Source organism: Lutra lutra, chromosome 9 (genome assembly GCF_902655055.1).
Source record: "Lutra lutra chromosome 9, mLutLut1.2, whole genome shotgun sequence".
Classification (NCBI taxonomy): Eukaryota; Metazoa; Chordata; class Mammalia; order Carnivora; family Mustelidae; genus Lutra; species Lutra lutra.
Window position 1 is genome coordinate 83,935,931 of NC_062286.1, and position 288,358 is coordinate 84,224,288.

The 288,358-nt window shown below is 40.5% G+C and overlaps 3 protein-coding genes and 1 long non-coding RNA gene across 18 annotated transcripts; 3 read left to right on the forward strand and 1 right to left on the reverse strand.

The window, feature by feature from the left end:
* The first annotated feature begins 20,879 nt into the window (after positions 1 to 20,879).
* On the forward strand, positions 20,880 to 119,095 carry SLC9A2 (solute carrier family 9 member A2). 3 transcript variants are annotated; one of them, XM_047744722.1, is made up of 14 exons: positions 20,880 to 21,426; positions 56,493 to 56,956; positions 63,181 to 63,277; positions 63,422 to 63,431; positions 83,604 to 83,821; positions 84,226 to 84,428; positions 94,906 to 94,995; positions 95,786 to 95,856; positions 98,028 to 98,171; positions 102,683 to 102,844; positions 111,818 to 111,914; positions 114,380 to 114,511; positions 115,944 to 116,034; positions 117,338 to 119,095. In XM_047744722.1, exons 1-14 carry the CDS (start codon positions 21,138 to 21,140, stop codon positions 117,706 to 117,708), a joined length of 2,439 nt encoding a protein of 812 aa, XP_047600678.1. In that variant the 5' UTR covers positions 20,880 to 21,137; the 3' UTR covers positions 117,709 to 119,095. The 3 variants fall into 3 exon arrangements, with proteins under 3 accessions (XP_047600678.1, XP_047600676.1, XP_047600677.1); XM_047744720.1 differs by having other exon boundaries at positions 20,881 to 21,426; positions 63,181 to 63,431; XM_047744721.1 differs by lacking the exon at positions 98,028 to 98,171 and having other exon boundaries at positions 20,884 to 21,426; positions 63,181 to 63,431.
* Positions 119,096 to 120,261: 1,166 nt separating this feature from the next.
* Positions 120,262 to 141,451, reverse strand: MFSD9 (major facilitator superfamily domain containing 9). Of its 9 annotated transcripts, XM_047744727.1 has the most exons (8): positions 141,207 to 141,334; positions 138,663 to 138,761; positions 137,678 to 137,756; positions 136,770 to 136,857; positions 135,340 to 135,383; positions 135,096 to 135,224; positions 131,937 to 132,146; positions 124,836 to 128,604 (listed from the first exon to the last, which is right to left on the reverse strand). In XM_047744727.1, the coding sequence occupies exons 3-8, from the start codon at positions 137,682 to 137,684 to the stop codon at positions 127,808 to 127,810; spliced, it is 1,275 nt and encodes a 424-aa protein (XP_047600683.1). In that variant the 5' UTR covers positions 137,685 to 137,756; positions 138,663 to 138,761; positions 141,207 to 141,334; the 3' UTR covers positions 124,836 to 127,807. The 9 variants fall into 9 exon arrangements, with proteins under 9 accessions (XP_047600682.1, XP_047600683.1, XP_047600681.1 ...); XM_047744726.1 differs by lacking the exons at positions 137,678 to 137,756; positions 138,663 to 138,761 and adding an exon at positions 120,262 to 124,251 and having other exon boundaries at positions 127,934 to 128,604; positions 135,096 to 135,225; positions 141,207 to 141,451; XM_047744725.1 differs by lacking the exons at positions 137,678 to 137,756; positions 138,663 to 138,761 and having other exon boundaries at positions 124,836 to 125,122; positions 127,934 to 128,604; positions 135,096 to 135,225; positions 141,207 to 141,451.
* A 31-nt stretch (positions 141,452 to 141,482) lies between these two features.
* On the forward strand, positions 141,483 to 146,485 carry LOC125108628 (uncharacterized). Its single transcript, XR_007129970.1, has 2 exons — positions 141,483 to 141,902; positions 146,226 to 146,485. It is a non-coding gene; the product is annotated as an uncharacterized LOC125108628 (long non-coding RNA).
* Positions 146,486 to 165,084: 18,599 nt separating this feature from the next.
* Positions 165,085 to 222,147, forward strand: TMEM182 (transmembrane protein 182). 5 transcript variants are annotated; one of them, XM_047746316.1, is made up of 5 exons: positions 165,088 to 165,410; positions 165,643 to 165,742; positions 167,378 to 167,476; positions 203,976 to 204,113; positions 221,541 to 222,147. In XM_047746316.1, the coding sequence occupies exons 1-5, from the start codon at positions 165,279 to 165,281 to the stop codon at positions 221,759 to 221,761; spliced, it is 690 nt and encodes a 229-aa protein (XP_047602272.1). In that variant the 5' UTR covers positions 165,088 to 165,278; the 3' UTR covers positions 221,762 to 222,147. The 5 variants fall into 5 exon arrangements, with proteins under 5 accessions (XP_047602273.1, XP_047602272.1, XP_047602275.1 ...); XM_047746317.1 differs by lacking the exon at positions 203,976 to 204,113 and having other exon boundaries at positions 165,085 to 165,410; XM_047746319.1 differs by lacking the exons at positions 165,088 to 165,410; positions 165,643 to 165,742; positions 167,378 to 167,476 and adding an exon at positions 188,369 to 188,520.
* The last annotated feature ends 66,211 nt before the right edge of the window (positions 222,148 to 288,358 follow it).

Sequence of the window (288,358 nt, forward strand, 5' to 3'; positions counted from 1 at the left end):
TCCCCTAAGAGAGAGAGAAAAACAAAACAAAACAAAACACTAGTTTCTAACAATTATACTTGTTTTGCCTATATGAATATTCATATAAAATGAATCATAAAATGTGTGCTTTAGTTTAAAATTTTTAAAAGATTTTATTTATTTATTTGACACATACAGAGAGAGATCACAAGTAGGCAGAAAGATAGGCAGTGGCGGGGGGAGGAGGGGAAAGCTGGCTCCCCACTGAGCAGAGAGCCCGATGTGGGGCTTGATTCCAGGACCCTGAGATCATGACCTGAGCTGAAGGCAGAGACTTTAACCCACTGAGACATAGGAGCCCCGTTTGTATTTTTTCTTATGAGTTCTCTATGTAATTTGCAAATTTGTGTTCATCTTTGTGCTCTGTATCATTCCAATTTTAGTATATGTGTTGTTGAAGAGACCATAGTTCTTAATGTATTTTGGATTCAACTCTTTAATAAGATAAACATTTTTTCTCAAACTATCATTTTTTAATGAACAGTGGCAAGTACATATCATAACCATTCTCTGGAATAGATATATCCAAACATTCAAGTAACAAATATACCAGGCAGTTATTGCCATCACAAATATTTGGTATAAAAAACTATCCTAAAACACAGTGACTTAAAACAATAGGCATTTATATAGCAACCAAGGGAAGAGGTCAGTTGGGGTCAGCTGATCTAGGCTGGGTTCAGCTGAAGCATCTTGGCTGGGGTCGTTCTGTTCCATGGGTCTCATGTTCTCTTCCTGGAATCAGTGCGTGGGCCCAGCCATATTCTTCTCATGGCAATGGCTGAGGCACAAAAGGACCACCAGAAACATGCCAAGCCTCTCGAGTCTTAGACTCAGACTAACACTGTGTTACTTTCTCATCTACCTGTGGACCAAAGCCTCGATCATGGATGAAACCAGAGCTGAAGTGAGAAATGTGCCCTGCCCACCATTAGTAACCTTAGCAAAATTACTTGACAAATTGCATAGATACAGGGGGGAGTGAAGAAAGGGAATTATTGAAATCTGTTGCAAACATGTGAAAGTTGCAAGTTTATAAATGCATTTTTAAGGAATTTATGATAGAAAAAAGACATTAGGAATAATTCACAGAATATTTTGTCCAGCACTGTCTTGCTGAATGTTTGATTTCCCGCCATCAACCCAATTCATTCCATTTCGTATTCAACCAGTCCTAAAACCATTCATTTATGAATACATGAGTTTATTTAATAATTATTTAGAATATTTCATCTATACGAGGTACTGTGTGCTAGGTTCTAGAAGTACAACAGTGAACAAGACAGGCAGAAATTATGAAGTTCAGAACAACTGAGTAGGAAAGTTCATTCAGTAGGATGCTATGGGAGTCCATGGGAAGGGCAGCATACCTCGAATCCTAGTGTGAAGGAAGGTTTTACAAAGAAAATGATATCTAAGCTAAAGCCTAACTGACACATATGAGTTAAAAAGGCAAAGGTGGAGAAGAGATGTAGTAGCCTGTGCAAGAGAATGCTTAAATGCAGCCCAGAGTTTGAGTGGAGAGGTGACTATGGGCACAGAATGGAGGAGAGTGGATCAAAGATGTGGAGAAACAGGAAGCAGGGAAGATACTGGAGGGATGGATTCCATTGGATGGATTCCAGTGACATCTTGGAGTCCTGGTGAGAGGGCTTGGAGTTTGATTTTTTGTAGGATGAATGGAGAGGGAGAAATCAAGTATAATGCCCAAATTTCTTGACTAATCGAATAGATTTTACATTGAATGAAATAAGACTTAGAGGAAAGGGTCACATTGGGTTGATGGGAGGAACAGATAAATTTTATTCTAAAATATTGAGTTACTGTGTTAAAAGGTAAACTGAGACATATTAAATATTTTAAGAGGTTTTTTTGTGGAAAAATGAATTCAAATCAGGCAGCATCCCATCTAGAAGCCATAATGAAGTTCCAAGGAACCCTATAAAATGGAGGACTTATATGGGCAGAAAGGAGTTGAAATGAAGAAGATGGAGAAGAGGCACATTAACATGTGCAAGGTTATGGCAAGCTTACTTTCCTTTGGGGGATAACAGGGACTTCTCTGGAAGATTATCTAATTAGTGCTGGTGAGATGATTCCTGATCAACTGATTCAAGATTCCATTTCTGGGAGAGCTGGAACTGTAATTAAATTAAGCCTTGGTTTGGTGACATGGGGCTTAGCGTAAGTGACTCTATTGGGGGCCTATTGGTTTATTTTTAACATTTGTGAGATACCTAGGAGGTACTGTCTTCCAGCTAGCAGTAAATATGAACCTGAAGTTTAATAGAGAATTTAGGACTGGTAGTAGCTTTACAGGTCACAAGTATAGTTGGGATTGAACGCCAGGAAGAGGGTGAAGATTCTCATGGAGAATTCACAAAATAGGAGGACAGAATGGGGAAGAATATCAGTCAACAGGTCAACAAGGAAAGGGTGGACAGGTGAGGGGATCTTGCCAGGGAGGCAAAACAACTTGTTATTTTGTATTTTTTAAAAATTTATTAGAATTATTTGAGAAATTCAGAATTTATTTATTTTGATCAGCTCCACAGAAATAATAAACTCTGCAGTCAATAGTAAAGAAATAAAAATGGGCTTTCCGCAACGATGTACATTCCATTGCTCAATCTCTTGTTGATGTTCTTATGTTTGTTTTCAGGTGACTTCAATGGACAAGGTGAGTTTATTTGTTTACTTTATTCTCTACGCCCAATACCTTAGGGGCATATCCCGTCTGTATGGTAATTTACCATGATACTTGAAACATTTTGGAAAAAAATCTGTCTGGATCAACATTTTATATGTTAAGGCAGAAGATACATCTTTAGATAGGTTTCATTTCAACCACAGTCTTTTGAATCAAGATACAACCATGGCTGATGAAGCAGATTCCCACTTCCCAGAGTGTAACACATCTCAGGACAGAAGCACACTAAGATGGTGGAAAACATGAGTATAACTTTATTTATTTTTTTAAAGATTTATTTATTTGAGGGGCGCCTGGGTGGTTCAGTGGGTTAAAGCCTCTGCCTTCGGCTCAGGTCATGATCTTAAGGTCCTGGGATCGAACCCCGCATCGGGCTCTTTGCTCAGCGGGGATCCTGCTTCCCTTCCTGTCTCTGCCTGTCTCTCTGCCTACTTGTGATCTCTGTCTGTCAAATAAATAAATAAAATCTTTAAAAAAAGATTTATTTATTTGAGAGAGAGGGAGAGAGACAGTACAAGTGAGTGGACAGGCAGAGGCAGAGGGAGAAACACTCCCTGCTTAGCAGGGAACCTGATTCGGGGCTCAATCCCAGGACCCCAGGATCATGATCTGAGTCAAAAGCAGACGTTTAACTGACTGAGCCACCCAGGTGCCCTCATAATTTATTAATTTAAAGACATACTCATAATAAAGCCTGGGTGGCTCAGTTGGTTAAGCATCTGCCTTTGGCTCAGGTTGTGATCCCAGGGTCCTGGGATCGAGTCTGCATTGGGCTCCCTGCTCAGCAAGAAGCCTGTCTCTACCCCTGCCCTTCACCATGCTTATGCTCTCTCTAGCTCTCTCTCTTTCTCTCTCAAATAAATAAATAAATAAAATATTTTAAAAATAAATTAATAAATTATGATAAAGCATCTTTATCAATCCAAGTTGTCGAAACAGAAGCAATTTAGTTATAAAATGTGGAACCCAGGGACTAGTGGAAGACTGCAAGTCTGCTTAACAGAGACAACTGCATAATCTAATGACAAGAAGTAGGCTCTTCTTGGTACAGCCTAATAGGGGAACTGGTTTTACAACTTTGATGTCTGTGAATTAAACAACAGGTCTTAAAAACAAGTTTATAAGAACTGGTTCTTAAATAGTGAAAGCTAGATCGCACTGCAGGCATTTTTGAAGAGGAAACTGCCTGTTACCTTAAGTAGAATATACACATGATGAATGAGTCAAAAGATTTCATATGTTTTGGTTGTCTTCACAATATAACTATGACTTAGGCAGTGAGTCACATCAGTTGTTAAAAATGATTTAAATATAAGCCAAATAACGTGTTCTTATGAACACAGCTTGGCCACTAATTTTAGATAAATGGACATATCCTTTTTCTATTTTGATGGCTAACTTCCAGGTTTGTTTTTGTTTGTTTGTTTGTTTGTTATTTGTCTCTGTTATGAACCAAAATCCTATAGTATCACCTCTCTAGGACCATGGCAAGTGATGCTCACGATAGGAAGAGGTTGAGAGTAATCCGAGAACACTTCTTGACCCCCTGAAATGCAATAAAAGCCTGGATCCAAGGAAACTGGAGTGAAGTATGAAGAGAAGGAAGCCCGCCTCCTTGTGTAGATGCAGAAAAGTATGGCACAGGAGAGAGAGAGAGAGACAGAAGGTAGATAGAGTGAGCTAGATAGTTATATTGTCTCCATGTTGTCATTGAATTCTCTGTACGTGGCTTCAAACTGAGGAGTATATGTTTACATATGTGTATGTACCTGTGTGTACCTGTGTGTGTAAGAGGAAAGATCTATTGGGGAGAAGGAAGGGGGAGAGGCGGAAGGGCAAGGAAGGAGGAAGAGGAGAAACAAAGGAAGGAAAGAGGAGGAGGGGAAGGAGGAGGAAGATAGAGACATACCATGAGAAAAACCTATGAAAACAACATGGCACAGTCCCTTCCCACACTAAGGGATAATTCTGATTTCCTTATTCTCTTTCACAGATGCAAAGAGCAAGACAAACCATAAACATCCAGACTTGTATTTACGAATATGTATCCTGCACTCAAGTACAATTCATCACAGGGACCAAAATAAAAGTAGAGAGTCATGTAGGAATGGGACTGTTACTGCCTTACTTCATTCTTCCAGATAATCACAAAATTTTCCACTTGTCAGTAGACAGGTACCTGAAGTCTGAAAATAATGACATCATTAAGTAAGTAAATAGAGAACGGGGGGGGGGGGGGAGAAAACTGGGTTGAGATTTCTTTTCTGATTTTATTTCCTCCTTATCAACAACTATGAAGATTCTTATTACAGCTGACCTTTGTTCCTATGCTTTACCGCACGGAGGACATTATCCTCGGTCACTGAAACCTCCCTTCTACAGCTGTTGTCCCTAAGAGGGAAGCTTGCGGGAGTCTTGAGAATAAGGCGCGGAAGGCGGCAGGTGCCGGTGTTCAGTAAAGTCCCGCCTGGCTTTGCCAGAGTGTGGCTGAACTGGGAGGGGAGGGGGATGCACGCCCACGCATGAGTGTGTTGCAAAATAAAGTTTCTTGGGTTTAGCTAGACTTGATTTTAATTCTGAGTGAGCCTATATTGCCATGGCAAATCAACAGTAACTTTTCACAATTCTTTCTTCTCTGCAGGTAGGAGTGTAGATCAGGTTGTGCCTACCTTCTTTGGGGTCAGAAAAATGATTTCCCTTTCTCTGTCCTTAGCTAATTCTTTCCTCCCAAATCTCACTCTCCTTGATAAAAACACAATATTTCATAATGGCAATCCAGTAGTATGGAACCTCATTACGCCTCAGCAAATCTGTGATTATGTTTTATTTACGTAGTATCTTTATTTAGGCCGGACATTGATAAAGAAAACTTCCAGGCGATCCCAGGTAGATACCAGGAAACGCTCAAGTATTATTAAGCTGAATGGGAAGAGACCAAGCTGCAAGTCAGGTTAGGATCCTTTTCTTGGATATGGCACTGATTTATTTTTTAAACTAAGTCCACGCATTCGTTAGGACCTCACTCTCTTCTGTAAATGCAGGCATTGGAATGGAAAAGACTTCGTGCGCGCGCGCAAGCACACTCGCACGCCATTGAGAAATTGGGAGATAATATTCCTTAACACTGGCACGTGGACATTTCCCTTCAGTGTTTCCTTCTACTACTTGGCATTGTGGGGGCTGTCTTGCCCCACTGTAAGTATTACTCAAAAGGCACCTGAACCCTTTGCGTCTCAGTGATTTATCTGGCTCTAGTTTATAAGCCTGGGTCATCCGGCTCATACCTGTGATGTAACAACTAAACACTAACATCTGAGAAAACAGTGTCCAGGCCAGTGTAACTTTGCACAAGCAGCTGCTTCGGTGGCCATAGTGTGTGTTTTCCTACTAAATTGTTGTTGGAAGGCCTTCCTGCTAACTTGTGGCTTCAAGGACTGCACAGACTTCCTGGGTAATTGAACCCTTAACTCCTGAGCTTGGTAACTATGCCCATGTTTTTGAGTAGTTGGAAATGAATCCGAGTAGGAGTGAATTTACTCTGAAACTCAAACCTAGGTAGGCTTGAATTTAAACCTAAATAGGCCTGAAATTTAGTCTAGTAGAACTGAAGCTGATTTCTTATTTGCATACCCAATTGGTGTTAGTGATCCTGATGTCCAGTGTACCTGGAGATTCAAAGGAAAGTGAGGGGTTGAGTACATAGTATAAACTGGGTCTTCAGCCAATCACTCCTCACCCCCATTATGTATGTCTTTCTGATTGTTTCCATAAGTGCCCAAGTGATTAAAAGATCACAAGTTAATTTTAAGTCACTGAAAACTGAAGTCCCTTGGGTCCATAGAGGCAAAGAATTTCATTTCTTAACCATATGTGTGAAGGAGTTATATCTCCTCCAGTTGAGACTGGCATACTTTACATTAGTGAAGTGATGTCAAGCATAAATATATATTCTTAGGATTCCTTGGGATTCAGATAAGACCCAAGAGTTACGGAGCAATATCAATGGTTGTTAGGTATTACACGATGTGATACAGAGAATCTCAAGGCTGCCAGGGACTTTCAGTGATGATGTAGGAAGGACAGTTAATATTTACTTAATGTGCACGCTGCACAGACTTGCACTGGGTGCTTAACCATATGTTTTTGCAATCAATCGTGAAAGCAGCTCTGCAAAGTAGACACCATTATTCTGGTTGCATACATGAAAAAATAAATAAATTGATGTTTGTGGAGCTGTAAAAATGTACCCACATAGGCACCCTCGTAAGTATCATGCACATTCATTGTTAATATGGTTTTGTTGTTATTGTTGTTGTTTTTGCCACTCATGTATTCGTATATGTATATCACTTTTTTCTCAACTAACTCTAGGATAGAAAAGATATCCACACTTATAAAATGGAAGAACAATTCAAGGCAGAAATATGATCGGTAAAGTTATAAAATGTATGTGGAAACACCAAAGAAATGTTAATAGTAATAAGTACTGAAAAACAATCAAATCTAGTATTTGATCAATTATTCCAGAGAAGGGAATAAATATATATCTATATAAATATTGATATAAAATATATAAATATATAAAATATATATCTATAAATATAGAAGGATAATTTTCCTTCCACAATAGAATTCTTAGGAAACCTCAGCGCAATGTGAAATTCCATTTTTAGGATGAGTGATTGTGCATATGTGAGTCATGTAGGTTGATGACGCCATACTGTCCTTCATCAGTGAATTTCTCTTTGTGTGTTTTTAATCTGTCTACTTTACTGAGAAGAGTATTTATTTATTTTTAAAGATTTTATTTATTTATTCCAGAGAGAGAGCATAAGCAGGGGAGGGGGAGATACAGAGGGAGAGGGAGAAGCAGAGTGTCTGCTGAGCGGGGAGCCTGACCAGAAGCTCAATCCAGGACCCTGGGAGCGTGACTTGAGCCAAAGGCAGATGCTTCACTGATTGAGCCACCCAGGTGCCCCTTTAACATAAGAGACTATTTAGTGTGTACTTAGTTATATGTACCTGTTAGCTGGCCTAAGGTATGCTTATCTTTTCAAAGTTATTACATTATCTTTCATAAAATTTAATCTGTATTCTAACCTCAAAGAACATTAAATATATTACATTCATAGCATAAAATATGCATTTAAAATTAGTTTTACGGAGTAAAACTTTTTTGATATTTGAAACTTAATTTCTGTGGAAGCCAGGCCAAGTATCTTGGCAAGCAACATATCAGAATTATTTCAATTCTCTAAACCCAGAGTGAGCAAAAGGTAATCTCTCTCTGACATTGTGGCATAAACAGAAAATATACACCGTTTTATGTAAAATGTTAAATTCAATGTTAAATGTAAAAATTGAAAAAGCAAGTGGTATATTAATCAAATAGAAGTGGTGTGCAGTATGGTTCTGATTAATTTCCAATTTTCTTTCTAAGAAAGAGCACAGAGGACCCTTACATGAGGTGGTAGGGAATGTCTTGGTTTCTGATCATTCCTATTTATCATCTTCACCCATTTTGTAACTCCCACTGTCATAATAAATTTGAGATCTAATTTTTGTATATTTATGTTTTAAAGTACAATAGTTCGACTCATCTGGAAAGGTCTGTGTGGACCTATCCTGCTACTGGTACAGTCCTAGCCTCAGAGATGAACGGTGAGTAGTTCTGGAACCCAGGCAGACTTGAGATGATTGCAATCAGTTTTATTTTAGAAGGGGTGGAGGGATTACTTTTTTTTTTTTTTAACTGAAAATGTTTCATTTTCTGGGGCACCTGGGTGGCTCAGTGGGTTGAACATCTGACTCTTGGTTTCAGCTCAGGTTATAATTTCAGGATCATGAGATCAAGCTCTGCCTGGGCTCCATGCTCAGCAGGAAGTCCCCTCGAGATTCACTCTCAACTTCTCCCTCTGCCCCTCCCACCACTTGTGTTCACAGGCGCTCTCTCAAACAAATAAATAAATCTTTAAAAAGAAATGTTTCATATTCTGAAGGAAGCTCTGTAATAACTCCTTTGGAAAAGGTGACATAGAGAGGCAAAGGCATTGCTATTCACCTGATTTGTTGTACCTAGTTAATTTTATACTTTTCATTGAGGCTTTTACATAAAGTGACCCTTTCATTTATTTTCAAGTTAGTCAGTTGTCTTGGCATTCCACATCGTCATTTTCACCTAAGGAAGAAGCCATCACCGCAATGTTACAATTTGGGAGGACATTCCCAGGACTCCTGAGCAGAAAAAGCCAGTTGCCAGCTAGACTTGCCTTTGCTCTTTATTGGCATAATTTACAAGAATGCTAAAAGCATGTAATAAAGACTGAGGGAGAGTTTAGATGAAAGTGCAAGGAGCAAACATTGGACTGAGTGATAAACAGAATGAAAAAGAATTCTCTAAGAATTAAGTAGGGCATGTCCAGACATAAATCAAGACAATTCAGTGATTTTTTTTTTCACTTATTCAACCACTGGCTAGGTACTTACCATGCCCTCCTAGTTTACCAAACCATATGGCATCTGCTCTAGAACAGCTCATGTTCCTGGAGGAGACACACACATGAAGGGATGGGGATAAAGGATGAATGAATACAAGGAAGAGAGCCATGGACTATCTTGTAAGCAACTAAAGAAGGGCTATATAAAGTCTTCTGTAAGGATTTTTCTCTGTATAATATTCCTCAGAATTCCAGAATTGACAAAACTACCTCTAAGTAATGTCTCTAACCCAGAAGAAAAATAGGTTCCTAGAGCAAATCAGGGGAATTTTTTATGTATATGCTCACACTAGGGATAAATCATCGTTTAATGCAAAATAGCCCATTTCACTCAAGTACAGAATTCTGAAGAAATCCCAGGCCATGTCCCTGTGCAAAAATAAATTGCCATCTATACTGGTATATAAATTTGAGTCTACAAGGTCAGTATCTTTTTTTAAAATTTATTTTATTTTATTTATTTCTTTGACAGAGACAGATCACAAGTAGGCAGAGAGGCAGGCAGAGAGAGGAGAAAGCAGGCTCCCTGCAGAGCAGAGAGCCTGATGCAGAACTCGATCCCAGGACCCTGAGATCATGACCTGAGCCGAAGGCAGAGGCTTTAACCCACTGAGCCACCCAGGCGCTCTACAAGGTCAGTATCTTATGGGTTGTTCATTTGCTCCTAGAGTTGGAACAGTCTCTAAGCTTGAATTAATATGGATGATTTGGACCAACCCATGAGATAATGAGCTTCATTAGTTAAAATACTTCATGTTGTACAATGATGAGAGTCTGTCACAAAGTCTAAAAGAATTCAGTTGAATAATCATTTGTTGAATGAACAAATCAATATCTGAACACATTTCACAAGTTATATTAACCGTAGGCAGCTCCTTTTTCATAAATCAAAGTCTGCATGAAAATAAACAAATTCTTTATTAAATTCAAATACTAGACATTTACTCTCCAGTGCCCTTTCGTATCTTTCTGATACGGTCCCTTGGTCCTACCTGACTTAAATGCCATTTTACCATTGTCATTGTACATTGTAAATACCATTGCCATTGCCCTTGCATATTCCTTCAAGCCCTTCACTTTGTCCTACATGCCTGGTGAAACCTCAATATAGGTTAATCTGATCTCTGCCCACTGCATGCTTGCACCTGTGCAAGGGAATGTGGACCCAGAAAACACACAGTCCAACTGGCTGGTCCCTTTTTATATTCTTGGTTATAGACTTCAAGTGAGCTCTAATTGTATTTGGAATTCATAATTTATATGCCTAGTCATTCACCCTTCCAATGTCCTTGAATGACTACTTTATATTTTCATTTTCTCCTTACATCTCCAATACCACTCTCCCTAACCTCACTCTCACTGAAGACTCGAAGTGATGAGATCAGAACCCATTAAGCCGCTGTCATCACAAGTGCTCATTGACCTGTCTGTGCCCTTCTCTCCTGCTGCTGTGGATAGACTGGCCTTGCTCCCAGCCGAGCCTGGTCCTTCCACCTGCACACTGGATACCATCCCTCTCCTCTAACTGGGATAGTCCTTCAGAGATTTTTTTTTTCTCTTCTAAGTCATTTTTCCCCCTTAACGTTGGATCATGCTCGTCACTAGACAAATATGCTGTTAGTTCTCCAGCCTTTATAAATTTTTCTCTCTTTGACCCCCTGTTTCCCTCTGGCTATTGTCCCATTTACTTCTTTCCCCGTACAGTAAAATCCTTGTTGATAGATGTTGGGACTCACTGCCTCCAATTCCTCTCCTCTACTCCCTTCTTCAACCTGTGGGGATTTAACAGGTAGTGCTCTACCAAAATCGTTCTTCTTCAGGTCCCCAAACCTCTATGTCTCTAGATCAAAAGCCCTGTCTTTGTCCTCATCTTACTCAATCCATCACAGGATTAGATATTGTTACTCATGCTTCTGTCCCTGAAATACTCTCTTCTTTTGGCTTCCAAGATATAGACTCTGCTGAGTTTCCTCTTATTTTCTCAATGTGAATTCCCAATCTTTGTTTACTGGTTCTTCCTCAGCTCTACAACCTCTAAGCATCAGCACAACTCGTGGTTCAGTCCTTGAACCTCTCTTCTTTTCTCCCTCTGTGCTCCCTCCTTGGGTAGTCTCAGTGTTAACCCCGGAAGAATTGCCCAGCCAATTGGCAAAGACTAGTGTTCCCCTTCCTTAGTGACTGTTGTTGCTTGGGAAAAAAACTGCCCAGCCAGAGATTGTATTTCCAAGTTCTCACTTCTAATTATGACCACTGGTCTATTTCTTGCCAATGGAATATGAGTAGAAGGGATCTGTATGCCTCAAAAATTTCCCAGGGACATGATTTGTTTTTCCTCTCCACCAGTGGGGTGACGGTACCAATTGGCAAGCCTTGATCAGCCTATGTCCCTTAATGACTGTGTGAACCCTTCCCCTGAGATTTCCCTATTCCTCAGTGTGGACTGGATTTTAATGGAATGAGAAATTTCTATGAATTTAGGGAGTTAGGTTTTGGTTTTGAGTTTCAGCTCTGGTCACTTAGAGGCTGTGTTTTTCTGTAATAGCAAGAATATTGCCCTAATTAATATACCAATCTATTAGCTGCTGACTCACAGATCAACATATCCATTCGGAGCTTCTTCCCTAAATCCCAAACCTGAATATTCAACTCTTTTTGACATTGCCACTTGGAGGTCTGATAGGTACCCTAAGCTTACCATTTCCAAAGTTCCTGACAACCACACTCTAAACCGGCTCTTCCACAAACTTCCTTGTCTGTGTTAAAACAAAACAAAACAAAAAAAGAACTTTCTCTTTTTTTCCCTTTTCAAAAAGATTTTATTTATTTATTTGAGAGAGAGAGAGAGAATGCACAGAGTGAGAAAGAGAGCATGAATGGGGGTGGGCAGAGGGAGAGGAGAAGCGGACTCCCTGCTGAACAGGGAACCTGATGCACCCTCACCCCCATCCCAGCACCCTGGGATCATGACCTGAGCCAAAGGCAAATGCTTGACAGACTGAGCCATCTAGGGACCCAGAACCCAGAACTTTCTTTCCTTTTTTTTTTCCCCAAAGATTTTATTTATTTATTTGACAGAGACAGAGAGAGACAAGAGAGGGAATTACAAACAGGGGGAGTGGGAGAGGGAGAAAAGCAGACTTCTTACTGAGCAGGGAGCCTGACATGGGGCTAGATCCCAGGACCCTGAGATCGTGACCTGAACCACCCAGGCGCCCCATCCCGGAACTTTCTTTCTTTCTTTCTTTCTTTTTTTTTTAAAGATTTTATTTAGTTATTTGACAGACAGAAATCACAAGTAGGCAGAGAGGCAGGCAGAGAGAGAGGGGAAGGGAAGCAGGCACCCCGCTGAGCAGAGAGCCCGACACGGGGCTCGATCCCAGGACCCTGAGACCATGACCTGAGCCGAAGGCAGAGGCTTAACCCACTGAGCCACCCAGGCGCCCCCATCCCGGAACTTTCTTAAAGCCACTCCATTCCCCCCGCCCCGTGGCTCAGAGAAGATAGCGTACAGTTAACCTAGATTCTTCTTTTTCTCCCACGCTCCAAGCTGATCTTTCAGGTAATAATGTTCATTCTACTGCCACTAGGTGGACACAATTTAGCATCATCTCTCATTTAGCTTATTTTAAAAGCTTCCTAATTTGCATCGTGCTTTTGTCCTTGCTCTCTTAATCTTCATTCTCATGACAAGAACTGGAGGAATCCCATTTAAACAAAAGTCAGATCGTCTCATTTATTTCTGCTCAAACTTTTCAGAAGATTTCCCATGTCAGTGTAAATGTCAATGTCCTTGTCAGGGCCTCCAGGGCCCTTGGTGCTAAGGTCCCTATTTCTTCCCGGATCCTCACTTCTGAATTCCATAACCTTTGATATTTATTTCATTTGGGGCTTCTATCGCATTGGAGACACTCTTATGGCTGTTTATTCACAGCCTACATGCCTGGAAAGAAATTTCTGTTCTCATTTCACCTCTGTCACTTGGAGGCTGAATAGCTTTTGATCAGTTTTTTTTTTTTTTTTTTTTTTTTTACACTTTGGGGAGCCTTACATTTCCTCTATCTAAACGGGGGGTGGGGGAGGAAATACTCATCACATAGGATGGTTGGGTACCAGTAAATAAAGAAAACATACTAAAAGCTCTCCATTCGGGGCGCCTGGGTGGCTCAGTGGGTTAAAGCCTCTGCCTTTGGCTCAGGTCATGATCCCAGGGTCCTGGGATTGATCCCCACCTGGGGCTCTCTGCTCAGTGGGGAGCCTGCTTCCTGCTTCCCTTCCTCTCTCTCTGCCTGCCTGTCTGCCTACTTGTGATCTCTGTCAAATAAACAAATGAAATCTTAAAAAAAAAAAAAGCTCTCCATTCATGTTGACGTCATAATTAACATCACCATCCCAACCACCTCATCCTGTCCTTCTTCACCCTCATCACTATGATCATCATCACCACCACCCATCACGATCATTACCATCATTCTCACCATGATCACCACCACATCATCACCATTATAATCATCACCACCATTAGCAGCATCGTCATTGTTCTATAGCACAGTGTCTAGTATAGCTTCTAGGGTCAAATTATCTGTATTCAAAACTTCACTGGCTCGGTGAGCTTGGACAAGTTACATAACTCTTATGTCTATCATTTTCCTCATTTGTGAAATGGGATCTACTAATAATATCTATAATTTTAAGGTGTCAAAAATATTTAATGAGATGGTAGGTAGAGTCTTTGAGAAACAGCCTGTCTCATGGCATGTGACCTGTAAATGTTAGCTGTGGATATTCTATTGGTTCTATCGTGGTATATAGTTCTCAAGGGCAAGATTCATATGGTCTATCTCTACTTCCTGCCCTAATGAATGCTTAGCACACTAGTAGAGTCTCAAAAAGTTAAGTAAATGCTTGAGATTTGGTTGAACAAATAAATTAATGGATGGATGAATAAAAAATGGGTCAAAAATAGGGCATAATGTAGTACACATTCAATTTTAAATGAATGTTGTCTCCTTAAGAAATTTTCAAGTTTTAAGACTGATAAAGAGAACTGTAGAAGGGAGAATGGAGACTCAGAGGTATGCACACTTGGTTTTGCCTTGGGGAAGCACTGAGAATCCAGAGAAACAGCCCTCTGAACAGTGTGGGCCAGACTTCACATTGGATGTGGCTGATGAGATTTTCTCAGAGTGAACCTTTAATAAATAAGATCTATGCAAGCATGCCTTTACAGTGACCTTTGGAGAGATAAATTAAACTCAAAAAGCTTTAAGAAGTTAGTTCAGATCAAAGAGCAGTAGGAAGTGGATGAAGATGGTTGGGTGGAGATTGGTGTTTTTTTTTAATTTAAAAAAACTTTTAAAGATTTTTATTTATTTGACAGAGAGAGAGATAGAGAAAGAGAGAGAGAGCACAAGTAGGCAGAGCAGCAGGCAGAGGGAGATGGAGAAGCTGGCTCTCCGCTGGGCAGGGAGCCTGATGCAGGGCTCCATCCCAGGACCCTGGGATTATGACTGGAGCCGAAGACAGCCGCTTAATTGACTGAGCCACCCAGGAGCCCCAAGATTGGTGTTTTATACGGCACCTCCTTTGTTTCCAGGTTTGAGTTTGGTCACATTTTTATTTCCAGTATGGTAAGTTATTGATTACATTCTAGAATACTATAGAAAATATACATTTTTTGAGGGTGTTCCTCATTTCCAACTATTTCTAGAAGCATTTTTGCCATGATCGTGAAGAGCAGTGGAATGAACATGCTACCCTCAAGTATGCCACTTGGGTAGATTGATTAGTTTGAGCTGTGGATGTTTGAAAAATAGCAGGTACAGGGAGAGGCTTTCTCCAAACTCCCTTTATCTACCTAAAGATGGATTCTCCAAAAGGAAGTCAGCTGTTGTACATCTTCCCAGGAATTTCATCCACTAGGAAAGACTGACTTGTCATGGGAAAGGAGACTAGACGTTGACACCAGACAACTATTATCTCTCATCTATTATTCTAAGGGCCCATTCATCTTTCTTAATCCTTTCCCCTCCCCTTTCCTTCAAAGGTGGTAGTTCATCCTGAATTCTACACCACCTTGGAGAGATACTCACTTAGCTTCCATGTTTGAATGAGGCACCCATGTTAATAAGCTTCTGTTTCTCTCTTGTTAACTTTTTATTATAGGGGTCTCAGCTAAAAACTCAGAAGGGTAGAAGAAAAATGATTTTCCCTCCCCTACAATCCGTGAAATTCTCTTATTTATTGGGCTCCCAAAGATACAAAGAGACTTTTTGTAGCAGGTGCTTAGCAACTGCCCAGGCTCACTTTATAAATATTTGTTGAATTGGTGAATGGGTGTGCCTTACATGTAATAATGGGATACTATTCAGAAGTTCCCAGGAGGTTGTCTTTTCGCTTTCTGAGTGCACTGCATATCAGAATTGAGACATCACACAACAGAGTTTAAAGGAAAGGGAGCCTCTCATCCACACCTGATGTCACGGGGCCTGAGGAGGATGACACAGGATATAGGTATGTGTCTCTTTTACACAGATGTGTGGCATTCACATTCTAGATTTTATTTAAGCCTTTAAGAAAGAAACATAAAGTTCATTATCCCAAGTGTTTTCTTTCACACAGGAAAGCCGGGGCTCTGAAAAGCTTCGTGGTTGACTATCTAGAGACAGAATCTTATTTTTAAATATACCAGGAGATTCCAACATTCAAAGTACCACTCTTACTAACCTTCACTTTGCAGAAAGTAGCTTTTCAGACAGCAAAGTATTTCTCCACTGAGACGAAACAAGTTCTCTGGCTAAAAAGAGAGAGAATTTCATCTCATGCACATAATCAAACACTCACACCACTACATGAGCCCAGTTAGCACAGATCTTTGAGAAGAGGGCTCCAGACTTTGGCTGAGGACTGTCTTTAAAAACAAAACAAAAACGAAGCTACTTTAGACTTGAACACTTCCAAATACGGTAACTTTCAAGTCAAGGGTACTATGAGTGCTGACTTTTCAGAGGCAAAGATTTTGACTTGAAATGTCACTACAAAAGTAAGGGTCAGGAGTTGTACAATGCAGATTGCAAAGGAGAAGTTAAAATATGAATCTATTATAAAAATACGTAAAAAATACTTAGTGCGAAACGTCAGTTCTAACTCTTTTCTATTACGAGGGATTCTGTCGTACCTAACAGTGGAGCCCTTCGAGGCTTCCTCTCTGGAGCAAGCACACGCCGCGGCAAGGATCCCCCAGCTGCTGCGTGTGGGGAGAGGACGGGCGCCACGCTGTGGTGGAGGGGAGCCACTGCAACCTATGGACAACTGCCTCCTCTTGGTCAGCTTCCACGGGACCTCTGTCTGACAAATAGGAGTTATCCACAGCCTGCTGGAGTTGTCGGCTAGGACATGGGGATTCCAGCTTGCTCCTTCACACGCACTTAACAACCTCATGAAGCTCCCAGTTCTGTGTGGCAATCCACCAAGTTAAATCCCAGATCCTCCAGAGCTTTCCAGGACAGGAGGCAGAGATTGAAGAACAGCCTTGCACTTGGCCATGATCTTGACCTTCCCAGCAGAGCTCCCGTTTTTATTTTTTAAGGTGCACTTCACCCTCCTTTTTTTTCCGTGCACTTTCTCTTAAGCTTAATTCCCAAGTCCTTTGTGAGTGTTAAAGATGCCAGAGGTATTGTCCAGCTTGATGACTGCATGATGAAGGGGTTATTCCCGTAACAGGATTCCATTACATACACTGATATTCCGATATTCCAAGAGACCGCTTCAGATCAGCCAGTAGAGAAAACGATTCACCAGTTTCTTGGATAGGGTTCATAAGATCCTTGTAAGCACGTCTGTGCTACGATGTGAAGGTCAGTCTCAAATCAGGTAATTATAATGTGTATACTTAGAAATCCTGTCATGTGATTGGATTTTCAAAGTATTTGGGTGGAAAGAAAAAAAGGAGATGTGAGATCCTAAAATATGAACCAGGGATCGTTGGAGGGAAGTATTTCAGGTGGAACTGTTCATGTCTGTCCTGCCACTGATTCACCCACCGGAAAGGCCTGTGGCCCATATCCCTAAAGCAGAAGAGCTGTCATCCATACAATACTTACTAAGTGGCATTTATTCTATTCTAGGTGCTGTGCTAGGAACTAAGGGTAAACAAGTGAATCAAATTGATAATCTTTACCTTCACAGAGCTTTTGGTCTAGTGGAGGTAAAGTGGGATGATTAAATGCTAAGACAGAAAAGTATGGACTGATATCAGAGGACATAAAATAGGAAGGCAGGTGCCAGGTAAGACCCTCAAGTCAGTTACCTTTGAGCAGAGAGACCCTAGGAGGAATTAACAAGTTGAAGGGCAGAGAGGAGAAAGAACAGAATGTGCAAAGGTCCTTAGGTGAAAGGGAGCCTGGAGATTTGGTCAGAGTTCATAAAGCATTGGCAGTGGGGGTGGGGGAGTAAAGTAGTGAGAGTGAAAGGCAGAGGTCAAATCAGGTAAGTCACTGTAGGATTTTAATCTTTCCAAATGGCACTGAAAAGTCACTGAAGGATTTTAACCTGATAGAGGCATGGTCTTGCCTTCACTCATTTAAGGGGAACAGTAATAGGTGGTGTTATCACTTTCAGGGGATGAGCTCCTAGATATAGGGCCCTTTGAAAAATGGCTCAACCAGGTCCTCCTCAACATGGGGGTGTAGCTTAATTCTTAATTTGGTTAAGGGGAAAGATGAAAAGACTTTTAAAAACTATGTCTTTCATCTTCCATTTATATAAAAGAACACTTTTCTAAATGTAAGAAAAAGTTGCTAATCTTCAACTACATTAACATAGACTTATAAAAGTAGAGTGATACTAGAGTCTATAATTTCTACAGTTACTCTGGGCAGTAAGATCCCAGACATGTAGATTTGTCATTCATCTTCTTGTTTATGATGCACAATCTTCCTTTTTTAAAATTTTTTTTTTAAAGATTTTATTTATTTATTTGACAGAGAGAGATCACAAGCAGGCAGAGAGGCAGGCAGAGAGACAGGAGGAAGCAGGCTCCCTGCTGAGCAGAGAGCCCGATGCGGAACTTGATCCCAGGACTCTGAGATCATGACCTGAGCCGAAGGCAGCGGCTTAACCCACTGAGCCACCCAGGCGCCCCTTAAAATTGTTTTTAAAGATTTATTTATTTCAGAGAGGGGAAGAAAGAGAGAGAGCATGAACACAAGCGGACTTATGGGGAGGGGCAAATAGAATCTATTAAGTTGGCTCTGCGATGAGCTTGATACAGGGCTCAACTTCGTGACCCTGAGATCACCACCCAAGCTGAAACCAAGAGTCAGATACCCACCCGACTGTGCCACCCAGGCACCCCTGATGCACAATCATTCTTGAAAGCATTATGTGTACTCAAACTCCTAGAAATTATTGCCCAAATGTGCCCTTGCCCTACTATTATTCCACCAAACTTGTAGAACTGGCCTGACTTGCTTACTGCAAATAAAACTTTATTTTGCTATGGCTTTTTGGGGGACAATCCCTGAATAATCCTCCACCGTTATATTTAAAAGAGCTTGAGAAAATAGCCTGCCATTTATGGGAAACTGGTCCCCAACCAGAGGGTGTGCTGAAACCAGTGTTGGCATGGATAGGCTGATTTAAATTCCTTCTAGACTCTGATTTGATTTGTAAATTTGGATACATCTGTTTGCTGGTTTGTTTGTTTTTAAACATCTCTGCATCTACAATTCTTCAATTACAAAATGGGTATAAGAATGTTTATCTCTTTGGGGCTTTGTGATCATTGACGAAAAATACAGATATAGTGCCTTGCATGGAGCTTCCCATGCACAGCTACACAATTTTACAAAGTTATTATTTGCTGCTCCTTTCGGGGAATACAAAACACATATCTTTTTTTAAAATTTTTTAAAGTTTTTATTTATTTGACACAGCAAGAGAGGGAACACAAGCAGGGGGAGTGGGAGAGGGAGAGATAGGCTTCCCTCTGAGTAGGGAGACCCATGTGGGGCTGGATTCCAGGACCCTGGGATCAGGACCTGATCAGAAGGCAGACCCTTAAGAACTGAGCCACCCATACTTCCCCCAAACACATATCTTTAATGAAGATTTCCAGTGAATTTAGATAGGGAGGCAGATTTTTGGTTGGCTCAATGATTCTTTTTAAGAAGATAGGACATCTGTACATTAAGTTTTGTTGCACTTTTGAGACACTAACGCTTTATAAAATATTTAATGAGGTACTCTGTGTCTTCTCCTAGAATCCTCTCATTTGATTCTGAACTCGTCCCTGCATTAATTTCAAAGTCTGAAGATGACTGTTTTCCTTATATGCATCTATTCAGGTGGAGAGTGTTTTCTTTTCTTTCTTTCTTTTTTTTTTTTTCTCTTTTCTTCTTTTTTTCTTGTGTCCTCTGCTGACATCTCATGGATTCCCTATGTCAGAACTTTGGAAAAAGAAATCTGCTTGAAATTTTGAAATGCGAGTGCTTAATAACAGCAGTCGTGTTTTGACATTCAAAAAATTTGAAAAAAGAGAAGGATTTCATTTCCTAAATATCGAAGGGAAAATTGTTTCAATTATTTGAGTGACAACCGGTCTGCCTTTACGTTCGTTTCAGTTTCTGCTGATAAAGATGCTGGGACTAGAAGACTGCAACCAGGGAAGTCTAAGACTCCCTTGTAAGAAGGCTGCGCCCCGAATGCGGGGGTGGGCTGTGGGGGGAGCGGTTGGCCCTGGAAGCTCTTTCAGATCCAGAAGGAGATTCGCGCTCCCTTTCCTTCCCTTTCCTAACCACAAGCCGTCCTGTAATTAGCGGAGCAAGTCAATCTGAGCTAGGCAAATCACTGGCTTTTCACGAAATAATTATATTTCTGTTGCTCTCGGACATGTGTACCTCTAAGCCTGAAAAACAGAGAGAGATTTTTTTTTCTTTTTCTTTTTCGTGATCGGGGACAGGGGGAAAAAGGGGGAATCGACGGTGGGACAGGGAGTGAGACCCAGGACAAGGTGGAGGGAGAAAGGAAATGATTCCGTGGGAGCGTGGGAACACGGAGTCCCGCACAGCCAGTTTCGGCGCGCAGACGGAATGCTCCGTACAGTCCGCGACTTGATAACCCTAAGAAGGGGAACAAAATGAGGCTTTTCTCAACTTTCTGTACCCTCCACAGAGCTCCACAGTATGTCCCGGCTTCCTCAGCTCCCGGGCAGGGAGCTCCCCCACCCCCGCGGGGCCCGGCTTCCCTTCCCGACCCCAAGCCTGCGCCGCCTCCCCGCGTGGCCAGCGCACCCGCCTCTCCTCGGAGGTGCCTGCGGTGGGGTAAGGCCGCGACGCGTGGGTCGCGCCGGCCCCTTCGCTGGAGGGACGCCCGACGCTGCCTCCGGGGCGGGGACAGCTCCCGCCACCTTGCGCGATTCCGCCCAGAGCTGGCTGGTTCCGGGGGTGGGGGGGTCTGGGCGCGCGGTGCCGGCGAGAGGGGAGCGCGGCCCCGCATCGCCCGCGGGCTTGGGCAGGTGCGCGGCGCATCCGCCCCGTGCTCGGGTCCTCCCGCCCCGCGGCCCGGGCGCCGCGCCCGCCCCGCCCCCGCTCCGGCCCCCGCCCCCGGGCCGCCCCGGGCAGGGCCTGCAGCTGCGGCCGGCGAGCTGCGCACCGGGCATGGGTCGGCGGCCGGCGGCGGAGGGCGGCTGAGGGTGGCCGAGGGTGCGCGCCTGGCCCGGCGGTGTGGCCGTTGGCAGCGGGGACCGAGCCGTCGGCTGCAGAGACCCGGCTGCGCGGCAGGCGGCGGGCGGCGGGCAGAGGATCTCTGCTCCGCACTGTGCGCGGCCGAGCGGGCGGCGCTGCCCGGGGAGCGATGCGCTGAGCGCACGGAGGGCCGAGCGGGGGGTCGCCGGCGGCTCGGGGAGTCGACCCATGGAGCTCACGAGCACCGGGCGGAGCCTGCGGCCGCCGCCGCCACCGCTACTGCTGCTGCTGCTCCTGCAGGTGGCGGGGCCAGCGGGCACCCTGGCTGAGACCCTGCTGGACGCGTCGAGGGCCATGGGCGCCAGCTCCAGCCCGCCCAGCCCCGCGAGCGTGGTGGCTCCCGGAACGACGCCGTTCGAGGAGAGTCGACTGCCAGTGTTCACCCTGGATTACCCCCACGTGCAGATCCCCTTCGAGATCACCTTGTGGATCCTGTTGGCCTCTCTGGCTAAGATAGGTGAGCGAGCTGGACCCTCCAGCTGGGGTGAGGGCGATCGGGTGGGGAAGTTCGGGTGGGCGTCTGAGTCAAAAGGGACCCGGGGAGGAGCATTTTCAGGCTTTGATTCTGAAGTGGACATTGGCCTTGAAATAGCCCCAGACTATGAGCCCATCCAAACTCAGTGACTTGCTGCTTACTTTTGCCTCCGACGCCAAGTGGTACAGCCCTCTACCAAAGCAGAGACCTGTTTAACTGAGGGAGGAGGGCAGTGGGCTGAGGTTTAGTCCTGTCATTGGGAGAGAGGCACAGGCTAGTGCAGAGGTTTTAACAGTCAAAGCCTTGGATGATCTGAGAAGAAAGAGGCGCCTGGGCCAAGACACAGACCCTGCCATGCACCTGACTAATGAAGTGCCTGGGAGGGGACCTGGGACAACTGAGAGCCTGCAGCTGTGACAGGAACACCCTGTCTCCTCCCTCCTTTGGGCTAAGGCTGTCACTCTCCAGGAGTGGAGTTAGGCCACTGAGGCCAGTGAAGTGAGATGCATATTTAAAGACCATTAACCCACTTTTGGAGCTATCTCTTTAACTCTCATTTGGAAAGCAGAAGCTCAGAAGGTATTTTCTAATCTTCATTCCCCATTCCCCCCCCCCCCCAATAAACTTTTGTTGCGATCATGGGGCTTTGCATTATTTTGACTTTATATTTTAACTACTTTTTTCATTTTAAAATGTCTCAACTACTGTTGTAAAGATTCAAAGAAGTTATCAGGTCGAGAGAATGTTTGCATTATTGCATATGTCTTCAGTATTTGTCCTGGGAAAAATCCTGTGCTGTGTGGTAAGGCAGGTCTCCATAAAGGATTGAAGACACCTTGCCTGTCATCCTTCAGCTTATTGATTGGTGGGAGAGGTGCCGCACACGCACCAGTGACCTTAGTACAGGAAAGTGCTAAGTAGTGTGACAAACTCTGAAAAGATAATATGGCAGTGTAGGGAGGGAGAAATCACTTCCTCATGCAACGGAAGCATTTAAATGGGATTTTCAAGGATGACCAGGATATAGTTAGTTGGAGAGGAAAGGGAATAATGTTGTAGAGAGGAATAAACAGAGGCATAAATAGGGGGAAGCACAAAGCAGTCCAAAGAGCTGGGTTTGTACGATGGTGGAAATTGGGGTACCTAAGCCTGATGTCAGATTAAATTAATTAGATTCTATTAATGATGACCAAAGGAGGCACATAATGTTTAATGACTTTGCAGTCTGCCATTGCCTGGCTTTGACATGGTTGTGCTAGTTGCATGTTTTAATTCCACCTGAGAAATGGAAACAGAGGAAATGGATTTCCCCATCTATCAGGTAGGTATGTGCATTTGCATAAATTCGTTGCCTGTAATAATAAACTCAGGTGCTGTGTCCTCCCATGGTCCTCACAACAGCCCTGCCTGGAAGGACAGTTATTAATCCCCCGCCCCCCCCCCCCCCACACACTTGGTAGAGGTGGAAACTGAAGCTCCAGAGAGTTGACGTGAGCTGCCCACAGACACACAAAGTGGGGACCCAAATGCAGGCTCCTGGACTCTCTCTCTCTCAGCCTCCGTCACTGGCCTGGTGCGTTTGTGCCCTGTTTCCATGACTGCTTCTTGGTTGCCATTTCTATTCAATTACAACTCTTTGTTTTGATCTTTGCTCCTGATTATTTTAATCTAATTAATTACACTAATAACAGCCGCTGGTAGGCTCTTAAGTTCATTATCTCTAATTTTCACAACCATTCTGGGTAGGTACGATTACCCCGTTTCCTATAGGGGGAAGCAGAAGTGGGGAGGTTCCCTTGCTGGTGGGTGGGGAGCCAGAATTCCTCCCAGGGTGTCTGATGTCTCATCTTCGTGTCTCTCCTGGAGGCTTGTTTGGTCAGGAGGATTAAATGAGACTGCCCATGTTTAACATTCTTAGAAAATCCTGGGCATAGGCTAAGTGCAGAGTAGTGTCATCACTAGGAGGAGTGGAAGAGGAACTGCAGTAACCTCATGGGGTGCTCTGGCACTGTGTTTCCTTTTCCACTGTGCTGGGCTACCTCCTGCCTTTCTCTGTTTCTGTTTCAGGATCAGCTTTTTCCAAGTGCTCTTATTCTCTTTCTCATACTTGTTCTTTTTCTATCTTGATCTATTCATCTTGTTGGACCTTACTCTCTTAATTGTATGGTATCTTATTAAAAGGCTTGTTTGAGTTCATAGGTGTATTGATCTGCCCGTGGGCACTATTTTTTTTTTTAAACCCAGATGTATTTACATTCCTTGGCACTTGCTGTTCTCCCAATCTTTTAGGTAACACCCCCCCCCCCCCCAATTCTCAGCTTCACTGGCTACCATCTCCTCTTTCTCTCCTGCATCTGCATGTGACACAGAAATGGAAATAGTGTTCATGTCTCCGAACCAGAGGGTTTGAGCAGAGAGACCCGAGTAGAGACTGCCATGGGTGGTTGAAGGATAAAGTTCCCGGAGTGGAAGGTATGGTTTTAGAATCCCAAAAGCTGGTCCTTATGGTGTTTCCTAGGTTCTTCCTATATATAGTCCAGCCCTATCCTCCTGCTGCAGCTCTATCTGTCCTTAGAGGCACCTGGAAATGTGCAGATACCCCCCACCTTCTCCCCCAGGCCCTAAACTTTCTGTTGGCTTTGGGGAAGACTGTCCTTGTACTGAGGATTGCCTTTCCAGCCCATTCAGCAGTTATCTAGTCATTCTAAACTTTTGCACTGGAAAAACTTACTTTGGGGTGACTTATATGATTTAATTTGCTTATATTTGGGGCAGGATAATGAATTGAGCTGTGCCAGGATCTTGAGGTGATAAGATAACAGATGGGTTAACTCATGCGAAATGGTTTCTATTTGGGGCACTTTTATGCCCTGAACCAAGTGTACCTGAACTTACCTGCTGCAGAGAACATGGAGACACATTGCTACTGATTAAACTGAACAAAGGTAACAGGTTGCCCCAAACGGAGGCTCCGAATCACATCCGTGGGAGGTTTTAAATCATGCCAGACGGTGAATTCAGCATGGTTTGCTAGATCGCAGCCCAATATAATCTTAGAAATATTGCAGTCAGAAGTGAGCAAGTGCGGGGTGCCTGGATGGCTCAGTCATTAGGCATCTGCCTTCTGCTCAGGTCATGATCCCAGCGTCCTGGGATGGAGCCCCCATGTGGGTTGGGCTCCCTGCTCAGTGGGAAGCCTGCTTCTCCCTCCTCCGCTTGGTTGTATTCCCTCTCTCACTGTCTCTCTCTCTCTCTGTGTGTCAAATAAATAAAATAAAATAAAATAAAATTAAAAAAGTGAACAAGTGAATTTCTGGCAGAGTATTGAATGATTCAACTTCTTATTGTTTTTACTTGATTATCAGGGAAACTCAATTTCTGATTTATTTGGTTTAAAAGAAATGATAATGTGATTGCACATGTAAAGTAGGTTAAATAAATAAAAGAACATAGAATTTAGTACAACCTTGAACAGTTTTTAAAATTTTGGCAAGAAACATTCCCTTGTTTTTCACTTAGATCCTTACACATGTGAACCTGTATTGTTCTTTATTTTGAATATTTATATTTTGAGTAACTGTTGGTTTTTTTTTTTTTTTTTTTTTTTTTTTTTTTTTTTTTTTTACAGCTATAAATACACACCTTGCTTGGTAAATCCTATACACAGGGATGGAGTTCTGCAGCTTAGAATAATAGGTAGCCAAAGAATTAGAAAGAGAAAAATTTCTTGGAGTGTTCTAAGAGGGTCTTCTCTGATTTTCTTGCCCATGAAGTGGATCAGTGGGATTTGTCCTAAGCTGGGTGAGCTTGGGTATGTGTTCTACCTCTCTTCAAAGTTAAGGGACAGAGCACTGGGTCCCTGCTGTTGAAAGCAACAGGACTCCCTTCTTTGTCCTCAGTGCTTTCCCAGATATCCCCTCACTTATCTTGTCGTCTTGAGCTGACCTGTTTTCCTCTTCCAGGTGTCAGCATGAATCCTGCCCTTTTCATTTCCTTTATACCTAAACTTGGGGTTAGGATGCAGGATTTTCCACTTCCCTCTACCCTGCTGTCTTGACATTAAATAAGTTGTAGTATTGTTGTAAGGAAAAGGCAAAGCAGTTTGGTCCATGAGGGTTTCTCCACTGGGCTCCAGTCTGTCCTGATTTGAAATATGAAACCAGGTAGTTTCTTCAGTTGGTATCTATCTGTATCACCTGAGATCTCGGTCTCTTAGAAGAACCTACCCTTGCCCTTGATCTGTTTCTCTTTGTTGTGTTCGGTTTTCCTCAAGCAGCAGCTGGTTTGTCAGGGGGTGAAGCTCATGATCTTCACCTGTTTGTGAACATTTCTGAAGCTACGTCTTCCTGATGCCATGTGTTTGTCCTTAAGCTAAGAGTTTTGATCCTTTATGTCTCATAGTTTCCATGTTTTCCCTTTGGGCTAACCAAAGGGTGAAAGATGACTACAACAGCTTTCTGGAATTCTTTTCAAGATCATTTCAGGTGCCTTCTAGAATTTTTTCACTCTAACAGAGGAATATTTTCTTATCTTTTCAAAGAATAACACGTAAGTTTTCACCAAAAATGTTAGTCTCTATGGCAACTTCCACTATGACAATAATTATCATCAATGGGATACTTTTTTTAAAAAAAACAGAATTCTTTCACATATTATGAAGCCCTAAAATCATATAAAGAACTTTTTGTATAAATGTGTTTGTTCTTTGTAGGGTTGTAAAAATTCACCTGTAAAACCAAGTGAATTTGATTTGTATGTGGATAGATTTTCATCAGTGATTCAATTGCTTTTAAAAACATAGTTCTATTTGGCTTATCTATTTCTTCTTCAGTCAACTTTAGTATTTGTGTTTTTATTTTTCTGGGAAATCATCATTTCATCTGAGTTTTTAAATTTATGGGAAGGAAGTTATTTTCTATTTAAAATAATCTACTTTAACTGCATTTATTATTCTGCCTTTTTATTCCTAATACTGTTATTTATTATTATTTTTTTTTAACCTTGACCAAATTCTCAGAAGTTTATCAATTTTATACTTTTTCAAAGAATTGGATTTTGGTTGGTTTCTAGTTTATCACTTCCTTCTCTTTATTATTTAGTTACTCCTACTTTATTGGTGTGTATTTTGTTATTTTTTTCCATTCCTGAATTTAGAGCTTAGCTCGTTAGTTATTGATTTTACTTGTTTTCTAATATGTCGACTCCCACCTTACAAGTGTAGTTAATCCCTGAAAGAACACTTATAGTTGAAAACATATTTAATATTACTTTCAATAATTTCAATGATGAATATTTTTATGAACTCTGCTCTAAAATTGGCATACCCTTACACTAAAATGACATCAGTCTTATTAAAATGGACAAAACTCTTTCAATAGTTTATTTTAGTTATTACGACTCCTTTATTTATTATGATTATTATTTTTTTAGTTATTATAGCTCCTAAGAAGCCATTTCTCTTCATCAGTTTCTCCTAAATATGGCTATTTCCTTGTTTTCACTAAATTCAAAGCTATGATAAACAGACATTTAAGACTGGTACAATGCATAGTCATGATAATTCTTAGTTTATGTACATTCATCTTTATTGTAAATTGCAACAATAAAGAGCATGACAGAGACTAAAGAATTCAGGGAAGAGATGCAGATGAAATTGTAGTTTCCTACGAAACTGCATGAAATCATTATTGTTATCAATTGACAAACCATTATATTCTGAGAGAAGAACTTAACCCACCAATATCAGTGATAAAGCTAGAAAGAAAACTGTTGTATCTCATCAGGGGCACTCAGTCACTGATGTGTATAAAATCTAATTTAGTCTTCATGGAATCAAAGAAATGCCTCATGAGCTGAAATAGGAATATTAAAAGAAACTCTTCTTAAAGATGGTTTCTTGTGATCCAAATGGGTATATCTTTGAAGGATAGCAATATATGTATTGAAGGCTAGAAATACTATGCTCTGTCCTACTTTAGTTGCATTGTACAGTTTTGATATGTTAAGTTTTCACTATTGTTTAGTTCTCAGTATTTTTAAATTTCCTTGTGATTTTTAGAAAGGATTTTATTTGTTTGTTTGTATGTTTATTTTTGAGAGAGAGTATATGAGCAGTGGAAGGGGCAGAGGGAGAGGGAAAGAATCTCTCAAGCAGACTCTGAGCTGAGTGTGAAGCCTGATATGGGGCTTAATCTCATGACCTGAGATCAAGACCTGAGCCTAAATCAAGAGTTGGTCCTTTAACCCACTGAGCCACACAGACAACCCCCACCTTGTGATTTTTATTATTCTAGTCCAATAATGATTTACAGTGGTAGTTTATAGTTAGTAAACATATAGAGATATGTGGTTATTTTTTATTTTATTCATATTTTATTACATTTTGTTTAGATAGGCCTGATACTGATTTTTGATATTGATTGGGATGTTCTCTGTGGTTTAATATGTGCTCCTTGTTTATTTTTATTTAAATTTTAGATAGTTAACATACAGTGTAATATTGGTTTCACGATCAGAATTTAGTGTTGTATCACCTAATTCTATGGTCATTTTTAAACTGCGTTTTCCACACTTGCTTGAAAAAGATTATATATTCTCTGTTTGGTGCAGAATTTTATACAGGCACATGTGCACATACACAGACACACACACACATACACACGTACTAGATTAAATTTGTAATTATACTGTTCAGATCTTTAATAGAATTGCCAAGGTTTTTGCCTTTTTTTTTATCTGTTAGATTATATGGTACATTAAAATCAATCCTAATGTGATACCAATTACGGTTCATAATTTTGTTAATTTTTGCTTTGTATATTTTGATACTGTTATTAGGTGCATATGAGTTTACTGTTATGTCTTCTGAGTGAATTTGTCCTTTAATTATTAAGTTATGAACTTCCTTATTTTCAATAATATTCTTGTGGCTCATAGTCTATTTTTCTTTTATTACTATTGCTATTCAAAATAAAACTAGATTTTGCATATGTCTTTTTTTCTGTATCTGTTTTCCACGTCTGTATTTTCCAGATGTATCTCTTTTTATAATATTACTATTAAATCAGTTAGGTAATTTCCTTTCTATATATTTTATTAAACCATCTATAACTGGATTTTTTTTCTTTAAATTTTTAAAATGTCTGCAATTTCAAAAGTGCAGTTACATTTATTGTGAGTTATATATGTGGGCTTACTTTGTTCTTTATTTATTGTGCTTTTACTTGTTGTCTTTATAGTTTTCTTGTCAGTTTTTGGTTCAGTAATTTTTTTTCATTTATTTTTTATATATTATTATACATTCTGTTTCTCTTCCTTTTGTGGTGACTCTTCAATTTTAATCTGATTACCAGATAGCAGGAGTCATGCCAGGTTGCTTTGGCTCACATCTCAGTTACACGTTCCTACATATTTTGTAGTTGTATAATATTGTGTGCATAACTTAAACTCTCTGTGTTCAGTTGCTTTATTGGTTAAATGGGTAAATAAAAGTACCGATGTCATAGGCTGTTGTAAAAATTAAATTAGCTAATATATGTAAAATCTTAAAATAACTTTTTGGAATGTGATGAACACAGTATTTGCTATTTTATTATTGTTTTATCCACTTTTTGAATAATACTTAAACTATAAAACTTTTTGACTGCTGTCTGTTGCAGAATTTTAATTTTTTGTCTTATAGTTCAGACTGGGTCTATATTTAACTTCTTCCAAATCAGATTTTAATTTTTAGACCTGATTTCTATTTAATGTCCTCCAAATTAGTTTTTAATTTTTATAGGCAGTGTTTATATTTGCAGACATGCTTGCCAATTTTTTTTTTAATTACTTCTTCTGTCTCCCCTTTTCCCCCAGATTGTTTTCTTTTTACTGAAATATGTTCTTTGGTGGATACTTTAGGGAGGGCCTTTGATTGAGAAATTCTCTTAATCTTTGACAATGTCTTTAGTTTGATTACTCTCTTGAATGATTGTATAGGGGTTGGATTATTACCTCTTAAAACTTGAAAGACATTATTTCATTACTTTCTGACCCCTTTTGTTCCTAAGGAGAATTACGTTATTTTTCTCATTGTGCTTTGGAATTAATCTGACTTTTCTATTTACTTGTATTTAAGATTCTACTTTTGGTTATTTCTCATATTCTTCTGTTTCCTCAATGTGTCTTGGTATTGATTTATTTTGTTTTTGCTTCTTGGAACTTGTGCTTCCATGTTTCCTACTGCTTTTTTATTTTTTTCATCTCTTTTCTTTTCTATTTCTTAGCAATTTTATCAGATGTTTTTCTTAGTATCCCATTGCTCTCAGAGTGTTTCTAATCTGTGCTTAGCCTACTCATTGGATTTTTCATTTTAATTATATTTTCATTTATGCTGTTCGGCTCTTTGTGAAGTGGATCTCCTTTTTGTGCATACTTTTCCACTATTTAATTAATTTTTATTTCTCCTTCTATTCTTTCATTTATTTAAACTATATTCATTTTATAGTTTTTTTTTCTGTTATTTTTAGCTGTTTCTAATTCTTACGTTTGTCACGTTTACTGACTTTCCCTTTTGGATATTTATTTCCTTATATAGATTATATTTTTTGTAGTGAGCCTAGCTTCAGCAGGGGATGTTTACTTGGAAGTGGTTTGTTTCCCTTAAGTTATGAATGGTTCTTACAAAAATGGTTTTGAGTTTTCATGCTGGGACCCAGAGTTTTAGTGGGTGGCTTTTAGTACTAGTTTGGTTTTCCTATATGATTCAAGTGAACTTTATACCTGTATGTGGTATAAACCTGGAATTTTATACTTTGTAGGTAAATTTTCTTTCTGCTCAAGGTCGTAAAGAGTTGTCTTTCCTTCTATTTTTCCTTGGCTATAGGCATCTTTTAGTATTTATTTATTTGACACAATGTAGCTCTTTGAGACTCTGGAATTTATGCATGAATGCTTCCCTTACTGGTCTTATGTCAAATTTCTTGTGTTCATGTAGGTGTTCAAATACTGGGTCCTAGCACATAGGGCAGGTAACTTCTCTGGAATCCCCCGGTTCACGGTAGCTTGAAATCCTACCGTCATCTCTTGCTTTGACTCCTCTCTTTATTTCTGGCCTTCCAGACGTTTTCCTTTATTTTGAATATGGCTTGATATTCATCTTACATGTTTGAAGTAAGAGATGACTTTATCTGTGTTTGCATTGTTGGATGGCTCAGTGACATTTTACTTGGCACTTTTTAAACAAATGTTTGCTATATGATGTTTAAAACCCATGGATATGTTCTGCTTATAGAATATCATAATGGACTCTCTTTAGTGATGTAAGGTGAATATAATAAGTGCTTTCCTAGTTTTTCTGTGTGTAGGATGTGAAGATATGACTATTCTGCTTTTATCTTCTATGTTTTCATAGTTGGGTGGGAGAGAAATAACTGATCAGTTGAAGAAGTGTTGGACCTAAGTTTTGGAAAAGATGCCCCCCAGATTCGAAGCAGGAAGACCCTACTACAATTCGAGTTCTGCCATCAACTTTATTGTATGGCCCTACCAAGTCTTCAACTACTTGGTTCTCACATTTAATTAGTAGAAGTAGGGATATGTATCTGCCCCATCTGTTTAACATTTCCACAGGGATAATATGAGATACTCTGTAAGGGAGGAAGTAATTTATGACAAAGATTTTACTTTTATATAGCGAAAGAAACTTAAGCCAAGAGAAGCATGTGTTTATTATATTAAAGTGACGGGCAGACATGGGTGTATTGTCATTCCAAATGAGGCATGCACAATTACAGGTTACTCTCTTGCAATTACGTCTTTTAAATGTAATGAATCATAATTGATGTACTTCCTGCAACAATCATGCACATTGTTCATCACCATCCAAGGGCTTTCTGATCTTGATTTGTAAAATTCATCCCTTGTTTGAAGGTGTATGTGTTCCTTTCCCTGGTCAATAATTCCAGGGGAGGGAATGGGAATTCCTTTGAAGGCTCTGTGGCTGTGACATAATTGTATTTTAAAGGTGAGTTTCATGTTATTACTTAGCATTGGCTTAGAAAGGCTCAAAGTCAAATTCACAGCTGTATTTAGAAATTTCAACTGAAAGTGAGATGGATGACACATGCCCACCCGCTCTATGTGAAAGTGCTCTAAAGAGGCTTCAAAAGTTTTGTTATCCATAGAAAGTCTCTCGCGTAGTCACGAGGCAGTGGAACAATTCTTTTGCCATATCCCTGTGACCCTACCACTGGCGATTCTGCTGCTCCCTATTACGAAGCCTCTTTCCTAGGGATCCTGGGGCTGGGGAATCTGATCTGTGTAATGCAGCGGAGCAGAGTCTTTTGTTGTGGCATGGGAGGGTGGAGATGGGTGGGCCTACGTAATCCCTCTATCATGGTTTCATGAATAAAACAGCAATAGCTAACAAGATTGAAGCATTATCCCATGCCAGGTATTTGAGCTAAGAGTTTTATACCCATTGTATTATTTAATCTTCACAACAACTCAGGTTGGTAGGCACCATTATAATCCCCAGTTTTTTAAAAAAATAGATGAGGAAATAGGTTGAGAGAATTGAGGTAACTTGTCCAGGGTATCACAGCTCTTAAGGGGTAGAGGTGGGATCCGTGGCCAGTGTACCCCATCGCTCCACTGTGTTTTGCCCTGGAGAAGGATGTTAATATCTGTCTGTGGTCTCCAGAGCACCTTGATGTGCCTTATCTTAGACACTCTTAACCTTGATCTTGACTGTCAGATTTTCCCCATAAAATCAATGATAATTACATCCTGCTTACTTCATAGGATCATGGTGTGGACCGACTGAAATAATATAGGCAAGCACATTTGACTCCACAGTTAACATTAGACCAAGCTCACCACAACTCGGTGAACTGGTAGGATGGAGGGAAAGGTGGCAGAACTCGCGCATGGTACCAGAGCTGCATCTTGAGTCTAGGATTTCTGAATCTCGGTCTCGTTTTTGCCACCGTGCACAGCTTAGGGAGTATAGAATTCTAGTGGTTTTGAAATGTAGGTTTAACCCGTTAAGATTCATGGGTGGAAAAAAAAAAAAAAGTGAAAAAAAAAAAAAAGATTCATGGGTGAAGTGTTCAACCCATAACAGGGGCTACTATGTAAATTTTAATAGGCCAAAGTTCAACTTCAACAGGTTGACGGGGAGAAGGTATTAAATCTGTTTTGTGTTGCACGCATATGCACACGTGTTGACTTGCACACACACATGTGCACGTGCATCCGGCAGACATATACGTACACATGAATGACAGTCATTGGGACAGAAGCTCCATGAGGGGAGGGACTTTTCTCTCTGACTCACTGTCCAGAATGGTGCGTGGCGTGTAGCAGGTACTGAATAAGTAAGTACGGAGAAAACAAATAACCAAATAACATTTAGAGACACGTTTGCTTTCACCTCAGCTTAATCATATGGCAATTAAGGTAACCACACATCCTGGTTGTCCGTGATAGCCATGATCTGTGTTAACCAAGCACCTGTATTAATAGTGTTTCCTTCACTCTCACATACCCTCATTTATATCATCCTTTATCTGGCCACTCTACTTATAATGCCTATACTATCCTTGCACGTACTTTGAGTGATAACCTCAGCTCTGTCATCTAAAATCTGAGCTATCCAACTCTACCACTTGTTAAGTGTGGAGTTTGGGTGTGTTAGTAAGCCTCTATAACCTCAATTATTTCATCTGTAAAATAAGGTAACGATAGTGGCTTCCTTATTAGGTTGTCGTGAGGGTAGAGTTAATGCAGGTAGAAAACTTGCCACCTTCAGACCTTAGCTATGTGGCTAGACCTTGCATAAGAACAGAGGTCTTGCTTCCACCTCCAAAGCATAATGGCATTGCACCAAGAAGGTCTGTTCTGTCCAGTTATTAACCTGTAGCAAGTTGTTTGATCACCTGGGTGGTCCTGTCTCCTGCTGTTGGTGTTATGTCTGGGGTTCCCTCTAAATCATGCACATTTCATTTTTCGTTGTTGCATAAGTTAAAAAACAAAACATCTATCTGCTTTTCTAAGTTAATTTTCAATGGAAAAGAAAGGCAGTGCACACCCTTTGTTTGGTCCCAGGTTCCTGTGTTGGAAACTAAAGGGGGAACAGCCAGGTGTAATGGGCAGGAGGCTGAAGAGAGGACCCCGCACAGAAGGCTCATTCCAGTGAGACCTTCTCTGTAGGAGCGAGCTCTCTTCTTGACCCTCCCCCTAACCCCCTCTGAGCTGCTGTGTCCTTCAGGTCAGTTCACACACAGGCCGGGGTGGAAATGCTCATTTCAGCGGATCTTTTTCAAGTCCCTTTGTACTTTTTTTTTTTTTTTTTTTTTTACAAACCATGTTTCTTTAAGAATCAAGGCAGAAAAGAGTTTTAAAGCGCTGCCCGAAGTAATTGTTACTATTTAAAAATGGTCACCTGGCCCTCCTATCAGCAGTATTCTAAGGCAGAATCACATACTGGCCAACTCTCCATTTTCTCAAACCAATGGTATGAGAAACGAGAATGGGAAATTGTGGCCCCTCCTTTCCATCCGATCGAAACGTGTGGTCTTCACGATTGGTAAGCGTACACCATCCATGTCAACCGATCTTCTTAGGAGAATGGCATCATTCCTTGTGCGTGCTCTGCTGACCAGTCTGAAAGGATGTGAAAATGCTGCCTCTGGCTCAAGGAGCTCCCATCTTTAAGGGAACTAGGAAATGTACATAGGCCTGCATGAAATAGCTCCTGCCCCAGTCTCTGTGGGTCCTGCTGTGCAGCCTTCTGCCAGCACCTTGATCATTATCTGACATGTATTTATTTATTCATTAGTCACCTGGGTGTGCTCTCTGTCCCTCCTCAAGTCAAGGCTCTGGGGATGAGGGCCTTGGGTCTTTTGTTTTTGTCGACATCTGTGGAGCTGAGGAAGCATGCACTTTAAACTAATGATGTCTACATTCTCAGTACTCTTTTGTATTCTATATATTTCAGCTCTTTCACATTTAAAGTCTCTTTTGATGCTCTCAAGAGCTTTCCTTTGGTTTTGCCTTACTGCTGACAGTCATCACTCATTCACATGCTTACATTCCAAGTTCAGTTGTGAGTGCTAATGGTTTTGCTAAAGCGATTTGGTTGATAAGGTAGCTAATTTATGTATTTAATGGCTTTACTCCTTCTGCCATGATTTTTATTTTTGTCTTTCTTTTCATTTGGTCTTGATGTCTCAATTCTGTGGGTTTTTTTTTTTTTTAATTTTTTGAAAAGATTCTATTTTTATTTGAGAGAGAGAGGGAAAGAGAGAGCATCAGCGGAGGGGCAGAGGGAGAGAGAATCTGAAGCAGACTGTGCGCTGAGCACAGAGCCCAGTGCAGGGCTCGATCTCATGATGCTGAGATCACGACCTGAGCCAAGATCAAAAGTCGGACGCCTAACTGACTGCGCCGCTCAGGCGCCCCTCAATTTTGTGTTTTGAGGACACTGAAACCAGGGAAGTTACTGCTATTCCTGAATCTCTGAACAAACATGTAATTGGCAGGACTCCAGTCTTTCATTTTTCCACTAAATATGTTAGTAGCATTGATTATTATTTTAATAAAATGTAATGATTACGATGATGGTAGGACCATAGAATTCTTCAGATATCGACATCTTCAGCATTGGAGCCCCTTTGGTCTTTGCAACAATAAGTGAATGGAAAGACACATGGAGGGGCAGAGACCACCGAGCTTGTAGTCAGAAGCTGGAGAGGAGGCACAATGAAGGAAAATAGGATGATTCTGGTAAGTTTAGAAAATAGTATAATTTACCAAATAGGGTAGTTTCTTAATTTAGCTCTAGCCACCCGGGTGCACGCAGACCCCGTCTGTATAAATAGCTGGGGACTGCAGCTAAGACCCCGTCTGTATAAATAACTGGGGACTGCAGCTAAGTGTTAGCAACCACTTAATTGAAAAATGAAATTAGGTAGCAATTACTGGTGATTGTGGGTTCCTCTACTAGACTTTGATCTCTTTATTTTAAGCAAGTGGTAAATTTGCTTGGAAGCCAGTTCAAAAAGCCAGTTCACAAAGTTGCTAGTTAAAGAATAAAAAACCAAACAGAACATAAAACTCCAGCGCAAGGTGGTTGTGTGGGTGGGGTAGGCTCCCTGGATAAGCGTGTACAACTTAATGATTGGTGGGCAAACAACAAAACCCAAGTTGGCATAAATCATTTACTCACACAGGGGCTGAAAGAATGACAAAGCTGGAGATTTAACATCTGGCCTGGGGCGATAGAAAAAAAAAAAATTGCTTTTGACTGTTGACCTGCATGGAAAGTTTTGACTCTCAGTTACAGTAGACCAGAGTCCTGGATCCTGGTGTCGCCTCCCTGTCCCTCTTCCTGATGTGCAGAGGGTCTATTCAGAAACTGTCCACAGATCCTGACTCCCTGGGATTCTGTCATGCCCCCTAAAGAATGCCTACACCCAAGGAAGTCTTTACCCTCAGAACGATCTCTTTCAATCTAACCCTTCCTCCACTGACCCCCTTCATCAAAGGGGGTTGCTAAAATGGGAAAAGGAAAAAAAAAAAGGGACAAGTGTGGGCCGAGAGCCGCAGGGACCGGTGAAGCTTGGTGAAGTTAAAGATGTTTGGAATCTGAGGCCGTGAAGTTTGCTTCAGAGCCGCAGCATCTCAACCCGCAGTCCTGACGGATTCAGAAGAGTCCTGTGATGACTCTCTGTGTACTTCTCCAGAAACCCGAGTCGAGGACTTTTCTAAAGAAGAATTCTCTGCGTGTCCAAGGGCTGTGCTCATCATTTTAACAGCCTGGATGTTGTTTCCCACCTGGCTACATTAGAAATTCCCCTGGCATCTGCGGGTTACTTGACTTGGCACGGGGAGGCCCATACTTCACACCCAGACATAAAATATGCGAAAATACTTGAGGCACCCTCCAGGGTTGTCGTTATTTCCTGGTCCAGGGTTGCGGCCTTGGTGGGCCGTGAGGGCGCCCTCAGACCAGTTCGTTTCCGGGCTGTGTGGGCAATGCGGCGTGTCTCCTCGCCTTGGCAGCAACGTGTTTGTGGAAAAGATGTTTGTAAAACTCCTAGGACACGATCCGAGCCCGCTGACGACAAGAACTGACCATCTTTGGAATTCCTCCCCGGCCCATCCCACCTGTAGCTTCAGAAAGGAGACGCGAAGCTTTTCAGGAAGTAATCCAAGAGGGTCTTCTCCAGCCGGAAGACCAAGAAGGTGAAGTAAAGAAGCGGTTTTGATCCTCTGAAAGCCCATTAGTGGTACGCTCGCTGATATAAAATCGAAAACCGTGAAAAACTCCAAAGAAGAAGCGAGAAACGTTATTTACAGGAAAGCACAGTGTTTATTATTTGTTCTTTTCTTCACTGGCTTTCCTCACTCTCCAAGCACAATTTCTTCCTTAATCTTGGAAAGGAAGAAATGGATCCGCTTTTTACAAGATCATTAGGCAAAGTAATTGTGGTAGGTATACTTTGCAGAGATGCTAATTAGCTGGGCTCCAGCATGACAGTCTTAAAATTGCTGGAAAAAAACCGTAAGCACTTTTTTTTTTTTGTCCCAGAAGTCACCACCGGGCCATCAGGGCTTGCAATGGTCGCATCACCCTAATCGCTTTTATAGAAATAAGCTGGCGGACGGTAGACTGGCTGTTAAGGCGGAAGCTGGGGAGCTGCCTCCGTGGAGGTTTCCTATTTTATGATGTGTGTTGTGTGCTTGCCACTGTGGCTCAGCCTCCTTCCCAGCCAGGAGAACTTCTTTAGTCACTGGCCTGCCCCAAATGGACTGGGGCAGTGAAGCTTGGAGAGACTCTGGGCCTTTTTAGTCACCCTCCAAGCTCCTGAGAGTGGAGGGATCTGGGGCCAGGAGCATCTTTCCTGGCCACCCCTTCCTGCTCTGGGCATAGTTCTCTCAAACCCCTCTTCCTGTGGAACCAAAACATTATCGTTTGAAGGGATAGCTTGCATTCTTCCAGTTTGCAACTTCCATTGAAATCCAGAGAAAGAATAGCCTTCTCTTGTTTCCACAGCAGATGTCTGAGAGCCCCGCCTCCAGTTGCATCTGCCTTTGGCCCCAGTGTGTAGGTCTTATGTGGGACTTGAAATTCTCAGTCAGCATTGAATACAGTGTCTTCCACGAAGCAGGGTAAGCCAGAAGGACTTATGGTGACTCTTGTAGGCGTGTCTACGTGTGTGACACAGGCCCCCCACATGCACGCACACATACACACTTTTTTTTTTTAAGATTTATTTATTTATTTATTTGACAGAGATCACAAGTAAGCATGGAAGCAGGCAGAGAGAGAGGAGGAAGCAGGCTCCCTGCTGAGCAGAGAGCCCTATGCAGGCCTTGATCCCAGGACCCTGAGATCATGACCTGAGCTGAAGGCAGAGGCTTTAACCCAACTGAGCCACCCAGGCGCCTCACACACATACTTTTTAAGTCAGTTATGAGCCATCACAAAGTTGCTAGTTAAAAACTAAATATGAAATTTCTGTTTGTGGATGTTTGCCTAGTCTACTCAGCAAAAATAACTTTTCCAGCCTCGTGGTGATAGGCTAAGTCTTTTGGCCCAACTTGTGGAAAGGAAGCTATAATACTGAAAATTGATCTTATCTTGGCAAGGGCCCAGGAATGCCAATAATGAGTCTGAGCATGAAGAAAGGGCTTAATGCATTTGGTAGTGAGGCAAGGGCGGGCATGAATCCAGTCCTAGGCCCAGTCCTGGCTTGGGGCTCAGATAGGATTCAGCTGTCTTCATTGGAAAGGAAAGTCCAAGGCCCACAGTGCACCCCAGAAGTTCTCTCAGCTTGCAAAAGCGAATGTCACCAACTCGCAGTGTGCTGCTTAGAGCCTGTCAGGGAGCTCACCCATTGACAGAAACCTGCTGTGGGGCCCCAAAACAGGGAGGTACCCTTGAGGAGCTGAGCCCTACGCACTTGCTTAAGAAAGATGGAAAGCCAGTTCCATAAGCATGGAATCTCAGTGCTAAGTTGTATTCTCATTGCTCCAGTTCCAAAGTCAGGAGTCTAAAATGAACAGTGAAGAGAAAGGCGATGGAAGGTTTCCCGCCCTCATCTCCGTTGCAGTTTAGGAGCCTCTGAAGGTTGGCTTTTGGATTTGCAGTCTAGACAGGCGGCGGACAGTGTGACCTCGTAGTGCACATGCGTGCCCGGGAGGTGGGTGGAGGAGGATGCCAGGGGTGGGGGAATCCGGCTGGCGCACTGGGGAGCTAGCACTTGCCCTAAACGAAACCCCTGCCCAGCTCCAGCCAGCTGCCACAATTGGGGGACAGAAGGCCCCAGGCTGCTCATTTTTCCGAATAAACTAAACAGAGGATTTTATATGTGCAGACTCTCAATCTCCAAAAGTTATTCAATATTCAAAAAAACACCAAATAAGCAAAACAAGGTAGGCCTGTAGGCCACGACTGCCCACAGCCTGCCAGTTTGAATCCCGGTCCGCACTTTTTCATGTTACGTGACATTTTGCTTCCAGGATTCACACCTGCTGACATTTCAGGGAGCTGATGTAGGCACTCAGGATCAGTTGGAGTTTGTGGAGTTAATAACAGTCCAAGTGAACACCGTCCTCAGAATGGGATTATGTTACAAAAAAAAGAAATAAATAATAGTGGGGACATCCTCTTGCCATTGATAAAAGCAGGGAGGCCATTCTGGGATCCCCATGGAAGAGGCATTCCCGTTTTACACCTTGAATAAGAAGCATGGGTACGGGAAGCAGCGCTGGGAGGGAGGTCAGGCCTCGCGCACGCCCCTCTCACGCTGCCTCTGACCTTTAGTGAAGTCACACAGTAACTTCATTATCTATGAAAGGTAAACTCTGCCGAGAAATCAGATGTTATCCGGACAGTTGTTAAACAATGAAGTGTTGCTTCCCTTCGCTAAAGCGTGTCTTGTCATTCTCAATAAGACAATCTGGTCCCAGGGACTCAGTAGATGACCAGGTCCCATACAAGAGGTGCTTTCCTTTAAAAATGTGTCTGTGAGTAAAATAAGTGATTTTAACAGTTTTAAAGATAATAAAATGGGGTGCCTGGGTGGCTCAGTGGGTTAAGCCTCTGCCTTCGGCTCAGGTCATGATCTCAGGGTCTTGGGATCGAGCCCTGAATAGGGCTCTCTGCTCAGCAGGGAGCCTGCTTCCCCCTCTCTCTCTGCCTGCCTCTCTGTCTACTTGTGATCTCTTTCTCTGTGTCAAATAAATAAAAATCTTTTTAAAAAAGATAAAAACAAGTCAGGTTATTGTGCTGTTGTTCACTGAGCATCATTTAGAATAAACCCATAGGAGTGTTGGCATAATAAACACACGTCCTGTGGCAGATTGGAAAATCATGTCGGCATCAAGTCAGCATGTTAGACCTCATTCAGCCGTGTCTGTTCTTTGATATTTTGCTATGGGCATTTTTTGTAGAAATTTGTTATTTGACACTTTGCATTGCAGAAAATTCTGATTTTTTTCTTTTTATTTTTGGACAGCCCATGCTTTGCACATTTTATGGTTCTTGATCATTTCACCATAAATACGTTTGCCACAAGTATTTTCCCACCTGTCTAATTGGCCTTAAGGCAGTTTTGCCATAAAAGAGAAAATCCTGAAAAATAACAGGAACATTCATTAAAGAAGACATAATGATACGTGAAAAAATTAATTAAAGTGCCATAAGGTATTTGCCATAAAAGTGAAAGCTGTGAAAAATAAAATAGGGATGTTTTAAAGGACATAATTAAACATGAAAAAAAATGAATGATAAAATTCATTGTTAATGTCTTCCTTCATTTGGAGAGGTGTCAGTTTTCCAAATACTAGGATGCACATTTGTAACTGAGCGTTTCTATTGAACTATGAAAGGCTTCTACACTCCTATTCATTCCTGACATATTGTTACATGTCCGTTCAAGAGACGTTCCAGAGTTCTGTGGGAGATGTGTAAGATATATTAATGCTGTAATGCATTTTTAACAGAGCTTTGTTACCATTGTAACCGATGTATTGTTTTCTAGCACAGTATGCAATCCAGGTTTATATTGTCTTATTTCACACTTCCAGGAGGTTTTATCACCGTATTTTTCTATTGAGTCGATACATACTAGTTATCATCCACTATTGAAGACCACCATGACCACTCATCACTATATAGAACACGATAAGTTCTAGCCAAGAGATCGGTAATATAAAAATGGGAACTTTGTCAGTGGAGTAATGAAACCAAAGCGCCAATGGGTATCTTCTATGTTTCAGAGCATAATAGCCTTATGGTCAATTACTTAGCAGTGAAAATGTTTGGAAGTGAAAATGCCTGTGCCCAAGATGTCCACGGTGAAAATCCCAGATACATGTTTCACATCCCCACTCTGAGAGTTGCTTGTCAAAGACCCCGTTCGGAGGCTGTGGATCGGCTGATCAGTTAGTTATTTAGGAATATGTGCATGGTGGCAGCACCTATCAGCAGAGATCAGTTTGAGTCACATCTTTTCATACTTGTTTGCTTAGCAGTGTTTATGTAGCTATATCAATATTTCCTTTTGTTGTACCATAATCATTTTATAAGAATGAGTAGGAAAGTGAGAAACGAAAGTGAAGATTGTCTTCTATTGTGGGAAAAGATACGCAACATAAAATTTACCATATCCACCCTAACAAGTACAATTCGGTGGCCTTAAGTACATTCATAGTGCTGGGCGGTCATCACCCGTCTCTCTCCAGAACTTCTCCATCTTCCCAAACAGAAACTCTGCCCAGGAAACAGTAACTCCTGCTCCTCCCAGCCCCTGAAAACCTCTGTTCTTCTTTCTGGCTCTACGAATTCATCTCTAGGTACTTCATGTAAGTCGAATCATACAGCAATTGTTCTTTTGTGTTCGGTGGAAGTGAAGATTTTAAGGAGGAACAGCATAGCTCTTACAACATAAGCGAAATTGAAGCAGAGGTAGTAGAAGTCACCATCAGTGATGAAAGCATAAGCCTTTAGGGTAATCAGATACAGACCAGTTGGCTGGGCATTTAGTGGTAAATAAAATAACAAAACTGAAGATTATAGAAGATGATAGGAAAGTTGGAGCTAAGAATGTGAGCCAAGGCTGTGATAAGAGGTGAGGCCCACGATCTTTGCTTTCAGATGCTTGAACCCTAGCAACAGCACCCACGGGGGCAGGGTGGGGTGTGTTTTCCCGATGTGCCTATCCAGGGCATGGAGAAAAGCCCTTAAAGGAGAATAGCCTGATCAAAGGGAAGATAAAGAACTTCTCTCTTTCTTGCCATGTTTGTTCCCCTGCTACACACTCTGGGCCAGTGGGACTGCAGAATTGAGTAAACCTTGCCTCCACCCTAAGAAAATGTTCTAGTAGGTGCTGCAGACCCTCAAGTAGATCTGGGAGCTCGAGTGCAGTAAGTAGTCTGCTAAAGGCATCAGCATAGTATGACTGAGGACAGAGAGCCACGTGAGCCACTTGCTGTCCTCTCAAAACATGTTGTTCATGTCTTGGATGAGGAGCATTCCTTTTTCGTCACATCGTTGCCTGCGTTGGGTGGTCCTACTTCCCAATACCTTGAGGTAACTCCCAATTTTGGAGGACAAAGCCTAGCTCATGTTACTCTCCCTCTCTCTTGGGTTTTTTTGAGCACCTTCTAGAAGCCACACTTTGGTGCCTACCTTAGTGAGCTTTGCGCACATTGTTCCCTCTGCTTGGAAGCCCCTCCCACACCTCTTGGCTATGACAGTTCCTACTGCTCAGTTCCTTATGGAACTCCTCTCCAGTGAGACATATCAGAGTAGAGACTTACTGTGGTCCCACTATGACTCACATTTCCCTTTCCATAACAAGCAGGACATTTGTAATGATTTCTTTGACATCCTTTTTCCATGTGGTTGGTATAAACTCCATGGAAATGGAGCCATTTTCTTGCTGTGTCTCTAGTGCCTTGTACACTTGATAATGGTGGGTGTTTGGAAATACATGTGGGTCAATCAATGGCAGAATAAGTGATCATATAAGTTTTTTCTCAGGTTTTAGGAAGGATGAATATTTTCTTTGCAATGATTTTTCTGTAATACACATGACTTCCACCTAATGATTTACAGGCTTTTCAGTCATTTCTCCAACATTATGTGTCTTGAGTACCAACATGGGGTTTTAAAAGTGAGCAGGCCATCTTTCTGCCATCTAGGCACTTTTTTTTTTTTGGCATGGTAGTTATGACTTCGCATTTTGAATCAGGATTTTATAGATGATCTTTATCAAGTTCAGAAAGTTCCTTCTATTAGTAATTTGCAGAGGGTCTGTATGATGGACAGATGTTGAAGTTTTGCTAAACACTCTTTCTGCATCAATCCCATAATTTCTCCTCTTCAGTCTCTTGATATGATGGGTTACACTGATTTGTTTTTTAATATGGAGCCCCATTTGTATTCCCCAAGATAAAACTTTGTCACAGTGTATAAATCTTTTCATATATGCTGAATTTTTTGCTAATATTTTGCTAAGGATTTCTGACACCATCTACCAGGAGGTAGTGTCAGCTCCCACAGGTTTTAGGGGCTCTGTGCCAGGAAAGGCGTTGGAAGAACAAATGTGTATTTCTTCTTATAAATTACCATATCACAGTACTCATAAAGGATATCAGCCTGTTGCTTTATTTTTGTACTCTTTATTTGATTTTGATATCAGGGTAAGACTAGCTTCATGAAATCAACTGGGAAGTATTCCTACCGCTTCTGTTTTTTTGGAAGAGATTATGTAGAATTGGTATTATTTTGTATAATTCACTAGTAAAACCATCTAGGACTAAAGATTTCTTTTTTATTTTTTTAGGAATTTTAAATTACAAATTCAGCTTATTTTGTTTGTTTTTTGTTGTTTATTTGTTTGTTTTTGCTTGTTATGTGGCTCTTTAAATTATCTCCTTCATGTTGGGTAAATTATGGCTATTTGTGTTTTTTGAGGAATCAGTCCATTTCATTGAAGATGTCAAATGTGTGTGTAAAGTTGTTCATAGTATTTCCATACCATCCTTTTGATGTTGGCAGGATCTGTAGGGACAGGTTTCTTTCACTTAGCACAATGTTTTCGAGGTTTATCTATGTTGTAGCATGTACCAATAGGTTGCACCATTTTGTAACCAAATAATACTCCATTTTTTGCCATATTTTGTTTATCCACTCATCAGTTGATGGGCATTTGGGTTGTTTTCACCTTTTGGATGTTATCAGTAATGCTGCTCTGACATTTCTGTGCAAGTTTCTATGTGGACAGATTTTCATTTCTTTTGTATATATACCCCAGAATGACATTTCTAGGCCCAAGAAGTCTGTGTTTATCTTTCTGAGGCATGGCCAGACTGTTTTCCAGTGTGGCTGTACAGTTTACATTCCGAGTAGCCGTGTAGGAGGACCCCTATTTTTCCACATCCTCATGAACATTTTTGAGTACCTGCCTTTTTGATGATAGCCATCCTAGTGGGTGTGAAGACCCATAAGTTATTTAGAAGAGTTCCCAAGTTGAGATTTTCCTGTTTTTTTTTTTTTTTTAAATATGTGACTGATTTCTAGTTTGACTCCATTGTGATGAGAGAATATATTCTGTAAGATTTCAGTTCTTTTAAGTCTACTGAGGTTTGTTTTTGTGGCGTGGGATATGTTCTATCTTGGTATATGGTCTGTGGATTCTTAAAAGTGGATTCTGCTGATGTGTTTGGAGTAGGATTGATGGCCTAGTTTTTCTATCAGTTGAGAGTAGAGTATCGAAATCTTTATAATTGTGTGCTTGTCTCTTTCTTTTGATTCTGTCACTTTTTGTTTCATGTATTTTGTAGTTCTGTTGTTTGGTGCATGTGCATTTAGGCTTGCCATGTCTTGGTGAATTAGCCCTTTCATCATTTTGTAATGGACTGTCCTGTCCTGCTGGTAATTTTCTTTGCACCGAAGCTTATGTTATCGAGTATTAATAGAACTACTCCTACTTTCTTTAGATTAATGTTTATTGATATAACTTTCTCTATTATTTTACTTTCAACCCAGCCTACTTCCCTGTATTCGAAGTGAGGTTTTTGTAGGCAGCATACAGTTGGGTGATACTTTTTAATCTATTCTACTAACAGCTGTCTTTAATTGATGTATTTGGAACATTTACATTTATGTAATTATTGATATGTTTGTTTTAAATCTGTGACTTTATTTTTTATTCTCTGTTCCTTATTTCTCTGTTTTCTTTTCCTGCCTTCCTGTGGGTTATTTGAACATTTTTTGGAACTCTAGTTTTATTTATCTAGTGTTGTGGGGAGTACCTCTTTGTATAAGCCTCTTTAGTGGTTCCTCTAGGAATTATTATATATATGTGTGTGTGTGTGTGTATATATATATGTATATATATACGTATATATGTATTATCTGTACATATTTTTTGTGTGTGTATATATAGACATATATTTATACATAAAGATATGTATTATAACTAATAGTTTACTGGTATAGTCATTTACCACTTTGAGTGAAGTATAGACCTTACCTCCTGTTACATCTTTTTATTTTTTCTAACTTGTCATAGAGTTGGCCTAAACATTTTCTCTATATACGTTGAGAACCACATCAAGTAGTGTTCTAATTTTGGCTTCAGTGGTCAAGCTTAATTTAGAAAATTCAAGAGGAGAAGGAAAAATGCATAGAATTTGCTCATATTTTAATTCTTTCTGTTTTTCTTCCTTCCTGATATTCTAAGATTCCATTGTTTCCTTTTTTGAGAATTTTCTTTAGCCATTATTTTAGGGCAGGTCTGCTGGCAACAAATTTTCTTAGTTTAACTCCAGCTGAGAATGTCTTGATTTTCCCTTTATTCCTAAAGGATATTTTCATTAGATATATAATTTGGGTCCGCAGTTTTCTTTCTTTCTTTCTTTCTTTCTTTCTTTCTTTCTTTCTTTCTTTCTTTCTTTCTTTCCTTCTTCCTTCCTTTCTTTCTTTCTTTCTCTTTCTTTTTCCCCTGCGTGTGAATAATGTTGTGTTATTTCCTTATAGTCTCCATGGTTTCTGACAAGAAATCTGATGTTCTATTTTCCCTCCTGTAGAGAAGGTGTCCTTTCTCTTTGGCTGTTATCAGGACTTTCCCCTTTCCTTTCCTTTCTTTCCCTTCCCTTCCCTTTCCTTTCCTTTCTTTCCTTTTTTTTTTTTTTTTTTTTTTTTGTATGTTTAGAAGTTTTTGACTGTGGGGTGTCTTGCTATAGGTTTCTTTGGATTAATCATATGTGGGCTTATTTGCCTTCTTGATTCTATAGGTTTATGTCCTTAGTCTGTTTTCTCCCTGTTGTTCAGAACGAGTAATTTCTATCATCCTATCTTAAGGTTGACTAATTCCTTCCTGTTCACTGTATTCTGCTATTGAGCCTACACAATTCAATTTTTTACTTCAATCATTATATTTTTCAGTTCTAAAATTTCCATAAGGTTCTTCTTTATATCTTCTGTTTCTTTGCTCAGATCTCCTATTTTTTTTTCATATGTTTCAAGTGTGTTTGTAATTGTTCATGAAACATTTTTATCATGGCAGTATTCAAAATTTTTTGGCCAGATAAATCTAACATCTCAGTCATCATGATAGTAGTATCTATTAATTTTCTTTTTTTTTTTTTTTTTTTTTTTTATTCATTCAGTTTGACATCTTCTTGATTCTTGGTACAATGAGTGATTTTTTTTTTTTTTACTGGAACATGAATATTTGGAGTATTAGTTATCAGATTCTGGATATTATTTATGCCTTCTGTTTTAGATGACTTCTTATGACACTAAGTGGGAGAGGGAGGTGCCATATTATTGCCAGTTAGGGGTAGATTTTCAGGTTCCTCACTTTGCTTGATTGACTACCTGAGGGGGATGCTTCATTACTATATGGGGGCTGGCAATTCTGTATTCTTACTGGTTCTCTCTTGGTACCTATTTGGCTGAGAGGGGTTAGGAGTACCTCCTTGCTGTTCTTCTGGTGGCCTCCACTGACACTCTAGTGGAGTGGTGGCTTCATATCTGGTGGGTAAAAGAGCAAGTCCTGACTCCACTAGGCCTCCTTTGACTGACCTCGGTGACGAGAATGTGAGAGACCTCATTATTGCAGGCTCTGGAAGTCCAGATTCTCCACATAGTCTTACTGGCATCATGGAAGAGAGTTACCACCCAATTGTGAAGAAAGTCCTACCTCTGTGCTTTTTTCTTTCTTAAACCACCTCAATAGAGGGGTTGGGGTTTTCCTTATAGTCTAGTAAACATAGAATCTAGATTCCACACTCAGATTTTGCTAAGACTGAGACCACGGTTTCTTCTTTGGTGTCTGGTAGGAGTAGAGCAGCTATTACCTAAAAGTTTTCTCTTTTTCTACGCTGATTCTTTCCTGGTCCAGTGTATAGATGGAGGAGGCTTTTGTTGGGACTTTTGTTGTCTGTCATCATTGGCATTTCCAGCCTGATGGCTTCTTCAAGTCTGGGATATGAGAGGGAAGAAGAAAACCCAAGAAACTCAAAACTGTGTTGTTTTTCAGATCTCAAGGTCCCTAGCTGGTTTTCCTTCTTCTGGCTACTTTTAGAACCTTCCTTTATTTCTAGATATTGTAGTTTTTTTTCTTTCCTTAGTGGAAGGGTTAGAGGAAAATGCGTATTCCATCTTTCCAGAAGCAGAAGTTGGTTCTTTTTCTTCACTCTTCATTGTCTTACCTACCCCCCCCCCAACCCCACAATCTTTAAAAGGTACCTAATTTGGGCATCCCTAAGTTCTGTCTTAATATTCTCCACTTTTGGGTCACTGTTTGCAATATGTCAACTCCTTTCAAAGAGAGATGATTGCAGCATAAGATCTCCAGGTGTATTTTATAGATTCTTCTTTCTTTTCTCTAGTGCACTAGAGAAAAGTACACTAGTACACTCTTTGACCTATATGTAATTTTCTAAAACTTCTGGATTTGTCTTTGATTCGTCTGTCTCACTGAGAGCTAAACATTGATGAAAAACAATCAGTGTTTTTCTCTCTGCACTTACAGAACAAGTTTGGCCATGAGATGTGTGGCTTTTTCACAGCAAGCAATTCTCCAGTTTTCTGAGGGCACCAACTGGGTGTGCTATAATTCAATTCCATTCTGACATTATCTACCTGGAGTTAGTGTCAGAGCCTATTAATGAAAGGCTCAGTCTCCTAAGACTGTTCCCATTACAGATGCCAATTGTAAGTCACTGTACTTCTTACTGACCAGCTATAAATTGAGGTTCCCGTGATGCCCTCCTTAGGTTCAGTCATTTGCTAGAACAGCTTATAGAATTTAGGGGAACAGTTGTGCTTCCTGAGGTATTACATGAGAAAGGGTATGATAAATAATGCAGATGAATAGCCAGGCAAAGAGTTATAAAGCAAGATCTGGAAGGGTCTCCAGGGCAGGAAATTTTGTCCCTGTGTGGTTGCATTTTATACCCTCTCACCAGGTAGATTTGTTCATCAGCCCTTAACCTCTCTGAGCACCATAGTTGAGGGATTTCTATGGTGCCTTTATCACATGGGAATGATTAATTATTAACTCACCAGCTCCTTTCCCCTCCCCAGAGGATGAGGCAATGAAGCTGAAAGTTAAAAGCTTTTCCTCATGGCTTGGTCTTCCTGGTGACCAGTCCTCATCCTGTGGCTATCCAGAAGCTCACTATGAGTTGCCTCATTGAACCAAAGTCACTTCTGTCACCCAGGAAATTCCAAGGAACTTAAGAGCTCTGTGTCAAGAACTGGGGTCAAAGGCCAAATATACTAAAAGATGCTCCTAGCACTTCTATCACTTAGGAAATCCCAAAGGTTTTAGGAGCTTGGGATGAGGGCCAGGAAATTGAGAATGAAGACCAATAATGTAAATATTTTTCTTGTATCAGAGAATCACACTCTTTTCCCTCATCCAGACCAGCAACATGTTCTGTTGGAACAAGTGTCAAAATGTATTTCGCATGTCACCTCCTTTCATACATACCACCTCTTCAGTGAAAACCATCATCTCCTTCCTGGATTATTGACAGACTGGTGTTCCTACCTCCATTCTTCAGTAGCAGCTAGAATGACCTTATAAAATGGTGAATCTGATTATGACTTTCCTCTCATCAAAAGCTTCCAGTGGGTCCCATTACACTCAAAAAAATATCTAAAGTCTTTCTCATGACCACACGTGCTGTGTACTCTACTATTTTGCTGCCTTTCCATTTCATTTCCTACCATGTTCTCTTTACTCTCCGTGCTCCAGCCATGGTGGCTTCCTGGGTCAGGGTGCTCCCAACTCAGGACCCTTATTCTTCCACCATGTTTCACATACTATGTCCATACAGGGTTTTGTGCAGACGTCACCCATCAGAGAGGCTTTCTTTGACCAGACTGGTATCCAGTATTATCTCATCCTGTCACTTTGCATGCCCTCACACTTCTCTGTCTGCCTTTGTAGGGCTCAGCACTATTTGCCGCTATGAATTTACTGGTTGATGTCTTCATTTGTTTCCCTCCATTAAACTGCAGCCTTCTGGTGCAGTGACTTTCTCTCATTCATTGCTGCATTCCTAGTGCCTGATATGGTACCCGGCACATGGTAGAGTCCCTATAAAGGTATATTGAATGAAAATACGATTGGATGACATTGATCATTTGTACTGCTTCTGAATTTTCCATGTCATATATGATGTTGCAACATAGCATTTTCCTATTGCATATACATGTATATACATACATTACTATGTAATGCAAAAGAACATGTGTGTACTATGTGTGGAATGGCTCTCCTCTTGGACTTTACTTTCTAAGATTATGCATAGAGCCCTTTGGAGTTTGGGCTTCTCTTAAACTTTTTAGTTACATGTTTGCATCAATATTGTCTTTATTTTCAGTGATGGTTAATCATGTCCATCTGGTGTAAAACTCTAATTGGGCAGTTCTCATCCCTTCATTTCCAAATTCCAGTCTCTAGTCTCTTGGGTGGGGCTTGTCTCTGTTCACTCCATGTATGGAAGACATGGAGGGTTCTGAGATACCCTCATTGGCTCCCCCTTACCCACAGAACAGAGGCAGGTCTTCAAATATTGGCTTACCAGGCCTTCTACAGTGGGGTCACTCCCTATTTGATTGGCTCATCTCTTCCTTGCTGTATACACTTGGTAGCCAGGTTGGTGGTGCTGTCCCACTGTCATGGCGCCTAGCCTTTTCTCCGTGCCTTCCTCGTGCCTCTTCCTCCTGAAACTGAAATATCCACAGCCACTTATCTTAATGCCACCTCCTCTAATTCCTTCCTAAACCTCCTCATCTGTAATTTCCTTCCCTTCCCTGCCCCTCTAATACTTGTTACATTTCTTTTTTCCTGTCTTGTATGATAATGACTTGTGTTCATGTCTGATCTTCTGTACCAAATAGAAGCTCACTGAAGATACAGCCCATTTAAGATCCAGTACCAGGTACCTCAGAGCCTTGTGCAGGGAAGGGACTCAGTAGTTTGGTGAACAAAGGTTTAACTCTTTGCTCCTTTTCAGAATTCTTCATGGACAGACTGTACTCACTGTGTTTCTCTTTTCTTTGCAAACAGTCATGTCATTTGGAAAGATCAAATACCACCTAAGGCCTGTTTTGGAATGACTCCCACAGATTTTTAATGTTTCATTTGTATTTTATTTTTTTCCAATTATTTTATTATTATAAGTCCTTTACAACCTCATAAGGGGAGCATTTTAAAAAATCTCTACAGAAGGATTGCAGATTCAGTTCTGAGACCACTGCAATAAAGCGCACATGCAGTAAAACAGGTCAAATGAATTTTTTGGTTTCCCAGTGCATGTAAAAGCCATATTCATACCACACTATAGTTTACTACTAAATGTTTGATAGCATTATATGTAAGATAATATGTATGCCTTAATTAAAAAATACTTGACTGCTAAAAATAATGCTAACCATCATCTGAACTTTGAACAAGTTAAAATCACTGATCACAGATCACCATAACAAATATAATAATAACATAGAAGTTTGAATTATTGGGAGAATTACCAAAATGTGATATAGAGACACAAAGTGAGCACATGCTCTTGGAAGAATGGTGCCAATTGATTTGCTCAAGGACACAGAGCTGCCACAAACCTTCAGTTTAAAAAAAATGCAGTATCTGCAAAGCACAGTAAAACAAATTGCAGTAAGACAAGGTTTGGCTCCATATTCATAGTTGCACTATTTTTGAGTGGGGAGAAATTAAATGTATCTTTCAGCCCCAGCATGTGACTAAATGTTGTAAGAATGTGTGACTGACATAAATCAGTTAATTCTGTTTTGTTTGCTGAATTCCATTCTGTTTATGTATTTATTTCTTTCCATATTCTTATTGTTTGTTTTTACTTATGTACTCAATTTGATTCTATTTATTTTTTTAAAAGATTTTATTTATTTATGTATCTATTTATTTGAGAAAGAGAGAGATCAGGGAGAGTGGCAGAGGCAGAGGGAGAGGCACACTCCCAGGTAGGCAGGGAGCCCCCACGGGGGGCTCAATCCCAGGACCTGGGCTGGAGGCTGATGTTTAAGTAGCTGAGCCACTCAGGTGCCCCTGTATTTATTTTTAGGATTGAATTCTTTCACTCAGTCTTTGTCCACTTAGCATAATCATGCAATGCTAACAGCTTGTTGCTATTTCAGATCAAAATGATGTTTCTCACTACTTCCTGTTTCTCATTACCTATTGCTTACTACAATTCTGTTTTTAAAAAGTGTGTATCTGGTTGCTCTGTGAATTGGGATACACGAATCCAGCATTTTTACCTTTGAATGAACTTGCTTATTTCTCTTAATACTGAAAAACAAATTTAACGTACTCTGTAAATATTTACCTTTATTTCCCCCCAGGCAAATAGGCCTGGCTCATTTTTGACTATTCTTTACGTTAAATCCGGTATTTTCCAGAGTTGCTTCAAGAAGGAGCAGCCTGGGAAGCTAGTTCTGAGTCAGGCTGCCTCTGCTGCCTTTGTTTCCCAGGGTACTCAACACGAGCTTGGAAAATATTGGTGGATCTAATAAACGTCATTATTTTTTCTTTCTTTTTTTTTTTTTAAAGATTTTATTTTTTTATTTGACAGACAGAGATCACAAGTAGGCAGAGAGGCAGGCAGAGAGAGGAGGAAGCAGGCTCCCTGCTGAACAGAGAACCCGATGCGGGGCTCGATCCCAGGACCCGGAGATCATGACCTGAGCCGAAGGCAGAGGCTTTAACCCACTGAGCCACCCAGGCGCCCCCGTCATTATTTTTTCTTTACGCTCTCATAAAATACGGAGCATTAATTGGATGGTTTGTGTTTGTCTGCACCTGGAGGCTGCACTGTCTCTCCAGAGGGCTTTCTTTGTGCCTCTTGCCTATTTCCCATTTCCCACCTGGTGGTGTCACTTGTTCATTAGAACTGTATATAATTTTTGAAACTTTGTATGGTTTCTTGTTATCGTTGATGGTGGTGGTGGTTCTCTGTAATTCAGATTCTTACATTGTTGCCCTTTTGTGGATCCTGCTATCTGGAAGCTTCCTGTCTTCTCTTCCCAGCATTTGACAAATAGATTATTTTAAGTATAATGAAAAATTAGAGTGAATCAATTGCTTTGTACTCAGCTACACAGAGCTCTTTAGCTTTCAGCTCAGTTTGTTTCAACACTTGTATGCAAAGAGAAATTAAAATAGATTCATTCTAAGAGGTTTGTCTTAATGGTGTATTTTGTACGGAACCCTAATCCTGTGCCCCTTATCACTAGGTGAATTTCTACAACAATTTAAATAAAATAAACTTTTTTAAAAAAAGATTTCATTATTTATTCAACAGAGGGAGACAGCAAGAAAGGGAACACAAGCAGGGGGAGTGGCAGAGGGAGAAGCAGGCTCCCAGCTGAGCAGGGAGTCCAATGCAGGCCTTGATCCCAGGACCCCGGATTGCTTAATGACTGAGCCACCCATGCACCCCTAAAATAAAACAAACTTTAAAGTACCCATCCTCGCAGACTTTTATGTGCTAGTAATAAAAAGTGAATGACACAAGTACAATGCCCCAAATACTACTAAGTAGAACTTAGCAGGAAATATAAAGAAGAGACTAAAATGGGGAGGTAACCCACAGCCTAGGGCCAAAGATGCCCTCCACCCCCCATTTTGTACAATCTGGGGGTAAAAATTGGCTGTTATAATTTTAAGCTGTTAAAATCAAAAGAAGAATGATATTTTGTGACATGTAAACTAGTAGGAAATTCTCATTTCCATGTCCACACATAAAGTTTTATTAGGACATAGCCGCTCGTACACTTAGGTATTGTCTCTGGCTCCTTTTGTACTATGACAGCAGAGTAAAATCTGGCCTATGAACTGGAAATATTTACTATGGGGCTTTTGATAGAAAATAGTTAGCTGACCCCCGGACTGAGCAGTAGATTGTACTTGTGGTAGCTCACGTTCCGCCTTGTAAAAACTGTGAAAAAGTTCATCTTGTTTTTCCTGATAACCGATCTATTTCTCCATAACATTTGATGAGATAATGACCCTGGAGAGCAAATTCTGTCTATTCAAGTTCATTTACCCAAGGAAGAGTCGGGGTTGGGGAGAGCTGTAAGTGAAAGCACATTTGCAAATGTTGATTCCTTTGTTTTATTCTGGGAACGAAGAAATTTAAGAAGACTTTTGTTTTGTTTTCCTGCTACGTTTGACTCTCGTCATCCGTACACCCTACATGCTTACACACCAAACCTTCCAGCCCGCAGAGAGCGTGTTATAAGATTTGAGGTCTCTGCTTTATGTTCACCAGAAATCACAGAACTAAGATCTTAGTTGACCACCCTTCCTTTAATCCCTCCTTATTCCTGGAATAACTGGGCAGATCCAGTAACTACCTTCCAGTTTCAAGCAAAAGGTCACTCGGGCCAATCTGGGGGGGACCTGAGCTTTCATAGAAGAAAGGAGAGGAGCGTTTTCAAAATGTAAACACAGGATCTTGTTAAACAGCACCTGCTGGTTTGTTGCTATTCTTTTCTGATATCTGCTGTTAGTTTATATGTTACTTTTCCGACTAGTGTCTATGTTACGAAGTATCCCTTCAGGGGCCAGACGTCCCCCTCCTTGTCCCCCAGCACCTGTCCCAGTGGCCCTTTTGTCTCAGGCCATCCTGCATGTCTGTTTCTGCTTTTCTCCCATTGACTGTGTTTCCAACCCTCCGTCCTTAGGATAAGAACCTCCTTGAAGCCCAGTGACAGGAGACCATATCCCACGTGAGAGCCCTGGGTACCTGGGTCTGTGTGGCAAGTAAAGGAAAGTGAGAGGCCATGCGGAGAAGTGGGAGCCACCAGGGAGAAATGGGAGCCACCATAGTGGCCTGAGTGACACCAGTGAGCCTTGCTCACTCTCTAGTCTGTCTGCAGAGGAATCTGTTCCTTGCTTCTGTGCATTTCTTTAGAACTGTTTCCTTGGGGCACCTGGGTGGCTCAGTTGATTGAGTGTCTGCCTTTGACTTGGGTCATGATCCCTGGGTCCTGGGATCGAGCCCCGCATCAGGGCTTCCTGCTCAGTGGGAAGCCTGCTTCCCTTTCCTTCTGGTCCCCCCATTTGTGCTCTTTCTCTTTCTCTGTAAAAAAGGTAAATAAAATCTTAAAAAAGAACTCTTTTCTCTTGTGTTCTCATGGGGGGGGGACCAGTGTGGGGGGGGGATTCGTGACGTCCCAGGTACAGTGGTGCCTCATCATGGTTACAGTTCTTGACATACTCAGTGTGTCCCCATTTTGCAAGTGAGCAAACAGGGCCCAGGCCTGGTTGTAACCTCCCCATGGTCACGAGCAGCATGGGGAACATTGGGTCTGAGGCCGGGGACAGTCATCATATAGCATCCATCAAGGCCCACGGCACACACGACGCCTTCAGGCTGGGTCTTATTGCCCTGTGCTCCTGAGAGGAGCTGATTTCACTTAGACTCAAGGGGGCTGTTAGGGCCAGGCCCATCCTTATTACTCAGGGAATGTTGCCCAGAGAAGCAGGACTCAGTGTGAAGAGAAGTTACAAAGATGAGGTTCTCAGGGGATGTTCTTTAACTTCTCTGTTCAGCACAGAGGTCAGCAGGGCAGAGGTCATGGGTGAAGGGTGGCTCAACCGGCTGAATACATTTATTCCCCAACAGTGATTGGAGCCTCCGAGAATATGAATAAGAACTTGATCAGAGTGGGTGGGATGATTTGAATCCCCATGTAAAGGTGTTCACATTATTAATTAGAAATTCTCTAAATTTCTTCAAATTAGCAGGATCACTTTTTTGTTGCTTTTCACAAGCTGTGCCATGCCGTGTCTTTAGTACAGTGTGTAGAGTTTTAAGGGTTGGTTTATTAAACTTGCTGTGATGCTAAGCTTCTAAGACTCATTCTGTCATTGTAGTATCCTGTTCCTATAGTTCAGATAACTTCCGTTTGCTGCTTTAATTCTGAACTGTGTGAGGTGCCTTCAGGATGGCTGGCTGTTGTCCTATAAATAAGGGCTGTCCTCATGTAAGCCCTGTCAGGTGACCTTCCTGTGTGAAGTTGCTCCTTAGGTTACCACATGTGCTGGTACAACCCACATTCTGCTCCTCTCCCCCTGCTTCCAGCCCCATCCCCCCAAACATGGTCATTGTATTAAAGCCACACTGGGCTCCACCATGAATTAGGAGGTATTTTCCTCCATTTCTTTTACCTCCTCGGAGGCTCTTCATGCCTTCTCTATGCATTTATTTTTAAAAGATTTTATTTATTTATTTGTCAGAGAGAGAGAGAGAGAGAGAGAGAGAGCGCACGTACATAAGCTGGCAGAGGCAGAGAGAGAAGCAGGCTCCCTGCCGAGCAAGGAGCCCGATGCAGGACTCAATCCCAGGACCCTGGGATCATGACCTGAGCCGAAGGCAGTGGCTTAACCAACTGGGCTTAACCCAGGCATCCCTTTCTCTGTGTATTTAATGTCTGTCCTTTCAGGAATCCCTGCCAGATGCTACTTCCTCCATGATGTTCTTGCTGATTTCCTCCTTCTCTAACCCCTAGAGCTTGTCGGGGACCTCATCACACAGTGTCCTATATTAGAGTAGGTCCTAAACATCAGTTCCTTCACCTTGATTAGAAACTCTGAGACTGGAGATCATGGTGGTTTACATCTCTTAAGTAATAATTACTAGAAGTGCCTTTGAAGGATTGAGTTCGTTGTTTCTGAAGGAGCGGACCTCTGAAAAATGAAACATACTTAGCATTCCAAGTGCACTAGCCTGAAATTGATAAAACACTTATTTATTTGAGAGAGAGAGAGAGCAGGAACATGCATTGGGTGGGTGGGTGGGACAAAAAGAGGAGAGAGAGAATCTCAAGCAGACTCCCTGCTGAGTGCTGAGCCTGACGTGGGGCTCAATCTTATGATCCTGAGATCATGACCTGAGCCGAGATCAAGAGTTGGAAGCTTAACCCACCAAGCCACCCAGGCCGCCCCTGAAAATAAAAATATTAAATAAGTTGCAAACTCTGCTCAATCCCAGAGGGGACAGTGGTAACCTGAAAGCTGGGGTGTGATCCCCCGGCCTTGGCAAGACCCTGTATCTCCTTGAGCCTCAGTTTCCACTGAGATCAATAAATTTTAAAAGATGAAAACAACTTCCCTGCCTTCCTTAAAGTTTTTATGAGGATGAAATGAGACGTCACCTTTGAAAATGTGTTGGAGATCACAAAAGTGCCTCAAATATAAAATCATGTGGTCTTATTTAAGGAAACTTCATTGGAGGTCGACAACAGCTGTGCTGTGTCAGTATGGTGTACCTGCATCATTGAGCTCCTGATATAAAGTTGCATTCATGCCTGACTGTGCTTCTTGAGTAGTTTTAAGATCATCTGATTTTTACGCCATACTCTGTAGCCAGTTATGCTGACCTGGGAGGTTTTGGAATAGAATCTATTGGTTCTGGCAAAGAGAACCAGTTTATCTTTGCCCTAATTCTTGCATACCCCCAATGCTTTGTCTTTATTTTTTCCTTCACAGGTTTCCATCTGTATCACAAGTTGCCCACGATAGTGCCTGAGAGCTGCCTCCTTATAATGGTTGGCCTGCTGCTAGGAGGGATTATTTTTGGGGTTGATGAAAAGTCCCCCCCTGCAATGAAGACTGATGTGTTTTTCTTGTATCTGCTCCCCCCCATCGTGCTCGACGCAGGCTATTTCATGCCCACTCGCCCCTTCTTTGAGAACATTGGCACCATTTTCTGGTATGCTGTGGTAGGGACCCTCTGGAATTCCATTGGCATTGGGGTGTCTTTGTATGGTATCTGCCAAATTGAAGCCTTTGGCCTGAGTGACATCACTCTGCTCCAGAATCTACTTTTTGGCAGCTTGATCTCAGCCGTGGACCCAGTGGCTGTGCTCGCCGTCTTCGAGAACATTCATGTCAATGAGCAGCTCTACATCCTGGTCTTTGGAGAGTCCCTGTTGAATGATGCAGTGACAGTGGTGAGTAGCAGATTCATGCTGTGTCCCCCCAACACCACTGGCCACCCCAGGTCTGCATCAGCTTTCTGACAGTGACAGCAGAGGGGAGAACCACAGGCACCAACCACGCTTGCACAGTCATGCAGCCCTGCACTTAGGTGGGCCCCTCACTTGGTTTAAGGCTCTGTCACTGCTGTCTTGAAGTGCTTTGTAAAATGTTTTTTATTGATTATTTCTGATTGATTATTATACAACGGGCCCCTCACTTTCGGGTTGCACGGGGTTGCACAGACTGTGTAGCTGGTCCCTGCTTACAAGGTCCTGCTGGTATCAGAGGACCATGAAAGCGAGGGTGACCTTTCCTATCTGAGGATTTCTCAGTCGGCATTTTGAAAATGACGGTCTTTGATCAGAATTCAAGGACTTCGGGCCCTTCAGAGTTCTTGGTGAGATGTGATGTTGTCGAGAGTGAACATGCGGAACGGAAGTGAAATGACAATGCCCGCCACGTGCCATTCTGGATCTGGGATGGTTTATTAATTCCTTTATGATTTCAGGCCAGTTTTTCATTACACTCTCACTTTCTGTCACTGCTCAGCCAGCTTATTTCTGATCCCCACCGCTTTCCTGTGAGTGGATATTTATTCAGAAAATGCTAATTTATTTTTAATTCTCACTAATTAACACATAATTAGAGTCAGAGGCTGTTGTGATCTTCATGTGAGCAGAATTTACCTCCGGCCCACTTTCTGAGCTCAGGCAAAGTGTAGGGAAGTGGTGAGGAAGCCTCCCACCCCCACACAAGCCTACAAAATGGTCCTCTCCCAGTGAAAGACACTCCGGTGACCCTGTATAGCTAAACCCATGAGGGGGCGCCAGTGATGCTGTTTTATTGTGTTAGCCGCCATTAACCTCTTGTCAGGGCCTCCTGTGTGCTTGGGTCTTTGTGACCACCTACGTGGTCGTTATTTTTCCCATTTGGTAGGTAAGAAAGTTGAGGCAGAGAAAAATTAAGTAACTTACCTAACTTATATTACTTCGTTTGTTCCTCCCATTAAAATATGATTCCTGATTCATTTAAACGTCAGCGTAGAAACCAACATCACTCCCTGTTAGCTTATAAACAAAATAAAATATCATTTTGAAGGTTGTCCCTTAGCTCCATGTGGACGTTATTATGTAGAAAGTAATTTATTGATAAGGAAATCCCATTTTTTAGAATAGCTGCTAAGATAGCTGTTTTGAGGCAGCTAAGATCCCTCACTCAAGTAACCAAATACACTTCATTTATTCCATTATTCACTAACAGTGATTAGTCATTAACTTACCAATATTAAATTTTAACTGGGAAAGTACCACAGCAAGGAAGACATTTTATAATTTATCCTTATTTCCAGAGGCTTCAACATTTTATTGTGACTTATGTTTGCTATATACATGTTACCCTCGTTGAGGTAGATCGAGGACATTTTCATGAGGTTTTCTTGGATTTCCTTCATGTTCAGGAAACGTTATAAAGAAATAATAACACCCTGGCGCACTTCTTCTAGGGCCGTCCAGCCAAGCCAGCTCAGTTTTAGAGTGACACACCCTGCCTTTACGCTGCTTTCTCTTCTCTTAAAGAATTTCTCATTCAGACACCTCAGTGTCTGATTTTATGGACAGAGAGGGAGGCCTGACCAAGAGAAGGCAGTGGGCCGGATTGAGGGCGCCATTCCAATGCAGGAAGGAAGACAAGGACAGAGAAAGGGCATGGCTGCTCTTTAGATGTGCAATCCCTTGTTACAAGGCCAAAGCCTATAAGTCAAGGACTAACGGTTTCCCGTGAATGAGCCTTCCTCGAGTTAGATACCCTGGGCTCAGAGCCTGTGGACCCTTAAAGCCACAGCCATAAGATAGCAAGGCAAGCCCAGGGGTTTTGCCTTCCTAACATGGAAGAAAAGGCCACCAGGTATGATATTCCTTGAATTGGCTGAATAGTGGGCTGAACGGATCAGGTGTTAGGAATAATTAGAATGACATTGTAAAAAGTGATTATTTTGCCTCCCTTGTCAGGTACCCTCAGAGTACAGAGGTGGAGATGCTTTATGGATGATTCTTTGATGTCTAGTCTTATCTGTGGGAGAGATTTAAGGAACCCACAGATTAAGGAACTCATCATGAAAAGTATGGACCCTGCTGCTCACAGTGAAAATGATGAGTTACTAGGAGTCACAACTAGAAGGGTGAAGATTAAACAGAAAAGATTCGTGTTAAAAAACGTAGTCTAGAGGATGAGTAAAATTATAGGTCTGTGCAATAAATTCTGTCCCCAAATCATGGTAGATTCAGTATGTAGCTAGCAGAGTTAAGGGGAGAAAACCTACCATGAAAATGTCTCCATGCAAAGAGAAATTGACATTATATAAATTATGGTCCGACAGTGCCATTATCCAAGGTTACAGTAGATTGGAATCGATTGGAGAAATGACAGCTGAAGGAATAAAGGTCAGATTTTTAAATGGGATTTTTGTGCTTTCCCTTAGCTTAAATATTAGGCAAAGATCGCTCAGGTTCTCAATTATAAGATCAGTGCTGCCCCTCTGCAGTAGTCCAGAATCAAATGACTTATGTTCATATGGTAATTTCCGACATCATTTCTAGAACATGTTAATAATGCAAACATTGAATAATCAAATGCATTTTTCAAGAACACTTAAAGAATTTCTTCAATAGGCTTGGTTACGGAGAGCTGGTTCTTTGGAACCAGGCTAGGGGTGGGGTTTATGGCCCAGGCATTATGTGCTATGCACTGGAATTTAACTTCAGGAAGCTGGAAGGTAAACAGTAACCACTTGGTACTCATTTTTGCTCTTGCAAATTGCAGGATATATTTTAAATTCCTTAGGCAAAAATGTTTCTTGTATTTCATATTTTTAAAAAAGGGTGACCTGAAAACTATTTTTTTCTGGAACAGAGCTTTTCTGATAAAGAACTGGTATTCTTTGCATCATTGTGTTACACAATTTCACTGAGTTCTTGCACCTTTTAAATCAAAGGTCCAAATAGAGAATTTCTAAATCTTACAATACTCTAGTATTTTAGGATCTCATACTCTACCACTTGAGCTAGCTGAGTGGTTAATATAAGTATTTTAAAAATCACAGTAACGAGTAGAATAACCTGAAAGTGCTTTCCCTTTCCCCTTCCCTCAACTGTTACATTAGCCCACCACAAAACACAGGCAGTGCTGGTATTTCAGTCTTCAAAAAATGCAGTTGTCAAGTTGAGGAAAACTTTGCACAGACCAACTAGAGACATAATTGTAGCCAACATGCCTAGTACACGTGCATATGCATATACATATATAAATTCTAACTTCAGAAGCACTTTCCTACATAGATACCCTTGCAATACAGTTAAAGTATTTAAGAGGAATGAGCTAACTATGGGTTATAGCCAGTGGTAACTGAAAGAATTTTATCTTGATCACTGGGTATCAGGTTCAGTGTAAAGCAGGTGGGAAGGTATGGAAAGCCTTCTGGTTGTCAAGGCAACGTCTCTACCTAAGACATTGCCCTGTAACATTGCCCTGGCTTCTGAGGCAGTAGAATGATTGAACTGGAGCTCCTGCCCCATGTGCTGAAGGTACAGCGCCTGTGACTCAGCTCTGTTCTGTGCAAAACCTGAAGAGCTGTTGAAACTGGCATGTCCCTTTGATCAATTTGATGGACTGAGTTGCCAGAAGATCCCTCTGGAAAAATTATGACTGCATGACAGTGGGAACGTAGGGACCTAGGCCTGATCCACCTTTCGAGTCCTCATAAATGTTCTTGGTGGGGTGGGGAGGGAGGGAGGGGGAGGAGATCTGGGTCCTGTGGACGAAGACTCTCTAATTTTGCTGGGGTAGATCCCCAAGAGGCAGTGCCCACTGTGGAAGATGGCCTGTCCCTGAAGCCTGACTGGATTAGGAGATCATCTTTGTTGCAGGAGGGCAGAGGTGAAGGTGATCTGTGGGGGCTGTAGGAGTTCAGGAAGGCTCTTGAGAGGAACGGTGGCTTCAGCTGGGCCCTGGAAGATGAATAGAGTTTCCCAGGGCGTAGGGGCTGTGTTCCTGCCAAGAGAAACCGCGAGAGGGAAAGCAGGGGCAGTGGTGAGTGATGGTATTAGGTTTTGTGGAGCCGAGATGAGACCCTCTCTCAGACTGAAGGGTATTGGAAAGCAGTAAAAATAAAACAAACAAAACAAAACAAAAACCCAAAACACCACAACCACCACCACCAGGTGTATTAAGCCTTCCCAAAGTCAAGGATTTTAAACTTGAGAGTGACAAATGGAATGGCAGTATTTAAGGGAAGTGAATCTTGTGTTGGCTGGAGGGGGCAATCGAGCAACGGTGAGCTGAGATTTGCTGGTGTGGGCGGGAGTCAGGGAGGGCAGAAGCCTGGGAGTCCGGGGACAGAACTGCAGTGACCAAGTGGCCTGGGGGGGAGGGAGGCTGTCTATGCAGAGATGGCTGGTGGGGAAGCCTGCCTCTCTCTTCTGGCAGCAGGTGGCCATCCCTCTTTGTCCTTGGCTGTTTGGAGACAAGGGGTATATATAGCCCATCTCTGATCCCATCTCCGGAAATGACCACAGTGTGTTGATGTGGACGGAATCCCGCCGGCAGCACGCCTCTGGTTGGAAGTGGGAAGAGGCTGCTATTTGAAGTCCCTTTCTTTTCTGGCAAATGATCCTCTCAATGTTTTTAAATCCTCAGGGGAAGGAGTTGCACTTTTTGTTCCTTCTTACTCAAGTCATTTCCTGGTGCTACAATACCAACTGCTTTTGAGTATCACACTGACGATGATGAGAAAAGAAAAGCTCATTCATTTCTAAGTCCCAGTCCACCACTTTCTTCAACAGCAGCAGATCTGTGCTGTCATCTCCTAGGCAGCATGGAAAAAGCCAGTCATTATAAGGAGTGACCCTTGACCATGAGGAGTTTATGATCCAGCAGAAAAGAGGGGGAAGATGACATAAAACCTGCCAATGTGGTGGGCTCTGATGGACCTTCAGGGAGGCATAGAGCAGAACCGACTTTGCCAAATCCCACTCTGGCTAGCAGGCTCAGAACCTGACTTGTTCTCCCATGCGTAAACCTTGAAAAATGTACCTGGAATGTCAGGAGACCAGGATTCTTCTATCGTATCTGATATTTTGTGTGATCCTGGACAAAGTGCTTCTGGAGTTAGAATTTATATATGTATATGCATATGCACGTGTACAATTTTAGTTTCTCAGAAACCAAATAAGGGCCTAGCATGGCCTGTACCATCAGAGGCCTTCACCCCAGTGTCCTGACAGCCAACTTTCCTGGATAGTCTGGTTGTCAGTAACCCAGGGAGAAGAAGCAGGGTGCCCGCTGGAGTCCTATTTTCCTTGCTGGCTTTGCAGAAAATGTGGTAGGGCCCCAGCCATCACTTCCTGTCTCAGTTGGGTCCTTGGAAACACGTTTGCGAGCAGATTCGCAGCAGACATGAAGGGCCAAGCATTTTTGGAGCTTACAAACTAAGACTATGTAATGACTGTGTAGCTGTTTCAGAAGCCAAGCAGCTGTGTGGGCTCATTCCTTTAGAAGAGGGACACAAAATGTATGAAATTACAGTACCTATACACACAAACACACAACACAGGTGGCTGCATCTTTGTTTAAGAAAGTTCCTTCGGGTCTCATGTTATAGCAGATGTATGTGGGTGGGGTGAGGAGAGAGGACTTCGGTGCCCTGGGAGAAAGATAGCTTTAGGTGGGCTACCTGCACTGATGGCTGGGACCCCTTCTGTGGCATGACCCCACCAGAAAGCCTCACAAAGTAACTGACTTCACAGCAGCACTGACCGTCTTTCTCTGTGACCTGTTCCTTCCCCAGCATCGCTAACACAAGCAGGGTCTGTCAGATGACAACTGAGTCTTTCAAGATTGTCTTTTAGATGATATCTTAAAAATGATATTTTAGGAGTGAGTGGCATCGTAATTGTGACGTCTCCTCTCCCTCACTTTCAGAACTACCTTTCCAGACAACACACATTTATCTAGCTTTCTGTTCAAAGTTATTCAATATCCTATTAAAACATGAGATGGGGCAATACAGTTTTGCCCCTGGCCATCAACTTGGGGGGCACAGAAGAAATGTCCTTGTTAGGAGGATGGGTGGATTTTTCTGTGGCCACAGTGAAAACGGGGACGTCAGAAGGAGTCTTGACCATGTGTTCTCTTTCTCCCACAGGTCCTGTACAACTTGTTCAAGTCCTTTTGCCAGATGAAAACCATTGAGACCATTGACGTGTTTGCTGGAATTGCAAACTTCTTCGTTGTGGGAATTGGTGGGGTGTTAATTGGCATCTTCCTGGGATTTATAGCGGCGTTTACTACTCGGTTCACGCATAACATCCGAGTGATTGAGCCACTCTTTGTCTTTCTGTACAGTTATTTATCCTATATAACGGCTGAAATGTTTCACCTCTCAGGTATCATGGCGTAAGTATTCTCCTCTTCGTTAAAAGCACTTAATGTCGTGACATTTCATTTAATTTACATATGCTAAGATAGGATGCTGAGGTCGCGTAAGTTTCATGAAAGAGGTTTCCTTAAATCCTCTTCAGAAAAATTAAAAATGGATTTTCCTACTCTTTGTTTCAAAGAAATGGAGACACCCAGCCAAATTTATACTAAAGTGATCTGGTGCTAGAATGGAAAACTACTTAAGAATTACCTCTAGGGTCTTGTGGGAAATACGACCATAGTTGGTTGGGGTTGATTGTCAGGCCCCAAGAATCTTCTGGGTTTGAAGCCCACTCAGGGTAGTCCCTGTAGGCAGCCCTTACACTTACTCCAGCAAGGTCCTCTCACCTAAATTGCATCTGGGATTCTCGACTTGCTTAGGACATTCATTAGAATGACCTTAGTCATTCATTCATTCATTCATCAAATGCTAGATTTGATTTGAAATAATGGCATTAAGTCATTCAGAGCAAAATCCAATGAATAAGGCATGTCATCATGTCATTCTAACTTAGCCTTTCAAATAATGAGGCGTGATTATAAAGGAAGAAATGTATAAAGCAAGAAGTATTTTTTTATGGCTACAGTTGGCCAGTCATTCACTAACAAATTCAGGAGGACCTTCTCAAGAAGGGTGGTGGTTGGATCGGATTCTAGCCTTCCGAGGGTCACTTTGAAGGAGGTTCCTCGTGGGGTACGGATGTTTTTGTAACAGAACTTCCAAAAACAAGCCTATTTTATGATGGCTATACCCCGTATAGGGTTGGTGAGAAATACTTTAGTAATGGAAAGCTTTATAAGTTTTCATTTGGACAGGTATTTATTTACAGCTCGAAAGGTGCTAGGTTCTACGTGAGGAGGGCCTGCGACATGTTAAGTTTTGGTCTGGTCAGCCCAGGTCTGGTTCTTGAGGTTTTCTCGTGTGGCCTGATTTAGGTGTTGCTTTGATTAAGGACTTTTTGTTTTTCACCTCATGTCCCTGCTTTTGTATCAGAAGCAGATTAGATGTGTGGTAAGAGAGGTCAGGTGCCTCTCCCTGAGGAGAGTGGGACCCATTATAATGCAAGCCAGGAGTTAAAGGTTGTGTGGTTTTCTGTTTCACCAAGAACCTAAATAAAGCAACATATTAATCCACTTTGACCCAGTAATGAAATGTTCTGTATCTTACTGGTTGCTATTCATATCATCTGTCTGACTTCCAGTTTCCTCACTATGCTTTGACCAGTGTCATTGAAAGTGTACGATCAGCGAGTTACAAGGTCTCTACAGAAGGATGGGGGTGGGACTCCGTGTCTGGTGTTCCAGCAATATGCTAATGGCAGTTTGTGGAAGAACCTTGAATCTGTTTTGACCACATGCCTAAGGAGGAGTTCTGGAACGCCCATACAGTTGTCTCCATATGTCTGTCAGCGGGCCTGGTGTTCGGGGGCAGGAACTGTGATGGGAAGATTTAGAGTTGGGGGGGATAGTGAAAGTGTTGGAAGGGGTTGGAGCTGTTAGTGCATCTTGCTTAGAAATATCCATGAAGGCCAGAGTCCACAGAGGCTGGAAGGTGGTGCTGCATGGAGGCCCTGACCGCCTATGAAGATGGGATTATGGGTTTTCTTGCTCTGGGAATTAGGAAGTAAGGGACAAGTAGGACATCCTATTCCTGGTAAATAGTGCAGGTCATTCTCTGTGTGCTTTGTCAGTGGAAGAAAAACATCACCTCTGTTTTCAACTTCAAAGTGATCATTTTTTTTATAGCTTGGTGCACAGAAATGTCCTTTATTACACTGAAACTACTTTGTCACGGCACAGAGTGTGCTAAAATCATAAATTCACTGTTAAATAGGATTTTACAGGAGGTTTAAACATTTTTGGATCAGGAATGACCACACACACCCGTTACTCTGTGATAACCAGTGAAGGGACAGACTGATGTCCGAGTGTGTTTGTTCGCATAAGTGATACCCTGTTTTCTAATGTGAGGTGATCCTTATGCTCCTCAGAACCCACCCGTGGGTAATGCTTCTGTGTGGTGTACATCGTAGATGCGCACGACCCCTTCGCATTTGGAAAGTGCACCCAAGGGAGCACAATGTGCTCCCCACATTGCAAGTGCCATCCTTACCTGGCCATGTCGGTCCAGGGGATCCACTATAATGATGTAATTAAAATTACACATTCAAGTGCACTTCTCTTATAGAACTAGTGTTTTTTTTTTTTTTTCCTGCACTTAAATTTGCACTGTGTTTAGGAATTCCTGTCATACCTCATGCTAATTGCACGCTTTTGCCATTTAAAAAACAATTTTAAGGTTAATGGGAGGGAAGGCATGTAACGTGCTGAGCGTGCTCAGTAATCTGCCTTGTTTGCTTAAGAGAAGGGAGCGGCCACACAGAAAGGAAGAGGCACTGAGGGTAGGCAGCCAGGGAGCAGAAAGGTTAAAGCCCCTCTCAGAATCTGTAAAATGGTGTAGCAACGTGACGCTGTCCTGCGTGAGTTTGGCTGGCTCTCCTCCCTGTCTTCCTCTCCTCCTTCCTTCCATCCAAATCTTCTAGCTCTCCCTTCCCCTTCGGATTGCCTTTCAGATCCCACAACCCTCTGTGCTTCAGCTCTGTCTTGGGCAGGGTCTGAGGCAGCGTGTCCCCGATTGAGATCACTCCAAGAGCAGGAAGTTAACACAAAAGTCTGATTAAAAAGAAACATCCTTCCACAGAACAGAAGAGTTGGATCTGGGTTCGAAATGCAGATCAGTGTTTTCGGTGGAGAAGCTCTGGGCAGGACTTCAGCGTCTTGGTTCCTTTGGAGAGATGTCGGAAGCCATGTACTCTGGACATTCACAAAGCCCCATGGCAGCTCTTCCTTTTGGGTCAGGGAATTGTGGTGTGAGGTAATTTTCACTGACAACAAGTAAGTGAAATAATGAGAGGTGGCGTTCTATCTGCCTTCTCCTCCTGTCTTATAAAAGCTTTTTGGAGGGGTGCCTGGGTGGCTCAGTTGGTGGAGCATCTGACTGTTTCAGGAAAATGCTCACAGATAAAACACTGACAAGTCCCCATTGTCCCCTTCCTTTACCCAAAGACACAGATTTCCTTTCCTTTCCTTTTTTTTTAAGATAATTCCTTAAATAAGATCCATAGTAGGACTTTGTTCCCTCCTTATGAGCAGCAGACACCTTTTCTTGTCCTTACCTTGTACCTCTCACATTCCCCTGTGCTCTAGCCAATGAGGCGCCGAAAATACACGGTCATGAAGGAAGGGAGGCTGGGTCTCCACAGAAGCTTGCGACCTCTCGGGATGTGTAGAATTTCTCTTTCAGGTGCTCCAGGAATTTCAAAAAGTGGCTAAGTCATCCTTTGGATAGAAGAGTAGGCACTCAGTATTTCTTTTTTTCTCTCTTTCTCTTTTTAAAAGATTTTATATATTTATTTATTTGAAAGAGAGGGAGAGAGAAAGCATGAGCAGGGGTGGGGGGAGGGGGCTGGTGAGGAGCAGAGGAAGAGGGACAAGCAGACTCTGTGCTGAGTGCAGGGGCTCGATCCCACAACCCAGAGATCATGACCTGAGCGGAAATCAGGAGTCAGATGCTCACCTGACTGAGTCACCCAGATGTCCCAACTGTTTTTCTTTTTTTTTTTTCATGGATTTGTAATTCCTTAATCATCCTTCTCTTGAGGGTATTTAAAATGTTTTCTACTTGCTGTTTCAATTATTCCAGCAGTGTTATGGCAAAGAAAATAGGAAATGGTAAATATTAGTCCTGTCTTATGAATGAGTAAATTGGGGCTCAGATGGGCAAAAAAATATGGCTGTGGGTGAGTCTGTGGAAGTTGGGCTTGGACCTTAGGTCTCTAGTTCTCAGGCTGGCCAGCTTATGCTCCAGCATCCACTTAAAAAATAAAAACAAGCACATTTCAATGAAAAATTTTAAGTGAGACTTTAAACAGGAATTTTCAGAATGATAAGCTCAGGCATGAAGTCTAGGAGGAGGCCAAGCTAGTGGGACAGAGGCAGTTGCCGCTGAAGATGTGGACACCATGATTCTTTCTCTTTCTTGTTTCTCTGTATATGAGCCGGTGTATTTCACACTTGGAGAAAAATAGGAAATCATGCCCTTGTTTGCCATTTTGAAGCTTCTGCCCTGGTTCCTCTTGACGGGTCTGCCAACGGTAGTGTTGAGGAGATCACGTCTGTAAGATACAGTCATGTGAATTCACAGTCAAGTAAATGTGCCACAATGTTCCTCCTCACAGAATGGTCACATGTTCTGGTCTTCTCCAAATATGGCAAAAAAATGAACACACGACATTGTGAGACATTCATAGAACCTTATACAAATCATCTTACGTATGTACAGATATATGTACATTTACATGTATGTATGTGTAGGACAGGCTTCTTTTATTCATTTTTTTCCCAGACTTGTCTCATGTTTACTGAATATTTTTCTTAATGTCATGACGTGACCTGGAGCTTTAACGAATCAGTCTGGGTAATGCAACCTGGATGCATACTTGTTTGCCCACAGGCTGTCGGTTATTACATACTCTCCGGCTTGGCCTCCAGGCAAACCCAGTTGGTCTCAAAGCCTGTCCAAACAGAGAGCAAGCCCATTACATCCGCTTACTTCTAGTGTGAACTTCAGACTTCAAATCCACGCCCCTCTGCAACACACGTACTTTTCCCCACACGCATACTTTCCCTGACATGCACGCAAAGAAGCAATGGCCTTTAAGGACTGTGTGTGGTTCCTAACTGGCTTATGCTGAAGCCAGCCCTTGAAGTCAGTCATTAGCTTCCGGGCAGGCCAGCTGGGGCGCTTAAAGCATGACAGGTAAAGAGTGGATGGGGATGCTCTCAGGAACAGTCCCAGGTCCTGGTGCCATGTGGCTGCCAATGCGCGCACATTGCAATATACGTATACTTCCACATATACGTGCCTCCCGTCTAAACTCTGTTTTCCTCTAGCTCTTTAGAGCTTGTAATGTCCTAACATTTTGGGGGCATAGAGATGGACAGAAACTTATTCTAAATAAGCAAGACATAATCTTATTTCTAGCAGCATCAGCCAAATGAACAGAGAGGTACTCTGTTCTATAAAATCTCAACTATTACAAAGATCCAAAGTGTAACTAACAAAGCTTATACCAGTTTCTAAGGCAGATTCCAACTCTGGTCTCTAGGAACAGGCTTTGCTCTGAGTCTCCAAAATGCCTCATTCCCATCAGCACTGTCCCCAGGAATGCTTTGGTGTACTTGACATTGGCTGCACAATAAGAATGAGGCATTGGTAATGTTGGGCACCACACTTCTTCAACACTAATTTCAGATTCCTACAGGACTACCCAGCGTATCTTAGTTTCTTGTATGATATCAGCTGTTTGACATGTACACATTGGCAGGTTCATGACAGATAGTAACATTTAATACACAATTGGTTGTGAATGAGCCTTTAAAAAACAACAACAGAAAACAACTTTTAATTCTTGTCCCAGCATCCTAATCTATACCTCAGAGTTACACAGAACATCTCTCAGCCGAATAAGCAGGCCTAGGGAACCAATCTTTATAGCACAAGTAACAAGCATCAGTCCTCGGTTAAATTTACCATGTCCTCATTCCAAAAAAACACATCTACCTGTCTAACCTACCGAAGTGAAAATTATTCAGACTTTGATGCTTGGAGTTTTAGTGAACACACTTTCAGGAACGGCCTCCAGCTCTAATATCCTTCATTGCTCTAGGTGACAGGTCCGTTTTCTCAAGAGCAGCATGGGGCATTTGTAATGGGGGCTCCTTTACTGGGGAACGGAGAGAATGGAGTGGGACTAGAGATGAAGTGGGAAAAAGCTCAGACCATACTTTTGTTCTGCTCTATTAGTCTGTGCCACATCATGCTCCAGCCCTCAGAAACTGAGCATAATGGTTCTAACACACGTCCAAATACACGGGGCCACTTGGCCCTCAATGTCGACCCTTTGGATTATGAAGAAGAGCAGGGAGAGTAGAGAGTTTAGAGGGGAGGACAGAGGGGACCACGATGGTAGGCTTTGATCTCTCGTTCTGTGACCTCTGCTCTCTTCATTGGCTCATTATACCTTCTATTGCCTTGGCAAAACAAAGCTTTACTGTCGACTTTGGTGTATGCCTTCACTTACGACTCTGGCCAAAACTGACCTCTTTAAAATCTTGTATGACCACCTCAAACACAAATGCTAAATGGTGGGGGTTTAGGAGGAGATAGTTAAATGAGGCAGGAAAATTAGTTAAATAATGAGAAAATAAATCATCTCTTCCTTAATTTTCTAGGTGTATTCAGGGAGCAGTTAAAAACAAACAAATGAAAAGCTTATTATTTTTTATTACTACTCACATGTCTTTTATTTCCTTTTGTACAACTTGGCTTAAATTGCAAGGTGAAACTAGAAAAGGCAGAAGGGAATTTGAAATGAAAAACTTCTCCCCCTGGTTTTATAATTGACATGTGTTAAGTTTAGGGCATAAAACATGATGGCTTAACATATATATATACTACAAAATGATTACCATAATTAGATTAGTTAACATATCCATCACTTCACGTAGTGACCCTTGTGTGTGTGTGTGTGTGTGTGTGTGTGTGTGTGTGTGTGTGGTAAGAACTTTTAAGATCTATTCTCTTGGGAACTTTTAGGTATGCGATAACATATTACTAACCATAGTCACCATACTGTACATTAAATCCCATAACTATTCATCTTATAGGGGAAGTTTTACACTTGGCCACATTTACCCATTTCCCTCCCTTGCTCCCCTCCCTCAACCCCCACCCCTGCTCTCTGGCCATGATAACTACCAGTCTACTCTCTGTTTCTATGGCTTTTTTTTTCTTTTTTAAATATTTGATTTACTTTATTTGAGAGAAAGAGCAGGGGGAGGAACAGAAGGAGAAGGACAAGTGGACTCTGTGTTGAGCAGAGAGCCTGAGGTAGGGCTCGATCTCATGACTCTGGGATCATAACCTGAGCCAAAACCAGGAGTTGGATGGTTAATCGACAGAGCCACCCAGGTGCCCCTATGACTTTGAGGTGTGTGTGTGTGTGTTTAAAGGTTTTATTTATTTATTTGAGAGAGAGAGAGAGCACAAGCAAGGGGAGTGGCAGGCAGAGGGAGGGGGAGAAGCAGGTTCCCCACTGAGGAAGAAGTCTGATGTGGGACTCGATCCAAGGACCCTGGGATCATGACATCTCACATGAGTGAGATCTTGCAGTATTTGTCCAGAGTAGTGTGATTCATGAATTTATTTTTATGGTTTAAACTGTTTAATTAAATAGGTTCAACACATGAACTATAGCATTTGCTTGGTTTTTCTGAGAAAAGGAGAAGAATCAGTGGCCTGTCACTTTGTCCCTGGGTGTTGTCTTGAGTGGTGACCATCAGCGACATGTAGCTTTTGAGTACTTAAAATGTGGCTAGTCTAAATTGAGATGTGCTCTAAGTTTAAAATATACATCAGATTTTTAAGATTTAGTAGGAAAAGACTATAGAGACTCCCTGTTGATATGACAATAAATTAGATTTGTTGAGTTTTTAAATGAATACATATGAAAATTAAGCTCTGCAGTTTCTTTTTACACTTTTAATCATGACTACCAGGAAGTTCAAAAATACAAGTACGGCTTGCATTATATTTCCATTAGACAACATTGTTCTCCAGCACTCATGGTTAGTTTTTGCCATTTGGATGTTTGAAGGCTTGTTGAAATATGTTTTCTTCCCTCTGATGAAATAAAAGAAAAAAAAATAAGTGCGAAAAGATGGAGAAGAAAACAGAACAGAAACGCATTCCCTTCATTGATGTTAATCATGCTGTTTATAAAGAACATTTCTTTGAGACTACAGGAAGTTAGAAAGCGAGAGGAATAACTGAAGGGAGGGGCAGAAGCCACTGAGAACAAAGGAAAAACATTACCCAAGACATTTAGGGGTTTTAATACAAACTCTTCAAAACCTGGCCAAGGGAGGGAATCTCCCTGAGAAAAGTTGTCATAACTATAGGAATGAGCACAGACCATTAAAACAGATTCTTTGGGGTTGGCTAGTTTGTATTTTTCACAAACTGATATTACAATTATTCAATGTTCAAAAGAATATATTTTCATGACTCATCTTCTTATAAGTAAAAAAAAAAAACAAACAAACACATTAAAAACATTATCAGAATTACCTGTATGGGGAATATCATTCATACAGTCCCTGAATTCTCAACCACATGAGTGGTAATTCAGTTACACAGTTGGTAATTAGGTATTTTCAAGTATGATAAGAAGGCAGAAAATACCGTATGGGATATTTTGTAGTAGTTCCCGAAAACAGTATAAAAATGAAAAAGAGCTGACCCAATAAATGCTACCATAAGAGAGTTTCATTTTGGGGTGCCCGGGTGGCTCAGTCAGTTAAGCATCCGACTCTTGATTTCAGCTCAGGTCGTGATCTCAGGGTCGTGAGATCGAGCCCTGTATTGGGCTCTGTGCTGGGTGTGGAGTCTGCTTGGGATTCACTTTCTCCCTTTCCCTCCGCCCCTCTCCCCTAGTCCCTCTCCCTCTCTCTTTCTTTCTTCTCTCTCTCTTTCAGAAAAAGAGTGTTTCATTTTGTGAAATGCATTTTGCAGATTTCTTTTCAAGAACAAATGAATAAAGTGATATAATTTGGGGCCCTCTTCACTGAAGGGCTTTGGTGTTGCCCTTAGGTGTGTTATTTTCAAGCACTCTTATTCTAGGGAACATATTCGGTGTTTGCCTGCTAAATTTAAGTTGCATGGAACTTTAACAGTTTGCTCCTGAATTAAGAACCCCTTCCGGAAATCTCTTTGAAGAATGGAGGTTCTAGATAATAACTAGTGGATAATACTGGTTTTGCTCTCATTTTGCTCTCATTTTGCTCTTTTGAGTGTTTCTTAACTATTCTTTGTGGGTTTATGTAAAAAATGATGATATCGTTGCATCACTAGTCCCAAGCTTACTATTTAAAGTAGTATTTTCCTCTTTTAGACTTTCAGGTATAAGTAAATTGCAGCAGTATGGCTAAAATTATTTTCTCATAGTACATAGGCCAAAACGTAAAACAACAGGATTATAAATCAGAAATGTCAGTGTTGTGTAATTGCTGAGAAATAATTACCTTTTTTGTTTTAATTAAAATCTTGTCAGAAAACTGGCACTGAAGGATCTATGCAGTTCCCTCCCAGCTAGTACTTCTGAGTAGGAGGCCAGCCTTTGGACGTTGGCAGAAGTCAATGCACCGTTCCCTTTGTCGGGGAGTTCAGTTATGGGAGTCACGGTTTGCTCCTTCAAGAACAGGATAGGTGCCTTAAGGAAAATCTTTTTCTCCCTTACCTCACTTTAACAAACATGAGTGTACTACTCAGCAGCTGCCTGTTTGGGGCAGTGGGGAGGAAGCTAGCCTGGTGCGACCTCAGAGTCTTGCTCTATTGGTTTCTTTGGTGCAGAAAAGCCGTGAGTCGCTCCCCTTGATGCTCTAGCTTTAATGTGTTCTCTCAATGTGTCTTCTCCCTCTGCTGCCACTTCTCCATCAGTCAGACCTCAGGCCTTTTTTGATGTTCCCAAGGGACCTGGCCAAGTGGCCAAGATTCTGTTTCCCACATGCACCCTCACAGTCGAGTCACTTGGGGTCCTTGTACGTAGGAGCCCAGCTCAGTCAGTAGAGGGAGGCTCTGTGTGAGCAAGGGAAACCCAAATCAAACCACATTCATTGGCTCACAAGAATCAACTCTTGATGAGGGCTGGTATAGATCTGGCCTTGGGGCTATGGGACCCCAGGTCAGAACCACCTTTCTCTCTCTTTCTCTGTGTCTCACCTTCTTCTGTGTGATGGCTTCCTTCTGATAGGACAGGCATCTCTAAAAAATCATACAGGGATCACAGACAGATTGGGCTTTATATCGCTGTGACTCTTGTCCCTAAAGAGTACAGGGAGTTCCACTCTGCCAGCTCCTGTCAAAAGAAATTTCAGAGGAAGGATTGCGATTTGCTCAGGGATTTGAAGAACTGTGATTGGATCAGACTGTGTCACATGACCAGCCCTGCGGCGTGAGAAGTACCAGAAGAGGGAAGTCTGCATTGCCTACAAGTTAACAAGGAACGTTCAGTGCTTTATAATAAAGCAGAGTGAGGGTTGGAGGGTGATAGACTGAGTTGAAGCTTCAGTGAGGAAGAGCACTGTGCATTGAGGATGGCGGGTCGAAGGTGTAAAGCTCTGCTACCTCCCGGGGACCAAACCTCAGGGTGGTGAGAAAGGGGGTAGATGCCAGGTCTTGCCCTATTTGTTCTGTAGGCAATCGGGAACTCAAAGCTTTGAGCAAAGAGGTGACGCCATTGTATTTCTGTTTCATAGCGAGGACTGGAGTGCCTCCAAAGCTTTCTTATGCCATCCCACAGAAAACTGACAGTGTTTCCATAGTGCTCTGGGGTAACAGCTGATGGTCATGGCCTCGGGCTTATTGGATGCCACCAGGGCTGGGGCAGTCGCTGTCTAGGCAGGAGGAGAGAGAAGAGCTGCTGGCAACAGGGCGAGGGTGCCTAGGTGAGGGCTTGCCAGGGAAAGAACGTGTGCGGAGTCCTACATGCGAGTCCAGGCAAGGGAAGATGGAGCCTGTTCCCAGAACCAAGTCATGGAAATTGGGAGAAGGGAAGCAGAAGATCTGTGGCAAAGTATAATTAAGTCCTCACATCTCACACTGGCCCTTTTTTTCAGATTTCAGTAAAATTGTCAACATAATCATTCAAGTTTCACCTCTTTTCCCTCATTCATTCTTCCTCCCCTGAACCCTCTGTCTATAACCTCTCTTGCTTTCCTCAACCTTGGAGGTATTTAGGAATCACCTGGAAAGGTGGTTGACATACACAGAACCCGAGGCCCCAGCCAGAGATTCTGATTCCATAGGTCTGGGATGGGGCTCAGGCATTTGCATTTTTCCAAGGATTTCTGGTAGTTCTAGAAAAGCCATACTTTTACAAAAGAAACACAAGGCCTTTGCCAACACTCTGCGCTAGAGTCAGTGGACTCTGTGGGCCCCTTGATGCTTTGAGTTTCATTACTCTAGTGACCATGAATTGTGATTCTATATGTGTTCTTTCCACAGAATCATGACTGCTTTAAGTGTCAGTGAATCTCCTATAAACATTAGTTGAATTGAGTTGAAAGCCTATAAAGGAGAAGGGATGAAAAGATGTGGAAAATCCATGAAATGGGCAAGACTATCTCAATAATCAGGCATTTATAATAGTTTAAGTTTATTTTTATTTTTTTGGTATATTAAGAAAGGTGGTTCAGTTTTTATGCTTGGATCCTCCCTTAAAAATAAGCCTTGGGGGCCCCTGGGTGACTCAGTCGGTTAAGCGTCCAGCTCTTGATTTTGGCTCAGGTCGTGATCTCAGGGTCAAGTTGTGAGATCAAGCCTCGTGTCAGGCTCTGTGCTAGACGTGGAGCCTCCTTAAGATTCCCTCTCTCCCTCTGTCCCTGCCTCCACCCTGCTCGCATGGTCCTGCTCTCTCAAAAAACAAAGCAAAACAAACAAAAATTTTGTCTGTATTTTCTCGTATGTTAAACTCACTCTCCTCTTGGTTGTTAGGTTTTCTAGAAGAGGCAATCCATGATATGGCAAATTCATGCCTTGGAATAATTAATTTATCTCCCATGAGTGAATACTTTATTCTGAGAGTATCCAATTCACCCTGAGTCCCCCCAAGACCTGACTTTAATCAATACAGAGAAAGCTTTTTTTTTTTTTTAAAGATTTTATTTATTTATTTGACAGAGAGAGATCACAAGTAGACGGAGAGGCAGGCAGAGAGAGAGAGAGAGAGAGAGAGAGGGAAGCAGGCTTCTTGCTGAGCAGAGAGCCCGATGTGGGACTCGATCCCAGGACCCTGAGATCATGACCTGAGCCGAAGGCAGCGGCTTAACCCACTGAGCCACCCAGGCGCCCAGAGAAAGCTTTTTAATTGACCTTCGTCACTGCTAATGCTTGACACTGACTAGTGGATTGTGCTTTCATATCTGGCAAAGTCTTTACCGAGAATATACAGCTACTCTTTGGACTGTGTTTGTCTACATTTGGGTCTGTACTTTCTTCAGTTCACACAGAAGAGGTAGAATGGGAGCAGAAGAATTTTGCCACATTCTTCTTATCTGTTTAACTCATATTCCAAACAGTTCAGATTACAGAAAGCATCGTCTAATCTGGGAATGGAAATTAGAGATTTGACCCCTTCTGAAAAAAAATGAAAGCACTTGTACTTAGAAATCGAATTCACTGAGACATGGCATCACCCTATGTACATAAACACAGACAGGATATATATTTTTTATCTTTACAACCAGAGATCTTCTGTCTCCGACCTGCCTCCAGTATCGATGCTGGTCCTTTTGGTTCTACAGATCCCAGCCGTATAAATGAAAGGTTCGGGATCTTTTTTTTTAAAGATTTTATTTATTTATTTGACAGACAGAGATCACAAGTAGGCAGAGAGACAGGCAGAGAGAGAGGAAGGGAAGCAGGCTCCCTGCTGAGCAGAGAGCCCAATGTGGGGCTTGATCCCAGGACCCTGGGATCATGACCTGAGCCGAAGGCAGAGGCTTTAACCCGCTGAGCCACCCAGGCGCCCCATCGGGATCTTCATTAAACTAATCTCAGCCAGTATTATTTGACCATGCATCTTGGTACCATGACGTGTAGACAACCACGGTAAGCATGGCTGAACGCTAGCCCCACACTTTCAGAGCATACATTCTGGTGGAAGGGACTGAATGTCTACAGAAGAGTGGCTTCATGGACCGCCAAGATGGCATCATGGAACAGTACAGAGAAAAGCCTTTGTTGGAATTTTTCTCTTCAGAAATAGTCAAATGACAGATCCTCTAAAGACAAGGTCTGTTTTTCCCTTGGAAGACTCTGCTGAGATAGTATTAGCTGGCGTGAAGTTCTCGTATGCTGTATTTAGCATGACGTAGTGGTGAAGAAACCTCAATTGCTGGTTTACTGCAAAAACCACTAATTATAGGGCTTTAGCTTCTCGGTCTCTAAATTGGTGATAATCACCATACATTTATGTTAAAACGTAACGTGAGGTAAGGTAATAACAAAGCAGAAAGGACCAGTGAATTCTCTATATACCTTACCTCCATGTGGCCCCAGAGAATGGAAGCAGCACCTGTCAAAAACACAGACACGTTTTGGGATACTGTAGGGGCCACATAGGTGCTACCATGGATTTTGCCAACAAAATGACAGGCCACTACAAGAAATGAGTGGACTCCAGCCTCTAGGTTCGTGTCCCTCCAAATCTGTTCTCCATAGTTCCTGCAGAGTTCCCTTTCTAAAAGTCAGAAGCTGGCCATACCACACCACTGTCCCTATGAACAGTTCGTCCATATAGTCATTGATTCAAAACAAGCTAATCATTTGCTGGACACTACACTAAACATTGATGATACTTGTTGGGTTAGGAAAATAGACATTAATTATATGAGCAAAGATATAATCTCTCACGTTTTCCCTCCAGCCTATGGAATAAAGTGGAAACTCCTGAAGGTAACATATAACAGCATCATTTGTCATTATCTAGCCACTAACTCCTTTCATCCTTTTCTCTTAATATTATCATCCCTCTCTTCTCTGGCTACCAAAATCATTCCCCATTGCCTGAATATGCCAGCCTGTTTCTTCCTTTCAGGCCTTTGCACATGGCCGCTTCTTTTTTTGGCTCACTTCTTCCTGGTTCCTGAGCTCTTCACTTAGCTGTGGAGATGTGACTCAAATGGACCCCCTTCTGTGGCAAAGGTCATGATTTCCTTCCCTGCACTCCCAATCCCATTTCTGACCCTTGCGCTGTTTTGCCATGATGATATCTTTGTGACCCTTTTTCTCTGAGACCTTGAACCCTTGAAAGTAGAAGCTGTGTCTTATTTGCCTTTATCTTTCTAGACCCTAGCACAGAACTTGCCCCCGAGTAGATGGTAAGAAAATGTTGGTTGATATTAAATGTCCTTCATAATCATATTAGCCAAATATGGAGACTAGGAAAGAGACGTGCATGGGAAGAGGGGGAAGACTTAGTGACATAGGTTCATAGAAATAAGGTCATATTGCAAATCCTAAAGGCCAGTAGTCCTGTATTTGAAGGCTCTTCAGGGTTAAGAAGTCCAACTAGAGGGTACCAGGGTGGCACAGTTGGTTGAGCATCTGACTTATGGTTTTGGCTCAGGTCGTCATCTCAGGGTCATGAGTTCCAGTCCCGCATTGGGCTCTGTGCTCAGTGCTGAGTCTGCTTCAGATTTTCTGTCCCTTTCTCTTTGCCCCTCCTACTTATGTGCTCTCTCTCTCTCTCTCTCTCTCTCAGGTAAATAAACCTTTAAAAAAGAAAAAAAAACCTAAAATTTTCTTAAAATGTAATGAGTCTCTTTAGGTTATTATTTGATGTGGGTGTTCAGGCCTGAAATCCTCATGGGTGTCCGTGCTGATGGAAGAGGGAATCTCACTTCTCTGGAAATGCAGCGCTACTGTGATAACATTTGAACATGAGCTTATACCCAAGGACACTCCTGGCCAGGCACTTCAGACCCTGTGAGGCTGAGGACAGTCAGACAGCAGCCAACACCATTCTCACCTCATAAGTTTCTTGTGCTTCCTTTAGAAAAATGAGGAAGAAGCAAAGTTACTGTGCCAAGACGATCAGCTGTAGATGATGGTTTATGCAGAGCAAGGAGAGAAGGTTTCTATTCTATTGTATTTCTGGGAGACTGTGTCACATTTGCCTCCCTCGTTGTGTGTACTTGTGATGTTACTGCAGTGAGGGAGTTTGACTTCAGGTCAGAGTATACCATGACAAATAACCCCTTACAGTGAAAACACCTCCTGGTCTTTGCATGAGTTTGTAGAGGACAGACCAGAGCAGGGACGTTTGGACCTTCTGTCCCCAGCCCGTAGTGTGCATCAATGTCGTAGACATCCCCAGGCTTCTTGAACGGGGCACTACCAGATGCTGAGGCCTCTGGTTCCCATCAGGGGCATTCTTCTCCCTCCAGTGTCTCACTGTGCTGGTAGGAAATAGCTTTAAGTTACAGCGAGGCGTCTGGCAGACATGAGCATCACTGTTGGTGTCACGTTAAGGACACAAAGCGATGGAAATTGATCCCGTGGACATTCATGCAAAATTCATTTTTTTTTATTCTTACACCAAAGCTATGTTTTTCAATAATTTCCAAGTAAAAATTTTATTGACTTGATCATATAATGAACTGAAGATTACTCTTCACCTGTATGGTTTACCTTTTGCCCAGCGACTGACAGGAATGCAATCTTAAGAGGGAAATGTTTATCATATTCACAAAACCAATATTTTCCAGCCTTTTAAAAATCACTTTTTGAATGATTAAAAATAATCTGAAGCCAGGAGAGAGAGAGGGATATGGGGTAGTATGAAAAAATGGAGGGATTTCAACTCTGTAGCTGATGTTTTATTAAAAAAAAAACAAAGTGATTTGAAAGAACTGGGTAGTGGGTACTTCAGTGTTTATTTTCTATATTTGTCTCTAAGCTTAAATGCTTTATAATAAAATCATTTAGAGGCACATTTTGCATGGCATTAGAGAATTTCAGGAAGTAATAGGACCATTAGAATTTGTTTTTGTTACAAAGTTTTAGCCTGATAACATTTAAGAAAGGCTCATTAGTTTGTGTTGCTGTATATATCTTTTTTGATAAAACACATTTTGCTTTAGATTGGTAATCAGTTTAGTTGGGCTTTTGCCTTCATTACTTTGTATCGGGCAACTCTTACTTTTCGAAGTCTGGTTAAAGAAAAACCAAACTATGAAAGATGAAGATGTTCAGAACCATTGTGAACAAATGGTTTTTATGGCAGTGGAGGCTGGCAAGATGCCCTATGAGGCTCACTCAGAGAGGTGCCACTGTTCTCCTCAGTCTCTCTCGTCTGCTGGTGGAGGTTCTAGCCTATGTTTCGAGCCAGCGGGACAGAGCGTCTGTCAGCTTCCGTCACCAAGCACACTGAGCAACTCTGGCCACGATCATCGGGAGACAGGCACTTGGTTGTGGGCACCACGCCAGGGAGGGGAATGCCAGCAATGGTATGATCCACAGAACACTGGCTCCCAAAGATTCTCATCCCCAGACCCTCCTTACAAGTATATTACCTTACATGGCAGAAGGGACTTTGCAGATGTGATTAGGTTAGTGTCTTGAGATGGGAGACGACACTGGATAAAATCACAAGGATACTGAAAAGAGGACAGTAGGAGGGTCAGCCGTCAGAAGGAGGCATGACCAAGGAGGCAGAGTTTGGGATCATGGGCTCCTGAGTCAAGGCAGGTGAGCAGGTTCCAGACTAGGAAAAGGAAGGAACTATCTCCCTGAGAGCTTCCAGACAGCACAAAGCCCTATCAGCCCCTTGATTTTAGCTCAGTGCAAGTGGTTTTGGCCTGCTGACCTCTGCAAGCATACGATGATGAATCTGCGTCGTTGTCACTAAGTTCTGGCTAATTTCTTACCACAGCCATTGGAAACTAATACAAACAGGCTTGTACTTGAGAAAGGCTGAGCAAGGGCTTGGCAGAGGAGTGAGACTTCTTCCCCAGCCGAGGTGACCGTGCTTATAGCGCCGGCTTTGAGTCAGACTGCTTGAGTAAAACTCCTGGCACCACCCTTTATTGGCAGTCCTCTTGGATAAGTGGCCTCTGCTTGCCTTTGTTCTCTCATCTGTAAAATGGGAACACTAACAGAACTTGCTTCAGTGGTTTGGAATGAGGTGAACCGGCATAATCCACACAGAGTGCTTACAGAGAACCTGGTGCAGAGCAGGGGAGCTATAAAGGGTGACTTATTATAGAAGCCCTCTGCTATTCAAAGGCCTTGCCATGTGTTTGTGGCTGCTGAATTTTATTAGCTGACTTAATAAGGCACTCTTTCTTTTGGGAACCACGTGAATTATGCATTCCTCCCTCATATAAATCTCAAAAAGGTACCCACTCATTCTGGGGCCAGTGACATTGTGGCTAAATGCAGGTTCCCGACCTGGCGGGGGTCTTTGTTTTCTTTTAATAGGGGCACACAGATAAAGAGACATGTTGTGTGTGTGTAAGAAACAGGTCTTTTTCTCGCAGTGAAATGGGTTCATGATTACCCGTTTAGGTCTTTACTCAGGGGACCCTTATGTGTGTGTTCTTCTGCCTATCCGTCTGCTCACAGTAGGAAGATTTTCCTAAAAGTAAAGATTTTCCTAAAGTAGCAGAAAACTTCTCAGGGTAAGGAGGACTCCATGCAGTGGTTGGGGGCGGGGTGCGTTTAGGGTCACTGTAGCTCTGAAATGAGGAGAATGTGGAAAGCTTCACGGATGGTGACCAGCAGTTGGCTTAGAGCACAGTGATCACTCAGTGGAAGGTGGACAGCTCACTCCAATTCTGTCTTCCTTCATTCTAGAATGCCTTCTGATAATGAAGTCATTTGCTTCCTAGTATACATGTCTCTATTTTTGTTATTTAATTTTTTTCATCATGATATGTATACTCTTTAATCCCCTATTTCCCCCATCCCCCTACCCACCTCCCCTATGGTAACCACCAGTTTGTTCTCTATAGTTAAGAGTCTGTTTCTTGGTTTTTCTCTTTTTCTCTCTTTTTCCCCCTTTTGCTTATGTGTTTCTTAAATTCCACACAGGAGTGAAATTATATGGTATTTGTCTTTCTCTGACTTATTTTGCTTAGCATTATACTCTCTAGCTCAGTCCGTGTTATTGCAAATGGCAAGATTTCATTCTTTTTATGGCTGAATAATATTCTATTGTTTGTATCTACCACATCTTCCTTATCCATTCATCAATTGATGGACACTGGGGCTGCTTCCATATTTTGGCTATTGTAAATATGCTGCTATAAACATAGGGGAGCATGTATCCCTTTGAAATAGTGTTTTTGTGTTTTGGGGGTAAATGCCCACTAGTGCAATCCCTGGGTCATAGAGTAGCTCTATTTGTAATGTTTTGAAGAACCTCCATACTATTTTCCAGAGTGACTGCACCAATTTGCATTCCCACCAACAGTGCATGAGGGTTCCCCTTTCTCCACATCTTCTCCAACAGTAGTTGTTTCTTATGGTTTTAATTTTAACTGGTGTGAGGTGGTATCACTTTGTGGTTTTGATTTGCATTTCCCTGATGATCAGTCATATTGAGTATCTTTTCATGTGCCTATTGGCCTTCTGCATGTCATCTTTGGAGAAATGTCTGTTCATGTCTTGCTCACATTTTTTTAAAAGATTTTTTTATTTATCTGACATAAAGAGAGAGTGAAAGAGAGCATGAGAGAGGAGAAGGTCAGAGGGAAGAAGCAGACTCCCCATAGGGCTGGGAGCCTGATGTGGGACTCGATTCCAGGACTCCGGGATCATGACCTGAGCTGAAGGCAGTCACCTAACCAACTGAGCCACCTACGTGCCCAATTGCTCACATTTTTTAATTGGATTATTTGTTTTCTGGGTATTGAGTTGTATATGTTCTTTATATATTTTGGATACTAACCCTTTATTAGATATGTCATTGGTTATGTCATCTTCTCCCACTCAGTAGGTTGTCCTTTGGTTTTGTTGATTGCTTTCTTCATTGTGCAGAGACTTGTTATTTTGTTGAAGTCCCAAAGCCTTTCTTTTCTTTTCTTTTCTTTTCTTTTCTTTTCTTTTCTTTTCTTTTCTTTTCTTTTCTTTCTTTCTTTCTTTCTTTCTTTCTTTCTTCTTCTTCTTCTTCTTCTTCTTCTTCTTCTTCTTCTTCTTCTTCTTCTTTCTTCTTCTTCTTCTTCTTCTTCTTCTTCTTCTTCTTCTTCTTCTTCTTCTTTCTTCTTCTTCTTCTTCTTGCTTGTATTTCCCTTGCCTTAGGACATCTGTCTAGAAAAATGTTACTACAGCTGGTGTCTAGTATCTGTGTCTCTTTAGATGGATCCTAGGATGAGCTGTCACCAAGCTTATACTGACTTTCCCTTTGTAGGTGGCATTTTAGATGGGCAGGGGTAACATTTCAGACAGAGAGGAGTGTATGCCCACAGGAAGGCAAGAAGATAGGAAAGAGCAGGGAAATTACAGACCGGCGAGGCATATGATATATGCTGGCTAGAGATAGGGTAAGAGATGAAACTGGATTTGTCTACTGAGTGAAGAGTGTAAAGATTTTCAGATGTCCAACCTAGGAGCACGGACTTGACCCGAGGGCCCTTCCCTTACCAGAGTGTGCACAGGTACTCTATTAAAATAGTTTCTGTCGGGACGCCTGGGTGGCTCAGTTGGTTAAGCAGCTGCCTTCAGTTCAGGTCATGGTCCCAGCGTCCTGGGATCGAGTCCCACATTGGGCTCCTTGTTCTGTGGGGAGCCTGCTTCTCCCTCTGCCTCTGCCTGCCACTCTGTCTGCCTGTGCTCACGCTCTCTCTCTCTCTCTCTCTGACAAATAAATAAATAAAATCTTTAAAAAAATAAAATAAAATAGTTTCTGTCAGAGGGGAAATCAGAGCTCTGTGGTCCCAGAGTTTTGAAGATCCTAGGGGAATAGCAAAAAGGGTTTCTGTTCTTTAGGTGACCTCAGAGCCTGTAACTATGTTGTGAATTTTCCAGAGGTGGAACTAAGGCGTTGGGCTAAAGGAAGAGTAAGTGGGTCCAAGAGATACTCAGGATGAGGAGTAGAAAATAATTGGTGGGGTAGGGGACACGGAGGAGGTGTGGCAAGGAGAGAAGGCCAAGGAGATTACAGTTTCAAGTTTAGCATTCTAGGCACTAACTAGAGCAATAGAGAAGACGAAACTGGTTTTACAGGAGGGAGGGGGTTTTGAATATATTGTGGACCTGTTCTATTTGTGATGCTGGCAGGTGCCGATGCCCATGGACTACAAAGCTGGGCAGAGCTGAGAAGTTCCAGCCATAGGTATTGATGAGGTCCTTCAGAGACAGTGGGGTTCCGATGATGCAGATCACATTCACTTATACCAATCCATCAACGATGTTACAGTGATGGGCAGAAGGGTTGAGCCATGTCTTAGCTCTTAAGTGCAGACTCTTCTATTTGGATTAGGGTCATTGTCGTGTTTAAATAGAAGCTGTATCTCTCCTTGCAGAATCACTGCTTGTGCAATGACTATGAATAAGTATGTGGAAGAAAACGTATCTCAGAAGTCGTACACCACCATCAAGTATTTCATGAAGATGCTGAGCAGCGTCAGCGAGACCCTGATCTTCATCTTCATGGGCGTTTCCACCGTCGGGAAGAACCATGAGTGGAACTGGGCCTTCGTGTGCTTCACTCTTGCCTTCTGTCTGATCTGGCGAGCGCTGGGTAATGGTGCTTGTTTCCCAAAGGAACACCCGACAACACTCACTAGAAGAACGGGACTTGCTTCTTCTCATCCCTCCCCTCGGCTGCTGGCTACTTTATCTGCTGTTGCTGCTGCTTCCTCTCCCTCTCCCTCACTTCTCCCCCACTCCTCATGGATTCTGTTCATCCCCAAGTACCTTCATGACTTTGCTGTAAGTCACACTGACCTCTCTTGGCCTCCCTGAGTTCCCATTTTCCCCTGTTACCCTGGAACAACAAACACTCGTGAGCAGAGGAAAAGGGAAGAGACTGTGGGGCTCGTTAGACACCTCGCCCTGTCACAGAAGCGCAGAGAATGAGTCTTCCTGGTTTCACATTCTGGCCTCACACACACTGTTTTCTTTGGTTTTGCTTTTCGTTCTCAGGTGTCTTTGTCCTGACTCAGGTCATTAACTGGTTCCGGACGATTCCCCTGACCTTTAAGGATCAGTTCATCATTGCCTACGGAGGTCTCCGAGGTGCCATCTGCTTTGCACTCGTGTTTCTCCTCCCTGCTGCTGTGTTTCCTCGGAAAAAGCTGTTCATTACAGCTGCAATCGTTGTCATATTCTTTACTGTCTTCATCCTGGTGAGTAGGCTTCTCTCTCTTGGCAGAGTCTCTCCGGTTACCGAAAGGAGACAAGATCTTTCAGGCTCTCACAACAAACTCCTTTCACAGGAGGCCAAGTAGCTAACGTGTGTCGTGGCTTTGGTAGTCATGGTGTTTGGGAAAATGCTGCTTCCTGGTGTCACCTGATTGTGCAAGGGCCCAAGAGAATACAATCTAGTCACTTGGCTCACATGCAGGAATTCTTATTTAAGGAAACTCAGCTTAGTGATCTAAGCTTACTAGTGGAAACTAATGAACCGAGCTTGCTAATCCTTGTCATTTGTGTCACTCCCTGACCTAGTAAATATACTCATTACATGCTACTTGTGTAATGACCTTCCAGCAGCAATTTGACATTAGTTGACGGCATAGCAGTGTGTCGCTTGAAATGGTGGGATGTGTGACTACATGCTTAGTATTGCGAGGCAGGAAGTATGGTGGGAAGAACATGGGTTTGGGTCTTTGCCTATCAGTCTCTTTAAGTGACTAAACCAGTCCTTAGGAGATTCTATTTTGCAGATACCCATTTAGTAAATACGTATTAGGCTCCCACTATGTGCTGGACCGTGCTCTAGGGGCTTGAGATCCGTGAGTGAACAAAAGGCAGACATATCCCTGTGCTAGCGAACTTACATCCCGGAGGGGATGGCAGATACTGGATACTAGACATGTGAAGTGAGTAAATTATAGAGTATATAAGGTGAAAGGTGCTGTGTTTCAAGAAGCAGAGTAGTGAGTGGGGGGAGTTGCACTTCTAAATAGAATTGTCATGGAAAGCAATGGAGAAAAAATGACATTTGAGTAAAAACTTGTGGGGGATAGTGAAGGAGTTAGCTAAGCCAAAGAACATTCCAGACTGATAGGACCAAAGGTATGTAGGCAATATGTTCCTGGCCAGTGTGGCTGGAGGGATGGGTATAAACACAGTGAGGGAGACTCTGGGGTCCTCATTAGGATAAGGCCACACAGGCCCATGTAGGGGCTGGCTCTTCAAGTGGAAGGGAAGCCATTGGGTTCTGTGTAGAAGTGTGATGTGTTTTGACTGACTTTTAAAAAGAATCACCTTGGACACTGAAGAACAGTCTGCTAAGAGGACAGGATAGACATGGAAAATGTAGTGCAGAGGCCAGTGTAGCCACCAAGCAAAATGGGTCCCGAGAAGGACTGAGATTCTCAAATCCATCGTGAAGGTGGAACCTACAGGATCCCCAGTGGGGTAGACGTGGGTGTGAGGGAAAGAGCCATCCCAGCGGACTCCAAAGCTTCTGGTCCAAGCTGCTGGGAGGACAGACTTCCTCTCACATGAGAAGGGAAGTGTGTGGATGGAGAGGATGGGACTTGGTTTACAAGCAGGCCGGTTAGGGGTGCCGATTAGACCTACAAGCAAAGGGATGAGTGGGAGGCAAGGTACTGGGTCTGGAGTTCAGGAGGAAGTCACGAACTGGCCTTTGAGGTGCTGAAACTGGACAGGATGGTCAAGGGAGTGAATATACATCTAAGAAGCCAGTACCCAGGACCAGGAACTGGTATCTAGGGCAGCCCAAACTTAAGACACTGGGGAGAAGAGGAAGGCAGCCAGGGAGCCTGAGGGCAAGTTTTGATGACAAAGGGGGAAAACTGGGAGGTACTTTTTATTTATTTATTTTTATTTATTTTTAGGGGGTTCTTTTTATTTACTTATTCTTTATTTTAAAGATTTATTTATTTTTTTGAGAGAGAGAGAGATGGGGACTGGGGGAGGGACAGAGAGGGTGGGAGAGGGACAGACTCCTCACTGAGCGTAGAACCAGATGCAGGGATCCGTGATCCTGAGATCACAGCTTGAGCCGAACAAAACCAAGAGGCAGGTGATAACTGACTGTGCCACCCAGATACCCCTTTAGGAGGTACTTTTTTAAAAAAAATTTGTTTAATAGTTATCACAGAATGCCTTCTAGTTGCCTGACTCAGGTCTAAGCTCTTTTTATATTATCTCATTTAATCCTCATAACAACTCTATGGCACAGAACTCTAGGAGTCACTGTTATTATTCCCATATTACAGTTGAGGACACTGAGGCCCTGAGCCTGCGCTTCAGTGCCTTTTCCAAGTCTACACAGATAGTAAAAAGTGAAACAGGAACCAGTTTGGTGTTAATTGTAAATAAATTGCATAGTAAGAGTTCAATATTGTAACTCACTGTGCTCCTTCTCCTTCCGCTGATCAGTTCCCCAAAAAGCAGTTCATCCTTCATCCATTGACACCTCCCAGGGCTGGGGACAGTGGGTTGTCCTGTGTGAGGAATCCAGGAGAAGAACGCCTCGGGAGCCCCTGTCCTAAGTCAAGAAGTGGCCACTTACTGTTGTCGTCTCTGTCACCAGCACCTTCCTGCTGCTGGTACTCATCAGTGATGGCTATCTTGTGTCAGGCATTCGGACAAGACCTCTTCTGTATGTGTTATCTCATTTCATCCTCACAGCACACCTTTGGGAATGAGCCCCATGAGGCTGGAACAGAGAAAGGAGACAGACCCAAGGGTACACGTAAGTGAGTGACAGAAGCTGAACTTGAGCCTAGGACTCTGACCCACAGACCAGCTGAGACCGACTGACCTCTGTTAACTTCACTCAGAAGACATTGTTGACCAGGTCGTGGTTAGTGATAGCTTCAGTTAAAGTAATACATGCTAGTTTGGGTTCAAATATCCCATGTACTTCTTATACTTTGGGAGATACCTGGGTGTAGAGGAGAAGTGAATGCCCTTGTCTTTATCTTTTTACTAGAGTGTTTATAGGATCCTTGTAAAAAGTCATCCAATTTGCTACTCCCACACTTCACCTGAGGCAAAATGGCACATTGAATCCATTTTGCCTCAAGCCTTTTAATCTCTCAGGAGCATCCTAGGGCATCAGGCTTGAGGGGAAAAGACAGGTGGGAGTGAGTAACTCAACCGCTTCTCCTAGGCCAGCTGCCCTGTCCTTTAGCACTCCCCACGAGCCCTGCCAAGGTTTAGTCAGTGCCCCGGACTCCTCTGTGCTCTCAGAACTGAAGGTGTCAAAATACAAAAATAGAACCGTGTCAGTCTAGTGTAACTAGGAACTGGGTCATTTGGAGATGAATATATCAGCGGCCATTTTCCACCCAAGTGTATCTGCCAGGCAGAAGTAACCCCCTCCCCCAACCTCATGGACACATGCATTTGTAAAACCCAGTAAAAATGCAGTAAAAATGACTAAATAGGAAGATGTAATTCAGGAGAGGACGTACAAAAGACAAGCTCAAATTTTTCAGTTAGTATATTCAACAGACAGAAAATTACGTTTCTACAATCAGATGAAACATAGCATAGGAAAAAGGAAGTATTGCAGAAAGGTATACTATTACTCAACGAATGTGTGCATAGGTGATTAATACAGAGTCTCTTTATTATACTCCTATCTTGGCTTTTGGGAATTGTAAAGTGACCAAAAGATATAGGTGAAATTTGGATTCCCCATCTTCAAAGCCTACACACCCACTTGGAATGAATAGCGTGTATAGCAATATTTAACAGAATTTTTGATATGACAAATGAAAAAAGACAGGAGCCGCAAACAGAATAACTTAGACTTATTGGCTATATTTGGTATTATAAGCATATCATATTAACCCTTCAGAGATTTTGGGGGGGTCAGTATTCAGAATGTGTAACCATACCCCCTTGGGCGGTCTTCTCTTTTGATTAGGTTTAAGGATAACCTGGAGAAGCTCTCTCTGATGCCTGTGGGGAAGAGGAATTTCTGTAGTTCCAGTCATACTATAATCTTCCTGTCACTGTTGTCTGTCCCACCCTTTTGTGGGCATAGATTGGAGACTAATCTGGCTCTTATGAGACTCTGGGTTATGAATACAAACGTGCACACCCACACAAACGCACACACCCACACAAACGCACACACACACTCCCTTCAGGAAGGATATTTTTTTCCAGAATACATCAATAATTAAGGAACACAGGGAAAGAAGCCTGAAAGAAAATACTTAATGGGTTATGAACAGAGTAGAAATAATTAATCATAATCTATGCATAACATTTTGTCTTCTGATTAAGGGCTACGCATTCTTTTTTAAGTGGCAGCTTTTATGTTGATGGATCTATCATTAAATGTCTAAATGTCTTTCCCCCTTATTTCAGTATTTCTTGTACAATGAACTCTCTTATCCCTAATACTTTTGAGTTAGTACTATCTTCTAAAATAGCATTCCATGTGACATATGGTTTATCATTGGAAACCTAGACTTATAATGAGAATTTTAACATTCCTTGAATCATGCTGATAATTAAGAAAGTAGCCTCTTGATGAAACATATTAACATGTTAGCAGAATACAGTCTTGCTTGTGGAATACTGAATGAGTAAATGATTCTGATTCCTTGGGCATGTGAATTCATTTTCTTTTAGATAAGTTTGGTAATGTTACATAAAACATAAGCTCTCATTTTAAAATTATGTTCAAGGGATGCCTGGGTGGCTCAGTCGGTTAAGCGGCTGCCTTCGGCTCAGGTCATGATCCGAGCATCCTGGGATCCAGTCCCACATCAGGCTCCTTGCTCTGCAGGGAGCCTGCTTCTCCCTCTGCCTCTGCCTGCCACTCTGCCTGCCTGTACTCTCTCTATCTCTCTGAAAAATAAATAAATAAAATCTTAAAAAAATAAAATAAAATTATATTCAAGACTGGGGGCGAGGTAGAGTACCTAATAGAAAGCACAGACACTGGAGTAAAGCTGTCCTAGGCTGAGATTCTGGCTGATATTCTGATAGTTATTGTCCAGAACAGCCTCTGTGAGCTTCTGTGGATCCAGAAAATGGTACCTCCCTCCCAGGCAGTAGAGAGGAAATTGGTATGTAAACATAGTATTTGATGATTTAACCTGATGATTTGCTATGTTTTAATTATGACATTAAGTAAAAAGTAGTAGAAGAAAGAAAAACAATGCCCTTCAATGTATGTTTCTTTTCCTTGAAAAGAAAAATGATTGCAGAACAATCTAACAATCTGGTTATTATTTATTATTTATTATAGAGCAGACCCTCTGAATTCTGAAAATCCATTCAGTGGTTATCTAAAGCCCATCAAGTAGCAAGGTTAATTGGAATTCATGACAGGACAATCTCTTTGTGCCTCCACTGCAGATCCATGTCGTGTCTATCGTGATTCATTGTCCAGAAATGGGAAGCATCTGGGATTTTACCTTATTTGCAAGTTAACAAGTTTAACTTGGCTGTAGAATTTCCAAGGATGCTTGCAGAAGATACCTGACCCCTGCTTCATGGACAAAGGGCTTTATTACTCATGGCCAAAGTAGTAGCCCGAGCTTCGCGTTCACTTGTATCAGCATTCCAAGCACCCTAGGTTCCCCCACGGAGGACCCAGGATAGATGTCCATGCATGCAGTGGGTTGCATTCCAGGATACACGCACTGAACGGGAGGATCTATCTCTCTTTGTCTTGAGGGTGACATTGCCTCATCTCCCGATGCCACTTGTTGCAAATGCAGCCCTGGAAATGGCCTGGGTAAAGGTGGTTGAGGCCCTGCATCATGGGCACCCCCTGGAAGAGTGTGTGGGACCCTCAGGACTCAGGGTGGATTGGCCTTTCCCAATAATCAAATTCTTCCGGGGGCATCTGGGTGGCTCAGTCGCTGAAACATCTGACTCTTGATTTCAGCTCAGGTCATATCTCAAGGTCATGAGTTCGAGCCCTATGTGGGGCTCTGCGCTAGGTGTGGAGCCTGCTTAAGATTCCTCTCTCCCTCTCCTCTGCCCCTCTCCACCAATAAATAAAAAATTTAAAAAAAATAACGTCTACTGACTCAGCCTGTTGAACTGGGGCTATGATGCCAACTATTTTATAGACATTGTACTTCAGTTTGTTTAAAGGAATGGTCATGTTTAAGATACATATATAGCACAACAATGACACATTCCTCTATTTAATTAACATATACCATTACTAAGCAAATGAATTCGCAAAAGTTCATTCTGGTCCTACAATAAAATGAGCAAGATGATTAAGATTTTTAAGATTAAAAAATATAGATGGATAATTTAGAATCTGAGAAAAAGCGCTATTTTAGTTGCAAGGGTTTGCTACTGAGCAAGTAGGTAAAAGAAGGTGATGTTTAATTTAGTATTAGGGGAGTATTGGGTTTGAAGGATGGGGAATCAGGTGTTTGGTTTTAGTCACATATATCTTGTACAGGCCTATTACCTATTAGACATCCACATGGAGATATTGACTAGGCAATTGTATGTATGGGTCTAGAATTTATGGGAGAAGCCAGAACGGGAAGTAGAAATTTGAGCACAGGGAGAGTATAGAGGAGGCATGCCAATACCAAGACATCCAAGAAGTGTTCAGGATCCAGCCAAGGAGAATGAAAAAGGTGAATAGTAAAATGGGGCTCATCCACACAAGTGAAGAAAGTATCGAGGAAGGAGACGGTTCTAGCAACGGTGACAAATGTGGTGCGTAGTCAGGCAAGGTGGGAGCAGAGAGCGGACTATTGGATGCAGCAAGTCCCTGATGAGTGGACCTACTCACAAGAGCACTGGGTCAGGGGGCATGGGAACTCTATAATCACGTGGATTCCAGGGAGAAGGATAGAGACGAGATGGGGAGAAGGAGGCAAGTCTGCTGAGGCCTGGGAGAGGAAAGGGGTGAGAGTGGGAGGGGAATGTGTGCCAGAGGAGGGTTTTTGTTTGTTTTTCAAAGATGGGAGCCATAGCAGCGTGCCCGAATGCTGGTGGGACGGTAGAGAGAAACACTGATAGCACAGTGAAGAGAGAGATGTGATTTAGGGGAAGAGATGGATGTCTGACAGCCAGTTGCTGTGCAGTGTGGTTAAGTCTGGAAAGAAAGATACACAGAGCCAGGAGACTGTGGCATGAAGAGGGTGAGCACTGCCGAGAACACTTTTATGGTTCTTGACCACTTACCCATTCAAAGCTACACATCGCATGGGCAGCTGGGCCCATGATCTCTGTGATCAAGTTTGTAACGGGAGTGAGGCCTTACAGAGGACATGGGATAACAGAGCAATGAGAGTGACATTTTTTTTTTCTTGTTGTTGTTAGTGAGTTTCTATACATTTTTCTGGACATTGCCTACTTAATCAGCAGAGAAATGTAAAGCAGCTCCTCCCATCTCTGTGTGTGTGTGTAAATTTTAATTAAAAAAAAAAACAAGAAATCATTTTCTTCCAAAAGCTCAAACCATAAGAACACTCATGACTTTGTCAGACAGCAGTTATTTTTTTTTGGTGCTTCATGTTCCTGGGAGCAAAAGCACGCAGGGCAGGTGGAGACAGAGGTGGCACAAGGTGGAAAAAACAGAGCTCGCCTGGCTGTCCTCCTGTTCATGCCCGCTGTTAAAACCATTCCCTTTTATCAGGTCTGGCCCCGAGGTATTGTGCGCATCGTGCCAAAGCCAAAGTGAATGGGTGAACCTGTCGCTTGTCCTTTGCAAACATGGTTTTCGGTGGTTTGTTGGAAAACCAAGGCATTTCTTTATTGTTTTAACCTACACAGATGGTAACAAGCTATTTTTCTAAGGCTTATCAGGTTGCTTTCCCTTTCCTTTTAGTGACCTAAACTGGAAATTTTGCAATGGGGTTAAATTAAGGTGACTTCTCAAAGGTTAGCTGTTGTTTTTTGTTTTTGTTTGGGTTTTTCCTTTATTTCTCCCAACCCAAGACCCAGGGCTCCTAGAGGATAGCGTCCAACTTGGGGAACTTAATATGACATTCGCCACATACTCTGTCTCCAAAATAGATGGATTGAGGAAGGAAGGAAGAAGGGAGGCAGAGGAACCCATCAAATCATTCCTGTTGACATGGCATGACAACTGCAAATGCTTCAAAGAGCAAGTAGGGGACTCTGAAGGCAGCTGGTTAAGTAGAGGTTGTTCAAAGACAGTGTCCATGACCCGTTGCATATAACCAATACATTTTATTAGTTATAAACTACACTATGAGGTATTTTTAGGATTGGGAGTCACGCTAGGAACCAGGCCATGCTTGCTTCTGTAGCTAATCAGTTTTTATTTATGACAGTGCACTAGCTTCTAGATTATCTGTCCAGGGGAAGCAGTCAACATCTGTACTAGGGCATGTGTCCTGTCTTTATTTTAAGTCCTGTATTTACAACTGCTGGGCCCTCACATTTTTGTTCTTACTAAAGGATACTGATAGGGAAAAAAAAAAATGCAAAACAACAGTTAGCATCCTTAGAATATTGCACTGATTTTGTTGCCTTTTTTTTTTCTTTTCCTGGAGCGCTTGTTAAATCTGAGGCTTCATGGAATCTGGAGTTCAGTGGAATCACCCATCACCGTAAACAATGTTTACACCCATTTTCATTTACTTAAGTTAAAAACTACAGGATACATGTTGATTAGAAAACTGTTTTTTACCTCCTGTGTGATTTCAAAGTGACGGACTAAAAGGCCCATAGGACATAAGGTGTGTCTTCTGCCAAATTTGGTCAAAATCGGTTCACACTCCAGAAAGTTGAAGTTAAGCTTAAAAAATGCCCAAAGCCGGATTGATGGAACAGTGAATGACCACCTTTAAAAAGTGAATGTGTGTGTCACAGTTTATATTATCAAAAGCATTTTCAAATAAAGGCATGCAGAAAAGCGAGACGAAATCAAATGCGTGGCAGGGAACATATCTCAGTATACCCATCCCTTCCCCACTGCCCCCAATCCTCTTACCACCCCCACGCATGTGCTCCCCATGCCAAGAAGGGCCAGCCATCTGCCTGCCATGCAGGACTATTGGGATCTTCTTGGCCCCATGTTCTCACCCCCTCCTCCCTTGGCATATTTTAGTGCTCGTGTCTCATAATTTTAAGTATATTAGCTGATTGTTTGTTTTGATATCTAAGTTCTACTATAATTCTTCCTTTTCTAAATTTTCCTGACTAATATAGAGCTGACCTCTCAAGTTCTGTTAATAAAAATCCTTTTGGAATATGGTATTAAAATTGTATTGCATGTACTGAGATAAAATTGTCAACATAATATTGTTATGGAATCCCATTATAGTTCTTCTTATGAAGGTTTTATGCATTTCATGATAGGATTATATATTATATATTGTGCATTATGTGTGTTATTGTATATTATATATACATGGATAGAGTGTATAAGTTTATTGTATATTATATATTGTATATCATATATACTGTATATCATATATTATATATACATGGATTATATATTATATATACATGGATTATATATTATATATATACATGGATAGAGTATATAAGTATATATATTTAATGTGTGTATAGTATATATATTTTATATATTATTATATATTAGTACACACTAATATACTTTTCCTCTCATGTAGGTGTTTATTCTCTTTGTTTTTTAAAATTAAGTTGATATTATATCTAATCACTTTATTAAACTTTCTTGGTATTTTTAAATGAAAAAGGGATTATCTTAGATATTTTAGTACAAAAACTAGATCACTCATGAGCAACAAAAATCTCATTATTTCAATTTTAGTATCTACACTTCTACCTCTCTGTCTCTTATTTAACTGATTGGGACATGCAGAACTGTGTCATATGGCAGATAAAGAGTATCCTTGTGTTATTTCCAGTTCTAATGGAAAGGCTTTTAATGTTTAATTATTAAGTCAGATGTTCACTGTAGATTTCTGGCAGATGTCTTTTTTATCATGTTAAGGAAATTTTCCTTCTTAGGTTACTAAATAGCTAAGGTTCTCCATTTTCCAAGTTGACAAATATGCCCAAAACGCTCTGTACCCTTTCTCACTGCTGGTTCTTTACTCATGGTTGATCCCTGCTATGATATGCTTCCGTCATGTTCATTGCTCCCTCTCTATGAGGCCTTTCTGGGCTGACTTCCTGTGTATCTCTCATTCTTCCTTTTGTGTATTCTGTAACTGTTTTTGGCCTATCCTTCTCCCTTTAAAACTACAAAGTCCTACCACTGAGGGCCTTAACTGTTTATCTTTGTATCACAAATGCCAAGACCCTAACACGTGTGCCACAAAAGTACCATGAAAATGGTTTTAATAAATTAATGAATGTAAGAATTATTGAAAAGTTTCCTGTGGATAATGCAAGTAGGTGGTTCCTTTGACTTGGATAATACTTTATTAATTCTTGGAATTTCTTTCTTTCTCTCTTTCTTAGAATTATTTAGAATTAGTTTGCAATTTCTTGAACACTATCCATTGTTTGGTTTCTAATAGCACGTGTTGGGACATGGCCCTCTGAAAATATACCAGTTATTGGAGAGGAGGAAAAATGGATGAAATATTATATATACTGTATTAAATCTTGAGAGGAGGATATCTTTTGTTGGTTATCAAAGCTTGGAAGAATAAAAGTTATTCTTAAATTTTTCACTTAACTTTATAAGAAGATACACTTTTTTTCCTCCCTGTGCAGGGAATTACTATCCGACCACTGGTGGAATTTCTCGATGTTAAGAGGTCTAATAAGAAACAACAAGCTGTCAGTGAAGAAATCCATTGCAGGGTAAGTGTTAATGTAGTAATCATGATTTAAATGATAAAAGAAAAACTTGGGTTCAGTCGACAGCTTGGCATTCTGGTGCTCATTTCTTGGAAGGACAGAGAAATGACAGAGGGTAAAAGGGAGAGAGGGCCAAAGAGGGCATGAGTTGGGGGTGTGAGCACAGCCCCATAGTGGCTTCTCCAAATTAACCTGCTAGACCTCCTGGGAATGGGAGAACAAGGAATCCCTCTTTTTTTTTTTTTTTTTAAGAATTTATTTTAGAGAGAGAACGAGATAGCATGACCAGGAGGAGGAGCAAAAGGGCAGGGATAGAGAGAATCCCAAAGCACACTCTGCACTGAGTGCAGAGCCCAGCTTGGGGCTTGATCCATGACCCTGAGATCACGACCTAATCAGACCTGAGTGGAAACCAAGAGCTGGATGCTCAACCAATTAAGTCACCCAAGTGCCTCAGCAACAAGGAATCCCTCTTGTTACTTCCTTCAGTCTGAGAATGTTTCTATTCAAAAATTATCATCATATTTCATATTTTCAAAAATTATGAACAGACTATTATGATGAGAAAAATAACCCGAGAATTGCCTATTATTGATATAGTAAAATTAATGTATTTGCAGAGGAATCATTGTTTCATTGCTTCTCGTGAAAACAAAACAGAACAAACAAACAAAAACCCAAGAACAGAAGAAAAGCAAAAACGGTCAGGATCTTTGAAGTTTAGGCGTGATATAAGTAGAGTGTAAATTACTCATTTCAGGTAAAAATCAGTAGCCTACATTTTCTGTTTCAGTTTTTCGATCATGTGAAGACGGGGATTGAAGATGTTTGTGGACACTGGGGTCACAACTTCTGGAGAGACAAGTAAGAAGGTCTTACGCCATTATATTATGAAGGGGCTGGCTCTGGCTCACTCTGGAGGCAGGACTTACTGACCTATGTTATTTTTCAGAGCTGCGAGTCTATCCTGCATTGTGCCATAGTATGTCCTTTGAGATAAAGTTCAGCAATCACAGAAACCCAGAGCAAAATAGAAGCTTATCTTGCTCTTCTGTAAAAAGCCAGACCTCTGTAGGCAATGTAGGTGTAATAGGTGAGCTCTGCTCCACGTACTTCTCAGCGTCCCAGGATGCTTCTGTCCTGGTGAATCTGCAAACATTTTCCATTTTCAAGGTTGTCTCTTGGACCAGAATGGCAGCTCCAGTGTTAGCCATCATGCACACATTCCAGGCTGCATGTAGGAAGAAAGATAATGAAGAGACAAAGAATATGTACTACTGGTTTCCTCCTAACTGGAGTTACTGGAAGCTTTCACACACACATGGCCTGGCCCTTCTGTGGCAGGCACTCAGTCATGCGGGCATTTCTCACCACAAGGGAGGCTGGGATATACAGCCTATTTGGTGAAAAACTGAGGGTTCCATTACTGTTTGTGGTCCTGCATATGTTGAGGGGCTTTGTCAAATGCAGAGTCTCGGAACACCTGATGATATAATTAGACTAACATGTATTTTACAAACAAACTTTAAGTATAGGTATTGTAACAAATAGAAGTGACAAATTTTTTTTAGAAGTAAATATTTTTAAAGCTGCACTTCTATAAAAGATTATGTGTGCTTATATAAATGTGTCTATTTCCGTTTTTTTTTCCTTTAACTTTTAAAGGCTTTGTGATGTCTCCCTTCAAATTTCTTTTTTTTTTTTTAAAGATTTTATTTCTTAGAGAGAGAGAGAGAACACACGAGTGAGCATGGGGAGGGGCAGAGGGAGAGAGAAAGAATCTCAGGCAGACTCTGCACTGAGCACAGAGCTCCATGTGGGGCTCGATCCCAAGACCACAAGATCCTGACCTGAGCCAAAACCAAGAGTCAGACACTTAACCCACTGCACCACCCAGGCACCCCTCTTCAAGGATCCTGTAGTTGAAATGGACAAGGTACACTAGGCAGGCAGAATTTGGCACATGCTTTCGTATAAACTGAAAAACAGACTTCCGGGATTAATTCCGACAGCAGAGTTGGGGGACCACGGAACCAGAGTTGGGAACTCAGGGACCAGCTCACCCGACCACCAGAAGCTGACCATGTCCCTCTCCTCCTGACTTCACATTCAGTGCCATCCACACAGGTAGCCTGAGTCAGCCCCGGGGGTCGTATGCGGAGGAACTGACAAATACTATAAACCAGGGCCCATTTTTTCCCCCATAAAATGATTTGTGAACATTTATCCTCACATCACTGGTTAGGAAAGCTTTTTGAAGGAGACAGACAACAGCTTTAAACTATATTTTGGTAGATTCCTCTTACCTTCTTGCCTTTGCTTTCCCAACTTACGAATAGACGTCCTCCCCCACCCCCCGGCTAATTTACATGAAGTTAACCAAGCTGCCAATTTATGTAATTTAACATCAGGGAGTTTTTTAGTGCTTATTGTTTGTTCACATGTTCTGACATGATACCGGATTATAGCAGAAGTATAATTCCTGAACTCAGGACTTTAAAATTTTGCGATATAATAAAGGCAACAAAACAGTCACACAGCAAATGGGTGTGTGTGTGAGTGAGTGAGTGCTGTCATTAAGTAGTAGGATGAGTTACAGAGACTCTAAGTGCTAAAACACCCTTGACAAACCTGACCATACTGGTTACTAATGGAGAAAAGCCTCACAGACTGAGCCTTACTCTGTAAGCAAAGGAAACATAGTTTATTTGTATGGAGAGAACAACCAGTGAACTATGAGGGGGCACAAAGTACTAAAGCAAACTATAATCTCCACTGTTAAAATATGGGGGGGAAAATGACCATTTGTCTTGGGCAGGAGTCACATTTTTGCAGGCAGTAGGTAGATGAGAGAACCCTGCCCATCGGTGCTGTGACTTTCTATGCACTACCCTGCTTTATGTGCCTGGGACCTTCCTAACAAAGACGGATCTTTGTCTTTGCCAAGCCAGCAAATCAGACTTTTCTGCTTCTCTTCCTCTGTTTTTTTGTTGGTTTTTTGTTTTTGTTTTTGTTTTTTTTTCTTCCTCAGCCAGGTCTGTTTTCCACCTGCCTCCTCCCTTTGCACCCGATCACTTGATCACTTTTCTCACTCCTCCAGCATCCCATGTCCTTCCCTGGAGGAGCAGGAGAAAGTCGTCACCCAGGACAGTTGGTTCCTTTCCAAAGGGAAAATTAGGGTAAGGATGTATTCCACACCTCTACCTCCCAAATGGGGACAAAGATGTGAGCAGGAATCAGGTCAACATCCCTGGGGCAGTGTTAGGAGGAAGCGGTGGACCCTGTGGTCATGGAGATTTGGTCTGGAACCTCAGGTAAAGGAACGTCAGAGAAAGTCTGGCTGAATCCTTTCTTTCAGGCAAAGATACTCTGTCTCTGGTGTACGTGAGTCTGTTCCAGGCCAATATCTACAGGCTGCCAGGCTAATTAGACTATAAATACTAAAGATGGCAGAGCCAACTCTGATTTCATGTCTGAAAAGTACTATAGCTCCGTGTCTCCGTGTTTCCTCTGCAGTGTACGTCTTTCTTTCAACCCCTGTATATTTCTGTGCACGACAGTCTCCAGGTAAATTTCAGCATAATTCCCTGGATTTGTCGAGTGTACTGAATGTCACAGGTAGAGCAGGGAAGTGTGTGTGGGTATGGAGGAATCTGGTGCTGACGCAGGTCATTCTCAAAATCAGCTCTGCTCAGATCCTATCTCTGGTATGTACATAATTGTTGATGTTACTAAAGGTCATATATAAAGAAGTGGATTGTAGGGGCACCTGGGTGGCTCAGTGGGTTAAAGCCTCTGCTTTCGGCTCAGGTCATGATCCCAGGGTCCTGGGATCGAGCCCCGTATCGGGCTCTCGGCTCAGCAGGGAGCCTGCTTCCTCCTCTCTCTCTGCCTGCTTCTCTGCCTACTTGTGATTTCTGACTGTCAAATAAATAAATAAAATCTTTAAAAAAAAAAAGAAGTGGATTGTTGTAGGTATGTTGGGTATCTTTCCATTTCCTCTGGAATCCTTAAGGCTGTGGATTTCTAGTCATCTTGCCAGAGAATTTGTGAGGCAGCTGATCCTTTGAGAAAGGGCAAGTCTTAAACCTTTGAGGAGGGGAGTTTCTCAGACTCAGTAAAAGGAGTCTAATGACGGCGAGAGAGCACTCCTAGGTGTAGGTTGGCAGAGAACTGAAAGGTGTGAAAATAAAGCAAAGAAAGCACACAGTTCCTATGTTAAATCAGATGCCTTTGCCCTTAATGCTTATTCTCCCTTTTGTTTCTCTCTAGTGAAAAGCTAAAATAATAATAAGAGTAACCGAAGTTTAAAAAGATGTGTTGTGGCCAGGAGTCCTGGCCCAATGAGCCTCGCATGAAATTTAGAATAAGCATAGAAGAAAAAACTTGGCCCCTGTTACATGCAGTAGCCAGTGAAAAGGATGACCCCTTAATTATTTATTGCCCTCCAGTGTAGAACAAAGGGCCAGTACCAAGAATGTGGGTTCACATTGTTCCTATTGTAGTAGCACAGGTGTACCTATAAACCTCCTTGGGCTTATGGTAATCACCGTAATGCATTTCTTCTTTCTCAACAAATATTCATTGCACGCAGTTTTGCTTACCTATTGGCATAATTATGTTACATAACAAACCACCCTTTTACTCAGCTGCTCAAACAACAGTCACGTTATTAAAGCACATGAGTCATGAGTCTGGGAGTCCAGGCTCTGGGCTGTGCTGGGCTGCTGTGGACTGGGCTGGCTCATGCTTCAGGGGGTTGGAAGGCAGCTATGCTCACCACTATACCACCAACGCTGCTTCAGGGGGTTGGTTGGTTTTGTCAGCTGATCCCAGCTGGCCTTCTCTGGTGTGACTGGAGGGATTGAACTCTACATCGTGTAGCATTCACCTTTGTCCTGGGACTGAGTCACTCCAATCATATCCTTCTCATGGTAATTGTGGAAACCAAAGAGGTAATCCTCAGCACAAGCCCATTTTAAGCTGCCGCCCCAGTTGTTATGTCTGGTACAGCCCACTGACCAGAGCAGGGAACATTATTAAGGCCAGTGACAGGAAACAGGATGGCACAGGTCACCTAGGCCATGGTGCAAGGACATGGCCAAGTAATAGGGCAGAGGGTGTGGATAGAGGGAGGAATTGAGGCCAAATGATACATTCCAATGTCTGTGCTTACAGTGTGCCAGATATTGATGATAAAGGAAAAAAAATGGAAAACAAAACAAAACAAATCTCTGCCCATATGTATCATTTTAGTGCTAGGGGACAGAAAGTAAGAGGAATTATATAGCATATTTGAAAATGATAACTGCTATGGCGAAAAATATATGTGGCAGGTAGAATAGGAAGTTCAGGGGGTGGGAGATGGCATGTGGTTCTATTGGGTTGGAAGGGAAAGGCTCTTCTGATAAATGACTCGTGAGGAAGGACTTAAAGGAGGGTCTGCAACTGAGCCATGCAGGTGTGTGGGGGAAGGGTGTTCGTGGTGGAAGGAATACTGGGTCTAAAGAACAAGGGGAGATGGAGAGGAGAAGGGAGTTGAGGGAAATTGGAAGGGGAGGTGAACCATGAGAGACTATGGACTCTGAAAAACAATCTGAGGGTTTTGAAGGGGCGGGGGGTGGGAGGTTGGGGGATTCAGGTGGTGGGTATTGGAGAGGGCACGGATTGCATGGAGTACTGGGTGTGGTGCAAAAATAATGAATACTGTTACGCTGAAAAAATAAAAAATTAAAAAAATAATAATAAAAAAAAATAAAGGCCATGGGTGGGAGCAGAGCTGGCAAGTTTCCAGGGCAGAAAGGACACCAGTGAGGCTGGACATGAGAATAGTGCTAGGAGATGCAGCTCTAAATTATGGAGGGCCCCCTAGATCATTGCACATTTAGTCAAGGGAGATGCAGAGTTTTACGTGGTTTGACTTGTATTTTATCCAGATCACTCGGCTTCTGTGTCAAGGGTAGTCTGTAGGAATGCAGTGGTGGAAGCAGGGAGACCAGTTGGTGCCTGTTGCAAGAATCTGTTGAGAGATGATGATGTCTTGGACCAGGGTAGATCCAAGAGATAGGAGTGTAGAAGTGGTGAGGCATGGTTGGGTTGGGTTTGTGTTTTGATGGTGGAACTAACAGAAATTGCCAACAGAGTGGATAACGGAGTAGGAGTTTGCTAGAGTTGCTATAACAAAGTAGCACAGACTGGGTGGTTTAAACAACAGAAATTTATTTTCTCACAGTCCTGGGGACTACAAGTCCAAGATCAAAGTGTCAGCAGATTTGGCTCTTTCTGGGGGCCACGAGGGGAAGCATCTGTACAGGACTCTCTCTTTGGCTTGCAGCTGGCCTCCTTCCTGCCTCTTTACGTGTCTGTGTCCAAATTTGCTTTAGTCACAGAGACGCCAGTCATATTGGATTGAGACCCGCCCTCATGATCTCATTTTCACTTAATTGCCACGTAAAGACTCTGTCTCCAAATAACATTCTGAGGTGTTAGGGGTGAGAACTTCAATCTGTGAATTTTTAGGGGGACACAATTCAGGCCTTAACATGGAATGTGAAAGAAGGAGAAGAATCAAAGTTGACATTAGGGGTTTGGCCTGGTAGAGTGGTCATTAACTGAAATGGTGAAGACTGTAGGAGAAAATGCGTTCAATCTGGGAACATCAAATTTGACAACTAGATATCTAAGTGGGGACTGGCTTAGGACTTGACTAGGCAGCTGAATACTCCTTTCCAGGGCTTAGGGCGAGACTGGATCAGGAAACACAAATGTGGGAGTTGGTGGCATAGAAATGCCATTAAAATCAGGAGACTGGGCAAGATGGCCTGAGAGCAAGCAGAGGTAAGGAGGACCAAGAGGGAACCCTGGGTCCTACATCAAGAGGCCAGAAAGAAGAAAAAGACCCAATGAAAGAGGTTGAGAAAGAGGTAGGAGGTGACCCAAGGGTGTGTTTTTTTCTAGAAGCCCATGTGTTAAGCAGGAGAGGTCAGGAAAGGTGATGGCTAATGATTGGCCATTGGATTTATATTCTGGGGTCCTTGACGACCTCAATACGAGTAGCTTCAGCCGAGTTTTGGGGGCAAAAGCAGTGAATGTTCTAAAGAAAAGCAGATAAAGAGGAATTGGAGGAAGTATTAACACTTCTTTTTTTAAAGATTTTATTTATTTATTTGACAGACAGCAAGAGAGGGAACACAAGCAGGGGGTAGTGGGAGAGGGATAAGCAGGCTTCCTGCTGGGCAGAGAGCCCAATGCGGGGCTCGACTCCAGGACTCTGGGATCATGACCTGAGCCAAAGGCAGACGCTTAACAACTGAGCCACCCAGGCACCCCAAATATTAACACTTTTGAGTAGTGTCGCTGAAAGGAAAAGCAGGAAAATTACAAATGTTAAAAATATACATATTTTAATCTATAATTATTAGATATTAGATATATGTATATCATGGCTCTATACAAAAATGTACCGAAAGTAACATTTATATATACATATATTTTATATACACATATATCCAGGTATGCACATATAAAAATACATATTAATCAGACAAGCTAAACATGGCTACTCAATTTTTTCCCGAGTGTGGTAGAAATGATGGTAAAAACAGGCTTGTGTTTGAGGTTTATTTTTGGGGGGTGGGGGTTGGTCAATGTAGTACTAATTAATTGAAGCTTGGATTTTCTTTATTTCCAGGTTTAAGAAGTTCGATGACAAATACCTGCGGAAGCTTTTGATTCGCGAAAACCAACCCAAGTCAAGCATTGTTTCTTTATATAAAAAGCTTGAAATAAAACACGCTATCGAGATGGCAGAGACGGGGATGATAAGTACGGTTCCTTCTTTTGCATCTCTGAAGTAAGTACGGTTTTGCAAATAAAAGTACTACTAAGTGCATCTTTATAGTTTTTTGAAAGCAGTCATGGTAACAAATTTCCTCTATGCCCTAGACATCCCAGAATGACGAGATTCTGGTTAAAAAGTGAAGCCTAGAAATGTACCTTCTGTTATGTTACATCAGGTCCCATCATGTTGTGTTATTTTACAATTGGATGGCCAGAAAATACCTTGTCATGTTTAGAGCAATTATGCCTTTGTTATATTTTCTTGCGGTAATTCATTGCTTTGGCAAAGTGCCTCTTCAGCAAGCATTTTGAAATGGAATATCTTAAGGTGTGTGATTGTAAGTATGCATGTAATTATATAGCTGTTTCCTCATAGATTATTTATCCAGTCATAGTTGAAGGCTTGCAAAGAACAGTCGTGATCACCTGGTACAGCGGTTCTCAACTGAGGCTGAACATTAGAAATATCTTAGGAGCATTTAAGTAATACAGATGTCCAGGCCCCGCCCACAACAGTAAACCCCAAATCTCTGGGGGTAAGGCCCAGGTATGGGTATATTTTCCTTCTAAGTTCTTTAGCTATTTCCAGTATGCAGTCAGGATTGGGAGCCATTATTTTTTCTGTCTCCCTAGTTTTAAAAATGAGGAAATGAAGATTCAGGGTAGTAAAGTGACTTATCCAAAATTTTAGAGCAAATCCATAGCAGGACAGTAACTGCTCAGTTAACCATAGGTCATTTTACCATGTAAACATCAATCCTTCCCTACCACAAAATGACAGAAATTACTGGTTCTGCTGATTTCTTCTTTCACTGATGAGCTTGAAGTACCTTTAAAATACATGTCACCTAATTAAAATATGATCTGTGGGAGAGCCGAAATGAGACATGAAATTCCAAATCACACCCAACCATATAAACTAGGCTTTTTACTAAGACTGTAAATCCCCTATTAAAAATATAGGAGTTTACACGATCCAGAAGAAAAAGAAACATGGTTAGGAGGGCTTGGAGGTACAGGCATTATACTTCCCTAAAAATAGTAGTGGTGTGAGCAGAGTGACTAATTTATAGTCCCACCCTGCCATAATTCACCCTGTGACCTTAAGCTGGTTCATCTATTTCCCTGAGATCAAGTTTCTTCCAAGTGGAAAATGGGACTAGACTTGATCTTTGTTTCCCTCTAACTTTACAAGTTAACGATCTTTCTTATGCACTATTCTGTTTGCAGTTGTAACAAGGGATAATTCAATTATTCAGCTTCACAAAAGAGAGCCAATGTCCTTGTGATCACAGGAGGAAAAAAAAATCTTAGTTTTACTCCCTGTTTATACTTCATTTAGAAACTGGTAATAAGCAGAGCAAAGGTAAAGGTTATGGAAGTGGGTAGCAGAATTAATGGTCAGCTGCACAGTTAGATAAATGAGTACCATATTGACCATTCCACATCTCCTGAAATGTTTTCTTTAAAGGAAATTAGAAACAAAAAGGGAGGTAATAAAGAATTGTATTTCTGGCAGTAATGCACTAAGTGTTCTAGACAGACTATCCTAGGAAAACAACTAGGAAAAAAGAACCAAATATATTTTAAAAATTTGCTTAAAAGCTGGAAAGGACAATGAGGAATTTCTTGGCTTAGAGTCAAAAGAAAAGGGAAGTCCAAGAAGATGGAACTGGCATTTGGTGCCCTTTTTCCCCTGGATCACAGAGAAATGATCTAAGAGTCTAAAAGGCTAAAACAGAAGTTTTGGCAGACTGATTGGTCTTTGAGAATAAAATTGGAATTTAGGACCTACCAAGAAAGAAGAGCTCTTGTGCTCAGCTATAGGTTGTTACTTTAGGATTCTACACCTTAACCCTCAATGGAAAGAAGTCTGACCTAGAATTATCTCAATCCATGATTGTTTAAATCATCTGAGATCGATATTACTTTTATCCCAGCTGACTGAGAGAAATAAACTTAAATCTTCTCTGGAGGAAAATAAGATTATAAAGAGTCTTAAACTATCTCCATGATTTTTCATATATAATGTCTAGCAACCAATCAAAAACATATAAGTAGATAAGGAAATGCTATTGGAACCTTTGAGAAAAAGATAAACAAAAACAGTAGTAACAGACACAGAAGTGGGTTTCAGATAGTTGAGTTAGGGACTTTAAAATTAAAAGTATGTTTAAGGATGGAAAATGGCATCAACAATTTTGACTTTGTCATGGAGATGATATAAATAAAAAAGACCTAAATGGATTATATGAACTAAAAATTAACTAAATTTGGGATCTCATTTGATAGTGTAAAAGATGTGACACAGCTATAGAGAGAATTGATTGATTGGAAGATAAGAGAGAAGGAATAATCAGAATGAAGCATATAATGAAAAAGACAATATGGAAAATATGGGAAACAAAGTAAGAAATATATGGGATATTATGAAATGTTCTGAAAGGAAATGAGAGATAAATTAGTAGGAATAGATTTTAAGAGATCATGACTGAGCATTTTCCCAAACAGATAAAAGACATGAACTATGACAAGCCCCAAGCAAATTAAGTAAGAAGAAAACCAAAACCAAAGGCTAGTAAAATTGCTACAAGTCAAAAACACAAAGAAAAAATTTTAAACATAATCAGAGGAAAAAAGAGACCTATTTTCTTCAAAAGAGAAAAAAAAAAAACATACCTGACAACTTATTTTTCAACAAAAGCCATGGAAACCATTGGCATCCTCCAAATTCTGAAAGAAAGTGACTGATGACTTAGGGGTCCATATCCTGCTAAAATATTCTTAAAAAAAAAAAAAAGGTAGAATAAAAATATTTTTAGATAGATAAAAAGTCATCATACTACATTGAATGATAAAATGTTTCAGACAGAAGGAAGAATCACCTAGAAGCTTTGAGATTAAGGAAGGAATTAAAATAATGGAAAAGATAAATATTTATAAAACCTAAATGAATAGTAATTGCATAAAATAATAATGTATGTGGGGTTTTGAGTGTAAATAGAATTAAAATTAACAACAAAAATAGCTTATAAATTGGAGGGAGGTGACTGGTGTTGTTGTATTCTAATGTTGTAATCTCACATAACCACTGAAAAAACAGTAAAAGAATGTAACAAGCTAACAGACCAGGGAAATAAAACAGCCAAATAAAATAAAATTTAAAAAGGCAGCAGAGTAGAAAAAGCAAGTATAGAATAGAACAAATAGAATGCAAATATTAAGATGATAGCTTTAAATGCAAAGGTAATCACATTAAATATAAGTTTATTCCATTTAAAAAGATGGGTGATCAGAATGGATGAAAATATGCAACTCACTAGATGTTGCTTATAAGAGTTAGTGCTTTTATCTCAGGGTACAGAACGTTTACAGGTGAAAGACTGATAAAAAGGTATCTTGTTGAAGCACTAAACAATAGAAAGTTTGTGTAATTATTTTCATAAAATATAAACATTATGGGAAAATATTGCTAGGCATAAAGAGATTCATTTCATAATGATAAAAGGTCAATTCTAAAAGTAGATAGAAAAGTCTAAATTAGCATACAAATAATAACATAACCTCAAAATATATAAACCCAAACTCAACAGAGCCATAAGTAGAAATACACAAACTCATAATCATAGTGGATAATTGTATAGCTCTTCTCCTAGAAACTGACAGTACAAGCAGACAAACTTTCAGTAAAGATATAGAAGATTTCAACCACATAATAAACAACCAAGCCTTTAAAAGTTTCACACATGATATGTTCCCTTACCAGAAAGGAATCAAAAACAAAATAAAATCTAAAACAGTATAAAATCTAAAACAGTATAAAAAGTCAAATATCCCTTTACTTAGAAGTTAAATGAAAACTGAGTCAAATAAATTATGATGTAAATCAGAAAATATTTTGAAAAGTATGACATATGAAAATATGTGTAAAACATTGTTTAAAGGGAATTTTTTTAACATTTAATAAGAAAAACATTTTTTTTAAACACTTAATGTCACTTAATGTTAAAAAAAAGAGTCAGGCTGAAAATCAGTAATCCATTCTAGGAACTTAGAAAAAGGAACAATAAATTAAACCCATAAAAGACCAGAAAATTTGAATAGTACTCAAGTATTAAGTTAATAAATCTGAATTGAAATTGTTTCCACAAAGTAACCCCCAAGACCATATGGCTTTATTTGTAAATTCTACCAAACATTTAAGGAGAAGATAAAACCAATCTTGCACAGACTTCTTCAGAAAGTAAGGAAAGATGGAAATCTTCCCAAATTGCCTTATGGGACTAGCATAATTTTGATCTTAAACCTGATATAGACACATATACAGAAATAAAATTATATACAATATTTCTGTAATAATTCCAAATATAATATTAGCAAACCCAATCCAGAGATATGTAAAAAGATATATATCAGAATAATTTTGACTTAGTCCAGGAATATAATGGTGGGTTAAAAGTAAAAAATCAGGGCGCCTGGGTGGCTCAGTGGGTTAAGCCGCTGCCTTCAGCTCAGGTCATGATCTCAGGGTCCTGGGATCGAGTTCCGCATCGGGCTCTCTGCTCAGCAGGGAGCCTGCTTCTCTCTCTCTCTCTCTCTCTCTGCCTGCCTCTCTGTCTACTTGTGATCTCTCTGTCAAATAAACAAATAAAATCTTAAAAAAAAAAAAAAGTAAAAAATCAATCAGTTGTTTGCCACTTTTACAGAATAAGAGAAACCAAGGGTCATTATTTATCTGTAATCGAGGCAGAAAAATTATATGATAAAATTCAATATCTAGTCTTGATTTTTTTAAAAAGTATTTTATTTATTTATTTATGAGAGAGAGAGTGCATGTGCAAGCAGGGGGAGGAGCAGAGGGAGAGGGACAAGCAGAGTCTGCACTGAGCTCAGAGCCTGACACAGGGCTCTGTCTCACAACACTGAGATCATGCCTTGAGCCAAGATCAAATTGGACACTTAACCAACTGAGCCAGCCAGGTGCCCCTCTGTTCCTGATTAAAAAAATATATATATATACATAAATAGACTAGAATAGAAGAAATCCTTTCTCAAGCTGATAAAATTTATTCATGAATTATCTGTGTCGAATAGTATTTTTAATGTTGAAATGTTGAAGGGTTTACCTTAAGATTGGAACACAGTTGCATATCATTATGATTTCTATGAATATTGTACCACTGTTAAGCAAAAAAAAAAAAAAAAAATTGAAGATTAAAGATAGGAAAAGAAGGCTGTCATTATTTCCAAATACCTTGATTGTTTTCACAGGAAATCCAAAAGAATCTATGGATAAATAATTAGACATAATAAATTAATTTATCCAGGTTTCTTAATACATGGTAAAAAAAAAACCAGTGGTAGTTTTCCTAAGTATCAACAAATAGAAAGTGACATTTAAAAAAATGCTTGAGGAGCACCTGGGTGTTACAGTAGGTTAAGCCTCTGCTTTCAGCTCAGGTCATGATCTCAGGGTCCTAGGATCGAGCCCCACATTGGGCTCTCTCTGCTGAGCGAGGAGCCTGTTTCCCCCTCTCTCTCTGCCTGCCTCTCTGCCTACTTGTGATCTCTCTCTGTCAAATAAGTAAAACATTTAAAAAGAATAATAAAAATTAAAAAATGTTTGATTCAGAATACTATCATGAGACATATATATCAGTATCAAACATCAAAATGTAATTTAGCGAATATGTGTGAAGCCTCTCCACAGAAAGTCCAAAACAGATAAAGACTATATTAATAAAAAGAAAGACTCAATATTATAAGATTTTCAGTTCTTCTCAAATTGATGTATGGATTCAAAGCAATTTTATTAAAAATCCCAGTGTGTTTGTGTGTATCTGTGTCATTAGGCAGTCTGGTCCTAAAATTTCTGTGGAAATGTAAAGGGCCCAAATTAACCAAGGCAAAATTGTCTTCAAAGCTGAAGAACAAATTTGGAGGATTTATACTATTAGGTAGCAAGACTTTCTATAAAGCTCCTGTGACTGAGACAGTGGGATACTGAACAAAGACAAAATGACAAATAGACCAGTGGAACAAAGTAAGAGTTTGGAAGAGACCCACACATATATGAATAATTATTAATGTCAAAGTTTATAGCACAAAGCTGTAGGGAAAAGATGGCCTTAAAATAATGGCCCTGGGTCAGTTAAGGATCCATATGGAGATTAAGTGGAATTGAACACAACTTCACATTATATCAAGCCAATAAGTATCATAGGTATGCATGGGAGTGGGGAAACAATAAAGCTTTTATTATATGAGAGAATTATATTATATATCTCATATATAAAATCTCATATATATATTATGTATTTTATCTCATATATATTATATATCTCAAATATAATTTATAAATATAAGTTATATATTTCATATATATTATATAGCTCATATATATTATATATCTTATATATAAAATCTCATATATATTATATATCTCATATATAAAGCTATATTATATTATATATCTCATACAAAATTATATGAGAGAATATCCTGTTACTGTTGTGATAGGAAAATATTTCATTAAAGGAATGAAAACACAAACCATGAAATGGAAGATGATACTTGTCTCACAGAAAACTGAGAAAGGTCTAAAAAAAAAAAAAAAGATAGTCCCATGGAAAAATGGACAAGAGATTTGTTCAGGCAGTTTACAAAATAGGATATCCAAATAGCCAATAATCATATGTGTTCCAAAATATGTATGTGAGAATACTCATAAAGCATTATTTGTCATAGCCAAAATTCAGAAATAGGGCAAATACGCCTCAACAGAAAAATGGATAAATTGTAATATGGTCATGTAATGGGATATCATACAATGAATAAAATGAACAAAGCACAGCTACATGGGATAACACAGAGGAATTTCTAACACGATGCCAAACGAAGCGAAATTTAAATGATTACCTACTCTAAAAAAATAAATATATACCTACGTAAATAAATAAATAAATAAATAAATGAGATTACCTATTGTAGTAGTAGGTACTCTCCATTTATACAGGTAAGACTCCATTTATATAGAGTTCAAATTCATGTACAACTATTCTGTCAGCTCAGAAGTTAGGATGGTGGTTGTTTTGTCAAAGAACACGGAAGTAGAGATGGTTGGGGGGTGAAATATGATGTGGTTTCTGGGGTGTTAGTCCATGTTCTGTTTTTTGACTTGGGTAGCAGTTATACAAGTATATTCGCTTTGTGATAGTTCACTGAGCCCCACATGTAAGATTCATGTACTTTTCTATTTTGAATTATATTCCAGTAAAATATATTTTAAGTATAAACAAGGGAGGTAGTTGTGCACTTATCACTAGAGTTATACAAACATTTGTTGGATAAAACCAGAATACCAGATCCCTAAAAGTTGGTCCTCTTGACCTTCTAGTCCTTCTAAATTCTGTGAATTAACTTAGCTGATCAAAAAACCCTATTAGAAACCTGGACAGCTGTCCAAACAACAATGCCTCCGTCTAAGAAGATGCTTCCTAAAAACTCATCCATGCAATTGAGGTTGAGGCAAAAATGAATCATGTATAGTTAGTTAGGCAAGTCTGTTCTGCTGAAGCCTTAGATTTCTGCGTTCATTCCTTTGTGTTTCTCCATTACCCTTTGGGCATAGGTAATTAATATTATACTTGTTTTTCAGTAACAAGTTTGCTTTAAAACAAAAAATAAGAGAACTGTGCTCTTCAATTGGTATGTCCCTAGCCCGTCTTCCTTAAGATCTGCATTAATGTATATTAACCTTCTCAACTTTAATTTTTCTTCTTATCTATGTATTTTATTGTACTATATATTTTTGTAGGTCCCCTCAAAGCCTTTTTGAAGCAGTTAGAATAGAACTGTATAAATACAGTTGGCTCTCATTGTTGGCAGTAGTTATGTTCTACAAAATTGCCATGAATGCAGATTTGCGAATACCAAATGCTTGCTCCTAGGAGAAATGCAGGTTTAGGTCCTTATGAGCCTCTGGCCCTGAAGACATTTTCCTCAACCAGCTGATACATAACTTGTTTTATGTATGTTTCCATTTAAAGACACACCCTATTATTTATATTTATATATATATGTGTGTATATATATATGTGTGTGTGTGTGTGTGTATATATATATATATATATATATATATATATATATATCTGACATGGCTTTTCTCTGGAAGGCACATTACAGCTTTTTGCTCGGGAATTTTTGACAGCACTTCAGACCTACACTTCAGGGCCATTTTAAGCAGTGAAGTCACCAAACAAAGCACAACCGTGTGGAAAATGTGTCATTAAATAGACCATGGAAAGGACATTTGTTTACAGTACAGGAGCTGAAACAAGAAGGCAGAACATCGCCATGTTCAGCCTCATCTAGGAACCTGTGTTTTGTGGAACTCAAATTTTCCCCCACTTTGCACATGTCTATGAAAAAGTGTTATGAGTATTGGCACTGTGTTTATAAATAAATTTTAGCAAGTAGGTGACTTTGACTTGCAAATATGAAATCCTTGAATAATGATGATTGATTATATACCTACCTATTATAAACAGTGTCTTTGCAGATATTTTTAATGAAGTGTTTAAAAGAGTAGGCCTAAATAGCAGAATGTAGAAAATTAAGCTTCTGTTGGAACAAAACCCAATTGTGTATTACCATCTTAAGGAGTATTAAAAATAATAAAGTGATAGCATTATAAGTTACTACAGTTTTTCTTCCTTAAAAAATACTTATGTGAAAAAAAATAATTGCATGAACAGACTGAAAACTTGGGCACAATTAAACTCATTTTGAATAATTTTGACACTGAAAAGTTTTAGAGTTTGGAGTTATTTTAAAATATTGAATACTCCTTAAGTGTATTCTTTAGCTAAGATTCTTAATCTTAAATGATATTCTTCTTAAATGATATCATATCTCCAAAAAGGAAAATTTAGGATTCCAATGTTTGTTGCATAGTAAAAGATACTCTTTTTCTAACTTTTCACAGTGATTGTCGTGAAGAAAAAATAAGGAAGCTCACACCTGGTGAAATGGATGAAATTCGAGAAATATTATCCAGAAATCTCTATCAAATCCGTCAGCGAGTAAGAATAATCTATTTATTTATTTATTAAGGATTTTACTTATTTATTTGACAGAGAGATCACAAGTAGGCAGAGAGGCAGGCAGAGAGACAGGGGGAAGCAGGCTCCCTGCTGAGCAAAGAGCCCGAGGTGGAACTCAATCCCAGGACCCTGAGATCGTGACCTGAGCCGAAGGCAAAGGCTTAACCCACTGACCCACCCAGGCACCCAAGAATAATTTATTTAGAAAACTATTTCCTTGCCTTTGGCTAAAAATATGCTTCCGATTGTCTGCTACTCAGTTGTAGCAGAGATTGCCCAACAGTGACACCAACCTTTTTGCATGTCCCACACCAGGATCTTCTCTTCTCTGAGAGTTCTATCCTGTTAAGCCCTCTCAGACGCTATGGGGAAAGGATAAGAGTCTTCCAGGAGTTCTGCTTCTATGGATTTGGAGATAAAAGCATCTGAGTTAACTAATTGTGGCTCTCTTTTAATTTTTTTTTCAATGAAATAGCTTTATAACTTACAGAAAACTTACAGCTTTAAGAAAACTTTTTAAAATGTATTTAATCTTCCTTGTTATTCATTAAGTGCTATAGTTTCTCCCTTTAATGTATCTCCTGAGTGACTTCTTTCATTGCTGTTCCATTGTTTTCTTTTTTTTTTTTTTAATAAAGATTTTATTTATTTATTTGAGAGAGAGAGAGAGACAAAGTACAAGCTGGGGGCAGAGGAAGAGGGAGAGACAGACTCCCCCCTGAGCAGGGAATCCTATGAGGGCCTCAATCCCAGTACCCCAAGATCATGGCCTAAGCCTTAACTGACTGAGCTACCCAGGTGCCCCTGCCATTCCATTACTAACACTTCATTCTACCAATTGGCTAATAATATAGCTAACATTTCGAGAATACATACAGTTGGCCACGCCCCATTGCAACATGTATTAACTCAATCCTCCAAGGGGTGTTACTCTTATTTCCATTTTATAGATGAAGAACTTAAGATACAGTGTTGGGGGAAGGTGTCACATAGTCCACATAGTCTGTCAGGAGCCTTCCTCACTCATGTTGGGGTCATTTCTGTACTTTCTTGTTGGTCTCCCCAAAGACTGTCCTCATTCCATCACTCATTACTCTTGCTCTGCCTTTTTCCCCACAGCATGTTTAATGGCAGCATTCTTCTACTTAAAATGAAACAAACAACAGTTATTGCTTATAGGCTAAACTCTTCTTTCAGAATTTGGGGTCTCTGATTCCGAGTTCCACTGTGGCCAACCTTACATCTCCCTCTTGTCCCCCAAATACCCAAGTTCTGTCTTTCTTCCTTGGCCTGTTCCTCTCTTCTCTGTCTCCACTTGGAATGGCCCACGGGTTCCTGTCAGCTGCCCCATATCCTGCACGTTTTCAGGTTTCCTCAAAACCTCCATATTATTCCCCAGCCCTTTCAATGGGATAGCACTTGGAGCTCATCCCATGCCACACAGTTTTAGCATTTCAGGATTTATATTATTATGTTAGCCTTTGATGTCCAACTAGCGAACACATTTCTCAAGGCAGGTTTGAGCCTTATTCTCTGTCCCTTTCACGGTTTCTTCAAGATTTAATATAGTTCAGGACACAGGGATATTTCCAAGAAATACATATTTATTCTATCAGAAATTGAACTTGATGACTAATTGCAATTCATTTTAGGAAACTTATAAAACTAAAAATGCATACCATGCACAACCCTGGTCTAGAAATTTTTTTTTTTTTAAGATTTTATTTATTTGATAGAGATCACAAGTAGATGGAGAGGCAGACAGAGAGAGAGGGGGGAAGCAGGCTCCCCGCTGAGCAGAAAGCCTGATGTGGGGCTCGATCCCAGGACCCTGGGATCATGACCCGAGCCGAAGGCAGAGGCTTTAACCCACTGAGCCACCCAGGTGCCCCCTGGTCTAGAAATTTTACTTCTCTAAATACTAGCACATGGTTATCCCTAATTCTAGCAGCAGCTTTTTCAGTTTGACAATCTAGTTGAAAAGAAGGGTTCGGAAGTTAATCAAAAGGACGTGGCACCACCAAGTGACCCAAAGTGGTTTGTCTTTATACCAGTAATTCCTATTCAATAGAGAATGTATAAAGATGAATTGTGTTCTTTCCTCAGCTGTTAATGGTGGCTACATACATACAAAGTAGCTCAAGGTAGACAGAAGTACTTGATGAATTCCATCATCCTTCTGATTTATGAATATCACACTTCTCAGTGAAAAATAACTTACAAACTTTTATTAGAAGACAAGAGCTTTCAAATTTTGAACAAATGTTAACTTTTTTTCCCCATGTGTGTTAACTCTTGTGCTTTTTATTTATTTATTTTTCTGCTCTGCACATTCATTAAGTGCCTCACTCAGGTGCAAAATCAAAGCAACCTAGTAACGTTTTGGAATCTCTGGGGTAGCAATCTGTTTTTCTTGCAAAATGTCTCCTGTGTTTTCGTTTCAGACTCTGTCCTACAACAGACACAATCTGACGGCTGACACAAGCGAGCGACAGGCCAAGGAGATTCTAATCCGACGGAGGCACAGTTTGCGAGAAAGTATCAGGAAAGACAGCAGCTTGAACCAGGAGCGCCGGGTAACTGTTGCTTGTTACCATTTGTCTGGGACCAGGAAGGCTTCCAAGAGTAGAACCAACCAACTGCTGTTCTGGAGGTCCTACTGACAGAATGGCCTGCTGAGGGTTGATTCACAGGAATTCTGGGATGGAGTTAATTGTGTGAAGTTTTTCTAGATGTTTCTAGAACACCTATTGTGTTCCAGGCACTGTTGTAGGCACTTGTGGGTGAATGAAACAGACAAGGCTACCTTTGCGTGGGCCCAGCAATGGAATGTGTTATCTGTTAAGTTAGTAGGCAGTGAGTGCTTGAGGAGGGAGATGGGGAGGACAGGAAAGGGTCAGTCAAGTTACAAATTTAAGCAGCATGGCTGGACCAAGCTACATTTGGAAAGTCCTATTTGATCTCCTCAGGGAGAGGTTGCAAGCCGCTTGTGCTGGAACTGCAGAATCACAGCAGCTGGGGGTACAAGTGTCCACCTTTTCATTTGGCCCAGGGCACTGTCAACAAATAAGGGAAATCTTTTTTTTTTTAAATTTATTTATTTGACAGAGAGAGATCACAAGTAGACAGAGAGGCAGGCAGAGAGAGAGGAGGGAAGCAGGCTCGCCGCTGAGCAGAGAGCCCGACGTGGGGCTCGATCCCAGGACCCTGGGATCATGACCTGAGCCAAAGGCAGAGGCTTTAACCTGCTGAGCCACCCAGGAGCCCCAAGGAAAATAATTTTTAAATGACATTATGATTGATTGATTTCACAAAGCAGACACTGCATCTTAGCATTTTTTTTTAACTTGAGTATAATTGACACACAATGTTGCATTAGTTTTAGGATTGCATCTCATTTTTAATAATATTCACTATTGGGTCATCAGAGACCAAAATGATAATATGTGAACAAGAAGATTATCTTTTTTTTTTTTAATGTGAAAATGTGGAAGCACTGATTAAGTTAAAGAAAGTAGAGATTGTGGCATTTGAATTGTGGGCTAATCAGCTATGGTAATACTTTTCATTCTATCATTTTCAAGACTTACTAAAGTAATTAAAACTTAAATATGCTACATTTTTCATATATTTTCTTTCCATATAGGTAGATTCTTTTTTTTTTTAGTAATACTCTTATAAATAAGTGTCTCTGTAGCTTCTCTTTAAGGAGACTCGATGGTTTTCCTTATTATTTCATTATTCTTATTTCTAATGGTCCCACTTTACTTTCATTTTCATTAATACTGATTTCTATTTTATTTTTAGAAGAGAGTTAGTTGTTTGAAGGGAAATAATTATTACTTGGAACTTTATTCACCATCCCCACAGCCCCTCACAAAGTGATTTTGGAATAGAGAAGTACAAATTTAATTTTTAACATCAGGGTTTGATATAAGATTCTAAATTTCTGGTACACAATAAATGGCAACTGCAGAGTCTAAGTAAGATTTTCCATGTTTTCCACAGGCGTCCACTTCAACTTCTCGATACTTATCCTTACCAAAAAATACAAAGCTTCCAGAAAAGCTTCAAAAGAAAAAGAATATTTCTAATGCAGGTAATGAATTTAGTTGGAGCAGAATGAGTAAATTTATTAACTAATGTTCATAAAATAGAGAATTTCCCCATCCTTTTTCTTCATGAAGGACAATGAGCTTAATGATTTGCAAGCCTAAAATAATAATATGGTGACTTATTTTAGCATCATGAGCTTTTTGGATGGAGCTTCTGTACACATTATAAATAACTGAGTCCATTATTTACCATAATGATTCTATTGGATATAGCAAAAGCAAGTGCTGTCACCTGTGATCAGTGAACAGGTAAACAGAAATAATTTATAAATTTGTAAATTTGCAAAGGTACGTTTAAATTTTTACAATTTTCATGTTTTCATAAAGGGAGCCATAAATTTTACTTCTGCCCCAAATCGTTAAAGTTTTGACATATAAAGTCTAAATATCTCTTTATTTAATGATAATCTTTATGTAGATGCCAAGCCATTTTCTGTGAACCCCAGGAGCAGTATATTAGGATACCATGTTATTAAAATGTAGGATGTTAGGGTAACCCCCTTTTATTTTTGGTTGTTTATTTAATTAACCAAGAAGAGGAAAGTCTAATGTCTAACCTGGTGGTGACAGGTGAGATGAGAAATGAGAAGGGAGGCCAGGCAGCACACATCCACCAAAACACTCTTTCCTCCGGAGAATCTCAGCTCCCATTTGCTGTCCTCCCCACAGTTCTCTAGGACCTGAATTTTGACAACCAGCTAGTTCTGATCATGTGTCTCCCCCGTTTGGAAAGTGTGCATTGGTATTTCGGCCCTTATGAAAACATAAAGGAGAGAAAGAAGGTTGTTTCTGAGATTCCAGATCAAGACACGAATTTTCAGAATAGCAGCTAATTGCTGATCTGCTTTCTGTGTGCCAGACACGGAGCAGAGCCCTCCTGGGGTTGTTCTGATGGGGCAGGTGGGAGCACAGCGGCTGCTGCCCGAGAGTCTCACTTTGAGAGCCAGCTCCACTGCTTACTAATCTCCTGAACTCCAGTTACTTCCCCTGGCAAATGGGTGATTATGAGGATTGAACAGGTAAATGCATTTAAAAGAGCTTATCGTGACAGTTGCCTGGTGCACATTAAGCCCTTCACTGTGGGTGTGCACATTCAACATGAACGCCCACAGAGACTGTTACGCCCAGGTCTGTGGGCTAGAGGTAGTGAGCCCTCTGATCCCCGCCCAGCCCCCCAAGGCCTGAGGGCACAGCAGGTGCTGGACCGGCTCATGCATTGCTGAGTCACTTCCAATCCCTTCTTTCTGACACACTTGCCCACGTTGTCCTTCTTCTGCTCTGTGGTAGGCGGCAACAGCAGTGACTCGGACACAGATGTTGGGACCACCGTCCTCAATCTGCAGCCCCGAGCAAGGCGCTTCTTGCCAGAACAGTTCTCAAAGAAAGGCCCCCAGCCCTATAAGATGGAATGGAAGAATGAGGTAGACGTTGATTCCGGACAGGGGCAGCCTTGTGCTCCCCCAACTCCCCACAGCAAAGAGGGGGGCACCCAGACCCCAGGCATGCTACGGCAGCCCCTTCTCTCCAAAGGCCAGTTTGGCCCCGTGAAGGAAGACAGTGGGACTGAAGGCGTCCTACCCAAGCCACCACCCAGGCTGGTCCGAAGGGCATCAGAACCTGGCAACCGGAAAGCCCGATTTGGAAGTGAGAAGCCTTAATGGAAATGGCCAAAGCAGAACTGGGATGACTGACCCAGCGCGGCTGGGATTTGTTACTCTGAAATCTGACACAACAGTGGGATCCATTTAATACCCTCTATGCATCTAAATACTTTCATTGGGTAGTAGAGTCATGCCATTGACTGACGGGATGAATGCTTAACCCAAGAAGAGGAAAATCAAAGAAAAAAAGCCTCATAAAATGCCTTTTATGACTTCTCGCTAGCACTTATATTCTTCGCAAGCCTAAAGAAAAAAATTGTGTGCCTTTATTGAACTTGAACAACAGAACTTGGAAGTTTTTAACACACCCATGTTGGTGAAAATTTTAATATATACATATATGCCTCAAATTTTATTTATGAAAACCTATGTATATCTGTAATCAGTTTGTAAGCGAAGGGCGTTAAAAATACTCTACATCTTTCCAAGGCGTAAAGGGCAGCTCCTGGAGGACGGTGGACCATCTGCTCGAGCCAAGGTGTTTTCCCATCCTGAGCTGATGAGCGGTGGGTAAAGGAAGAGCACAGCATGGAGAAGGGATGCCTGGTGAACTCAGACTGTGGAGGCAGTCAGAACGTTTGGGCAGATGAGAAGGCCTGGCTCCCACAATGTAGATTCCCATGAAATAATGAGTCAGCTGGATTTAATTTGCTCCTCATGCTACCGGACGTTTGAGGGTGACCTAGAGATTCCATCTCTTGTGTGTGTTTGAATGGTGCAAAGAGAAAGGCTGTGTGGGTGACACGGTGTATGACAGACTTGGTGGCAGCTTTGGATGAAGTTCCAGCGTGTGGGCCTTATGGTGTATGTGGGAGACAAGGCAGCCGCTTACAACTTGTTGGCAGGTTTTACATTGTGCAATACTGGGAGGAGGATGCAGGAGATTCCCTTTCATGCCCATCTATGACTACCTGCTATAGAATTTTTCTGTAGAACATTCTAGAACTTTGAAAACAGATCAGAGGCTCCAAGCAGTCATTTTATATAGACAGTATTCTGATGTTTAACAAATTGGTGAGAGTTCAGGTTTTGAAATTTATTCAGGAAGCACTTTGGAGACTATAGGAGTTGTATTTTTTTTCTTTTTTGCACTACTCTATAATTTCTTTTCGCCCCTTAATAAAGTAGTGACTCAAATTCTTTATATAAAAATGGATGCTACTCATCTGAGTACTTTTTAGAAGTACAGCAGAAAGACAAGAAGTGGAATATAATCATTAAAGATTAATATTTTAATTTCCATCTTAAACTGTAGATTTTATTGGCCTTTTTTTCCCTCCCCGAAAAAATCCTCTTTAAAACTGAATTGGAGGGACGCCTGGGTGGCTCAGTCATTAAGCATTTTCCTTCAGCTCATGTCATGATCTCAGGGTCCTGGGATCGAGCCCCATATCGGGCTCCCTGCTTGGCAGGAAGCCTGCTTCTTCCTCTCCCTCTCTCCCTGCTTCTGTTCCCTCTCTTGCTGTTTCTCCGTGTGTCAAAAAAATAAATTTAATCTTAAAAAAACAAAAACAAAAAAACTGGACTGGAACAAGACTCTAAATGTCTGGGTTTAAATACAAGTGAGGCCATGCATACAGTCCCCTCGTTGTGCATTGGAGATGCAACCAAGGATACAAACGACCAGAGTATTGTTAGTGGGAAAACATTAATGAATTTGACTATACCCAGAAATCCCCAGGGCTGTTTGTCCTATCCTCTCCCTTTAATCCCACCAATGTGGAGAAATAAATCTACCCTTTCTCTTATCTTCCACAGTCTTGGGATACTGCTACACTGGGCGTGAGGCAGAGGGAAAGATAAACGCACAAGGTACAAGTGTATGAAGAGCACAATTTCCTTCCCAAACTCTTCCATGTTGATCAGTGAAGGCAGGACAGACACCATTTGAAAACTGTAAGCTTAGGACTCCGTGCCAAGTATCTTAATTTTAAATGAAAATATTTATATAAATAAATATATATGATATTATATCTATTTCCTCCTGAAAAGAAATTAAAACTGACTTTTAACTTAGAATTTTATTATAGGAATGTGATTCATCAAGAGAAGATATATATTTTTGAGAATGCCGAGAGTAAATTTTTATAACTTAATGAAAAGAAAGTTTAAAGTGGAAATTGACCTTAAAAATACATCCTGATTTTTTTCTGGTACCTTAGAATAATAAATATTATAATATTATAATAGATATTATAATTTTCTGGAATCAAAGGAGAAAATATGGAAGTTTTTATTGAATTTCTTCTTGTTAAGCAGGTAGACCAAATTCAGCTTGCACTGATTAAAAGTCATAAAGAATTTGGTTGACACTGTATGAACTAAAAAAAAAAAAAGGAGCACTTATGTCATCTTATTATCAGTTTAATTTTCATATTTGTTAGATGACAAAAGCAATGAAAAATTTGACTTCATTTTGCTTTTTCTTTATACTTTTTTTTTCAAATAAAATTATTAAGTTCTAGACATTATAGGAGAAAATATGAAACCCTTTAAATATCAAAAGTCCAAATTTCCTGTCCTACAGAAAATCCCCAACCCTTTGTAAATGACTCCCCTGATTCAAGTAATACTTGATCCAACCAAAGTTCCAGTGTGACTATAGAATTTTGATGGGTCTTTGGTATTTGTTGTAACAAATTTGACTTGAACTACCTATAAATGCAAAGTCTAGGCTTATTTCTTTACCTGTAATGCTACGGGCTGACTGTTGGGAACAGGACAGTTAGTGAACAACTAGAAATTGGCTCCAAAGTTCAAAAGTTTAAAAAAATGTGCATTTTGTGTACAAGCTCCCAGAATATCTGGGACGAAATTCCCTTTGGCGTTTACTAAGCTTTGTAGTGGGGGAAGGGAGTGTTTATTTATATAAAGAGCATAGAGAAGTTATTTATTACATGTCTCAGTATGTTTTCCATTTGTTGTACTGTCCAAATCATGTTTATGTTAAAACTGGCATTTTATAAACAAATGTAAGAACTGTAATATTGTTAGTTTGAAGTTCACACTTACTTTCCTCTCCAAAGAGTGATTAAAGAGATTTCTTTGGTGGAAGTAGGTGTTGGCATGGTCTGCCCAAGCCTGAACATTGTATGTTGATTCCCTTTGTTAAGATGAACGAGGAACGCTCAGGACTCAACTGTCGGATGATCTGAGAGAGAGAGAGAGAGAGAGATAGTGTGTGTGTGTGTGTGTGTGTGTGTGTGTGTGTGTGTGTAACTTTCAGAGCAAAATGTGTAGCTTGCTGGTACTTTATATCCAACGTCTTAACCAGGCCCTTTCTTGAATCTGCTTGTAAGGCAGAGAGAACCCCCATCAGGGTAAGTGCTGCCTGGCTATGACCACAGCACTTTGTTCAAGAGAAAAGACACCTTCCTTTAGATTTTTTCCAATGTCATTCACTCTACATGTGGCTGACCCCCTCAAACGTGGTCACCCCCTGCAGATGTGCAGCCGAAGCACCCACATGGTTAGTTTTGAACGTCTTCTTTAATGTTGCAATGGTACATAGTTTTTTGATCCCTTCTGTCTTCTAACTTCCTACAATTTTTTCAAAGAAAATTCTATTTTACTACCTCTAAAAATAGTCAGGAAATACCGGTCAGTTCTCTTACCTGTCTCATCAGAGAAATAGGTGTTTCTTTGTCTAGAGTTAATATATCTGCTGTCAATGGATTATCAAATTTTTTATCTGCATAGCGTATTGATGATTTTGAATGGCTGAGAACCGACTTCAGGGGTTTCATGTTACAGATGTTTCATGGGGATCTGTTATCCTTGTGTTGTGCAGTATGGAAATGCCCTGTCCAGGAGACAGAATGCCAACAAAACACCCTGAATTAAATATGCAAATGTTTTTCTTCTCCCTCTTTTTTAATTTCACTGGGTCCTGTTATGTCATCACTACACGTGGTAAAAAAATTTGCAATTTAAATGAGGGCTCTCTGCATCCAGCATTTGGTAATTATGCTTGCCAAACAGAAATTTTATGTATGTGTACTAACAAAGAATTTCTCTTGGTTTCTGTGAAATGTACAAAAATCTAAGTGTTGAATAAGTATGGAGTGGAAACATTTAATGGAATAAAGATATTTAATCACTATGGATAAAATAATGCATCACGAGAAATAAGGACAGCACCCCAATTTCGATTTTTGCATTTATATATCAAAACCATTTTCCTGTGTGCTAAAATGGAGTCATGATACCTGGAATTTGTGAAAGTAAGAATTTAAGAGTATTACAAATATCAGTTGCTTTAGCTTCAAATATACATCATATCTCAAAACAGGGATAACATTTTTAACTGTGTTAAACTCAAATGATGATTATAACTGGCCCATTAATTTTCTCTATGTAAACAGACCCTTGTAAAGGGTTCAAAAATAATGCATGCCTTGGAACATTCATGCTGCCTTCCCAAGCCAACTCAAGCAAGACAAATTAGGTGGATGCCATCAACTGTCTTACCAAATTTATGGTAAAATTTACAAGAGTACGCAGGGTTCTGTACCAACACATCAATTTTTTAGGTTTTCACTAACATATAGTTTTTGGCACCTACTCAACACCGTTTACTGTATTTACTACCATAATTATGTACCCCTGTCGGGCATCCAGTTCAAGTCCTTACCTTTAGCTGGAGAATGAGTTTGAAAGCGTTACAACTTGACATACTTTCTTGTTTTGTTCATTCCTAGAAGATGGAAGGTGCTCTGAAGGTGACCAGGAGAAAACGCTCGCTCTTCTCCATGTCATGACCGCCTGGCACTGTCAGAAGTTGGCTTATGATGCCAGGGCCTATGTTCCAGCCCAGCCCACAGCACAGACCAGGGCAAGCCCAGGTCATGTACCCATTCATGTGCACTCAGATCCGAGGGCCAGGCCCCATAGTCAGCAGCAAACGCGTTTATTACATTAGGTTCATTCCGGAGAGTTCATGTGGTTTCAGTTTCATTAGGCAAACTCAGGATAGGTTTAGGGGTAAGGTATCTCATGGGGAAAAAAAAAAAAATTCTCAGTCTGGGTAAGCACCTGAGTCCCAGTGATTCAAAATAGAAGAGATTCTTTGATAAGCCTAAAGAAAGGTCATCTCCTATTCAATGTTGTAAACTGCAACTATTCATAGGTATTTTAACTATTTTTCCCTCCACAGTGTATGCTTTGGAAAAAAAAAAAAGCGGATTTTTATTTATCAGGATGTAGTATAGTTTACAACAAGGCTGATCAACATACAATTTTTTTTTTATTCAAACAAGGTCCTTAGTCCCCTCTTATGCTATAGTTTATGCTATGTAATTATGGGTAATAATTAACACCTCCTTCCTTAATGTTTATAATTATCTTTTCCCCTTGAGGAACAGTGCAAGCTGTTTGAGAGTATCCAATTCCAAATTAAAATCAGCATTATCTCTTACAATGTACTGAATCAGGAAAACAGAAATTGTCTATATTGTGTTCGTACACAGCTGTCTGTGAAGTGGTGAGTTTAGGTGATCTGTTTGGGAGAAATGAGAAATCTACCGTAAAATATTGTGTTAAAATAACTTAGTATTTGTGTATCTGATTAAGTAAAAATAAATCCTACTGATGAGATGTCATCTTAAAACAATCTGCTTGCCAAAGATGTGCAATAAATTTAAGATTATGTATACATTTGGTATTAGCATATGGTTTGAAAAGCCAAATGCTTGTTGTTCTTACTATTAGGACGCGTTTTGGCATAACTGGAGGTTAACATTTCCCAGTGCTTTTGGACCCTGACTTTACATATACAGTCAGGATGCAGCAACAGCTCCTAAAAATTACACTCAGAATAAATGATAACACTTTGTTATAATTTTAAAGGGATTGTATTATTAAAGAAAATTATTACCACATAACTGGCAAAGTTCTTTGGGAAAATACAATTTTAGGACAGAAAAACAATTTTTCTCAGTCCATCACCCTTTTCTGAGAAGAGCTACGTTTATACATCATCCTGGCTAGATCTGTGGGAATCTTATTTCAGAGACTTCTGGAAGGCTAAGGTTTCCAGAGGGAATAGGACATGGGAAATCACCATGCTGGCTTTTACTATACATTCCAAATAAAAAGCTATCCCTTCTAGCAGGTGCCCCAAAGCCGGAAATTTCCCCTAAGCGGATTGACTCCCCCAGGGGCTCCCCCACGGCTCCCCCACAGGTGTCTAAACTTCTTATAAAAGTGTCCCACAGAAAACATGTCTCCTAATATTCAGGACATGCAGAGAACAATCTCTCATAATTGCCCACACATGTTCTCTTACAGCTAACGGAGGACGGGGCAGAATGTCTCAACACTCATTACTAGCTAACCTTATCTAAGCTCTGCCACCCAGTGCCTCCCCGGAGGTCACAAGCTGACAGTCCCCAGGCCTTTCAGATTTCGTGCCCTACCTGATGCCCTCAGTGCCTGTGACTTCTCCTTCCCATTCCCCTTGGATGACCGCCCTCGAGGGATCTTTAACATCAAGTGCACGGAGCATTCACCAGCATGAATTCTTCAGTGGCTCCCCCTCAGCTGTGGGAATAAAAGCTCACTCCTGAGCATGGTCCATGAACTCCTTCACGATCTAACTCAGGGACTCTCACCTCTGGGGCACTCTGGAGTCTGGTTCTAGAGGTCTAGGGCAGGCTCTGGGCATCCGGTGACTCTACTATGAAGCCAGAACCACTGATTCTTGCCCCTTCTGTTTGCTGCAGGCATAACTTTTGACCCACACACTTGGGCTTTAGAGCTTTGCCCATGTTTCTGCCCTGGCCAAACATGCCCCACTCCCTTTCTGATTTCTGCTCACCTCTCTGGACATGAGGGCAGAGGTATACTATCCCTCCAAAGTCTTCTAGAACCCAAAACCCTGAGGCTCATTCACAAAACTTAGCAGTTGGGGCTGGTATAATGCTGAAAGGATGCCATATCCTTTATAATCTTCTGAGGCAAGTTCAATGCCCCTAAAATAAGATTCCATATATTATCAAGTTGAACTATGTGAAACTGCAGGTAATTTTGACCTAGAAAAGTAGCAACTTCATGTGGCTCAACCTAAATACTTTGGACATTATTATGGAAATTGCTCAGGGACTCAAAAACAAAACAACACAAACTTTAGTGGAGCAGATTTAATTTCCCTGAGATCATAGTCCATACATTATACAAAAACTGTCTATGGACCAGTGGTTATCAAAGTTTACTGTGCACACAGAGCAGCTGGGGATTTTGTTGAAAACGGTTCCCAGCAGGTCCATGCTGGGGTGTGAGTGCATGTTTAACAAGCTCCAGGGGAATGTGGATGCTGCTGGTTCTGGAACACACTTCGGAATATCCACACATCAGACATTTTAAGAAGAGGTATAGGCATACATCAGAGATACTGTGGCCTGGTTCCCAACCACCGCGATAAAGTTAAATATTGCAATGAAGTGAGTCAAATGTATTTTCTGGCTTCCTAGTGTACATTAAAAATTATGTTTATACTATACTGTAGTCTATTAAATTTACAGTAGCATTATGTCTAAAAAACAATGTGCATACCTTAATTAAAAAGACTTTATTGCTAAAAAATGCCAACCACCATCTGAGCTTTCAGCAACTGTCAATCTTTTTGCTGGTGGAGGGTCTTTTCTCAGGGTTGAGCAGGGTGGTGGTTGGTGAAGGCTAGGGTGGCTGTGGCAATTTTTAAAAATAAGACAACAAGGAAGTTTGCCACATCGGCTGACATTTCCTTTCACTTGAACACTTAAGAGGCCACTGTAGGGTTGTTAACTGGCCTGACCTCAATATTTTTGCATTTCAAGAAATAGAGAGAGGGCCAAGGCGAGGGCAAGAGGTGGGTGACCAGCCAGTTGGTGGGGCTCTTGGAACACATACGCTTATGGATTAAATTCACCCCCTTATAAGGGTGCGGTTCATGGCACCCCAAAACAATTATAACAGTAACATCAAAGATCACTGATCACACATCACCATAGCAAATATAATGAAAAAGTTTGAAATATTGTGAGAATTACCAAAATGTGACACAGACGCAGAGTGAGCAAATGCTGGTGGAAAAATGGTGCCAATAAACTTCTCAACACATGGTTGCCACAAGCCTTCAACTGGTTAAAAAAAAATAATAATGCAGTATCTGCGATGCACAATAAAATGAAATGCAATGGAATGAGGTATGCCTGCATAATATTTATCTAAAAAAACCCCACATGAATATGGACAAGAGCAAAAATGTTTCTCCTCTCTCTATATGAAGATCAACCCTGGTTTTCATTCCCATTTATCTGGTAACTGTAAAGCCTTAATAAATTTATAGGCATTATTTAACCTCAAAAATAAAGTGCTAGGATTTCAAAAATTTAATAATGACTACATTAAAGAATGTCTAAGAAACTTGCCTGTTTCTGAGTGCAAAGAAAAGATCATCTTCAGAGAAATTCGACTTCATTGCATAAAACCTTGATTACTTCTTGTCCTTTGAGTCTAAGCTCTATGCCGATTTGGTGTGCTCCTTAAGGGCCACACCATTTTGTATTATATTTTGCTTTCCTTAAAAGCACTTAGCGCTTCACAATCACAACACTTCTTAACACAATCACAACACTTCATAAAAAGTTAGTATTTTCCTTGTAGCTAGATAGGAGAAAGGACAATCTTCAAACATCCAATTATCTTAAACATTTGGGTTTAACCCATACACAACTTCTAAAACTAGAGAAACTTTTTTTTTTCCTGCTTTACATACATTTACAATTATATGTGTGTTGGTTGAAAACAGGAGTAATTTCCCAGTGGACCAATGAAAAAGAATGAGAGGAATGTGAACTTCGGTAGTTTGCATGAGGAAAAGAGAGGGGGCTCCAATATAATTATTATTAATAGGTGACATCATCCAAGTAGCAAGAATCACACAAATGCTTCCCTGTGTTTTTGTGCTAACCCTCACTCTGAGCCTCCCAGTTGGACCCTGGCACGCTACTTTTGGAATGACCATTAAGCCTAGGCCTAGGAAAAGGCATTTCCCTGTAGATCAGTGTGTAGCTCTTTTGTTCTCAGATATGATATTAAAGTGAGAGAAAAGAAATGACTTTCAACATAAGACACTGTAGTTAAGTCTGTCTCATGCGGCATGGCAACTGACTCTCTTACCTGCATGAGATGTTCCTCTTAAAGGGATTCCTGTACTTGGTCTTCTCCACTGTTACCATCATCCAACCCATGCAGCCCAATGGAGCCCTGGCTTCTGGGAGCAGTTCATGCCTGATATCTAGGGAGAACTAGCCACACTGACAACCTCAGCTCTCAGCAGAGCACAGGGCCTCTGAAGCAATAGACACAGGGGACAGGCTCCATGAATCTGCTTCTTCTATTATGGAGCGTGACTGCCAAGAGCTGGGGAGAAGGTAAGGTTTCGGGATCACATAATCTTAATACTTCAAACTGAGTTAGCTATCAATAAACACAATCAAGTCTCTGGCTTTGACTTGAATCCAAACCTGTATGTCTCTGAATGATCCTTTTTCTACCTCCATGAGGAAGTGCAAGTGTTGCTTATTAAATATAGGTTTCTGGGCCTCCCCTGGGCGCCCAGAACCAGTGTCTGGGGGCTGAGGCAGCTGTGTGATCTTTCCCCAGCTTCCCAGGTAGAACCTTGTTAGGACTTGAGAAAGGTACAGGCTGATTTCAATAAAGTGGCTTATTCAATCTCTAGGCTTCTGATAGCACAAAAAACCCTTGGTTTATGCAGTGTGACACGAAGCCTGTGTCCCAGCAGATCACTTTATTAATGGGTTACCCTGTTTTTACTTAGCGGGGGGCCTATCACCTTCTGTTTTCTCACCACCACCTTCCCGTCCTGAAGCTGGTAGTGTTTCCCCCTGGAAAATCTGAACCCCACCGGCAGGGTTTGAAGAGACTTCTACATAAGGTTTAATACTTTCCCCTTTGACAAGGCTCTGGCTTCTGATCACCCCGCAGGCTGGACCTGGGAGTCTCCCAACGAAGCACACCTGCTGGGAAACCGCCCTTCCTGGCCGCTGTCCGTTCCTCATGGCCTCAGAGTTGTTTTCTTCTATCCAGTTCTACTCTACTCACGTTTTAATTTGTCACTCCCACCACCGGCACCACCATAGCGGGCTCTGTTGAGTGACATTAGGAAAATCGCCACGAGGGCCAGGACAGCCCCCAGGCTAGGGGGCCCGCACGGGCTCACCTCCTGCGCCAGCCCGGAGAGGAGTGGGGCGATGATCCGGCCCACAGCCGTCACGGACTGCCCCACGCCGATGACCGTGCCGCTGGCCTGCGCCCCGCCCGCGGCCAGCTGCAGGTCGGTGATGCAGGTCCTGCCCACGGCGGTGGACACGGCCAGCAGCGAGGAGCAGAGCACCGCCACGGGCACCGAGCGGGCGGAGGCGTGCAGCAGCAGCAGCAGGCAGGTGAGCGCGCTCGAGTGCAGCAGGAGGGCGTGGCCGTCGTGCCGGTACAGTCGCAGCAGGGGCCCCAGCGCCAGGCCGGCCAGAGCGCCCAGCGCGCTGCCATAGCTGATGAGGTAGCCGGCCACCCGCGGCCGCACCCCGAAGCGCTCCTCCAGCGCCAGCACGAAGTTACTGTAGTAGAGCATGACCGCCACTGCCATCAGCAAGCGCACGGCGAAGATGTCCCACATCTCGGAAAATATCAGGCTCTTCATGTCGCGCAGTGTGGATGCGAACTCCAGCCAGGGCGGCCTGGCAGGTCTGGTGCGGACTGTGCTCCGGGGAGGGGTGGCGGTTTCCTGCCCTTGACCATCTCTCCTCCCCCAGGGTGCAGAGTTCCTCCTCGCTGGCTGGCCTTTCTCTGCACTGGAGAGCTTCGCTTCGCACCAGGGAAACAGCCAAACCAGACCTGGTAGGACGGCATGGGATCTGTCGGCTGCACGCCCGGACTCTCAGGGTGCCCCCAATCCCGGGGGAGGAGCACGTATGTGCACGAGATTTCTATTCTGTAGTTTTGTATTAGTTCATTTACTAACCTCTGTCTTTGAATCCAGTTTTTAACCTTGCCCACAGTTACTTCTACTCCATTTTGATGGTAGAATTCCACTCTTCACCTTAGAAAAATTCTATACCTACAAAATGTTCACTTTTTTCGTCGGCTCAAGAGCCCATGATGGTTTCCTGTATCATGGGGTATCAAAATTCTCATGCTGTATATTTAAATTCACTACTTTTCTAACTGTGTGCCTTTCCACCATCTTGCCTCCCCATCCATCCACCCTCCCATCCATTCCCCACCCACACTTCATCACATTCTGAATAGTTATGCTTCCTAAATGCTAAGGCCTGTAATAAACAGTAGGAATATATTAACAAGACAAGGCCTATAACATCCCTGTCCTCAAGGAATTTAAGTCTAAAAGGGGGTTTGGACAAGTAAAACACAGCAATTGGATTACAGGGTGAGTACTGTGTTGGGGGAAGCTCACTCTGTAAGCAGAGGCAGCCGGCCTCGGCTTGTGGGAAGAGGGGCAGCTTGACACCAGTGACCTGTCAGGAAGTACCTGCTTGGTTCTGTCCCCTGTCAGGGCCCACCATGTGCTTTTGCAAGTCACACCTCAAAATCTTTGGGGGTACCATTCTCAGAGACCATGATGTATGACCTTACAGAGCAGCCCAATTCCTACTCAGATAATCCTACTTCCACCCTTATGACTGGTGCATTCCTGCCTCGGTCGTTTTATGTATCCCAAGCCCTCCAAGTAGAAGGACCTACTGCCAACCCATGCCCCCAAATTTCTTGAAACTGAATTCCAGCTTGCCATTCTAGGACATTTTTTCCAAACTCATCCTGTGGAGTTTTCAGTCCTTCCACACTTAAATTCAACTGGACCATGGCCGTTCAGACCGCTTCATGCTGTTTTCAGCAACCACATCTGTGTATGTGGTTTCTCCACAGTCTAGGGGGACTACTCACCAGGGACTAATTTATGACAGAAAACTTAACCACATGAGAATGCAGGCCTGGCCTTTCTACCACTTCTTATCTTTAAAAGGGCCCTTAGACGTTTTACACAATCTTGATAAAAATATGAAAGGGCTATCACCAGTGCACTGAGACAAAAGAGTATAATTAAAATAATAAAAATGATAACGATGACAGCAACTGATGTTTACTGAGCATGCAGTATTCTTGACGCAGTGGGGTGAACGCATACAAGACCTCCAGGGCTCGCCCTAGTAAGACTGGAAGTGTTGTTATCCCATTTTATGGATGAGTAAACTGAGGCAACTCGCTCAAGGCCCACACTAAAAAGTGGCACAGCGGGAATCTGAATCCAAGTTTGTCAAACTCCAGAGTCTAAGTTCTTAACCATGAAATCAGAAATCATGCCACAAAAGACATAAAAGAGGCTCTTCTCAGGCAAAGTGGCCTATCAGAATGAGTATATGAGAAGCTGAAGGGGTAAACGAGGTTTAGTAAAACAGCCGAAGTCACTGAGAGGAAAAAACACAGTACACTGCTCACTGCGCTGGAAGGCAAAGCCCGATGTGAGACACGTCCGTTGGCCTGCCCCTATCGCTCTCCCCTGCTATTCTCTGCATCAGCTCGGCCTGCTGACCTCTAAATTTCTTAAGAATGCACAAGAAATCCCTATTACTATTTTTAGCCATTGCGGTTGAGAACACTTGTGGCTGAACTATCCCTGACTGACTCTGATCCATTCACAGGCTTAGGTGAGGGCATGATATTAAACAGCATCATCGCTGGAGAATCCAAAACAGAACCCCATAATCACGGTCTTCGTTTATACACTGACTTCTGACTTCGAGAGCTATCACATTCATCACATTCCTTCATGGGGGAAGGTACCTGGCCACACCAGCCAGTCATGGGCTTCAGGTATTTTATCTAGATTTGCACTAATCCGTCAGACCTCACCTCCCAGCAGAGGTTACAGGTTAAACTTCTGGCAGGAGATCATAAAGTATTCCTGTGACAAGTGACATTGAACTCCTGAGCTCTGTTTCCTGAATGTGATATCCTAGCTCAACATGGAATCCATCATGCAACCTGGAGCCTTGAATACAAAGACTAAAAAAGATGCAGTAGAGTAGGCTATCATTAAATTTAAGGAAAACTGAGTAACATGAACCAATCCTCTTGTTTCTGAAGTTGTTTATCTAAGGCTCAGGAAGGTACCAGTCTCTAGACAAAGAGGTTTATCCCCTTGGCTTTAGGCGACTGGCCCTGCTTCCAAGGAGTTCATAGTCCATAGAATAAAAGTGTTCTTTTATTCATCAAATGTTATCGAACATTGGCTTTATGCCTGGCCAGTTCTGGGCAGGAGTGACAACGGTGAGAAAATCTCTATCCTGTGGCATTTAGTTTCTAACACAATGTGTGGGGAGGTAGGGAGGAGAGAATATAAGCAAGAAAACAAGTGGATAATATAATTTCAGAAGTGCTGTGAAGAAACCGGAGTTATGTATAATAGAATCATCAGGAAAAGCCTTTCTAAGGAAGCAAATATTTGACACTTGAATGATAAGAAAGACCCAGTAGGGTGGCTCAGTGGGTTAAGCCTCTGCCTTCAGCTCAGGTCATAATCTCAAAGTCTTGGGATCGAGCCTCACATTGGGCTCTCTGCTCAGTGGGAAGCCTGCTTCCCCTTCTCTCTCTGCTTACTTGTGATCTCTCTCTGTCAAATAAATAAATAAAATTTTAAAAAAATTAAAGAAAGAAAGACCAGTAAAGGTATGTGGGAAGAATGTTGTAGGTGGGGGAAAAAGCAAATTGCAGTGCCCTCCTGTGGGAATGAGCCTGAGGTGTGTGAGGCTGATCAGGAAGCTGGTGTGGCTGGAGCACATGGAAGGGTGGGGGGGGCAGGGCTTGCCCATCCACATGCTATGTGAGACACATACATGCTTTAAGCATGATGGGAAGACATGGGCAGGTGGTCTGCAGCAGGGGACGAGTGTCCAACTTTGAAAAATAAGTCCGCCTATTCGAATGTGAAGGGGATTAAGAGTACACATATCAAGATGAGCCCTGAGTGATGTACAGAATTGCTGACCCACTAAACTGTACACCTGAAACTAACATAGCAGTGTAACAACAACAAAAAGTCTGCCTGTTTTAAGAACAACAAAGTGTAAGGAGATAAAAGTAAAGGAGGTAGATGGGTCAGTATGAATGCATAAACCAAACAGCCTTCTTAGGATGAAACGTCAACTTACCAGCATTGAGGATGAAGACAGAGAAACAGATGAAGGCTGTCAGATAAAATCCACCTTCTAGCTCCGTAAGATATCCACCAACCATGGGGCCCAAGATGAAGCCCACACTAGATGCTGCATTGAATTGTCCAATTACTAGTGGCCGTTCTTTCTCTGCAACCAGATCAGAAAGCAGAGCCCTTGAAATGGAGAGGGTATGTTTAAAAATACCTGCAAGGGGATAAGAAAGATGTTCTGTAACATTTTTCAGACCAAAAGAATCTTGGATGTGATCTTGCATCTCATCTCTATCACAGACGGAGTTCTGGTCTCCATTCTCTTTGAACCTCTAATGTTTGTACTTTCATCCCACTGTGACTGGACTCCTGATCTAGCCCCACAGTCCTAGTTGGCTACCTTATTCCTGGTAGTCAAGCCCTGCATCCCCTGCTTTCCCACCATCCACCCTGACATCCCAGTATCTCCAGTTTTCTGTTAGCCAAGTGCAATTCGTGGTGGCTTCTCTGCAGAGATGTATCATTCTTCATTCATTCACTCCTGAGTAAACATTCGTTGCCTACTGTATGTTCAGCATTAACCCTGACCCTGACCCTGAGAATAATGCAAGCATCAGAGAGCAAAAAACCCCCCAAATGTACCTCTCTTCACAGAGCGTGTGTATGTGTGTACATGGGTACAGGTGATAACTGCTAGAGAGGAAGAGAGCAGGGAAGAAGGATAGGGAGTGAGGAAGAATATAAAAACATGACGACATAGTCATCTAAACACTACCAACTGATTTTCTCCTAGCAAGAGGTTTATGAATTGGTTGACTAAACAAACTGAAAGGTGGGACATGACTTAATAAGAGATTAAAGTGTATATAGCAGCTTTATATTCCTCATACTTCTGCTGATGTATCTGACTTGCCTGCACCCATATACCCATATGTTGAATAAACAGACTGAGGGGTTCTGGTAACGTGTGCTGCTCGCCACGCTGATCAATACGTGGCAGCAGCTCAGTCAGTGCTGCTGGCGGGTCGGCCTGCCGTGCTCCTAACTATGATGCAACACAATGGTTTCCAGTGATTTCCTTGAAAGAAGCATCTCTCTGTACATCTCTCAGCTTGCACCCTGATCCTGGGTTCTATATCCAACTGCGTGTAAACATTAGAGCGGATATTTGCCTGATAACCAGCCTCTATGGGAAGCAAACTTACAAATCTATCTTAGAATTAGATAGATTGTCTCTAGATCTATTTGCTTAAATGTGAGAAAGGACCAGGCTGGAAGATGATTCCTAAAAGGCCTAGCACGGATCCTGTAATTATTTCTGAAATGATACTGATGTTGAGTTCACCTTACATACCCAGGGAAGGAGGACTGTGGTGAAGGTGACCCAGACTAGCTTCCTGTTACCTTCTAGAGGCTGGGCTAGGGGATAGAGAGAGGAGGGGAAAACCATGTGTCTACCTCTGGTACTTCAACCTCTGTCAGGCTTACCTTCAGATCCAAGGACCTGAACCTACATGACATTGTACAGCATAACCCTTGCAAGGCTCCCCAGGGCTCCCTCATATTCCTGGGCCAACCGAACACTGTAGAAGTTCCCATAGCAGGAGAGAATTTTATGTGTAGCTCTCCTGTTAGCCAGGAGTAAGATATATGTCAGTGGAACTACCACTACTCAAAGCAGGCTCATTTCATATTAAATAAAAACATTTTAATCTTCTCTATAAATTTCAACCTATTGTATACAGGGTCGATTAATCTGTATTTCTTTAGAATTACAAGCAGCCTTACTGCTGAATGGTGGAGTGTTTATATTTACACACTACAACCCAAACCAAGCATGTACAATAACTTTGACTCTGAATGCACATAGAGCAGTCATCAGTTGGATTTTGTGTGGTGGGGGGGCGAGTTAGGATGACAGCTCATATTTAAAGCCAAGACCTTTGTAAGTATTTTCGGGTTTTTGAGTCAACAGAAAGGCAAAGCATGAATTTTCGAGGGTGAACTCAAAAGACTTGGAGAGTAAGTATGTATGTCACAGAAATGGTGTGAAAATCCCAAATAAGCTGATCATCAACCATATGTTAAAAGGACTTATTTTATGCTCTGTTCCTTTGGGGCATTGGGTGAAAAGGAGCAGCTTAACTGACTAGGGGCAGAGGTCCAGGGCTGCAATCTTGTCCACCAGGGCAGATGAGTCTATCAGTACTCTATTGAGTCAGGGGAGAAAGAAACACTGAAACTCCAGGGTTCTAACAACTGAGAAAGGCAAAGAGAGAACAAAGAGCTTCCATAGGGCCTGCCTACCTGCTACACTAGGATAGCAGTCAACAGCAACAGCTCAAAGAATGGACAAAATAAAAGCCATTTCGAAAATATCAGGAACATTCAAGATCAGTTTGGAAACAGAAACTAACCCATGAGCCATGCCATCGTCATCCTAGTATCTCCCCCAACCAACAGCCAGATTTACAGGAGGCTGCCAGAAAGCTACAGTAGGAGATCTCCATCTGAAGTCAGGAAGCCCAATTTTAAAACTAGAAGTTGGCCAAGGGGAAGAATAATAACCACAGTGCTGGCCAAAGACATTTAACAAATTCTTATTGACTGAATGTAGAGAGAGCGATGGGAAGGAGCCAGGTCTGTGCAGTGGTATAATGATTCATACTGACAGGGAAGGCTCCAGGCCCCGTCGTGGTCGAGCTCTGTAGCTGTGCTCATCTGAGCAGAGCCTGACTGATACCAAGTCCTCCATCAACAGCAGCGTCTGAGGTTCCAGTTATAATCGCTCTTGCCATTATTCTCTCTTGACATAAGCTGTAACCAAGAAGGGACCAACAGGAGAGCCTGGGCGGCTCAGTTGGTTAAGCATCCAACTCTTGGTTTCAGCTCAGGTCACAATCCCAGGATCCTGGAATCCAGGGATTTCATGGGGCTCTGTGGCTCAGTGCACAGTGTGCTGGAAATTATCTCCCTCTCCCTCTGTTCTTCCTGCTGCTCACACAGACTCACTCTCTCTAAAATAAATAAATAAAATCTTAAAAAAAAAAAAAGGAATAAAGAAAGAAAAAGAAGGCACTGACAGGTAAGATTGTCTCTCTTTATATATTTACAGACAATTGGTTTATTTTGAATGAAAACACACCCAAGGGCAGGAACATACCCACAGGGACTCTAGCCAGGGCAAACAGGAACACATTGGTGGATGCTCCAAGAATCAGATAACCCAGGGCGCTGAACAGAATGCACACCAGCAAGGAAGACCGTCTTCCAACCACATCACTCCAGCAGCCCTGAGGAAAGCAAGGAACAGAGAAAGTCCTCTGACCCCCCACCTTTAACCACCACCACCATGGAGATGCCCCAAATGTGACCGAGATGTGATGCCCGGATGGGAGACAACTTACCACCAGTGTGCTGGAAAAGAGCTGCAGAATGCCATAGGAGGAGCCTACAAAAAACATCAGTAACATCAAGAAAATCAGCTGGACCCATCATGAAAATGGATCAATGTGTTAATAATTACATAGATATTAACAGGAAAACATTAGGGGAAAAGAAGACCACTTTTAAAAAGGAGATATCCCCCCTTTTTTTTTCGGGTGGAAGGGTAAAGCAATACAATTTTTATTAAAAGACCTTCAGGGGCGCCTGCATGGCTCAGTTGGTTAAGTGTCTGCCTTCAGCTCAGGTCATGATCTCAGGGTCCTGGGATCGAGCCCCGCATCAGACTCCCTGCTCAGTGGGGAGTTTGCTTCTCCCTCTGCCTGCCGCTCCCCCTGCTTGTGCTCTTTCTCTCCTCCCTCTCAGATAAATTAATCTTTAAAAAAAAAAACAAAAGCAAAAAACAAAAAAACCTCAAAAACTGAAGGAAGTAGGAGAGAGACTACAGCAAGGGCTGCCCGCGGTCTCTGAGAGAGGCTTCTCCTGCTCTGTAAGGATGCATACCCCTGACTGAGAAGACGGAATAGAGAGTACTCAGGGAATAGAAATCCAAATTCTACAAAAATTCTACTAAGTCTAAAAGTTTCTGTATCCTCTTATATGCCTCTAACATTATGGTTTTACAAACTGCTTTAGTTTTATAAAGAGCTGACAAAATTTTACAGAGTGCCTTTACCTCCATTATATCACATAACATGTCCCTTCTGCTCTTCACAAAAACCCTCGGGCCACTGTGGGGGCCAGTATAATTCTACTTTCCAAGGGAAATACAAGTCATGGCATGCAGGACTTACTAAATACTGTGTCCACCACAGTCTCCCAAAATCTGCTTATCCAGCTTGCGAATAGTCAAGGGCTGTTAGTCTTTTAACAATTCCTTGTTAATTAGCATAGTCCTAAGCCCTGCTATGCCCTGTCTCTTTGGTAAATCAGGCACTTTCAGATGGAGGTTCTATGCTGCACAGGCAGAGAAACCCTACAACCCCCTAAGATGCACTGGTAGTGGTCAAGGCTCACCCTGAGTCCCTTTGCTGTGTGAACTGATTTCTGTAGATTACATTTCTCTGGTTCCCGCAGGCAGGAGTCTGTACCTACCCTTTGACACACACAGCCAGCTCCTTGGAGAGGCTCAGGGAAGAACTGTGATGTCACTGGTGGTAAGGGCAAAGGAATGATGCTAACCCTCAACACCTCTCTGAACACAGGTAGTCTAAGTAAAGATGAACTATATTCGCTCCAGGGTAACATTCCTAAGTATTCTAAAAATTCCTTTTAGCCCACTTTGAATTTAGCTTTGGATGATATTCAGCTATCAAGACTGATTTGGTTTTAGGTTCTTAGTCCAGATGACTGAAAATTCGGTGCTCTGAAATGTACAATATTAACTACTTACCTACTATTCCAGCAACTGTTGGACTTGCTCCAAGAGACTTGACATGAAGGCTCAGTAAAGGGACGACCATGCTGACACCAAACAAATCCTAGACAACAAAACACTGATTAACTCAAATTAGAAACTGATGCTTAGGTGTTCTTAAAGTGGTAATCCTAATAACAAACTGATTAAAAACATAAACCAATATCTAATTTTGAGGAAACAGGAAGTTGTAATTCTACAGTATGCTATACCCATCAGATTAAACTTATCAAAGAATCAAAATACAATGTTATAACAGTTGCTACCTATAAAGCCTGACCACCATGACCGAGAATCATTTCGACCTTAGCTTCCTTGTGATTGATCCTTAATACTCAAGAAGGATGTGCTATAGAAGTTATTCAAATAAAAAACAAAAACAAAAAATGTCTGTGTGTAATGAAGTGGGAAAGGAGGCAGGGATAATGCCTATTTCTTTCTTTCTTTCTTTCTTTTTTTTTTAAAGATTTTATTTATTTGACAGACAGAGATCACAAGCAGGCAGAGAGGCAGGCAGAGAGTGGAGGAAGCACGCTCCCTGCTAGGCAGGGAGCCCAATGTGGGGCTCGATCCCAGGACCCTAGGATCATGACCTGAGTCGAAGGCAGAGGCTGTAACCCACTGAACCACCCAGGCGCCCCAATACCTATTTCTTGACAAAGCAGCACTTGCTTCCTAATATGAATTTCCTCCTGGAACTAGGGAAGGCGACTAATCTGTGGCTTATAGCCTTAAAAATAATACCTGAAAAGAAGGTCGCAGCAAAGCAGGAAGGAGAGAGAAGGATGGAGTACTGGGGAAAACCAGTGTTCTGTAGCTAAGTCAATGAAAGTGCAGGCACTGGGGTTACACAGACAGTTCTAAGTTCCGGCTTCATTACTTACTAAGCATGTGTGCTTGGAAAGTTACTTAATGTCACCAAGCATCAGTGCTGTCATCTGCAAAAAATGGGAATAGTAACACCTGTCTGGTAGAAATATGAAGTCCATTAAAAGATGTAATGATTGAGACAGGTCTAACACACAAGAGCAGTTCAAATATATTTTCGCTTTTCTTCAGTCCTGGGGATAAGTACTGATCCTTTTTGCAAGGTATTCTGAGTTAACAGAAGGATTGTTAATTTTTCCTTTAAGTTTTGTTCTCATCCCTACTTCACTTGGATACTTGCAACAACTGGAGTAGAAGAAGGAAACCACATTGCACACACATGGGTTTCTTTATATTCAACTAGAATTCCTTTCCTTATAATCAATCTGGTTTAAATAGAAAGAAATGCATGAAAAATATTTTTTCTTTGGGCCCACAGTTAATCTTTTGCTTGTCCCTTCTCCTGGTGGCTGTTTTAGAAACAGGAACCTCTAAATGTACTTTTCAGTGGCTCTTTTCCATGGTTACATCTTTAGATGGCCATATACTTACTATCTAGTGTTCTCAAGTAGTTCATAAATTTATACTACCTCAACTACAGCTTATTTTGATTTTAAGATTACTTAAATCTTTTGGGCTCTCAGCCTTCTTTCATCAGCCTACTGATGTACGATATCACTTAAAAGACCCCAAATACATCAGCTACCTACTGAATTTTCTGCATCTTTCAGAAAAGGAAACTCAATTGTCCAAAAAGATTTCTTTTCCAAAAAATTCCCAGTATGACTTGTTATTTAACATTCAAGTAAAGGATGGGAGATAAATAATTAAGTAGGCTGCGATTTACGGTAGGTAATAAGAAAACAGACTCGTAAGTAATAACTGATGATCAGTATTATTTTAATGCTTTGTGAGCCTGAAAAGTATTAGCTATTTCCACGGATGCTGGTGTTCTAGAATTGTCTTTCAGGAAGTTGTGCTCTAAAATCGTCTTCCCCTTACCAGAAAAGGCAACTCCTCTCTTGCTGTGAATCTGCAGTTTCTTCAAAACCACCGGCTTTGAATGTATTTTGAATGTGGCAACTGGTCATGTGCTTGTAACTGTTTATAAGGAAATCAGGCAAGAGGGGACACTTAAACCTTTCATGGAACATCTACATCTCTCAACAAAAACTGATGAACATACTAAAAAGTTTCAGGATCTTTTTCAGGGTAGGAACCTAAATATTTCTTGATCAACAAACTGCCTCAGGAACAATGAATGAGACCTCACTACAGCTGATGAAATAAAATATGAATCTCTGTATCTGGAGGAAAGAAGGGATTGAAATCATAGGTCTTAGCACCATCTTACAATGCTAACCAAAAGGGGCCTAGAGGGCCATCTTCATCTTCCTTCTTAAACAAATTAAAACCTGGAAGCCCAGATGAGAACTAAAAACAGAACATTTTGGCAAATGACTTCTTTAATCCTGTTCCCTTCCTCTCTTATTAATCTGAAACCATTTTCCCAAAAGTCTTAGGGGGTCTTTACATCTCTCTATATATAATAAAAGTAATAACTAAGTTATGTATAATATTCCTTAGATGTTACCTAACAAAAAGCCATTAGATCCTACAAGGATATCCAAAGCTGCACATATTTTAATTGCTTACATTTCCCATTTTTAAAAAATCCCTACTCTCTTTTAACTTTTGGGAAATCTTACATTTTACCCTGAACATATTAGAGACCGAATAACTCTCTTGAACAAATTATTACAATTTTACATCAGGCTTGCTAAATTAGACTTGCTGTGTGCACAGTTCATATACAACACAGGAGACGTTCTGAATATTCTAATCTGTACTGGAAGGCCAACTATAATGAATGGCCTGTGGATTCATTTAAAACATTCAAACTATTTTGAATTTTAGGTCATGTTGGTTTCTCTGAAGTCCCAATCTGGACTTTTCAGGTGAGGGTTCAAATTCTTCTCATCTGGCAGAATCAGATAGTAATACTGTCTGAGGGAGGGAGGCAGTAGCTGATGGACAGTCCCCAGCTTCTACCAGAGGGTGGAGGGCAGCCAACTCCCTTCAGAAATGTCAAGGACGACTCACCATCAATAGTTTTGAATTGTGGATGGCTGGAATAGAACATGGAAGAGGCATCTGCATGCACCCTGAGACTGAACTAAGATTAAGGAATGCCAGGCTCTGACCTGAAGCATTAACCCTGGGGGCGAAGCGAAGCAAGGTTAACCGGAGCCCCCCTGAGTGCCTCATGGTGCAGTGTTTACAGTGATTTGGAAAATGCTTTCATCATTGTCTTAACAACTATTAAGTCAACATTAAACCTTTACAGAAGGATGGTTACAGATGGATGGTTTAGTACCCAAACTCTTGTGAGGCTAATATACTGGAGAGTAGTGATCCTAACCTGCATCTGGGCAGAAAATAGTAATTTCTCTTTGCCATGACCTAGTGCCTTTGCAGACTATTCAAGGCCCCCAAAGGTAGTCTTTGCCCAGTGACACTTAACCTGACCAGTTCCTTTTGTCCTCAAGATATAGTCTCAGTCTCAGCAAAGTGGAAATCCTACTGAGTCTTCGTCCCAGTTCTCTCCTAACCTGGACCAGCTCACAACCAGGGCAACTGAACCAGGTCTAGTCTTGGAAGGAGAAGAGTGAGGACTTGGATCTAGGGTTCCTGCAGATAATGGCCCATGAACTACCAACACAGCGTTCTGGTAAGATTTTAAGTTCTTCTTGGCAGGGACTGTGTATTATAGGGACTGGAGCTCTACAGCCCTGGCAACATAAAATGTTTTCAGAAATTCTATGAATAATAAATGGATGGATGTATGGATGACTTCTATCATACACTCATCTTTCTAAGCTTTCCAGTCTGAGTGGGAAATTCATAATTAATTGTCTTTATTAAACCAGGACACACACACACATCATGAAAAAAAAAAAAAACAAAAAAAAAAACAAATCTGCTTACCCCAATAAACAGTTTGTTGAAAGGCAGAAATGGGTATAATTCACTATGGTTTGTATTTTTAAATATTCCAGTCTATCAGGAGCCCTAATGAAAATGTGTCTAATTCTGCCCAAGTGAGGTCATCAACAGTGACTTCGCTGACCGGGCCTGGCAAAAATGCCTGTGTATTCCTACCACATCTACAGCCCTCAAACTTGCTCAGGAGCCCAGCTACCCACTCTGCGTGCTCTGTACCTTTCACAGCACCTAACAACTGGGGTCACCCTTGAGCCCAGCTCAATCACACCAGACGCTGGTGCTGGGGGCGCCTTAAACCGCAGGAGGGGCAGAGGAGCCGCGGGCTGGGCCCCGCAAGGGAGCAATGTGACTTGGCGCAGAGTGAAAAGAGGTTTGGGGGCAAAAAGAGGCTTGAAAGGTAAGGAGGCACCACCAGGCAGATCGCAGTTTCCCAGCCCTCGCTGAGACTTACGACCACTCGGGCTTCAAGAAAAAAGCCACCCCCAATCGGGTTCCAGGTCCAGGACGCAGTCGCCCTTCGCTCCCATTCCCGGCACTCACCAAGAAGCCCACCAGGTAAAGACAGAGCAGGAAGCGGCGGGCTCCGACGGCACCGGGGCCGCGAACCCGCGCCTCAGCCCCGGCCCCCAATTCGTGCCTTGGCATCGGGGTCGCCGAGGCCAGTCCCCCCGCGGTAGCCAAGCCGCGGCGCACCCCCGACTCCATGCGGACGGGTCGGGGGCGCGGACACCCGCAGCCTCTGCCAGGGTGCCCCCGCGCGCTAGCCCCGCCCCAAGCGGAAGCGAGCGGCGTGCGCCTGCGCAGAGGGGAGCGCGACCGGGCTGCAGGGCGGTGGCTGCGCGGGGACGTGGCGGCCTCCAAGCGGGAAGGAGTTAGCGTCGGCCAGTTTTGTGATGGTAATGATGAAGCTGTCCATTTCCTTGGAGGGAAGACTGCTTCTGGTGTTGGAGGGCGGAAGGGAACTGTTCTGAGCTTCACCACAGAATATGGGTCCGCCTGGGGTGGCGGCCAGCCCCGCCTTCGGGAGACCCACAGACTCAGGCCCTACTTGGCTCTGCGTGACCTGGAGGGGTGCCTATTACCCCTTCAGACTTCATTCTGTCTGTTGGAAAAGCAGGCAGAAATAAGGTAGACTAATCTTAGAGAGCTGTGAGAATCCTGCAAATGCTTCTGGAGCCCAAGGGGAGGTTACAGTTTCCTGGAGTAATAATACTAAGCGCACAGTAAATAAACATGGTAAGTTAAATAATACACATGCAGTACACAAGAGAAGAACACGATAAATAAAACAATATGGTGGCAAATGGTAGAAGAAGAGCACTGTCTCCGGGGTCGGGGTGGGGGGAAGATTAAGGGGGGGGGGGGTACTGGTGTCCTTTGGTAGCTTGGAAGAGGGGACATGTAGGCTGAAAAGATTGAGGAGGTATATGTGGCTGAAACTTTCTGAACAAACTTGAGTCATCAGAGAAACAGGCAGGAGGCAGGATCATTCAGGACTTAAAAGGCCCTGGTAGAGTTTTAGGGTTTAATTGTGAGTGCAGTGAGAGGAGGTAAGCAGTGCATGACACCAGATGGTGTGTTATCAGTCATGTAACACAGTGACTTGACACATGGTAAGTACTTAATATTACCTATGGTGACAAGCCCCTCTTTTATTCAGGAACATATTTCAGCACTCATTCCTTTCTTGCTCTGGTATAAAGAGTCTGAGATTTTCAAGAAAATCTCATTTTAATTGTGCAGGTTGCTAAATGACTACATCTGTAGGATTCGATCTTGCAGAGTTTATCATGTGAAAGTTAGGGTACTGTTTAGGAAAGAATGAGATACTGAAATTTAGAGTGGAGATACGTGGTTGGAGCCACATGAAGCTGACAATCTTGAACCCCCCAACTCACTCTGAACCTCTTTTGCCACCAGAAGTAGTGTGTCCTCTTGTGTCAGGAAATTAGTCTTCCTCTGCTTAAAATTTTTGTGATTAACCCATCTGAGGTAGGTGCCTTAAGAGGGGAATGCTCATGTTTTTCAAGACCCATTGAAACTACTCACTGTGTCGGCTCAGGTCATGGTCTCAAGGTCCTGGGATGGAGCCTGGCATCAGGCTCTCTGCTCAGCAGGGAGCCTGCTTCCCTCTCTGTCTCAGCCTGCCTCTCTGTCTGCTTGTGATGTCTCTCTCTCTGTCAAATAAATAAATAAACAAAAAAAAAAGAAAAAAGAAAGAAAAAGAAAGTAAAAGAAACTACTCACTGTGTTCACTAGATAAATAGCTAGGGTAAAAATCTTTTCATGTTCCAGGGGGCAGGTAGACATTATGGCCTCTGAGGAAATTGTTTACACACCAAAAGAATTGAAAGATGTATAATGTATTAATGTATAATCAGCATACCTTGGAAATGTATGGGGTAGAGAATTTAGGTGTGTCAGATTAAGGAGGGAAATATACAACACTAGATTAGGCAGAATTCACTGATAAAGGTGCACTTGCTAGAGATTCCAGATGTAATGCCTTAGGTTGGAGAGCTAGAGGTGACTCTTCATAGTTTACTTGGTTGGTTGACTGATAACGTGGACTCAAAGGTGACTTACATTTAAGTCTTGGGATGCCAGATGTTTTCTTTCATAATATGAAAAAGGGGATCCAAAGCTTTGAGAGATAAGAATGTTAGAGTGGATTTACAGAGTATGACCTGCATGCATATCCCCCGAATATATTCCATTAAAAGACCTAGAAGGCACTACCTTAATAAGGCATTGAGGACTATGTTAGTGGGAAGAACTCTTACATTCTTGTAAAGGCTTGTGATTGCTCTCTGTTTAGGTTGGGTGTAGCTATGGGTGATACTGCTTTTGAGGTGAGCTCCCTGGTTTAAATGGAGGTAATAAGATTCCAGATTATTAGAGGCCAGGTAGTAGCACTTTGACATCAAAAATGAGGTGGGTGCATTTATTATAAAAGGTAGCATGTATCAGTAATCAGAACGCCTTTGCTTTCAAGGATTTTTGACTATGGATAATTGACCATAATATCCGTAGGAATGAAATAGTCTACTAGAATGTTGTTTGAGCTATATAACAGAAAAAAAACCTCTAGATTGGGTACCCAGAATCCTGACTTGACTTGCCACAGGAGAATTAAAACCTCTCACTACTAGACAAAAATCAATTCACAAACAGCCTCTTTACTCAAGGGGAGTCTAGGTAATCTTAGAATGAATCTTGATGCATTTACATGAGTATGTACCATAAATCTACCTCTATACTTTCCACTATGTATCCTGCAGCTGTTACTAGAGTGGGCATTATGAAAAAGGAAATAGCCAGATCTTTGGAGAATTACTAGACGCTGGCTCCAGAGTGACACTAATCATTAGGGGCTCAAAATGCACTATGCCCCACCAGTAAAATTGGAGCTGAACTGGTTATTCTCAAGACCGTGTCTAAGATTCAGTGATTTGCTAGGAGTACTCACACGACTCAGCATATAGTCATAGCTAAGATTTATTACAGGAAAATGACACAAAGCAAAATCAGCAAAGTGACTTGCATGGAATGAAGTCTGAAGAAAAATAGGTACAAGCTTCCAAGAGTCCTATTCCAGTGGAGTCACACAAGACATCATTAATTCTTCCAGCTATAAGTTGTGACACATGTGAAATGTTGTCTACCAGGGGAAATTGACAGAGACTCGGTGCCTGTCTATCACGTAACTACCCTAAGCTACTGTGCAGAAAGGAGTTAACATAACAGGCCTAACTATTATCCTTGGAAAAAGTCTGCCTAAAATGTTTTTGCTTGGGACAGCTACATGCAAAAGAATGAAACAGGACCACATTCTAATACTTTACACAAAAATAAACTCAAAATGGATTAAGGATCTAGATGTGAGAGATGCAACCATGAAATACTTCTAACAGAGGCAGTAGTTTTGACATTGACCTTAGCAAGATTTTCTAGATATGTCTCCTTAGGCAAGGGAAACAAAAGCCTACTGTATTCACCTAGACATAAGGTTTTATGTGCACATCATGAAATGGAAATCAATATTGGGCTCTTCCAGAAATTATAAATTGCATGAGCTGGTGGCCTGACTCAGGAGTCCTTCAATACTGACACTTTTTGCATTGTCTCCTCCATCCCTCCATGGCCTTTTGGGAGCTTCTTACAACCAACTGACTGAGGAAGAAAAGTCCTCAGGCAGGTTTATAATGATAAGCATGATATTCTGGTACCACCTCAAAGTAGACAGCTGTAGCACTACAGTACTACACAGGAGTGACTCTGAAGTAGAGTGGTGAAGGAAAATCTTAACATTAGTTGGAACTTCAAGTGGCACTTTGGTTGGTCACTTTGTCTGGAGTGAGAGATGGCCAAAAATAAAATACACTATTTGTGGGCAATTTCTAATAGGCTAGATGGAATAGACTTGGAAGATAAATGGCAAATAATTCTACAGAAGAGCTATATGGCTGGATGTCTAAAGGGGCACAGAATGTAGAAGATATTTTTCTCCTGTGTGAATGCCTACCATTGGATATCTACTGCAGAGGGCTTTAATAATCAGGCAGACAAAGGTATTGATTGGTTGATGTCAGTTCCAAATACACATATAATTGCCCTGCTATGTGATACTGGAGAAGAACCCTATCAAAATTTCTCTTTTACTAGCTGGTATAATGTTAAACTTTTTTAGTAAAAGATGCTAAGGGGACACTTCATGAGGAAGAAGCTTCTCTTCCAGATGAATGTGTTTTTCTCTCTTCTTGCTCCTGTGGTGTATGGCATCCAGAAGAGTGTGAAATACCCAGTGGTGCTTAGCTTCCAGCAAGTTTCAGTGGCATCCATGCATGCTGCAAATTCCTTTGGCATCCTAGTTGGTCTCCAAGTGAAACTGCCAGGTGCCCTAGCAAATAATTTCCTAGCCATTTCCACAGACACCCCGGCTGGTGACTTTCCAGTGAGTTTCATGAGTGTTCCAGCTGAGGGCAAGTTACAAAGACATCCAGATTTGACAGGAAGAAAATAAAACTGTCTATATTCGTAGACCACATGGTCATCTATATAAGAAATACTAAGGGATCTACAGGAAATCTACTAGAACCAAGAGTTTAATGAGGTTGCAAAATACAAGATCATTGTACAAATAACAATTTTATTCACATATCCTAACAACAGTTAGAAACTGGAGTTTAAGAAGAAAACCATTAAGAAAACATTAAATATGGGGGCGCCTGGGTGGCTCAGTGGGTTAAAGCCTCTGCCTTCGGCTCAGGTCATGATCCCAGGGTTCTGAGATCAAGCCTCGCATCGGGCTCTCTGCTCAGCAGGGAGCCTGCTTCCCTTCCTCTCTCTCTGCCTGCCTCTCTGCCTACTTGTGATCTCTGTCTGTCAAATAAATAAAATATTTTTTAAAAAAGCATTAAATATGAAATGCAGATAAATTTGATTAAAAAATGTGCAGAGAGATGATCCATTTTGGACCTATTGAATTCCAATGCTTTTTACTGGGCACAGCAAGATGGTAAGCCTCTAACCATTATTTTATTTACATCATGTTCACAGACCTGATTATACAGCTGGTAACCTTGAAAGGTGAGGTAATGTCCTTCCACTGCTCAAAGATAAAGCTGACTTTCTGGTTGCAAACAAGTTCAGTGTTCATCAGTTGTGTGTAAAAACCACTACATGTACAGAATCAGAATCCATGTGGGTCTGCTGCATCACTTCCATGGAACATGGAGGCAAGAGAAACTGGTGCAAACATGCTGATGTTTATGCTGCTTGTCATGTCATGAGTAATAAAGTCTTTTGTCTCTGATACAGAGGTCCATGTCTTCTGTTGGCATCTGTGAAACAGTGTAATAGGCTAACTTAATTTTTACATGGCATACGATTAAATTAAACACTGAGCAAAGACCTGTACACTGAGAGATAGGAAAAAACAAAAAAACAAAACAAAAAAAACAACTGAATAAGTGGAGAGATATACTATGATCATGGACTAGAAGACTGAATATATTATTCTCATTTGTCATTAGAATGACTACAGATGAAAAGACTATACAAAGTGTTGGTGGGATATGGAATAATAATTCTAGTGAGAATGTGAAATGCCACATCCATTTTGGAAAAGCGATTGGAAATTTCTTTAAAAAGTTGATCAGCTAAACATACACCTACCACATATACCTCAGCAGTTGCACTCTGAGATATTTGCCCAATGTATATGAGAACATATATCCAAAAAAGGTTTGTACAGAGATGTCCATACAAGCTTTATTTGTAGTAGCCCCAGACTAGAAGCTATCCATCAGAAGGTGACTTGCTAAACAAATTGTGGTAAATCCATACAATGGAGTAATACTTAGCAATAAAGTTTGTGAATTCATACTACAACATGGATGAATCTCAAAATAAGCTGACTGAAGAAATCAGATAAAAATAAATACATGTTATAGGATTCCATGTACGTGAAGATTTCACAGAACTCTGTTCTAATCTCCAATATATAAAAAGCTTGGAAGTTGCAACTGTCATTCTTACAATAAGTAAAAAAGACGGAGAAACTGGAAACCAACAACTTTTAATAGATCCATCTGAAAATTGAGGTCACAGGATAAGCCATTACCTGGAAATCTGGAGAGAGCCTAATACAGACGATTACTGTGAAGGTCAACTTATTGGGAACAGAAATTGCTGGTACTGGCAACCAGTAGGAACACTTCCATGGTAATTTTAATGCATTGCTGGAGGCTGAGAGTGGACTCAACTCTAAGAATCTAAGGATTCTTAGAGTTTAGTCTTTAGGGATCCCCATACTCATGGTATTTGTCAACAGAAGCTTCACACCAGATTTTCATGGTGAAGAATTGAGAAAAGTAAACATTTAAAATTTACCCATGAGGAAATTAATAGTTTTGAGATACACCAACTTCATTTTCTATGACAAAGGTTTACTCTTGAAGAGAAACTACCAGAGTCTTATCTGACCTGAAAAAAGACAATTAATTCCAGCACCCTCTAATGTTTTTATTTCACACAAAAGAAAAAAAAAGCCTAAGGAATCTTCTAAAAGTCACAATCCAAGGACTTCGAACTCACTAAAACACTGAGATTTAATCATGAGGTTATAGAATTTCCCCCCTTCCCTACAACTGAAGAAAATATCAACAGAGCTCCAGTATAGTAACAGTGCATTACAACTGAGAAAGATGTAAAACAATAGACTCTATTTAAGAAGTACTTTCTAAAGAAAGCAGGGAAAGAGAAACAAGGGAACTGGAGGAAACTGAAGCTATAAAAATATTAAATGTAGCCTATAGCTATAAAAATGTTAAATGTAACCTAACTCCTAGCAATATTAATATAAAACCTCACGTTAAATGCCTAATTACTTGTGTTTCTGTTCCCCAATACATACATGTCTGGCTTTGAGCAAAAATTTTACAACCCAGTAATGGGCAAAAATGAATATTCTGAAAAGATAAGCATCAGAACCAGACTCAGAACAGGTCTTGTAATTATAAAAGGATTTAAAGTAACTACGATTAGTATGCTAGGGCTATTATGGAAAGTAGACAACATGCAGGGACAGAGAGACAATGCAAGCAGGGATGAAAACCTTAAGAAGGAATCAAAAGGAAATCATAGAAATTAAGAACATTGCAATAGAAATGAAGATTGCCTTTGATGTGCTTATCAGTAAACTGGACTCAGCGCAGAAAAGAATCATTGAGTTTGAAGATAGGTCAGAAGAAAATTCCCAAAGTGAAAAGCAAAGATAAAATATAATGAATGCTTTTTAAAAAAATGTCAAAATATTGAAGATCTGTGGACAGTTTCCAAAAGTATGTGATATACATAATTGAAATACCAGAAGAAGAAAGAGAATTATTTGAAGTAACAATGATCTAGAATTTCCCAAAATTAATGACAGAAACCATACCATAGGAAGCTCAGAGAATACCAAGCAGGTTAAATACCAAAAACCCTACAATGACCTGTATATTCAAAATACAGAAAACCAAAGAACAGCACCAATATTCAACTGGATCTAATTGACATTTATGAAATACCTCATCTAGCATCAGCAGAATATCCATTCATCTCAAATTCACTTTGACATTCACTAAGAGAGGCCACATTCTGGGCCTTAAAATAGACCTTAACAAATTTAGAAAAATAGGAAAAGTAGGCATAATGGAAAAACTAGAAATTGATAACAGAAAATTATCAGATTTTCAACACCCTTGAAGTTTAACAACAAACTTTGAAATAACATGTGGCTCAAAGATGAAGTCTTACAAGAAATTTAAAAAATATTTTTGGGCTACCTGGGTGGCTCAAGCAGTAAAGCAGCCCGACTCTTGATTTTGGCTCAGATCATGATCTCTCAGATTGGCTGAGTCTGGTGATGGGCTCCCCACTCACTGGGGAGTCTGCTTGAAGATTATTCCTCTCCCTCTGACCCTTCTGCTTGTGGTCTCTCTCTCTCATATAAAAACAAATTTTTTTTTCAACTAAATGAATTGTAAAATGCAACAGTTGCAGCACTCAGAGGGAAATTTATTACATTGAGTGCACATATCTGAAAGAAGAAAGATCTGAAATCGGTAATCTAAACCTATGTTTGAGGAAACTAAAGGAAGAGCAATTTTAATTTCTTTCTTTGGGACCAAGTTTTCTAATATGTATCACGGTCCTTCTTACCAAAGAACTTCAACAATTCTTAAAGTGTAGATCTGCTGGCAGTGAATTCTCTCTTTTTATTGTATGACTAGCCTTGATTTTCCTTCATTTTAAAGGATATAGAATTCTGGAATGGCATGTGGGTTTTACTTTTTCCAGCACTTAAAACATTTCACTCCATCATCTTCTGTCATGTTATCTAATGAAAAGTCTTGCTATAACTCTTATTCCTCTATGGGTAATTTGACTTCTTTTCCCTGGCTGCCTTTAAGATTTTTATCATTGTCTTTGGTGTTCAGCAGTTTGCATATGATAGACCTACTTTTTTTTCTTCCTATTTTGGTATTAGTATTACTTAATATTTTCTGAGTAACTTGGTTCTGTTTGGTATATTCCATAGCCATATTTCTTAAAGTATTTCTTCTGCCCCATTTTCTGTCTTCTGTAGGGACTCTAGTGATACATACTTTACCCCATTTATTACTGCCTATCTGATTTTGAATGGTGTGTTCTGTTTATTTTTACCCCCTCTTTTTTCTTTTTGCATTTCACCTTGGGTAATCTCTATTGATCTATCTTCAAGTTCACTGATTCTTTCCTTGTCTTTGTTTAGTTTGCTGATGAATTTGATAAAGGCCCTCCTCATCTCTATTACTGTGTTTTCGTGTCCAGAATTTGCATTTGATTCTTATTGTTTACATATCTCTGCTGAAGATACATATCAAGTCTTAAATGTTGTCTACCTTTTCCATTACGGTCTTTAACATTTATTAGTTATTTTAACTCTGTATTATGATAGCTTCAATATAGTCTCTTTAGACTCTGCTTTTTCTTTCTTTTTTATTTTTTCAAGTTTTATTCAATTAGGTAATCTCTATCCCTAATGTGGGACTCAAACTTGCAATCCCAAGATCAAGAGTAACATTCTCTTCCAACTGAGCCAGCCAGGCACCCCTCTTTTTTTTTTAAAACAACATTGTTGAGGTGTGATTTACATATTATACCATTCACCTATTTAAAATGTACAATTCATGAGTTTTTAGAATACTCATGGGGTTGTGCAGCCATAACCACAATCAATTTTAGAATATTTTAGTCACTTGAAAAAGATAACCTGAACATTTAGCTATCACCCAGCAGCCCCCCAACCCTCCTAAGCCCTAGGAAGTCAGTAATCTTTTTTCTGTCTCTATATTTGCCTATTATGGACATTTCATAATAAATGGAATTGTGCAATACGTGTTCCTTTGTGACCAATTTTCATTGCCATATTGATGTCAAGGTTCAACCTATTGTAACATGGATGCCAATAACATTCATTGTGAGGATATTTCATATTTTATTTATCCATTCATTCATTGGTTAATAGACATTTGGGTTATTTCCAATTTGGGGATATTGTGGGTATAATACTCTATGAACATTTGTATACAAATTTTTGCGCAGATATATTTTCCATTTTTTTAAGATTTCATTTTTTATTTGAAAGAGAGCAAAATAGCGAGAGAGAGAGCACAAGCAGGGGGGAAGAGAGAAGCAGGCTCCCCACTGAGCAGGGAGCCCAATGTGGGGCTAGATCCCAAGACCCTGGGCTCATGGTCTGAGCCCAAGGCAGACACTTTAACCGACTGAGCCACCTAGGCGCCTCTGAATAGCTGTTAATGGGAACAGTAGAGACAGTGGTGGGCCATGCTCAGTCAGAAGGCTTAGGGGGACAGAGACCATCAGAAAGCACATGAAGATTTTTGCCAGCAGGTCAGAAAGTCATCCACCTGGTGACCATAGAGGAGTTCATTAATACCTGATGGTTTCTGGGGCACCTGGGTGGCTCAGTTGCTTAAGTGTCTGCCTTTGGCTCAGATCATGATCAAACTGTTTTCAAAAGTAGCTATACAATTTTATATTCCCACCAGCAGGGGATGTGTGTTCTAATTTCTCCATATCCTCATCAATACTTATTATCTAATGGTAGTTGTGTGGATTTACTTTTGCTGATGGCTAATACTATTGAGCATCTTTTATGTGCATATTTGCCATTTGCAATGCATGTGTTCTTTGGAGAATTGTCTGTTCAGATACTTTGCCCATTTTTAAATTGAGTTGTCTTTTTGTTATCAAGTTATAAAAATTCTTTATATATCCTAGATGCAAATCTCTAAGCAGATATGCAAATTACTAATATCTCTCCCATTCTGCAGGTTATCTTTTCACTTTCTTATAGTATTCTTTTTTTTTTAAAGATTTTATTTATTTATTTGACAGACAGAGATCACAAGTAGGCAGAGAGGCAGGCAGAGAGAGAGAGGAGGAAGCAGGCTCCCTGCTGAGCAGAGAGCCCGATGTGGGGCTCGATCCCAGGACCCTGAGATCATGACCTGAGCCGAAGACAGAGGCTTAACCCACTGAGCCACCCAGGTGCCCTCTTATAGTATTCTTTAATGAACAATAGTTTTAACTTTGAGGATGTCCAGTCTGTTTCTTTTTCTCTTGTTTGCTTGTGTTTTTGTTGTGATATCCAAAAACACATTGCCTAATCCATAGTCATATGCCCATGTTTTTTTCTAAAAATTTTATAGTTTAGCTCTTAAATTTTGGTCTTTGATCTATAGTGAAGTAATTTTTTCTATATTTTGTGAGAAAGGGGTAGGGAGAGAGTGGACCATGGCTTAAATGTCAAGGATGCTTGCTGTTTTTATCAAATTTTTAGTAGACTTTTTGGCTCAATGGTTCTACATTTTGTGTATGCCTTTAGGGCAATTTCCTTAGACTTTAAATGGTTGGGTGTTTGAAATAGCTTTTACCTTTATGCTCTCTATTTCTCTATCAAATAAATAAATGAAATCTTAAAAAAGGGGGGGCACCTGGGTGGCTCAGTTGGTTAGGCCTCTGCCTTCAGCTCAGGTGACAATCCCAGCATCCTGGGATCAGGGCCCCGCATCAGGCTCCCTGCTCAGCAGAGAGCCTGCTTCTCCCTCTCCCTCTACCTGCTGCTCTGCCTACTTGTGCTATCTATCTCTCTGTCAAATAAATAAGTAAAATATTTTTTTAAAAGTAAATAATAGATTTTACCAGTTATGCTTGTGTTATTAGGGAACATGTCCATGAAGCTCTGCAAGCTGCCATTCTTGAAGTAAAACTCAGCCTCTATTTTTTTTTAATATTTTATTTATTTATTTGACAGACAGAGATCACAAGTTAGGCTCTATTTTTTTCTTGCTTCTCACATGTTCTGTAATAGTTTGTCGAAAACTTGGCATATTCTATAGAACACTAGTTAGATAAATAAAAATATATACGTACATTTTGCTTATATATTTAGAGGTGAGCATAACTTTCCTTCTGCTGATCCTTCAGCACGAGGGTATGTGTTAATCTAGTCAGGAGTTGGACTGAGCTTGAAATTTGTTGTTGCCCAGTTACCCTCAGCGATTACCGTGATGGTTATTCTCAGTGTGCCGTAGGCTTGATGTTTCTAGAGTGCAGGGGTTCTCAGCTGAGGGTGATTTTGCCCCTTGGGGGACATTTGAGACTGCCTGGCATACTTCTGATTGCCATAACTGGGAGTGTGCTACTAGCATCTCTGGTGAGTAGAGAACAGAGATACTGCTAAATATCCTGCACCTCACAGGAGAGAGCATCCGTAAGAGAATTATCCAGTACATAATGTCAGTAGTGCCCAAATAGGAAACACTGCTCTAGAGACACTTTATGTTTTAGGTGGTTTGCTAGAGTGTTTTCCATAACATCTGCTTCTCTCTTGGCTGGCTTCGCACTGCCCCTCAGAGACCATCTTTCTCTTGCAGTTCCGAGGTGTAGTCCACCGTTATTTCTATTGGACTCACGTCAGTATATTGGTGGCTGGCATGTATATTGACACGTAGACTGTCAGTATACTGGTGCCGAGTATGTCTTAGCCAGGTACTGTGAATCTGAGGCTTGGCGGTAGGGCCTTTCAGAAGTGTTCACATTCTCATCCAGTTGTAGTACTGGGCCTGGCACCACATGTTCTGGTTGCCAACTTAGGAAGAGTTATTTTTGTTTTGTTTTGTTTTTTGAGAGAGAGAGAGAGAGAGAGAAGACACATGATCAGGAATGGGAGGGGAAGAGAGAGAAAATCTTTAGCAGGCTCCATGCTCAGTGTGGAGCCCATTGTGGGGTTTGATCTCATGACCCTGAGACCACGACCTGAGCTGAAATCAAGAGTTGGACACTTGACAGACTGAGCCACCCAGGTGCTCTGGGAGAGAGGTTTTTATGAATAGACCTTATTTTTCAGATTGGTTTTAGGTTCACAGGAAAAAATAAGTGGAAAGTGTAGAGTTCCTATATATCCCCTGCCTCCATACATGCACAGTTTCCCTGATTATCAACATCCTGTGCCATAGTGGTATATTTGTTATAATCAGTGAACTTAAATTGAACCATCACTGCACAAAGACCGTGGTTTCATTTTGTGTTGTACAGTCAGTGGGTCTGGACAAATACATAGTGGCATCTATCCACCACTAGAGTATTGTACAGAATAGCCTCATTGCTCTAACAATTCTTCATGCTGTGTGCTTATTCCTGTTTCTCTTGGGGAAAAGTTCCTTGCTTCCTTCCTTTTTCCCTCCCTTTCTTTCTTGCCTTTTTTTTTTTTTTTAAAGAAAAAATCCTTTTGTCTTTGTCAGCTACAAAGGGTTTTCACCAATGAGTGCCCTAGTGGACACTGTGCTTTTCTTCTCCGTGCAGATTAAGGCTTTTGTTCCAGAGGGGAGGCAGTTCAGTAGAGTTTGGCAGTGGCTACTTTTCTATTCATGCAGGCATTATTGAGGTCAGAGGTGGTCAAGATTCTCGCCAGTCTATGTCAATACCTAGTAGGGTTTGTTGATGTGGATAAGTTGGTGCAGATCCCTCTGTGTGGGACCTGTAGGATTCATCCTAGCCACACTTGGCCAATAGAAATTCATAAGGAATTTTTAGTTGAATATTCTTAGGAGCTTGTATGTCACTCAGCCTCATCCGCTATAGGTTAGCAAATGCTTGGGTCCTTTTTCTTCCTACAGGCACTTGTTTTTCCCCAGAGACCCAAACTGGTTGGTTGTTTAACTTACACCTCAATTCTCCCATGTGTTCAAGAAGAGTCATTCATGTGAAGTTTGTCTAACCTTTCATTTGAGGAAAAGGTGGACAGAAGATTCTTTCCAGTGCTCTACACTTCCAAGGTGAAAAGGGAACTTATTACTTTTTTTTTTTTTAATATTGCTGTAATTTTTTGACAACGGATGTTGAACTGAAATCTTCACAGAGCATCTAATTCCTGGCTTAAGTTCTATGTTCTAGAGTAAAACATTAGGGTCCCACCTAAGCTTATGACCTCATTTTATCTTAAGTCCTAATAGGCCCTGTATCCAAATATAGCCACAGTGGGGGTTAGGGATTCAATGTATGAATTTGGTAGAGGTGGGGCACACAAATCAGCATAGTAAGAAACCATGCCACAGAGGGATACAGAATTACCTTAGTTTCCTTATTGATAAAATAGGGGAAATCATAGACTTATTGTAGTGGGTTATTGTGAAGCAAAGCACTTAGAGGAGTGCTTAGAGCAAAGTGAGTGCTATGTACTGCTGGGTGTTATTATTTTGTTTCTGTTGTCATTTTTGTTATTTAGCTGTTATGTTATTTGAGTATCCTGATATGTCCTGATTTTCAAGTGCTTACTCCATACTGTATATGTAATTAAATTAAAAGAACTTAGAACTTAGAAGACTTGGCTGAGGGAAAGCATGAAAAGAAGTTGTGGAGCCTCTTTGTAGAAACTACCAGCATGTTCAACAGTCTTGTAGACAGTGGCCACTCTGGACAGCTTCTAACTGGATTTTTCACACCAGCGCAATACCAACTATTTTCTCCTCTTGGAGACATGGTGGCATGAAGGTCACATGGATGTGTCTCCCCACATTACACTCCAACCTGTGGATTGGATTGTCTTTCCTTTGGGGTACATAACCAGAACTGGCTTGCAGACACTGAGTCTATTTGAGCATCTTGCTTTGGGAAAGTATCTGAGGTGGGACTTAAAAGTCCATCTTCATCTTTACTGATAAAGAAGACCCAGTGGCAAAGCTATGTAAAGAAAAGGAAACACATCCCAGAGGCAAGAGTAAAAATATCTTTCTCTCTGTTAAAATTCAGGTTATGACATACAAGATTCATGAAAAGCACTTTCACAACCAAGGGACAGGAGAGGGGAATGTTTTCATTCACATGTTTCTGGCACATGGAGTGTAGCATTTATCTTCAAGAGAGAATTGCAACTAAACAAAGTGGTGAATGAATTAAATCAAAATAGCAATCCTTTAAGATGTGTATTTGTATGATAGATAGCTTCTGCTAAGTTACATCTCTTTGATTTCTAGTTTTATGTATCAAAAAAATTCCCCTCTGGTCCCCAGTTTTGCTTCTGAAATGTCTTACTGTGTTTTGATTACAAATAAAGGTGGGGTTTTTTGACAAATAAATTCTAAGTTTTTTACCTCTTTCAGGAGTTGATGTACTTAAGTTCACTAATTGAGCTCTTTATGGAATTTAATCTGGAACTAGATAGTGAACTCCTTTTCAAAGTAAAGGATGTTAATGTAATATAACTCCCTTTGTGTGACTTACTTGTGTAAGGAGCCCTCAATTTAATGGAGGATAAACTGTCTAAATTAATGAGGTGAATGAGCCAGTGGATCTTGCTGAAGTTGTGTTCAGTGTGAGCTATTCATCATGGTCTTGATACTTTGGTGGTGTCATCTTGATTTGCTCTATCAAATACTGTGAAAATAGCAAACCTTTGCACTCCAATATTTGTGTTGTATAAAAATCCTAACCACCGACCATGGTGTACCATAGTATGCAACTTTTACCTGTAGCCAGCAGATGGCAGTGTTCAACCCAGTTCAGTTCAACTCCATAAGATTACTTACTTGATCAGCTAAAATTTTCCTGCCCACCTACCTCAAGTCCTGGTAGGTGTTAGGGATGTGGCAGTAAACAAAAACAGAACCACTAATCACCCACATAGAGTTTGTTGTTCTGTACTACCTATAAGATGAGAAAGCCTTTAAATAATCTACAAAAAGAGAAAGCCTTTAAATCTAAACCTTTAAAACTATAGGATGTGGTCCTGTTGTCATATTGGTGGATGCAGAAGGTAGTGGGGATGAACACACACAAGAACCAAAAACCAGCATAAAAAAATAAAATTTAAAAAGGTTAGTAGAGGGGTGCTTGGGTAGCTCAGTACATTAAGCGTCCAACTCTTGATTGATTGATTGATTGATTGATTTTTTTTTTAAGATTTTATTTATTTACTTGACAGAGGGAGAGAGGGAGAGAGAACAAGCAGGGGGAGCATCAGGCAAAGGGAGAAGCAGACTTCCTGCTGAGCAGGGAGCCCGATGTGGGGCTTGATCCCAGGACCTCAGGATCACTGACCTAACCTGAAGGCAGATGCTTAACCAACTGAGCCACCTAGGCACCCCACAGCTCTTGATTTCTGCTCACGTCATGATCTCAGTGTCCTGAGATTGAGCCCATCAGGCTCCGCACTGGAGCCTGGAGCTTGCCTAGGATTCTTTCTCTCCCTCTATCCTTCCCCTACCACTCCTTCTCTATATCTCCCCCCACCAAAAAAAAAGAAGTCAGTAGAGTCACAGAGACAGATGACAGTGTTTCATTGGCAGTAAAAAACTTGTTTCAATAATGATCATAGGGAAGCAACCAATGTTTAGGGTCATGATGCAGTCTATTGTCTTATATTTAAGACTATGAGATCAGAGTCTCTTACTTGTAACCCCAGGCCAGATGTGTTTAGAGTCAGAATCTTGGGGATTTTGGAAAAGCAATATGCTATATTATGTAACACCCCCAATGTAATCTGGGGGAGCCCTCTAATCAAATGCATTCATACTTAGGCAATAAAATACAAGAAAATTCACATTATAATTTATATACACCACCCCTATGCCAATTAGGTTTGTTTTGCCAACAGCTTTTGGTTTTCAGAGATTTTGGAATGGCAGATAAGTATTTTGGATCTATAATATATTATTCCATGACAAAAAAGAATCCAACCCCAAAAAATCTCAAAAAAAAATTCTAGTTTTCTGGAAAATGGATTTTCAGTCTATGGAAGCTTGTCAGAGTTTGATTCTATATAGGAATACCTCATTTTATTGCAGGACACTGTGTTGTGCTTCACAGATACTGCAGGGGTTTGTTTGTTGGTTGGTTGGTCTGTTTGTTTTTTACAAGTTGGCACTTTGTGGCAGCCCTACATTGAGTAAATCTGTTGGTGCCATTTTCCCAACAGTATTTGCTCACTCATGTCTTTGTATCAGATTTTGGTAATTCTTACAGTATTTCAAAGTTTTTCATTATTATTATACTTGAATTGCTGCAATTTTGTGATAAAACTCTGATGGATGAGGAGTTACTTCGTATGGATGAGCAAAGAAGTGGTTTTGTGAGATGGAATCCACTCCTGGTGAAGATGCTGTGAAGACTGTTGGAATGACAGCAAAGGATTTAGGATATAACATACACTTAGTTGATAAAGCAATAGCCACAGGTGGAGAAGATGGACTCCAATTTTGAAAGAAGTTCTACAGTGGGTAAAATACTGTCAAACACCATCACTTGCTACATAGAAATCATTTGTGAGAGGAAGAATCAACCCAGGTTGCAAACTTCATTGTTGTCTTATTTTAAGAAATTGCCTATAGCAACCACCACCCTGATCAGTTTGTAACCATCAACATGGAGGTAAGACTCTCCAATCACTAAAAAAGATAACCACTCATTGAAGCTCAGATAATGATTCACATTTTTTAGTAATAAAATATTTTGTTTTCTTTTTTTTAAAGAGATCACAAGCAGGCAGAGAGACAGGCAGAGAGAGAGGGGGAAGCAGGCTCCCTGCTGAGCAGAGAGCCCGATGCGGGGCTCGATCCCAGGACCCTGAGATCATGACCTGAGCCGAAGGTGGTGGCTTAACCCACTGAGCCACCCAGGCACCCCAGTAATAAAATATTTTAATTAAGATATACCCGTTGTATTTTTAGACATGATGCTTTTGTACACTTACAAGACTACAGTATAGTGTAAAAGAGAAGCACTCTCAGTGTTGTGAGAATATAAACTCATGACTTTTATATGTACTAGGAAACCAAAAAGTTCACTTGACTGGCTTTATTGTGATATTTGTTTGCGTCATTGCTGTGCTCTGGAACCAAACTTATAATATTTCTGACATATGCCTATGTTTGTTTATAGATTTGTTCAGTACTGTTAGGTCCTGGATATTGTTATTCTTGAATTTTTAAAAACTGAAATGAATTAAAATTAATTTCATTTTGAGAATGTTTAGTTTAATGTGGTATTTTGAGAGAATTAAGACTATTGCAGTATCAGGATTGGAAAATATGACTTTGGTAAAACGAATGTTTTGCTCATTATCACTCACAAATTAAACATGACTTGGGATTTCTGCTAAGTTTCAGTGTATTTACCAATTAAAAAACACAGTTAACTAAAAAAAAAAAAAGACACTGGATTAAAATAATCAAAGCCTTTCATTGTTTATGGTCATGAAGACTTTGGTTGTCAAGTTTTATTTAACTTGAAGAAAACATGAAGGAAATTTACCACACTATCTTGGTGGTAATATGGTACTAATGATCTTCATATAATCTACGTTTTGGAAGATTGATTTTTAAACTTTTTTTTAATTAAAAAAAACCTAAAAACATTTTTGTCACAATTTCTCTAAGTGACAAAAGATTCTAAAAACAAAGTTATTTCCTGGAAGTCAGGAGGATCTCCAAATGAAATTATGATAGTAGAAATGATCAGGATGAGAGGAGAACAGCAGGGATGACCGAAGAGTTCATGGAGCTTTCAGAAGGGAACAAAACCGGACCAGCTTTCTTACCTTGGTGCGTTATGCCTTCTACTACCTGATTTCACAACGTGTCTATGTTTGTTTGCTTCATTGTTAAGTCTTTATGTTGTTTTCAAAAGTACTTGGAGCAGCTTACAGAAACATACGTAAAATAAAAGGTTAAACAAGTATATGTGGGAGAGAAAACCAGGGTCACACAGGAAGAAAACTAAGGAAGGAAGGTAGAGGAAGGAGTGGGAAGCTGGGACATCACCTTTGTACATCTTGGCTTTGAACTTTATAAGTACCCAGGTTAGAAGAGAAGCACTCTCAGTGCCATGAGAATATAAGCTCACTGAGGTTAGAGAGCACCGTTTATTCATTGTCACCATTCTAGCAATATGTCTTAGAACAGGCATGTGATAAATATGTATTAAATGAATAAAGATTTATAGTGTCTCTAAGGTTAAAAAATAACAGTATTGGTCTGTGAAAACAGAACTTCTTTTAGCATTCAGAAATTTCCTCTTGGTTTTCATAAAAAGACACTGTGGTTGCAGGGACCAACATTCTTGATAACGTTTAGAAGAACAGTGTGGCAAACTTTATATGTAGATTTCATTTAGTTGTTTATATATGATTTTTTAAAAAGATTTTGTTTATTTATTTGACAGAAACACAGCAAGAGTGGGAACACAAGCAGGGGGGGTGGCAGAGGGAGAGGGAGAAGCAGGCTCCTCAGTGAGCAGGGAGTCTGATGTGGGGCTCTGATCCCAGGACCTGGGATCATGACCTGAGCCAAAGACGGACTCTGAATGACTGAGCCACTCAGGCACCCCTTGTTTATATATTATTAATTTGTTCATCGAGCATACATTTCTTGATCCAAGTTTTCCCAAGACACAGGGCTTCAAAAAGTGTCTATAGAAGAGCAAGAGTGTAATTAAACAAATAGGAAAAAGTGTTAAAGGTTGTATAATACAGTCTCCTTGGGGATTGCTGCTGATACTCAACACCGAGAAGAACATGTAGCACATAGTAGGGACTTGGTACCTATTTGTTGAGTGGGTTAGTGAAGAGTTCATCAGACAGATGGAAGAGAAGAGACTTCTAATGAGAAGGGAGCAGAATAGGAAAGGACTGAGGGAAATGTTGCTGGTGGCCTAAGGAGGAGGACAATGTATGTGGGCGTGGGGAGTACTGGAGGCACTTGGTGAGAGGTTAGTCTGTTGAAATAAATCCGAGTCCTACCTGGAATGCTATCACAGGGAGTTTTATTTTATATTACGATTGTTTGTTAATTTTTTCCATCAAAAACTGATCTTCAGCTGAAGGTAAGATAGAAGAGAAACCTAATGTGTATTACGTCCCAACACATTTGACACATGTCCTCTTACCTAATACCCCAATTATCCTCTCAAGTATTGTTCCTGTTTTCCGTATGAGAAACTGAAGCTTAGAGATTTGAATGATTTGCCCATAATCACTATCTATGAAAGAAAATTCTTACTCTTCTTAATTCAATGAAATTCTCATTCTAAAAGACTGGCAGTTGGGGAGAACTCAGGGAACTGAGCTGTCCTTGCAGGTCCTGTCCTTGTGCCCAGGTTTATTGTATTTGGAGAATAAGTCCAAAGTCTTCACTTAGCCACCTTGCCTCCTCATTTAGTCTTTGGGGCACAGAGAACAAGTGAAAGTTGTAACAAAGCTATGGGCTAATGTTTAGAAACATAGAAACATCACCCATGAATTATTGTGAATTGCCTTTGGTGGTGAGACTGCATGCAGATCTCTTTTGGCTTACCTCTGGCCATGTTCATGTGAACGAGAGCATCTTTATTTCCTCCCACCAAGAACACTTTTAGATGCTAAGATCCTTGCCCAAGAGCGTGAATGCCCACAGAGAAAGTGGTTATTTCATATTTGCCTATTGAAGACTAACTCATAGTCAAGATATTTAATGTGCTTAGGTTTGTGTCTGCCACTTGGTAGATGCTCATGAATATCAGCTTCGCATATTTGACAGTCAAGCTCTCCCACGTGCTTATGCTTGTGGCCTTGCAGACTCAGTGTGATAATCATATCAACATAAAAATAGATTCAATATTCACAGAAAGGATAGGCAATGGAGATGCTTTATTACGGGATTATTATGAGTTGAGGTTGGTGCCTCAGTATGTCTGTCTCTCCTCATCTCATGGCCTTTCACTAGAAAGGAGTGTGAAGGGATAAAGAGACCCTCTGCTCAAATCCATACAGATGATAAGAACCCAGCAGCTTTTTAGCCATCTTCCTGGTACGTGGGTAATTGTTCAGGCTGCTGAGAGAATCCGAGGAAGAGATGCTGAATAGCTGTTAGAAATATTTTAGGAATCATGCAAAATTAGAGGAGTTGCAAATGACAGGCGAAGGGTCTGGTTTTCTAAAAAAGAGAGACACTTTTTGACCCTTGGATGGTAAATTCCATTTCATTTCTCGGAGTCTGATGGGGATTCTCAAAAAGGTGGTGTGTGAGCATCTGCAGAGGAAGCACACACACCACATCCCCCGCCCGCCAAATCCATTCTTCCAAGTTTCACAAAGAACGGGCCATGCCAAACCAGGGCCATTTCTTCTGGGATGGATTGCCAGTTGGATAGCTCAGAAGGTCATGTATTTGCATCTCAGCCAAGAGTCCTAATACAAATTGATTTTATTTATTTATTTATTTATTATTTTAGTGCCTGTTGTGTGTCAAGCACTGTGATAAGCACTGGGGATAATGGAGCTAAAGGAGTTCAGTTTCATGATGTCAGAACTACTCTGTGTTATCAAATTAATGTGTACAAACAAGTGGTGGAATTAATTAGATTGGTTATTTAATAAATGACTTAATAAACATTTTTTTGTAACGAGGTTTATACAATTTTTGGATAAACCATAAATGGTAAGAAAATGTTATTCATGGGACAGCTGGGTGGCTCAGTTGGTTAAGCAGCTGCCTTCGGCTCAGGTCATGATCCCAGCGTCCTGGGATCAAGTCCCACATCGGGCTCCTTGTTTGGCGGGGAGCCTGCTTCTCCCTCTGCCTCTGCCTGCCATTCTGTCTGCCTGTGCTCGCTCTCTCTCCCTCTCTCTCTGACAAATAAAAAAAAAAAAAAAAAAAAAAGAAAAAAAGAAAATGTTATTCATTGACAGACCTAGTCAGAAAGATTATTTTTTGTGCATGACAAAGACCAAAATTGAGATGAATTATAATAACAAAATTCTATGTTCCTTTCTGCTTATTTTAAAAATCTAATTGTATGTTTGTGAATTTGTGTGTTAAAGATTTAGTGATAATGCATGGATCTTTACTTATAAACCTTTGTGATTAAATAAAATAAAACCTTCCTGAAAAAATCCCTCCTCTTCTCCAAAGAACAGGGTCGGTGCCTACAACCACAACCACAACCACACAGCCACACAGCCACACCAGTGTTGGGGAAGGGTAGGTGGGGAGCAGGAGAATGTGTCTAGGTCAGCCAGAAGCTCATTATTACAATCTCTGTGTGCTTCATTCTAATGAATCACTTTTTCCCACTGGGACATGAACTCTTCCAGGTCAGGGCCTGTGTACTATAACCTTAATGTCTTGCAAAATGCCTGGACCCTCACAAGTTCTCAATAAGCACTTCTTCAAGAGTATTTCCTTCTTCAACCCCCCAAAACCCCTTAATTTGATCTGATATTGCATTAATTATGGAATAGCATCTGTATTCGTTTGTCACTGTTGCTGTAACAAATTGATAAAAAGCTAGTGGCTTGTAACAATACAAATTTATTGTGATTACAGTCCCAGAGGTCAGCAAACCCCAAAATCAAGGTGTTGGTAATGCTTTGTTTTTTCCTCAGGGAGGCTTTCAAGAGAATCTGTGTTCTTTTCCTCTTCCAGGAACTAGAAGCCATCCACATTACTTGGCTTGTGGCCCCTTCAAACTGGGAACTTTCTGACTCTTTTTCTTGTCACATTTCTTTCTTTGACCATTCTGATAGAAGAGATTCTCTACTTTTCTTTTAAAGATTGACATGGTTAGATTGGATCTACCTGTATCATCCAAGATACTGCCATAAAGAGTAACCTATTCACAGATTATGTGATTACAGTTAGGACTAGGGTGTGGCCATTTTGGGGAGACCATTACTCTGCATATCATAGCCTCCAAATCAGAAAGGTGATAGTAATAAGGTGTTAAACTCTATGCAGAATATTTTACTATGCCTCACTTAAACTGAATACTTGAAAATTGTAGCAAAGAACCAGAACAGTAAGGAGATTTGGAGTTGTGCCAGTCTAAGGGATATTTAAAGGAATAGGAAGTTTAGCTTAGAAAAGACAAGACCCAGATGTAGGGGTCCAGTGGCAGTAGTGGTTTTTGGAGGCATGAAATGACCGCTTCTTCAAAATATCGGAAAATTCTGTGGCATGACAGGATTGTACACTTGTGCTGTGCAATCTCAGAGGACTGAATAGGATTAATCTTGGAAACTTTAGGGAAACAGATTTTGGCAGAAATTAAGGCTGGGTTGTATGAACATTAATGTTGTCCTTCAATACAGCAAGCTAGAAATGGCATGACTTGATGTCATGGGGGTCTTACAGAAGAAATTTGAATATTAGGACAGCTAAGGTGGACTGTTAAATTCCATTTTACCCTCACAGCCACCAATTCTGTGACTTAGAATTCCATTCATGACCTTTGGGCCCCTCCACTGTGTTTAGTTGGAACTAGCCAAGGCCCTACATCTTTACTGAAGAGTCATTTCTTGCCTTCGCCAAATCCATATTTAAGGATTTGTCCCAGACCAGCAGAAGAATTGGTGAAGGAAGTTGGTAGAGCTGATGCCTCTTCAGAAGATGCAGTAACTCATGTTATTGTTGAGAATATATATTTAAAAAAAAAAAACAGTAGCCATAGAGATAGTACAAATTTTAAAATGCTACACCAATACTTAAACATACTGTCTGACATATTCAGACATGAAAAAACAACTGTAGAAGACGAAGCATGAAGAAAGTATCGATTCATTAGGTGGTCTGTATAAGAATCAAATATAACACATGAGGAAATCAGCTGTTTAAAATGAAGGGAACAAAAGAAAGGGTAGACTAGCTTCTTTCATCTTAATCCATAAAACAATGTATTTTGAGACTTTTTTTTTAAACCTGTCCACGTTGGGGACGGTTATTTAAGCGACTTGTACAAGATCTGGGAGCTGTGGTAGAAAATGCTATTTTTACGTAAAAACATATGTGGCCTGAAAGTACTTTTTTATACTTTAGTTTGTTACTTTATTATTGATCTTTTAAGTATACATCTGTCTAGTTTATAAATCTAGACTCTACTTTGTGTTACGTATTCAATTAGACTACACAGATTATTTTGTATCCCAAAAGTATCAAAAAGGAATTAAGAAATTAATTACAACTTCACTTGTACTCAAGAGAGCTCTTTGTGGTTTCTTATAGCTGTTATTTATCTATCTTCAAAGAGAGTCTTAAGTGTCTTTGGCTTTGGGGTTGTAATGGTCATTCTAGACTAAGAGAGGCTTGTTCAGACACTTAAGATGGTGGGCCAATACTGCCAATGACTTCATACCACTGCATCGTCTTTCCACTTCTATGGATCACCCAACAGCAATAATGTTCATTCTAACCAGCTCCTGATACTCCTCTCTACAGTCAAGGGAAGGTCAGCTATTTTTTGATCCCCATGGGAGAGAGACAGCTCCTCAATCAGTATCCTAAAATAGCTGGCCATTCTCAGCTGCTGGGCTGGATTCCCTCCAGGGGAGAGCAAAGGGAACACAAATCCACCCACGGGGTGTAAGTGAGAAGCCACCACAACATGAGCTAGGAGAGGTGTCTCAAGAAGATCCTGCTTACTCAAAAAATCTTTCTTCTTCTTTTCTTTTGTTTTCTTTTTTTAATTGAGAAGCTAAGTGTCTGCCATTTTAAAATTTCTTATTTTATTTAAAGGGAAACCAGTGCCTTGAAAATGAGACTAAATATTGCCATCTTCTTTGGGGCTCTCTTTGGTGCTTTGGGGGTTTTACTCTTTTTGGTGGCCTTTGGATCGGATTATTGGCTTCTTGCAACTGAAGTGGGGAAGTGTTCAGGTGAACAGAATGTGCGTTTCTTCTTCCAAATACTGATGTACTTGGTAGAGATGAGGATAGCCTTCCTCTTGAAATCAGAGAGTAGTCGTGGAGTGCCTATTTCTTCACAGAAGAGATAGGTAGAAAGCTACTGACCATTACTATTTGGGATAAAATACATTGCTTTAACATTTTCCTGGATATGGTAACTTAAGTAATGTACTTTGTGTTGATGGCAAGTTACTTCATTTGTCTTCTGTGTAGATAGAGAACATCACTTTCCACCATGAAGGATTCTTCTGGAGATGTTGGTTTAATGGGATTGTGGAAGAGAATGATTCCAGTATCTGGAAGTTCTGGTACAGTAAGTACAATTTAGCTTTATTTTCCCCCTTGTCATTAAAATAAGAATGAACAGCTTCTTATTTAGTACAGATCATTTACAAGATAGGATTGGATTCTTAACTATAGAATCTTGATAGGACACCTTCAAAAGACTCATGAAGTGGTTCTTTTCAGTAGGTAGAAATGGCTACATGAATAATTATTTTATTTTCTAACCTAAAGTAAGAGTCTGGATATTTATGGCAAAACTGAATTATATGCTGTTTTCTTGTTCTGATTTAAAATACCCTAACTTTAATAAAAACAAAAAACAAAACCCCTTGATATTACCTATAGAATTTTTCTCAAATGTCTATTATTGCTATATTGCAAATATATATATATATATATATATATATATATATATATATATATTTGGTTATCCCTCAAAACGTCAAATTTTAAAATTTAGAAATAGAGATGTGTTATTTTATATTCATGACTTTAAAGTTAAAAAAAAATCTTTTTAAATAATAAAACTTAATTACCAGCCGCAGTGGATGAAAGCTCACTCTGTTTGGGCTTTAACCAAGTTTGTTGACAATATGAAGAAATGCCTGGCTTTTGATGTTTGCATTCTCTCATAGAAACTTGAAAGTTCTCTTTTGAAGTAGAAAAGCCTCTTAAAAATATGATACATTCTTTTCACTGTATTTCCTATATTATATTAATCTTTGAAAATAACTAGCTTTTATCTTACCCCAAAGGTTATTGTAGGCTGAAATTATTAGTCTCCTTATCATATACTCCTGCGATATATCAAAATATGGTATATACTCCTGTGATTTATCAAAATATGGCATTTATATATATAATAAAGAATACATAATAAAAATATGAGATCTTGGAAGACAAGCAAGCTGACAGCAAGTAGGCATGCGTAAAAGGAACCAAGTAATAATGAGATGAAATTTTGCAAGAAATAGTTGACAGGCTTTCTTACAGACATTTTGGGGAAGAGAAGTGTCTTCCAATGAAAACTATTTAGACTGATAGAATAAATCAGACTATGCAAGAGGAAAACTTTTCCAAGGATTAGAGGAAGGAAGAATTTCACTCCTTAAAGAGTACGCAATGAAATCTTCAAGTTTTCAAACAACATAAAAGTTTTTTCTTGTATTTTTTCCAAATACTAAAAATGCATTTGGATTATTAACTTGTATGACCTATCATTTCCATCTTTTCCCTAAAAATAGAATATAGAATACTTTTTATATTATTCAGAACTGATCAAGGTTAAATCTAAATTTATTAGATTTTTAAAACAATTACTTTTTGAATACTTACTGTGCACTAAACATCAAATTAGGAACTAGAGAATATGTTTTTGAAAATAAATGAAGTGTAGTGTCTTTAATTTTAAGGTGATATTAGGGGCATTCTCTGCACTGAACTATGTCATGAGCTAGGTATTTTAGATGAATCCACTTTCCAGGTCCCCTGAGCTGCTTAATGAGAGTTTTTTTCCCCCTCATTGAACTGTTCTCTGAACTTGTTGATCTAACCTGCAGTTTGTTTAGCTTGTGTGCCCCAGATCCCACATTTCTCTTGTGTTAGGAACAGGTCTTCTCTCATTTTCTCAATAACAACTACCTCTGTTTGGTCTCCTTTCTAGCCAATCAGCCAGCATCCAAGAACTGTGCACATGCTTACCTGTCGCCATATCCCTTTATGAGGGGAGAGCACAACTCAACCTCCTATGATTCTGCTATTAGTAAGTACCTCTGTCCACCGAATGCCTCTGAGAGGGACTTGTTTTTTTGAAAAAAAAAAAAAAATTAACATATATCATTTCAATATTTTCTCTGGTATCAATCTGTTATATATAAAACAATAGGAGGCCTTTATAATATACCATTTATAATTCTAATTGAATATAATTTAGGTTTTAAAGTAAAGCCATTGTAGGGCACCTGGGTGGCTCAGTTGGTTAAGTATCTGCATTCAACTCAGGTCATGATCCCAGGGTCTTGGGATCAAACCCCCCAACAGACTCCTTGCTTAGTGGGGAGCCTGCTTCTCCCTCTCCCTCTGCTGGCCACTTCCGCTGCTTATGCTTTCTCTTTCTCTGCCAAATAAATAAATAAAAATCTTTAAAAATATATAAATAAAAGTAAAGCCATTGTAATTTACTTGCTACTTATAAAGATATTTTTAAGTGTGTTTTATGATGTGGAAATAATGATACTAGGAAGAACTGACCTGAAACTAGTTTTACAACAACAAGTAATCATAATATATACCCTACTTTTACAACATTGTTTTTGTAGCTCTTGCACATACAAATATGATTATATTACTGTTTTCCTATGAAATGACTGAACTTTGTTATATGTGATAACTTGGAGAAGAACAGTCAAATATCATTAACTGAGAGTCATAATTACCTAGTTTCTTTTGTCTTTTCATACTATTTGTTCTATAGAAAGTACACAAACTTAGTTTGTACAAAAAGTAGATAATATATGCTTAAATCTAGTTTTAGAGAAAGTACTTAAGCTCAATATGTCAGCTTTATTCTTAGCTGGTTTCATGAAATTTTTAATATAGAGTGTTTATCATAATCTTAAAACTAAGAGTTGGTTCAGAATTTACCAATGTCATAAACAGGAACAAAAATATTTGTTTTTTAGAAGATAATAATATATTGAATGTTCTGGATAGACTTGTTTAGTCAGTATTCTCCAGAGAACCAGTAGGAGGTATACAGGTGGGGATGAAGGTTGGGGAGTGAGGATGATTGATTGATTGATGGATGGGTGGATTAATGGACTGATGGAGAGATTTTAAGGAATTGTCTTATGCCATTGTGGAGGCTGGCAAGTCTACAATCTGTAAGGCAAGCCTGTAGACTGGATAGGAGTTGCCATTGCAGTCTTGACTCTTAAGGGTGGAAACTCTGGTAGAATGTCTTTAAGGAGACTTCAGTCTTTATTCTTAATGCCTTCAGCTGATTGGATGAGGCCCACCCCCATTATGAGTAGGTTTAACCAAATTAACACATAAGATTAACCATCACAAATCTTAACAAATCTTTACGGCATATATCATTTTTTTAAAATTTTCTATAAAAATATGTGTTTCTATACCTTATAATTTTAAGTTCTTCAAAAGATATACCATCTGCTTAGATCACATGATTAACATGACATTTTATGTAGTGGATGTGGGGTCTGGATAGGAAAAGAGGTGCACTGACACACAGCCATGCTTATCCATCAAAGTTGCTTGTGCTTAAAATGCCTGTGGCTTTTGGCCTTGAGAACTTGCAGTGTGGATGCTCTTTCCCATTGAAAACTGCACAAGGCAGTTCCCATTTCTCAAAGCCCTTTGCATCCTGTGTGACATGGACCTTCTCATTGATAAGAGAAAGAAGGCATAGCAAAGAGTAGGAGAAATCATTTTGTATTACAAAAAGTTGCAAAATAAGTATTCCCCTGACATTCTTATTTTTGTAAAATGGACTAAGAAATTGTACGGGGTTGACTTTCCACAACATTAGGTATTTGCATAAATATTAGGATTTCTGTTGATACTCATATGTTCAGGTCCTGTGATGAGATAGGTATTGTGGGGTACATATATTTTAAATGACTCTACATATTTGAAAAGCCCGCACCTTAAGGAAATAGAAGAGAACTTTAAAAACAAGGTGACATGATCTAAACATAACAATTATGATGAGAAAGTGCATGTCATAAAAATTATACTGCAATTATGCTTAGAATTATTGTATAGCACTGCATATAATTACTGTGTCATTTTTTGGATCTGATGACAAAACCATATTCCAATTTTTTTGTTTGTTTTAAATTAGCAGATTCCTCTTTGGCTCATATATTGTAACTCCCTATTCACTTTAAGCAACTTTATCAAACACTTTAGCAAAAATGACTGAGATGGGAAAAAGTATGTCCTACAATAGAAATAGCATACACATATTTCATTTACCTTCATAATAATGTACAATGATATCTGACATTATATTTGGGTGGTTTTTTCTTATGATTTCCTTTATCCAAGAGAAGGGCCATAGATATCATTAGAAGGGTTTTACCTGATTGAATGTACATGTTTCCTAGTTAGTGAGACCATCTAGTCTTTACTGGACTCCATAGCCACTCTTTGGCTTCATGTAGCCTTATAATGATCAGGCATTATACATTTGCTAATTTATCTCGGCTAAATTCAAAGTATTATTTGTAAAATCTGTGCTTTCCAGCCTGGCAAATAATTGGTAAAATGGCTCTGTATTCTCCTGAGCTCTTGTACTTGTAGTCAGCCAGTATTGAAATCAGTGAAAATAAAAGAGTGGTATCTAATTTTTCTGGAAGACTGTTTTGCAATCATCAGATACAAATGATGAAATTATTCTATTTCATAATACGGAGACTGAGATTCAGAGAAACCACGTGATTCTGTTTTCACACAGCTGATTATTGGCAGAACTAATGCAAAGGCCCAAGTCTCTGGATTTTGTTTATTGATAATCATATAAACTAAGTGAATGAAAAGGTAGATTTTAATGTTTGCCATTAACTCAAGTACAAGTCTTTTCATTGGATCTCAACAAAAGAAGGATTTTAATGTTATGTTGGCCTTTTCTACTTCTCTATCTGATCCTGATGAGGTCTAATTCAGTGTTTCCTTTATTTATCTTTGCCTCAAACACATATCCTAAAATTTCTTTATGCACAAATCTGGTTATTTGAATGGTTGCCCAAGCCTAGAGAGGTTGTTAAAGTAGGGTTGTGTACTTCAAAGTCTTTTAAACAATTCCATTACCTTTTGATATCTGTCAGAATTTAGATTTTGTGGTTCGTTTCATGATTAGACTCAGTCATATTTCTTTTATTCAGTATCATTTGGTAATGATGTACAGAACATAGATTAATTTTCTAGGTAATTGAGCCTCTGAATGAATTAATCATTTTGTTGTTGTCCCCACAGCCTTTGGCCACACCTACACCAAAGTGCTCATTATAAGCGACTGCAATTGTTTAGTTTCTTTATTATTTGTTGGAAGTCCCTAAAGGCACAGAATGTATCCTACTCATATTTATATCCCAGAACCTAGTATAGTGCATGGTACTTAGTAAATGCTTATGTATCTCTATGGAATGACTTAGTGCAAAAGCTCCTTGGTTTTCTTCTTAAGCAGAATATATGAAAGTAATTTTTCCTTTTCTTGGTGAGTTGGAACAAACACACACACCATGACCTTTCTTGTGTTTCTCAGAATCAGTGTTTGCCCTCATTCTTCGGGGGCTTTGGATGTAGTGTCCCTCCACTCCAAAAGCTCTTCCTTTCTTCCCTGCCCCTCCTCCCTTTGTTTCTCTAACAAGCAGGCTCATCCTTCAAGCTAGTGCATAGGTCAGTTTTCTTAAGGAAGTTTTCCTTGCCAGCTGTCTGCTCCACTAGTAAATAGACCAGGTTCTCCTTTATCAAAACCATTCTTTTTTTGGGGGGTGGGGCGTGGGTGGAGGCTCTATGCTCAATGTGGGTCTAGAACTCACAAATCTGAGATGAAGAGTTGCATGCTCTACTGACTGAGCCATACTTGAATTTGACTTTCCATAGCACAGATTTTGTTTGCTTGTGTAATTATTTTGTTCATGTATTTGCTTCCCAGTTCAACTCTAAGCTCCATGGCAGTGACATCTTTTGTGTTTGGCTCACTGGTGTACCCACTAGAGACTGAATGCTAAATGAAAACTTTGGGAGAGCCTCGTTGCTACCCTATACTGTGGTATTCATCCTGGTGCCCTAAGGAACTGTTGGTGTGTGTAGGAATTTTTCAAGCCTTTACTAAGTGACTTAGATTACTCTTAAATTGTTTTTCATACTTTTTAAAATAATTTTTCCGTCTTCAACACTGCTTTCACATGTCAGCTGTCCTTTGCATTTATTGTCAATGTTTATTTATTTTGTATTCTTTTCCGGTCTTCTCTTTCTTCACCCTTACACAAAATTGTAAGGCAAAGCAGATTATAGAAGACTAGAACAGGAAGGAGAAAGGTAGGCAAGATATTAGTGAGCCATGTATTAGGTTGTAAGTGATAGGAAACTAACAAGCTAAAAAATGCACAGTTGAAGCTATGCTCTTCCACCTTCAGAAGAGCAGGCTGTCCCTAGAATTCTCCAGTAGATTTCTGCCAATGCTGTAGTCATCAGGGCAGTGTCATGTGGCTTCGGTGGGCTGGGACCTAGAGTTACCAGCTCTCTAGTCAGAGGAGGATAAGGGAGAAGGGCTAGGAGCAAGTGCTGATCCCTTAAAGGGTCAACATGTCCTCAGGGCCAATGAGAGCAGGGCAGCAAGGATAAAAAGGGAATAATGGTTATAGGTTTATTTAAAGAGTTAATGTGTAGGGATGCCTGGGTTAAGTGTCATCCTTTGGCTCAGATCATGATATCGGGTCCTAGGATGGAGCCCCACTGGGGGCTCTCTGCTCAGCTTCTCCTTCTTCCCCTGCCTGCTGCTCTCCCTGCTTGTACTCTTTCTCCTTGCCAAATAAATAAATAAAATATTTTTAAAAATTAAAAAAAAATTTTAAAAAAGAGTTAATATGTAAAACTAGGTAGCTAAACAAAACAAAGCTGGAGGAATCTAAGATGATGAAGAAGTTCCCTTTTGAAGAAGGCATAAACACTTAAACAATTTAAACAATGTGCAATAAAGGGTAAGATAGTCACCTCCATCCCATTGATAAATACTATTTTAGAGTATTTCTTACCAATCCTTTTATATGTATATTTTACATAGTTTTAATTGTTATAAACATTTATCCTTTCTAAGTTAGCAAGCACTTCTCCACATTTTTACCTAATGATTTTTAAAATTTTAAATATGTTAGTTACTACTTCCACATTAAAACTAATGTAATAAAAAAATAACAGGGAAAAAACATTTAAAATAAAAATAATTTTATGCCTGTACCATGTCATAATTTGTATTAATTCTTTGGATTATATTTACAGAAGTGTGAATGGTGAATCAGAAGGTAGGGATAGGTTTTCTTTGTTGTTGTGTCATGCCATGGTACCTCATTGCTTGCCAGCAAGCCCTGAACTGTGCATGACTTCAGATAAGAACATTTGGTAAGGAGGGCAGAAATATGAGCAGTAGGAGGAGGGAGTCACATTTGAAAGTGGAGGATGGGGATTTAGTTTGGACTTCAACATTTTAAAGTTGGTTTGATGGTAAAACACCATTGCAAAATAATTCAACCCATAACTTGCTATGTAGAACTGACTTCCCTTGAAAGACCTTAACTAGGAGAGCAGATACTGATGAGACATTACAGAGGTAGTTTTTAAAAATTTTTTAATTTTTTAATAAACATATAATGTATTATTAGCCCCAGGGGTACATGTCTGAATCGCCAGGTTTACACACTTCATAGCACTCACCATAGCACATACCCTCCTCAACGTCCACAACCCTCCCACCCGCTCCCTGCCCCCCTCCCCCCTCCCCCCTCTCCCTACTCCCCTCCCCCCACTCGCAACCCTCAGTTTGTTTTGTGACATTAAGAGTCTCCTATAGTTTGTCTCCCTCCCAATCCCATCTTGTTTCATTTATTCTTTTCCTATCCCCCCAAACCCCCCACTTTACCCTTCAACTTCTTCATATCAGGGAGATCATATGATAGTTGTCTTTCTCTGATTAACTAATTTCGCTAAGCATAATACCCACAGAGGTAGTTTTTGATATAAGGTATAATCTTTAAGAAAAATGTCATAGAAAAAGAGATGGTAAAATTTCAATTATACTTAGGGGGAGAAAGAAAGAAGCATAGAACCACCCACAAAGGAGAAAGAAAAAGAAGCCTTGAGAAGTCAGCTGATGAGGAGGCTGTCAGCCCTGTCACAGGGTTTGGTGGTGGAGAGATTCTTGGGAAGGAGTTGGTAGCCCTCAGTGACAAATGCAGAGTGACTGGGAATGAGAGGGGCATGAAGGAATTGGATAAGATGGGATAAAGCAAGAGTTTTCATGACCACTGATAGCTGTCTACACTGAAGACTCAGCTACAGAGGCATCTCTTTCTAAACCTAATCCCGCCTGCTCTGCTGGTTTGGCCTGAGACGTATAGGCCTGCTGCTCTGTATCTCACTCCTGCTTACTTCCAGTTCCCTTGGATCGGACCTTAAGGCCCTGCCCTCCTTCCTGGTAGTGCCCTTCCTCCCTCAGGGAACCATTCCATTTTCCTGCACGTTCTGTCACCTGACAATAGCCCTTCCTCAGGTTTCCTTCTCCTTCTCCTTTTCCAAGAGGAGAGGTCAGAAAGCAGAGATGCTCATAAAGGGGGCAGAGCATCAGAATGATGGGGGTGTGAACCCTCATACAGAATGTTTAAGGAATGGGCAGCAAGGAAGTTGAGACCTTTGTGATTAGCCAGCAGCTTGGACTTGGACTTGGAGTCCACAAGGGCACAGGATTTACACAGGGCACCTGGGTGGCTCAGTGGGTTAAGCCTCTGCCTTTGGCTCAGGTTATGATCCCAGGGTCCTGGGATCAAGTCCCACATCAGGCTCTCTGCTCAGCAGGGAGCCTGCTTCCCCTTCTCTCTCTGCCTCCCTCTCTGCCTACTTGTGATCTCTCTCTCTCTTTGTCAAATAAATAAACAAAATTAAAAAAAAATCACACACACATTTTGCCTTATGCAAGGTAAAATCAAACATAAATACCCTTATATTTGACAATTTTAAACAGCACAGAAACAAATTAAGATTTGAGTCTAAAGTTAATGAAAATACTTAAATAACTAAGAAGATATATCAGCATGTCCTAGGTACCTAATTTCATTGGGATGACTTCCAGCTTCCTGATCAATAATGCTGGTGTAGCTGGGTCTTATTTCCTAATTTTCTCATGTTCAAATATGGTAAATCTGGACATTGTCTTAAATTTATCAAACTTCCTTCTGTTCTGCTTTAGTTGTATAGGAAAAAAAACTACACTGCAAAATATGATGGAAATTACAGGTCCTTTTTCTTTTTATCATAAATGTCAAGTACCTAAATATTGAGAGACACCTTAACATCTACTCCGTGTCCTACTGTTCATTCAGACATTGGGGATTACACAGCCATGGCCACAGAAACAGTGCGATATTACAGGGTGCCCGCAGTTCCCGATTTCTGGCTGACTTTTTAATCTGTGACCCAGGGAAGTCTCCCCTGCATTCAGGTTGGAGGCACCCACAGGGCAGCTCACTCAACCTTCCACAGCTGCAGCTCATGAGGATACAGTTCCAGGGCCCAATATCAAGGCTGAAATTAAAAATCACTCTTTCAGAGGGTGTTATTTTGTGTTCCCTGCAATTGATTCATGTACATCTAAGGATTGATTGACAGCTTATATAACATCCCTGCACTCATGGGGGAGATTACCTTCTGTAAATAAGACCGTGCATATGGCTTGGCTTCCCTTCATGGAGGACAGGCTCCAGCCTCTATGGAGGCTTCTGGTGATATCTATTAAAATGTCAGCCATACTCAGAAGTAGAAATCTCCTCCAGTCATAGAGAAACTCTTGGTGCCAGGCTATCTTAGCCTTAGTAGTATTGACATTTTGGGCCAGATAATTCTTTGTTGTGGAACTATCCCATGCATTGGAGGATGTTTAGTGACACCCTGGCCTCTACCCACTTGATGCCAGTAGCACCCCTCAGTTGTGCCCGTCAAAAATGTCTCTTAACGTAGCCAAATGTTCTAGAGTGGGTGGGCACAAAATCACCCCTGACGAAAACTACTGGGGCACTGTAGATATTCATTGCTAACACTTCTGAGGACCCAAGCTCTTCTTCAGGATTATAGTCACACTGTGTACTTTCTGTGCCCACCTCCAAGGCTCCATGGCTCAAAAGCACATAAATAATGGTTAGTTTCCTTCTTCCATGCAGAATATGCAGACAAAAAAGGGAGCAAGGAGCTTCTGTGGGTCTCTCTTACCTTTAAATTTTACTGCTTCTGCTTCAAGCTGTGGATCTTTTCTTAGGAAAGAGATTTACTTAATCCAATGGAAAAAAAAATGTCAAAGCATTACTGTATCCTGGGCACTGTTCTGGGTGCTTTAGTGTCAGCCCTAAATTCTTGCCCTTGTGAAGCTTTCATTTTGGGGGGGAGGCAGATGGTAGACAAAATCAGTCAGTCAGGTACTTGGAGGGGAATAAAAGGTGATAGTGTATGTGTAGAGGCAATATCAGTATTAAATAAGGTGACCAGAGAGGTGATGTCTGTTTTGAGTTGGCCAGCCCTGACGGAATGGGGCTCTGTCATCTAGCTTACCTGTCGTGGTTCCTTGATCCCTCTTTTGAGGACTAGGTGGATGCTATACAGAGAGTACTTAGCACAGGGGCTGACTTTTGTGGTAAGAGTTCTGTGGGAGTTACAAGCTGAACTTCCAGCCGGTGTGTCTGTGTTCACTACCTGGAGCCAGTGTTTCCTGGCTCTGGCTTCTTTATCTCCACAAAGCTCACTGTACTTGTTGGTAAAGGGAAGATTAGTATAGTATTAACCCACACAGTTGTTAAAATGAGAAGAGATAATAATACAAGTGCTTAGCAGAGTAGTTGCCATGTTGTTGGTATTCAATAAATGTCAACTACTTTTATGGCAATATACCAATTTAGAGCACTGGAAATAAGTCCTCATGAGGGCAGGTAAATTCATCACAACTTCCCCAGTGAAATGCTTCCTTCTCTTTGAAGTGTGTATGTGTGTGTGTGTGTGCGCACGTGCGCGTGTGTGTGTAGTCACATCAAGCACTTGGTAGAGTTTCTGGCAAAGAATAAGGACTTCAAAACTAGTGTTCATTATCATTATCCTTAGCAGATCACCATCATCCTGGTACAAGATAGTTAATACTACCATCTGTATTGGCCAAGCTTTGCCACTGTTTATCTAGTAATTTTGATTAAAATTCATTCAACAAATATTTATCGAGCATGTACTGTGTGCCAGGCACTGTTCTAGGTTCTGGGGAGCAACAGGGCACAAAACAAAAGGAAATCTCTGTCCCCATTGGGCTGACATTCTGGAGAGGGGATACACATAAGGCAAGATAAAATAAGTCAATTTAGAGCATGTTGGAAGATGACAGTGCCTTGGAAAAACAAAACATGGAAAGAGGCTGGAGACAAGGGACTGACAGATGTGAGGGTGATAAGAACTCAGTAATGTGGTTAGAGGGAAGTTTGGCTCTGAGAAAATGATATGGAGTGGACACTTGTAGAAAGTGAGGAAGTGAACCATATGATGTCCAGAAGAGTGTTCCAGGTAAAGGGAACATGAGATGTAAAGCCTAGAGGGTAGAACGTGCCTGATGGGTGCAAAGAACACAAAAGTAGCTAGCACCGCAGGAAGAGATACAGTGAGTAGAGAGTAGAGGAGATGGTGAGGGAAGTGGATGGTGTGGGGGAGGTTGGGCCAGTGTAAGGACCTTGGCTCATGTTCTGAAAGAGAGGAGAAGGGGGTTAATGGATGGTTTTGAGCTAATTTGTGTTGTAAAAGAATTTCTCCAGTTATTGCAGTGTTAACAGACTGTAGAAAGTCAAATGTGGATTCAGGCAGACAAAGGAGGAAGTTTGCTATATTCCAGATGGCTAACACAAAGACATTAGTAAGTAAAAATTTGTCTGAATCTAGCATGGTCCTTTTAAAATTATTTAACAACCAGTAAGGAAATCTATCAAGTGGACAATACCTATAACACAGCACAATAAAATACAACCCTTATATCCAGACTGCTAGGTACCTTAAATACCAGTTTTTCCTTTTTGTAGTTTTTAAAAATTTTTCATTATAGAAATTTCCAAACATTTACAATAGTTATCAGCATATTTTCTAGTATATGTGCTGCCAAACTGGGCACAATAATTATCAACATATTTTCTAATCAAATGATTATTATTGTGAATTTTGAGATTTTTTAATATTTTCTAGATATGAGTCTTCTATTGAGTAGTTTGTCTTCCCAATCTGTAGCCTGTCTTTTCATAACCTTAACAAGGTCTTTCACAGAGTAAGAGTTGCAAATTTTGATGAAGTTTAATTTATGGAATTTTTCTTTTATGGATCATACTTCTGGTGTTATGTCTGAGAACTGTTTACGAAGCCCCAGGTTCTGAAGATTTTCTCCCATTTTCTTCCAAAAGTTTTTAAGTTTTATGTTTTACATTAAGTTTATGATCCAGTTTGAGTTACTTTTGTGTGGAGTGTATGATTTACAATTTTTCAAATGTGTGTTCCATTGCTTTAGCACCATTTGTTGGAAAGGCTGTCTTTTCCCCCATTGAATTGCCTCTGTACACCTGTTAAAATATAATTAGTTATACTTGTGTGGGACTATTTCTGGATTATGTGTCCTGTTCTGCTGATCTATATGTTGGTCTGTCTGCCAGTGCCACATCATCCTCATGAGTTTAGCTCTATCTTAAAGTTGGAGTGAATGATTCCTCCTATTAGGTTCTTTTTAAAAATTATTTTAGCTATTCTAGATTGTTTGCATTTCAATATGAAATTTAGGATAGTCTTTCCTATATCTATAAAAAAATCTTTCTTGGATGATAGAATTGCCTCTATCAATTTGGGAAGAATTAATTTTATTTTGTTGCATCTTTATTATGTTGTCTTCCAGTCTGTGAATGCAATATATTTTTCCATTTATTAAGATCTTTTCAAATTTCTTACATCAGCATTTTATAGTTTTCAGCTTATAAATCCTGAATGTGCACTACTAGATTTACATCTAAGTATTTCAATTTTTGAGCAATTGCAACTGCTAATATGTTTTAAATTGTGGTTTCTATGTGTTTATTGATAATAGAATTATAATTGATTTTTAATGTTTACATTATATTATGAGACCTTGCTAAATTTACTTAGTAGCTTTAGGATGTTTTTGTTTGCTTTATTTTTATTTTTTGTACATTATTTGGGATTTTCTGTATAAAGAGTCATGTCATTGGCATATAGGGACAGTTTTATTTCTTCCTTGCTTGCATGTAAACCTATGCTTTTTATTTCCTTTTCTTGCCTTATTGCATGCACGATAGCTTCCAGTATTATGGTGAATAACAACAGTCAGAGCAGACAGTCTTGCCTCATTTCTAGTCTTCAGGAGAAAAAGTTCAGTATTTTTTCCTTAAGTATGATGTTGCTATAGATTTTATTTATTTATTTATTGCAGAGGTTCTTTATTAACTCTAGCATGTTTCCCTCTACTCTTTATGTCCTGAGCATTTTTGTCATAAATGGATGTTGAATTTTATTAAATTTTTTTCTGCATCAGTTGATATGGTCACAATACTATTGTTCTTTATCATATTAATATTGTGTATTACATTTCTTGATTTTCAGATACTGAGCCAGCCTCTTGTCATAGGAATAAACCACATTTGTTCATGATAAATATTTCTTTTTACACATTGCTGAATTCTATGTTAGTATTTTATTAAGGATTTTTGCATCTGTATTTATGAAGGATATTGATCTGTAGTTTTCCTTTTTTTACTGCTCATCTAGGTTAAATATCTGTAGTAACGATTTCATAAAGTAAATTGGGAAGTGTCTTCTCTTCTGTATTCAGGAAGAGATTGTGGAGAATTGGTACTAATTCTCTTTAAATGTATATATCTGATATAATTTACTAGTGAAATCATCTGGGTCAGGAGATTTGACTTTCAGGGAATTTAAAATTATAAATCTAATTTCCTCAATAATTACAGGGCTATTCAGATTATGTATTTAACATGTGATTTGTGACAGTTTGTGTTTTTCTAGGAATTGGTTCATTTCATCTAAGTGGTAAAATTTGTATGTATAGAGTTCAAAATATTCCCTTATTATTTTTTATAAATGCAGTATATATGGTGATATCCCATGTTTTCATTCCTGATATTGGCAGTTTGTGTCTTATTTTTATTTTGTCAGTATTGTTAGAAGATTGTTAATTTTATTGAACTTTTCAAAGATGCTTTTTTTTCATTTTTTTCTATTGATTTTCTGTTTTAAATTTCATTGACCTATTCCTTTTCTTATTTCCTTCTTTCTGATTGCTTTAGATTTGTCTTGCTCTTCTTTTTATACTTTCTTGAGGTGAAAGATTAGATTATTGATATTTTATCCTCTTTTCTAATATAAACATTTACAGGTAGAGATTTCACTCTTAGCACTGCTTTTGCTGTTTCACACAGTTGTTTTTTGTTTTTTTTTGTTGTTGTTGTTATTGTTTTTTTAAGATTTATCTATTTATTTTAGAGAGTGGGGAGGGACAGAGGGAGAAGGAGAGAGAAACAGGCACAGTCTGTACTGAGCATGGAACCTCATGTGGGGCTGGATCTCACCACTCTGAAACTGTGATCTGAGCAGAAACCAAGAGCTGGTTTCTTTCAGACTGTACCACCCAGGCACCCCGGCTTCCCACACTTTTGATACTATTTATTTTTATTTTCATTCAACTCAGTGTGTTGTTTAATTTCCCTTGTGACTGATTGTTTGACTCATAGATTATTTAGAAGTGTATTGTTTAGTTTCCAAGAGTTTGAAGATTTTCTTTCAATCTTTCTGTTATTAATATTTAGTTTGATTCCCTTGTGATCAAAGACTATACTGCATACAATTTAAATTCTTTTAAATTTAATAAGGTTTGTTTTGTGACCTAGGATATGGTCTGTTTTTCTGTGTATTCCATGACATTTGAAAAAAGGTATTGTTGTTGAATGGAATGTGCTCTGAATGTCAGTTGGAGGCTATCTGTTGATGGCGTTGTTAAGTTCTTCTGTATTCTGGCTCGTTTCCTGTCTAGCTGTTCTGGTAATTGGAGAGAGGCGATACAGAAGTCTCCAGCTATAATTGTGGGTTTATCTGCTTCCCTTTTCATTTCTATCAGTTTTTGCTTCACATATTTTCCTGCTTTTTGTCAGATGCATGCACATTTAGTGTTGCTATGTCTTTTTGGTAGAATCATCCTTTTATCATTATTTAATATTGCCAGTAATTTTCTTTATTCTAAAATCTATTTTATCTAAGAATAGCCCACTCCTTCATTCTTTGAATTGATATTTATGTGCTATATATTTTTTCACTTTTTTATTTTCAATATTTCTAAATTATTATATTTGAAGTGAGTTGCAGACATTTGGTTAGAAGATTTTTTTTAATCAAGTCTGCTAAGCTATCTCTTTTCTATTTGAAGACAATTTTTAGAGCAATTTTAGATTCACAGCAAGATTGAGAGAAGATAGAGAGACTTTTCATATACCCACTGTTCCAACACATGCAGGCCGTCCCTATTATCAACATCCCCCACCAGCATGGTACATTTGTTACAACTGATGAAACTACATTGAGACCTCATAATTACCAAAGTCCGTAACTTACTTTAGGGCTTACTCTTGATGTTGTATATTCTATGGGTTTAGACAAATGTATAATGATACATTTTGTATCCATTATTATGTTATCATATAACATAATTTCACTGCCCTAAAAATCCTCTGTTCTGGGGTACCTGGGTGGCTCAGTAAGTTAAATATCTGTCTTTGGTTCAGGTCATGATCTCAGGGTCCTTGGAACAGGCCCCACATCGGCCTCCCTGCTTAGCAGGGAGCCTGCTTCTCCCTCTGTCTCTTGCCCCCCTCATCCTTATTCTCTGTCTCAAATAAATAAATAAAATCTTTTAAAAAATCCTTAGTGCTCTGCCTGTTCACCTCCGCTCCACCCCAACATCCGGCAACCACTGATCTTTTTACGGTCTTTATAATTTTACGTTTTCTAGAATGTAATATTGTGTTTAATCATACAGCGTGCTGCCTTTTCAGATTGTTTTTTCTTCACTTAGTGATAGGTGTTTAAATTTTTTCCATGTCTTTTCATGGCCAGGTAGCTCATTTCTTGTCATCCCTGAATAATATTCCATTGGGTGGTTGTGTCACATTTTATTTATCCATTTACCTATCGAGGGACAATTCGGTTGCTTCCAAGTTTGGGCCATTGTGAATAAAGCTGCTGTAGTCATCCACGTGCAAGTTTTTATGTGGACACAACTTTTCAAATCCTTTGGGTGAATACAAGGAGGATGATTGCTGGATAGAATGGCAAGGGTTTCTTTCATTTTATAAAATACTGCTAAACCCTCCTGCGCAGTAGCTGAACCATTTTGCATTCTCACTAGAGTGGAGATTTCTTACTGCTCTAATCCTCTAGAATTTAATCTTGTCAATGTTCTGGACTTTGGCCATTTTAATAGGTGTGTAATGGTATCTTGTTGCTTCAATTTGCATTTCCCTGATCCCATATAATGTGTTGCATCTTTTCATAAGTTTATTTGCCGTCTTTATATCTTTGTTTCTGTTAAGGTCTTTGTCTACTTTTTAATTAGATTTTTTTTGTCCTCTTATTTTTAGGAGTTCTTTGTATATTTTGAATCACAGTCTTTTATTGGATGTGTCTTTTGCAAATATTTCCTCCCACTCTGAATTGTCTTCCCATTCTTTTAACATTGTCTTTTGTGAAAGAATTTTTAATTTTAATGAAGTTGAGTTTATCAATTATTTGGTTTGTGCCTTTGTGTTGTATCTAAAAAGTCTTGGCCATACCCAAGGACATCTAGGTTTTCTCCTATATTATCTTCTGGGGGTTTTATAGTTTGAGCATTTTACTTTTAGGTCTATGATCCATTTTGAGTTAATTTTCTTTAAGGGTATAGGTTTTGTATCTAAATTCAATTTATTGCATGCTGATGTCCAGTTGTTCCAGTATCATTTTCCTTGCTCCGTTTTATGGTCTTTGCTCCTTTGTCAAAGGTCAGTTGACTATGTTTATATACATTTGTTTCTGGGCTATATATTATGTTCCATTGATCTATATATGCCATTTCTTTGTCAGTACCACACTGTCTTGGTTATTACAGCTTCATAGTAAATCTTGAAGTCAAATAGTGTCAGTTCTCCAGCCTGGTTCCTCTGCTTCAACATTGTTCTGGCTATTCTGGGTCTTTTACCTCTGTATATAAACTTTAGAATTGGTTTGTTAATAACTACTGAATAATCTGCTAGGATTTTTATTGGGATTACATAGGATCTATAATTAAATTTAGGATATACTGAGTCTTCTTACCAATGAACATGGAGCATCTCTCCATTTGTTTAGACATTTGATTTTGTTCATCAGCATTTTTTGGTTTTCCTCATATAGATCTTGTACATATTTTGTTCAATTTATACCTAACTATTTAATTTTAGGGGTGTTAACATAAATGGTATTTTGATTTTAATTTCAGATTTTATTTGTTCATTGCTGGTATATAAGAAATCAACTGACTTTGTGTACCAGTGTTACTACAGCCTTGCTATTATTAGTACCAGAGGTATTTTTTAGATTATTTTAGATTTTCTATATAGATGATCATGTCATCAATGAACAAAGACAGTTTTCTTTCTTCTTTCCCAATCTATATACCTTTTATTTTATTTTCTCATTTCATTACATTAGCAAGGACTTCCAGTGTGATGTTGGAAAGGAGTGGTGAGAGGGGACATCCTTGAGTATTAGTGGAATAGTTTCAAGTTTCTCACTATTAAGCATAATATTAGCTGTAGGATTTTTGTACATATGCATTATCAATTTGAGGAATTTCCCCTCTATTCTTGGGTTTCTTTTTTAAGATTTTATTTATTTTTGAGAGAAAGAGAGAGAGAGAGCACAGGCAGGGGGAGGGCCAGAGAGAGAAGCAGAATCCCTGCTGAGCAGGGAGCCAGATGTGGGACTCAATCCCAGGACACAGGGATCATGACCTGAGCCGAGGGCAGATGTTTAACTAACTGAGCCACCCAGGTGCCCTATTCCTAGTTGCTTGAGAGTGTCTTTTTTTTTTTTTTTTAATCATGAATTGGTATTGGATTTTGTCAGATGCTTTTTGTGCATCTATTGATACGATCATGTGATTTTTTTCCTTTATTAGTTTGTGGATATGATGGATTTTATTAATCGATTTTTGAAATGTTGAATCAGGCTTACATATCTAAGATAAATCCCACTGGATCATGGTGCATAATTCTTTATACACATTTTTATATTCAATTAACTAATATTTTGTTGATGATTTTTGCATCTGTGTTCATGAGAGATATTGGTCTTTAGTTTTCTTGTAATGTCCAATTTTGTGTTAGAATAATGTTGGCCTCCTAGAATGATTTTGGAAGTATTACCTGTGTTCTATCATCTGAGATATTGTAGAGAATTGATAGAATTTTTCCTTAAATATTTGGTAGAATTCACCAGTTAACCCATCTGGGCCTGGTGTTTTCTGCTTAAGAAGATTATTAATTGCTAATTGCTTTTCTTTAATAGATATTGGGATTTATTAACTTGAGTTTTGGCAGATTGCATCTTTAAAGGAATTGGTTCATTTCATCAACATTATCAAATTTGTAGGCATAGAATATTTCATAGTATTTCTTTATTATCCCACTTTTTGGCTACTTATTGATTTTTTTTTTTAAGATTTTATTTATTTATTTGACAGAGAGAAATCACAAGTAGGCAGAGAGGCAGGCAGAGAGAGAGGAGGAAGCAGGCTCCCTGCCGAGCAGAAAGCCCGACGCGGGGCTCGAACCCAGGACCCGGGATCATGACCTGAGCCGAAGGCAGCGGCCCAACCCACTGAGCCACCCAGGCGCCCCTACTTATTGATTTTTTATTGCAATATACTTGACATACAGTATTATATTAATTTCAGGTGTACAACTTAGTGATTCAACATTATGAAGTGTTCACCATGATAAATCTAGCTATCTTTTATTGCCCTTTTAAAATCCATGCAAAAGGGGCATCTGGGTGGCTCAGTCGATTAAGCAGCTGCCTTTGGCTTAGGTCATGATCCCAGTGTCCTGGGATCGAGCCCCACATCGGGCTCCCTGCTCAGCGGAAAGCCTGCCTCTCCCTCTCCCTCTGCCTGACGCTCTGCCTACATGTGCTCTCTCTCTCTTTGTCAAAGAAAGAAAGAAAGAAAGAAAGAAAGAAAAAGGAAATCTTTAAAATCCATGCAAAAAATGCAGTGATGGTCCTTTTTTCATTTCTGATATTAGTAATTTGTGTCCTCTTCCCCCATCCCCCTTAAGTACCTTGGCTAGAGGCTTATCAATTTTGTTGATCATTTCAAAGACAATCTTTTGGTTTTGCTGATTTTCTGTATTGATTTTCTCTTTTCAAATTCATTGATATTTTTCTAATTCATATTATTTCTTTGCTCCTGCTTACTTTGGATTTAATTCACTCAACTCTTTTTTAGTTTCTTAAGGTTTAAACTCAGGTAATTGATATTAGATATTTCTTCTTTTCTAATATATGCATTTAGTACTATAAATTTCCCATTAGGCACTGCTTTTCCTGAATTCCACATATTTTGATAAGTTGTGTTTTCATTTCATTTAGTTGAAAATATTTTAAATTTCTGAAATTTCTTCTTTGACCCCTGTGTTATTTGGAAGTGTGTTTTTAAATCTCCACATATTTTAGGATTTTCCAGTTATCTTTCTGTTACTGATTTCTAATTTAACTCTGCTGTGGTCTGAAAGCATTGTTTGAGTTCTATTTTAAATTTATTAAGGTATGCTTTATGGTCCTGAATGTGGTCTATCTTCGTGAGTGTTCCATATGAGTTGGAAAACCATGTTATCCTGCCATTGTTTGTTGAAGTGGTCTGTAGATAGATGTCAATTATATCCAGTTAATTGATGGTGTTGCTGAACCCAGATAGGACCTTACTGATTTTCTCCCAGCTGGATCTGCCCATTTCTTACAGAGAGGAGTTGAAGTCTTCAACTGTAATAGTGGATCCTTTTCTCTTTTTAGTTCTATCAGGTTCTGCCTCAAGTAGTTTGACACTCTCTTGCTAGGCACATATACACTAAGGCAAAGCTATCCTTTAATTAGTGTATTTATACTATTTATATTTAATACCAATTTTGATATGTTAGGGCTTAACCCTGCCATTTAAATGTTTATTTTCTCTTTGCTCTGTTTTTTATTTCTCTGTTTTCTTTTTCTTGTCTTACTATGGACCACTTGAATTTTCTTAGAATTCCATGCATTTTGATCTGTCTTTAGCGTTTTTGACTATATCTCATTTTTCTACTTCATTCCACTTTCCAGACCATCCACTGAGTTTTTATTTTTGGCTATTATATTTTTTTTCATTCTTAAAATTTTCTTTTGGCTCTTTATACCTTCTATTTCTTTGCCAAGATTTTTTTTTCTCTTCAATTTAATTCAAGCACATCCATATTTCTCTTTGGGACATTTTATCATGGCTCATTCAAAAGCTTTATTAGCTAATACTAACTCTGTCTGTTAGTATCTACTGAGTGATCTTTTTTAAAAATTTTATTTTATATAAAATCAATTAACATATAGTGTATTGTTAGTTTCAGAGGTAGAGTTTAGTGATTCATCAGTTGCATATATCACCAGTGCTCATTACATCAAATGTCCTCCTTAATGCCTGTCGCCCAGTTACCCCATCCCCCTACCCACCACCCCTCCAGGAATCCTCAGTTTGTTTTCTATAGGTAAGAGTCTCTTATGGTTTGTCTCACTCTGATTTCATCTTATACTTTTTTCCTCCCTTTCCCTATGTTCATCTGTTCTGTTTCTTTAATTCCATATGTAAGTGAAATCATTTGATAATTGTCTTTCTCTGATTGACGTATTTCACTTAGCATAATACCTTCTAGCTCCATCCACATCATTGCAAATGGTAAGATTTCTTTTTTTTTGATAGCTGAGTAATATTTCATTGTATATATATACCACATCTTCTCTATTCATCGGTCAGTGGAACTCTGGGCTCTTTCCATATTTTGGCTGTTGTGGACATTGCTGCTATAAAGACTGGGGTACTGGTGCCCTTTCAAATCACTGTTTTAACCTTTGGATAAATATCTAATGGTGCCATTGCTAGGTCTACTGAGTGATATTTACTGGAGTTGAGATGTTTCCTGGTTAATCAGTATGGCCAGTCATTTTTTTTTCCAATTAAAACCTGGAATTTGGGGGTATTGTATTATGAAACTCTGGATCTTCTGTTTTGGTTGGCTTTTTGATACTGCTTCTGCTGGAGAAGGGGTGGGTACTGCCTCAATAAAAATCAGGTGGATGTGGAATTCCATGTTCCCACTTAGTATGTGTTAACATGAGGAGAGGCTAAGGTCCTTCTGGGCAGCAGTGAGAGTTCTGGCTTTCCACTATGCTTCCATTGATATCATCCTGGCCAGAGTGGTTAGGATTGAATAATTATAGCTTCTTTCATTGCTTCCACTGACCTGGGGAGTATGCAAGGGGTGTTCTCTTTACTACTGGGTGTTCGTTTAGGTCTTGACTCTCCGCGAGTCCTCCTCTGATAGCACCCTAGCTGGAAGGAATGTCTAATTTTCACCTAATAGGGGTGGAAGTCCAGGCTCCACACATGATCTCTCCTGTCACTGTGAATGGTCATCTCATTATCCTTGCAAAGATGAAGGTTCTGATTGCTTATTTAGCCTTTTCCAACACATCCTTTATCCTTGTATGTGTGTGTGTGTGTTTAAGGGGGAGTATTTGGGGCACCTTGTTATAGCCTGTCAAGGATCAAAGTCTAGGCTCCATTCTTGGTCCTTGCTAATGAGAGTAGAGTTGGGAGCCAAAAGCTTACTCTGTGGTGTTTTATTAGCGTAGTAGTGGCATATCTCCTAAAAGTTTCTTGCCTTACTAGACAGCCCCTCACCTTGTCCTTTAGATAAACTGTTGTTGGGGGCTCTTCTTTCTGTGATTGTTGTTATTTCCAGGTTACTGGCTTTTCCATCTCCATGGACACCACAGGATAGGGGCTGAATGGTACCACCTGGTGGCGATGAAAGTCTCATCTCCCTTTCTTCCCTGACACCACCCAGCATGGGTGTGGGAGTGGTCCATGGAGTCTAGTGAAGGGGCATCTAGGCTCCTCACTCAGACTTTGTTGAAATCTTCTGTGGTGTTTGTCTGAATGTTTTCTGTCATGATGAACTGTCCCTTTGCTGGCACTTGTCTAGATTGACCTCTGTTTGTTGCCATTTTCTGGTTATTAATCTGTAGTGCTAAATATAAGAAGAATGAAACAAAAATAAAACTCCAGGAACTCACCTCTGTGCCATTGCTTGGGCTCCAAGCTCCCTAGCTGGTCTGCTTCTTCTATTTATCTTTCAGAAGCTTCCTCTGTTTGTTTCATAGATAATCTCCAGTGATTTCAGTTGTGATTGAAGAAAGCAGAAGTTCACTGTATCTGACTATATACGGAAGGAACAGCTGACCAGATTTGCTCATGGGTTTGGTGTGGCATATGAGGGAAAGAGCAGAGTCAGTGGTGACCTTTTTTTGTCTTTACCAACTGGAGGGATGCTGCTGCTATTATTAGAGAAGCAGAAAGCTGAGGTAGAGCTAGCTGGTTGTTAAGAGGAAGCTTTGGTGGGTTTTAGAAGAGTCAAGTTGAGGCTGCACAGTGGAGATGTTTTGTAGGCTCCTGGATCACAGAATCTAGTGTTAAAGGTGGAGGTCTGGGCAGGCATTACATCCTTGAGAGTCATCGTGTGGAGATATATTTAAAGCCATGGGACAAGATGGGACCATTTGGGGAGTGAGGAGGTCAGCCCAAGGACTGAGGCCAAGGATGCTCCATGGTTAAATTCTTCTCAGAGGAGAGAGCGATAAGTTTGGTCAAGTGATACCAAGAGGCACGGTAAGGTATGGCACGTCGTCTGACCCTTGGACTGAACATTCTGCTGGCAGCAACTTTATTTCCCATTTCCCAAGATGGGTTTTCTTTTTTGAAGACTCACGGCTCTTATTTCCCTTTTAACATTTTTTGCACCTTTCTTTTTTTTTCCTTCTTCTTTCTGTAAATAATAATAAATAAATGATAAACACAAATATGGCTTGATAAATTCCACTGCTGGCATGAGGAATTAGAACGAGTGAATTTTTTAGTAGCTGGAGCCATAAATTTCTCAGGGATACCATAACAATTTCTTCAGAGCTATTTGTTTCTATCCTTATTTTTTTTCTGCTTATTTAAACCTACTAATCTATTAACAGATGTCTAAAAAAGAAATATTTTATTTTATTTTATTTTATTTATTTTGGAGAGGCCGAGAAAGGTGGGAGGAGCAGAGGGAGAGGGAGAGAGAGATTCTTTTTTTTTTTTTAAGATTTTATTTATTTATTTGACAGAGAGAGATCACAAGTAGACGGAGAGGAAGGCAGAGAGAGAGAGAGAGAGAGGGAAGCAGGCTTCTTGCTGAGCAGAGAGCCCGATGTGGGACTCGATCCCAGGACCCTAAGATCATGACCTGAGCCGAAGGCAGCGGCTTAACCCACTGAGCCACCCAGGCGCCCCGAGAGAGAGATTCTTAAGCTGGAACCATGTTGGGTGGATCCCAGTGCCGGGCTGGATCTCAGAATCCTGAGATCATGACCTGAGCAGAAATCAAGAGTCAGATTCTTAACTGACTGAGCCAAACAAGTGCCCTGTTTTATTTATCTTATTAGAAATCACTGATATCACAACAGAATGGCTTTCTTCATTTCTTATTACAAGTTAAATAGATTGAGGGGAGCATATGTGGAACCCCTACTATGTGCCATCTTTGTGCCAGCCCACGTACTTGACATTACATATATCATACATATCTACTCCCTTAGATCTGGTGACAGCATTATGAGATAGGGTTTATTGCTGTCATTTCAAAGCCAAGGAAATGTAGAGTGTTTAGATTTCTCAACCCAAAGATCATGCTCTGCAGTGAGCTGCCTTTATTTGCATAATCACCTTCTTGATAACACTGTAGGGAAAATTATGTTTCCATATACACTTTAAAGCCAAATCCATTGGTTAATTAGAGAAGAATTGGTTAAGTCCTATCATTTCCCTTTATAGTTTTGGTATGGTGGGTCAATGTCAGGTGTTCTTTTACTATTTATGACTCTTTACAAACAAGTTTAGGCGTATGGAAGTAACATTAAAGTGACTTTTAAATGTGATTATTTAAAAATAGATTGATCTTTGGAGTGCCTCCCCTAGTACACAAATTGATTATGTCCTGTCTGTGAGTGGCCAAGGCTATTCTTCACATCCAGAGAGCATTGGCTTAGTATCCTTAAGGGAAGTGATACATTTTATGGAAAGCAAAGTGTTAACTTGTTTCCAGAGCAACAGCTGTTGTTATGCAATATGGAGGGTGTTTGCTGTAACAGTTTGCTATGTTGAGTAGCTAGAGAGGGAAGTTTTCCAAAGATGGATCCTGTCACTGCAAATAAATAAATAAAACCAAATCCCCCACTACATCATGTTTAGAGTAGCTATGGGGATGCTATATTTGATCTTTTCAATGATTTTCTGCTTAAAATGGGCAGTTTTGGGAAACTGGTCCTTTCGAGCAGAGACTTGGAAGTTCAGTCTGTGCAGTTCATTATCAAAGGGAAATATTGACCATCTACTTGCTGGGACTCTAACCAGAAGAGCTGGAAGTGACTTCAGAGACTGCTGTCTTTTTTATCGAGAATCAAACAGAAAATTAGGGAGACTGGTTAAGTGACTCTCTTCTAAGGAACACACAGCAAATAGTTGGTAGGTCAGTGAGAACTCAAAGCTGCCAGTAGGCATTTCTGCCACATTCCTTCAGACTGGCTGCTCAGAGAGGCCAAGTCAGTGAAAGATGCCCAGGAAAGATTTATATACGGTAGTTGGTGAATGGCGACTTTGAACATCAAAGGTCACGTTTCCTGCTAAGTGGACAAAACACGACGGTCAGTCTGTTCATGAACAAGCTAAGTGTGAACGTTTGTTCTGGAGTAAAATGAGGCATTGCCCTGCTGGAGATGCCAGCTGTGTGCCAGCTATCTCGTCTGTCCCCACACGACTCCCATCTTCACTGGCTGTACTGGCACTCCCTGCATGCGTGGTTCCCAGCCCAGACTACGCAGGTCTTTCTCCTCAGCTGGCTATGTATTTTTCCAAGGCATTTGCTGGCAGGGACAGGCTACTACTTGCCAGCAAATCCCTTTCACCCCAGCAGTTTGTGATTACCCTCATCTCAATACCTTTATTTTCTTCCTAGAAACTTTGTTGCTTCATTTCTTTTTTACTCTAATTCTTCCATAAGGTTTCCTTGTCCATTTCATTTTCTCCACAGGGCAGGGTGGTTTCCATGAAGTATTATGAGATTTTTTGGTGGCTTTATCAAAGTATTTTATTCCTTCAGGGAAAATAAAACAGAACAAAACAAAACAGGGAAATGCAAATTTCTATAAGAAAGAAAAGGGAGTGTTTTTCTCTTTTTATCTTTGTCTGTCTTTCTCACTGAAAACACTTCCCCCCACAAACAAAACTACAAATCTCCTGCCAGTGGTTGGCTTATTGATAGATAGAAGCTTCATGTGGACAAACAGCCTATTTTGATTTAAGTTAATCGGTGATTTTTCTTATCATTTGTAAGGAAAGTTTCATATAACATGGGCCAAAAATCTTCCATTGGAAAATGATTCTATCTTACATAGACCATTGTGATCTGCCTCCTACTTTCTTTCTCTAACATTTCCCCTGCCACCAAAGCTTCTCTCTGTGCCTTGGCACTAAGTTCCTTGCACCCTGCTTTCTTCCTTGGTATCCTTTGTGCTTTCCGCTCTCTGGCTCCATTTCCTGCATTCCTACTCTCCCTTCTAAGAGTCACCTCCTCCAGGAAGCCTTCTGTCATATGCCAAGATTGGGTTAAGTACCCTTACTTGAATACCTTGGTATATTCTTATGTAATATGCCATTGAGTTCTCTCTTTACTTGACATAGCCAATAGCCATCTGATTGTGTAACTCTCTCCTATTAGACTGCTAGATAACATATATTTTACTTTTATTCATGTCATATCACCAGTAAGTGCTTACCTAGCACAGTGCCTGATACAAGGGAGATTTTTTCAATCAGTATCTAAGTGTAGGTAGATGAAAGAGTGGAATTAATTTAGTTGTTAATCACTTCTTTTGTTGGGTGTTTTATGATAAAAATAGAGGGAACATATCAAATAATTTCATTTCTATGAGATTCCCAAAGTAACTTTTTGATGCAGAAATAGTAGAAACTTCTCTTGAGTCACATCTCTAAGGAAAGGTTTTGGACATATAATTGCAGTATAATAAAAGATCATACAATCCCCTGGAGAAATGTGTTTTCTAGGATGTTAGCGATTCGTAGATGCAAATCATCTGATTTGGGAATCCTAGAACACTTGCAACTAAGTAAGCAAGTCTTGGCAATAATTATTTTCTATTGTCTATATATACAAAAGCTTTGGGCAAACAGGTTCAAATTTAATGTTAACAAAAAGTATATGAATAAAGTGGCCCTAAAAATGTTCTTTTCATGCCTTAATATAAAGTATAATAAGGCTTCTCAGGTAAAGATCAGATTTTTTTTTTTTTTTTTTTTTTTTTTTTTAAGGAACTTAGTCAAGGAGGAAATGCATCTCTTTTCTGGCAATTTTAGAGTTGGGTGGGAAAACTGACATAACTCCCTGTATTCTTGATTCATTTCTGTGTACTGGGTATTCAGGAGCATGGAAAGGGCAGTTATAGTCCTCAGTACCCTTAGCTCCCAGGTGTTAATGTCTCATTGCTTGGTCCTTCAGATCTTCTCTTCCAAGTACCTAAAGTAGGGTTTTAGGTAATAAAGTCTCCCCAGTCATTGTGGTAATGAGGCTGAGACCATGGACTCCTTTCTGTTTTGAATGAGTTTGCTTCATTCTGTCCCATGGCCAAATATTCCACCAGCCTTGGTTGCACAACTTGAGATTTCAGTGGGTGCTGAGTGATAAATTACTGACAATTCTCTCATTCCTACTTTTATTGACCCTCTATTACACTCAGGCATGAAGTTTCCCCTAGGATTAGAATGATGAGCAAGACTGAGTCTTTGCCCCAAAGGAACTCACAGCCAAGAAGTGGAGGTGGTTATGTAAAGGGATCAGGACAGCCCAGAGTGCACTGAATCTCGAGACTGGCATATGTCAGGGACACAGACTGAGGAGCAGGCCAGGCACCCTGCTCATTGTTTCCCTGTGTTAATTCTTTGAGTCCTCTTATAATACCATAAGATAGGTATCATTATTATCACATGCTGGGGAAGGAAATGAAGGCACAGAGAGGCTAAGTAACTTGCTCAAGGTCACACAGCTGGGATGGGGTATTGCACCTCTTGAGTCTAGCTATACTCCTCGTGGTTCTACACTCTCCTGCCTTTTGGTGGAGATGAGGAGGTAACTCCACGATGTCCCTTCAAGGAGGGAAGGAGCTTGACTAGATCTCAAGTATATGTAGGAAGCCTGATTCATTCTAGTGAGGGGAAAGAGTACTGCAAAAGCCTAGAGGCATAACAGCGTTTCCCACTAGGAAACTTCAGTAAAATTTCAGCATTTTTGGAGGATCAGGTAAGAGGAGCCAGACTGGGAGGGATTTGAGCCTGGAAGACTGTGATGCAGCCGTGGCAGTTTGAGAAACACACACACACACACACACACAGAGCCACAATGAACACAGAAACTAATGGTGTCTGAGACTGAACTCAGACAGCCCTGTATTCAAATCCTGACATCATCATTTACTGGCTGTTTAATTTTTGGAACTGTCTTTAGCCTCTCCAGCCTTATGGGTAAACTACAGAGTAGGGAAGAAACCGTGGAAAGGCTGAGCCACTGGCATACAGCACCTGTGCAGTCAAGTTGGCAGCTCCAGAGAGACCTGAGAGTCCTGTGGTCCCCAACCTGGCTGCACATTCCTTCCTCCCAGGGGGCTTTAAAAAAATATAATCCTGTGTGTCCACCCTGAGAGATTCTCACCTAAATGAACTGGGATGGAATCCTGGCTTGGGTATGACATTAAAATCCTCCAGGCGGCTCTGATGCTCAGGCAGGGACACAGCCTGCCCCTCTAGGCCCTCTGAGGCAGCAGGGGTCAGAGGAAGACCTCAGAGCTGGAGGTTAATCTGGTCCCCTGTATTAGGGTCTGAGTGTCCTTGTACACAATACCTCTGTACAGAAGGAAAACACTTTATTCTACCCCCTCAGGTTCAGTGACTGTAACCCTGCAAATTAGACTATAAAAAGAGAGGAATATGAGAAAAGGTTTTATTGGTATGAATGTATATGGAGACCTTCATAGAAAAATGAAGAGCCAAAGGAGCAGATAGGCCTGGAGCTTATATGCCTTTTTAACAAAGGACGATGGATGTGATGTGACAAAACAGAGGAGAAGGGGTTTTGGGCTCATGGTGGCAAACTGAGAAAGTGACTAGAAAATATATAGGGGGAGTAGGGGGCAATAAGAGTACTCGGGTAGATTTGTTCACAGACCCACCCTGGTGCTGACTTGCTGTCTGCTTTCCCCCGGTAAGAGTGGACTTGTGGCAGTCCCCATTTCTCAAAAGTTTCTGCTTTTAGTCAGAAAAGGAAGATTCCCCACAGATTTCTTTCCACATTCACTGATTCTCATTGGCTTCCAGCTCAAAATAATCTTACCCAAAGTGGCATATTTTGGGGTGACACATTCTGATCCCCTTCACCTCACTTCCAAGTGCCTTTAGTTCCTTGCTCCTGTGACCTTGAGCATGCCGGCTGCTCCTGCAATCAAGCTGCACTGTACTAGTACCCCTGTTACCCACGACCACCACCCCTTCTGCTTCTAGTATTGCAAAGTCCAGCAGACCCCCGCCCACCCCCAAAGATCGTTAGGAGAAGAAACTAGATAATGACCATGGATGCACTCTCAAGCCTGGAAAGCTCTTGAAATTATGTGAAGAAACCCATGTTTCTCCTGCTGTAGGGACTTTGCCAAGGTCACAGCCCGCACAGGACATCAGGCCTCTGCCCCACCTACCTAAGACACTCCTTCTTCCCTGTTTGCTATAGGGAGGTAAATAAATTCCATCAGGACTTTCAAGGTTCTTTTTGTTCTGAAAAAAAAAAAAAAAAAAAAAAAAAAATCAATGGACCATGGAGAGCACGTGACTTGGCTTGGCACGTCCACAGTTGCGGAGCTCAGACGCGGACACACTGTACAGCCTGTCCTTCTGCTTTGGTGAAGGCATGACTGTATTTTTAGACCTGCCCGACGCTGCCAAGACAAGTAGTGTATGGAGATGCAGGACAGGCTTGCTGGCCTGTGTAACAGAAGCGTCTTGCCTACAGCTACGGCAACATATGCTGGAGGTTCTCATTTGCTGCTGAGGATGGTGGAGGGGGGTAGCGTGTTTTGTTTTGGCTTCTCATAAAACATTTTATAGCACTTCACACTGTGTGCGCGAGGATGTGTCGAAACATAGGATTAGCTTTATGAACTAGCTTTGTGAGGCGTCTGAGGCAAGATAGCAAGTTTTGGAAAATGAATAACACTTAAGTTTATCCTTAAACTGCAAATACAATATTTACATTTTTATATACACAATAAAATAATTTATCAAAACACTACGAATTTGGAATTGTGATCATTTGGGTTGACTTTTTCCCTCTATACTCCATACAGAAGGTTGATTGTATACATTATAATATTACAAAATCAAGAGGAGATTTGTTAATATCTTAAGAGGACAAACTGTTCTGGCATACAAATGAAAACCCCATGAAAACAGGCTTTATTTCTTGCTGGTTTCTCACCTCCTGTAACAACAGCCTATCACTAAAGCTGATTTCATTTCTATCCTGACTTCCCAGCTTTAGGCCCCAGTTGGAATAACCACCTCACCAGTTTCCCGTGTTCTGTTCTTTTTCTTACCAGTTTATTCTCTGGACAGCGGGAGGAGTGGTATTCGGATACACATGTGGCTATAATTGCTGATAACTGACCTTCAGGGGCTCTCTAGGACCAGTACGATAAGGACCAACACTTTCTGAGTGGCACATGAGGCTGTGACTACCTTCCTGTCCCTCGTTTCTTGGCGCCTTTGTCCACAGGGGAGGCAGCTGCAGGGAGCTGTTTTTATTTCCCAATGCACGGGAAACTCGGATTGGATTGACCTTCCTCCTGCCTTCTGCCATTTCAACTATAATCGGAACTGTAGGGCGTTACTCAGGACCGTTCAACCCTGAAATAGTGGCTTCTCAGGGCAGTTGTCCATCCGGCTCCAGGCTATGCTGTGCATACCTTTGCTGGGGCGCCTATCACCCAGTCTTAAACTGACTTGTTTTTCCCTCCCTAGATTGAACTTGTGAGGACAAGGATTATGTCTTACTCTAGTGGTCTTTGGTGCCTAGACAGCTGTGGAAGTATGTTTGCTAAGTTAAGTAGTGTATGGTTGTCAACCACACACTGATTCACCAAGCAAGCCTGGCAGGGTCTCTCTTTGCAATCCCTTGGGAGACACTGGCTTGAATTGCTGGATGGGTGTGAATGGCTGGGAATGGAACATCTTATAAAATAATCCAGAGTTAAAAATTCAGGGTGCTTCTAAGCATCATCAAAATTAATGAGTTTTAGGGCATGTTTATTACATTCTTTGTGGAAAAAGAGATACTGTAGGGTTTTATTTTTCTAACCTTGTAGATGGGATTCAAAGCAGATGCCAGTTCTGCCATTAGTTTCCCATTTGAGATCCGCGGTAATCCGCACACATGCAAAAATGTGCGTGCGTGCACACACACACACTCATCCCTATGCACGATATTGATGTACACAATTAATAGTCTGCTTTATTCATGACCTTCATGGTCCTAGTGTTTGGGGTGATTTTTACGTTTCTTCCCTGAAGGATGCTTAATACATATACATATCTCTCTACATTTCCTAATTATGTCACTTTGGAATTTGATCTTTTAGGTATATCCAAGGTATGAACTCTTTTTGATGTATGTTTCAGTCTGAAATTTGAATTTGCAGTGCAGTTAATATTCTTTATGTTAGGTACTTTTTATGAGTAAAACACATTGTGAACAGAGTTTTGCATTCCATATATGCTCTTATTTAACAAACTAGACAATCCGTAATGACTTGATGTGTCTTTTCTTCATGAAAAAGCAAAAGGATAGTCCTCAAATGAAAATTAGAAAAATACTGTATGTTAGTGAACGTATAAAAATATGAAGGGACGTACACGGGATATACTGAGAGGACGTTTCAGGATACCCAGGCTGATGATTTTTTTTTTCCTCATTTTTTTTAAAATTTATTTTCAGCATAACAGTATTCATTGTTTTTGTACCACACCCAGTGCTCCATGCAGTCCGTGCCCTCTCTAATACCCACCACCTGGTTCCCCCAACCTCCTACCCCCCCATTTCTTCAAACCCTTCAGATTGTTTTTCAGAGTCCATAGGGCTGATGATTTTTAATCTGGATCTACAAGGATGAAGTTACCAAGTAAATTGGTAGTGAAAGTTAATACTGTAAGGGTAAAAGCTTAATCTATTTAGGAAAATAAACTGGGTACTCTAAAAGAAGCATTTCTACAACATCTGTTCTTAGAGTAATTACTAGTCATCCTCATTACAACACCCGAGCAAGGAGCCCTTTGTTAGGTCAATTCACCAATTTATTTAGAATCAACAGAACTTCATTGCTTTAAAAGTAGTCGTTAATTCTGGCCTTCTGCAGATTCAGATGATGCTTTCTTTTAATTAATCCGAATTGTGATTATATAGATTACATGTAAATCTATTTACATTGTAAATCTTGCTTCATGTTCTGGTAGGAATTAATAGAAATCCAATATTGTTTAAGTTAAATTGAATTGTACTTAGTAGTACAAATGGATTTTTAGAGTTGTTTTCACTTGGCACAGTCCAAAGGTTGCAAAGACAAAACTTCACAGTTTTTATAGCTCCTATAAGCAATAAGAAAATGAATGAAGTATCCTCTGAGATACAGTCATGATCTAGGGGTCTTAAATAATAAAAACCACTAAGCAAATAGAAACATCCTCCCAGCCAAAGTTCCAAAGGTGTAGATACATTAGAACTGAAAGCTTGTCCCCATGAAATTAGTAGATATCTTTTATGTGTCAATTACATCGTTGACAAGGACATTTTATTACAAAGTGGGTAAAAATTAATAATAGTAATAGCAAATGTATGTGAATACTCACTGCATGTAGCTCCTTTCCTTGTATTTTCTCAATTCTTTCTATAAGCTTATGTGAAGGATATTGTTTTCCATCTCAGAAAACTATGGTCTGTGAGAGTCACACAATTAGTGGATAGACCCCAGTATCATGTTTGACTCCGAAAACACATAGACTTCCTTCATTTTATGTTAACGATTTTCTGATTGCCTCTGTTTTACTTTAGATAGTGAAAGAACTCTACCCAATTCCACAAGACAATTCTGAATTACGAGTGAACATTTTAGATCTGGAATCAACGTGTGCCACATATGCAAACTAGGTAATATAATTAGCTAGGGAACAGGAAGTTCCAAAAAATTCTGAAATAAGCTTGAAGTTACGCACTTTTGAATGCTGAAGCACGAGGAGAAAAATAAAGCCCACAGTGACTGCAGGAAGGAGTCTCTCTTGGAAGCGATTTCTGTGTGGTCACGACTCTCAGGCACGAGGTTCGCCCTTGCCTTAAATGCAGATCTGTTGCTCCGCCTTTTCTAAGGAATCAGAATCAAAATCAGGCTATTTTGTTAGAGCAAAGGACAGGACGGGAACTGGCAGCTGTCAGGAACAGCAGCAGCTCTGAAGAGCATCCATCCACATCCCTGGTTTGCTCTCTTTCCCTCTCTCCCTCCACAGGTGCTTCTCTCCTTTCAGCCCCGCTGCTTTTCTCCTGAGAGGCGTGTCCTGCTGCTGCTGTCCTCTCTGTGGTCCGCTTCATAATGCCTGCCCTCTTGCTTGCATATGGCTCTTCTAGACCCAGCAGCGACCAGTGCTTCCTTTTAACTTCAGCCTTGATGAGTAGATCACCTCATGTTTCCAGTTTTCCCATTCTCCAGGGATCACAAGGATTAGCCCAACTCATCTTTACAAAACATAGGTCGTAAGACATGGGTCAGAGGTCACCGTGTTTGAGCTGTCTTTGTGTTAGGTGTCTGACCTCATTTGTTTGTATTTTGGGTATTTAAGAGTAGAGTCCCATGTTCTAATACAGGGCCAATGCCTTCTTAGAGGTTAGCGGACAAGGAAACGTCCCATGGAAGACAGTATGTCAAACACAACTTCTCTTCTGCACAGTGTGCTGGAATCTAAAGGGATTTCCAAACGTCGATGGTACATAAAAGCAGCACGCAAGCTCTCTGAGGAAAGTAATTCACTTTCCTATTACTGAACACAGTACCACCTGCTGTGTAGTGTTCATGCAATTTAAATAATAGTGTAAATAAAAGCAACCACAAAATAAATGCTATTCTTTGATTTCTTATTTTATGTCGCACACTTCACATACATTATTAATAATTCTTCCAAAACTCTAAAGGATGGATGGAAACATCTGCATTTTACAGAAGAGATAGATGTTCAGGAAGCTTAAGTGACTAGTCCAAGATAACGTCACATGTAAGTGGTAAATACTGAGGTCACCCTGATTGTAAAACCTTCATGTCTTTGTGCTGACAATATATTTTTGTATTTCAATAGTCGAGAATACTTTAAAGAAATGAAGATGAGAAAAATACTAGGTCACATTTATGCAGATACTCACCTTTGCTGTTTTTCTTCCTTTATTCCTCAAGTTTCAAGTGAACCCTGGTGTCCTTTCTTTCAACCTAAAGAAATTCCTTCTCCTATGTCCTTAGAGGACAGGTCTGCTTAGATATATTCTGTCTTCTTCCTTGAGAAATGGCTTTTTTAAATCTTCATCCCTGGAAGATATTTTTCATTAGAAGGAGAATTTGAGGTTGATAATTCTTTTCTTTTTTTGCCTTAAAGATATTGTTCTACTCTCTCCTGGCCTCCATCATATCTGATGAGAAAATGTGGTCCCCTGTATTGTTGAATTGTTGTCCCCTGTATTCAATCTGTCTTCCCCCCTACCCACCTGTGATGACTTTTAAAAACGTTTTCTTTATCTATGGTTTTCAGTAATTATATTGTTATGTGTCTGGGCTTATTTTTTTTCTTCAGTGTTTGTTCTTTGGAGTTTGTTGAGTTTTTTGTATCTATAAATTTATCTTTCACTAAATCTGGGAATTTTTCAGGCATTATTTCTATGAATGTTCGTTCTGCACTAATATGGTCTGCCTCTGCCTTAGGGACTCCAGTGGCACAAATGTGACATCTTTTGATTTTCTCTGTCAAGTCACTGAGACTCTAGCCATTTTTAAAAAGATTTTTTTAAATTTATTTGAGAGATAGAGAGTTAGAGAGAGAGTGCATGAGCAAGGGGAGAGGCAGAGGGAGAAACAGACTCCCCCTGAGCAGAGAGCCCAATGTGGGACTTGATCCCAGGACTTTGGGATCATGACCTGAGCCGAAGGTAGATGCTTAACTGACTGAGCCACCCAGGCACCCTTGCCTCTAGTGATTTTTTATTTCAATTTCTTTTCTTTCTGTTCAGACTAGATAATTTCTTTTTTTTAATTTTTAAAAAATGTATTAATTTGACAGAGAGAGATCACAAGTAGGCAGAGAGGCAGGCAGAGAGAGAGAGAGAGAGGAGGAAGCAGGCTCCCTGCTGAGCAGAGAGCCCAATGTGGGACTTGATCCCAGGACCCTGGGATCATGACCTGAGCCGAAGGCAGAGGCTTTAACCCACTGAGCCACCCAGGTGCCCCAAGACTAGATTATTTCTACTGCTCACTCCTCAAGTTCACTTGTTCTTTCTCATCTCCATTCTGCTATTGAGCTCATTTCATGGATTCTAAGCTTCAGATATATTTTTCACTGCGATTTAGTTCCTTTTTTTTTAAAGATTTTATTTATTTATTTGACAGAGAGATAGATCACAAGTAGGCAGAGAGGCAGTCAGAGAGAGAGGAGGAGGCAGGCTCCCCGCTGAGCAGAGAGCCCAATGTGGACCTCGATCCCAAGACTCTGGGACCATGACCTGAGCCAAAGGCAGAGGCCTTAACCCACTGAGCCACCCAGGCGCCCTAGTTCCTTTTTTTATAGACTCTATTTCTTTTAAGAATTTCTTTCTTTCATTTCAAGAGCGTCCACCTTAGTTCATAGAAAATGGTTCTAGTAGCTGCTTTAAAGTCTGTGTGATAATTCACACATTTGAACCGTCTTTGGGTTGGCATCTGCTGATTGCTCATTCCTTTGAGAATTGGTCGAATTTGGTTGTTAGTATTTGGATTATAGCCTGGACATTTTGAACATTATATCGTTAGACCTTGCACACTGTGAAACTTCTCTGGAGAATATTTGTTTGTTGTTTGAACAAGCAATCTACTTGCATGATATGTCCTTTGCTTTTGTGGTGGTCTTGTCAAGGTCAGTTAAGTTTTCAAAGACTTTGAGATGCTGTTTGGGTCTGCTGGGGCATATATATCCCTCAGGGCTTGCTCTGGTTCTTGGGTGATGTGGCACTGTAATTCAGTTTTCAAAGTCTTCATCGTACTTCTTTGGGCATTTTTGGTGCATGTACAACTTGAAGGTGAGCTCAGCACTTGTGTGGGTTCAAACACAGGATTAGAGATTCTCTTCTCTGGTTCTGTTTCATCTGTGGTTTTCTTCCATATTCTCAGTCTCCCAGGATCCACTTTTCCAGTTTTTCTCACTGGAAAGATGTTTCTCAGAGTTGGCCTCCTGGGCCATGGCCTACTTTCCCGCAGTTGTACCATAGTGCAAAGCAGTGAAAGAAGAGGAAAACCCATAGCACTGGTTCCTTCGCTCTTTGCAAACCGGGTGTCCTTTTTTCTGCTGCTGCTGCTGCTTCTTCTTTTTTATTTTTTAAGGGTTTTTTTTTTTTTTTTTTAAATTTGAGAAAGAGAACCTGAGTAGGCAGGAGAGGTAGAGGAAGAGAATCTTCAAGCAGATTCTCTGCTAAGCACGGAGCCTAATGCAGGGGGCAGCTGGATATGGGACTTCATCCCAGGACCCATGAGATACGACCTGAGCCAAAACCAGGAGTTGGTCACTCAATCCACTAAACCTCCCAGGCACACCATTTTTCTGCTTTTTGTAGCCAAAAGGTTGAATCATCATTTGGGATCTTAGGTGTCCATGTCTCCCCGGGGTAGCAGTACAGATTTACTTTTGAGGTCTCGAGGCAGGCTGGTTGAATAAAAAGAGAAAATTCAACACGGAGACTTTCCCCATACTCTGGCTTATAGGGAGCCCCTTTCCTGCTGATCTAGCCAGAATGATCTTAACTCCAGATTTTTTTTTTGTTTTTGTTTTTTTGTTTTGCTGTTTGCACTTTTTTTTTAAAGATTTTATTTATTTATTTGACAGACAGAGATCACAAGTTGGCAGAGAGGCAGGCAGAGAGAGAGGGGGAAGCAGGCTCCCCGTTGAGCAGAGAGCCTGATGCGGGGCTGGATCCCAGGACCCTGAGACCATGACCCAAGCCGAAGTCAGAGGCTTAACCCATTGAGCCACCCAGGCGCCCTTGCTGTTTGCACCTTTTATAAAGTTCCCAATTTGGCTTGCTTTCAGGAAAAATCCAGAAAGAGAAAAAAAAGGATAAACTCAGAAAACTCTTTGTAGCCAATTTTATCTTTTCTTAAGTTTTGATTTCTCTCCTTAAGCCACTTGCCGTTTACTTTCCTGACTCCTCAGATAGCTGTTTGCCAAGTGTGTCCACATTTAAGTTGTGGTGAGGGGAGCCACAGAATAGGCTCCTTATTCTGTGGACTGCCTCTTAATCATGTTTTCACCCCTAATACTTGCCACAGAACCTACCACATGATAGACAATTAAGTAATTGAAGGGAATACAAGCGTAAAATGTGAGGCTCACCAAGGTGAAGGAAATCTTTGTGTGTGTATGTGAATGAAAATGTAAAAAGTGAAGCTTGCCAATTCTCCAGTAAATTCTGGTATGACCCGGACAGAACGTGTTTGGCTCACTGTCTACCACTCTTCCCACGCTCAAAGATGTTCAGTACTTCTCCTCTGCTTGGCACCCTGCAGAGCCTGAATGCAGCCAAAGAATATTCCTAGCACCCCAAACCCAGAAACCACTGGCAAGTGAAAAGCATGGGATGTGGGGTACAAGCTGGTCTTTCACTCCTGTTTTTCACACGTGTCTGCACACAATTTCCAGCTTTTGTTTCCAATTTAAAGGCAGGGCCTTCTCCCCACAAATTTCCATCTTCCTATACTCTTTACTCTAAGATTCTAGCTGATGGGCACAGATTTCCCCTTCCCAGGTGGGCTTGTGGAAGAAAATCATTTATTTTGCTTTCTTATACAAAGTTTTATGTTTTCATTAAAAAATGTAATTTGACTAATGCGTTTTATGGAGCTTTCCCTCATTTATACCAAAAAGAACTTGTTAGTGTTTTGGACCTTGGGAAATGATGAATTTGTTTAATAGATCAGTAATTATCCCACTCAAAAATGATCATTAGAATTCCTCTTTGTTTGATTACTATGTATCACCAAACCCACAATCCATTTATCACCAGCTGCATCTGTTAATTCAGCTTTGCTGGTCCATGCATAAGAGACTACTCTAACTTTTCATTTTGAGCCTTTCTAAGAAAAATATTGCTAGAAAGTAGTATGCCTTAAATATATCTGATTTAAAATCTCTGTACAAACTTTTAATTATGGTTTTGTTTGCCATTTTTCTTACTGAAGACTATTATCTAGTAGAATTACAGTCTAAATAGAAGTATACTTGTTAGGGGATTGGGGGTGATTATTAGCTTGTAGGGGGTGACAGTGGTAGTAAGAAATGATGCCTGTAAATGTGAATGACTTTTCATGTCTTTGTACGTTTGGTATGAAACACCCTAACACTAGGTATTTACTTAAGGGAGCTCTTTCCAGAACTTTAGGACATTCCCACTTCTAAAGTGGAAAACAAGGTCAGGAAAATGAGCTCTGAGAGCGTACTGAGCATGTGTGTGGTGCAAATACCAAACACGAGTTAGTTAAAGGTTGACATCACTGAGTACAAAGTCATTCAGGACACATGGCTTGGGATTCCGCCTCACTCTGCTGGTACCGAAATCAGAACAATAAAGAGGAAAGAAACTGACTGTGTGGTACAATCCAAGTGGGGTTCACAATCTAAATGCGGTTTTCTTTTCTCCTTTCCCCTCTGGGGTCTCCAGTTTACCGTGGTTTCTGGGCAGTCCTGATGCTTCTGGGGGTCATCACCGTGGTGACTGCAAGCTTTCTGATCATCTGTGCAGCTCCCTTTGCAAGCCATGTTCTCTATAAAGCCGGTGGAGGTGGTTACCTTGCTGCAGGTATGTGCGAGGCAAAGGGTGTGATTTCCAGCCATGGCTTTTCTGTATATCCTCATATTTTCCTTTTCTAGTTTCAGGTTTCAGACCTCTATAGTAATAATACAATGATATTCGTACACAGTTTTGCTTGAGTGCCCACAACTTGCAGTCCCTTCTCTAGAGACTTGTGTTTTCCATGTTCTTCACAGCATTTGCTTACTGTATCCACATGGTAGGAAGAAGCCACTAGAAGGAAAGGCTCTGTTCTTTAGCCTCGCTTAACCTGTTTATTTTCTATCTGTAAAATGGGTCCAGATCATGTCTCTCTGTAACATCAGGATATGGGTGAGGTTTTCTGTGCACTCTTAAAGAGATAGCCGTATGATGATATTACAAACTGGCATGATTTATTTATCACAGGCAAAAAACATCTCTTTCTACGGTGTCAGGACTCACTTTTCTTAATTGTGGTTCGTGTGTGTTATAGAAATACATTCTTTCCTTGGCTTAACCTGCATTTTTTTTTAGTCAGATTTCCAACTAGTCTTTTTAATGCCTGTTACAGAGATCTTAGCACAGATAAGAAAATAATTGACTAGATGTGTCTTGCAAATATCAAGTGTTTTTCATTTAATTGGGAAATAAAAGCAAGAACATTAATCTGAAAACAGATAAGCATAGATGATTTGTAAAGAGAAGAGTTCTAGAAAATGAGACAAACATCACTATGACCAAAACCAAATCGTACATGGCTATGCTATATTGTAACACCAAATTGGGACACAGAGTTTCTGTATGAAATGGTAGTGATAGTAAAGAAACAGAATGGATAACATTGTCATCTCTAAATCATTGCAGAGACAGCCTCTGATGTCCATCATCATTTAATTGATGACCAACCAACAGTTCAAGCACACTTATTACATAACATTGTGCTTAATTCTGTGGAGGGACTAGAAAGAATAATCAGATATGGATCCTCTGTTCAAAGAGTTCAAAAAAGAAAAAAAGAAACAACCCACCAAAACCAAAACCCACCCTCTGAATAAGTGTCCTGTTTAATCTCTTCTGTCATTCTTTTGTCTTTTATTCAATTCCTTTCCTCACTGGTTTTTCATGGACCTTGCTTTCAAGGGCCTGATCGACCTACAAAATTCACCATTTTAAAGTATATAATGCAGTGTTTTTCAATACATTTCCAGATTTGTACAAATATTACTGCTCTCTGATTCCAGAATAATTTTTTTAAAGATTTTATTTATTTGAGACAGAAAGCATAAACAGAGTGAGCAGCAGGCAGAGAGAGAGAGGGAGAAGCAGTCTCCCCACTGAACAGGGATCCCCATGCACAGCTTGATCCCAGAACTCTGGGATCATGACCTGATCTGAAGGCAGCTGCCCAACTGACTGAGCCACCCAGGCACCACTAATTCCAGAATATTTTTATCACCTCACAAAGAGACCTCATATTGTCTCCCCTCCCTCCCTCCCCCAACCCTGAGTTAATACTCATCTACTTTCTATGTCTGTGGGTCAGCCTATTCTGGAAATTTCATTATCAATGGATTCCCACAATGTGTTGCCTTTTGTGTCAGGCTTTTTTCACTTCAATCTCAATTTATAATCTCTCTTCTTTAATTCATAATTCCATAAGACCAAATCCCTCATAAGCCATAAAACTGAGCATTTTCTGAGCCAAATATGTTTTCCTTCTCCAAACCACTTTCTAACTTTTGTTTGTTTCAAGGTCTTGTGAAGGTACATATTTTTCCATGATCTTCCCAGAAATAACAGCTGTTAGAATGTGTAAATATTTGTTTCTTCTCATTCCTTACCTTTCTTTTAAAATATTTTCCAATAAAGGAAGTATGTATAGTTGACCCTTGAACAGTTTGGGTTTGAAACTGTGGGTCCACTTATACATGGATTTTATATATATATGTGTGTGTATATATATATATACTATATATATAGTATATATATAATATATATACACATACGTACATATATATATATATAGCACAGTCCTGTAAATCTGTTTTTTCTTTCTTATGTTTATACAATCCAGTCCAGTAAATATATAGTACAGTCCTGTAAATCTCTTTTTTCTTTATATTTTTCTTATGTTTCTTTTCTTAGCTTAATTTATTATAAGAATACAGTGTATAAACGTACACAAAGTATGTGTTAGTTGATTATATTATCAGTAAGACTTCTCTGGTCAACAGTAGGCTATTAGTCATGAAATCTTAGGGAAGTCAAAAGTTACAGGCAGATTTTTAATTACAGTTAAGTTTTTGTGGTGCCAAAAGTTATAGGCAAAAAAAAAAAAAAGTTACAGGCAAATTTTCAACTGCGGTTAAGATTTGAGGAAGTTGAAATTTTCTTTTCTTTTTTTTATTATGTTATGTTAATCACCGTACAGTATATCATTAGTTTTTGATGTAGTGTTCCATGATTCATTGTTTGCATGTAACACCCAGTGCTCCATGCAATACATGTTCTCCTTAGTACCCATCATCAGGCTCACCCTTTCCCCTCTAAAACCCTCAGTTTGTTTCCTGGAGTCCATAGTCTCTCATGGTTTGTCTCCCCCACTGATTCCCCCCTTCATTTTTCCCTTCTTTCTCCTAATGTCCTCCATGCTATTCCTTATGTTCCACAAATGAGTGAAACTGTATGATAATTGACTTTCTCTGCTTGACTTATTTCACTTAGCATTCTCTCCTCCAGTTCTGTCCATGCTGATACAAAAGTTGGGCATTCATCCTTTCCAATGGCTGAGTAGTAGTCCATTGTGTATATGGACCACATCTTCTTTATCCATTCATCTGTTGAAGGGCATCTTAACTCTTTCTGTGGTTTGGCTATTGTGAACATTGCTGTATGGGCAGATTTTCAACTGCACAAGGGTTGGTGCTCCTAACCCCACCATATTCAAGGATCAAGTGTAAAAGCATGAGTTTAGTACACATTATGGAAGCACGTTGTTTTAAACTCAGGAATGCTCTGATCCTTGGTTTAGTCTGATTAAAGAATTGTATGTCTGTGTGTGTGTTTAGAGCTTTTGGAAAAAAAAAAAGTGTTGGTCATTTTTACATTGTGCAAGAAGGTAGTATATCCAAAGAATTTTGTTTGGCTGAAAACTCTGTAGGAAGGAAAAGCATTTGGTATGTATTCATATGCCATTGACCAGTGTGTTTTCTTTTTGTGAGGCATCTTTGCGGTGTGTGGGGACGGGGCTGCGGTTCCCCTTCCTCAGATCTTCTTGTGGAGTACCCTGGGAACTGAGAAGTGTCCATGGTATTCTGGGACCCATTCTGCAAACAACCAAACTGAATAATTCCTTTCAAACTTGACTTTTAATTTCCTTCATGGCGGAATTCTATATTGTTTGTGTAGGACTATTTGTTTCCACAGAACACAGAGACAGATTCTGTTGGATGAGACAAAATTATCTTGGGCAGACAAAAGTGATGCTCTCAGGAATAACTGAAGTTTGCAGTCTAGTGTCAATTTCCACTGTGAAACATAGTTCTCTAAGGCAGTTATGGGACCAATAAATCATCCTTGAGCTTCCATACTTCTTGGTAGAAGAATTTTAAAAATATTTTCATTGTTTATTATTAACATTCTCAGGTAATTTTTTTAATTTAATTTCTTTTCAGTGTAACATAATTCATTGTTTATGCACCACACCCAGTGCTCCATGCAATATGTGCCCTCCATAATACCCACCACCTGGCTCCCCCAACCTCCCACCCCCCTCCACTTCAAACCCCTGAGATTGTTCTTCAGAGTCCACAGTCTCTCATGGTTCGTCTCCCCCTCCAATTTCCCTCAATTCCCTTCTCCTCTCCATCTCCCCATGTCCTCCATGTTATTTCCTTTTTTTTTTAAAAAAGATTTTATTTATTTATTTGACAGACAGAGATCACAAGTAGGCAGAGAGGCAGGCACAGAGAGAGGAGGAAGCAGGTTCCCCGCTGAACAGAGAGCCTGAAGTGGGGCTCGATCCCAGGACCCTGGGATCATGACCCGAGCCAAAGTCAGAGGCTTTAACCCACTGAGCCACCCAGGCGCCCCCTCCATGTTATTTCTTATGCTCCACAAATAAGTGAAACCATATGATAACTGACTCTCTCTGCTTGACTTATTTCACTCAGCATAATCTCTTCCAGTCCCATCCACGTTGATACAAATGTTGGGTATTCATCCTATCTGATGGAAGCAGAATACTCCATAGTGTATATGGACCACATCTTCCTTATCCATTCGTCTGTTGAAGGGCATCTTGGTTCTTTCCACAGTTTGGTGACTGTGGCCATTGCTGCTATGAACATTGGGGTACAGATGGTCCTTCTTTTCACTACATCTGTATCTTTGGGATAAATACCCAGTAGTGCAATTGCAGGGTCATAGGGAATCTCTATTTTTAATTTCTCGAGGAATCTCCACACTGTTCTCCAAATTGGCTGCACCAACTTGCATTCCCACCAACAATGTAAGAGGGTTCCCCTTTCTCTACATCCTCTCCAACACACGTTGTTTCCTGTCTTGCTAATTTTGGCCATTCTAACTGATGTAAGTTGGTATCTCATTGTGGTTTTAATTTGAATCTCCCTGATGGCTAGTGATGATGAACATTTTTTCAGGTAATGTTAATAGACAATTTAGCCTTTCAAAGTCAAAGGTAGAAACTTACATGTGCTATATGAACACTTGGCAGATATGTAACAAACACTAGGTTTTTCGGCCAGCCAAATTTTTATATGCCATTTTTAATATGGAACCATGCATATAGTCATCTACTGAGCTAAACTGAATTAAATTTATAATGCTTTCTTTGGCTAGATTTTACATATTCAAAATGAAGAGATCTTATTCTATGTGCCTGCTATTCTAGAGTCTCTTTGTTCTTTACGGCTTACCTCATCATTCCCTGCCCGAGTCTCCGGTGCTGCCCTGTGCCAATGCTCTGTGCTCTGCTGGGCAGTTTGGAACAGGTGCAGCTTGGGCCTTGGGTTGCTGTGGCAGCTTTATCAGTGCCACAAACAAGACTACACACTCTCTCTTTATTTGGACAGATGGCTTTAGCACGGAGAATAGCCAAATTCCAAATGGCCAGTGCTGGGTGTGTGCATGCATAAAGACTCTTTGGCATTAGCAGGAAGACTGGTTTTGGGCATTCCATGCATGGCTGAGTCATCCTGATGTCACAGTTTTCTGTGTGAGTAAGGGGCGGGGTCCATGTTATTCCTTGCTCTGTCAAAAGGCTCAGAGCAAACCTTGTTGGGCATATGTTGCCACTCCTTGCAGCTGGACAAATTCCTCTTCAGGCAGGCTAGGCCATGGGTCCCCAAGGAGGTTCAGTTCTGGAACAAGTGCATGGTAATTGTCAGAACGTTATAATGCTGAGCCTGGTTCAGTGAGTCTCATCCCACACTCTACAAACCTAAACAAGTGCTGAAATTTGTTTTCATGTGGAGTCCCAGAGAACTGTCAGATCCAAAGGGGTTCACGCTTGTCTTCTCCTAACCTTATGATATTGGAGGTGATAGGAAAGATGCAGAAGAGGTTAGAATGGGTAGGCATAGCATTATAAAACTTTTAAGATGTGATCTGGAAGTTCTCGGATACTGACATCACTGGGTAATAGGCCATAAAAACTTGAAATCAGTATTTTACCAACATATTAAGGTACAAAGATTTTTCTTTTGTAATTGAAATCACCTTTTCCTGAGTGACAAAGTGCGATTGCATTTTTCTGCCGAATGTAGAGCCAGACAGAGTCCCTCCAGGGTAGAGGTGCCTGAAAAGCTTCTGGATATGTCTAAATCCCTTGTGGGACCTCACATTGGTGAGACTACATGGACATCTTGTAAGCTAGAAGAATACAGCAGCCTTTATTCTAGACCCAGGAGGTATTAATGGAAGCTAAGGGTACCTCTGCATGTAATTGGTCCTTTGGAACAATTAGTCCTTTAAAGGCAAAGTAGTGGTTTGACTCCTGCCCCATTCTGTGACCACAGAGGGTATTGCCCAGACAGCTGCTGCTCAAGCCATTACTGGTCTCCAAGGGATACCAGCCGAGTGAGTTGGGATGAATTTTTATAAATCCTCTGCCATGTGGGACAAACTGCTGGGCACACATCCTTCCACAGCTCATATCTGTTTTCTTTGGATCTGGAGGACAGTGCTTTCTAAAAGCGTAGTGATGTGAACCCTCTTAAAAAAGTAGCATAGGAAAGGTGAGTGGACATAGAGAATATAGAATTCTGAGTACAAAATTTATAAACTACTGAATTAGAATTAAACTGGACTTGTGGTTTGTTTTCCTTTTTCTCTCAAAGATCAATAGAATTTGTAGTGGCTCAGCAGTAAACCACATTTATTTCTATAGGAAATAAGATAGATGGAATGGATACAAACTAGAAGGTGTTTTTTCGCCTTAATTCTAGAAAAAAAAATAGGTCACAGAAGCCAAGGGACATATTTCAGATGTTCCTTTTTTGGGGGGCTGAGAATGATCACGTGGCTTCCAGGAAGCACTCAGTGTCATACCTTGCTGCTCATGTCTTCCTCCAGATAAAGCAGAGCAAGAGAAGAATATGTGGAGGAAACAGAAGACCGCGAGCAGGAAGGGATTAGGGAGGAATTGCTGACAGCCCAGATGCAGGCTTCTAAACTTACCGGCACACGCATCTCTCTGCTTGCACCTGCTGTCTCCATGTCTATATCATGAGAGACCCAGGCTATAAACAGCCGCTTACCCTGGACAAGCAGAGGGGCCTCTGTGTTAGCAGAGCAGGCCTGGAAGGGCAGTGAATGCTTGCCAGAATGACTTTTCTAAAGCTTCTCTGTCTTTCTTAGTGCACCAGAAGGAGAAAAAGACAAGCATGATCTCCTAGTGGGGAACAGAATATTTGACCAAAGTCTAGGACTTCACATTTTATTCATAAGTCTGTTCTGTCAGATGTATGCGTGGAAACAAAAGGGTGGCTCATGAGAACTGTGGGTTACCGATACACTAGCAGATGTGCTCGTTGTAGTAGAATTCCTGTCTTCAATTTTTATGAAATACGAAACAGCAGTTTGGATTTCTCTTTTGGTCAGTCCAAAGCTCCTATACTAGATCTGCTTTCTGAGTAGTTCCAGAAGAGCCAGTCACCCTTACGTTTCTAAAAGCACTTGCTTCGTACCCTGTCTTTGAGCCTTCAGTTGTCATATTTGGGAACTGGATCAGTCAAAGCTATTATTTTGGATATTGATACTATAATAACATGGGAAGGCCTCTCTTCAAATTTTGATATGGAATTTTAATGTCTTCAATATGTCATTCACAGAAATGTCAAATGCTAGAATGAGTCAACGTTGGTCAATATTAAAGAGGAAAGAGCTCTGAAGAATTTTTATTTACAAAAATGTTTTAAAGCCTATAATTATTCTTTCTCAGTTCTTTGAAGTATTTTCCCCCACATTGCCTATTAGTTGGAATGTGCATAACAGGCTGTTAGGATCAGACTTGTCCCCACTCAGTTTCGAATGGGGCACCGGTATGATAGATGTATGATGCTCCAGTGAAGAGGCAGGTCCCCAGAGGAAGGATTCAGAAGGGGTGAGTGAGACCCAGTCCTGTGAGCCTCCAACACCCCAGCCAGGTGAAGCCTGGAGAAGGGATGAGGAATATGAAGTAGAGAGACAGAGTGGTTTCTCTGGAGAGAGCTGTTGTGCTCCTGAATCTCTACCCCTACCTGGGCTTGGTGTGCATATGTGTCCTCACCGGGAACATTCTGGGTGATGGTCCAGCCCCTGCCCAGATGAATGTAGGGTATGAGAGATCACCTCAGTAATGGCTTTAGTGGGACTTTCTGAAAAACCTTGAACCACAAGTGTGAATAAATGGCCCCCACCCTCTTTTAAAAATGTATCTGTGTGGTTCTTCTGAGAACTAGAGCTGTAGGCTTGGCAAATGGATGCTTTTACTCACATGACATTTTATTATGGGATGTAATTAACCTCCTCACTGAAAGGGAGTTTTCAGATGTGTAGGGTAATGAGATTCTTTCCACTTATAAATGGCGTGTTTAGTTTGGGGTTAGGTGTTGGTATGGTGGAAAGGCAGAATGAATTTCCATCTGCTTCACTCTCCTTTTTTAAAGTATGTGTATCACTAACATCTACCATTAATTTAGTTCTGGGAAAGATTTAATTTCTTTGCAAATATTCTGTTTTATTGCATACCCTCCCCCACAAAGAGTCACTTTGCTCAGAAATAACTAGTAGCAAATGAATAAGGCATATTGATTTTTTAACTGAAAAATTTCTGAGGCCTTTCCCCCAGCCATTATACTTACTTATACAAAAGAGAAATACATTAGTAATAGACTCCCCGAATGACCAGATTGACATATACTAAGTCTGTCCTAGAAATAATTTTTACTTCCTGTAACTAAAAGCTTGTTGGGCAAAGACAGGAAGTTTTCTCACTGGACACTTAAGACAGAAAATGGTCCTTAATACATACGTGAGCACAAGTCTGGATTCACCTGTTACCCTTTCTGAAATGTTCAGGGATGGGCCTGTGGGGGTGACTGGTGCCACCTGGTGGAAGATTCTAGTAAGACATGGGCAGACAACCTCCCTCACTTCTCATGAAATCTCAGAACTGGAAGGCACTGGGGCAGTTTATCCCCTTGCCTCTTGACTAGTCCTGAAATACCCAGTCATATGAGAAGCTCTGAGGCTTTAAAAGATTTCAGAGAATAATATTTGCTAGACATCTGCAGGAGTTCATGCCAAAGCTCAATAAAAATAATGAAAATAACATAACTAGCCAATGCTTCTTATGTGCTTGCCCTGTTCCAGGCACCTTGCTAAGTGCGTTATGTCCATTAATTCCTTATGACTACTCTCTGCAGTAGGCACCTGTGTGATCTCTATTTTACCAACAAAGACGCTGAGACAGAGAAGTACAGAACTTGTTCAAGGTTACTCAGCTAGTCAAGTGTAAATCTTCCTAGCTCGTACACCTTTGAGGTAAGATTTAAACCAGGGCAGTCAGAAGCCAGACTTGTGCCCTTCAACCACCTCCTGCTTTCTGAAACTCATCTCTTGTGAGTAAATACTTCTTTGGAGTTAAATGAAAATCTGCTTTCCAGATGCAGTCCCTAATGACTTGTACAGATGGATAAACCCTCATGATCATTCTCTATCAATAACTGTTTTTCAAGAGAGTACAGAGTATTGGATAGACAGGATGTTTAATGCCTACAATGAATACGCCAATCTAAGAAAGTAATAAATATCTGAGAAATCCAATAGACATTATATATGTTTGGTGGACTAAATAAAAGCATGAGGCCAGAAAATGAAAGGGAAGGGGCAGTTAATATATTCGGACAGTAGTGTGGTGAAGCGTAGGTAGTTATGAATACTTGGAAATCAGATAGATGTAATGAAAATATACAGGCATGAAGTTATTTAAGGTATTCAGGCTCTCAGGAAATTGGAGAAAAATCAGTGGAAAGTGAGTCTGAGAAAATGAAGAGTGGAAATTGTTTATGGTTGACCATTATGCATTAGTAGTTTAAAATTTCTGAAGTCTGATATGTAAAAATGAGCATAATTTAATTAAAAGAGAAAGGAATAGCATGTTAATGTAAAGAAGGACTATTACAAAAGTACAATTTAAATTATTTTTTAAGAGATTCTAGTGCAGGGGCGCCTGGTGGCTCAGTTGGTTAAGCAACTGCTTTCGGCTCGGGTCATGATCCCAGGGTCCTGGGATCGAGCCCCATGTCAGGCTCCTTGCTCAGCAGGGAGCTTGCTTCTCCCTCTTCCTCTACCTGCTACTCTGCTGGCTTGTGCTCTCTCTCTCTATCTGTGTCAAGTAACTAAATAAAATTAAAAAAAAAAAGATTAAAAAAAAAAAAGAAATTCTAGTGCATTTTCTGGAAAAGCGAACTTTTTAGTGAATGAACTAACAGATACATAACTACTTTGAAAGTATGTTACAATGCAATGTCATGTCTTACTCTTGAGAAAATACAGAATTGGAAAATTTTTCTTTCCCCATCATGTAATGTTTAGAAAAATAAGTATGCATTTTAGATTCTGGAATGGATCTGTGAGAATAGCCTACACTAATGGCCATGTTTACTCCTTGAGCCTGACACATAGGATTTCTAAAAAGTTGAGAAAGGTCTCAAACACTGCAATTTTTAATATTCCTGCTGTATTAAAAGTTAACACATGTTAAAAAGGTTTGAAAATACTTTTGCATTAAGTATTTACATTTTAAAAGTTAATACTCTATGTTTTTAAAACACATACATAAATGTAATGATCCTGTGTAGAAGGTCATTTGCAGACATTATCCAAAGTCTTTCATGAATTTGGATCCCAAACACATGTCACTTATGGACTCCATTGTCATCCGTATCATGAAGGAGCACTATTATTCCATCCTAGGAGGTTAAACCCTTGCGCATTCTCAGAAAGGGTCTAGCTCTTTCTCCTTGGTTATGCTTCTATATCCTCTAAATTAAAGGCTAGAGATGATCTCTAGATACCTGAGGGACAACTGTCTTTTCAAAGAAGTCCCAGAAAACAAAGATGTAGCGTAGCATTCTAGTTTCTCATTTGGGGACCAGTTTGCAGGGGTTCATTTGATAATGAAACTTCATAACATTCATTTATATGTCATATTTTGTATATTTCAAAATATGACATTTTTACTGCATTATACATAAAATGCACTAAAAAAAAAGGCAAAAACAAAAACAAAAAACTGTGACTTAAAAAAGTCATCCCTGTGCTCCAAGCCCTTGGAGAGTTTAATTGCACAGTGAGCACTATTGAACAGCTGTCAAATTTTTGTTGACAAAACTGATGCTTGAGGAAGAGAAGACTGTATTCTTAAGGGGTGTGGGAGAAAGTCAAAGCAGGTGCACTGCAGGTCACTGCCATAGCATCTGTAAGCCCAGCGTCATTGTATATGGCATAAGATCCTGTTTCATAAACAGATACTGTTGCCCATTTCTTTTTTTAAAACCATTTGTCTAAGGAATTGTATATGTCTTTTCAGGACTCCATGTTTGAGTTAGAACATCATGGACCAAAATACTCATAGTGGCTTAATTTATTATAGCCCAAACCTAGAAAGAACCCAAATGATCATCAGGAGATAAATGGATAAACAAACCATGGCCTGTTCATACAATGGGAATAGTTCTCAGCTGTAAAAAGGAGGGGACTACTAAGACATGCACAGCCTGGGTGGATTCTCGGTCATCATGTTGAGTATGAACAGCCAGAGACAAAAGACTGCACACTGTCGTGATTTCATTTCTACAAGGTTCTAAGAGCAAAGCTCTGCTATAGTGGTAGGTGCTTTGGGGAACCGGGGTGAGGAGGCCTGAAGAACCTCCCTGGAGTGACAGTGATGGATGTATTCTATTTTTAATGGATTGTGGGTACATGATGTTTACATTTATCAAAATTCATCAAACCATACACTTAAAACTTGTACATGTTGCTCTATGTAAATTACAGCTCAGTTAAAAAAAAATGAGAAAGAGAAACAATGAACCTGGGATGCTTTTTACCCATTAGAACAACCTTCAAACTATAGGGACTTAATATAATACCTTCAACGATTAGTATGGACCAATTTCAGAAATGTTGATATGAAGACCATTTATGGATCTTCTGCAAAAGCTTCTTGTGAGGACATGGTCATTTATGCTGCTTGGTGCTTCTCTGCAGATCTGAGAAGGCATTCATTATATATTTCTTGATAAATTGCTATGTTTCCTTTTGGAGAATGATAGTAAATATATAGCTTATCAAGTTTCCTTTTTCTTTCTCCTGGGCATGTCAGATCCAAGTTCACCATTCCATTAACACTGCTATCTTTTGTACGCTTACCCACACTCCAGATTTTTTCTTCATTTCTGTAGTTAGCATGAACCCACTCTGTACCTTCCCGGGAGCCCCACCTGGAAAAGTACCCTCATTGCTCACCACCTCCTTGGAAATTTCCCCCACTGTAGGGTGTCTGTGAGTGTCTTCATCCTACTGTGTTATACCTGCTATTAGGGTGTCTGTTTGAGTTACGCCACAGGCTACTTTGACCTTGTGACTATAGACCTCATTTCATCCTCTGAAAATAGACAAGGAGTAAGCCGATGCTATCATCCCTAAAATTTTATGAAGCTGACTTTCTACTTCTGTTTTTCTAGATGCTCTTGCTGAATATTGTCCTGTCTTTAAAGTACATGCAGCCCTCCTGTTAGAGAAAACGTACTATTTTTCTGATTCTAATTTACTGTTCATTTTAATTTTTTTCATAATGCAATTTTTTTGACTATGGAATTCTTTGGCTTTTCCTGTGCCCATAGAAAGCTGAAATGAGTTGCCACTGAATTTATGTGCAAGTGTGACTAAAAGAGGCTAGTGGAATCATCTTGAATTCATGATTCTTTTCCAAGTACCCGATAGCTGCTCATGATTGAAGTTACTAAAACATATTTCAAAGGCTGTTATATCTAAGCAGTTAAAGATCAAGTTTATTGTTTTTTCAGCAACTCCAAAAGGCTTTTGTTTTTTAATACAGGTATATGTATTTCTAGGCAAGAATATAGGGGTTTGACATTTGCCTGTCTTTTTGAAGAGTTTCCATTTCTGTGGCTAACTTTTCCCTAGGAATGTGTTTTTAAATCTGGTTTTTATAATGTAGTATACAAAATCTTTATTGTTCCATACTTGTTTCCATGAAATATTGAGGACATGCAGTTTTATTTTTAGTCTGTGACTCGGTGTTGGTGAAATTCTTTTGTATTTTTTCCTACATTGTGAACATTTCCATATTATTTGTCATTAACAATTGTGTTCCTAATGGCCTGTTGTGACTTTGTGACCTTTGTTTCAGAGAAAATGCTTTCCAGATTGAATTCATGATATTTTGAGGGAAAAGTTTTCAATTTTTTAGAGTTGTAAAATCATGAGTGCCTCTTCCCCACACTGCATGTTAGTAAGAGAACCAACACATTCTTCTTGTAACTTAAGTATTTGTCCATGGTTTTATTATCACAAATCTTCTTGGGATTTGGTACCTTACTTTGATTATACCTCCAGTGAGCTGTTTAATGCATTTTTTTGGTCTTCAAACAATTAGGTATTTTTAAATTTAATTGGAAATAAATTATGCTTTCAAAATATAACCAAATTTAAATATAACAAATTAAAAACAAATTATTGGGGCTCCTGGGTAGCTCAGTGGGTTAAAACCTCTGCCTTTAACTTAGGTCATGATCCCAGGGTCCTGGGATGAAGCCCCGCATTGGGGGGTCTCTGCTCAGCAGGGAGCCTGCTTCCCTTCCTCTCTCTCTCTCTACCTGCCTCTTTGCCTACTTGTGAACTCTGTCTGTCAAAAAAAAAAAAAAAAAAAAAAAGCTTTAAAAATAAATAAATAAATAGTTACCTAAATATTAGCAATATTTCTATTCCTGCTAAAATCACAGAGACAAATGGGTTTGACATGTAACTCACTTGTTACTCAAGGACAATTATTACTTGTGTTTTCATGAAGGAGAGTCCTTTAAGATATCAAAGGATAATAAATAAGATTTTAACATAGTATTTTTCCATTAGTGTTCCCCCAGATAAGACTCTCCACTTGGTAGGTAAACCAAATCAGCAGTAGTACTGTTCATTAATCATTACAATAGCCCACCAAAAGAAGATGTGTCTTTCTGGGTGTACAAACACATGTACTCTCCTCCCATTCCCGCCATCATATGCCCTTTCTAACACACAACCACAGATTCCCACCATGCTTTTTTTTTTAATTCATTCATTTTGTCTTTTGTTTTGAAATATTTTCAGATTTACATAGGAGTTGAAAATCCCTTCACCCAGAGACTACATTCATGTTTCACTATCTCAGTGTGTTTTATAGCAAAAGGCTCCAGTCCTGGAACGTGCTTTGCATTTATTAGTTATGTCATCTCCACCAGACCAGAACAAGTCCTACTTAGACCTTCATGACCTTGACTCTACAAGAGTACAGGCCCATGATTTTCTAGAATGTTCCTGAATTGGTGTGTCTGATGTTTCCTTCTGATTGGATTTAGGCTTTCCATTTTTGGCTGTATCGTAGCAGTGATGCTGTGTTATTCTCATTGTATCTTACAAGGTGGTTAGTGACATCAATATGCCATGCCACCGGTGATGTTCACTCTGATCATTTGAGTAAGGTGATATTTGCCAGGTTTCTTCAGTATGAAATTACTGTTTTCCTCTTTATAATTGATAAGTATTTTGTAGGAAGAGACTTTGAGCCTCTGTAAATATTTATTTCTCATCTAAATTTCATTTACTAGTTTTAGCATCCATTTTTGTTTCTTGCCTGAATTATTACTTAAATGATTGTCAAGTGGTGATTTCTAAATGAGCTATTCCTTCTACATTTATAAGTTAGCATTCTCTAAAGCTTTCCCTTCTCCCTATCTAATGTATTCATTCATATATTTCTATCACTGTGGGCTCATGGATTTCTCTTTTATTCAGTGAGGTATCATGTGCCATTATCATTATTGGTTGGATAGTCTGATTGCCTTGGAACTGGCCGGGGGAAGCCTCTAAAGCTAGCTTCTGAAACACTCCCACAATTCCGAGACCACATCTGACATTCCAGACTTATCTTGTACTTTCTGTCCCAACCTGGATTCACCTATTTCTTTGAGATGCCTGGTTCCTGATATTTAGAAGCCAAGATCTAGACCCTTGGTGTGCTCCATGCTTCGGGGGTGTTATTGTGGTCAGATCCTCCCAGGACATAGAGCCAGGAAATAGATGTAGGTGTATACCCATGGATGTATCTTAACACACACATACTTTGACTTCTCTGTCTATCTATCTATCTAGAACCATAAATTCACCCTGATACATTTAATTCCAAACAACATCATAGACTTTATTCTAGCTTTTCCCCTTTTCAAATTTGCAACTCTCTTTTCAGGCAGTGAAGAAGAACATGATTCCAATTAACCTCAAGATATTTATTGGTTTGATCAGTCTACCCCTATGTAATAGTCTCCTGACTCTTCTGTTGGCCGGATGCATTGCATAAAACCCTCATCATAAATTCTTGCTACCATGTCAGCTAAATAAACCTTTGGCCTTGGTGTAAATACTTTCCATTGTCTGTTAGTCCATTCACTTTCTGTTTGTCCCTCTGCATTTGAGTGTGCACATGCACACATACATACACTTGTATAAAACATCGGCAATTTAACAGGTAGGGAAACACTCTTTTACCCCATGGGAAGATGTAATTATAAATGGATATAATATGAATTAAATGACAGTATCTTCAATTAGTGAACAAGTTCAAGATTGTAGTGATAGAAACACCTATTTTCATTGATTTTAGGATGTAAATGCTCTTCAAATAACATCAATTTTAAAATGTAAGTTAATTCTTCCTTATTAAGAATCATCTACATGGTTACTTGCAATACATTTTTTTTTTAAATACTCTAAATTCAGTAAGGGGTTTTGCAACTTTTGAAAGAAAATATGCATAAGGCTACTGGTTCTTCACAAAGACAATTTTCTGTTTTTGTAAAACTATCCTAAAGCACAGGAGACTCACATGATGGGAGAGAGTTAAGAAACATATCAACAAATAACAACAAAGGTTTGCAGTCTGTTTGCATAAGGCAAATAGTATGCAAATAACTAAGCCAAACCTTTACATTAGAGGAGAGCAGTGTCTATATATTTGCAGAAAATGTATTGGAATGCACAGAGTTGCTCGACAACACATGGCCTTGCCGTATTTTTGTCAACATCTGAGGTACGGCTTTGCAGGGAGTTTGCTCGCCGGCTATGACTTTACTATTTCTCTCTGACATAGCTGTTGTTCAGTGGCTAAATTGCACTCTTCTGTGCTCCAGTATTTGCATTTACATCACAGACCACAGTGTGAAGGATGTTTCTTATTAGCGAAGCATCTATGTTGATTCCCCATTGCTCTGTGGTTTGTATCCCGATTATGAGAAAGTTTAAGACTCACCTTGGCATGCTTATGAGCCTTTCTTCTTTTGTGTGTGCTTCTCAGGATTCTTTACGCAATTGATGGCCCAAGAGAGAGAGAGGACATCCTAAATACTGGAGGATCACAATTAACTGGAGAAGGGTGATTAATAGTTAGGCTCTTAAAAGCTACTCTGTCCTGCCAATATGCCTTCATCTCTGCTCCCAGTCATAGGGTTATGTTTACCTTTCAGACTGACTCGCAATTAGAATATGGAGATTTTATGCCTGATGGTTTCGTTCATTAATTCAAAGACTGTAATAGGTCCTTGACTTGTTTGGATTGAACTTTTGAACAGCTAGCAAATGACCTCAAGTATATTTTGCTCAGCCTCAAATTTGAATCCCTCAGGCTGCATGGTTTGTGTGTGGGACCTGTCACCCACTCACCAGTGCATCAGTTGAGCCGACTGTCCTGGGTTTGCAGCTCAGACAGTGGTGCTCCTCCCTGCTGTTATTTCAGGGACAGCCATGTGGAAAAGTGTATGCTTTGCAGTATTCTCCGATTTCAGCATTCGTGAAGCTTTTCTGTCATCTTGCTCGCTCCCTGCATGCCTCCCTTCTTCTTCCGTTCCTTTCTCTTGCCTAATAAGGCTCTTGCTCTTAAACCTATGGTTTTACATTCCACATAATTTTTTCATTAATTTTTTTTCCTCATTCTTTCCAGGCAATGTTGCCTTTATTCTGTACAGTCTTCAGCATCTATATTTCAATTAAAAAGAATCACGTCTATTCTTTTATAGGAGTTCAGTGCTCACATCTCTGTTCTTGTCTGATACTTACTTTGGCTTCTGTTTTCATTGACAAAATTACCTGCAGCACTAGTTAGTTATGGTATAATAATATAATAATAGTTGGAAAGACCTGAACTGAAAATCAGCTCTGAAAACTACTAGTTGTGTTGGCACATACTTAAAACCGAGGGTCAATAGTACCTATTTTATCAACTCATTGTACATCTCAAAATAAATAATGTATTACAGTGCTCACCCCAAACCAGACATATAGTACAGAAGGGAAATGTTAGGAGAAATTCCACTAGGCCGGATCTTTGACTCTTATGGTCATAAGCACCTAATACAGTGCCTGGCATACAGTAAGTACTTAATAAATGCATGTCAGCTGTTGTCGTTTTACTTATATTGTCATAACTCTCATCTTAATGCTTTGAAAATTAAAGATAAGCAGGGTGCATATAAAACACATACTAAAGGATATGGTACAAAGTAGGTGATTTGGCTAGAATGGTATTTTTAGAGACATATCATCAGACAAATGATTGGTTAGCGTTCTTGGGAAAACATCTTCAGAAAGACTAAAGGTCTTTTGTTTTGTCCTTCTCAGGCATCCTGTTTTCCCTGGTGGTGATGCTATATGTCATCTGGATCCAGGCAGTGGCTGACATGGAAGACTACAAAAACATGAAAATGAGAGACTGCTTGGAGTTCGCCCCTTCTGTTGTCTATGGCTGGTCATTTTTCCTGGCCCCGGCAGGGATATTTTTTTCTTTGCTAGCTGGATTACTGTTTCTAGTTATTGGGCGGCATATACAGATACATCACTAATCAAATCATTGCCACCAGCATTTTCTTGAGAGATTTTAGAACAGAGCATTTCTTTTTCATTTTGTTTTGGTGATCCCAGCATAGAATTAGTTGTTGAGCTGGTATTTGAATTTTGCTTTTACATTTTACTTGTGATTTCCTCTAATAGGAAGGTCCTAGAATATTTCCGGACATCCACATGTTTCCATCCTCTGTAGGTGCTATCAAGAACCTAGTTCTCTTAGGAGCAGGTAAGATGGGCCTCCCTTTCACTGCACCTGTTAGAGCTCATGCAGGTTACAAAGGCCTGATAATGGCATAACAAACACCCCCCCCCTTCGCCAGTGAAGCTTTGACTTAAAACTTCCTTCTTGACATTCACTTCTGCTGATATTTAAAAAACAAAACAAAACTTTGGAGAATAATTAAAATGGAAAACAAGTGTTGTCAGAGAACTTCCTCCATTTCCTCTCCACACACATGCATCTCCACATATGCATTACTGCGTCTTGTAAGCCTATTATTTGTAACTTAAAAATAGATAGCAGTGTGCCTGTGGCAAGAACCAGGCAGACCCATCGGTTCAAATGGGCCACAACCAGACTGAGGATGCGTACTTATTCCACTCTCCGGCCAACAGGACTTTGGTCACCTAATCGTACTCCCTTAATTGTGCGTCCTTATATAAACCTTAAACTGTGTTTAAAAGTGACTCATCTGTACACCAAATTACATTTAATGCAGAATGGATTGTTAGGAGCTCAGTGGATTAATTGAAAATACGTAAAAACAAGGCACCTGAGCTTAGTACTTCATTCTGTTTGATATTTTAAAATTTCTCCTTAAAATTATATGCTAATATGTTCAGCATGTGAAAATTTGTTGATGAAATGTGCTTTTAATGTGCACTAACTATAAACTTTCAAAATATTTCCATATGAAATGATAATAGTCTTGCTTTATTAAAGACTATGAAATATTAACTTTTCCCAAAGTTTTATGGTAGTTCTTCTGATAATTTGATTCCCTTTATTATTGTCTCTCAGTTTCTTCATCTTTACAACAGATATTTTAACATTTACAGATGCACTAGTTTCTTCCTTTAACCTCTTGGAAGGAAACTTGGTGCTGGTTGGTGGATAATTCTTTCTTATTTGCTAGTGTAGACATGCAGACATTTTGCATATCAAAAATGTTTGTTTGGCACTAATTTTGATTGAAATCAAATCCATCTGAGAAGCCCACACTGCATTTGCATTTTGGAAACCTCCCCAGAGGAGCAGTTTGGTGTTGATGAGGGAACAGAGAACCTACATGGTATGCGAGCTTTGTTCTGGGCACAGCATTTTACTTTGCAGCTGTCGTGAATACCTAAGGCAGGACTCAGAGGAAAATTAACAGTGACCACCTAGAAGATGCTGGGGGAATGAGGGGCTATTGCTTTCCTTTCAGCCGTTCCCCTGACGGAGAGATTGCCTGTCTTCTGGACACATCTGTACCTTCCATTAACCTGTTTCCGCGGGAGGGATTTCGAATAGCCACGCTCTGAGCTATCTGCAGAATCTTGAGGGCATTTTAGTGTTTAGGGGTAGGGAGGACGAGCATGTGATAAAAACAAAACACAAAAATATAAGACAAAAACCCAAGAGCTTGAGGGGTTTAACTGGTTTCTCAAGCCATCTGAGTTATAAACGTTTTTTGTGGTACTCGCCTTTGTCTTTTTCTGTTTTCATTTTTATATTGCTCCATTTACTTCTTTGCTTTTGGCTTGATTATTAGAAAAATAATTATGGGTTCTGTTATGCATATTTACTGTGATATTAAGTTATGGCATGCCATTAAGTTTTCCAGACGATGCTAGATGTATTTGATTAGTTCATGTCATCTGTAAATACAATTCCTTTTTGTAGATCTTTGGAATGGAGCCTTTTTTCTGGTGTATTATATGTCATTTAAATTTCACATACAAGCTGCTTTCAGTAAAGGTTTGAATATTTATAAATTTCAGATGGTTATCCTCATTTTCTAATACATTTATGCGGCTACCATATATTTATCATAAGGCAATTGGCTGACTATCTGATGTGTATGACACTTTTACACAGATACATACTTTGGAAGTATTTCATAGTTGTAATGCATCAGCCACCTTAATTCAGATGCATTTCCTGATCCACTTACCAGCAATCCGTGGAAGGAGGGAAGGTGAGTTGTGCGTGCTGTGTCAATAAGTAAATATACTTGAAAATAGCAGAAATATGCAGTATATTCTTGTAACAGCCTTATGTCTGATTTAGGATAGTATGTGTGTCTCTGTTTGGTGTATTGACTAATTCTCAGAAGCTTCCAAATACTGTGTTAAAACCTTTTTTAAGAGAGTTGATTTTGCATCATGAAGTTTCAATGTAACAAATAAGATATCTTTTTGGTGACATTCTGGAAAGAATGAAGTAAGAGGGCAATGAGTTATGCCCTTGCATTTTGGGCAAAGCTGTGATCTTCCCATATTGTATTTGTTAGGGTTTAGCCTATGCACTGGGACTAGCTGGAAAAACCATAGAGAGAAGCTAAATGATGATGTTCAATATAGGGGCTGCGGGTAGGACTTAAAAAAAAATACCACTAGTATGCTATTACTGGCTAGTTAGTCACTTTTATGACTAATGTATGAAATGTATTTATTGAATTTGAATATTCAATCCACTTATAAAGGCATATGATGGATGAGATGTTAGCATTTGATTCTTAATTTGTTTATCATCAGCACATGCGTGTGTGTGTGTGTGTGTATGTGCATGTCTACCCAGAATTATAGACTTGGATAAAAGAGATAAAGTGAATGATAGAAATAAATATAATTGAGATAAGCAAAAATTTAAAAATCAGGGTTGGGGGACAGTCATAGAGTTTATGTCCCTGAGTACTACTTTACCTGTTTTCCTCAACTGATGATGGTCAGTTCAGGTAAACACATAATTCGACTTACATTTTCATGAAAGAAACAAAATTAGGCTTGTAAAGAGGCTTAGAATGTCATTAAAGATTAGACAGATAGGGGATGTTAGTAAAAGTAAGCTGTACATACATCTTCAGGGGGTAACATTATGGGGAAAGACCCATAGTGCTGGGGTTATATGGAAAGAAATATATTAAGAGGATGAGTCCCCAGTTTGATTTTGGTGGGATGCCACCAGGAATGAGGGGGCTCATACAGCAGAGATGAAATAGAAACTACATTTTGTTGATTGTCTGAGAACATTAAGTACATAGAGACATTTCCTCCATGATGACCAAGTGTAGGTTCAGAAATTCCAACAAAAACTTAAGAAGACAGTATATTTGATGTTAAAAGCCAAGGACGGTGGGTAAATATTAAACATCATGTATATTATAATGAACATAAAGCATGTACAGGAACATTTAACCTGGTTAGCAGGGTCGGAGGAAAAAAAGAACAAACCACCAACTTGGGGTTAGGGTTTCTGAGCTAGCTAACCAAGGCAAGTGCTAGGACCTCTGTCTTCACGAAGATTAAGATCAGCCTGGACCTGTCTGCAGGTGTGGGAAGTATTGGAGACAAGAAGTCTGAAATGACAGTGGAGTACTAAGAAGAGTCCCACTTTGGCTTCCGAAGGGTCATGTTTCCCACTAGTGCATTGCTGTGATGGGGAACAATTGAAGAGGCAATTGGCTGATAGACCTTTACGAAATGACATGTCTTTGGATGTAGAGAATCATATGGCATGTCTAACCATTCTGTTCTATTTGTAAGGCATCTATAAGCAAATAAATTAGAATGATTTTGAATTCAAGTAACGATTTTTCTGGTTTATACAAATGACAGTGATAGTCAAAATTGGCTTTATGAAATAAGTGTGGTTGGAGTAATTGGCATCCTGTACTGACACTGAGTATTGTGTGGATAGTCTAGGGGAGTGGAGGCTCACTGGGATAAAATAAGTACAGAAGCCACAAAAATTTTAATATTCCCATTCTTTTGGGAGTCCAGGAGTTATGGTGACGTAATTCACTAAAAACATAAATAGTCCCCCCTTTACATGGCAGTTGTTTTTATTTTTCTTAGCATCTCTCTTTCCATTTATTCTAGACAGAGACTGCCACTGTGAAAAAATTTACCAGTGCTTACAGATTGGATTGTCTTTGAAAACTAGCTAAACAAATAGGTATTTGATTAATACAGCTTTAAAAAGAGTGCTATATAAAGAAGAATGCTTGTTGCCTCATATTTTGGTGTGGTTTATATAGACACTATACGCAGTATTGATATATTGTCTTCACTCTCCCCAAATGCAAGACCTTTGTTTTTCTCAAGAATTTTATGGGTATATGTAAATGCCTAGAGAAATGTAAAACAGAAATTTGGATTAACCTCCGTGTATGTTTGTGTGTGTTTGTGTGTTGTGAACATATACCCACATACCTATATGTGCTTATAGTTATGTATGTGTTGGAATTTATGCACGTATATATATATGGTTTTGGATAACAATACATATATATTTGTCAATAGACAGGTCTGAATATATATGCACATATATACATAATCCATGTGTGTTTATGAAAATATTTTGTACATATAAGGTATATATGTTTGTGTATAATAAATGCTTAAATTTATATCGTATGTACATATTGCAAATATCTGTCTATCTTGGGCGTTCCTGAGCGCTTAAGGCTTGCTGAAGGGGAGGGTGTATTTTATCTTTATGCTTTTGCAAGCCTAGCCCAGCAATGAGTGAGGAATATAGGGGAGACTCAGTGAATGCTATCAGAGCCTCTCTTCCTTAGATCCAGGGCTTATGTGATGATGCATGTGGATGGGTTATGTCTGACCTATGCATGCCTAATGGCAATGACCCTGCCTTTGAATGTCTTATAACAACTGATACCTAACCGTTAATTAATATTTATTCAATAGTAATAAATTTTGCCAGATAAAAGAATTCCTTTCTAAAGCAACATGCCTTGTTGATACATTTTCTGAATCCTCCTGCAGAAGGTTAAGCAAACCGGCTGCTTCATAAACTCCTTATTTGGGTCACTTGTAGGAAGGATCCTCTGGTGTGGTGGGAAAGGTTTTAAATCTGTATCTGAAGACTCACAATCCAATCCTGGATTTTACACTTATAATTTGACAAGTTATTCCACCTTACTTTGGCTCAGTATATTCATCTAAAATATTTACTAGTTTACTCAGCAAATAGTAATTGTGTATATACTAAGTGTCACAAATAGTGCTGCATGTTGGGTGATATCACTAAAAAAGATAGACATGGTATTTTCATTCTTCAAGCTAGGACTTGCTATAGACAACAAGCAAATGAGTTAAAAAAAAAAAAACTACAATGATTTAGAAATTGTGGTAAGTCCTCTAAGAAAAAATACATAAGACATAATGACATAAAACCACAATTGTAGTCACAGAGGTTCTCCTTACAAACAGAATTCTGAATTAGGACACCAAGTATTCAGGTGCATAAAAATTAGGAAGGGTGAATGGTGCTCAGGGCAGGGGACTAGTGACAGACGGTCTGAGTGTGGAAAGAACTTGACATGTTCTAAGAACAGCAAGGTGGTTTGTGTGGCTGGGCATTGAAAGGCAGGGTTCCATGATGAAGTTGGAGAAGAAAGGCCCAATTATTTAGACCCCTTGCAGATGTTAGAGCATATTTTGAAGCAGAAAATTGAAAGAACTTGCTGGTGGATTGGATAAGGGATGAGGAGAGGGACAAGTCAGAACTTACTCTCAGATTTTTAACCTAAGCAAATGGGTAGATGCAGAAGTCTAGAACAGGAAAGTCAGGGGGGGAACAGGTGTGAGCAGGAAAGGAATGGAATCTGTGGTCCATTTTGATGATGTAATGATTGAGGTCTCTGTGAAATATCTAAGCTGAAAGACTCGTTCGTGTGTGACAGTCAGAAGCTCAGAGGAACAGTCTGAGCTAGAGACTAACATTTGGGAGTCACCACATTTAAAGTCATGGGAAAGATGAGACGATGAGGGAGGATGGCTAGCAAGAGAAAGAACTCTCTGCACTGGAGAACCCAACATTTCTAGAGTGAAGCGAAGGTGGAGCCTGAAGAGAGGCCAGAAAGAGACATAGAAGCATTGATAGGAAATGTGGTGGGGAAAGGCTGGGGGTGGGGGGATGTTTTGAGATAGGATAGTTACCAACGCTGCTGAGAAGATGGCTGAGACAGGGAAAGAAAGAGGACCTCTGGCTGTGGAAGCTTGGTGGTTGTTTGTGATATATTGACAGAAGTCATGGCATAGTGGTGGGGACAGAAGTTGGATCTGATTATTGTGAGGAGTTGATGAGAGGTGAGAATGTGAAGAACACATGTTGGGTAGCTTCTAGAAGACTGTTTTCAAGGAGAGCGAAGGGTCATGGACTTGGGAAGAAGGGAATGAGGCCTGGGAGAAGCATTCTTAAGATCTGGGAAAATGAGAGTCCTTTTGCTTATTTTGCAGGACATTCTGTCCAGAGGAGAGGGTGATGATGTGGGAAAGGACCATGATGAGAGTGGGGTCATGAGGCATGCTGATTTATGTGTGGAGGGACAGTGTACCTGCCGTGCCTTAAAGGAGATCATGTACTTAAAGACACCCAGGATGGAGAAAACACTCACTATATTACACTTGGCAAAGCAAAACAACAACAAGAACAACAACAACAACAAAAACACCACAAACACAAACAAAAATCCTATTGTACATTTACCATATACTAGTTCCAACATTAGGTGTCAGGGTTACGGAAAGTTGAACAAATCATCTTGTATAGGTCAAATGTAATATTCTTTATTGCCTATCAGCGAAGCATATGAATAAGACCCCAGGGAGCCAACACAGTTGAAAGATAATCCGTTAATATTTTAAGTAGGAATAGAAAATGACAGCAGAATCAGTATGTCAGGATGTTGCTGCCTATCTGGAAGTTTCTATCACGCTAGTGAAGTTAGATGCTCCCTGACTTGCTTCTCTAGATAAGTATTTGAGAAGGAGATTTCTTTCTTTTTTTTCTTTTTTTAATATTTTATTTATTTATTTGACAGACAGAGAGAGATCACAAGTAGGCAGAGGGGCGGGGGGGCAGGGGGGGGAGGAGGGAAGCAGGCAGAAAACCTGATGCAGGGCTTGATCCCAGGACCCTGGGATCATGACCTGAGCCGAAGGCAGAGGCTTAACCCACTGAGCCACCCAGGCGCCCCAAAAGAAGGAGATTTCTTGTTTATATCTGATGGCCTTAGTTTTATTCCAATCCAGAAGAATCCCTCTGACTGTCAGAAAGCCATCCACCGGCATGATGGGAATTCTCTGGCCTCCTATTTTAAGAATAATCAACACACATACTGGATATTGCATTGGAAACCTGGATCTAGATTACACATTATTTGTTTTAGGTTGTCCATTTCTGATCTGGGAAAATAACCCAAGATAAAAAGGAAAAGTATACTATATGAAGGAATGTTGATAAAAATGATCAGATTTTTAAAATTGACTCTGTTTGGATTCTAAGAAATTCTTCTGTTTCTTAATTCATCAGTAATAAAATTAGAGGAGTTTATTTTTTAAGGGGAGTATAGAAGAGTTTTTACTCTTTCGTAATTGGCCTGACTGACCGCTAGCACAAGAAGTAAAACATCTCAAGTGCCCAGGAAGAGGGACTACATCTTACACTAGTAGATATTGTTGTTTTTGATTGACCAACAGTATTATCATTCTAGTTCATGATTTCCAATACTTTTATCTGTGCACATTACTTTTTATAGATAGCAAGATTTTCTAAATTAACCTGGTTGTTTTATAATGTTGTTGTCTTAATCATAAAATGGTGAACCCCAAAGCCCACAGTTTCATTACTTATCAAGCTTTCAGAAAAATAGTTTCCAAGGTCTGTTACTGCCTATTCACAGACACAATAGGACAAAAAAATAAAGTCGTTAAAGAAATCTTTTAATTCTCCAAGCTGTTTTCCTTTACAAAAGTAATACATATTCATTAGATAATTCAGAAAGTATAAATAAGCTGAAAGAAAAACACAAATTTCACCCATAATTCCACCACTAGAGTCAAGTGGTATATATAGTTATAATAGGTAGCCAGAAGAGGGTCCTACAGAATAAAGTTTTGTCTTTTACTTAATATTGTAGCTTGAACATTGTTTGTGTCTTTAAATATTTCAAAGATTACTCCACTCTTTCAATTACAGCCAAGCCAGCACAGCTCAAAAGCGTGCCAACCCAGTCTGTGTTTTTGGAGTCACTTTGCTGCTGCCTATGTGGGCATAGTTTAAAAGGGAGGAATAGTAAGGACCGTCCACCTGGGTTATCATGAGTTAAGTAATTGTGGGCAATTGAAGATCACATTAGGAAAATAAAGGGTGCTCTCTAAATTTCCACTGAACGAAAATCAAGACAAGAGTAACAATGATTTTTGAGCACTTCCTGTGTGCCAGTAGCTTTTCGTACGTTGTCTGCGGTGTCATTCCCCTAGGGAGTTGCAGGAAGGGCGAGAGAAGGGGCATGTAAGTTGCCCAATGCTCCTTAGCTAGCGAGGGTTGAAGATTTGTTTTGAAGGTCTTTGAATCTCCATGTTCTTTCTGTAATACCAATTGGCTTCCCCCTAATAGCAGTTGGAAAGTGGTTTTGAACATATTTGAATAAAAACAGAAAGATTTCTGTGAATGGGTATGTGTTGGATTAGTTGCATGAATGAAAAACCAAATCGCACACAGTGAGCTGTTTTAAAATCCTGCACTGACCACTCCCTTTGATGTTGTCTTTGGGCTTCAAGCATTAATGGGATGGTTACAGTACGTCGGGGTCCCTGTGACATGCTCAGTGACCTCAGTGACCTAGGATCCGGTGTGAGGCAATAGGGGTCTGAAGCCACTTTAATGGCTTATGCCACTGCAGGGGCAAAATAGAAATGCTGCTACGTGGAAAGCAGATATTGTGTTGCAGAAATGGCTTCCTGGTTTTATTATTGGAAGCTGTCACTTGCAGTGTTGGAAAAAACACCTAGCTATGTGATAGAGGAAAGACAGTGGAATTCGGAGTCTAAAACCTATCTGTGTATCCTCAGGCAAATCACTGAGCCTCTTTACTTTTCTCCAAACAGTGTAACTGGGCAAAGCCCCCAGTGCAATGGACACTCTGCAGCTGGACTTCTGGCACAGTTCCTACTTAAGGCCAATTGGGGTAGCAGGGACGGAGACCTTCCAGATAAGCAAGAGGGCTCTGGAGAGACAGAGAAAGATGGCTGGGGTTGGAATCCGAGTTCTACTACGAGCAGCACAATCTTGAGCGTTATAGATTTCTCTATGCCTCAATCTCCTTACCCACAAAGTAAGGACAGTAAAATGTTTATGCAAGGTGTTTAGAACAGTACCTGACACAGAGTGGGTGCTTAATGTTATCTATAAATGAATGAATGAATAAATGAATGAATGTTATCTACTCTTGTTATTGTTGTTATTATAGTTTTGAATTACTCTGATTTTTGATCCCGGATTTCTTAACTTCACTTTTCAAAGGTCAGTGGATGCAATTTTTCCAGGACCCTTCCCTCCTCTTATTCCTATATATTCTCCTTATGAACATCTTCCGTGTCATTGCCTCTCCTTGTATAAGATTTCCCGGGAGTGTGATGAGAGCCAGAAAAACATGGGGGAAGGGGTGACCGTTGTAATATTATGTTCCCTTTAGAGAAAACAGACCACCAAAGAAGAGAAGTGAGCTCAGAAATCACTTGGGTGGGTTTCTATATGTGGTTGGCCAACCCCTCCCCACCCCCACCCTCCACCGCCACCTCCAAAAAAGTCCAAATTGAATTAGTGCCCTTTTAAAATGGAGAATACATTTAAATATCTATAAAAGGAAAACACAGCAAGATAATGAAAAACGGCCCTCCTGCACATCGGGTTTACGTGTCCCCTTGTTCTGTGGCTTCACTTTGAAATAGATCGCTCTCCTTGCAACACGGACGTAACGTGCTGCTAGCCGCTGCATGGCTCTCTGGCAACTATTCAAAGCACAGATCATGTTACCGCACTGCAGGGCTAGGCACCCGAGTTCCAACTGGTACACAACTGATCTAAACAGAAATCAACTTCAGGTCTTCTTCTCTGAAATTGAAAGTGAAGGTGTGATCTCCACGATCCTTTTTTCTTTCTTTTGTGTTACTTCGTTTTGGAACAGTGTCTTCCTTGCACCACGGGGGGAAATTCAGTTAGGTTGTCAGTCTGATATACAGTATTATCAGATATGTGAGCTTTTCCTCCCTTCTATGTTTGCCTAAGAGCTTCTAAACATGGAGAATAAAAAGTGCTAAATGGAATGAAATGACCTGTCAAGGGTAGATACCGCATTTGTGAACAACTTCAAAAAATTCCCCAGCTTCAAGGCCCTCCAGCCTGAGCTGCTTTTTTCTTCGCTTTCCTCTCTTCTCTTCTTTTCGAACCGGAGTACTTTGTGCATCATTGATCTTGGAAGATTGTTTCTTGAAAAGAAACCATTTGCCCCTGCCTAAGCAGCGCTAGATAAGATTTGGAAGTGCGGCCGAGTGTTCAGTGTTAGAAGAGCAGATTCAAGCCTCACCTTCGTTATCATACAACATTTATATTTCACATAATAGTCAAGAAAGACAAGCAACTTCCAAAAAGATTTGGCTAGTATGTACACTGGATAACAGTGACTTGTGGTTTTAGGATTAGAGAAAAAGTACGTTTTGGACGTGACTTGGTTAAGAGATAAGGCTCCACGCAGCTGTTAACCAGAGAAATCAAAATGCCTACCCTAAGAATGATCAGAGAGGGTCACATTAGCCTCAGGTCACATGGAATAGAGTTATCCTTGGTGGAGCAGACCAATAGAATTGCTAGTTTTTATGGGAATTTGGGGATGAGGACGCTGCTTCTACTCATGCTGATACATTAGGAAAGGCGTTACTTCTTTTTTCTACCTGTGAAATATACATAGTCATTGAGAAAGCTGGAAAAACAAGGCAGTAGACTCATTTCTCAGATTGTCACATGTTATCTTTGCAATAAAAAACCATTAGGAAAATGTCATGATTTTGACATCCCTCCTGGTTCTGGCTCAAGGTGACCTGTTGGTCATGGTTGTGAATTCTGCGAGTGATCACCAAGGTGAGGAGCGTTGCTAACTCCTCCCTGACACAGCGTCCACAGTACTCAATAAAAAATAAACAACGGCTGAATGGCTGAATGAATGAATGGATCAAGCTGTTGTGAAATATTGGCCTGGAACAAAGTCACTTTTACTCATCCCTTAGGAGAAACTGAGGCAGCATGTAACTACTTATATTAAACAAATATTTTGTGGCCCATTTATGGTCATTTAGAAAAATCAAAGTCATTCCTTTAAAGAGTTAGGACAGAGCAGAATTGAACAAATACACTGGATTCCTTCTCTTTTAATGTATACTAATTAGCAGGTTATTCCTTTAGTTCCCAGCAGGAGAAGTTGAAGGGCAGGGCTGAGGTTGTGGGGTAGCTGAAGTTTCTCACCGGGTCGTGCTAGTTCCTTCACCTACACCGAGCATCACTGGATTGAGAATTTCTTATTTACTTGGAGCACTTTGTTGAAATACACCTCATAAAAAAGGTGCTAATAATGTCACAGAGCTGGCTCCTCTTATACTTTCTAGGAAGCAGGTCCCTGGTTTATGCCGCAGGACCAGAACAGCTAATTGTGTCAAGGAGGGGCTCCTGGCCCAAGGACAGCCAGTCCAGAGCCTATCCAGCTGCTCAGGACACATGACCTGTCACCTAGGGCAAAAAAGACCACCAGTTAGGTTCTTCTTTCTCTCCCCTCCCTCTTTCTTTTTCTCTAACGTCCCAATTGCTGCCTCCCCAGTAATTTATACTGGGACATATCAAAATGTGTTTGGAAGAAGTAGAGGGAGAGGCCTGGAGGATACATGAACAGTTGTTTTGTTTGAGATTTTTTATTCTTAATTTGAAAGAGAAAGAGATCACAAGCAGGGGGGAAGGGTAGTGGGAGAAGCAGACTCCCCACTGAGCAGGAAGCCCGATGCAGGACTCAATCTCAAGACCCTGGGATCATGACCTGAGCCAAAGGCAGACACTTAACTGACTGAGCCACCCAGGCTCCACTGAACAGTTGTTAATGGGAACAGTACAGACAGTGATGGGCCATGCTCAGTCAGAAGGCTTAGGGGGACAGAGACCCTCAGAAAGTACATGAAGATTTTTGCCAGCAGTTCAGAAAGCCATCCACCTGGAGAGCATAGAGGAGTTTCATTAATATCAGAGGGTTTCTGGGGTGCCTGTGTGGCTCAGATGGTTAAGCATCTGCCTTCCGCTCTGGTCATGATCTCTGGCTTCTTGCTCAGCGGAGAGTCTGCTTCTCCCTCTCCGTCTGCGTATGCTCGGTCTCTCTCTCAAATGATTAAATAAAATCTTAAAAAAAAAAAAATTACCAGTTGGTTTCCATGAGATCCAGAGGCTTTTACTGCTGTGACCCTCTGAGCCTCCTGCCATCCTACTCCAGGCTCCAGTCTCCAGGCAGCCTAGCCCGTTATGTGTCCTGTTCTTGGCTTTTTTGGTAAGACTTTCCCTTCTTCCACCATGCATTTTGCTTGAACACTCCCCTCCTCCACTTAAGCTAGACTGAGAATGTCCCTATTCTGGTGACCCAGAGAGCCAACCAAAACAGGAAGGGAACACTTAGAGGCCGTTTTCTTGTCTAGTAGTCAATGTCCATTTTACTTGTATGAGTAACAGCTGACGGGTAATAGGAGGTAAGTTCATATTGCTGGTCTACCATTGAGGGACTCAAGAAAGCTGTAGCAGCTGAGGATTTGCTAGTCACCCAGTTCCATATAAGCGTTTATATCTCACAGAATATTTGATTTCTAATCTGCACCTCCCTTCGTTGTATTATGATGTAGTGTCTTACAGCTCTTGCTAATTTCATGTGTCAGATGCTCTATCCATTAGTTTCAACATCACAATCTTCAGCTTTAATGAACAATCAATTTTTTAACACCATTTCATACAAATGACCAATCATGCCCTATAGCCTAGGAACTCCAGATTCAAAAGCCCTGGAGTGCTGGCATTAAGCCCCAGTGGTGTGTGAAATAATGGCGTGTTCAGCACTTAGGTTTTGAGCATTTCTGGATATACGGGTGGTCAAGGCCAGGATACTAGTTCTAATAATGAGATCAAGATCTTTTGTGAGCTTCCCTGGGAAGTAAGCTATTGTTTATAACACTGGATCTTTGGGAAAGTACATTCTAAGTTTTAACCAATCAACAAATGAATTTTTGGAACACAAACCACTTATCCTATCTGTATACATTGTCCATGCAGTCATGTTAAAAGAAGAGTGAAGAAGGGTTTCAAATGTAGAACTTCTGGTTTTTTGGATATGCTTCTAAACATGCGTTTCTGCCATGACTTATAGACATGATGTGCCCAGCCAATCCATATTGCTTGTAAAGAAGGATTAGGAATAGTTTTTGATACAATGCTCCTTTTATTTCATAGGACACAGACAGACCTACATTTTCTTAAAATATACAAAGGTGAATTGTATATACTAAGTAGAGAAAAGTTGAGAAAAATGGAAAATATTGGCATACTTCATGTTGGTATGCACCAATTTCCCTATGCTCAGCATGGAAGAATGACAGACAAACATCTGTTCTTGATGGATACAGTGGTCACATTTCTCACTGGACCATATCTACCTACACCCTTTATTTTGCCAGGTTTCCACCTTGTATATAATCAAAACATATTTTGAGGCTGTATTAATGGGCTATGAATTAACACTTCCATCTCAGTGATTCTCTTCAATCTTACAAGTCCCCGCATTGAAAATACTTCCTTCTTTTATTATTATTGTTGTTGTTACCTTTTTTCTACTGGATTTATAAGTCAGAACGTCTATCACAGTCAATTCATGATTCTGATTGGAAAAGGCCTCCCCCAACTTGATGAGGTGTAGAAGGTCTTTAGAGGGTTTCTTTCTAGAATTCATTGTCAAGGAATGTAGACACTGGGACAAGGAGGTCAGAACCAAAGACAGGATCGTATACAAGTGTGTTCAAGTCCAGCACTTAAATATAAGCCCGAAGAAGCTGGAACTATTGCAAACCACATTTATATCATCATTTGAGGGACAGCTGGGGTCAGTGCTTAATTCTGAATTATCAGATGCAGAGAAGCTACTCTTGCATAACAATAAGCATAGACTGTCACATTGAACAGAAAATAACCACATTTTCACCTTGGAAAGTATTTTCTAAATAGAACAGTAATTGTTTTTAGGAAGCTATTCATGACTTACTTTTTTTCCTCCTACCCTCAAGAATCACCCAGGAATAAGGTAAACTTTTTATCATAATTTATACAACGTGGGAATTTTTTGAATAGTTTAGAATTTGTATAGCCTGATAACAGATCCTCCAAATTGCACACAGCCATCCTGCACTGGCAGGAAGATGGGCTTGGATGACCTGCTGGGTCCTTCTCCTTTTGAATGTCTGTGAGTCTTTGAAATACATCCCAGAGCTTAATTATGACAGCGGTCTTTATTATTCTGAGCCCCTAACAGCGTACTTCATGAGAACAATGTAAGAAGGGCTGGTGCCTTTGCAGTGGTTGACACCCAAATTGGAACACGGGATGCTTTCACAGAGGAGCTCCTCTTTCTCAGGCAGATGGAAGGTTGGAGGACGAGTGGTGGGTTAGGGATCAGAGAGTTGCTACTAGGATCTCATCAAACTAATTCTGTTATTCATTCACAGTCTAGTATAAATCAATTATGGGCATACTTTTTGTAGAAATAACAGCCATGTTAGTTTTGACCCCTTGCATCAATTTAAACAGTTTAGCTGTCATTTCTCTCCCTCGCTACATTCAGTCCTGGCTTGGGCATCTCCCTGGAATGATGCATGGGGGCTAGACAATCAAGCAAGATGCTTTAAAAAAAAAAAAAAAGTTTCAACTGGAAATAAATTTAAACTTACCGAGCAATTGGGAAGATAGAGAACTCCCCCACACACCCTCATCTGCTTCCTCTAATGTTAATATCTCATGAAACCACAGTACAACTTTTAAGAAGTCAACCTTGGCATGATAACACTAAAACTACATACCTTTTTTGGATCTTGCCAGTCTTCCCTCTGTCTTCCCTCTGCCAGCCTTTTTCTGTCCTGGGTCTGAACTAGGACTCCTAGTTGAATTTGGTCACACTGTCTCCTTAGCCTCCTCCAGTCTGTGACCTTTCCTCAGTTTTTCCTTGTCTTTCATGACCTTGGCACTTTTGGAGAGTACCTGTCAGGCAACTTGTCAGGTGTCTCTTTCATTTTGGTTTTGTCTGATGTTTTGACAGATCGGAGCTATAGATTTTCGGAAAGAATACTGCAGAGATGATGTACCCTCCTCAGAGCATTACAAAACACAGGCTATTACTCTGTCCCATTACCGGTGAGGGTGACCTTAATTAAAGTGAGGTCTGCTAAGTCAATGACATATAACTTCTTCCATTTTTGTGACCAGGGCCTGAGTTGGCAAAGGAACCTAGCTAGCCTTCCATTAACAATTTAGTAGACTTGTAGTTGAGTGGTATATATGTGCCCTGAGCAAGAATTCAATGCCTCAAATCCTTGATAGGGCTTGCATTTTTAATTTTCTCGCCCTATGAGTTGCGATCGCCATGATGTATACCGGTCTAAATGCGTCTCTGGTAACACTGTGGCTGTTTGTAGCCATCGGTGAGTCAACACCTGACCCCACTTTGCCTAGGCCCTAACATTAAGGCTGAAGGATTATCCATTTATGAGCTCTATGCATGACAAAGAAAGAAGCGCTGATCCAGTCACCATCTTAAGAGTTGTCTTTTTTATCTACGTGTGCCACGTGTATCTTTTTTTCTCCTTATCCCTGGGAGGTGGAAAAATCAGACTACTCCGCGAATTAAAAAACAACCCCATGCCCCCTGAAAAAAAAACAAAAACAAAAAAAACCCTGATGAAGGCTCAAGGACTTGCTTCAAATGGCTACAACAGTAAAGAGTTAGAGCATCTAGTCCTGATGCTCAGTGCCCTGAGCTGCTTTGACACTCCGTCCTCCCAGCAGAAGAGGCTCTGGGTCCTGGCGGGTCCAGAGCCGTCCGATCTATGAGCAGGTGCCCCGAACTCTGGATGTATTACCAAGTTATTATAAAATCCAAGGAACATTACTTAATTACCCTGGCTTTTCCACTTGGTGGTTGTTATTTCAGGAACAAAATATTCCTGAGGTCTATTTCTAATTTAATGCCAAGATGCAAATTGTGCCTCACCTGTTTCACTGAAGTGTTATTTATGCCCAAATAACACCTCCTAGATAAGGACCCATTGTGCCCGTTTCCTTCTTTGGAAATTCAGGATAATAATAGTAAGCAGCGGCACACAAAGCAATCGTGGGGGTGGTGGGGGATGGGAAAGGTGTAATAATTATAACAGCTCAGGGAAAACCAAAATCTGGGAAAAGTGCTATGGAAATGTTAAATGCAATAGTGAGAGTTATGACATCTCTGCAAATTCACCACCAGAGGCCAGGATAACACAAATGCTGGGTAAACCTTTGCTTCATTCAACAGATATGTATTGGCTACATATACCATCAGAATCTGAAGTTAGAAAGGGTCAATGATACAAATAGCCACAGCTAAACATTTTTTAATAGATTTTATTTTTTTAGAGCAGTTGAAGTTCACAGCAACATTAAGTTGGAAATACAGAGATTTCCCATAAGCCCCTCCCCTCCATTTTCCCACCCACCACGTATTTACACACATAAGCACAGCCTCTCCCTTATCAGCATCCCCCACCAGAGTGGAACATTTGTTGCAGTTGATGAACCTCCACTGACATGTCATTATCACCCAGGGTCCATGGTTCACACAAGGGTCCACTCTTACTATTATATATTCAGTGGCTTTGGACAAAAAGCTAATATGTATCCGCCCCATAGCATCATATAAAGTAGTTCACTGTCCTAAAATTCCTCTGTAGCCCACCAATGCACTTCTCCTTCCCTCTTGATCCTTGACAACTACTGAACTTTTTACTGTCTCCATAGTTTTGCTTTGTCCAGAATGTCATATTGTGATGGGTGCCTGGGTAGCTCAGTCCACTAAGTGTCCTCTGACTCTTGATTTTGGCTCAGGTCATGATCTCGGAGTCCGAGGATTGAGCCCCGCGGCAGGCTCTGCACCCAGCAGGGAGGCTGCTTGAAGATTCTGTCTCTTTCTTGCCTTCTGCCCCCCCCCCCCCCCCTGCTAGGACACAATTTCTCTCTCTCTCATAAACAAATCTTTAAAAAATTAAAGCAGAATGTTATATTGTGGGAAGCATAGAATATATAGCTTTTTCAGAATGGCTGCTTTCACTCAGTCACATGCAAGTTTCCTCCATGTAAGTTTGTCTCACAACTCCATAGTTAGCTTCTTTTTAGCACTATTATTCTGTTATGTGGATGTTCCACAGTGTGTGTGTGTGTGTGTGTGTGTGTTTTATCCCGTCACCTACTGATGGATATCTCTGTTGGGTCCAAGTTCTGGCAATTAGCATTAAAGCTGCTATAAACATCTGGGTGCAGGTTTTTGCGTGGACATAAGTTTTCAGCTCCTTTGGGTAAATACCAAGGAGCACGATATGCTAAAAGTGTGTTCCGTTTTGCAAGAAACTTCTCCAAACTGTCCCAGCTGTCTTCCATGGTGGCTGTACTGTTTTCCAGCAAAGAATGAGAGTTCCTGTTCCTCTAATCTTCTCTAGCATTGGGCGCTGTCAGTTTTCTGGGTGTGGGCCATTCTAATACATGTGTAGTTGTAGCTCTTCATGCTAAAAGTTGTGTGCTTAATATATGTCAGACACTGGGCTAAGCACTATTATGATCTCATTTAATCTTTACAAAAGTCTGATAAGTGCTATGATTTTGCCTTTCTATTTTCCAGAGAAGTAAAAGGAAGGTTAGAGAGGTTCCATAACTTAACTAAGGTCCTATAAATAGCAAGGACAAAGCCAAGGGTTCAGAGGCACTCCCTCACAATATGAGGCTGTGTTCCTTGACAGTGCTGGTCTCATGTTCACCCCCTCCTGTCAGAGAGGAGGACCTTCACTCCAGATCTGAGTAGGGACTTGCTGGAAGTCATGGCTATTTAGAGTAAGACACAGGAAGAGAACCCCATCTCTATCAGCCTGGTCCTCTGCACCACACAAACTCAGCTGTCAATCATCCCACGTTCGGCCTCTGATAGAAGGTGTGCAGTCCTTGCCTTTATCCTGAGGAATCCTGATGGATGATGGCTATTCCAAGCTTCTCAGATCCAGTTTCCTATTATAAATGTACTTAATTTCATGCTCAGATTAAAGCCAGAGGACCTCTCTCGAGTGCAGCACATAAACCCAGCATCACCTTGCTATCTAGTTGAAATATGTTGCCTGCCCCGCGCATGAACGCCAGCCACAGATGAGAGCTCTGTGTTACTGCGTTTCCTCCCTCCACTGTTAATTGTCTTCATAGGTAGTTTCCATTCCAAGTTCTATGATACCCTGTGGTGCTTCTAATTTTTTCATACAAAATAGAGAATTCTTAGAACATTAGTTCCAACCCAATTCAGTTTTAAAAACAAATGTTCGGCATAAGAAGGTAAAGTTTGTGGATTTTTTTTTTTTCCAATTTAGGGGGTTGTAATTCCAAAAATGTCAAGAATTATAAAGTTGCTCATTAAGACAAATAGGAGAAATGATTTGTTCTTAACTGGAATTAGAGAACAGAAAAATGCAAGTAGTAAAGTGTCGACTTTGCTGCTGTGAATAAGGGGGAGATTCTGCTCTTGAAAATGCAAGGACTCTTACCCCTGACGGCCAGTGCAGACCTTATAGAATTTTTTTTCTGTAGTGATACTGTGAGATGGCTTTGTTGGACTCTGGAGCCACTATAATGTCACCTTAACGGACCACCAGTCCCCGCTGTGGGATGTGGTTTCTAAGGCCGTGGAAGAGGCTGAAGCAAAAGAGCAGCTGGGTTCACTGCACACTTGACGGGGCAGCAGAAGAGGGGCTGATGGGCTGTTAGTGTCTCCTGTGGATTTGGTTCTAGCTGCACTCTCACGCTTTCTAGAAACCCAAGGATGCAGGCTGATTATAGACTGTCTGGGCGGGGGACTTCCAGGGAAGCTGTCAGCTGAAGGAGGCAACAGGTGACTTCTGAGAGCTCCCCACTCAGGGCTGGCTACAGAATCTGTGGGGCCCAGGGCGAAGGGAAAAAAGGAGCTCCTTGTTGAAAAATTATCAAGAATTTCAAGAGTGGATGCCTGGGAGGCTCCAAGGGTTAAGCCTCTGCCTTCAGCTTGGGTCTTGGTCTCAGGGTCCTGGGATTAAGCCCACATCAGGCTCTCTGTTCGGCAGGGAGCCTGCTTCCCTCCCTCTCTCAGCCTGCCTCTCTGCCTACTTGTGATCTCTCTCTCTGTCAAATAAATAAATAAAATCTAAAAAAAAAAAAAAAAAGAATTTCAAGAGCAGAGCACTAATCCAAGCATGGGTCCAAGTGTGGGGCCAGGTCTGACTGCATCTGTCACTCAGCCATAAAGCTGACCCTGTCCCCAGTGTTAGCCTCTCTCTCTCACTTTTGTACCAAATCTGTATAAGGTAGGAGAAAGTCCTCTGCCTTAACCTACACCTTCATCCAACCAGAGTAAAATCAAGTGAAAAATGAACAAGACACATTGTTCCAGCTCTTTATATTTCAGAAGGAAGAAATTCCTTGTAGAGTTTCATGGGCTTGTGGGCTACATTTCATTTCAAAGTGAAATTAATATTAATACAAAATGCTGATTAATTTTCTCAAGACACCTTTTACAAATTCACCACATCTTATTTTCTTTCACGTGATAAACCTAATTATCCAATTCGGCCTGCATACGTGGCATTGTGTTGACATTTCCCTTGTGTGGTTTAGGTTTTGTAGGTCTTAAGTTTCAAAACAGAATACTATGAAGCTCAGTTATCACTTCTGACAGCTATCGTTTGAACTTGGGGTTTAACTTTCTTAGTTCAAGACATTTTTTTCCTTAGTTCCACTGCCTGGTACAGTGGACGACAGCTGTGATTGGACCTGGATCTTTCTTTCAAGGGGTCCTATTTAACAAGGTATAAAAGCACATAACTATAGTAGTGTTAAGCCATGTGGTGAGGGTGTCTGACATGTTAAGGCTGTGGAGGGAAAGGGTGGGGGGCTTCATTCAGCTGCAGGTGAATGAAGGGAAGGCCTTCCAGAGGACTCCCAGGGTGGAAATTCCCACGTATTGTCCCCTCTGCCCCACTTGGTAATCCACAGTGCACATTGCCATTCCCCAAGTATATTACCCCTTCTCATTGGTCAGTAGTAACATCTCAAGGGACCAAAATCCTGAAAACACTTTGGAAACTGTGGTAGAGGTCAGCAGGAAGTCAATGATGACTTTAAAGCAGGATGAGGCAGATGCACATTTCAGAAGCTGGTCTGGGGCTTCATGGAGAATGGATGATCGTACCTGGGCAAACGACCATAAGAGATCCCAACCCATGGGGGTCTTGCACCTGTTCAGGTGTACAGATCATGAGACAAAAACCAACCGTGGGCAGAGGAAGGGCGGTGAGAGGATGAATTTGAGCTACGTTTGTGGATGTGAACAATGGAGGGAAGAGAAAAATCAAGAGCTAGTAAGGACCCACTATTTTCTTGAAGGTAGTTCAACAGCCATTCATTATTAGTTAGTTTTTTTCTTTTTTTAAAGATTATATTTACTTATCAGAGAGAGAAAGAGAGAGATCACCAGGCAGAGGGAGAAGCAGGCTCCCTGCTGAGCAGGGAACTCAATGCAGGACTCAATCCCAGGACCCTGGGATCATGACCTGAGCTGAAGGTAGATGCTTAACCGACTGAGTCACCTGGGCATTCCAGGCATTTATTAGTAATACCCCATGCACAGCACCAGGTAACCAGTAGTAATGGTGCTTGTGTTTTTATGTCTCTGTTTGCTTTGCTCTCTTTCCCACCTGACCATGAATACTTTGGTCACTAGGAAATTCTTTTTGCTCTTGTCACTATGTGTGTTTCACAGGGCATAAGCAGCAGGTGCTAAATACATACCATTTTCTGACTGATTAGGATTTCAAGGGAACATCAAAGCTGTTTAAAAGGCTGTGTGGATTTTCTCTGTTGATTTAAACACTTAGACTGGAAGGAGACAGAGCAATTTACAACCACTGCAGCGCACATCTGAGTTAGCACTGATTTCTGATTTCTCTGCGATTAGCAACTTCGCATCATACCCCTCATGAAGGGCTTCACCACTTGCTAGCACCCTGTCCTAAACCATCAAAAGGGGTCTTTTCAGTTTGTTTGGAGCACCCTAAAGGCAGAAATGCAGGTGTTAGTTGCGACTGACATGGCAGACTACATGACTTTTCAAAATACCAGAACACCACGAAACTCATGTGGCTGTAGTTCGTGGCCAAACTGTGACTCCCATCCTCTGTGAGGAAGCCCATGTCTGAGTCTGTCTCTGTTCAGAGCCAGGGATTGGTTAATCCACCGACGGATTGCCCGTGTGGTGCTATTATTCTCAGCATGCAACTTCTGAGGCCAGCAATTCTACAACAGGAACGTGGGGCCGAGGGTCCTCGTGGCCACAGTTTGGCGAGCTTTAGTGAGACCGATCCTCTGGGAGCCAGTCAGTGACCCTGAAATATCCAGATTGTAATAGACAAAAGAAAGATTCTCGGGGTTGCACAGACTGGGGAAAGGAAAGTAGAGCTGTGTTGGGGGGAAAGCAATCACAAGGAGCAAGGTTTATGTCCGTTCATCCCGAGAACTGGCTCTGGTGCCTCTGTAGAAGAAAGAAAAAACGTTCTGAACCAGCTCTGTCAGTCCTAAAAAGACAGGCTGTAACTCGAAAAATCGCCACTAGAGGGCTCATTTCATCTATAAAGAAGTCTCCGTTGAAAAGCCAAGAACTTTCCAAAGGGCTTTTTTGAGCGTGTCTCAAGGCTGGCGGAGCAGGCGGGAAGTGCCCCGAGATAGAGTTGTATCTTTGGATAACTTTGGAAGGAGGTGTGTGCCTAAGTGTGAGCTCCCCACAGCTCAAGATGGCTGTATATTGCTGATTGATGTGGCCTCAATACCTGCGGCACGTATTTGGAGGGGAAATGAAAACTTTATTCCAATTAACTCTTCTGGGATTGGGATGAATGCCCCATTGAGTTCCAAAGGGCCCACCCACCTAAAACAGGGCAGAGCCCAAAGTAAATATGGGAGTGTGTGGGGGTCAGGTCAGTGACGTTGGGGCACAGAGATAACAGGGCACTGAGTTAGTGTCGGGCCGTCTCAGCATCAGACAGGCCGAGACAGAGAGCTAAGGGATAAAAACAAGAATGAAGAAAGGCGATTTAAAAAAAGAACATTTGACAGACAGCATATAACTGCAATTCCTTTCACAGAAAGCAAAATATTCCCAGAAAGCAGAAAATTCCCAGCGATAGGGGGAGTCAGAACTCAAATAGGAGCTCCGATTTTAGGCATTCTCTGTTGGTAATCCTTCAATTTTTATAACATTTTCCAGATCTGCCACCGCATGAACTACATAACTGACAAATCTTCAATTCACATTATATTTAAGTGGTTTCCCCCATCACTTCTCACAGTTAAAAATACATTACATAAATTACTATCCTGCCTAGTGAAATACACCACGATTCTGTTGTCTGCCTCTATTTCTAAAACATTTTGGCACTTTCTGGGGAAGGCGTCTCCTCAGTTATGCCAGGGGACTTTTTTCCCCTGAATTTTGCTTTGTTATTAAGTAACAGTATCACGGAGATCCACGGAGAAACAGTGGTGGGGAGGGCGGGGTGCTCGGGCAGAACTCAGGGCTAAAGCAGAGGCAGAAAGAGGATCTAGAATGGAACATAGGATGTCCTCCCTCTCACTTGCCAGTCTCTTGGCGGTCTTGGTGCTTAGGGACCTGGGAAACCAGAATCTGGGCATTAATCCTGGAAGAGCTGCGCTCTCATGTGGGACGCAGCCAGCTCTGCGGATAAGGACGCCTGGCGCCTGGCGAGGAGAGAACCAGCAGCCCATTGCTCCACGCGGTGCACAGCGCCCTCCGCAGCCCCATGGAGCTCTTCTGCGGAGAGACCGCAGCGCTGAGCCATTCTTTCTCCCCAGCAGGTGTCACTGTAGAATTATTAAAATAGGAAAAAGGAAAGGAACTGCGTTTTAATGAGCAGAGCCCCAAGTAAAAGACCTTGAACCGAACCGACAGGTGCTAACTACACAGACCGTGGTGAGCCTTTCATAAGTTATATATAACTGTCGAATCACTGTGGGGTACACCCGAAACTAACATGATATTATATATCCACTATACTTCTATTAAGAAAAAATAATACTTAAAAAAAAAAAAAAAGACTTTGAGCCGAAATTGCACACAGGCCGCGGAGCAACGGCAGAGGGATTGAAAGCACTCCCTCCGTGGCAGCTCAGTGACCGTGCCCTGAGCTTGGTAGTTCACGTGGACTTTCAAGTTTTAAGAAGAGCAGTTATCCATGTGGATATTAAAAAGATAGATACCTACATTTCACAGTGCCAATGACATCAATTTTTGTCCTAATTATGGGTTATCTGGATAGATAATTTTGTTTGTTTCTTCATTGAGGGGAGGGCTAACTTGATGTCGTGGAAAGAACCCAGGAACCCAAAAATCGGGGTCCAGATTCTCGCTTCTCCATCCCCATGGGTATGTTACTTCAAACAATTTACATAATTTAGAGCTTTGAGGCTCAGTTCCATGACAGGGTAATTGTGAAGGTTAAATAAAATAATATTCATGAGAACACCTAGTACGGTTAGTTAAATCGGAATCCAGTTGCATCACTGAAATGCTGTTTAGATTTCATTATTATCTTAAAATTTTAATTTCATTTTGAATAGATTGCGTTCATACATTATTACCCATGTATGACTTATAACCTCCAGGAAGATAACCCACTTATCTCATGTGGGCCCCAATGCCTCCCGACTGTGTCTGCTTTGATGTCCTGCTAGGACATGAATGCAGAATCATTATCTATTTGGTCCAACGTCCCTATCTGCTTCTTAAATTCTGTTGGATGGTACTGTCCTTTTCCCTGAGTTTTGAATTGTTGGGTTCACCTCAACCTCTCCTTCATCACCATCTTCCAGATTCCGATTGACTCCTGAAGCCACAAAGCCCTTTCTGAATGCCGCCCCGTTCCCTCCGCCTGCTGCTTGCTTTCACAATGCTTGTGGGCAGGATTACTAGCCCTGTTTCCTCCCTCACTGGCTTCCAAGAATGCTCATGAACTTCCCCTTACCCCAAACACTGTTTCCAGGGCCCCATCCTCGATCCATGCCCGGGATGACATGGCTTCGACATACCCTCTGGAGTGTGTTGGGAATCACTGTCCTACACATCTCAGACCTCAAGTCAGCTCTCCTTCTAAATCCAAAATGCACTTCCTTGATACAATGTTCTTCTCAAAGCCGTATTTGTATTTTTTTTTAAGATTTTATTTATTCATTTGACAGAGATCACAAGTAGGCAGAGAGGTAGGCCGAGAGAGGGGAAAGGAAGCAGGCTCCCTGCTGAGCAGAGAGCCCGATGCGGGGCTCGATCCCAGGATCCTGAGATCATGACCTGAGCGGAAGGCAGAGGCTTTAATCCACTGAGCCACCCAGGCGCCCCCGTATTTGTATTTTGTTCATTCTCTGCTGCGCATCTTCATGATTTCCCAGTTCATAGAAAATGCACTTTGTTTCACAGTTAGGTACTGTCCTTACATAGCAAAGTGCTTGGTACCTAGTACACACTTCCTGATAATCAACTCTTCTCCCTGGTTGCCGGGAGCACGACCTGACCCCCTTCTTCAGGAACTGTCCTGATATTTAGAAGGGCCACTGGCACTGCCCCCTTGGTCACAGCTGTTGGCATAAGAATGTGGGCTTCTGACCCAACGTGTGCAGACACATCCCATTTCCAAGGAATCTGAAATCTGAAATGGAGAGACATTGAGTTCAGATGTATGGAAACTGGTCCCATCAAGGGTAAGTCTCGATGTGGAGGTTGCCAGGCAGCCTGGTTCTGCCGGTCCTGAGCCTTGGCTATGCATGTCTACCCCATTGTAAGAAATCCTGACATTCCCCCAATAAATAGTCTGGTTTTCCTTTTTATTCAGGTCACTCAGAATCAATCTCTCTTATTAGCAAATGACAGAGCGTAATCTGACACACTGTTGGAGATTCAGCCCTTTTGTGGTATAGTTCCAACCTACCTAATTCACGTTACTTCTCACAATTCCCTGAGAAACTTCTCCTCTAAAACCAGGCGGCTCTCCTAATAAATTTCACTCCTTTCTACATGGAATTTCCTCTTCCCTCTGTCACTCAAGTCTTGCAAAGCCCTGATGTCCCAGCCCCTTCCCGAAACTCCTGTGGTCTTCAGAGACATCCCGTTCCTCCACGCTCTGGTGTAAACCAGTCACTGAACATTCATCACATGTGGGTTAGGATTGCCATTTATCTTTTCGCTTGCACGTAATGCATCTTCCCAATTAGCTGCAAGCCACTTGGAAGAACACAAGTCTTGAATTTGTTTTTTAATGTTTTTCTCTTAAATGCTTATGCTTCAATGTTTCTCTACTACTCTTACTCCTAAGTGCTTAAAGTTTAAATGTTTCTCCCCTACTGTACCATGTCTTATAAATATTTATTGAACGAATGGAGGAAATACATACCTGCTTATATTTATAATTAAAGGGAACAGGGGATTATAGTATTTGTCTTTCCAGAAATGCTTCCAATTATCCATTCCCTCATCAGTTCACTTGTAGCAGGGAAATGCGACATTCCCTTTGTAGAACGTCCGCTTTGTAATTGCTCCTGTCAGGGTGATTAATGGATAGTGGTCTGTGACCAGGAACCTCTATGGTGACCTGGTGGTCAGCAGAGGCCACCTTTTCTCAGATATTTCTATCCCTGCATGAGGTTTTTTTAAAAACAAAATTATGGCTTTGGAAAATAACTAAGGTTGCATTGTGGGTACATTTGCATGCAGATTCCAGGAGCGTGTTGATAGCTAATTGCATCCAGGCGGGAGGCCTGCTTTGCTTACCAGACCCTCCTGACTGGGAGATGGGAAAGTCACTCAACGCTGGAGCCAGGCCAGTGCCTTGGGCCAAATGTCTTTTCTTCCTCCCGGCTGTCTTCTGCGTGAGCCTGCCTTGCCTTCTGCTGACTGACATCTCAGGCTGAGGATCTCTGCCCTGGTCTTGCAGGGCAAAGGTTGGCCGTGGCAGGGGGTTGGGAGAAAGGGGGCAGTGCAGAGGCTGATGGGGAAGTGGGGGGTCCCTGCTCCCCTGGCATTTACTTAAGGTCCAGTCGCTAGAAGGCTTTCCAGTCTAATAGTTACATCCTTCTTGCTGCTGCTGTGAGTGTCCTCGTTTCTCTTCTTCGGAGACCCCTCCAGTTTTTCTTGGCTACAACGGGTCTGGTCACTTGATGGAACGCAGCCCCGCTTCCGTGAGGAGGAAAGCAGGAACAGGCGAACCAGGGAAGGGAAATTGCCAGTGTTCTGAGAGCAGAAAAATTGCGGCTGTGAAAGGTGACATTCAAAGTCTGGGCTCGCTAGGAAAGCCAGAGGATTCTTCCTCTTCTCCCCTTGCGGCCCATATCCCAGTCCCCGAGCGACTGATGGGTGAATACTAGGGTTCAATACAGTATCAGTGCATGAGTGATGATGGTACAGAAGTGAGTGATGGCTGGTCAGGGTCATACGTACTCAGTGGATTTTCTCACTTAACCTTCACAGCAACCACACAAGGTGGGTAGTCTTGTTAATCTCATTTCTCAGTGGCAGAAACTGAGACACAGAGAAGTTAAGTAACTTACCCAAAGGTGCACAGCTCCTATTTTTAATAAGTATTCTTGAAGTATAAGAATTCTTAAAAGAGTACTCCTATAAGCATGCTCACTAATGAACTCTTTATATAAATCTGGCAGTGATATTTTAGAAACCTGTTCAGCAGTATGTTAGGTAAGAGCCTTCTATTTGATCATTTAACAATTTTTTATCCAGGACCTATTAACATGTAGTCCTATTCTACAAGCTGAAAGAAAACCCCCCAAAGTAAGTGCTTACATTATAGTTTGGGAGACATGAACTTTTTCTCCATGTGTGTCTTGTAATTTATTTCTCTAGAGGGAGGTGTAGATGGAGGCTGTTGTAGGTATTAGATGGACAGCCAGGCATCATGGTAAGGAGAGCTGTCCCAGATTTGCCACAAATGCCTCCATTGCCCACTAGCAATGTGACCTTGAACCTTCATTTAATTTCCCTGTATTTTAATGATCTCTTCTGGAAACTGGGAATAATTATTAATTCCTAATTGTTTGGGGTTGCTTTGGATTAGAAAAAGCAGCGCAAGATGACCAGACACATCTTAAGCTATCAATACATTGCAGTCAGTATTGTCCCCTTATCTTTCTGCATCTCTATGAGTATCTACAACTGGTTGCTAATTTCGCAGAAGTCACTTCCTCCTGGGAGCTTCTTCTAACACCCCCCTCCCTCCCAGCATCTTTCCCATAGGATCATTGACTGCCCCTCCTGTAGGTTTCTGTAAAACTGGGTATGTTCTCCAGAGACTGCATATTCCCATTATATATGTTTATTCAGGAACTACTATGTGCCAAGCACACTGGTGTGGCAGTGAAACCGGGCAGTTTCCTTCCCTGCTGAAACTTACAGTCAATCCTGCACGGTGTTTAGTTTTTAATCAATTACTCTCCTCTGCCAATACATATCAAAAATTCAAGAATTGTCAGATGTTGAAGGCGACTTCACCTTCTCAGGAGCAGGAGTTAATTCCGGGTGGTAGTGGTAGTGGGGAAAAGGGGATGCTTCCCAGGGGTTATGGTGAAGCCAGGAAAAGGAACAGAGCGGGCAGAAATTTTCTAAGCAGAGGGCATAGAAGCTGCAGTGGGAATGGGGCAGGTTGAAGGCTCCTGGCAGGCAGGCGGAGCCTCATGGTCACTGCTTTGTACACTTGCAAAGGGTGAGGGTGCTGGGGTGAGGGTGAGGGTGCTGGGGAGAGCAGGTTGTCTGAGCACTCTGCACTGTTATTTTCCTTGAGCACTTTAGCTGTATAGAGTCACCTGGACCTCACCACAGTGGTGTGACTTATGTCCATTTTAGAGCAGCAGGAAATGGGAAACAAAAGAAATTTCCCTGCTCACCGAGTTAGTAGATGACCAAGCTGGGATTTGCACCCAGGCTGTGGTGCTGAGTCCCAGCCCTCAGGGTGGGGATAGACCAGCTTCACACTTCTACAAGAAGCAGAGAGAGGGGCTAGTAAGTCCCTCTGCATAAGTCTGTGATCCAAGAAGGAGACTTCCTAACAGCTGGGATGCAGGAAGAAGCCCTCTGTCGGTTTGAGGGAAATGGCAATTTGGGGAACATTGAAATATAACCAATGATTTTTTTTTTTTTTTTTTTTATCACCTTTTAACTACCTGAAGTGGTCTTCTTGGGTTAGAAAGAGAAAAGGCATTCTTAACTGGTCATATTCCCTGTGTTTACCTATGACCCACCCCTGCCCATGACCCACTGCCCATGGCTAACCAAAATAAAGCAGGGAGAGAATATTTTTTGCAGGTATTCTTTTTTTTTTTTTTCTGTAGCATTTTTTTAAAAGTTAAGTGTAAAAAAAAAATCTCTATTACCTCCATCTATTTGGAAAATTCTCCTTGTCCTTTATATTTACAACGTTTTGTAAATCAGTGATTGCACTATGGTTGTAGTTCTCATTCTTAGGAAATTCAAATCAAAACTAGTAGGCAGTCTGGTGAGAATGCTTTGGTTGGTTCATTTCCTGACATGTCAGTGAGGGTTTATTGTAAGGGTGTAACAAAAAAGTTGAATACAAAATAACATGTGAATTACAAAATGTTAATTTCACCTTCAGAGTTCAGATACTCTTATATTGTCATCAAAGACAGTTGCTTTCCCCAAGTCATCCAGGAGTATTTGAAGATGTGTTCAAGGAATGAGAATTTTAAAGAGAGAAATAGACTTCTCATTTGCTTGTTTTCTATCTTCTCGTGTCACAGACATGAGTAAAGAGGGGAGCCTTATGAAGTTGAAAAGTGTTTCATTGAGAAAAGCCTTTAGCCAGAGAAGACAAAATGGATTCCCAATACTGTTAGATTTTTAAGGTGGAATTGTGGACGCTTTGCTTAAGTTGTTGATTCGAAAGCTAAGTTTCTTTTGTAGGATTTGATGTATAGTATTTAACAACAGCACATAGGACATCGAGTAGCAACTAACATGGGAAATATGTGTATCTGTGTATGTGAAGACAGTGGTGTTAAGTTCAAGAAAATTTGGCACAGGATGGATTAAAAAATGTAATTTTTAGATAGCATTATACTTAATTTAGAATGAACAATAATTTTCTCTATAAATTAGCATGTTTTTGGAAAAAATTTTTATTAAAGATAATTTCAATCGCACAAGTATAAAAAAATAATATAGTAAACCCCCATGTGTCCGTTCCCTGGATTCCATAGATAATCAACATTCCTCTAATCTCCTTTCATCTGTTCCCAGCCCCACTTTTTTTTTTTTGAAAATATTTAAAAATAATCCCAATACTACATTATTTCACCAATGGATACTATCTATTGGCTAATGCACCCCTTAAAAAAAAATAAACCTCAACACTATTTTTTTTTTTAAGATTTTATTTATTTATTTGAGAGAGAGACAGTGAGAGAGAGCATGAGCTAGGAGAAGGTCAGAGGGAGAAGCAGACTCCCCATGGAGCTGGGAGCCTGATGTGGGACTCGATCCCGGGATTCCGGGATCATGACCTGAGCCGAAGGCAGTCGTCCAACCAACTGAGCCACCCAGGCATCCCAAACCTCAACACTATTATCAGCAAAATTAACACTAATTCCTTAATATCATCTGACAGCCAGGCTATGTCCACTTATTTTCACTTGGCTTAAAACATGTATAGTTTGTTTGAATAAGGATCCAAATGAGATGCACACACTGAGTGTGTTTTATTGGTGCATCTCACAAGTATCTTTTGCAGTAGTTTCCCCGCTCCTCCTGCCTTCCCAGGACCTCCCTCTCCTTCTTTTTTCCTTCCCATTAATTTGTTGAAGAAAATGTGTTATTTGTCCTAAAGATTCATTCATTCTGGATATGGCCGATTGAATCCCCCAGTGCCATTTGACATGAAAACTGATGTTAGATCTGAGACTTGATTAGATTCTGATCATTAGCAAGAAAACCTCAGAGGTTTTTGTTTTTGTTGTAATAAACCTCTCCCAGGAAAGACCACCTGGTGGCAGTGTTAGGCATCCCATTTCTTTCTCGGTGGAGTCTCCACGTTTTCACTGACCTTGCCCCTCCTCTACCTTGAGTTCTTTGCATTTTCCTGATGCCAGCCAGCCACAGCAGCACCTGCACATGAAAATGAATAGCTTCCAGCCAACTGGCTGCTCATCTTGTCCTCAGCCCCTGTCCCTGGGGTCTGCTCCATGCCTGCAGTCAGGATGGCCAACAAGATCTGACCAATCTGGTTTTCCTGCCACGTCATAGAAATCACCATCTCTCCTCCAAAGTTAGCTCAAAAGTCTAAGAAAGTTTTTTGGTTGGAGACTGAAGTTTGAATTAAAATAAGGAATGAAACATTTAGGGTGTTTCAGCTAATTTGATAGAAAATCATGGCAGCCCAGGATAGCCATAACCACTCCCCCGCCCATCCAGCTCCCCCTTTTGCTTTCCCCAGAAATGAAGACAATTAGCTTTGTTGGTTTCACCTTCAGTTACTAAGACAGTTTCAAGGCAACAAGAAGTGCCCATATTTTCACCCTAATAGCAGGTAGCCCCCGGATCAATCAGCTGTATCTTTCCAGAGTTCCTTCATTGGAGTCCTGGACAGAGACAGGCACAGGACAGGAAATAATAATGTTGACTTGGATGTGAGTTCAACATGAGGGCTTTGGCCCCAGATTGCTGAATCAGATTTAACCTCAGTTTATTCATCCGGAGAAGGTGAACAACTATCCCTAAGTGACGCTGTGAGGATTAAATGAGTTAATTGGTGTACCTGTCATATAGTTGCAGTCAATTCATAGTAACATACAAGCAAGCAAACTCAGCTTCATATACTGGGTCTTCAGAGTTGCGGCTTGGTGATGTTCAGGCCATTTTTAAATTTGAGTGATCACATTGAATACGACGCCTGACATTGGAATGAGAGTAGGGCAGTGTTTGAACTATTGCAAAATTGATAAATGAGGAGGAAGTAATTCACTAATACGTGAAAAGCTCTAAAGCAGCTATCTGCAATTTATTTGTTAGTTACAATTGAGTAAGAGCTATTTTACCTGGAGTATTTCCTTCCTTGTAATTTAAAATTAAACCTTCAGCCAAGGCAAGTAACTTTAATTTGAAAGAATTTCAGACTCGATTCCTATGATTCTAATTTTATTCTGTGTCTTTCTGGCTCTGTAGTCATTGTACATTAGAATATCCTTGTTGATGAGGTCAGCTCACTACAGCGATTTATTTTCTTAACAATTTTGCGTATATTATATAGAGTATTTAAACTGCTTTTAGTGAAATTACTGACAAGCATATTTAAACCCAGACCCAGGTCACTGTAAAGAAGAGAAAGAAGAAGAAGAAAACGCCCTGTTCGACATCCAAAAACCATAATTATGGTCATAAATAATCATGTGCTCCTCTAATAAATTATTGGATGTTAAGCCAATATAACTTGTACAAAATCAGTTCAGACATTTCCTGAAGTTTAAAAAAAAAAAATCAATCATATGGTTCTTTCTGTCACATTTTGAGTTTGAACTAATTTATTTGCTGATATACCAATGATGAGAAGAAAACAGGAATATTTAAGGAATTAATGATATAGTGCCATGAGAACTCTGCCAACCACTTTAAAAAAGAAGCCAAAATATTAATGGTATAAAATATGTTTATATACATTCAGAATTTTAATGAGATGCCTTTGATATGTTATATGTTAAATGCCAAATTTATCTGTACTTAAGCAGATCATACAGGTATTAAAGAGAATTTGGGTAATATGTGCAGGTACAGATTTAAAAGTTCCTTTTTAGAGAATTTTAGTAAAAATGGTTTCCTCAGCTGAACAGGTAAAGTCCTTATAGATATTCAATTTGTATCCAATGAAAAACAAAAGTTAAAAAATTTATGGTTAACTGAGAAAAGCTGTGGTGTTTTTTCCATAGATTTCTCCCCCCATTTAGACTGTTGCTAGATGATTCTCATTTCTACACTGTAATTTCCAGCTTATCCTAAATATAGACGCTGGATTTGAGCCATCCTAATTAAACTGTGAAGTTCTTTTGTAGTGAGCGCTGATGCCTCTGAAATCAATTTCAAGGTTTACACAAGCAGTGTATGTCACCTTCCTGGTTTTCTTTCACTTTATGAATTTATCTAGAAATGATAAATTGCAAATAATATTTTAGTGGTGAATTTATACTTTTTTTTTTTGCCCAGTCTGTTTTTTTTATTTTTGTTTTTTAAATATATCATTATAAGCTTCCTTCTGTGCTATAGGGATTTAGTCCTTTCAAAAGTTTCCCTCCCAAAAGTATCTACCCTCTTTCTGCACCAAGTTTGAGTCTTTATATTATAAATGAAGAAAGTGAGATGAAATGGTTTTGCCTAAGGCTACCTGGAAAAACAAGTATGGTATCCTTCTGTTGTTACACAAAATTCATGTCTTTTCTTGACACACAGATGTTAGAGATAATGGGATTTTCACTAAGGGAATAGAAGGTGAGAATCAGACACAAACATTTCAGCACAAACCCACGGGCAGGAGAAGGCTGAAGGCTGGGGTGCAGAATCTGGGGTATTGGCTGAGGGGTGCCCGTGTCTGCAGAACCTTCCCAGGAGCTAGCCCCCAGCCCTCTCAGACTGAACCCGGAGCTTTATGGCTCTGGCTCCATCTGGTTCAAGATGAGCATGTAGACCCCTCCCACAGGGCCATGTGTTTACCTTGGAGAGCACCAGGCTGGGGGAGCGGGGTGCGGGGCGCGCTGGGTTGGGGAATAGGTTTCCTCTGACAATACCGTGGAGCAGGGCAGTAACAATAGATAAGTTTTTATTGTTGTTGTTGTTGTTGTTGTTGTTGTTTTAAGCAAAACCTTCTATCTGGGAGGTACAGTTCGAGAGTGATTTTAAATGGACTCTGATTTGTCCCTTGATGTCAATTTCCAGAATATAATTTTACTAGAACTCCTCCTGATAATTATGAGGGATGGGTAGTGGGGGCTGTCCTCTTAAATGTCTTTGAAAGGCAGAAAGAAACACATACAATAGTGGGTTTGCCCCAGGGCTTATGGGGTCAAGAAGCAAAAAAGCAAGTACACTGTGAGTTAGAAGAATTGGCCTCAAAGCTTTTTTCCAGCCCTGGTACCTATTAGAATATCCTCTTGGGGCTTTTGAAAAAGACAACACCTAGGTCCTACCCCTCAACCGACTAGACCAGTTTCTTTGGTCCGGGATCCATGCACAAGTAAGTTTATAAGCTCCCCAGGTGAATCCAACATGTTTCCAGAGCAGGGGTTCTCCCTGTTGTCAACAGCCCAGGGAGCTCTGTGGATCTCCAGGAATGTTGCAAAAGTCTAAAAATTGGTTTAATATGCTTTATTTAAAACAAATATCTTATTGTAGATATTCTTATTGTCTTATATTCTTATTGTCTTATATTCTTATTGTCTCAGAGGGGAGAGCAAAAAGGAATGATGCAATGGGAGGTTAAATAAATAAATTGCACAACTGAAGGGAGGTCCTGTTCTAAAAATGCTGGAGCATTGATCTAGAGGGCTAAGTTCTCTTTGTGCTGGTCTAAGTTATGAAGAGACAACATAAAACAAGGTGGGGAATTTAAAAAAAAATAGAAGTCATGACAAATTTGATAGGCAGAATTTCTTTTATTCCATTGGGCTGGTGCTATGACAGAGATGTTACATTTTATTTGCTAGATTATATGCCATTATGATATTGTCAAATTAATATCGTGACTATCACCTAAGAAATGGTCTATCCTTGGGGCGCCTGGGTGGCTCAGTGGGTTAAAGCCTCTGCCTTCAGCTCAGGTCATGATCCCAGGGTCCTGGGATCGAGCCCCGCATCGGGCTCTCTGCTCGGCGGGGAGCCTGCTTCCTCCTCTCTCTGACTGTCTCTCTGCCTGCTTGTGATCTCTGTCTGTCAAATAAATAAATAAAATCTTTAAAAAAAAAAAAAAAGAAATGGTCTATCCTTGAGCTAAGCTTCTAGCATACTGTTACATTTGAAAAAGGAAGAAATTTTTCTGGCTTTAACTGCCCATTTAAAGCAGTAGTTCTTAAACTCGCATGCAAGAGAATCATCTGGGAGGCTTGCTAAAACAGATCACTGGGCCCCATCCCCATATCTCTGACTTATTCGTTCTGCAGTAGGACCCAAGAAGTTGGATTTCTAACAGTTTCACAAATGACACCGGTCTGAGGCCCAGACTTTGAGAACCATCGGCATAAAGCATTAGAAAAGCATTTCTTGAGTTTAACATAGTGTGTATGTGTTGGCCCAGTTTCCGGAGAAACAGAGCCCGAGACGAAAACTTACATGCTGATACTTTATTGAGGTGCGCACTCCCTAGGAAGCTGGTGTGAGGGGAAAAATAAACACAAAGGAGGGAGGAGGGCAGACAGACGGGAGAATGTGTGCTACTGACGAGCTGCCCTCACTTTGTAACAAGATCAGCTTATTGCCCGGGGAGGTAAAGGCTAAGAAATTTATCTACCAGCTCTCTCCAGTCTCTCATCTTCAATTTATTACTGCTACCCAGGGGATGTTCGCCCCACTTGAGGTCAAATCAGCTTCCTGTCAGGCAGCTGCTGGAGAAACCAGCCTCCATGGACATCAGGCTGCCCTGTGGCAGGTGGCTCCATGCACAGGCTCCTAGGGCTCTAGGCTTGCAGCCAGAGTGACCAGTCCAAGATTCAGCCACTGCTAGGGTGACTGCGGTCAGAGAGGAAGGCATGGGCACCGAGCCAGAGCAGCACATAAACCGACACTAACAAATGATCAGTGCTTCTTGAATTATTTGCTGTGAGAGACACTTTTTAAAAATCTGCCGTGGTTCAGTTCCTCCTGTCCTACTGGGTTAGGCTAGTATGTGCGGTGGCACGTGTGACACCATGCATGAGCTCAGCGTCTGCCAGAGGAGTGCAGCCCCTGCTCAAGGAGAGGGGGGGTCGGAGACAACTAGTAACCCAGGCTGTGTATAGATCCGTCTTTGAGTAGCAAAAGCAGGGATAATTCCTGACCAGAATCCACAATTATGGCTTTGTCTTTCTCTTTATTATGAACATCATACATCTTAAAAAGCAAAAGTCTGGAACTCTGCAACCCTGGCACAGTATATGATCTAGAGCTATGAAATAAGCAATTTTTAAGGTTGCAAACTGTAAGACGAGTGAGGAGTGTATGTTCTAGCAGAATGGATTTTGTTGCTTATTGTGCTCTTCGCAACTAAAATATTAAAAATCTCTCCCCTTGCTAACACGAATGGAAGCCTAATAAGAGGTCAGCTTAAAGAACATACACAGTTTTGGCACCCATTTCCAACATGAGTTTGTGGGTGGCTGTTTCCACACCAATAAGCAATTCTCTGGACATCAGCTGGGTATCCACAGCTCACCTCAATTCTCACACTGTCTGCTTGGAGATAGCATCAGATTCCATGGGCCAAGGGTTCAGTCCCACAAGACAGTCCCCCAGTTCTGATGCCAATGTCAAGTCCATGTTGTTACCCTTGTACTCTGACAAACTGGTTTTAAATTGGACCTTCTTCTTGGGTTTGATTAATTTGCTAGAGCAGCTCACAGAACTCAGCAAACAGACTTACTCACAACATTACTGGTTTATTACAAAGAATATTTTTTTAAAAGATTTTATTTATTTATTTGATGGAGAGAGATCACAAGTAGGCAGAGAGGCAGGCTGAGAGAGAGAGAGGAGGAAGCAGGCTCCCCGCTAAGCAGAGAGCCCGATGTGGGGCTCAATCCCAGGACCCTGAGACCAGGGCCTGAGCCGAAGGCAGAAGCTTGACCCACTGAGCCACCCAGGTGCCCCTACAAACAATATTAAAAGATGCAAATCAACAGCTAGATGAGGAGATGCATAGGATGAGGTCCTGAACAAAGGAGCTTTTGTACTCATGGAGCCTGAGGCCCAGCTTCATGACAAGTGGATGTTTTCTGACTCCCTAACCTGGAAGTTCTCCAAGCCCCCTCTTTTGAGATTTTTTGGAGATTTCATTACATGGGTATGATTGATTAAATCATTTGTCACTGGTGATCGATTAAACTTTAGCCACTCTCTGTGCCCCTGAAATCAGGAGGTGGGACTGAAAGCTCCAACCTCTACTCATGGTTGGTTCCCCTGGTGACCAGCCCCCATCCTTCAGGCTATTGGAGCTTCAGGTGCTTACCAAGGCACCTTATTAACATAAACCCAGTTATGGTAGAAAGGGGCTGGTTATGACTAACAAGACACCCATTTCACCTTTTTTTAAAAAAGATTTTATTTATTTATTTGACACAGAGAGAGGGAGAGGGCAAGCACAAGCAGGGAGAGCGGCAGGTAGGTGGGGAAGCACCATGTGGGGCTTGATCCCAAGACCCTGGGATCATGACCTGGGCCAAAGGCAGCCACTTAACTGACTGAGCCACTCAGGTGCCCCCTCCCATTTCACCTTATGGCTCTGAAACAATTTCAGGAACTGAGGACAAGAGACCAATTATTTTAACAAAAGATGCTCCCAGGACTCTTACCTCCTAGGAAATTCTAAGAGTTTTGGTTGCTGTGAGCCAGGAACCATGGACAAAGACCAAATATATATGAGATATATTTTGGTCATCTGAGTGACCAAATACGTATTTCTTTTTCTAAATAAAGGCTTTATTTATCCATCTGGGAGAGAGAGCATGAGGAGGGTAAAGGGGGAGGGCAGAGGGAAAGGGACAAGCAGACTCCCCACTGAGCAGGGAGCCTGATGAGGGCCTTGATCCCAGGATCCTGGGACCATGATTTGAGCCAAAGGCAGATGCTTAATGGACTAAGCCACCCAGGCTTTCCAGACCAAATATATATTTCTTATAATTCACAATACCACAGCATAGTAGAAACTGGGTCTTTGAAGTCAAACAAACTTGGTATACAAATTTAGCTTGTGCCATTAATTGGCTGTAATTCTAGACCAGTCATTAATCACTATGAGTCTCAGCTTTTCATATGTAAAAATAGGGATAAAGAATTACCTTACAGATAACTTTTAAAAGTGATGAATAAATGAGATGTCATATAATAGACATGAGGCATCTAGTAGTTGCTCACAAATGTTAGTTCCTTTCCCTTTGTCTCTGTGATTCAAATGAGCTTCGTATTCGTTTTGGTAATGATGTAATCATTTATATTGTGATTTGGGATTAAAGAGAGGAAAGAGGCCCAGAAAACTGATACTAGCTTTTGGCCATCTTTTTTCCAAAAGACAAAAATTCATAAGGGGGAGGCTGGAATAAGGAGAGACTGAGCATTGTTTTGACAATCTCTTGGGACGTGTTTGATATCCAGGACCTGCTAGAAGAGGGAGCACTCTAGTGAACCACCCCAGCTTTGGGTTTGGACCCTCTATTACAACTGAGAGATATCTTTATGGGGATGGCATCCCAACCACTGAAACTTGAATGAATCCCAGGTATCTGGAAAAAGGAAACATGAACCCTCTATGAAAGCCTAGACTTCTTTATATATGTAATTTTGCCCCTACAATACCCAGAAAACAGTAAAAATTTGATTAATATATCTGATTGGAACTTAGAGATATCAGACAGCCTGGACGTGAAACCAAATTAAAAAACAGACTCTCTAGGTGTCAGGAGGTGTCAGTGGCCAGTGGGCATTCTGGAATTAAAGAATAAAATAATAAAATAATGGAAATTTAAAACTTGGTGGATAGTTTTATGAAGGAACTAGACAATGGCTAAAGAGAGAAAGAATGAATTTGGTCATAATTTATAGGAAATCATGGATATTCAACCACAGAAAGACAAAAGTTCAGAAAAATTAGAGGGTTAGAGGCACAGAATTTACACTGTTAAATTTTAATAAATGTTGGATCTGGAATCCCATAGGAAAAGGAGGAGGAAATGGGTCAGAAGCTTAAAGGCATGGCTGAGAGTTTTTTTTTAATCGGTTCAAAAGCTATTCAATAATTGCAATGTGTGTATGCATCTGTGCTTTAAGCGTGCATGTAACATTAATGAAAATTACTGTACTCTAGGTAATAAAACAATATTATCACTTAGCTTGAGTTAGAACTAGGTGTGTTAGTTATCTACTCTTCTGTAACAAATTGCACTAAAACTTCAGGACTTAAAATAACAAATATTTATTACTATATGCTTTCTATGGGTTAAGAATCAGGGAATAGCTTAGCTGGGGGCCTCTGGCTCAGGTCTCTTACAAGGTTGCAATGGTCAGAAATACCTTACTATATGGGCCTCTCCATAGTGCCCATACATGGCACTATGTATATGTACATGTACATGCCTCATACATGGCGGCCCTTTTTCTCATAGCAAGCAACCAAGAGAATGAGAGAGCATTCTCAAGACAGAAGCCATCATCTTTTCTGGAATGTACTTTCAGAAGTGATGTCTCATCTCATTCTATGCAATAGAATCAAGTCACTAATTCCAGCCAAAGCTCAAGGGGAAGGGATTACACAAGGGCATGCTTACCAGGAAGTTTAGTCTTATAGGATGCCTAGTATATCTTCCTTCTCCCCGCAATTATTCTTGGCCCTCTCACCTGTATAATACATCCCCACCATTCTCAAGCCCACAAAATCTCACCCTGTTTTAACCTCAGCTTAAAATTCAGAGTGCCATTATTTGAGTCAGGTCCAGAGGTGAGTGAGATGCCTCAGATTTAGTGCTTTAAGTGCAATTCCTCAAGTTGAGAGCTCCTCTCTATTTGCAAATCTGTGAAACCATGCATGTAAGTTATCTGTCCTCCCATATAGTCAACATGTAGTAGTGAGACAGGCAGAGGATAATTGCTACAGATATTCTGGTTCAAAAGTGGGAAAAATTGGGACTATAAAGAAGTCGTTGGTCCATAGCAGTTTTGAAATCTAGTTGGGAAAAATATGCGAAGCTTCTTCCTTAGGTTTCAAACCTGGAAAAAAGTTCTTCATGGCTCTTGCTTCCATCCTTGAAATCACTCTTCCTTGTCATTAACTGTAGGCCCTTGTTTGCATCTAAGAAGTCTCTCCGCCTGCTTCCTGCCATTAGAATTTGGGGGCTCCTGGGGAGCAATGTCTTTTTATTCTGTACCATCTCTGACTCTACTGTACAAGCCAAGCCAATAACATTTCTCCCTAACATACATCTCTCAAAAAGTTTGTGCGCCCTCTTAGAATCTCTTCGTGAGTCACTCCATTAAGCTAAAGCCATACCTCCAAATCCCTTTCAGATAAGACCTTAAGCTTTTTAGAGATTCTTTTGTTCAGTTGAGAGGATCTGTGAGCTGTCCCTTCAAACTTTTTAAAAGGCCCTTGTGTGACCAAATAGTACTAGGAGGAATCAAATTTGATCTTCCCGAGGTCTTACCAGAAGATTTTATGATACCACACTCAGCTTCATCTCTAGACCATATTTTGCCAACAGTGCCCTGGATTTGAACTTTACTTGCAAGCCATTTCTTAATTGTAGCATCACTTGCCATCTTGAAGGTCTGAGAATTTTAAAATCCTGGCTCCTTTGTGATTAACAGTCCTTCCCACAATTTATCTCTCTCCTTTTGCATTTAAGCAGCAAAAAGAAGCCATTTGGTACCTTCAACAACTTGCTTGGAAATCTCCTTAGTTCATATGACATATGTTCTACTTTCCATGTTACTGCAGGTGATAATGTTGCAAACCTTTCCACCACTATATAATTAGGATCTCCCTTCCTCCAGTTTCTTAAAATATGTTTGTCATATTTCCTTGTAAGTCCTCACTCATGGTGTCCTCGAAATCTAGGGTGCTACCAACAGTCTGCTCAAGGGAATTTATGCTTTTCTAACATGTTCCTAAAAATCCTTCCAGCTTCCACCAACTGTCTGGTTCCAAAGCTACTCCCACATTTTAAGGTATTTTTTTTTTTTTATGGCAGCATCCCATTTCCAGATATCAAAATATGTATTATTTAGCTATTGCTATATAACAAATTACCTCAAAATTTGGTGTCTTAAGTCAATAAACATTTATTATTTCATATTTTCTGTGGGTCAGGGATCCAGGGAGAGCTAAGTAGGATGGTTCTGGCTTAAAGAATCTCAGGAGGCTGTAGTCAAGACATTTCCTGGAGCTGCAATCATCTCAAGTCTCAGCTGGGGCTAGAGAGAGAATCCACTTCCTAGCTCACTTGTGTGCCTACCTCATATCTGCTTCCAGACTCACTTATGGAGTTGCTGGCAGGCCTTAGCTCCTTGCCATGAGGATCTCTGCTTAGGCTGCCTGAGTGTCATCATTATTTGGCAGCTGCTAATGATAGAGAGTAAGAGGAAAGAGATAATGACAGAAAGAGGCAGAGAGAGGACCAGAGGATAGGAGAAGGTAGCCAAGGTGGAAGCTACTGTCTCTTTGAAACTTAATCTCAGAAGTGACATTCCCCTACCTTTACTGCGTTCTGTTCACAGAAAATAAGTCCTTAAATTATCAAGGTGAGGCTTTACCCAAGAGCATGCATTCCAGGAGGCAAGGTCATAGAAAGCTATCCTCACATGGCCTACCACTCTAAGATTATGCTATAGTCACAAATGGCCCCAAACTTCATTGAGAATGTCTCTGGCTCCTCTCATGTCTTCATTTTATGACTCAGGCTGGCACAGCTGCCTCCATCTATCTTTTGGCAGAGGAGAAAGAGATCTCAGAAGAATCTCTCATCACTTCCACTTACATATGGTTGGACAGATCAGGTTATATGGTTTCAAACTGATGTCAGTTGGAGCAGGCAGATAATTCTACTCCAGAGAGGAGCATCACAGGAAGGAGCAGTACTCATTCTAAGCAACAATTCAGTTTCCACAGCAAGGCTCAGAGATTTCAAGGGATTGAAATTCATGCCGCCTATATTTTTGACCACACAACCATTAAGCTGGAAAGCGGTAACGACAAAATGCCCCACAAAGTTCTTGTAAGTTGGAAATAAAAAACCAAAATAACCTATGTATCAGAAAAAAGAAATCACAATTAAAATTAGTTAATCAGTGAGAGAATTACTGTATATATCAAACTTGTGGGATATAACTAAAGCCACACTCTGAAATTTATAGTCATAAGCATCTATGCTAGAGAAGAAGAAAGTTGAAAAATACACAAAATAAACTTTGAAGCCAAACGTTTGAAAAAGAATAACAAATTAAACTCAAAGTGGGAGAATAAAACAAACTAAAATATAAAGAGAGCAAAAATAAGATAATTCATAATTAATTGAAGTAGTAATATATAATAATAGATAGTTAATTGAAAAGGATTTAGAACTTTAAAAACGCCCAGGTCTAGAAACAAAGTGGGAAGACACAATTGACAAACACAGGAATGCCAAGGGGTGCTCCAGTAAAAATCCTATCATCATTAAAAATATCGGAGCAGAATATCATAAAAAATTTATTTCAATAAATTTGAAAGTTTTTATGAAATAGTTAAATTTGTAGGAAAGCACAAGTTACCAAAATGACTTAAGCAGAAATATAAAACCTGAATAATTCTTTCACTTTTAAAGAATTTGGAGAGTAATTATAAACCTTCTCATAAATAAAACTCCAGGTCCAAATGCCTTAAGAGTTCATTTTACTGTGGCAACTGGGTGAGTCAGTCGGTTAGGCATCAGACTCTTGTCATCAGCTCGGTTAGGCATCAGACTCTTGTCATCAGCTCAGGTCTTGATTTCAGGGTTGTGAGTTCAAGTCTCGTATTGGGCTCCACACTGGGTCGGTGTGGAGCCTACTTAAAAAAAAAAAAAAAAGAAAGAAAGAAAAGAAAAAAGAAAGAGTACATTTTACCAAGCATTTGAGAAATAAATATTTGTCAAACGTTTTTATGTCACACGTTTTTATAGGGAATAGAGGGAAAAAAGAGAATTCACTCCAGGACTAATTTCAAGAAACCAGTGTAACCTTGATATCAAATTTGGCAAGGACACTATGAAAAAGGAAAATTATAGGTCTTTCTTACTCAGAGATGTAAAACTTCTAAACAGAATAATATCAAATCTAATCCTGAAAATTATAAAAGAGATAATCCATTATGACAAATTGGGTATATTACAGGAATGCGAAGTTGATTTACCATTTTAATATCAATCAATGTAATTCATCATATTAACAGCATAAAGGAGAAAAATCATATGATCATCTGCAGAGATGTAGACATTTTAAAATAAAATTTGACATGCATTTATAATTTTAGGAAAACTCAGCAAACTGGCAATAGAATAAAACTTTCTTAACTTGAAAAGGATCTATAAAAAGCCTATAGCAAACACCATATTTAGGATGAAATGTGAAAGCTTTCTCTTTGGGATCAGAAAATGACAAGAATTTTGCTGTCACTATTTCCATTCAGTTTTTACTTGATGTACTCAAATAGTAGATTCTGGGTAAGAAAAATAAATAAGTCTAATAACCGGAAAGGAATCATTAAAAAAAAAAAGCAAAATGATATGTTACAAGTATGATTACATATGTAGGGATTTTAGAAGAAACTGTAGATAAATTATACTTAAGTTCACCGAGAAGGCTGACCAGTGTATCTGAGTCAATCCAGGATGCTCTAACAAAATACCACAGGGTGATATTAAACAACAGACATTTATTTCTCACAGTTCTGGAGGCTAGGATGTTCAAGATCAAAGTGCCAGCAGACTTGGTTTTTGGCAAAGGCTCTCTTCCTGACTTGTATACAGCCGCCTTCTGCCTGTGTGTTCACATGGCCTTTCTTTCTTTGGCGTGTGGGCTCAGAGAGACAGAAGGAGAGAGAGAGAGACAGAGAGACGGAGAGACAGAAAGACACAGAGACATAGAAATAGAGACAGAGAGGCAGAGAAGAGAAACAGAGATGGAGATAGAGACAAAGAGACAGAGACTGAGAGACAGAGAGAGAGGAGGGGAGAAAAAGATGAGGGAGGGAAGGAGGAAAAGAGAGAGAAATCTAATCTCGTCCTTTTAGTCCTCTTCTTGTAAGTGCACTAACTTTATCACGAAGGTCCCACCCTTGTGATTTCATCTAATTATCCCCCTAAGTTTTCACCTCTAAATACCAACACATTGCAGGTTAGGGCTTCAACACATGAATTTGAAGGGAACATAGACAGTCTATAAAACATACAAATAGGGGTGCCTGGGTCGCTCAATCTATTAAGCATCTGCCTTCGACATGGGTCATGATCTCAGGGTCCTGGGATCCAGCCTCAGGTCAGGCTTCCTGCCCAGTGGGGAGCCCGCTTGTCCCTCTGTTCCTCTCTCCTTTCCCCCTCCTCCACTTGTGCTCCTTCTCTTTCTCTCTCATTTTCTCTCAAATAAATAAATAAAATCTTAAAAAAATAAGACATACAAACATATGGAATATACAGTGTATTTATATAATATACACAATATCCATAAATAAATTGTAATTTTATTTGCCAACAACAGATCATAAGAAAATTAAAATATGATGATTATACCCAAGAATACATCTAATGAAAGATGTCCAAGGCCTCTACACACCCACAAAGAAACTCTAAAACCTTACGAAGAGCAATCAAAGAAGACCTAAACGAATGAAGGGTTAGGTCAAGCTTGTGGATTGCAAGGCCCAGTATCATAAATATGTCACTGTTTCCAAACCAATCTAGAATGCCAAGCAATTGTGATAAAAGTCAACTTCTTTTTTTGTGGAACTTCATTGTTTTATTTTACAATTGCTCTTCTTATATATGTATATACAAGAATGCTTTTAACAGCATTATGAATATTGAACATTATCTCAAGCAATAAAATAACTCACATTGCCACCATCACTAAAATGGATAAACAGTGTATATTTACACAGTGGCATAATATACATCATTTGAAATGAGAAAACTTGAAGCTGAAAACAAACCATGGATGAACTTCACAAACATAATGCTGAACAAAAGAAGTTCCAGAGCACATGGAACTAACTGAATATTTAGGAATATGCATGCTCATACGGCACACGTAAAAAGAAAAACAAAGTCGTGCTTCCCATGCAAGCTGGGGTAGTGGTCTCCTTTGATGGGGGGAAGAATGGGGCTTCTGAGGAAATGCAGTGTTTCTGTTTCTTTATGAGATGTAGGACATTTATTTGAATTTATTAAATTTGTCATTTTTGTTCACTGAATCCCAAAGCAGGGAGATGACCTCAAATTTCCTTCATTTATAATTTTCATACCCCATATTAGAGAAAAGACTAACTCGGAAAAGAGGCGGGCACAATTATCAACATTAGAAGCTGGTTGCAATCCCACTGAGGTCCCAGCCCACTTTGAAAGTGACTTGGGCTCTTGTGCCTTCCTGTGGCTGGTGTCATCTTGGCAGCAACCTCGCCATGGTCATCGCCAGTGCTCGATGGAAGAGCGGATACTTCACAGCATTTCTTCCCTGATTCTGATCATATTTGGGACATAAGAAGCTAAATATTATGCGTTCAACTGCCTGGTAATATCATGTGGCTGTAAACTAAATTCTTCAAACTCCAGATTGATAACGTCACATCCATTTTTATATTTTGAAGACCTCATTTAAAATTTTTAATTTAGGGCCTGCATACATCTTTATAAATCATGAATGAGACTATTACTCTGTATTACAAAGACGTGTGCTTTGAAGAATATGACAAAATAATTTGTCCCCATTGAGTGATTCTTTGTTCACTGACTGGTCTCAGTTAAAAAAAAAAAAAAAGATTGTACTAGATCATCAGTCAATAAGAATTATGATTTTGGTATGAAGAAAGCCTGATCCTGGCTGCTGTGATGAAGGAGTCCATACTCTTTCCAGGAGCCCATTGTCAAGGAAACATCAGAAATATAGATGCAACTAGATGACATTTCTACAGCTCTATCTAAAGGTAACCAAAGTACTATCAATATTCACCCATTTGGCTGGAGAAGCTCAGCTAGTGTTCACGGACAAGGTGACTGGTGAAGTCAACACCAAAAAACGAGGATCTGGCAAGCCACCCAATCAGAGGAACGCCATAGCATGGCCTCTAAGCTCTTCTCGATGCTTCAATTGTTGATTCTGTAACTCTGTGACGGGACATTCTCTTTAATGATAGGCTGCATATGACACCTTCATTTACATAGTACAAATAAGTGAACCTACTCTACAGGGACAAGTTGCCACCACTAATGTCACACGAAACTGGTTCAATCCAGTATTTCAAATGAGTATTTGCAGCCCTCTGACAGGTGCTGTCATGCTCTAACACCTCTTTTTTTGTTGTTGTTATGGCACTCTAATAGACAAAAATGATATCACATAATGTGATAGGAGATGACAGAGAGTTGAGGATGTAATACACTGGTCCCTCAGTCTGAGTGCTGAAAGAGCTGCCAAAAAAAGAGACATGAAGCCTCTCCAGTAGTGCCCGCACGTGGAGGGACAGTGCAGGTGGTCGGGCATGAAAATGCCTTCAGCTATCTTCCCGGAATCCTACCGAGGGGCCAGGAATTCTGTCCCCTATCCACTTGCTGGAACTCATCTGGTGGGAAGGGACTAGGCCCACAGGGAAGCTACTGGGAGACAGAGAGAATGGTCCCCCAATGGGCATTTCTTCCCAGGGTGATTCAAACAGGATTGGTTATTTGTGCCCCAGTGATGGAAAGAGGTCTGGGCTGGAATCAGCAGACTGGAATGCTAATATATCTTTTCCTATAATCTCTGGTTACTTTGCTTTTCTTGGTTTCTGCTTCTTCACATGTAAAATAAAGGATTTGGATTAGAATAAGTCAGTCCTTGCAATTTCAAATATGTGAGAAGCCAGGCAGGTAATGAAATGTGTAAAGCAAGCCTGGTGTTAATGATGGGGGATTTGAGCCTGAGGCAAGCTGGAGACACGTGAGCTCATAAGAGTGTTTAAACTCATAGTTAACGCTATGTTGGTTTTAGCAAATGGACACATAGTTTGGAAACCCCTATGTTAAATAAACTGCAAAGTTTCTTTCCACTTTAAAGTATAAATTCTGGGCATTTGATAGTTACCTGACATCTCTCCATCACTCTAGCTAGGTAAATATGGTATATTAATTAGGATTACATTTGGCTGCAAGTAGCAGAAATACCACAGAGAGTAATGATTTCAATGAAATTTATTTCTCACACTCACCTAAGTCAGCGGATAGACTAGGCAGAGGTAGAAACTTCACTCCACAATTCCCTCAGGGACCCTCATTCTTTCCAGCCATTCCCAAGGTATGACCCTTGTCTCCATGGTCTTTATTCTGGGTCTGAGATGAAGGAAGGATTAAAGGAGCAGGAACAAAGGGCTGTTTCTCAAATTGGTTCCCAGAAATTTTCTCATGATGCTTCCATCTTATTAATGAGAACTTAGAAACCTAGTGTCAAATGTAGTTGGGAAATGTAGTCTTCATACTAAACAGGCATGTATTGTTAGGGACTGAACTGTATCTCCCCTATGCTCAAATGTTGAAGCCCTCACCCTAATGTGATGGTATGTAAAACCTTTAGGAAGGTAATTAAGGTTTAATGAGGTCATAACAGTGGGGCCTTAATCAGTAGGACTGGTGTCTGTATAAGAAAAAGGAGACCAGAGCTCTCTCCCTCCACGTGCACACAGAGGAAAGGCCCCGTGAGGACACAGTGAGAAGAGGGTCATCTGCAGGTCAGAAGAGGACCCTCAACATACTGAATTTGCTGGCACTTTGATCATAACTGCTAGCTTTAGAACAGTGAGAAAATGAATTATCTGTTGGTTAAGCCACTCAGTCTTTTGTATTTTGTTATGGTCACCTGAGCAGACTAATACATGTACCTAGCATCCTTATTAAGTTAGAAAAAATAAAAAAAAGATGACTAGTGGATTAGTTTGGGTTTGCTAGAGAAATAGGACCAATAGGAAATATAAGGATAGGGATAGACAGATAGATAATAGATAGAGTAGATAGATAGATTGATTGATTATAAGGAATTATGCAGTTTTAGAGGCTGAGAAGTTCCATGATCTGCCCTCTGTAAGCTGGACACCTATAAAAGTCTGTAGTATAATTCTTGTCACCAGGCAGCTGATGATGTAAATCTCAGTCCAAGAGCAGGAGAAGATAAATGTCTCCCTCTTTTACCCTAGATAAAAATGAAAATATAATTCCATGTAGCATTACATTTAAAAATGAGTGGTGGGGGGGAAAAGTGTTATTTAAATTTAGAGAAGGAAAGTTCAGGGGGCAAGAGTAATACAAGAAACATCAAATGTGTGATCTTAAATGACTGGTTGGATTAGTGATAGAGGAGACACTAGGCAACAGGTATCACTAAGTTTGACTCTGTTCCATCCCCTGAGAACTTTCCTCACGGACACACACTGAAGATCACCATAATGCTCTATTTCAATCCACTTTACCCAACCATGACTTTGTGTGATCTCACTGGCTTCATGTAGAACCACTCAGCATAATATTTTGATAAGTTTTGTGAATATCAGAGACAGCTATATTGAAAACTGAATTGTAATCTTATTAATAGGTCAAACACCAGTCTTCAAAGTGATATGAAATGGGTTTTATCCCATTATCCCCACCGTGATATTAAGGTCTTATCAAGAACTTGCATGTGCACATTTTCAAAAAAGTAGTACAAATATTAAAAACAAAAATCTCACCAACTTCTCTTTGTCATCAATGTAATAGAATTACCTAGCACATATTTTTTGTGGTGTAGGCATTCTTGAAATGTTTGTTGAATCAAATTGAAGGAAAGAAAAACTAGTGGGTATTAATAATTGTTGTACTCGTGCAGATGCAGATAGAGAGTGGTAGATTAATAACTGGTATTACTGTTAATATAATATTTTGAAATGATGGGATTTAAGAGTTAGTTATCTTTATTTGTAAGATACCATATGTTTGCATCATGAGGATTCTTGTTTTTCTCATTAATAACACTATAAAAGCAAAAAAATACCTTGTTTTTATTAAAACACAATTTTTCTTTAGATTTAAGAAAATTTAAATGACAGTATTATTGAAAAAAGGACAGAATAAAAATTAAAAATAGATGTTGATGAGTTAATGATATAAAAACCATTTTAAAAAATTTTGGTCTGTGAAAACTTTTTACCTCTGAGAAATGTATATTAATATAGCAAAATGGAAGTCAATCTGTACATTTTTGGTTGAGAAGAAGGAATGCGTAGTAAGACTAACAATTTCATTTGAATAAGCTTATCTTCTTATGGTCTGGTGTGTCTCAGAAAAAAAAATGGAAAGATACTTAAGAGACAGTGGTCAGGGGTGCCTGGGTAGCTCAGTGGGTTAAGTGTCTCACTCTTGATTTTGGCTCTGGTCATGACCTCAGGGTCCTGGGATTGAGCCCCATGTTGGCTTCTGCATTCAGTGGGGAGTACACTTGAGGATTCTCTCTTGTCCTCCCTCTGCCCCTCCCCCTGCTTTTTTTCTCTCTCTCTCTCTGAATTAAATAAAATAAATACAAAAATAAATAAATAAATAAATAAATATCCCCCTACTGAGCCTAGGAGAAGAGACTGTCTCCAGGAGACTGACTGGCCCATTGCCATGAGAGGGGGCAGACCCTGGACTTGGCAGCTACATGCCTAGATATTTCCTCCCCACCCTTGTCTCATTTACTTTTCTTTTAATAAGAGAGCTTAGGTCAAATATCCCTTACTTACAAACAAGCCCACATGCATATTTTACTTAATGCATATAAAAGCCTGTGAGGCCACTACTAACATAATTCTTATTTTAAAGATGAGAAAATTAAGGTTTAAGTGAGGCTAAGTAACTTGGCCTAAAGTTACAGAGCATCTGCCAGGGTGGGGATTCCAAAAGGCTCTGTGCGCTCCAAAAGCCCAGCACTTAGCCATTCCTCCACACTTCCTCCCATTGAGGTTAATTTCTAATGGGCAGCACCACAAGGAAGAGGAGGGAGGCTCACAGTTATTTGGCAGAAGGCCATGATGACCCCAAGGCCAAGGGTGGCTCAAGACTTAGTTTTGAGTGCTATGAACCCATTAAAGACCTGGGTTAATTAGAAATTGGAGCAGTTCCCTCTGTGAGAATTTTCATTGGAATTTGGCAAGAAATGAAGCAAGTGTCAAAGCCCCAGACCCATGTGGAGAGCAGGTCAAGAAAAACCTAGTTGAGCCTCTGAAATTGGCATCCTATGCTGTTTGCACACTTCTTAGGTTTTTCATCCTGGTCTTTTCTCCAGGAACTGTTGTTCTAAGCCTACAACAAATCTTCTCTCTTTCCCCTGGGACTTACAACGTTAGCAGTCCACAAAATTACACACAGTTATAGGACACAGAATCTAATTTCTCTGGGTCTTGGTGGCTACCAGCAGCCTCAGTCCTAAGTGCTATTGATGGGTTCACAGTGTTCGGAGTCCTGAGTCTGGTCCTATCTCAGTGTAACTTGAGACCATCCAAGTCTCTGGACCCCACCGGAACTCACTGTCTTTACCTCTGAAAAGACAGCGAATTAGGTCAATAGTAAGACCGCTTCCTAACCTAGAATTTTGTGGTTATTCTGTCACACACACAAAATTGTAAATTATAGTGAGTAAATGAAGATTTAATATATGATTTCTGGAAGGTTGCTGACCTCTAGTGTCAGCACAGATCTAGAAGGAAAATTCAATCCTCCATATTAATTTCACATTCCTATCAAGACATTCCCCACCCCCGCTTTCCTTTTTCCTTATGGAGGGGAAGAAAATGTAAAATACTTCAAATTAAAGTTCTATTAACTAAAGCTTCATTTACAGAATAAATATTTCTGCTGACATTTGACTGATTATATCAATTTTGAACTTCAAATTTTAATAAGGTATTACCAAGCCCAAGAATAAACAAGCTAATCAGGCCTTTTTCTATTTCCTCCTTTGTATTAAATGATAAGTGAATTTAAAGCTATGCTTTGTCTTATTAATATCTGCTAAATATGGATGAATTACTGAATATATATTTATTCTTAAACTCATTTGGAGGCAAATATTTACAAGGCTTTTCTGTTATAATCTGATTTTAATATCTCAACTGAAACTGATTTATAGCACGTGACTTCAAATGTGGTGTTAGTTAAAGAGGCCAGGAATTAATTAGCTGATTATATCAGGGGTTTCTTGAAACTGATTTTGAAAGGGGGGAAAAAACTCCTATTTTTTTTAAGTCAAATTTTAATTGTAAGAGTTTTCATGGCAAATAACAGAGTCCCATGTAAACAAATCTTTAATAATTTTGATGTGCATATATTTGGTTTTACCATATTGTTAACTGAGTTAGAAATTCACTTTAATATTCTGTGCCATCAAGCGAACATGTTTTCTAGCATGCAGGTGGGTTTCTTCATTATGTATTCCAGAATTAGTTACTGAGGAAGTTAGTAAAAATTTGTTTTCTGAAAAATCTTTAAAACTTGCTGGGTATGAGACATGGGTGGGGTGGTTGGTGAAAGCCAATCACACGTCTTCCCTTTTTTGGGTATTAGGTAAGGAATGTTGTCCATCTACCATTTCACACTTAAACAGAGCTCCCATCGAGTTGGATGCATTGAAGAGTATAGACACCTCTTCACATCACTCTGGGGGTTCTGGTTCTATTGCAGAGATAAGAAAATAGTCTCGTTGTGGTTCAGGAGAATATATGATTAACTGGGAAACTTTAAGTCACCAAGGAAGTGCCTACTGTGTGCCAGGCAATAATTCTTACAGCTTTCTCCTTCCAGAGTTCTGTACTGGTCAATGGTGAGTTTAATGCAACAGTGTGACTTACATCACACAAAATTAAATAAGCATTCATGCATACATTAAAACAATACATAGAAGGATTGTTTAAAGATCAGCACCCTTATTTTGGAAAAGAAGTACTTTTTAAAAAAAGATTTTATGTATTTATTCATGAGATACAGAGAGGCAGAGGCAGAGGGAGTGAGACGGAATCCCAGGACCCTGGGATCATGACCTGAGCAGAAGGCAGACACTTAAGTAACTGAGCCACCAGGCAACTGGAAGAGGTGTATTTTAGGTACTGGACCTATCTATGCCACAAACCCCTTCCTCACTGTATTGGGGTCCTTTCGAGAAACAGAAGGAACTCATACAATTGTGGGGACTGGTAAATCTGAGATGTGCAGGGCAGGCGGCCGACTGCAAATCCCAGACCAGTCTGTGCTGAGGTTTTGAGTTTCGGTCTGATGGCAGAGTCCCCCTTCCACAGGGGACCTCAGCCTTTTTCCTGAAGGCCTTCAACTGATTACGTAAGGAGGGCACTCCACGTTATCTAGGATGATCTGCCTTACTCAAAACCCACTGATCTAAGTTTCTATCACATCTGAGAATACCTTTGTGGCATTATCTAGATGGGTGTTTTATCAAACAGCTGGATGCTATCATGTAATTAAGTTAACATATAAAATTAACCAATGTTACACAATTATACATGGGTCAGTTTAATATTTTATTTATGTATCTTTTGTTTCTTATCTAGTCATCCACATGGCCCAATTTGAGAAAAGTTGAAATGTTAAAATGATTTTTTATCTGTGAAGAGATCATTTTTCCTGAATGATCCCACGTCAATCTCTTTCTCTTCTTCAGGCCCGGGGACTTGGAGGAGTCATCTTATCTGTAGGCTTATTTAATCTTTTTTATCTTTTCTCTGAGAATGATGTTGTTGTCCTTTGCCCAGGTATTTAGTACCTGGGTCTCAAGCTGATCAGTCCATTTGCAGGTTGTGAGGGCTAATTTTATGTGTCAACTTGGCTAAGCCACCATGCTCAGATATTGGTCAAATATTCTGATTGTTTCTGTGATAGGGTTTTGTTTGTTTGTTTGTTTGTTTAAAGGAGATTAACATTGAAACTGGTGGGCTTTTGGGGTGCCTGGATGGCTCAGCTGATTGAACGGGCGACTCTTGATTTCAGCTCAGGTCATGATTTCATGGTTGTGAGATAGAGCACCCCATCGGGCTCTGTGCTCAGCAGGGAGTCTGGTTAGACTCTCTGCTTCTCCCTCTGCCTGTCCCCCTACTCTGCTCTCTCTCTCTCTCTCTAAAATAAATAAATCAATCTTGAAAAATATAAATTGTTGGGCTTTGAATAAAACAGATTACTTTCCACAAAGTGAGTTTGTCCTGAATAGGACAAAGACTGACCTTCTTTTGCAAGAAAGAATTCTGACAGCTGACAGCCTTTGGACTGGAACTTCAGGTCTCCCTGGGTCTTCGGCCTCACAGCCTAGGGGCAGATTTTGGACTTGAACCTCCACAATTCTGTGAGCTAATTCCTCAAAACATATATAATACATCTATATGGAGAGAGAGACAGAGAGAGAAAGAGAGAGAGAGAAACAGACACATTCACACACACACTGTTGGGTCTGTTTCTCTGAATTCTGACTAATATAGAGATATAGAAGTAGCCCGCACAACAAACAGAGGAGACCTGTGCCTTCCTTATTTGGAGTTTCCATTGTCCTGAGCCCTTTAGAGGATAGTTTCTGCTCCACATAAAAAAATTTATTTTGGGGGCACCTGGGTAGCTCAGTGGGTTGAGCCTCTGCCTTTGGCTCAGGTCATGATCTTGGGGTCCTGGGATCAAGCCCTGCATCAGGCTCTCTGCTTGGCGGGGAGCCAGTTTCCCCCTCTCTCTCTGCCTGCCTCTCTGCCTACTTGTGATCTCTCTCTCTCTCTCTCTGTCAGGGAAATAAATAGAATCTTAAAAAAATTATTTTTAAAAATGTCATAAAGCAGTAGTAAACTTTAGGAGAGTTCAGCCAAGCCCCAAGGGAGTTTCAGTATTTCAGAAAGAATCTGAATCGCACGGGATTTGGTGCTGTTCACCTCACAGAGCTGATGTTAGTGTTCCTGCAGGCTAAGGAGAGAGTGCTATTTACAGCATATGCCTCTGGAAAGGGTGGCTCCCTGAGGCAGGTCTGCTCAAACTGGGCATCAGGGGCAGACACCTAGTGCCCAAATCATGAGGGCCATGACTCCCGCCAATGACCACATATAGCAAAAATACTCCTTATCAGATGCAGGTCTTCTCTGATGACTGACTTTGGATGGAGGACTCTCACTGACCTACCTGAACCTTCTTAGTCACACCAGTCTAAGCCCTCCCTCCCTGTCTTCCACTTCGCTCTCCTACATAAGGTCTGTAAGTGACCCCGGACTCTTCCTGCTCCCTCTGGATTTCTATCTCATGTACTTTTTCCCCAGCATATCTTTTGCAAGTCTAACGCCATCTTGGTGTCAGCTTTCAGAGAACTCAGTGTGCAGGAGGTGTTGGGGTCTCCTGTTTTATAGCTACAGGGAGTGAGGGAGAGACCCCCAGTCCATGTTCATGATAGAGTCTCAAATGTGATGGCTCTTAGAGGGAAGTTGGTTTTTAGGCATTGGTGAGGGCCAGCTCATATGTCCCAGCAAACAGAGAACTAAGTTTAGGACTTCCCAATTAAAATTAGTGTACTGATGGAGCTTCTTGGAGCCATGGGTTTGATGTGTTATTGCATGTTTTCTTCTTTTTTAATCAGCTAATAATCATTTATTGTTTCTATACAGCAGAAGCCTCTTTCTTTCTTTCTTCTTTTTTTTTTTTAAGATTTTTTTATTTGAGAGAGAACATAAGTAGAGAGGGTGGGGCAGAGGGAGAACCAAACTCCCCATTGAGCGGGGATCCCAAAGCAGGACTCAATCCCAGGACCTGGGGATCACGACCTGAGTCTAAGGCAGATGTGTAACCGACTGAGCCACCCAGGCGCCCCAGAAGCCTCCTTTCTTATAGGTGTTGGGGGACCTTTGCTTGCATTTTTGCAAAAGCTTAAAAAATGTTTTTTGAGGAAGAGAATAATGATATAAACATCTTCTACATTTCAGTGCAAATAGTAGCAACTACTGTGTGTAGAGTTTTATGTGTGTTTAGGAAGATGGGTAAATGCTGGTCTCCAACTTGATATGAGAAAATATGAAAATTAAAGCAGAAGTGGTGATTACTACAAAAAAAGACAGCACCTAGCTAGATAGCATGTAGCAAAAAAGGAGGCAAAGCACAGCCTGCTTGGAAAATAAGGAAGTTCATGGAGAATAGGTCATTTGAACTGGACCTCACAGGATGAGAAGGTGTCGTAGGAGGAACTAGGGAACCCAGCTTTTGGTGGAGACAAAACAATGTGAACTGAGCACAAAAGGTGGGGGACAAGGAGGAAGTGATAATAAATAGAAAGCCAAAAATAAAAAAAAAAGTAATTGCCCATGGCAAATTGACATCTAAAGGGCATATTTGACAAATTTCTGAAGACAAACATTTGGCAAATGTGCCTAAGAGGAATGTTCTCTATTTAAAATAAATAGAAGTTTAAGAAACAACCACTTCAGTCTTTATAAAACAGAGTGTTTTTCTCCTGAGGCAGAAGCAATCTGTAGTGGGTTCACAAATGAAGTTGTCAGCATAGACAGAGCCTTAGTGAACTTGTTCAGGATGAAAGTAAAAACCAAGAAGAGCAAATAAAATATAATTAAGGAAAAGTCTGGTGTTTAAAATAATAATTTCATAATTATGAATTATTTTACTAAGGTTAACATAATACATACTAATTCTATGCAAATTTCAGTTTAATTTACTTTCTTAAAGTAACTATTTATTGAAGTATAATTGTTTTGAAATTATTTAAAACCACAGAAGAGTCAAAAGGGTAAGACAATGGACAAATTTCTGTCTCTCAGCTAGATTCTTCAACTCTTACCATCTTACCATCACTCTATTCTCCCTTTTGTCAAACCATCCAAAAGATATCACCCCAATGTATCAGAATTCCCATCCCTATACCATGGCCACACCCAAGAAAATATTGACATAAAAACATGATCTAACATGAAGTCCACCCTCAAGATTCTCAATTGTCCTCAAATGTCTACAGATTTTATTTGTATTGGTTTTTGATTTAGAATCTACTTCAGATTCACCCATTAATATTTGATTGTTGGATTTTCTTTTACACTTCCCCATCTATTTTTTTTTATTTTATTTTTATAAACATATAATATATATTTTTTCCCCAGGGGTACAGGTCTGTGAATCGCCAGGTTTACACACTTCACAGCATAGCACATACCCTCCCCAATGTCCATAATCCCACCCCCCCAACCCCCTCCCCCCATCAACCCTCAGTTTGTTTTGTGAGATTAAGAGTCACTTATGGTTTGTCTCCCTCCCAATCCCATCTTGTTTCATTTACTCTCCTACCCCCTTAATCCCCCATGTTGCATCTCCTCTCCCTCATATCAGGGAGATCATATGATAGTTGTCTTTCTCCGATTGACTTATTTCGCTAAGCATGATACCCTCTAGTTCCATCCACGTCGTCACAAATGGCAAGATTTCATTTCTTTTGATGGCTGCATAGTATTCCATTGTGTATATATACCACATCTTCTTTATCCATTCGTCTGTTGATGGACATCTAGGTTCTTTCCATAGTTTGGCTATTGTAGACATTGCTGCTATAAACATTCGGGTGCACGTGCCCCTTCGGATCACTACGTTTGTATCTTTAGGGTAAATACCCAGCAGTGCAATTGCTGGGTCTCCATCTATTTTTTTTTAAAGATTTTATTTACTTATTTGACAGAGAGAGATCACAAGTAGGCAGAGAGGCAGGCAGAGAGATAGCGGGAAGCAGGCTCTCTGCTCAGCAGAGAGCCCGATGTGGGGCTTGATCCCAGGACCCTGAGATCATGACCTGAGCTGAAGGCTTAACCCACTGAGCCACCCAGGCACTCCCACTCTTCCCCATCTAGAACATATACATACCCCCCACCCAGTGTTCTTCAATACATGGAAGGTTTTAACATGTCCTGTAGGGCATCCCACATTTTGGATCCATTTAACTCTTTCATCATTATTAGAGACCACCATACATGTGCTTTTGGGAAGCATTTACTGCCTCACATCTGTATGTAGATGTAGGATGCTCATGATCTTGTGACGTCAGGCTGCCTCAGGACCGACAATGACCTCCAAGGCTTGACCTCTTGCCTAGACTTCTCCATCTCTCCATTGTAAAAACACACTTCCTCCTTTTTAATTAATAGATAATTGGAGAGGTGATATTAATTCATATACTAATTCAGAGTCTTTAAAACTCTGAGTCGTACTTGGAGAGTGACATATAAGGGAGGTTCTTCTAGTAAAAACTTTACCTAACTTTCCCAATTAGAGAAATGCCCTTTGCCACATGTGGTAAAGACACTGGGGAGTTAGGACTGAAAGAGACATAGGTGATGATCTGGTTTGATTCCATCTTTCTTTTCTTTTCTTTTCTTTTCTTTTCTTTTCTTTTCTTTTCTTTTCTTTTCTTTTCTTTCTTTCTTTCTTTCTTTCTTTCTTTCTTTCTTTCTTTCTTTCTTTCTTTCCTTCTTCCTTTCTTTCATTTTTTTTTTAACAGAAGAGGATCCAAGCTCATCTCAGTGCAATTGTAAGAACCATACTCCAGAGCCCCTGATTTCTGTCTAATTTTCTTTCTATTATTTCCAAAACATGTTTATTTAGTCCTTCAGGAACAAAAGCAAAATCCTAAACAATCAAAGGAAAATAGGAGAATGACATAGGAGAGGACAGATTGTACTATTCTCAGGGATGGGAATTGGAGATAATAATGCCAGGATGTGTGTCTGCTCTTCAATAAATAAATAAACAAACACAAAGTGAGCCATGTATATGTGGCTTTACAGTTTTCAGTAACAAGTTAAAGAAACAGAAAGAGTTGATATTAGTAATATATTTTGTTTAACCCATATCTCAAGATAATTTCAGTATTTAATCAATATTTTAAAAAATGATTTGAGATATTTTGCATTTTTTAATAATCTGTGAGTAGTCTATATTTTTAGAACATCTCAATTCAGATTAGCCACATTGCAAGGACTCCAAATAGCCTCATTTGGCTAATGGCTACCATGTTGAACAATACTACTCTAAAACAGCAGGGAAATGTAAAATAGAATTTCCTACTGACTACTTTCCGCATTTCAAAAGTCTGTTTAGTCATATATAGTTATCCCAAGGTAGGCTATCAGACTAACTGCAATGACAATCATGTCAATAAATGAGTAAGGTTAATATTCAGTGAAGTCTGGCTACAGAGCTGAGAAGGGGGTTAATGCTCTGTGAACACTGCTTTGAATTTCTTAACATTTTGTCTTTGAGTTTGGATCTTGTAAGTGAAGTCTGCTGCGACAATGAGGTATGTTCCCGCTACTTGCCACCTGCCTTGCCAGCAGGTGCTAAGCTGCATTCCCGCTACACTCAGCCTAGGTACGCCGGCCTCACCCAGAGTTGCCCAAGCTCACCTGGAGAGTATAATCGTACCAGATAACAATTAAAAAAATACCATAACAGCTCCATAGAGACATGGTGGAAGAAAAGAGAAACTTGTTTCCTGATTTTGAATCAGGGCCCCCTAATTTCACTTGGAACTGGGCCCTCCATATGATGTAGCTGTTAGTAGCTGTTTCTGTCCCTATTGCTTTTAACCATCTTGTAGCACTTTCAAATTGCTGCTGTTTTAAAAAACAAAATTGGGGGGAAATTCTTTCTTAGTAAAGGCGGTTTGGTAGACAAGCTCTAAGAAGAGATGTGATATAGGTGAGTAATGTATAGAGTCGGATATATTTTATTACATGGCTAATGTCTTAGATGAGGTCTTCGATGTAGCCCTGATACTGACTCAGGGTGTGTTCTAAAACAGCTAAATCAGGCAATTCAACAAAAGACCAAGTCATTGTGCGGATATTAGGAAAGAAGGGTGACTGACTATCTTTTGATTTCTTTTACATGATGTAACCAGTTAATTTACTACCCTTTTCACTATGTTGGACATTGTAGCAACAGTTTATGATGAAAATAAAGTTCTATGTAATGAAGTTTGACATTTTTCTATATGCAGGGATTTAGTGACCAGAGCTATGGGAGAGTCTTGTAAATTGTGACATGTAGGAATGAAAATAAAACCAAAATGCTGAGATAATCTTAATAATTATAGTCGATTTCACCCAAGAGGGCTGGAGTGGCTTTGCAAGGTCTTTGGATGAGAAATGAGGAAACCTTGAGTGCAGGTGGCCTTTGCCCTTTGTGGGCACCGGCAGAGGAAGGTGGTTCTGGCTCTGCTTCTGAGCCACACACCTGGAGAAGCAGTTCATTATGTGCAAGCCCCCACGGGTAAGCCCAGTGACCCTTACCATCTCCTTCACTTGAGAGATCCCATGATTCCTAATGACAACAAACAGAAATGTCCTTAGACTTTGGATCATTTTCCCGTACACGAGGACCCCTCTTTCCCCAACCAACATCATCCTTGCTGAGACTTGGAGAAAGAAATCCCCTTGGGAAACTACCTACCAGGGATTTCATGAAAGGGAATTCTGGGGTGCTCAGTTTTCTTTTCTATTCTATGCTGTGCTTTTCTTTCTTCTTCCTCCTCCTCCTTTTGCTCCTCCTCCTCCTTTCTTAAGATGACCACCTAAACGCCTCTTTATTTCCAGGCATTCATTCCAGGCCTCAGAAATCTGAGCTCCCAATAGCGTCTTGGTTCCTCGCCTCCAGACCTGCTTTGCTTTGAGCTGCCTCTTCTTTTGCTCTATGGGGTATCTGTTCTCTACGTCGTAGTCTTCACCGCACACACTTTTTGGGAATTCATGCTGTTTAACCAAGCATACTATACAAAGTTTGCTTCCCAAGAGAACGCCGATAACTCCAGAGATGGCTTTTTATAATCTCAAGCTTCTTTGTCACCAGGGGTCTTCCCAAATACACGGATCTGTTTGAAATATTATGAAAAGCCAGTTTAGAAATTAGAGATCAAGGGCGCCTGGGTGGCTCAGTGGGTTGAAGCCTCTGCCTTCGACTCAGGTCATGATCTCAGGGTCCTGGGATCGAGCCCGCATCGGGCTCTCTGCTCAGCGGGGAGCCTGTTTCCTCCCTTATCTCTCTCTCTGCCTGCCTCTCTGCCTACTTGTGATTTGTCTGTCAAATAAACAAATAAAATCTTAAAAAAAAAAAAAAAGAAATTAGAGATCAGCTCTTGTTTGGGGCCATTGGAAAGGACCAGGTAAATGACCGGCTGATCTCAGGGACCTGACTGAGACCATGCTTTTTGCTCTGAGTGCCCTGGCCCATCAGGTGTTAGCAAGTGCCACCAGCAAGCACAGAGCAGAGCGCCCAGCGCTCCCGCAGCCGTGATAGACACAATCCATTCTTAATGCCTTGTGTCAGGCATTCCTGCTGCCCTCTCACCATTCTTAATAATAAGACAAAAGTGATATTTTAGGGTAACAGTTAATAAATAATGTGACTTATCCAATCACACCTTTCACTAAAATATTATTATCTTTTGGCAGATTCATTACTGTGGAGACACTGGGATCTGATGAAACATTCTCTAATTCTACCACTAGTACATTTTCCAGAGTTGTCTTTCTTTTAATTTAATTCACCCACTCTGGAAGCATACTGTCCACTGCAATTACTGAATGAGCATTTAATCTTGTGTAACTAAGGCATTTTAATCTTTCTTATGGAAAGACAATTAAAATATCCTGATATTGCTATGATATGGATACATTTCATCTCAACCTAGTGAATCGAAGTTTCCTTTGTTCTCATAACTATACGTTAAGACAGATGGAGTCTCCAGGCACTGCACTGTGATGGTTAAGCTACCTTATCACAAAGTGTGATAAATGTTTCAAAATACAGTCTGTTGAAGAGAAAGCTTTCCAGATCTTCCTTGTGCAAAGGTGAGCCTAGAGGTGGAGAATCACGAGAGAAGTTTTTCTAGTTGTTATGGTAGCTTGATTTACGGTCTGTTATATTTGTCCCAAAGCAATAAATCTTGGCTCTTTTTAAATGCTATGTTGCTAAGAGAAATATTGGATCACTTTAAAACTGCAAGGGATGATTTTATTATACTACAGCATTTCTACACTGATAATTTCAATTTTTTAGTTATAATATTAGTACTACTAATATAAAATATATTATATTTTATTATAAATATATAATAAAGTATTATAAAATACTTTATAAAATAAAGTATAAAATAAAATAAAGTTTATGGACTTTTTAAAAAAATTTACTTATTTATTTGACAGAGAGAGAGAGAGTGAGAGTGCGAGAGAGAGACAGCACAAGTGGGAGGGGAGGGGCAGAGGGAGAGGGAGAAGCCGGCACCCCGCTGAGCAGGGAGCCCAGTATGGGTCTCCATCCCAGGACTCCAGGATCATGACCTGAGCTGAAGGCAGATGCTCAACTGACTGAGCTAACCAGGTGCCTTGAAAGTTTATGAACTTCTAAACTTTTTTCAAAATCAATACCTTTTCCTGGGGTGCTTGGGTGGCTCAGTAGGTTAAGCATCTGACTCTTGGTTGAAGTCTGCTTGGGATTCTTTCTCTCTCTCCCTCTCCCTCTGCCTATCCCTTACCTCTAAAATAAATAAATAAATTTTTTAAAAAATCAATAACTTTTCCTTGGTTTGACTTTCACATCATTGTTATTTCCTGGGCACACAGCATGTCATGTTAAAAGAATTTTACATATACCCTGAATGTTTGCATTGTATCTTAGCTTATTATCAACTCCAATGAAAATATATAAATATAAATCTGCAATGTGTTGTTTATCTAAGAAGGTAATTTCCCCACAACTATCTTGCCTGGCCTCTAACACTGACACTGGTGTATATATTTCACTTGTACCGGTCACTGTTTTATCAGGAAAGAACTCATACAGCATTATGTATTTTCATAATACCTTGGGCTTAGTTGAGAATTTTATATCCTTTTTCTTCAACTTCTTTCTCTCAGCCACATCCATTCATAACCTAATTTGCCTTCAGATTCTAGTGATATATAAATGGGTCACAGGTTAGCAAGTTTGCATTTTGGAAATAAGGCAACTCCAATTTGATTTTTATTATGCATTTATTCCTCAAGGATCATTTCATATTTATTGAAAGTTGGTAAAACAACAATTATTTCCAGACTGATAGTGATCTGATAATCAATGTGAAATATATCTGTAAAACAAATAGGGATTTACTCTTTTCCTTGTGAAAAATATTCAGATGGCCGAAGCAGCCATTCTAATAGTTATATTTGAACATTTAAAAATTTTTTTTTTATTTACTTGGCAAAGATCACAAGTAGGCAGAGAGGCAGGCAGAGAGAGAGAGGGGGAAGCAGTCTCCCTGCTGAGCAGAGAGCATGATGCAGGGCTCGATCCCAGGACCCTGAGATCATGACCTGAGCAGAAGACAGAGGCTTTAACCCACTGAGCCACCCAGGTGCCTCTATATTTGAACTTTTTAAAGATACCCTTTTAAAAGAGAATTTTTAAACTTTTATATCTGCTGCTTTTTTACATTTTCTTGTGAACATTTAAAAAATTGCATAAAAGTTTTATTAATGTAAATGTTTAGATTCTAAGTAAATGACATAATCTGGTATAAGAAATTACTCATGCATATTTTACTTATTTTGTGGAGGGAATGATGACTGAATCAGAAATCCACAGAAAGAATATCTAAGAACTTCTACCTATACATAAATTCATCAAGCTATAGATGTACTTTGCATATTGTTTCTTTATTAACCAGGAGCTACTTTGGTTATCGGGGTGAGGCATTGCCAACCCAAGGTGTACTCCTTGATTACACATGTAAAGGAATATACATTAAGTTGAATAGAAAGCTGATAGCAATGTAGACTAAGTGCATTTAATTAGCTGCTTATTCAAATACCCTATTCATTATTTCTCCCCCTAAGAATGAGGCAGTCATGTGTGCGTTTGTATGTTTGTATGGTGGAAGCAGGGAGGTGAAATGTCGGTACAATTTTTTGGAAGGGCTCTGGAGGAGAGAAGAGATAAAGGCTTCATTTAGGAGGACTTAGATAGTTGAATGTGTGCAGGACCTAAAGAGTTGGATATACTCGTTTCATGGCATTTCCAACACTGATCACGTGAATTTTCTAGTTAAAAATGCTAGTACCACACCAGTGTATGCAGAAAGCCATCATAATACCATTGTGCCACTACAAAGCTCTAGTGGTTTAGAAGAGCTTTGGGTGAAAATAGGGGTAGCCACCTTCTTTCTTAATCATGCAGGATTCCTTTGAGGTGAAACGGAATTGGAATAGAAATAGTCATTTGAGGTTTTTGGTTGTGTCTTTTGAAATATAACTTCCTATTTCGTGAGACTCTTGGCAAAAGTAAAGCAAATGACAAGGCAATAAATAGTATAGTGTTATTGACATATTTATTTATTTAAAAATATTTGTTTAGGGGCGCCTGGGTGGCTCAGTGGGTTAAGCCGCTGCCTTCGGCTTGGGTCATGATCCCGGGTCCTGGGTTCGAGCCCCGCATCGGGCTTTCTGCTCAGCGGGGAGCCTGCTTCCTCCTCTCTCTCTGCCTGCCTCTCTGCTTACTTGTGATTTCTCTCTGTCAAATAAATAAATAAAATCTTTAAAAAAAATAAAAATATTTGTTTATTTTTAGTTTCAGGTGTACAACATAGCGATTTGATATCTATACACATTAGGAAATGGTTACCACAAGAAGTCTAGTTAACCATACAGAGTTGGTATACTGTTACTGACTATATTGCCTATGCTGTACATTACATCTCTCTGTGTTATTTTTTTTCTAATAATTGGAAGATTATATGTCTTAATCCCCTCCACCTATTGCATCCATCCCCTCGTCCCTGCTGGCAACCACCAAGCACCAGTTTATTCTCTATATTTCTGAGTCTGTTTCTATTTGTTTGTTCACTTGTTTTTTATTTTTTTAAGATTCTACATATAAGTGAAATCATATAGTACTTGTCTTTATCTGAGTTATTTCACTTAGCATACCCTTTAGTTCCCTCCATGTTGTTACAAATGGCAAGATCTCATCCTTTCTTATGACTGAATAATGTTCATATATACCCCCCACACACACATCTTTATTTGTTCATCAAACGATGGACACTTGGGTTGCTTCTGTTTCTTGGCTGTTATAAATAACACTGCGGTAAACCTAGGGGTGTGTATGTCTTTTTGAATTGGTGTTTGCATTTTCTTCAGATAAATACTTAGAAATGGAATTGCTGGATTTGTATGGTAGTTTTATTTTTTAATTTTTTGAGGAAGTTCCATACTGTTTTCTAAAGGGGCTGCACCAATTAACATTCCTACTAACAGCGCACAGGGTGCCCCTTTCTCCACATCCCTGCCAATGCCTGTTATTTTTTGTCTTTTTGATACTCTCCATTCTGACAGGTGTAAGGTGATAAAGTGTTTTTAAAGTCATCCTTCGACAGAGCATTATAGTAGGGAAGGAAATGCAAATCTCATGCTCCACTCATGGTGGATCTGAGTCAATCCACCTCAAAAATACCATTCAGGTGCAAAATTACACAATAATTTAGATAAAGACACCTGGAGTTAAGACAGACCTGAATTCAAATCTCAGCTCTGTGTCTTAATAGTTCCATGACCCCTGCAAAGGTTTTGAAGTTTTCTGACTTCCAGTATGTCAAATGAGAATGCTAATGAAATGTCTTCTTCATATGGTTATTGTAAACATTAAAGAAAAATAACATATGTAAGGTTTAATAGCATACCTGGCATATTATGATAATGCCAGACATGCAGCTTTAGGAAAAAAGGGAGTTAAAAAAAAAAGAATGAAATATTTAAGAAAAACGAATATTTTTTTACGAGATCTTCATTTACGAGATCTTCAAACCAGTTGGTTGGTTTTTCCCTAGAGCTAAATAGCTATTTTTCTCTCTCCCTCTGGGGGAAAAAAAAAAAGGAATAAGTGACCTGTTAAAAGTACAGAAAAGCCATGCCTGACCTTGAGGCAGAGTTTATGAATTCTGAAAGAGTGAAGAAAAACTAATAATTAACTACGTACCCACTATCCAAACAATTATTGTGGGAATCCCAGTCGAGCTGTTTCTAGCACACCTCTGCAGGTTTCAACAGGCTCTGCAGTACCATTAGCTCTGTAGCCTTCACAGAGAGGGTGGCTGTGCCCAAGGCTAAGTAGCCACGGATGGTTTTTTCCCTCACACTTGGGGATCCAGAGTCTTTTTGAGGAAGGGAAGTGCAAATGAATTGAATAACTTGTTTCTTTCTGAATGAGAAGTCTTAAAGTCTGGTGGTTCAAGAACGGCTCCTTCAACCCGCCTTTTCAGCTCTGGACATTGTTTGAAGCATTTTATGATTTCAGTCATGCTGATACCAAGTCACTGTGAAGACTGGACCCAACACAACTTTTATTTGAACTGAGTTGCTAAGTTGCTATGTATTTAAGTCAATATCCAACATATAGAAATAATGGAACTTGCTTTGTCCAATTCTATAATTTTGCTTGTGTAGAAATTGTCAAATCAGGAAACGCTTAATAAAATTTCCCCAGTCTCTACCCCATTTAAATAGGCAACTCCCCTCACTCCCTTCGCATTAACCTTGCCACAATATACCTTAACCTCCTCATAAAAACAGGGGCCAGACTCTGTTCGGATCAGATGCTTATTCACTGCTTACTGACTTGCATTGGACTGATGTGAAGTAATGTTTCAGTAATCCATATTGGGAAGTGCAAGACTGTAAGGGATCTTCTGTATATGGATATAATGCAATTGACATGTATTTGATGATGAAAATACTCAAAGAAAGAAAGAAGCAGTAGAGATTTTTCTGTGAAGTGACTTCAGAAGGTTTATTGGTGCTTTGGCACAGCCTTGAAATTATTGGGGTTTTTCCAATTTGTAAACAAAAATGTGTGCTTTTTCTCTGTAGCCCGTCTTTTGTCTTTGATTTTGTTTTTTAATTTAATTTTTTATTTTTTAAAGATTTTATTTATTTACTCGACACAGAGAGAGAGACAGCTAGAGAGGGAACACAAGCAGGGGGGAGTGGGAGAGGGAGAAGCAGGCATCCCGCCGAGCAGGGAGCCTGATGCAGGGCTTGATCCCAGGACCCTGGAATCACTGAGCCGAAGGCAGATGCTTAATGACTGAGCCACCCATGTGCCTTTGTCTTTGATTTTAAATGACTAGGAAGAGAATCTAACAGTTTTAATTCAGAATATTGATACGCTTATTTTAAACAATATTATATTCAGAAGATCCTCTATTTTAATTTGACATTTTTTTTTTCTTAAGGGGTACAAGTAAATGGCGAGAAATGATTTTGGAAAAAGGATAGTAACATGTAGAATATAAAATGTCACTTTGACTTCAAAAGAAGATTCTTTCTCTCTTTCTCTTTTCTCCTTTCTCTGTCATGCGTATGCGCGCGCACACACACACACTCACACACACACTAATATGTTTAGTTAACATCAGACCACTATAATTAATTTGTGGTTTTAGAATAATCTCTGTTATTTACATAACTTCTTACTATTAGAACCTGATCTGAAAGATGTAAATGCTGAGGTGCAATATAAAATCTTTCCTAGGCGAAGAGGAACACAAATTCCAATTTTATTTAGTGCCCTAAATTGACAAAGTAGTCTCTCTCCTTCGAATTTTACAATATTAAAACTGCAGGCACGGGGACCTGGTTGAGTCAAGTCCTTCAGTTTTGCAGAAGTAGAGATCGTTATAGTTGCCTTCTGTTTATTGAGGTGAGCCTGTCCCTAGGTGGCTGGGTGCCAGCTCTGGCTGTGTAGCTGTGGGAGGCAGGTGCCCGGGAGTCTAACTGAGGGTGCTCTGCCTGCTTCATGGTGTTGACCACCCCTTGCAATGGGCACACATTCCCACTGGGCCTTCCCCTTGCTCACCGGCAGCCCCACTTCTCTTGTACCCATTAAAGGGCAATTCCTAGGAGTGAGGAAGACACGGAAGGACTGACATCCTCTGTCTCCTCATATTCTCTTTCCCTCCCCTACTTTTCCTCAACTTCTCCATTCTCTTGCCCCCTTAGAAAAAGAGAGAAACCAAAATGCAGTGAAAGTGTTTTTATTTTTATTTTTTTTCCCCTTGAGCTACTGGCCTTTAAGGGGTCTTTATGGGAAAGCTGAAATTCAATCCACTTTCAAGAAAAAGAATATTTCTTTGTACAAACACGATCTGGTT

Bases quoted from the DNA above. Each gene is read 5' to 3' on its own strand.
- TMEM182 (XM_047746316.1), top strand. From the start codon at position 165,279: ATGAGACTAAATATTGCCATCTTCTTTGGGGCTCTCTTTGGTGCTTTG. The intron at 165,411-165,642 runs GTGCGTTTCTTC...TCTTCTGTGTAG, and splicing joins AGTGTTCAGGTGAACAGAAT to ATAGAGAACATCACTTTCCA. The intron at 204,114-221,540 runs GTATGTGCGAGG...TGTCCTTCTCAG, and splicing joins AGGTGGTTACCTTGCTGCAG to GCATCCTGTTTTCCCTGGTG.
- SLC9A2 (XM_047744720.1), top strand. From the start codon at position 21,138: ATGGAGCTCACGAGCACCGGGCGGAGCCTGCGGCCGCCGCCGCCACCG. The intron at 63,432-83,603 runs GTAAGTATTCTC...CTCTCCTTGCAG, and splicing joins CACCTCTCAGGTATCATGGC to AATCACTGCTTGTGCAATGA. The intron at 95,857-98,027 runs GTAAGAAGGTCT...TTCCTCAGCCAG, and splicing joins CACAACTTCTGGAGAGACAA to GTCTGTTTTCCACCTGCCTC.
- MFSD9 (XM_047744723.1), bottom strand. From the start codon at position 141,371: ATGGAGTCGGGGGTGCGCCGCGGCTTGGCTACCGCGGGGGGACTGGCC. The intron at 136,858-141,206 runs GTGAGTGCCGGG...TTTGTTGTCTAG, and splicing joins TTTACCTGGTGGGCTTCTTG to GATTTGTTTGGTGTCAGCAT. The intron at 128,605-131,936 runs GTAAGTTGACGT...CCGTCCTACCAG, and splicing joins TGTCTTCATCCTCAATGCTG to GTCTGGTTTGGCTGTTTCCC.